General features: G+C 32.9%; 5 protein-coding genes across 30 annotated transcripts; 4 read left to right on the top strand and 1 right to left on the bottom strand.

Moving 5' to 3' along the window:
• Nucleotides 1-4,933: 4,933 nt before the first annotated feature.
• On the top strand, nucleotides 4,934-39,740 carry rau (RA domain-containing protein rau). Its single transcript, XM_011064992.2, has 6 exons — nucleotides 4,934-5,488; nucleotides 7,091-7,310; nucleotides 35,747-36,003; nucleotides 36,684-36,747; nucleotides 37,146-37,394; nucleotides 37,739-39,740. The coding sequence occupies exons 2-6, from the start codon at nucleotides 7,107-7,109 to the stop codon at nucleotides 38,108-38,110; spliced, it is 1,146 nt and encodes a 381-aa protein (XP_011063294.1). The 5' UTR covers nucleotides 4,934-5,488; nucleotides 7,091-7,106; the 3' UTR covers nucleotides 38,111-39,740.
• Nucleotides 39,741-40,430: 690 nt separating this feature from the next.
• Nucleotides 40,431-137,119, bottom strand: Ca-beta (Calcium channel protein beta subunit). 21 transcript variants are annotated; one of them, XM_087406579.1, is made up of 13 exons: nucleotides 136,978-137,119; nucleotides 132,961-133,594; nucleotides 98,172-98,279; nucleotides 62,162-62,278; nucleotides 60,105-60,224; nucleotides 59,808-60,018; nucleotides 58,903-59,000; nucleotides 56,185-56,321; nucleotides 55,541-55,706; nucleotides 55,003-55,372; nucleotides 53,759-53,791; nucleotides 52,942-53,004; nucleotides 50,015-50,129 (listed from the first exon to the last, which is right to left on the bottom strand). In XM_087406579.1, the coding sequence occupies exons 2-12, from the start codon at nucleotides 133,204-133,206 to the stop codon at nucleotides 52,949-52,951; spliced, it is 1,662 nt and encodes a 553-aa protein (XP_087262705.1). In that variant the 5' UTR covers nucleotides 133,207-133,594; nucleotides 136,978-137,119; the 3' UTR covers nucleotides 50,015-50,129; nucleotides 52,942-52,948. The 21 variants fall into 21 exon arrangements, with proteins under 21 accessions (XP_087262700.1, XP_087262703.1, XP_087262704.1 ...); XM_087406580.1 differs by having other exon boundaries at nucleotides 50,030-50,129; nucleotides 52,927-53,004; XM_087406574.1 differs by lacking the exon at nucleotides 52,942-53,004 and having other exon boundaries at nucleotides 40,431-50,129.
• LOC105151322 (uncharacterized) lies at nucleotides 77,585-108,848 on the top strand. 4 transcript variants are annotated; one of them, XR_015545218.1, is made up of 3 exons: nucleotides 92,160-92,526; nucleotides 94,086-94,735; nucleotides 102,477-108,848. XR_015545218.1 is itself a non-coding variant. In XM_087406594.1 (2 exons), exons 1-2 carry the CDS (start codon nucleotides 87,072-87,074, stop codon nucleotides 108,145-108,147), a joined length of 315 nt encoding a protein of 104 aa, XP_087262720.1. In that variant the 5' UTR covers nucleotides 77,585-87,071; the 3' UTR covers nucleotides 108,148-108,848. The 4 variants fall into 4 exon arrangements, 2 of the variants coding, with proteins under 2 accessions (XP_087262720.1, XP_087262721.1); XR_015545219.1 differs by having other exon boundaries at nucleotides 92,160-94,325; nucleotides 94,389-94,735; XM_087406594.1 differs by lacking the exons at nucleotides 92,160-92,526; nucleotides 94,086-94,735 and adding an exon at nucleotides 77,585-87,255 and having other exon boundaries at nucleotides 108,017-108,848.
• LOC105151324 (uncharacterized) lies at nucleotides 134,279-137,591 on the top strand. Its single transcript, XM_011064991.2, has 2 exons — nucleotides 134,279-136,939; nucleotides 137,026-137,591. The coding sequence occupies exons 1-2, from the start codon at nucleotides 136,885-136,887 to the stop codon at nucleotides 137,301-137,303; spliced, it is 333 nt and encodes a 110-aa protein (XP_011063293.1). The 5' UTR covers nucleotides 134,279-136,884; the 3' UTR covers nucleotides 137,304-137,591.
• Nucleotides 137,592-145,199: 7,608 nt separating this feature from the next.
• Nucleotides 145,200-232,650, top strand: LOC105151319 (protein abrupt). Of its 3 annotated transcripts, XM_011064978.2 has the most exons (10): nucleotides 145,201-145,895; nucleotides 173,033-173,140; nucleotides 173,221-173,392; nucleotides 173,775-174,015; nucleotides 177,764-178,552; nucleotides 204,685-204,909; nucleotides 205,306-205,506; nucleotides 205,684-205,852; nucleotides 206,693-206,752; nucleotides 230,217-232,650. In XM_011064978.2, the coding sequence occupies exons 5-10, from the start codon at nucleotides 178,343-178,345 to the stop codon at nucleotides 231,155-231,157; spliced, it is 1,806 nt and encodes a 601-aa protein (XP_011063280.1). In that variant the 5' UTR covers nucleotides 145,201-145,895; nucleotides 173,033-173,140; nucleotides 173,221-173,392; nucleotides 173,775-174,015; nucleotides 177,764-178,342; the 3' UTR covers nucleotides 231,158-232,650. The 3 variants fall into 3 exon arrangements, with proteins under 3 accessions (XP_011063279.1, XP_011063280.1, XP_011063281.1); XM_011064977.2 differs by having other exon boundaries at nucleotides 145,200-145,895; nucleotides 173,033-173,392; XM_011064979.2 differs by lacking the exon at nucleotides 230,217-232,650 and adding an exon at nucleotides 207,646-209,583 and having other exon boundaries at nucleotides 145,202-145,895; nucleotides 173,033-173,392.
• The last annotated feature ends 8,014 nt before the right edge of the window (nucleotides 232,651-240,664 follow it).

The following is a 240,664-nucleotide window of genomic DNA, read 5'->3' as shown; positions in this document are numbered from 1 at the left end:
TACTGAATTCAATTTTAATTAAGTCATGCAAATATATGTTATTTAGTATTGAAATTTTATACATTTTTTAAAATGAATTATTATTTTTGCAAATTTTAAATATAATATAATTTGTTGATATGACAACTACATACTTTGTCAATAAATTCCGCTGTTCTTGCACCCTACCAAAATTTGCAGTTACAATACATAATTTTACTCTTGCCTCTTCCGGGCAGTCCATCTTCTTCCGTGAGACACAGAATGTTTCCTACATCACCGAAATTGATCCCAGAAGGTGAAAATTATTTTTCAGGCGGTAACACACGGTTACGTCGATCTTCTCTTTTTCCTCTTTGGTTTCGGCGAACTGACGAATAACAGGTTCGCCTTGCAAGGTGAGATACATATCCTTTCTCGTTGTCTCTCTCGAGCACGCATACACACAGGTCGGCGTGTGCAGGTGCACGATGGATGCACGTCTGGAAAGAATCGCATACGTATACATACAACATGGAGGAAGAGCCTCGCCTGTGGGAAAGTAATGCTACACCATGGGATCCACTGGGCTGGACCGCTGCTCTACCAAAGTCCCATAGTAACCTGCGCATACTATAGTCCGTTATAGTCGTCGTACTTTCTGCTCGTGTACACGGCCAAAGTAACTGACCACCATGGTTCCGATTTCTCCTCTTGCATTCCCTCCCCATCGTCGGTCCCGAGTGGTTCTCGAGTGGTCATCGACTTCGTGGAATTTGCATACGAGTGAACGTAGTGATGTCTTTATCGTCGGTCACTTAATTCCATAAATTAAAATTCGTTATATATCTATATACTACGACAAAATCCAGACAAATTATGGATCATAAAAATTTGTCATAAAAATTATAATTGTGACGAATGCTATAACATTTTGATGCAATATTTTGACCATATATTGTGTTTGATCATCTTCATGATGACTGATATAAAGCCATTAAATTATATGTTATTATCGGTGAGTATAAACAGGTTCCATAGACTAAACTGATAAACTGCTATGTACTTGGCGATAATGACATGTAATTCATGTAACGTCATTACGTCACTATTAGATTGAAAATGAAAAATGTGATTGCAGTCTCATTGAAACGACGTAGTGGTTACTCTTTCATATCTATAGTCCAACCTGTCTTAATATAAAACGCGATAATTATTCAACCATTATGTAAAAGGAATATAATAACTTACAATTAATTATGCAAAAGGAATATTAAATTACGATTACTAACCTTAAACTTAAACATTAAATCTTAGAATTAAATCCAAAAAGAATTATGTTAAAGAATTGTATTAAAGAAAAGAGCAAACATAATTGATTTAAAAAATTACGAAGAAAAATAATTTTGCTATAAACGCAAAGAGATCGCAAAATTTAATTATCAAATTTGTTTGTTTATAGCAAATATTTGATAATTAAATTTTGTATATTTGACAAATATTTTATATTTGTTGCAAATAATTTTTGTAGAGAGTAAAAAGAATAAATATTTATTACATCCTAGATAATTTACAATTCCTATATTTTGCAAATAGAATTTGCTGTTATAGAATAGGATTAGCGTTCACAGCAAATATTTTCTATCCGTGATAGTTGGAAATATTTAGATATTCTAATAATATGCAAATGGCTTTGTTTAGAGTATTTTCTAAGTTATTTCATAGATTTTCATATTATTGTATTGTTTGTACAAATTTTTACATTGAAACCGATTGATTAATTCCGATATAATTATTCTGCATACATAATACTGTAGAATCCATTGTATCTTCCATTATATCAATTGACACTAACTAAAAATAACATTAATGTTATAATTTCATACTCAGCAATATAAATGTAATTTAATATATGGTTACATAACAATTACATTTTTGAGTGCAAAATTATAACATTGATATTATGTTACTTTTAATTTGTGTCGAATGGGATATAATAAAAAGAATATTTGCAGTCTTACAAAAATATTCATCATGACAATGAGTTGACGCGACAGATCGACGCTCATACCTTTTGCGTGTCAGCGATAAGCCTGTGCCACTTCATGAAACTCAACGCACGTGCACATACATTTCGCATTGTCGGCAGTCGCCGCTGCACGCGCATGTACTAGCTTATCTGCCGATTGCAGCTGCACCGGCGCGGGCAATCTAGCCTGGCAAAGCTAATTGAATTTTCTCCCCGAGATCATCGTAAGAGAAGCCAGAACTTGTTGATGGAAGGACCTTCCACAGAGAAGCCCCTTGTCCGCGACAAAAGGCACGCGTGTTGCACGACCGAATCGCGATAATACGCGTGGCTGCTGCCGTGGAACTCTTTAGCGTCGCAAGTTGCAACGCGCCGCAATCTCGCGTCGGCTCGACCAGACCGAAGTCACTCGCAGTTTCTTACAGACATGCCACCGTTAGACTAGTGACGTTTTTCCACAACCGGCGATCATGGGTTCTCGACCCCGGTGAACTCAATGGGAAAAATTCAAGAAACTAAGCGTCGATATACATTCCTGGGAAAAGTAGTCATTTATAAATAATTGATGGATGTAAGATGTGATCTGTTACTTTTACTGATAGTGTCGTTACCGTTATATTGTTGTTGCGTATTATATAATACAAAAGCTGCGCAACGATAATAGAACGATAGCGATAATATAACGATAACATAATTGTGAAGAGTTACAGAATGCAGGGACGCTAAGCTGAATCGACAAACTTTAATTAAATTTCAGATCTTTTTTCTACTTCAATATTATTTATGACCATTAACTTTGGGATTATAATTGAAAACAATTGGAGAAAGCTCCAATTTTCTCCGAGTATTTTATAATCTTGATTTCAGCTCTTAAATTATATACATATAAGTGTGCCGAAGTATTTCAAAGACATCCCTTATTTTCGACACGCCTACACGTTCAAGATTGGCCTCGAATTACACGTGTCGACCACCCCACGTTGTATCTACTGCATCGTAAATGCCACCCAGGTGCCTAATCACGCGCTCCTTTCCTTTCAAAAGCCTACACCTTCCCGAGTACCTGCGGACTGCTTGGCAAGTGTTTCTTTCAACGGCTTTATTAAAGATCATTTTAATGAATCACCGTCGGAAAATGTAATGCAGTTACGATATTAGTTGGAAAACTCAATCGTGAGATGTAACACATCGGAAGGCGTGCTTTTATTCCTTCTTCTTTCCTCCATGAAAACAAGCGCGATAGCATCTATATGCAAATGCAAATATACACTCCGATTTAGATCGTGAAGTATAATGGCGGCTAAATTGCTATAAATACATACGGCATATTTTCCTCGAATCGACGAATATCTCAGGCACGAGTTATTGTTTTTGCTGGCCGGCACGTATAACTAGTTTATTAAATCGAAAGGAGAAGCATACACAACGTTATTGAGCGAATCGAGCCGACTCCCACGTACGTCTCTTACTTTTCCTTCACAGAGACGTAAACCCTTCTTTCTTCGATGTGAGCTCGACGCCCATGCAGTCGCTCGTCGGACGATCACGTAGGATGCGACTCTCGTGTTTTATTTTTTTTCTTCTTCTTTTCGAATGTGACAGGTACAGGCGTGTATATAAAATATCACCGTAAGGAAACAAGAATGAAGATTTGTTGGTCGAGCATGAGTCAAATAAGCAATCTCTTAACTCTCTCTCTCTCTATGAATGATTCGATTGTTTAAACATCAGTTAATCAGTCGAAATTTTGATTAATTTTCACTATAGAAAAAAATTAATTAATTTTTATAATACGTTAAAAAACATTTTATCCATGAAAATAAATATTATAATATTAAATTGTACAAAGTTTAGCGTTAGATTTTATTATATTTGATTTCACAAAATTCCTCTCTTTCTCGCAATCATGATTGTACGCCAGAATGGTTCAACAGACAAAAGAAAAGGAAATTCACAGGGACTTAATATGCCTCGGATGTTAAGTCGCTGTCGCCACACTCTTTGATCCTGATGATGATTACCTTAACGAGCATACGCTACTGCCATTGCGTAATGGCTCCTACGCGTCTCTTACCTCAGACACAAATCGGTAGAGACTCTTACACGCGGAACAGCTAATATAAGATAAAATTGCCGGACGTGCTTATCTGTAACGACCGAGGAACTGATCGAGGACCTCTTTCCCCACGGTGCGAAACTCAGCTGCCATACATGTATGTGTAGTTCACTTCTTTTTCAACAATACAACGCGGAACTTGTTGTGCCATATTATATTATATCTTAATTTCTTTACGTAATAAAATAATCTCAGATCGCTTTTCCAACTCGGATTAACTATTTTTACGAATTACTTCGCGTGATTGCTGCTATTGATAACAATTTTTATATATAAATACATAATAAATGTAATAGTAAATATTATAAATATACAAAAATATTACAAAATATTAAAAGATAATATTATACGAAAGATCTACAAAATATAATCGCAATACAACTCTCTTATATTAATTTTTTTTAAATTCTAATTTATATTTGTTTCAAATTATACATTTCATAAATTGTCATTTATAAATCCAAATATAATTCCAAATATAATTTGGAATAAGAATACAAATTGGAATTTTAAAGAAAAGTAACATTTATCGTTACTACATTTTATTAATAATTCTTAATATATTTTAAAGTAAACGTATAAACGCATAATACGCGATGAATTTATCAATTACAACCTCTCTATCTTGCGCACAAGTATTCAATTTACAGTCTCATTAACCCCTCCTTTTCTAGGTGGGTATTTCTCGTCTGCGACGTAAGAAAAAACTTCTGGAGCAAGAGTAGGGCCCGTTTCTTCGAGCGAGCGGCTGGTTCCGTGGATATGTGCCCTTCTTCTTACAAACGCGGGTACCGTCATCGCCCCCGCAGTTCCTCGGCGCACGCACACGATGACGGACACGCGTACATGCAACCGCATATACTACACAAGAAGGTCGTTCTCTTTCCTCTGCCTCGTCCGTTCGCGAGGCTTACTATGTCGCTTTACTCGCGCGTTCACCAGTCGCGACAGAACGCTCGCGGAGCGCGCACTGCAGTGCATCCATCACCGTGCGTTTCAGATCGATCTCAGATCTACCTCGAACTTCGACGAATTTTCTTCGAGAAAATTCTCGTTATATTTTAACATTCGTTACACGATGTCTGTTTAAGTAACAATTCGAGGACCATTTACTTCGTGTGAAATGTGCGAAGCGACTTATCTATGCGGGATCTTATGCCGAAATGCGCGCCGGCAATCTTTTATCATTCTGTCGACCCAACGCAATTGTGACTGGTGGTGAATCCGTTCGTGTGTTGTGACCGTCGCGCGTAAATTGCTCTCTAGTTTGAGACAGTGAACTTGAATGATGTCAATGCCGCACATTCGTCAACTTTGAATGTTTGGCGCGTATTGACGCGCGGGCTATTGCGTGTGCAGGCCGCTCAGCTGTGAATTTAATTGAAGTGAGTATACAATACTGAGAATAATATAAAATTTGTGTTTGATATTCGCGACATATCGGCTCGTTTTTCTTCTCTTTAAAAATCAGAAATGTGCGTACGAGCTTCCTTCCCGCCTCTCACTGCGCTCGTAATGATATGCCGATGTGTCCTTCGGATGCACGTGACCGCAACACATCGGTCCGCCGATGATGCATCGCAGGAAACACTACTGTTTCCTATTACAATTCCAAATGGAAAATTTTGCAGCGCATTATTAATATACATTGTACTCCAAAGCTATGCAGAATGACTTCTATCTTGAATTAATAGTAAAAAAAACATGTGTAATTGTTTATTGTTTATTAATTTAGATGTCTAAAGAATATAAAAAATAAACTGTTACTTTATACTTCTTTTTTATAAAAAGAATCTTGAATGAATATATAGATACATAAATATATAATCAGGATTGGGAAAGTTACTTTACAAGTTACTTATAAGTACTTTTTATTATAGAAATTGAGTATAATAAATTCGAGTATTTTATTTTTTATATTAGATATTTTATCATTTGCTTCAATTTCGTATTACTTTTTGTATTCAATTTCTATTACAAATACATAAAAAGTAATCTAAAAAGTGACTTATAAAGTAACTTTTTCAACTCTGTGTACAACAATTATAAATAATGCGGTACAATGATACAAGCATAATTTGATAATGACAAAGGCAAGGAAGAAATTATTTTCATTGGGTTCCCTTCCCTGCAACATCCCGCAGTTAGCGGAAAAGCATCCGTTTACTCTGCACATTCGATCTTTAAGCTTCTGACTTTCCGTACCTGCAGCTGACTTTAATGTTTATTCGAGCGCGTATGCTTTTTCTTGCTTTCCACATGCAATAGGCGTGCGTGGACACCGTTTCGGACATTGCAACCGCCTGGTTTCACTCCGACATCAAATTACATGGCCACGCTTTTAAATGTGCACCGTCCGATTTTTCTACGAGCGAGTTTCCCGCCACTTTCCACGTTTGTTGAGCCCAGCAATCACAGTAGCTGGACACTACTTATCGTCGAAAGACCGCCGTATCAATTATGGTTTTTCTACGACCTTGCGAAAGGAAACGCACAAAGAGGTTAATTCAAATGTAGGCTGTTCCATGCGACTTCCAGTAAATGTTCTTAAGAATCCATTACACATGGGCGGAAACCCACGCCGAGTGAAATTCAGAGCGACAATTTCACTTGTGTTGCTTGTAACGTCCCTAAAAAATAAGTAGTTCTTAAACCTGCAGTAGGTCATGAGTTTTTTATCGCAATCTTCTTGTATTATGTATTCTCCACATATCGCTCTGTATATCAAAGCTCCTATTATGCATACTTTGCTGATTTGTTATGCAGATCTTTTAACGTAAATCGACTATTTGAACATAATTATAGATAAAGAGGTGAAAGGAACATTTGATAAAATGTGGGAGTTGAGAACTGTTATCGCATTGCCTCCATCCATCAGAACAAATTAATCGAATTTATAGCCAGTTTATGGTTGTGCTAGTTATGTTGTTTCCTCAGCTCAACGCTCGCGATTTAATATTCAAACGATCCATGGATCCTGATTTCAGGTACGAACAAGAAGGAATGTTGAAGCACGTGTCTATCTCGCCGTGGAGAGGGCGAGCGGACAGCGTGAGCCTCTCTTCCAGCGGCGGCGCGAGTAGCTGCGGAAGCGGAAGTCCTACCCCCGGTCACACACCGCCACCCTCGAGAGCATCCTCATGCGCGTCCCTAGCACCCTTAACCGCCCTGTCGAGCTTCTCCCCGGCTGATACCGCGCCCCAACAGGTGAGTACCTTGTGATGTTCCCACACATTTGTAGGATTTACTATTTATAGCGAAGACTTCCGTAGAATTGTTAATCCGGAAATGAAAACCAGGAGAATTCCACATTGAAAAGAAAGATTGGTTGCTGCAACAATTTAGATAGTAAAATATGGCATAGTATTTTTATATCGAACTCATATACTGACATTGCGGATAGGCTAACGCAATTGAAAATTTGCTGCTACAACCAAAAACTGGTTGCTGTAATCGTATAAAAATGCTATACCATATTTTACTGTCTAAATAATTGCAGCAAGCAATCTTTTCTTTCAGTGCACTTGATTCTAAACCGCTAACACGGATAAGATTATTTCTCGATTAATATTCTCGATAAATTTTGTTTATTTATACACATATTGCCTGTTGCGATAGAGAAATTTATTTGATAAATATGCGAAGATTTTATTCTTGAAATATTTTTTATATTTAACAGTAAACTCAATAATTCAACTGACGTATAATGCGAATGAAAGCATGATAGGGCTATTATTATAATATAAACGCATGACGGTTTCATGTCGCCTGCAGGAGATGGTTAAGAACAACGCGGGAGAGTGTAAAAAGCATGTTGCGTCCAATAAAATAAATGAAGAAAACAAAATAGCATTCACGGGCGATCTGTTAAGTGATGTAAAGCGGTTTAGCGAAAATGAGAGCAGTATGTTTTCTGAACACTTATTAACAGCTGGATCACGTGTGTCCGCCTGACGGCGCTTGATGGATTCGTCATATTTAATCCATAATTATTTCTGCTACTTAATCTATAATAACACGTCATACCGTTTTGAATGCAATTATAAATATAATAAAGTGATAGATTATATATATATTATATATAAATAGATCGATAATAGCATTAATAAAAATGCTTCTAATAAAATATTAAAGAATCTTATTGTATATTTATATAAGACAGACTCTAACAATTAATATTGTTGAAATAATAGCTGCCTTGTAAAGTCGATGTTTTGGAATATTTGTAAGTTGACTGCTTTCAATGACAGTGTAATTTCTCACGGCTTCGTGCGGTTTCGCGTCCCTTTTTGCGTGAACAGAAACATGAGTCTCTCGAGAGTCTTCATCCCGGCAAGAGACGTTTAGGAAGGGCATATTTTTCTTTACCATCTGTACAGATCGTTGAACACATGCTTTATTCTGTCACCCGAAATCTCGCCTTCTCCTTCCCGTCCGAAAAATAGCGGATACTCTTAACGATTATTATGTTTCTTTAAATCGAACTTTAAATGCAAAATAACGATTTTAGGGTAATTTTAGGAAACAGATTTATCCGAAAGAGAATAGTCTTTCTTGTGGATATTTTTCACGTGAATAAAATAATGTAATCGGTTGTAAGCAACAGGAATTTCCTAAGGTGATTAAATATTTTTTGCAATTTTGTACGCTTGATTATGATCAAGGTCGACATATTTAGAATTTTTAATGTATCCATGTAAACGTTTCTATCCTCGTTTCCACTTGAGTTCTAAATATTACACGATTTTCCTCTATGCCTACGCGGCAAAGACTTTTCATTGTATTTACGCTCGTCTGACCCGTTTCGCACGCGGGTTGCAGAGGTCGTCGCGGAATATATAAGTCGCTTCCGTTAGTCCGAGATACCGGTCGTGTATACTTCTTCGTGTGATTATACTTGATAAATAATTTCTTAATAACGTACGAAATGTAGATTTAAAAAAATTAGCATTCTAATTATAATTGTAATGACTTCATTTAATCCAATAAGTATATTCACGGATAATGTCAGTCGTATAAAATACTTTATACGATGATGATTGTTTGGAATTAAATTTTTAATTATGAGATATTATGGCGCTATAAATTCTGCAAGTATCTTTATCCCGACAAGAAGTATCTTCTTTTTATTGTGGGAAGTAATAGAAAGCAGCGACAAGATCCCCGTTTTCAAAGCATAAGATACATATACACCGCAGTTTTTGTCACTGGAACCGAGGATTCTCTGTGAGAACCCCGCATACCGTGATGTCACACATACTGCAACCACGTTCACAATGCGCAGTGAAAAACTAAACGAGCGACTGTAGCCATAGCGGATCCACTTAATCGAGACTGCCGGTCTACACAGAGTTTTTTATTGCTTGGTCACGATTAGGCGGTATGTTTGCAAAGAACCTTGGCCAATTACTGACACTTGAATTCCATATTTTTCCCAATTAACACTGCAATACTAGACACGTGAGAGAAGCGCCATCGCTTGGTAGTCACACATTTGGAATCTTTACTTTCAATGCATTTCTGTACATTTCTTTTAATTTTTGACATTAATAAATATTAGATCATAAAATTAATTAAATATTGAAATAATGAGTACTATGTGTCTTGCACAAGATGGAAGTCTATATTTCGTTACGCCTTTAGTCCCAGACTTGTCCTAGCCCTTGCGATAATATCCGATGCGGTAGGCTGTGTTTCCGGTTTCTTTGTGATTCTACAGTTTGTTGTTGGATAATTTTGATAAGCTTAATTTTATTATTCCAACTAAATGCCAAGTTTTTATCAACATGCACTATTTAATGCAATGTCGCATTGAATCCTATATCGTCAGTCATTTTTTCATCGAAAACGTCAGATTTTTAAGCATATTTGAACAATTTCATTTTTTTCAATTGAGTATCTATTACATCTGATTTTGTAATGTCTAATTTTTTTAGAAAGAGAAAATTGCACTTGTCTATCTTTCACTATCATGAAGATAATAAAAACGGAAGTGACGAAATCATCTTTGGCACGACATGTAGAAGATTTCGAAAACGTTCGTTGTCCCGTAATTTCCCTCGGAGTAGGAACGTTTCTCGCTTCGGTGACTCTAGGAAGGTCGAATTCACAATGTGATGACCTCTCTTATTCGCGACCAGGTGCTCTCAAAGAACGCGTAGTTGCAAACTTTGCGAAAAAAAATTCACATGAAAATTCATTTGAACAATGAAGAACAGTTTTGTACAGATTTTATCTCGTTTTTATTTTTACAGTTTTAGCGGAAAGCTTATGGTAATGAAACACGGTAATGAAAAGATGAAATATTATACATTCACACAAGAGATAATATTTTACATTCAACAATGTAACTGTTACTTACAACTGTGTTATATTACATTTATATTGGTGAAATTATGACAAACATCGACCGAAGAGATAATTTTACATTCAACAATATGATTTGTAACTTATTTACTATTTGTGTTATATTATATTATTGAATGTAAAAATTATAATTTTGTTAGTTGATGTTTACTTTATTTACTGGGCTATTATGCGATAATATAATAAATCTTACGACTTGGCTATCATGCGACAGCAATAATAATAATAATATGACAGCAATAATAGAGATATTATCATAAATATCTTTCTCTATATCCTGATTAACTCTATAAGGGGTCGCGCCGTCTCAGACTTGCATTTACTGTAGAGTCATTGGTCATTATTTCGTCACTAGCGTAATCAACTTATTCTCGAGTTCTTTGGAACATCCAGGTACGTACGATTATATGCACGTACGTGAGAGAATAAAAACGTTCTAAGATCGTTTCCTCCAATATTCACTAACATTGCTTTTCCTCTTCCTGCTCCGATTCTCTCTCTCACGGAAGACGGGTATAAAAAGCACATAATAAAAATTGTGTGTTTGCGTTAATTATTACGTGCCGCCTCACCCGCATAACGATGCGACGTAAAGAAAAAAAGACCGAAGGAAGAGATACAGAAAAGGAGCGGATAATGTCTTCTTCGAAGTTTTCTTTGTGGAAGAAGCCCCGTACGATGACAAACCCGTACGGTGATTCACAATAGTCTATAATCAGGATATAACTCATCAAAGGAGCCTTTCCTATATCTATAATTCTCTCATATTTTGCGGAATGTCCAACAATGTCTGAGAAAGATAAAAAAATATAGAACACAAAATCATAATAAGAGAGATAACATCAAATAAAAGTAAGTACTTCAGGGAAAATCATAATGATGTTATTTGATATACTTTTAACGATAATTTTATGATGAATTCTGGACGTGATAATGATTTTTTAATTAGAAATTACTTAAAAATCAGTATTATGTTATGAATTCATTAAAATTATCGTTACATTCTGTAACGAAATTCTCTTTTCTCGAAATATTATTATTTTTCCTAAAATCACTTCTACTGGAATCTTGGAACTTCTTATGATTTTCGGTTTTGTTTCGGTATAAAAATGATGTTTCTTTCTGTGCTTATATGTCCGATTGATGGTTCATCAGTTGCATATTGCAACTTTTCGTGCCGATCGGCTCTCCAATCCGGTTCTGTCGCCATCTTTAACAACTATTTACGGAGCATCAAACGCGCAGCGCATCGTTTCTTCTGTTACGCCGAAGATAATTATAGATTATTATCCGCCTGCATTTTCTGAGGGGAACGTGAGATGAACTCGTCTGCTCGAATGGATTGGAGGCTTGGGAGTCTTTACCGAATGGACGATCTTAAGCAAACACACTATAACCGTACGAAAACACTTCTGTCACAGTAAAAAGTAGGAATTACATCTGGTTTTTCATCATCAATGATGAGGAATTCCTCGTTGTTGATGTAACTGAGATGACGTATTCAATGCATAATCTTTTCAGATCAAGACTTCGTTTACACGTGGAAGCTCACGACAGACGATATCGTATCGTATATGTGAGAGATAAAAATTTTTTATCAGAAAGATATCTCAGACGCGTAATTCTTCTCAAGAATATAGGTCGTAATTGTTTCTCTCCGTCGAAAACGTGGAAATATTATCGCAAAGTCTGTTGTATCGCAATGCATTTATCACATGTTAGGGGAAGAATAACTGTATGCTAAGTTCAAGATTATGACCGGAAGTACTATGTTAACTACTAACAACAAGGAGCAATCCTCTATTGCATGCGATAAGAATAATCGAGTCCGGAAGCGTCATTGATTGAGCCTCTAAAAAAACTATCTGTTCATTTTTTGAAAAACAGTTATTTGAAAGGATTTTTCTGATTATACAGAGATTTGATTTGTTAAATATATATTTGAATAATAATAAAGAAAATTTGTTACACATATATAGTATATTATAAAAAAGTAGATCAAGATTCTCTGTCTTATCGTGCGGTTACGCAGAAACCTTCAAAATGATTATGGATTCCCTAACGTAACGACGTTCTCTCTGAAACACTTTCTCGATGGCGATTTAATGTTCCTCAAACGCAATGCCCGCGAGAATCCATCAATCGTTTCATTCATATTTAGTAACGAATATCAGCAAACAAGAAAAAAAGTTACACCGCACTCGCGTCGTTATCTCGTTCGAGTTGAATCTCGTTCTATTCTTACGAGCAACGCTAATCACCAGATTTATTTCTTTATGGATATGAGGGCAGTTCGTGGAAAAACGGGTAAACGGCACCGATAAGCCAGTTGAAAACCATTGATTGAGTCGAAATGCTAGCAGATAAACGAAAAGAAGAAGCTGTTCTACCAATTTATTTATAGAGAAAGCAATGCGTCCAGTTTATTGGGGGAAAAAAAAACGGAAGCTGGACTACAAATTCCACTAATTAATCACTACCGGAAATCTCTAAAAATAATTTCCAAATTTATCTCCGTCTGTAATCGAATATTGGGGCTTTGAAAATAAATGTTTTAAAAAGATTAAAACAGTTATCTGAAACAGAGCTTTCACAAAATTTCTAAAAAAGTAATTAACTCTTAATTGCAGATATAAAACTATACTTAGGTTCTAAAGTTCTGTTTGAAATAGACAATGTAAGTGAACCTTCATTTTAACCACGAATTGTTAGATCAAAATTCTTTTTACCTATAATTTAGAATATATAATACCAATCATACATTGTATTATATACATTGTATTATATACATTATATTATATACTGTTTACAATTTTTGCTTCGGATCCAAATAACTCTATTTGCTCGAGGATTAAATAGAAGAGAATGCGTAATGAAATGAAGGAAATATATCATTTAATATATAGGCCTAAAAATATAAAATGATGCGGTAGATTTAATAAACGGATGAATAGTTAGAAACTAGATGGTTCTCAGCGAGACTTCCCCACTCAGCAAAATTCATCCGGCTCGCCCGATCGAGCGTTCTCGTCCTGTTCAATGCCACCGCATGATAATTCCTAATTGAAATGCTTGACCATTATCACGCGGGAATAGTGTAGCGCTACATCCGCGATTTAACACTCCAGTCGGCAGTGAACCGGAATTCATTGCTTAACGCCCGAGATAATCAACATATTACGCAATATGACGCTTATTCACTTCCCAAGTACGCACCCAACGATCGAATTATGCACACTATGACGCAGACTCAATGAAACTGCAGAGATGTACGAAAATATCAATATGTCTCACGAGAGTACAGGCGTTATGTGATTCACATGCGATCCGTCGCAGATGATTTCATCATCTGTCGCAGGAAACCTCCCGATATGGTATGGGGAAAATAAATAAAAATATCGATGATTTATTTTTATAAAATGTAATAAAAGAATCTTTTTATTATGTTCTAATTATTCCCGCGGGTAATACTAATAAGAAAGTTAATAAGTAATGGAAAAAAAATAGTTTCTTTTTATGTCTTTTTGTTGGTATACTTATGAAATATACAAGGCGCTGAAAAGAATTCACGAATTCTGCATCCAGCGAATCGAGAGCGAGTGAATTTTATTCATGAGGACTGTAAGAATTCTTGAGCCGTGAATGTCGTCAGGCATTGGTCACGGGTTACTGGTGAAAGCATTCGCGAAGCCGGCCGCTCGCGCACGCGAAAGTGTTCATCCCGCGAGTAACATTCATTCACGCTACCGCGAATTATTACCTGGTAAACTTGGACGAAAGCGCGATCCGTACGCACCGTTAAATTAGATATTTTACACGCTCGTAAAATGGAATGGAGCTTCGATAATGTGCAAAAACGAGAAACGGCGTGAGTCATAAATTGCATACAAGAGAGATATAAAACATTGTAAAAGTTTCTCAATTCGTGTCTGAAAATCACGATTGCGTAAGAACGATAACGTTCTACTCATATAATTTTACAGTGCCTTACGATAGCCTGTATATATTTATTTTTATTAAACTCTGGAAATGAAGTAATTCTTTATCCTTAGTGACATTAGCTGACGTTCAGCAAAAAAAGTAGTTCTGCAACTGTTGTGAGACTCTTTAACATAAATGATTCTTGATGTCCTTAGTTCCTCTCACTAAATCTAAATATATAAACTGATCTCGAAGAATTTTATAACAGTTGCAAAACTGCTTGCCGTTCTATTAATCAGTAAAGCTTGAGCAATTTTTATTTCAACGTTTATAATTGTAGTAACGTTTATAATGATTCCGAGAGAGAAAGAGAGAGAGAGAGATATTAGGAGTATATGGGTCTTTTTGAAAGAATATTATATTAGGCATTGATTAATGATTCTATTTAGATTATCAGCATAGAAGAAGCTTCTGTACTAGTGGATTTATTAGTTTCAGGAATTAGTTATTGTAATATGATAATCGTAATCAAAGACGGATGCAAATGGAGAGAATTCTTCGAAGAACACTCGAAGCTATAACGTTGGCGTCTTGCATATTATTACGCGTGAACGCGTGCTAATGCATTTGCAATATACTCTCAGCTACTTGCCAACCAAAGCGTCAAAAGGTCTTGTGTCATCACAAGACTACGAAATATCCAATTGTGTCAGCGTAGGACGAGAAATTGCGTTCTGCGAATCCGCGTTTGAATATCCTTGATTACTCATCCTGGGAAAGTATCGGAACTTTTCACATCTCAAAAGGTCATCATGTGTCTGGTAATATTGTGTCACAATTGTGAAAAAATATATGTATCACATGCCAGATATGTGGCTGAACGTTCTTGGATGTTTTTCACAACATTCACAAGATAAATTTATCGAAATAAATAAAAAAATTTGAAAAAAAATTGAAATTAAATAAATTAAAAATTATAATTTTTCCGAGGTATGTAGAAGTTTAAGAACAAAGACATATCTTGAAATAAAATCATAATTAAACAGGTGGCTGCTTGCAAAAGTCCTTGCATTATGCAACAATGAGTCATCATTTGTGCTCGTGCCTTTGTTTCTCCAATTTATTTAAAGATCTTTTCTTAGTCGGTTTTCTTGTTCGATGAACGTACATACATTTAACATCTGGCCGCTCGACAATTGTGGTTTGAGTGCAGATGGTCAAGCTTCTCGTTCGTGCAATGCCGAACAATGCTGATTGTTACACTTAAAATTCTTACGGTTCCGTCAGCCTTTATAGACCTTGCATAATAATGGTCTAAGCACAATGCTGCATAGGCGGGAAGGGGTGGTACGGAGTGATCGAAGGAATTAAAAGACATTTAAGCTCTATTCTTCATACCTCACACACAAAACTCAATTTCTCTTGTAAATAATATTTGTTTAAATACACAACATTTTAACACGTATAAAATGCTACAGAATATTTGGATATTTTCTCTCTCTTCTATTATCATATTTATTGCAATAAGTACATGCATAACATTAGTTAGATTAGAAAATTAGATTTATTTAATTATTTTTTGAATCGATCTTTTTTATTAATAACGTGTCTAAACAATCAATTTGCGATCCATAGACATTTTAGGCGTCAAAACATCGAACTTGTATAGTATCTACCCTATTTTTTTTAGTTAGAAAGTGGATTTTTAAAAGTCCGCTTTCGTAAGGGTACGTTTTTTTTCGCAATGTATGTGTGTACAGTAAGGAAGAAAACACAACTACGGACAGGCCTGACGAAAGAAAAATTACACAGTGCGTCGGGATACAGGATGAGATGATTAATTTCTGCGGTCGCGAGGAAGTAATGTGAGATCCCGGGATCGGATCTTCTCTTGCTTCGGTCAAAAGCATAATGATGTGCGAACAGGTTCTCTTCGTCGTCGACTCTGGGAAGTTAACGCTCGGGACGAGCGGACGCGTGCGTGTATTCTGACCGCGGTGTGAAACCGCAGATCATCCTTTCTACAGACGATACGCGACATAATATCGTGATGAAAGCGAATCATTGTGAATATTGAATTGTGGTGGAATCGCGTGAAGGAACAGCATTGATCGGCATCGATGGCAATTGACAAGGACGTGAAATTTGAGGATAGGAGGATCTCCGTATTGCCTCTCGAGGTTTCGTGCGACCATTTATTTTATTCCGATCATTTATTTGCTTGTGAATTGGCACATAGCGAAAGAATGTGTTCGCAGTATATACTTTCTGGAGATATAGTTCTTTGTGGTGCACTTTGGCCAGTTCTTGCATGTGCAATTTAAAGGGAAACCAGGTGGCGTAGAATTTTTTTATGTACTTATATGCATAGTAAGCCTTTTATTACAGTCTATCCACGTTTGTATTTATAGTATTTTTATATTATTTATAGCAATGCCGAATGATGGGTTTTTTCACACGTTTTTGCTTGATACAAGTTTCAAGCAAACAGAAATAGTCGTAGTGTTATCGTACCGATCGCCACTTCGTTTGCGTTACGAAGGCCACCGGGACATAACGTTTGTTCTGGTCGCAATAATTCCACGCGCAGCGAGCGAACGCAAACACGGTTATCGCGGCGACTCCGCAAGCATTGATATCGCACTGTGATATACCGCGGTCGGCGCGTCGGCGAATGAGAAAGGGGAAGCCGAATGAAGAAACTTACTACAACGGCGACGAAGGGGTGAGTGAGGGGTGATCAGAATGTCGGAAGAGTGAATGGGAGCACTGTGCGCCAGATGGCTTGGTGGCGTCGCCGCATCTCGACGCTACACTGCTTACGTCGGTTCGATTCCGTTGCTATTTCATAATAATCGGGAGACCCTCGGCTGCATAATACGAGAGGCACCACTGTCGATAACTGTCATGCGACTGACCCCTGACAATTCGTGGCGTTTTATGGACTCGGCCAGTTTATCGCCGCGAGACTTTTTCCATAGAAGTCTTCTTCTCCGGAGGGAATCGGAAAGAGCGTGGGCGCCCGTTTATTCCTCGACGATGTAGAAAATCCTGAAGTTATGGCGATGTCCTGACAGTGAATAATGAAATAAAGAAGGGAACGAATAAAACTATTATATGAAATTGATTTTGCTTAAGCACCTGAACAGCGTCTACATGACAATGAAGTAAATGGATTAAGAAATAAACAATTTATATAATTTATTAAATAAAATACTTTATTCGAGCTCAGAGAGATAGGTTACTTGCAATTAAATACACAAATAAGTTAAATTTGATAGTTTTTGAATTTAGATATGGATTTAAATGTCTGAATTTAAATATGAATTTAAAAAAATGTCTGTGAATATAGAAGTGAATTGCATCCTTTGAAAGTCAACCGACGAGATGCACAGGACTGCATGTCAATGATCATGCTGAATAGGATGCAGTTGATCCGGAGAACGGGCCTGTCCGATATTCAAAAGCTGACCGGATGGGATCTATACATGGATTCAAAACAACCGGAAGTTCTGTGTGTCCCATACAAATATGATAGTACGTGGGTCCAAAATGGATCGGCCGGAAGAGATGAGAGTCGATAAAAATGATTCAAAATCGGAATGTATGTTTCTATATTGGATATACTTAAAATTTGCAATTGAAAAAAAAATTTAGAAATAATTCGGAAGTAGCTATTAGGAGGGGAAAAAAAATTACATACAGATGTCAAAAGTCTTGAACTCAATCAATATATCTTTAATTTATATGCAATTAATTATATTTTTAATTAATTTGCCTAACATACATTCAGAGAAAAAGGTATATAGTAGTAGATAACAACTATACAAGTTTTATATGTAAAATTTATATACATAATTAAATTAATCATTTTATAGATACTGCAATTTGTAATCTATATTATAAACCTTATACAGTTGTCGGCCTGTATTCAGAACGCGATGCTAAGTAAAACAAATTATAACATCAAAATAACATCGAAAACATCAATGTCGATAACATCAAAATAACATTAAAATGAATCGAAAATGATTGAAAAATGATTTTTGATTTTCAAGTCATTTTGACATCATTTTGATATCATAATGACTTGTTGTTCTGTTTGGAAACGCATGCATTCACATTACATACATACATTATAGAATTTTAAAAATAAAACTGCACATTTATCGATTATTCTAAATGCGACCGTTACTTACAGATATAATTGCTATTATATACGGTTTTTCTCTGAATGTAGATTGCTTTAATTTATATATCCATACCATAGAAAATAATTAAAAAAGACATCTCTTTCTTTCTCATAATGCAATAAAATACACATAACATAATTACAGCATAAAAAAAAGATATAAATCTTGGATTGAGAACATTTAAACTATCTATGCACTTAATATCTCGGTATAGGTATGTTTATCATCCATAACAGTCGGGTCGTGCGTATATTACGCGTGATGCATATAATGATTATAATGGTGCATCGACACGATGATGCGACGATCAGCGTACCGTGTCTGGCATGGCGCACGTGTGAGCGCCGGCTTTGTACACGCACACGTGTGAGCCGGATCGTTGAAACGCGTAAACGATTGTAATACAGGGTGCAGTAGCGTACGTGTTACGGCATATTATGAGTTAAACAACGTAATGATAGCCACGGCGCCAGTACGCAGCATATCTGCGTCTGTGAACTACGTATCGGGTGTCAGGAAGAATAATACAAGTACAATCCGTTCGAGTATGAGACAATATTATTGTTAATTAATTCGAATGTATCTTCCTCAAATTAAATGTTTATTAAGATTTATTTACCTATTTGTACATACGTTTTCTTAATCTCAGTTTAATGGTCCCAATGACACTCGTGTTGTTGAACGTGAATAATGACGATATAAGTGATGACAAATAAGTGATATTCTAATTATAGGTATATAGCATTAGTATCATCCGTTCTTCCTAATGGCTATGAATAGGGCATTCAAAATTAATTAGTGTTATCTCACACAATTGTATGAGTGAAAGAAAAACGCATTCGTTAAGCATCATGATCAATCGTAACTTTAATAACATAATGACTAATGTGGCGCCACAGAGATATCACGTATCTTTTCCCTACGATGTAACGGGTGGCACACAAGAAATTACATTCATAAAAATAACAATCAACAAAATTATAATTAAAATTTACGTTAACTGGAAATTATGTTAACCGCGACTTGTGTCGAATTTTATTAAATAATTTCTATAGATTTTTAATATATCGTGAAATGTATCTTCATCATCCACTATGTATGATGTTGCAGAAAATTATTTTTGGGAGAAAAACAGTCTTATCATTCACGACTAGATGTGCATAGTGATGATAAACATCGTATAAAAGAAAGAAAGATTTTCCTAAGAGTCTTTTTTATCGTTGACGGATAAACTACCTCAATTCCGTAGTTCCTCACGCCCCCGACGAAAGAGTTAAAGCATGAACATGACACTTCCGGTGCAACGAACTCGTCGAACTCACTCACAGCTTATTACGACACCAATATTAGTTTTACGGCGAACTTCTGGAAATAGAGTTCGGTAAGATATACGTCATCGAAGTCTCGTGTTCGACAACCTATATATAGATAGTTACAATTGCACACAAAAAGGAATTTATTGACTTCAGGTGCATGTTGCACCTGCGTTTTCTGAACCTCCAACTCGTTAACGCGAGTTGTGATTTTTTTTCCGTTTTTTGATAACATATATATGCTTGAATGATCATTTATCAACTACTGCATGGAACAAACAGTGTGTTCTGCTGATCTTTAAAAATTTAGCTAGATGTATATATGGAGATCTAAAAATAATTTTGTTAGATTATCAAAATAATTACATAGGATTTAAAAAAAATGCTATAAAAAGTTTTGACACTCTGACAACCAACTTGCGTACATAATTATATTGATTGTCTCACAAAATTATTTGTAAATCAACAACCGGCTAAATTTTTAACTATTTAATTTTCAGATACTAAATTTTAGATACTAACAAAGCACTGTTTTTTCCTATATCATAAATTTTAATTTATAATAAAAATTGAAAATGATATGATTTTTCAATTTATTTGAAATTTATGATTTTTTTCAATTGATTTGAAAAAATATTGCCAGTTAAGATTGAATTTTACGGTGAGTTTTGTTTTCGTCATGGTGTACGACTTATTGACACTTGGTCAAGTGAAGTCAAGAGAATGGGTTAAATGAGGGAGAGTCATCATGCTTCGCCGCGTGCCATTTTCGATCCATAAATGATAACTTAAAATCCTAGTGATGTTTCGCAGATAGAAAAGTTTCATTTACGAATCAATCGATACACGAAAGTTTTAATCGATTAAAAAATAAATTTGTTTCTCATTAAAAAGTTATCAATTTCATAGTTTTAATAATCAAATAATCATACAAATTAATAATCATGAATTATTTATTATAAATAAATTTTTTTTTGTCGTAAATAATATTGTTTTTATTTGATATTATTTTTATAGAAATATGAAGCTATAGAGATATGATTTAAATTATTGCTGACGAAAAAAAGATTGGTGCGGTTCCTTTTTGTATAAATTTCATGGCATGCAATTCCTGGCGCGACGTTGCATTATTCATGGTAACTCCGGTACCTTAACTCACGATAATCCACCCTTGTCGGTGTTATCGTCGCGGTTACGCTGACTGCAGTCAGGTGTGCGTCCAGCGGAAGACTGTCGGTGCATTGACTGGGAACAAGGGCGGGTTGGCGAGATACGAAGCGTGGCGACGTGATTGGACGAAAGACGAAGGAGTCCGACACAAAGGAAAAACAGTAGTGTGATCGTGCACACGGATGCACGATCATGCTCCTTTTGAGCCCTTTCGTGACTCCCGCGAATTATCTCATGTGCCCATATCACTGCGAAAAATAATATATCGCAGGTAAATTATAGAGTTGCATGGAATATCGTTTTGATATGTATCATGGAAAAAATGGCGTAAACTTCTTTTTCTTTGTCTTTTTTTACAATTCAGTTATGGATTGTTTCTTTATGGCATATTTTTTGTGTTTCTAACTTTGGAATTTTTTCTTAACGAAAATTTCATAAAAGAAAAATAATATTTTGGAGATACTTATATTTGAAAGGTCCAACAAATATATTTTTATTAATGAAGATGTAGAGAAATTTTGTGTTTTAATTTTAACTATACATATTTGTCATAGAATCATAATATTTATTTTAATTTATATTAAGTGAATAATAATAATAATATGTTATGCAATAAAAAATTGTTTTATTATGCAGTAATAAATTATAGGAGATTGTTTATGCCGGCTATATATAATCCACCACTTCTACAAATAATTATGTCTTCAACACTTAAGATCAGGAGAAAAGCTTTAATGGATGTTTCGGTACGCGTGTTATGAACATGAAGAGCGCACTATCCAAGCTTGTACATTACTGCATTATATATTTCAGAAGATAAATTATCTCTCACACACAGTCATGCCGATACTAGATAGATCAGGAAAATAGATTATCCAGATTTATAAACCGACTATCTAAATTTAATTTAATTTGATACTATATTGTTAATTCTACGACAACAGATGCTTTTCTGCAATAAAATAAATTTAAAGAAATATTGTGTTAATTTATATGAAAAAATATTAACAATATAATGTATAAAATAATAAAATTTAATAAGAATCAAAATTAGTTTCAGTACAATTGTGCATCTAAATATCTTCTCGCTTTCCAATCGACACTTTAAGTAGATGTATTTAATTGGACTTTAATAAGTTTAATAGTACGCCAACTTCCGTTCCTAAACTATGACTAATCGTAAAGCTAAATTTAAGTCATTGAATTGATTTATGTAATCGCGCGCGCGCGACTGAGCCTAATTCAATTTAAAAGCTTGTATATTAAAGCTTATATTTATACTAATATTTATCTGCAATATTTATTTTAATAAATATTTTTTTAAAGTCTACCATATTAATTTAAAAAATACGATAATAAGAAAAGAATGTAACATAATAATAAAAAAATCTTAATATAAAATTTTATAATAAATAAAAAAATAATAAATATGTCTAATCAGACAAAACGCAATGCAGTGGGTCAAAACTAATATATAATGCAACAAGACGTTCCGCGAAATTACGTGTTAATTTGTCTTCCGTCTAGAAAGACATTTGATGAGTCGCAAGTATGATAACTATGCTTGTTTCCCTATTTCAAGAGATCACTAGTGAGACACGTACGATGAGATTAGAGTATCTACATCGGACCAGCATAGGATAGGATGCTTTGTCGCTCTTCCATACTTTACAAACCGGATGTGAGCATTCCACGCACTGGCGGCTATGTGTCGCTAATAATCGCGCGCGTGTTGGTAGTAACAGGGGACTTAAAGTTGGTCGAGTTGTTCTCGTTTAAAACAATCAGCAGGAGAGGAAGGACCAATTATACGGACCTGCGACCGTCTGTCACCGACCTTCTACTTCTCTTAATGTGTTGGATCAGGCAACAAGAGTATAAGTAATCAAAACAACATGCTTAAATGTATGTAAATAATCCCGTTTCTTTTTTTCGAACAATGAAATTGAAAAATAAAAGAATGTTAATTGAATGATTGAATCGATTAAGAGTCCTTTTCTAATGCTATAAATGTTGAACAATAGAGTTGGAAAGTAACGCGTTGCACTGTTACTATTACAATTGCTTTTTTTCTGTAACAAACGGATGACGTTACATTTTTGTTCTCCTCTTACTTATAACAATATAATGCTAACGCAGTTACATTTTTTTGGATAATGATAATAAATATATATTAATTTTCATAATTTTTTGTACATGTACAATGCATGTGTATAAGAGTTTTTTTGCGATTAATCATAAGCATTATAGATTTAGCATTAAACTAATTAATTAGTTATATAGTTACTTTATTCAATCAGTAACAAGTAATGGTAACGAATTATTTTTCAGAAAAAGGACGGTAACGGCAATGGGTTACTTATCTAAGTAAGTTTCTCAATTTCCTGCCGATAAAGAATGCAAAATTAAAAAAAAATAGTTACATTTTATAATTTTAGAATAATAAAAATAATTGTAATACAATAAAAAGTATTTTACGTAAAAAGAAATTTTGTTCATTTTAAATTAATTTTAAAAAAATATAAAACGTGGACAAGCCATTTCTTATGAAATGCTCTCATTTCTTTTATTATTAATGATATTTATATATTTGAAAGAGTTGAATATTTTTACTGTTAATAACGACAGTTACCGCATTTTTCAATTCCGTTCAGTGTTAGATACAATTGATGCAAAGATCATAAATGATCTTTTATCTAGTTTGCTAATTGTATGAACAATTCACCCACGGTTAACTGCGTCGAGTTCGCTTTGAATATCCGTTCTTCGAAAGTTGTTAGATTGTTAGATTGTTACATTAAGTGTGCACAAAGCGGTATTATATGTCTGTATAATTTGTGTTGGTAACACAGTGTTTCTCCAGGGAAGCACCGCTTTCACGCATTTTGTGAAAAGAAACTATTCTAACATGCAATCTAACTATTTTCTACTGCAAGCTAATGAATTGAAGATTAAAAATGCGATGGTGCTAATGTTTGCGCACAATAAGATATGCAGTAGATAAAATAACAGAATTTCCTAGTGAACGTTTCTGTTTCTATTTCCTTGTATTCCTTGTTTTATATTACAGTAAAAAAATATATTATAGTAAATATTTGTATTTAGTAAATATTTGTTTGAGTTCTAAATATTTACTGAATGAAACATTTGTTTATTTTGTAATATAAAAACTATTAATTTTATTATCATATTTTTATTGAATAAATATTTATTTACTGTAAGTAAGTTTACTTACAAGGAGAGGCTCCAAAGTGACTCAGACCGATTTCAATGAAACTTGGTAAAAGATATTAACAATTATTTCATAAATTATATAATAGGAAAAAATTAATTGCTAGCGTGGTTCGAACTCAAGTCTATAAGTTGAGAGGCTGTTGCCATTGTTACAAATACTCGAGTATTTTAATAAACTCTAAAGTAAATGCCATTATCAAATTTATTATTGAAATATTTCGGAAACGGTAGACCGTCTACGCTTAAATGGAGGGTAATTTATGTTCAGGAAAACACACCCTATCATTCTGCCAAATTTCATTGAAATTGGTGAGGACCACTTCTTCCCTTGTTAGTACTATTCAAAGAAATATGTAAGATTTAGTAAATTTTTCCCGGATAGTATTTCTCTATTTCTTCATCTTATATATTTGTTTCTTACGATAAGATAGAATCGTTGCATCCTTGAACGAAGTTTTCTTTGTAATGAAATACTTTTGGGACATTTCTCGGGAAGAGTACTCCACCCTAGTTGAACGGCGCGGGCGGTACTTTCTTTGCAAAAGGGAGACACTTCACCACAGCTGTCTTATTCTTTTAAAAACGCGAACTGGCACGCGACACCATGTTCGTTCTGCCTTTTGAGAGGCGACAGGATGTAAACTCGAAAACGATCCATATCCCGTTGGTCCACTACACACAGCCTGTCTCATTCATATAAAAAATGATGGAAATAAAACAACTGTCTGTGGTACTTCAATTGGTCACGGATTACTGTTGGTAGTGTCATGTAATAACACTTGCGTTATTTGTCGTTTGATGATTTATTAATTTTTAGAAATTGCAAAACTCTTTTATTTTACAAAAAATTTTACAAGAATTTAACAAGACTAATGAAGTGAATTAAAATCGCATAAAGTAAGAGAATTTATCTTTGCGGAAAATTTTAATTCAAGAAATTCCACATAGCAATTCTTGCAATTAATTCGACTGCTTCCGTATAGTTCATTGCTGCAACGTATATTATCCGATTCATTCATAATACACTAATGCAGTGCACGTACATCATTATCATCAACTCGCTAGAGTAGATGATGACTTTGTTATTACTGAAATGAATAGGTACAATGATATATGGGTATATAAATATCATGTATCTTTTAATTTATCAATTTATGCTTTGTCATTGATACTACGTGAAATTAAAACATCCTATATTAGATATACTAGAAATACAAGTATTTATATCTTATTGTTAGTTAGATACATATGCGTCTAGCTATCATCTTAATTAAGTCTGCTTGTTTAAACACCAATATGAAAGTACAACTAAGACAATTACATAATTTAAGAACGTTTCTCGTTGATTACAAAATCAATTGGTGAGAAATGTTTAGAGTCACGCATCCGGCTTAAAGAATAGCCGTTCGTGGCACGTCTATCACGCGAATTGCATCCTCGTGACGGCACGCGCATGCAGTCGCCCGTGCAACGAGTAGTAACAACATGCGGTTTCGCTTTCATCTTGCGCGAGAAGGAAGAAGTCCCGATACCATATGGCTCCAGAAGAAGCTTACGCACGACGCCGACGGTGCCGTTCGCAGGAAGGAAGCTTTCCAGCATGACCGTATTATGTTCCATGTACCGAGAACACATTGCGAAGAACACGGGCCACAGCGTAAAAGCGGGGCACGCAATGAGGGCACGTGCTCCCTTTTCTTCTTTAGGATATCGCTTCTCCTTTGTACCGTCGAATGAAGGGCCGGAAACGGGTGTCAATTGTCAGCTACTCGTAGACATTCGCGACCGGACACGGCCGATCCTCCAGCGAGCGAATTTGAGAAGGCGCGCTTCTGTGTGGTCCTTCGCGAGTGGCTTCTTATCAAGATGTGAGTGTAGTGTGCAGAGATACAACGTATCATAAATATGGTATTGATTGACAATTTTATCTGTGCGCGTGTCTTATCGTTAGCTTCTTAGTAGTTCGAGATTTTTATTATATATTTATTAGAGTGTATCTTCTCGTTTTTTTTCTTTGTCAGTTCTTTTGACACAAAGTTATTACGTTAGATTCTTTAATACATAAATAGAAAGTTTATTTATGTAAAAGTTTTTTTAAAGAAAAAAAAACTAATATAACAGTAGATAATAGCCAGATTGCTATTTAATGTCAAAACTTATTATAGATATATAGATATATATTGAATATCTGCTATCAATTAATATAGATGTGACATTTATTTAGAATAATTTTGAACATCGTTTGCCTTCTTTATATGGGTGATATATATATATATATATATATATATATATATATATATATTGATAATTTTACTTTTTTTTATTTTTATTATTGGATTTATAAAATGTTGAAAACATTGTCGATAAAATAGAAGCGGATAAATCTGCCGTTACAACGGTAATCCATAAAAAGAGATCACAAAGATAATCTTGACCCACACTACATGGCATTGCATCGTCATCATTATTACCGTCATCAACTTCATGCGATGTAACATCCTCAATTTTATAACCCAAATGTAACAGTTTACTGTTCCGTGGAAATTGAACCATGCAAAATGTTGCAGTAATATTTGAGTTTTACTTCCGTTTCACGCAAATAGAAAATGAAGTAGACTATAAACAAAGGCAATGAGTTTATTTTTTAATTAAGATCTTTTCATTTTTATAGAATTGTTGTAGAACATAAATAAGCATTAGCTCGAAATCAGCCTCAAATATATTGCACTGTGCCTGTCGCGATTAATAAAATTTGATATTTTTAAAGAAATCTCGATCAGTTATTTCGAAATGTTGGACTCCGACAATGCAAGTGACAGTGATTGACCCTCGCATGGAATTCTTGACCTCCAGGGCCGAGTTCAGAGACTCTGCAGTTGAACTCGGCACGCTCGATTTAGCGTCGTTTTCTTCCTGCCAAGAAGAACCGTGAAAACCGACGCCTTCGTGCTAATGGTAAATAAGGGTTCTCAGAACGAAACTAAAATATATAGAGTTCGTTATGCAAAGCTCAAATTACTGCGCTAATTAAGACAGATAAGATGCAAAGAAGGAATACCTCTTAATTAATCTCACCAAGCCACCTATAAGTAAATTGTAAATTTTAGCTCCTTTCCCAACAGAAAATTCATTATTCCGCTATATAATATAATTTATAAAACACATTATATTCTTTGAATGAGAGAGAATTCTTGGAACTACAATATCTTGTATGATATATCTATTGCAATCTAAGACAATTTTATTTAGTCACTGTAAATGAAATTTGTTATAAATTTTTTTTATCCACATTATGCAATTATTTTTTATTCTGACAGATTCATTATTTCGATCTCTAATCTAGTGACGATAAATTAGCCGTGACAGAAGCGATTTTCCGCAATTTCTACGAAACTCCGAGACTTCCCAAGTAAAACAGTATCCGCTCGCAGAAACAAGCTCGTTACCCAATCCGTAACAGTTATTCCTATTATAGATCGAAATTATGTAAACCAGGTCGTGCGACAATTCGTAATATAAAAAAAAAAGAACAAGTCGTACGCGGGCGACGTTTCTGCGAGCCACCGTCAAATCTTCACCTCACGGTTTCCAGTCACATGATTTTTCACCGAGCGTGTGAAACGTGCATCGTTCGGTAACAATTATGGCTCCCATGGCTTTCGTAGCAAGCATTGTCTTGCAACGGGAAAGTGGTGCGAAAGTAAGAACCCGCCAGGAGATATCCGTCGAGAGATTTCTCAACGAATTCGTAATCTCGCAGATCACTGGATCAGCGAACGATCCTGAAAGGACGATTTACGTGGGATCTGGGAAAACAGAGAAAGTGGTGATTGTACTCGAATCAATTGCAATGCTCTGAATTTAATGACTGCGACAGGAAGATCGTGTGGGATTAATTAACATAACAAGCACTTTATCCAAATCGCATTAATCTTATTTTTTTTTAAGAAGATTGTTAGATTTAATTCTAGTCAATTATTTAATTAAATATGTGACTACATGGAAAAAAATGTTTAGTTGAATTTACTGGAATTCTGATGGAAAATGAATGATTTCTAGTTAAGTCTACTGGATTTCTGATTAAATCTACTGAATGTTAGTTATTTCTATTAGAATTTTAATAGATTTAACAAAAAATCTTGTAGATTTAACTAGAACTTTCTGGATTATTTATTTTTCACAAAAATTTCGGTTAATACAACTAAACATTTTTTTCTGTGTACAATTAATAATAATAATAATAAATTCGGGAGACGATCCCTCATTGAAGATTCGCCAGCAAACGTGTCTTAGTCTGGTAACTACAGTTACATACTAGATAATTTTAATTATATAGTCAACAGACATTAATTCTCAGAATATTATTATCGATATTATCCGCGTGTTAACAATAGCGTGAAAAAGTTATGCCTTATCACAACGATGAGTGTCGCATGATTAGCAAATTAATTAAAGCCGATGATACTTGAAATTCTATATTATCTGCTGACAATATTCAAGGTGGCCAATGGCAGTTTCACGCGATATGCTGGTCAAATTATGTGCGATCAGCAAAGCTTTGTTAACGCATGATGCAGGTGCTGGAGAGTATCATTTTCACTCTGATCGCAGACGAGCAAAAATGTATATCCTGATTGTATCCAAATAAAAATTATCATCTGTAAATCTATCCTTGTTTAAACTATCTCCACTTCCAAGAAATAAAAATTGCACTGTATTTGTATTAATGTAAAGACAAAGTTAATAAAAGTAATAATTAATAAAAATTATAATAAAAGTATTAATTAAAAATAATTACGTGAAAGGCAAAGTAATAACATTTCGATGATTATAAATGTCGGTTTTACGTCGTGCTCACTGGATCACCTCTCTCGGATAATTATTTCAGAATCTTAAAGCGGGGCATAGCAGAGCTGCAGCGTTTTTCTGTCCATTTAGAAGTGAGTTTTTGTTTTATGCTCGTTCTCGAGCCCTTCCCCGGCCGGAAGCCGAGAGGAGGATAAACGAGAGGGGACACGTGCTCGAGTAACGACGGTACCTGAAGACTCCACGAGGAAAAATGGCAGCTGAAGGCCGAAAAGCACGTGCCATGCATGAAAGAAGAGATTCAATGGAGCGCCGGGATAAGAAATTTATTATGCACGGATCTCCTACCTGGGAGGAGACACTAGCGGTAGCCATTGAAATCGCTGTTCATGGGTTACGTGGAGTTGCATGGAAATGAACGTCGTCCACCTCGAATACGCCGAATCTACAGGGTGCTCGCGATATTGTCTAATATTTTAACCTTAATTTAAAATAAATGATGACTGTACATCAATATGTTAGAATTTCTAGATTTATCTTAAGTAAAAGATATTAACATAAAAGTAACTTAATTTTACTTAAATATTTAGAAAAAATATATATGTAAATAAATATTTATGATTTGTGATCATTTATCAATTTAGAAAATTTTATTTTGCCACAGAATCAAGAAGTAATGACAGCACATTTAAAAATTCATAATTAAAGCGTAGAAATGCTGAGAGATTATATGAATTTCTGTAATAGATTATTCCACGTGAAGCAAGCAAGCACATAATTTGCGACACTATCGCGTTTCGAGCAATTGAACGTGACCTCACATTATACACAATATCACTGGCAGCCCAGTAGTGGTCCAGATACACAGGCTACTGTCTACAATTTATCGTTTAATTTTACAATTTTCAAGTAAAGCACGGGAGACTATCATCGTTAAATATATTTTTTTATTATTTAACTTGATTGCTGTTCGAGAGGAATACAGCGTCAGCGTCGCTCATCTTATCAACTGGAGAACAAATATAAATAGACGGCGCCATGTGAGACACAACACGTATTAAGAACAATATAACGTAGTAGACCCAAACGTCACTCTCCCTTTATAGTTATTAGTTATACTTAATATAAGATCTTTCTCTCTTTCGAAATAACTAAATAATTATTATAATATTTACTTTAAAAATTAATGTTTGAATATACTTAATTTTTTATCAGATAATTTAATTATATTCGTTATTATAATCATACAGTTAAATATATAAATAAATTACAATTTTTATTTACGTTAATTGAAAATAATAAATAATTATTAAGAAATACATATACACATAATAAATACATGATAATGCATTTCGATATTTTATGGTTAATAATCTTTTCGAAGTATCTTCGTGTAGACAAAAAGTATATAATATTGATAAGTTTTTAAATTAATTTTTTTCAATAAAAATACACTGTTAAATATATATACATTATATATATATATATAAGATTAATTGTGTATATATATATATATATATACATACAGAATAGCGCAAAAGTGAGATCATAATAATAATAATAATAATATCATTAATAATAATATACATATATTAATTAGAAATAATAATAATGTAATAACAATAATATTTATTAATTAGAAAAAAGTGAACATAAAAAAGAATGTTTCTGTTGAAAGGTGTTGCTTACCTTGCTCTAAATGGGGATATACATATATAATGGGTGACGTTTTGAAGCGAGAACTAAGTTGATAACGATAAACTTATGATAAAGGTGACTATATTTAGAGCGCTAACAAGCTGCTGACAAAACAGAACGAATCAAAAAAACAGGAAGAAGACAGAAGTCAAGGCAAGCAATGACTGAACTACCGGTTTCGAACGTACCAACAACTTAGAAGTTGTACATCTATAGCGTTTGTGAAGAGCAAGTTCGAGATTTTTATGGATTCCAGTTAAATTGGACCCCGTTATTACGAAGGCATCCCGTGACATATGGCGCTCATATTCCGTTCTATGCTCCATTTTTTTGATGAACTGTGTGCTCGATATGGCATATTAGCAGCTAAATTTTGGGACTTCCTTCACTTCTTCGAATTCCTCAATCTGGTTTTCTTATTAGAGCTTCGATTTACAGAATGAATTTTTAGGATGATGGAAAAATATAGTCGTTTTCCATGTTAAATCACCCTCGTAATTAATGAGTATGAAAAAAGCGAAGTCGTCAGCGACAATCTATCTCCAATGTATAATTATAATTCCTTTCAGAAAGCAATTGATTAAATTGATCTTAAAATACCGTATACAGAAAAGAACTCTTATTACTTTTATAAAATTTAAACTCTCGTAATGTATATAATAATTTTACATCATAGTGACAAAAATTTTGCGTATGATAATCGCGGTATTTAAATAATTATAGAGTCTGATTACAAAACTGCTAAAAAATTTAATACTTTTTAAAACCTTTATACCTTTCATTATATATATATATATATATATATATATATATATATATATGTATATGTATATATATACATTTTTTCTAAAGTTAATATGATGCACATTTTGGTGATTGCTATTATCTCGATGACAAATCTTGCTGTATTCTATTACTGATTGTAATGTAAGATCAAGGGCACAAAAAATTAGTCTACACGTTATCAAAATCTCCATTGCGCGTTGTTTTATAAATAGCAACGGTGATATCATCGTGCACATTATGCAAGGTAAGTTGCACGTTGATAACCCCGACCATGGCATGAATACGACATATATCAGAGAAAAAAGTTTTTAATTTCAATATATATCCAATATATAGATTAATGACCATTTCTACAAATGTAGGTTAATTTTAATCTAGATTGAATTAACTTCTTCTGTTTCTAGTTCTAAGAATTAAAAAAAGATGAACAGTAAGTCATACAGAGAAGTGATTAATGTTAGAGTTAACCATGTTAACATAGTTTTAAGTTAACTCTAATATTAATATACATTAATAAAAATATAGATTAAAGTTAATCTGCATTGGTATTTGTATTGATAAATAAGACAAGACATAAGATTGGGATTGCCAATCGTCTGGTTTTAAACCGGACTGTCAGGTATTCGGGAGTCTTGTTCAGTATCCGGTTGAAATCATACAGACATCATGTGTCCGGTTTTTAAATATATCTAATAAATAAAATAAAATTTACATTATAAAAAGAAATTTATAAATAGAATTCGCGGATTTCAGTAATGTTTCTTCATTTTAAACATATAACGCTACCTACCGATATTTAGGGCATTTTGCTAAACACGTGGAGTGAGGAAAACGCCGTTTAAGACCTGGTATCTTTAATCAGGAACTTAATTTGATTTGATATATAGTGAAACGTAATTATTAAATGCACAGGAATTACATTTACATTAAAGAACGTATCTTTGACTTGATATGTGTATAGAAATTAAAATTTTGACTTGAAATTTCTATGTCTACGACTGTCATGTAATAAATTTATAAAGTATGTCAGATCTAAATCTAATTTATTAAAACTAATATAAAATGCAGAGAAGTATAACCAATTAATTGATTAATGATTAATAATTAATTAATGATTGATCAATTTTATGATCTTACAACAGACTACAATCCTCAGATTATAATATTTTATATTTTAACAGATGTTAAATATAATAAATATAAGAGACATTTTTTAATTTTGTGTTTTTTTTAATAATAAAATTATTTTATATTAAGTAATAGTCTATTATTTTTTATTGAACCGAAATTCTGATTTCAAAATTTTGGAAAATTATATTATAAGCAATTTCTCTAATTAAATTTTATATTTGATCTAATTTTATAATTATAATTTTTGTCCGGTTTGTTCAGCTAAGTTTCTACTAAAAAGAAAATATTCAGTAATTTAGATCAGACAACTCTGCATAAAATACTAAAATAAATAAAAAAATAGAGAAGAAAGTTTCTTAAAGAAATTTGATTACTAAGTTTAATTTACTTTAACTTCTCCTTGTTAGTATTATATATTGATGTCACAATCCTGTGCATTATATGATAGTTACAATGACAAAAAATTGAGGCAGCAGTTTTGATGGTGGTATCGATCGTGCGCGAGCAATACTTTCAACTTGAAGAAACATTGAACTAAAATATCTCAAGACGTATTTCTGTCTGCCCTGTATAACAGGGTACGAGATATTGAAGCTTACCGCTCGTAACGGGATGTCAAATGTTCTTTTCGATCCTGATGAGGCACAGACCTTGCTTTGACACCCGCATGCCTTCTAACTCTGTCGTTATTTTCTCTTTCATTAGCCGCCAGTTAAATAAAAACATTGGTCAAACATCAGTCTTGATTATACCCATCAGACGATTTTTTATGCAATTTTTATAACAAAGTGACTTCTGTCATTATTCATTTTCAATGGATAGTATTTGTGCTTATGAATTTCTCATTTTGATAAATAATTAATAAAAAAACTGTTCTTTTAAATTGAATTATATACTAAATATTGATTTTATATACACTTAGAGAGAATATAATGATGGTAACTATACATGATGATAACTATACAATTTTTATATATGAAATTAATATACATATATATGCAGTTAAATAAACTATTTTATAGTTGTAATGACTAAATAATTTATTCAACTATGTGTGTGCATTAATTCTATATACATATAAAACTTTTAATTTTGATATTTAATAAACAATTTGAGTTTATCTTTTTATCTTCTCTAATCAATTAAAATACATTACTTAAGTATTTTAAAAGAAAAAAATGTACCGTCATTTACTTAGAATAAATGATTCATAATGATCTTTGTACCTTGCCGGATGCGGTGTACTTAAGGAAAAAAGCTGTACAAAGATTGGATTGCACGCGCACTGAAAATCGCATTAATTAAATGTATTGGAATTCCAACAGCTGAGTCAGAAATTTCGTATTTACACATGTGAAGATATTTCTACGAAAACATGCAGGGTTTGCTGATGAGATGAAAATCTTTTTGCAGTCACACACATAACAAGGATACCAGGCGTTGTATATTTATGTCAACGCTGTGGTACCTTCGGTTTCGTTAAGGTGCCACTTGTTAGATTCGATATTTCCCTCGAAATCTTCGATTCTCGATCATTGTAAAACTCTACTGAGAATTTCGAGGCGAATTTATATCGAATTATACGTATTTCTTCTACAAGCGCGCTAACAAATAAAAAAAAATAAAAATGTGTAGAAAAGAACATTTATATCTTTATGCTTAATCAAAAGATTCGATAGCCTTTGTCTTAAGGTGGAACTTAAATATTGCGAATCATTTCCTTTCAATTATGAAACTGTAAATCAGTCATCTACGATATCATCTTTTGAGGAACCTCCATGGCGTCTATAAATAAAAGATAAAATATAATAATAATGTACTATAACCTCCACGAATTTAACTCATAATACGTGATTGCACCAGTACGCAATGAACGCTATTGTTGACATTGTAATAAGGAGATTGAGGGTATAATCCCATGATTGTCATCGAAACGTGTTTATTTCACACGATAAAGACTCAACCGGATCTAGACTGGATTTCATAACCCAGGTTCCTGTTTCCTGTAACGATTTCATGATTTATACGAAACTTCGACGAAATTATTCCTTGGATGAATGTGGAAGCGCGTTCGAATATACACTCGTGAGACGTGTGTATCGGATCAAAGGACTTTCGACAAAGTGATAAAAGCAACTGACTCGTAAAATCTTACCGACGAAAACTCGTGCTTCGAGGGAAGACCCCTTTACGTGTAAACATATGTTCGCGACACCCAAGCTAGCAAGCCGTTGATTTGTGGCACTGGCACCTGAACATTTTTAATGCTGAAAATGTGGGAAGTTTCTTTTAATGCAGAGATGAGTGTTGTTATATTTATAAGACCGCTAATACTTGTTAATAAAGTTTGTTAAAAGAATTATTTAAATAACAGTGTACATATGGAAATTTTTCCAAACAAGAAAATTAAATAAAGTAATTAATAATAGCACATAATAGGTTTCGTACCCAATAAATATAACAAAATTATTTATCGAGTTATTTATTTAAATAAATGAACAACTTTATGGATTCTTTCTTTCCACATGTCTGCGTCTTTTCAGTCTTTATTATATATTCTAGCTATTTTAGACGAAATTATATTTGTTATTCTAAATCCGCATAGATCCGGTAAGCGGATATTAATATGGATGTTAACATATGCCTACGCGCAGTGGCATCTGTGAATGGGGTGATCTGGTGTCTGGTTTATTTTCGGTGCACGCATCCCCATATAACCAGTCATATCGGAAGGGTTGATAGCGTTTTATGTCGCGCGCGTGGCCAACGTCTGAGTTAATTATGGACTGATTGTCAAGGCCCGCGTTTTTTTATTAACTGTACCACCAAACAGGACGTCGCCTTCCTGTGCTACTGAATTTAGCTTACAACTGAAAGAATTTCTACCCCTTTTATGGTATATTTTCCGACAAGAACGAGACATTAACGAGATATTTTTAAGAAAGAAGGCTCTAGAGTGGATAGAATAATTCATTATTGATATAAAATATTCATATTAATGGAAAATTTTCAATTTTCTTTGCAGACCACCATCAAGGTCTACGCCAACTGCCTGCGACCGGACATCGAATATAAAACCCTAAGCATCACTTATGAGACGACCTGTCGCGAGGTCGTACAAAATCTTCTGAACAAGTATCGCATGAGACATCGCGACCCCCGGTTGTTTTATTTGACCATGGAGGTGACCGTGAGGAGGGCCAATGTGCGTACCATCCTGCCCCTTGACGAGGACGCGAGGCCAGCTGTCCTGCAATCCTGTCATCCTCGCGGCGATTCCAAGTACGTTCCTTGCCTGCCTTTGTACTTGACCACCGGCCCTTTCAGTTTCGGTCGGCTTCGTGACGTAATTTCAGGGCTGACGAACTATAAACACATCCCGTAGGCCGCCAAGCACGAGTTAACAATGGTTCGACGTTCTTCGCGTTGCTCACTGATATAACTCTTGGACACAAATAAATCGCTGTAAATCTTTGATATACGGTTTGCAAAGAATGTAAATATGGCTATTGGATTACGAAACAAAATGGAATTTTGATAGCGGCTGTAAATGTTATAGATCGTTGTGAAGAAACACGGGGACGTTTTTTGAGATTCCACGCGCGCCAAGTACGCATCGTAATGCTGAAGTTGCGACACGATACGGCATTACAGTGGATGAAAAATATTACAACTCACTTATAAAAAGAATGTTTGAATGTAGCTCTTTGATGATTAGAACGGGTTTATTTGCGAAGGAAATCCCTACGAGGCCGATGTTTTCTCGGCAGTCTGAGACTTCCGGCGCGACTATACGCGTAATAGAGCAGGACGAGAGCGTTTGTCTCCCGACGCAAAACCGGTGCTTTTATATAGAAATAACGCTCGGTCTGGTGTCCTTTGAACTCACCGACTCCTGCTGTTGTCATGGAATCTCTGATGCATAAACTTATGTGCTTATATATGCCTCCTCTTTGTTGCAGGTTTTCGTTGCAGACACACCGTGGCGGACTTGTCAAAATATACGACAGCGCTCTCATGTCCGGGGTAAATAAATATTTATTCTATACATACAAAATAAAAAAAACAAACTACATCTTAATACTAAATTCTAATGTAAAATGTTATATGTATAAGAAAAATTCTTGTAAAAGAAATTTGTAATTTATAATAAATTGTAAATTGCTTTGTAATATATTTTCTATCCTATAAACGCTAAATATATATATAGTTTGAAAATAAAAAATATATTTAAGTACTATACAATTACTGGTAAATTACTTTTCGCATAATATAGTATCTATTTTAAAAACTAATAATTTCACTTCTAAAAGTATTATTTAAGTTTTTTCAAAGTATTTAAAGCGGTAGTAAAATTATTACTTAAAAAGGAGTTTCAGTATGTATTGCAGTAATTGTGAGTAAACTCGGTTTATTGTTCGCAGTCTAAGTACAAAAGCCTTCTGGTCTCAGAGCAGACCACCGTAGACGAGTTGATCCAAATGCTGCTAAGTTGCTATAGCTCCAAAGAACCGGTGGAGCAATTCTCTCTCTACGAGGTCTGCGAAGGTGAAGAGTACCAAAGGAAATTACATCCCGATGATTCTCCACTCAAAGTCACGCAACGGTGGACCAGTGCGGATCGGCATCTTCGCATTAGGCGTAATCCAGATTATAATCAACATAGGCGGAGGGTATGTGATAGTAAATTCATTAAATTAGTATTTTTGCAAAAAATATTTGGTCAAATATAATTAGGTTAATTCTTGATATTACATTTTAATTGGAAAATACATTCGCGAAAGAATTGTATTACAGTTATTATTTATAATTTTGCTTTGTCTATATAAGCTGTCTCATATAGTGAATCAGCTTCTCTACTATCAATCTCTAAGAAACAGAGAGTATGAGACATTACACTTTCAAACAAAGAAATTACAATTGTAAAATCCAATCCGTGTAATTATACTGTCATCAGAATTATTCATAAGTGCTTAATAGAAAGTCAAATCTGTTACATAATCCAACGTCATTTCAGAGTATGTGGGCGTCGGACTCAAGCATTACCATGGCGATGTCGAGGCTGGATCTCCAGGATAGTCTTCCTATCCATTACAATACGAGAATCGAAAACAATAATCATTTGGGCCTACATCATCTCGCTAGAAAAAACAGCGTTACCGCAAATAACAACAACAATAACGTTATTCATCGGGATCAACATCACTCATCGTCGTTAGGTTCCATCAGTCAGACGTCACGAATCGTCGTATCCCACGGAACGGATCTTCCGCAAGTGCAGCTGCCGCGGTTGCAGCAATTTCCGCAGAGCGTTCCGTCGACGCCGCTCTCAACAAAACACGTCACTGCCTCTTCCTATGCCGATTACGAGAATTATCTTTTTATATAAGAAATCGTAAGCACGATAGAAGTTGAAAGAAGCTGCGTCGATCGCGAAAACGGTCAGAGTTACCAGAAACTCGTTGAAGATACGAGAAACATACGCATATTGCAACTGTTCGATAGCATTTGTCTTTGTGTAACATTTAGACGTCAAATACTATGAGCACTATGAAGCGTGAGCAATGTATACCTTTGATTTTTATTTAAAAAGGTAGCTTACCTTCTTTTGTTACAAATGTACATTCGAATTATCGTTGCTTTTACTCATTTTAATTAATCCTGCTATAATAGTTTGATGAAGTTCATTAAAGGAATACGAAAAATACATGATAATTTTCGATGGCCGTTATTTATATATTTGATTATAATATTTTAATGAATAGAAATTTTCTAAAATTCAAGGAAGAGATTAAATTGCAATGCTTAAATGCTCGTTTTCCGCTTGTATTTCAGCTAATTAAAGGCTGATAACACTGAACAAAGAGAATTTACGATATTTAGTTAGTAGTGCGGGAAATTGTACCAAAGGTAGACGTATAAAATTTTAGATACGTAGTATATATACACATATAAATATATATATATATATATATACAAATAAATAATATGTTCTTTCGCATTTATATAAATGTGTAGAGTTTATCAAGTCCGAAATAAATTCGATGATTTTTATAAACATTCATTTTATGTTCAAAAAAGAAATATCAAGTCGATATCTTGATAATAAATTGTTTTATATTTCTTGTAATATTAATCGATAGATGACGTCAATAAAACCGTGATTGCATAACTCAAAAATAAGACTTCACGTGGAGCGATTTAAGACGATTAATAAGGAAAAGCAAAAGATGATTAATAAGGAAAGAAATAATATTATTTATTTATGTAATGTAAAAAGTACGTAAAGAGCATTTAGTTAAGCTCGTTTAAAAACGCGATTTTAATTTATTTACAATTTCATCTATCCAAAATTTCGTGCAATCCGATTAAACAGGATACCGGTCGTATATTTCCTATACATAAACGGGAAATAATTAAGTAATATCCGCCGTTATAATGTTGATTTGAATTACCGCGAAAAATTGTAATAATCACTTTCAATGGTATAGGTATACATTTATCGTTCCTATTGCAATGATTACAGAAATGTAATTTGCAATACGTCAAACAAGTTGACTTACGATTGTAAACACATTTCCTCGCTATCGCAAAGATAAACAATTTTATCGCATTGAATTATCGCATCTGAAATTCGAAATGTTTTAAAAATTACGCGATAATGGTGATTCGCGTGACTTCATTGTTTCCACGTACAGAGAAAATGAATGAAGATTAAGCTATATCTTTTTATTACAGTGCGTTTAATATTTTATTACCAAAGAGTTTCTCGGTATGATACGTATATAAAAAACGTAGAGTAACATGTGTGTCGAATACGGCAGCCGAATGTGCATTTATCTACTGGAGTCTTTGATATGTATGTCGTCAGCATAGCGATGTGTCGATAGGATATGACTTCACGTCACACTTATGTGTCGAATTAATGTACCTACGTAAAATGTAAATATCTTTTTGTATCTTATTGTCCGTTTATATTTTATAGGAGAGAATACGAATAATGATTCATGTGTCCTAAATTATTCTCTATGTTTTTATTTTGCCTGAATATACAATTGAAGAGCCCAATTTAAAGATGTAAGAATCGGTCAGCTCCATTTTTTTGGCGAATTTTAATTTTCGAGTAGATTTAACGTACCAAACATTCTCTGCGTCTTTTGGTATAAGAAATGAATAACTCCGACAATTCCGAAAAAAGTGTATGATTTTTTTACATATTTCAACAATTTTCGTAAAATATTTTGTAAAATATACTTGGAAAAATAGGTTTCTGTTAAAATTGTAGTAAGTTTTAAAAATAAAGCTGATCGGTTTTTGTATCGAGCTCTTCAATTATAACTTAGATTTATAAGATTTTACAATAAGCCACTTTCATAGATCTGAACTAGTCGTTTCCTCAACAATATAAAAAATAATATAAAAAAAAAGATTTTATTAAATAGTAGTAACAACGCATATGAAATCAATTTTACATACATAAATAACAATTGAAAAGATTCATGATGAAATCTTACGAGTTTTAGCGCTCTGATTATAATATACAATAAATTATGCTATTTTCTTTTTTTATGCGATAAAGGTTTTTATCTGTTGTTGCATGAAAAATTTCTTTTCATTATTTTTCAAACTGTTTATCTAATATATCACATCATCAAAATACTTTTCCATTGATGAAAAACAATTTAGGGAAAATACAAATTGTTTCAGTGTTATGTGACGATAAAAATTTTTATTTACAAATGCGACAGATGTAGGAATTCGGGTACCAGTGACGTGCGGGAGAGAACCAATCGGCCGTCCACTGTAATGATTTTTAAAATATGCTTTGTCGCATTCCTCGTTTTTACTTTCGCTTTTCATCTCTCCAAAACATCACTGACGAAGGAAAGAATCACTGAGATGTAACAATAATAATCTTTACATTAAATACGATTAAAATCTAGCTATTTTAAGGGCTATTGTGGAATTACAATAATAGAAATATTTGGTATCTCACGGTTCCTCCTGTTTTGCCAGGATCTCTCAGGGATTAAGGGGAGAGGGATCGGTACGTAGGTGGGGTGTGTCAGGGGGCTGGGAATATAGCTTCTTTCTTGTTTAAAGATCAAAGGATAACATCACAGCATTGACATATCAACATCGAAACGGTCAGAGCAGCTCGTCCCTTGAAAATCACCGAAACGTTTGACGAGCTTCCGCTCGTTTAAAGATGTTTAAAGGTCGATATTCTAACGGGAAGAGAGATGTCCTCGTCTGCGTTTGTTCGAGGACTCTCGAGGAGCGCGTTGCAACAGCCGTAGCGCTTTTCACATTTGCTATAGAACAATTTACAACATCTCGTTAATTAAACGTCTCAATTCCATCTCCAAACAACTACACGCATTATACGCAAGCCATATTCTCTCATTTGCTCGTTCGCTCGCTCACGCACGCATGCATATTCTTTCTCTCTTTCTCTTCTTTTCTTAATCCACTGTACAGTCATCTTACGATCATTATAATTAGATGTACAATTGAATAACATATGACACAATTTAACGTAATAATTTACAAATATTTTATTTTTCTGTTTCTCTCTTTCTCATTCTCTCTCGCTTTCCTCATTATTGGTGCAACAATAGTGAAATAAATCTCTTCTTAAGAAAAACGGATGGATCGCGGGTGGATCACGTGGAGCATTCTACCACGTGCTATAAAACATTTGCGCGTTCATCAGTAGGCGACGCTGATCGCGCATTTGTGTGACAATAATATAGATAATATACAGAGAAAATCTTTGATCCGACGAACCAGCCACAAAAGGGAATTATCGAGGACGCTCGCGCGTGCACGAAGTTTATCATTTTTTTAACGATTCCTACACACGCGATCCAGAATTGCATCTAATCCTCGTACAAACGTCAGTCGGCCCGAATTGACGTCTCTCTCGTGATACATGCGTGAATTCTTTAACAATATGTATTAGCATTTTTAAAGAAGCTATGCTTTCGCGCTATCAATATTTATTTCGAAACTTCTTTCTGTTTTAAACAACTATTAATTAACAATTATCAATAATATATTTACAAAAAAGCTATACCGCATTTTTTTAAGTACTTATAAAAAGCTACAAATTAATCTAAATATAGATTACTTTTCGTAATACGTTAACTAGAGAATTTTCAAGTATTATTGATTTATAATAAAATTTATTATCTTAATTTATATTTACTTAAGAATAAAAAAACACATCAATTCGGGCCGATATATAACGCTGTAGCAGTCTTACACCGCATTTCCTCTTTTCGCTATATAGACATACTTTCGAAATCGCGTTACACCACCAACAATATTATGCCGTAAGCCTCGATACAAGGATAGAACATTTCATAGTATTTTAATCATACTGAGAGGATTTTCATTAGCCAAATGTTTCTCTCGCTTTATTGCGAGGGCACCTAAGGCCTGTGCTCAATCCTCGTTTGGACCTTCCAACCATATAGGGTTACATTCAATAAACACGTCGATGGGACGAACGAGGGAAATCGTCGTCGACGACTCGACGTATTAGTAGCATTGCAAGCTATAAAGACCGATAAAAATCCATAACGTTTACCACATCGACCACAAGTTCTTCTTAAAACTCTACTTAAAAATCTACGCGCATAATAGATTTTATTATCACAAATTGTAATTGTGACTAGAATTACTCTACAAATACGCTCTATGAATTAATGAAATAATCATTAATCAACTAAGCATTAATCAAATAATTATTCTAACGTGTAATCTATCAACAAAAATGATTTGTCGTCCCAAAGAGGTCTCTCGATCGTTCCCGCAATCCATCGTTACGACAATCAAAGTGATCGTCGTCGACGATTCCGCCACGATGAATCCGTTAAAATTTTACATCCCTGCGCACATTGTATAATGTCAAATTAGATCCGCGAATAGCTTCGAGATTTTTCATCTTGTATTCGAAGCTAAAAGAGATCTCTTAACTCCATCATCCTAATTACAAATCCGCGTGCACACGATGCGACAAAATACTTAGTCGTACAAGCAATTTAATTATCAATTATGAATCAAACAACATCAATCAATCGTTAAACTCTCTTTCCGTTCCAACAAATAAATATTTCGATCCTTAACTTTGCGAGCGAACGCATCGATCGCGTGAGAGCATCCGTCAACGGTGCAATACCGTAATCAACTAACTAAGCGAATAATTATTACATGCACACAGTGCGAGCCAACGAACCAAATTCCACGCAATTATCAGGTCAGTTCGCGCCCTACACGCGCACAATTCGTACAACAAATAGGATAAACTTATTCAAATCCTTGTGTCTAAATCGTCTGGATGGTAATTTCAACTTAAAGATGTTTACAAAACTTGACGGTATAAAACGATAGTTGGTGTAAAATGTTAACTATTCCCAGATAGCATGTGAATTCTATGAAACATTCTATGAATGTTCATTAAGAATATTCGTATGAATGAAACTCAAAACGAAATGTTTTCAAATATTCATGGTATGTTCATAGCATAATCATATCAAATGGCACAACTATAAACGTTTTATGAACATAAGTAGAATATTTTGTACAATATTTTATAGAATATTCTATATATTTTTATATTTATACTCTACGAATATTCTAAGGAACATTCTATAAATGTTCTTTTTAAAATAAATATGAATATCTAAATAGAATATTTCTATGTATATTTATAGAATATTTTATGCCATCTCAACTGTTTCTATTTTATACCATCAAGGTTTATACCAACTAATGTTATAAATATCTTTAAATCCAAATTACACCTATGGAATTATTTAGGCGCAAGTATAATTTAAGCAAGTTTATCATACAATATCGAAGATTCATAGCCTATTCATAGCGTATTCCAGCCTTCGTCTCTTTCATCTAACGTCGATACTCGTAGAATCATTTTAGTCTTCAGAAAATTGGTATGTTCCCAATTCGACTTTCAATGTTCCGCCTCGCCTATGATCATCCTCAATCGAAGCTTCTTATCTAACGCTTATAGGCGATGGGACTCTTTATACATAAATGCACAAATCATTTAATCAAGTCATCGAATCTTGAAAAAATTAATTTGAAAAGTATATAGAGAGAAACTACACTCTTTGAATAATTTATGCTCACAATGACATAAATCAACATGATAAATTTAATACTCTAAAATGTTTCTGTTCGATTCAAATTATTGCAAAATAAAAGATATTCGAAATTCATTTTTTTTTTGTACATATAACTTCACACAGACAATAATTTAAGAATTTTGTCGAAGTTCTACGAAGAATTTTGTTTGTTTCAAAATTCGATGACGATGACGATGATTTTTCGTTCCAACGAGATTTTGAGTCAATCGTATATTACGTATGGAAACTACGAGCGTCGATCTAAGCACTTGTGATCGAAGGATGTAGGTATTTTTAGGATCGTTTCCATCAAGCTATACATACTGAATTCTCGGCGCTACTTGAGCGTTACATGTATGAAGTATTATTAACGATGTGGAAAGTAACAGATGAATCGAAGCAGCTAAATCTTAAACTCAAATCAAATATTTTCGCCGCAGATGCACTTCCTCTAGAGGAACGTTTCCGTATATGTAGATGCGTATGTGTACGTATATGAGTTAATATACTCATCGTGTAAATTTTCATCGCTGCTTATATCCTGAGGAGTTACAAAATATTATAAAAATTTTCATCTTGATAATTAAAAAATATCTATAAGATATTACATCTTGCACAACTATAGCTATATAGTTCACTTTGCTCGGACTTCCGATCCACGAACAAGCAGAATCAATCAATCAATCGAACGGTGTTCTCGATCTGCAGAAAACCGCTTTACAGAGAATTTTGCTGTAATATGTATAAATTGACTTTACAATATTACATTCTTTTGAAGAATGTGAAATCTATTCCATCCAATATGCTTTAAATTTATTTCCTGCAAAATATCATTCATACAGCAATAATTTGTTTTGCAGATTATTGCAAAACAAATTAAATTAACAGTAAAAGAACAGGAAATAAAAATATGCAAAGTAGATTGCCAAAAATATAATCGCTAAATTTTAATAATAAATAAACAATATATTTACGTCATATTAATAACTGTATTCCTTTCTGAAACAAATGCAATAAATGTCTAAAAGTTTTTTTCTCATTAAACAACTATTTATAAGCACATCTGAAGATTAGTTAAGCGGATTTCTTTACATCCAGAATATTCGTGTACTCGCATTTCCTTGGGATTTAATTTATAGGAAATGAACTTATTGTTGGAAGCAAAAAACAGCGTGAATTTTTTATATAGATTCACAGCAATTATGACGAAACGTATTTACCTAATATGTACAAATCTAGGCTGCAAAATGAATTTCGTGGTTATCTCGAAATATATTTTGCATTCGAATTCGTTTTGCAATAACGTTATGAAAATTTCACATCGAGAAGATTCAGCGATGATTTTATATTTTAATTGTTAAAGAATTGGAACTTCTCTGTTGTTCTCAACTTTCTTATTTAACGCTTGACGTTAGATATTTATATCTGTAACTCTTTTTACAAAATTTCTTCCTAAGATAAAATTTACATTCTCAACACTCTGATAAGCGATATTGGCGCGATAATTCCTGTCGGCACCAAATCTCATGCGAAGCTTCGAAATGCTTCAAAGAGAGGCAAATATCCGTATAAATATATACCTATCTAAGATTTAAGTATTAAAAAAGATGAATGGACACGGTACGTAATCGTAGCGTGCGCAAATCAATCATGTTTCACGTTTTTCACAATAGATATCTTAATTGGTAGCAATCGACTGCACAACAAGATGTTATATGCTATAAATATTTCTCGGCAAAATTGAATTTTTTGAATTAGTAGTTTGCAAAATAATATCCTAATTAGTTTAATCACAGTTTAATGTCCTTTTTCTTCTTTGGCAAAAATAAAATTCACACTTCACTTTTATCAATATATGCGCTCACTTAATATACATATATTACAGTTTACTTTATATATACTACAGAATCTCAATAATAAATGTTCGCATTTATCGATAAGCATGGAGGTGTAAATGCGGATCTAAGTTTTTATAAAATTTATATGGAAGATTAAAGAAAAATTTTATTATTTTCTTTCTTCAAAAAATTTTGCTTATAAGTTAATAAAAAATATTCAAAATATTGATACCAATTAAGAATATTTTATATTATTATTAAATCACAAAACAGTTTTCAAAACACTATTTTTTATCGATCATGCCGTATTTAAATAGCAAACAACCCAGCACCGAAATAATCTATGCGATATTCAAATTACAATTCGACATTTCGCAGTTTTCATAAATGTATTAATTGCAAGAAATGTGTCAAATGTACTTATGCCTTTTAAATTACGACGACTAAAATAAAACAAGCATAAATAAATAGTATTTTTAAACAATTTTTATCCTTATACAAATAAAGAATAGCTAATACTCGATTCTCGAAAGAACATATAAAAATCAGTTTAAGATTACCCGCATCTAGTTTATATAGCAACATATACAATATAGAATATCGCTACTCAAAAGTGCATGCATCACCGCGTATAATATATAGGAAAAGTTCCTAATTAATTATCCTAAATAATGACTTATGCCGATGATCTATTCCGAGCTATTTTGGCTGCGAGAACGCCTTAAGATGTTTGTACGTTTTATTTGCGTTAAGTGTTATTTTTATTTTTTTCGAAAATATAATTTAATCATATCGTTCTAGGGTGCATTCCGTTTCACGCATAATACATAATGTGCATAATGCATCATTTATCCTTGTTTAACATTCGGTGAACAGCAAGGATAAATGATATATCATGCGCATCATGCGTAAAACGAAATGCACCCCTAGACAGAAAATGTTTCGCGTATGTGCCTGCAAAATGGATCGACTTCTTTCTATTTTTTACCACTGTCGATCAGATCGCTCCACAGATTGGAATCGACAAGATATACGCAATGAGCAATATCACGTACTAAAAGTTTCATGATACAATAAATATTCTTTGTAAAAAACAAATTAAAAATTTAATTAGTCGTATTTCTTAGATGCCGATTTGTAACGTATCAACGCTGCGTGAATGAAAACTTGAACGGTAATTGTTAAAGGCTTCTTACAATATTTACATAACGCCACTGATGCAAAATGTGAATAAAAATATAGAATATTTATCACATAAAAGAGTAATTTAGATTTTTAGAATTATTTCAACTAAATGTTTTTTCAGAAGTAAATCAAATATTTTGCGAATTAAATAGTGTGTATCAAGATAATGAATGATATTTATATAACATATACATTGAAAAATATAATTATATTATATTTTAAATTATATTCATTTCAGTCTATAATTATCTTAGAAAAGCCAAGTAGATTTTATTCACATCTCTGCTAAACATCTTATTTAACTTTCTTTTATCTTAATTAAAATTTGTCACAAGTGATACAGATGGAATTATCACTTGTGTGTACAATTAACATATATATATATATATATATATATATATATATATATGTGTGTGTGTGTATTATTATGTATGTATTAACATATACACAAATCGTTTTCATTGATGTGCAATGTATGTGTGTATTACGTATACTTTCGCATAGCTTCAGCAAAACGTATAAACCTATAAACGCATCATAAAGCGACGTGCTAGGTCGTTGACGCGCTTAATCAAAATCGAAAACTTTCATGTGTTCACCGCACCGATATCTTCTTCTAATTTCGAACCATGTTGTTGTCTCGTGAATCAAAAACATCTCCAAGAACAATTTTGTTTCTACATTAGTTTGTCTAATTTTGATGTTAAGTGTCACTACGTCGATCGTTAAAATCGCTTCAGCTACATCCGCCGTTGCGATCGACGATGGGTTTCAATTTCCACGATCAAATTCAAGGTTACCGAGTTGTGTTCATCATGAATCGCTCTTCAGCGATTGTAAAATTATGGTAACTACATTATGGTAACTATCACGATCGACGATCAAATTAATATATCTATAATCAGTGCAAAATTTTATTAAAGCTTTTTTTTATCTTTATTATTAAATGATTTAGCTATTAATAAAATTAGCTGTTCAATCGATCATACATTATTTTTCTAGATAATCATTAATTTTCTTCAATTGGAATTATAGTGGTCATTATCATTTCTTATAATTAAATTCTACGAGAGAAGTGAAATCTCTTTTATAAGAAATACTTAATACCGCGTCGATCGTCGATCGCCGATTCGACATAAAGACTTGGTTTTGGGGCCCGGGAGGAGTCGGTGCAGGGATTAAGGCCCCAGGGCTCTTTTCACTCTATTTCGAGTCACTTTCTATCTTGGTCTCCTCGTCCTACGCGATTTTCTCGCGCGTCTACTAGTGTCGTTGAGCTGATTCCGCGAATGGGGAATTTGTCCTGCTTATATCGCAATGGACAAGGACACCGGAAGATTATTTCGAATCGGCTGTAGAACTTCTGTTGGGATAATTTGTTTAAACGATCGTTAAACTACGCTCGAACCCTTAACTATTAGCGATAAAAACTCGCTAATTAGAAAATCGCACGTAAATATTAAAAGAAATTCACCCTTATCGTAATAATTTTAGTTTGGCAAATAATTTGTCTTTATAAAGAGTCCATCGAAGATGTAGAGTGTGTAGAATATATGTATATATGTATATAAGAAAATTTTTTGATTAGAATTTATATTCGCAAATTTTTTGATTAGAAACAATTTTAAATTATGTAAAGATTATGAAAATGAGATCGAATTGTTCAGAAAAAGTTTTCGAGTTTCTTCCTAATTGCGTGTGAAACTTTCGAAAAAGGTTCGAGAATAAGTTTCTGTAATACTTCATATGAAAAATGCATAGTGTCGATTTGGTTGAATACGTGAACGACTTTGAGTAGTATATTTTAACAAGGAGTACCGAATGCAGTCAAATGTGTGTATTTTCTTTTACAGTATTATTCCATAATATTATCTTCCTTTTGTATAAAGTAGCATAAAAGATGTTATGTACGATATCATGTGCATCTCAAAACGATGCGTGCACTTTGTCGTGGCCAGTAATTATTACGGTGAGCATTTGATACATTTGGCATAGTACGCTTAATTGTTATAATGAGCGGAGTTGACATGTTCCCTCTACATAACACGCAGCAGAGCCCTTAAGCATACATCATCAGGTAAGTACAACTTGATGGTATTTGTGCGTGAGAATAGTTTGGTAGTTGGTATGATCAATGACTATAGCATAACTCTGCAATTGTGAATGACATCGCCAGAGTGATACACGTTCGTGATATTGATTGGGGCATTAATTGGCGAAGACGCGACGTACAAAGATGAAGATATGCTTTTATAAATAGATAATATGTGCGAATTGTTGAATTTGTAATGTGCTAATGGAATTCGTTCAGTAATAACAGCGTTTTTGCTTTCGATTCTTTGCAGTTTGACGATAAACAATTAAGATTTATCGGAATGAACATATTTTGATAACACTTGCACGCTACTCTGTTGATTAGTAGCATATCAGAAGAAGAAGAAGAAGAAAAAGAGAAGTAGAAGAAGTTTTATAATGAAAACCGTCTTTGTTGTTCATTATTAATAAAATGTAATTATACAATTAATCGCGAACGTTATCAAAGTATTCAGCAGTGTAAAAAGGAATAATAGCAGCGTATAATGCAAATGTGTATCATTATAAACACAAGAGCTTTTGGAAGATAAGAATGCATGTTTAAAGCATGCCAGAAAATTTTCAGTTTTCCAACAGTTACGTCGCAACTAAATCGTGTTCTCCAATTAAGCAGCAATTAAAATTTTACATTTCAATTTATATATATATATTTTTGTTGGCAGCGCGAATAAAAATGCAAGCGCAAATTGTTTTCCGGGATTAACGTGCACGCTGCTGGCGAATGGTAGCGTATTGAAGTTCCTCAGAAGAGTAGTGGGCGTCGACACGAAAATCTGGCTGAAAGTTACATCTGATGCCGATCGCTGGCGTAGAGTAACGCAACAGGAAACAGCCCCCACTAACAGAGCGCAGCGATCTTATCGCGAGGTAGCGTTGCGCACTTCCTTAGCGTTCGGTAGCGTTACCGGGAGGCGAGCCCGCTAAAGGGCGGTGGTGCGCAGATGGGGACAGCGCTGAAGCGACAGGCCCCGGGGCCCCAGCTCCTAAATAGCATTAAGACTCGAGTCGTGCTGTTTGCGACGTCTCAAAGTATTGCCATAATCGATGCTATGTTCTTCCTCGCCATACTCGTGATCCATGCGTTCGCTTCGATCCATCCGATCCATTCGTGATCTTCTCGTTGACTCATCTCTAGCTCCTGAATTAGAAACAGAGCAAGATTAGATTGTAATTTACAAAGTGATATCTACACGACTTGCTCAAACAAATTTGTGATTTTATGTCCTTATGTTTTCTTAAAGAGCAGATTCATTAATAGTAATGACTGAGAAGTGATATAATTATTAATGCGGATATTTAATTAAAGAAAGGCAAATCAAAATGGCAATCTGTCATAAATATGCTAGCTATAAGACATCGAATTGTATTTATATATAACTTTTTTATTTTTGTTCTTAAATTTTTTATTAAAATAAAATTTTTTTATATTAAGAAATTATCGACTGTACAAATTTCACCGCAAAGAATTATCTACATCACTCAAACTCTACCCTACGTAAAAACAAACATCACTTGGATCCTGAATAATTATTGATGTGAGCATAAGGATGAGATTTCAGCCAAATCATTCCAACATTTCATGCTACTTAATCCATGCAAGCTCTAAGCAAAAAAAAGACCAAATAAAAAAAGAAGGTACGGCGCAAAGACTCCGACGTTCGAACTACCGTTGCGCAGGTGCGCAGAAATCGAGAAGTAGAAGAATGTACTCGTTTATTCATCGATATATTGGTACAATCTCGAACATATATTATGTGAGACGATATAAATCGCGTAAGATCTACGACAGATAAAGAATTCCTTCACTTCTGTCCTCTCGACTCACGCTGCTACGTCGTTAATATCTCTCTTTCTAACGTTAGATAATCTCTATTCTATAATCCTATTCTATGTGAGAAGGGTTGGTGAAGGGCTTACGAAACAACATTATCAAATAAAACGAATATGTATAAGGCTAGACTTCGTGACATGTTAAAAATTTCAATAAATAAATAAATTTTAATATCAATTATTTTATAGAGTAGACAGTTAAAATCAGATTAAAAATGTAATTAAATGTAGGATAATTTATAAAATTTCATTTATTGTTTTATCAAAAAACATGCTTGCTATAAATAATAAAGTATAGAATATTAATTTTAAAGAAAAGATATTAATTGATTTGCAACTAAATAAAAAATATGTCGTAGCCAGAAGTTTAGCCAAAAAAAAATTTTATTGGAATAGGAATAAAAAAATGAAGTAAATGTCGGTGGCGTAATTGCGTTAATACAGTAGCAATCAAATAACTACTATGACATTAATAATATTTAAAATTAATAAAATATTATATGAAAAGCTTTCATAATACTCGTAAATTTTATGTCATAAATGAAAATCAAATATTTGTACGCAAAAGCATATAATTATATTTTCTTTATTGAAATAAAATATATAATAAAATATGTAGTAAAATTGAAAATGTTAAAAATTAATTATACAGTTGAAATTTAGAAGATATTTTCGCATTTAACAATAAGTTAAGTTCTTTCAAGTAGAGAAGGTTCAGAATAAGATTTGAATTATAATTTGTAAAAATCTTACATATTAGATAATCTCTGATTGCTCTCTCTGTGGCGAACTAGTTACTCCACCGTGTAAAGAAAAGTAAAATAATGGGAATCATAAATCATTTTCTCTCCTCGAGAGAAATAAAATCGGGTCGGTTCCGTGTTTCCGGGCCCATGCACCAAACCCATCTGTACTTACAACGCGCCCTTACAAAGGTATTCCTACACAGTTTCTCTAATTTTTTCAATCGCATCCGCACCCAGAATTAAATATTCACGGGCCGAAGCGCACAATTTGGCCGGTTTATGCCGCATAAAATTGCATCCGCGATGAAGCAGGAAGTAGAAGCGGCCGCACAATGACAGGTATGTCCCGCGCTCGGGTCTTCTTAACTCGATTGTTTCATCTTGGTCTCTTGGTTACCGCGACCAAGTTGCTAGTTGTGTTTTCGGATGACTCCCGTGGCAGCCACCGCCTCCACTTTTACACGTAAACAAACAGAACATCGGAGTCAGAGCTCGTTGCTGACAACAACAAAGCCAATAATCTGTGCGTGCCCTCGCGACAGTTTCGTGGCTGAAATTTTTTTTTATACGTTGCACCCAACGATAGTACGGCGTAAAAAGTTTAAAAATTATATTTGTAAAGAAAATAAATAAAAAGAAGTAACCTCAGTAGCACAATTCAATATATCCCCAATGTTTCGCCAATGAATTGTACTATTCGGGAAAATCGGGTATAGCTTTATTGGCTTTTGTCTCGCAAAAAATACGCTATTGCGCAAGTGCAATCACGTAATATTTTTGTCATCAATTTAACATTTAAGAACGCGTAGACTTAACGAAAAATTTTTGAATATTTTTAATTTGCGTAAAATAAAATCAGAGAATAAATTAAACACTGTAAATATTCCGAAAAAATCAATAGATATATTTATCATATCTAATATTTATAGAAAGACAAATATTAATACTTCCGTCGGATACTAAAAAACATCTACGTGCGCGCCGTTTTTATAAACATCTATACTTATTTATATAAAATTCAAGGAATAAAATATTTAAATAAAATTTTGAAAAAAATATTGAAAAATATATTGAAAAAAAATTATTTAAAGTACTTTCTCTTTCTTTAAATATTTTAATTAGATTTAATAAAGAAATTTTTCTATTAATAAAGAAATCTCGTGAATAAAATAAATAAAGAAAGCACTCGTGATCGATGATAGCGTAATGTGTACGAAGTAAGTTGCAATTAAATAAAATAAGCGTATATATATATTTAATGATTAAATACAAGTATGAGAAAGGAAAGTTTCTGCTGATTATATAAAAATAATTGGGGAAGCGACTACACAAATAAAAACGAAATTTATTCGCACTAACGAAAAAGAAACGCGCCTCGGTCTTACTGCACTGGGTACAAGTTCATATCGACCCGTACGTTTGATCCGTATATTGCGGCTGAAAAGAAATATAACGTCAAGATAAGGTGATATTTTGATTTGATGATAAACGATTATGCAAATGATGCAGAGATATTTTTAAGTCAACAGCATTGCTTCTTCGATGGATGTGTGAAATAGAATACGGAGTTAGAAATTAATAGATTGTTAGAGATCATTAGTACATAATTACATATATAGATTATTAATAAAATTATACGTAACGCTGAAATAAATATAATGTATATAAATAAAAAATTATGCATTGTAATTATTTATAGAGAATATATAAATGCATTTATAGTACACTAACATTTAAATTACATTATAACGTATAAGCATTGATCTCATAATTTAAAAAATTGATGTTATATAAAAATAATGAAAATACTGCATAACTTTTTGAAACTATTATGAAAAAATAGAAAAATAGAAAACATATTAAAACGTTAATATAAATGCAAAAATATAAGTGCAAAAAATCGCTATATTTTATGTATGCAAGTTTAATATCATGCTACAATAAAATAATAGACATTCTTAAACTATAACATCAATAATAATAGATGCATAGATCTCATAACGTCAGACTATTAACTTGCATTAATTATTTCTAACGGATCTTTAAAAAGTAATTTGTCTTCTAAATTATTTTAAAATGATTTCATGCGACGACAATGTGCACAATTAGCAAACTGTATGCTAAATGAAGGAATACAACAAATAAGGAATACGAGAATACAAAAATATGTTTAAGGAAAATATTGGGTTACCTCTTCGATGATAGTAAGTCTCATGAGAAGCACCTGAGAGAGGATAAGAATCGATTGTTAGTGACAAAATTGAATCTCGTTAGATTACTGATAGGACTAGAAAACGGGAGCGAAGGTAACGATTTTGAAAAAAAGTGAGTTTGAGACACGTGAAACAAATGGTTGGATTATGCAGTTGGATTATTAAATCTGCAAAACGCAAATTAACAGTGATAATTAATAAAAATGATATCAATATTACAATTTCCCTACTCAACAATATAAACAATATAACACATGTATATAGCAGTTACATTGTTGAATAGAAAATTGTAAAAGTGCCTTCCATTTAGTGACATAAGTCAACACAAATATCTTTCCATCTTTGTTACTTATGGAATGCGAAGAAAGAACAACGATTTCGATCTGTGTCAAAAAGGCATTCTGATACTATTAATTTGTAATCTGCAGGGAAATGAGATATTGAGAGGTGTGTTAATAATGTGTGTTAATAATTTAAAATTATTTTCCCGAGATATTATGATCAATACAACAATTTTCTCAAAGCCAATATTTCGACCTCTAGTTAATTTTAAGCATTGCCAAATTCGTTCGTAGATAAATCTGACAGTGCCAAAGACGTCAACCTATGTATTACGCGTTGATTTGCGTCAATACGACGATGTCTCTGCCAGAAATAACATTATAAATCATCGCCGATTTGACATTGGCTCCTGTGTCTCAATAATTTTAGATGGTTTCCACAAAATCATCGTCAAATGACCGAAATATTGGCTATATTTTATTACTTAAAATCTTTCTATTATCCTGAATTCCATTATTATTTGTGCTAGACAAAAATATGACCAATTTAGAATTTTCTATATTTGCATTTAGTTTAAGACATAGAAAGAGTTTAAAACATAGAAAGAAGGGTTTTGCTGAAATATTAAAAATTAATTTAACAAGATAGAGATCTAGAATAATTTTGTTGGGTCATCAAAATAATTATGTGGAAACTCAAGCATATGAGCAATGCTGCAAAAAATTTTGATATTCTAACAATCAGCTTAAGCGTTCTACATAATTATTTCGATAGTTCAACAAAATTATTTTTAAATCTGTATCTATCTAAATTTTTAGATATAAAACTTCAGCAAAACCATTCTTTCTTTGTGAATCTCTTGATATGCAAATCTATAAATCTTTAAACACATTTGTATATGTAACGAATGATCTTCAACTTATCGAAACAATCGTGATACCTGATGGCACACGTTGAGGGTACGTATCCGTCGATGCATCAGGTGCTGTCACGGCGCGAGGTATCGTGGAAAAATCTGGAGGATGCGTTGCCCTCCAGTAGGCTTCAAGATACTCGGCAACGTGTTCGCACGCTTCCTCTAATTGATTTTCATCTAGGATAACATCAAACATCTCTAACGGACACTGTGCTAGCTTTTCGGCAGCCACCATTTGTACATTAAGATGACGTATCTGGGATTTTCCTCGGGTCTTAATCAATCTTTGCAGAACTTTTGGCGAAGAAATTTTTAGATAAACGACCGTGGGTGCTAAGCTAGTCTTCATCAACTGCGACGGATGATTTATTGTGTCGCAGTCCAACACGACTAGCTAAAATTGCATATTAGACCTTTCGATTAATTCAGTTGACATAATAAATTAATTTACTGTGTTTAAATTATTTATGGAAAATTTCTTTATAATATTAAAATTAATATTTAATTAAATTTAAATAAAAAAATGTTAAAAAGTTTATATTATAATATTTTATTTACAAACCTGTAACGTCCTGGCAAGTTCAAAAATTCTTTCGATCTCTTGTTGAACTTCTGCTAAACAACTACTCCTGCTAGATGTTCGCTCCATGATCGCTCTTTTAGTTGGATTGTTCAGCAAGGATCTTTTTGCTAATGATATATCCGCCATTACTCGTGTGATAATAATTCTGTAATAATAAATAATTTTTAGCAAAATTAATAATATAATAATTAATAAATTAATATTAGATTTCTTCTATTTAACACAATAACAAAAAAGGGAAAATTAGGACTGATGAGAATCAAAGCGCTGCTAATTACAACGTTGATTTTTATCAGTCTAATAACTAATTCGCCCTCTTTTATTGTTGTGTTAATAATATAAACATACAATTTTAAACATTAATTTTTTAATACTTAAACTGTCACGACATATTTAATGTGCATACATATTGTTACAGTAATACCTTGTATATAGATTAAATCAGATTTAGTTACTTAAAAGTATATATAAAAAGAATGGATGGCTATATTCCTTTTTCCTTGCTGGTACGAGAAAGAAAACCTGCTTACAATTAAGACTGATATATAGCTATTTATTTTTCTTTATTAGTAACAAGAAAAGATCAGACTACGTAAGATAATATATAAAGAGTCTTGACAGACCTTCCTTCAAAACGGTGTTTAAGAAAATCAAAGAGTGCCTTCTGCATCATATCCGTCACTTGATAACCTTTGAGCGATGGTCCTACCAGCACCACGGGCCTCATGGAAGGTACTACATCATAGGGAGTTGTCGTCTCCTGAAAATTGGAGCAAACAATTAGTTCGGTTAATTGAGATGAGGCGCATTCGCCGGTATCGACCCCAGGTAGTCTCACTTACGTAGGACTGCTTGAGCACGGTATGCAATATTGAAACATTGAAATCAGTTAATGGCCACGTCGACTTGACACATGCGACCTCCTGCACGGCCAAAGTCCTTCTCTGAATGTGCGAACGCCCACGAGACATCCTCTTCAAGCACCGAAGGTACTTTGGCCAAGCAGCATGTTAGTAACTATGATATCGGGCTAAAGAATTAACGGCCTCTTACGAACTATAATCGGTTTGGCTTATATTCAACCTTATGATGGACGATTTTCGCCACAACACGCGACTTCAGCTACAGAAATAATCTCTAACCAAACATGTATTACAGTGATGGTAAAAGAAGTGATCAACAGTGTGTTAGAATAGTGAAAATATTTACCAGTCATTTCTAGTTATTGACTACATTTGATATTACGTATAACCAGTATGATACTATTGTTTTGTACCATTTAAAATAAAAAACTTTCACAAACTGTTTGTGGAACCATAAAAATTTTAATAAAAAATATTTAATTCACTTTGATAAATTAATAATTTTATAGAAAAAGAAGTAATTCAGTTATACTAAATCATTGAAGCAAGCAATTTTTTAACAAAACATGAAAGAATATATCGAAAAACATTTTTTTAAATGGTATTACATTTTATATATTTTTCTCTAAAAATTTGCTTTAATAAAATTTATTTGTGTCAATTCTTAGTCGTGGTATTTGTAAAACATGGATTGTCAATTACATACAGTCAGTGGCATAAAAGTCAGTGTTACGCAAAAAGAAAGTGTCTAAAGAACGATTGATAGTGCATAATTATTTAAAATAATATTGATAGTGCATAATTATTTAAAAAAGATAGCAATAAAATGCATTGTAGACTAGATGTTTTAGTATTAGCAATAATTAATTAAATCCGATACATTATGCGGTTAATAAAATAACAATTTATATTGCTAATTTAAGTTTATTAATAATTTATTACTTGCATAATATTGAGTTATACTTTAATTATTTTGAAGATATAGTCATACAATTTTGAGTTATCTCCAATGTGAATAGTTTATTTTATTTAAAAATGTATTTAAATTAATTTATCGCTTTCTTAAGTTTTAAAAGATAGTCTTTAGCTAAACGTCATTCATTTAAAAGCTTTTGATTGGAATGCAGAGTTGAAAAGAACTCTTTTAACAACTGAGCATAAAGAAAAAAGATTCCAATGGACAAAGAAAAATATTGATCGTGATTTCTTCAATATCATTCTGATGAAGTTTTCTTTTGGACCTTGGATTTATCCCACACGTGGTCGGTACAACCCTTCCTCCAAAGGTTAACATCTTCTAAAAATTTATAAGTAGGATTGTTTATGTAAATAAAATTGCAGTGTTTTGCATATCTTTTCCGAAAATTTTGATGCTAATCGAATATTGTAAATATAAGAAATCATTATTAAGATCTGTAGAAAAGAGTTTGAACGAAATAATGGAATAATTGCAAATGGAAACGCAACTGGAATAATTGCAAGAAGAAAACGATTCGAAATATCAAAACCATTTGTGCACGCAGTGCAAACGTGAAAATGAAGCCATCAAGATTATCCTTCCTAATGTGCAGGCGCAAATCCGATTGAAAATCTAGTCAATTATAAAAATGAAGCTTCGAGAAAAACCAATATTTAATCTAAAGCAGTTATTTTGGCAAGATTTAGAGGTTCTTACCCAAGACTCTGATCGAAAATCTCGACGAAAGCATATCTCGATGCTGTGAAGCTATAATAAATAATAATGGTGATTGAACGACATACTATGCATTTTAGTGCTTGTAATATACTTTAAAAATATAATTTTAATTTCGAATATATATTTGATTTCTTTTAGAGAACAGCTAATGACGCTCTTGTACCACTGACTGTATATCTATACAAGTAAGAGAAGTGTGTTAATCTAAAACTTGAAATTTAAAATCGACTGGTAAATTTTAATATCATAGACAATGTCCATATGAATTATTTACTCATTAATAGAGCCTTGGCAAAATATAATTATCTCAACGTTTCTTTGTGATAAATTTTATTTCTCTTATTCAGTCTAAAAATTTTCGCTAATAAAATTTTTTATTTATATATTATAAAATACTACTGCTAGGAAAATTGCCTTGACATGGACAAAGCCTAGTGTCGCAAGATTATATGTTAGAAACAGTAAATAGAATTGTCTATACGTCTAACTAGCGTGAGAGAAATGCATCATGCTATTGTATACAGCTATTATCTGTATCGTAAGGAAGAGTATTAAATAAACCGTGTGCAATAATCAATACCGAAGCGAACAATTCTAGAATTATCAGACATTTTTTTTAACATCTCAGTGTGACAGCTATTATTGTGCATGACGTCATTGAGCATCACGCCAACTGAGTAGGCGTACAGTGTCTACTAATCTAAATGTAGAAGTTCAAAAAGGTGTTAAGCTATGCGTGATGCGTTAGATATTCGCGATAGCGTAGCACGCCGAACGTTTACCGGCTTCTTGAAGAAGTTCTTTCGCTTCTCCTTAGCGGGTGGGGTTGTCAGGGTTGATTTGCCAGGTCGTACGTTCCCGACACTGTCGCTGTCATCACCTGTCGAAAGAATACGAGGTTATTTGAAATCTCATCTTTATCTCATGATCGATGAGTCCCTCTTTCTCTCAAAGAAGCTATGAAGAAGCACTCAACTGATGAGATGCAGCCTAGACATAATTCACTAATTTATGCTTGTGTATATCTGCTTATAGCAGCGGCTATCAAAGCAGCTAGCTACAGCAGTACTAAGGATCGCATGTGTGTGTGTGTGTGTGTGTGTGTGTGTGTGTGTGTGTGTGTGTGTGTGTGTGTGTGTGTGTGTGTGATGAATTGCACGAATACGGTGACTTACCCGAAAGCTTTAGCAATGAAATGAACACTAATAGGGCGTGTGAAGCGAGAGCACAGTGAGCAATTTTTTGTCGCGAAAGAGCATAAATGAAGAAGCTCATATTTCTGTATAAATCGCAAGAAATGAAAAAAAGATTCTAATATACTTTCGTATTAAATATCAATCTGCTACAGTATGACAATATTATAATTTACATGTTCTATCAAACTTTATTATTTGCGCACATGCAGTTTTATTCATTTGCGAATTACACAGAAGTTGCTTCGATTTAAAGTTTTCGATATAAGCACTCGAAGCTGGTGTTTGTATGTTTCAAATAGTGGGATACTTAGGATCTCAAGCGAGTGTTATTCGTCACATTTATTTTTTGTTTCGACCGGCCTGTGGCAACGATCCGTCCGCCTGTAATTCACTGTCGAGGATCAAGCTGAGAAAGTTCCCGATCAGGTATACCGAAAATTGGGTACACCGTAAATTTTGGGGGGGAAAGAAAGAAGGACGTGCTAGGATACCTGGCGTAGGTGGTGTGGAACCACGTGAGGGCATACCACTCTCGCCTAGGTTCCCTGAAGACCCTCCTCGCGTCGAGTAGAGTCCTTTCGTACCACGCGCGGCGGTCGCCTGCAACCTTAAGGCCTCTAGCTTCACAGGTGATGGGATGAATCCCACATCGCAATTCTCTTTCACGAGCCTGCCAATCCACCAGTTATTATCATACTTCTCCTAAAAAGATAGAAGACTTAATAGTAAAGAAAATTTTAAAATTATACAATAGGAAAATTTACAAAACAGAGAATGTATATTCGTACCTTGATGTGAAGAAAGTCACGAACATCAAAGCTGACAGCTGATCCGTGCACAGGTGAGTCATCATCGACGGATCCATCATAGCTCACGTTAGTCCGCACTGCAAACGCTACTGGCTTCGACTGAAACGTAAATTGAAAAGTAGAAATAAGAACGATTGAGTCCTCAATCAGTGTACTTTAATTTATATTGATCAATGTTAAAATTTTTATTTTTGTCAGTCATCAGTGTAATAAAATTATAATAAATCTAATGTTTAAATAAATCAATTTTAATAAAATGTTATTTATAAAAAATTAATGTATGAAAATATATTTGTTTTATATAATTTATACGCGATTATTTTGTTCCAAAAAGTAAATCGGATCATCAATCTCGACGACAAATGTGCGGTATCGTCTCGTACCACCGCGCTTAGTTACGTATCATCGTTCCCTTGCCCGTGTTATCGACTTTTCTATCAGGTCACGGTGCGACTCCTATATCGCGACGTGTACATAAACACGTATAACTATATCGCATGTAGAGAATAGAAAATAAAAGCCGGCCACACCGATGAGCTTCACGGCCGATCGACACATTGTCATATGCGTGGACGCATGTTTCTAGTGACAACATCGTCCCTTCAATAAAGAATAAAAGAGTATTGCAAAGCTTTTCATTTTTATTGCGACGAGCTCTATCCTTCGAAGGTCGTCTCAAGCCAATCAATATCCATTTACTATTAAGCCGAAGAAAACTGAGCAGATCAGGTCCTTGCATTTGATGTTCCTGCTATTTCATAATTTCAAAACCATGTTTATCATTTAATCCTACAATCTATCGTTATAATTCATTATAAATAGAAAAAAATTAAATTTCGCAATTTAATTCTTTATTCAAATATTTGCAAATTTAACCCTCCGTTTGTAATTATATTTTTACTCCCTCCGTCTAACTTCAGTTTTTCTACTGTTCTAGACTTTTTCAAAAAGTGTGAAAAAATTCAGGATTACTTTTTAACAACCTCATTACATTACCGAATAGGTTTTTGACGGACCATTTTAGAATGGCAAACCGAACTTCGCTCTCCTTTATTTCAAAAAAATTTGAGAATAAAATTTTGTGCCAAAAAAGACCCAGATTGCAAGTGGAAGGACAAAACATACAATGCAATATTGTAATATAAAAGAGAAAAGAGTAAAGTATATTATCCAACAAATACCAACTAAAAATAACATAACTGTTAGTTTATAATTTTCCATAATATATAACAGTTATACAAAAAGGATTATTTTATTGAAGCATCTAAAACATAGCTAGATACAGATCTGAAAATAATTTTGTTGAACTTTCAAAATAATTATGTAGGACACTCAAACTGATTGCTAGAATATCAACACTTTTACATAGGAATACTCTGCATCATGCTTGAAATTTCTATATATATAATTATTTTGATAATTTAACAAAATTATTTTCATAAATCTGTGTGTATATATTTAGTTAAATTTTTACTTCTTCAACAAAATTGTTTTCTTTGTGTATACAAGTAAAAATTTATAAACAAAATTAATTCTTAATAAAGTAAGATGATTAATGAAATGAATCGACACTTCAAAAAATTGCTCGCGCGTGTTCCGTAAAACATTTCTTGATATGTGAGTATCGATATTATTACCGCATTTAAGCATTATTACCGCGTTAAAACCGTAACACTCATACAGCTCGTATTTTTCCATAGATTTATCTTTATGGCTTGAATAAGCGCAAAAAGAAGTTCTGTGAAATGTCCGATTGGCATCTCGCTGAGTTTTGTTTGTTCTTTTTCCTTCCTATCTCTTCTATCTTAAAATTGCAGACGCGTTATGTCATTTTTCATATAAATTTATAATATTTACATTACGTCGAAGAAATATAATAATGCGGCGATAATGAGATACTCGATCGATAAACGATGATTCCGTGCGAAAAAATAAGAATAGCATAGAGCTGTGAGAGCGGAACGTGAAAAAAATAAGAATAGCATAGAGCCGTTTTCGCGGAACGAACTAGAGCATACGAAAAATCAATGACTTACTCTGGCTTTTTCAAGTTGATTGAGGGCCTGCCTCTCCTTCTCGCGTCGCAAGCTCTCTTTCTCCTCGTCCAGCGAAAGATCCGAGCTCGGCTGGGAGTAGTTTGAGTCCGCCGAGCCCTAAGAGAAATCAAACAAATCATCCATTATATAAATCCGCGAACTTTCATACGTAGCAAAAAATTTGAGAAAACTAAGAAAAAATTTTTTTAATAGACATAAAAAAATTCTTATTTGACATTTGTGGTGAATTAATAATCTCTTGCAAAAATGATCTTAGAAAATTTTTAACTTTTAACACAAAATCTCAGATGTCATTAAAACTTAGATAATTTTTTGTTTTCAAGGAAATTTTTTATTTTATTTTAACAAGATCAATGTCAAATATTAATTTATCTCTCTATCATAAAATATATAATATTTTGAGCAAATGATGTATTCAATTAAACATTTGTATAAATACAATATATTTCTGAAAAATATTTTTTGTGATTAAAATTTCTATTTTAATAGAATCACCCACCAGTAAATTTTTTCAAATTTGTACACATTAACATATTAAAATGTAATGCCTTTTACGTCAGTCTTGTAAACTGAATATTTCAAGGTAAGTTTCATCCCTTGAAAATAGCTTACTTAAACAGTATTTATTTATTCTGTGTACAACGTTAACTGTGACTTTATCCGCGAGACCGTGAATGATAAAGCCCTACGACGCAGTTCATTACGTCTATTACGCCCTACAAGTAGCGACGCAGATTACCTTGTAACAAAGGAAATCAGTCTAGCAAGTTAATTAGTTCCTGTTAAGATTAAATGAATCGATCGAGCATAGGAAGCAAGACTTACGTAAGCTCAATGTTCGTCATAAGCAAGAAATTAAGACTAGAACAAGCTTCAATTTGCATATTAATTAGAGAAATGAACGATTTATTAAGTATTTATTAAGTATTTCAATTAATTTAATGTTACGTATGTTCGATTGTACTTATGTCTACAAATATGATTATGTAATCAATATAACAAATAATTATGTATTCACACACAGTATAACAAATTCATATAATCTCCAAAATTTGTATTTTAAAAATATCTTTTTATATATTTGTTATTATAGATTTATCTCTTCAATTCCTCTATTAAAAAAAAATTATAGTTTTCCATTTAATGAAGATATGAGATATATTTCTTACATTAATTCCTTTTATATAAAATTTACTTTTACGTTAACAGTAATTATAATTTCATAGCAGTGTGATAAAATAGCAGTGGATATGTGCAGAATGCGTTTATTTAATGTTGACAGGATTTTCTTTTGCTTAAAACACGTATCTTTCCAAATAGAAAAAAGCAGGGTAAAACGAAGATTTTACTCATACGTGAAAATTTGTTTTTTATTTCTCAATTTAATTACATTTAGGATTGCAATGAAAATTTTGTTATATTATGATAGTCATTTAATCATATAAGATATCATTAATTTTTATTTAATTATTTAATTAATTCTAGTTAGCTTCTAGTAATAAGTTACTTCTATAGATTACTTCCATAGGATTTTTCTTTCTTCAAAAAAGCTTTTCGACGAATAAACTCACTCGGTTGACATATCGTAGCTATGCCAACGACCTTTCATGTCCTATCCTTATAAATATTTAAATATATACGTATATAAATATATCTGTACAAAAAGAAACTTGAGCATTCTAATACTTGTAGAACAATAATAAGAGACTACCTTTAATAAGATAGATTGATATGACGAAAATATACATAAATAATATTCTAAAAAATATATTATGATTATATAAGACAATTATTCTTGCAAAAAGTGTCTTTCTAGAACATTATATTGTATATATATATATATATATATATATATATATATATATATATATGTATTTCAATTTATCTTATCTTTCTCAAAATTCTTTTAATGTGGATTGCATTTAGCTCAAAATAATTAATAAATATGTTTATATTTATACATTTTAAAAGCATTACGGAAGAGAGAACGATTATGCATACACTTATATACGCATATTTTTATGACATTTTTAACATTTGAATGACCGCATCGGTAATTGTGACTTAATGTTTTACTTTGAAAATCTTGTTTTTCTAATATTGATACATTTTTAATTAAAAAATTTAATTACAAAAAGCAATTATTCGACATCACTACATAAAGGATTAAGAAATGTCAGTATTTGTAGTTATTCATGTATACTCTCAGGACTAAAGTTGAATCGATTCATGAAATAATCATGACAAAAGTAATCATGACAGTCGAAATAATCATGACAAAATCGTATATTCCATAATTCAAATCGCTTATTCAAAACAAAACATTTGGGTAATTGATAGTGTTAAAGCTCATGTGAAATTAAGGACTATTTCAAATATCAATTAATATCATAATAATGCCGATGAGAAATCGATGCAAATAAAATTTAGCAATAATTATATAGAAACTTCTTTTCAATTGTCAATAAGTTACAAATTCTAAATTAATGTCAAGGTAAAAAAATAGAAGCCTCTGCAGAATCTAACTAATAAAACTCAAAAGATATTTCGAAAAATGTATTGCAAATAAAAGAAGTGCACTAAGGATAAAGATTAACTCCAAGGCCAGTAGAGCATACCACCGATCCGCAAAGTTTGATTTTACACTAAAAAAGGAAAGTAAACCTCGATCGAGCGCGCGATCGGCGTAAATCGCTGCACTGCAACGATAACACGGATGATCGCTTCTGCTTTACGCCACATTGCCTAATACGAGCCTTGAACGATATATATATTGCGAAATATCCTATATGTCTAGGAAGCGGCGCGTCTTTGACGCGTTCAAACACTCATTCTCTTGCGCCTCCTTGCTCAAAGTCACGATAATCGGTTATTTTTATACGGAGACCTTCCTATGGAATCCTTTGATAATTTTAAGTTTAATTACAGTTATCCCTTTGATGAAAGGAAATAAAAAGATAAGTACTGTTATTCCATAAACACATTCCTATTTATCACAGCCTTGTGATAAGTGAGGGAAATGGAAAGAAAAAGAATGATAAATCAAGAGCATAAGAGAATAATATAAAAAAAATAAAATTGAAACAATTTTATTTCTACTTGTTATTTTATTTCTACTTTACTTTATTTTTATTACTACTCTTACAATTTTATCTCTACTTATTATCTTGTTTACTTTATTTAAATGATTATGAAAGAAAATGACATAGTGCCAAATATTTTAACAAACCTTGCATATTAATCTAAATATTTTTAAATATTGTAGCAAATAAAAAAGTTTGTAATTTCATTAATATTAATTTATGAAAAAAATAACAAATCGTTCTTAATATTCCTCTTGCTTTTGCCCAACAAAAAATTATTGAAATCCTCGTTTTTCAGTATACCTGAGTAAATAGCTTGTTGTAGCCAGAATTGTGTTGATTGTACCCGATCATCGCCGGGATTCACCACCATGGACGCCAGAGTTGTTCTTCTGATAGTGCTTAATTCGCCTTCGCTCCAATTTGGAGCCGAAATTTATCGGGCCAATTCTCTAAGCTCTCACTTAGCCCACGCTACCGCATGGCTATTCTCATCAAAATTTGTCTCTATTGCACTGATATTTTTCTCGCCGCTACGCCATGTTGAATGGCGCAGTGGCACAAAGTTTCGGAGCTTCCCTCAGACACGTCGTATCTTAAGCTTTTTTCGCTTTCGTTTACAAGCCATCCAAATACTTAATCTTGAATCTTAATCTACTTGTAAAAGATCGTTATCATCATCCCATGATGACAAATTATGTTTCACGTTCATAACGAGCAATAAATTCAATTTGAAATATTCACTTTTCTAATAGCCCTCTGCAAGACAAAGTGTAAATGGACTATCAAAAATTGTCTAAAAGATATAATAAAAAAAATAAAAAACGCAAACATAAATAAATTACAATGGACGAACGCAGACGTAATTTAATGATAATCGAGTATCAAAAAGTATCAAAATTCGTTATAGTTTACATATACATGTAAGTATTATATTTTGTGTGTGTGTGTGTGTGTGTGTGTGTGTGTGTGTGCATATAATTGATCAAAAATATCTTTAATTTGATAATTTTAGATTAATTAATCTTTTGAAAATGGAATCTTTTTAAAAAAGAAATTTAAAGATCTTATTTTCTAAGAGTTTTCGGGAAGGACTGAATTTTGGCTTCGAGTAAAAGAGAAAATTTTAAAATTTAAATTTTAAATAAATAATCTGATTATGCAATTCTAGAAAGTTTTTAGAAAGTTTTGGGATCTGTTTTTTGTGGTTGAACTACTAATATTGAACACTTTTGGAATTTAAAGTGAGATACATGTTTAATATTTGGCAAAAGCGAGAAAGAGAATTCTAGTGTAATCTAGTTCAGAAACAAAAAACAAATGTTTGGTTATGTTTAAATGTGACCTAAAATTGTCGAATTTCAAACAAATAATAACTTTAATGAAAGATCTAATACCATAGGATGATAATCAAAATTTCAGTCAGTTTAAAAATTAGTATGAACTGTTTGCGTGACAAAGGTAAGTTTCAAATAAAGCAAAACTGAAAATTTAATGTTAATTTGCAATTTAAAATTCCCTAAAATCAAGTTTTGAACAATAATCAATTATCTTCTTGAGAAGTTCCGTCTTTATTGGATTCTTCACCGTTCTAAATTTATTATTGTTGACCTCAAATAAAGCATCAAATTATTCAATAGATTAAGTTTTATAAAAATCAAAGGCAGCTTATAAAATAAAAGGAAGTGACTCCAAATGGGGTCGCCCGTCCACAAAGGGTTAAAGTCTTTCTGAAAAAATTTTTTTTATAAATAAAACGTAGTTTATGACTTTTAAAATATTTAATATAAAGACTTGCAAAAGTTTTATAATTTGTAATTTATATATAAATAAATATGTATAAAAAATTTTCTTAAATAATTGTTCTTTAAAAAAATATTAAAATTTACTTTGAAAGTCGCTTTCTAGATAAAAGCTAGCATTTAAATTTAGCACAGTATTGACTTCCAGGTATTATATATTGCAACGTGTTGTCATATAAAAATGTATCGTACAATACTCTAAAATTAGGCAAGAAAGAACAAAATCGAACCATTGTCTAAATCTACCCTTATTCTGCAATTGATCTGGCTAAATTTATTTGTGAAGAAAACTTGGAAGAATTACGAAGAAGTTAATGCCACTCCCTAAAATTGTCTGCCCCATATCGTCAAAAATATACACAGCGAAATATCAATAAATTACATAGCAACGAGATATGAGACAGAAGATAAAAATATCTCGTGTATTAAGGTAATGATAATGAATAATGGATTGTATCACTCATTTGTATTTATACTCGTAGCAGGATATTTTAGAAGTTTAGAAGTTTTATATTCTTAATATTATTTTTTTTATAAATTGTAATTATTATTAACGGAGTTTATGAATATAAATTATACCACTTTGTACCAAAAGGCTATATGAATTCATAGAGTCATTATCTAATTAGTACACAATATTTAAACAATATTTTAAAAATATTTATTTCATATTTTTATATATTAAATAAATATTAAAAAAAAATTTTTTTTTAATATTGTGTGGTGATTGGATAATATTATTGACTCTAAATAATTTTCATACAGATATTGATAAAATTATAATAAAGTTTAACTAAAGTAATGTCACGTTAATAAGTTGGCTTCTGCTTGAGTAATCACTAAAAATGCATTTAATATGACTTCAATCTATCATTTCTAACGGAGTCTATAATTCAAATGATATAAAATCTTCACTACTTTGTGCACGCAATCAGCGTCTGTTCCATTAAAATATTCATGATAATTGTAATTAATTGGAAATTTTGTTAATTGTAATTCGAGAATTTTATTAGATTTATGTTTTATCAATCAAATATCGTGACGGAATTCTATATATCGGATCTCATATATGTCAATTAAAATGAATTATTTAACGCAATTGCAATAACGCTCGATTTTTATCATAGAAAATATCGAAGACACTAATATTATGCTGTAAAAATGAGAAAGTAATATAGATATTTCCAATTATCTAGAATTTAAAAAAAAATGTGCTCTACTTTATCTTTTCCTATTTTTAAAAAAGAATTTTAATAAAAAATCAATTTTATAAAAGATTTAATACACACTGCAATTCTAATGTCTAATGAATGTAACTTAAGATCATTTTATTCGTTACAAAAATAAATCATTAATAATTAAAGGGAATTATCTCCATTCGTGAGAATTTATAATTCTAATTTAATTTGTGAGTAAATTGTGGGATTTGGTAATAATCGTTGTGCGAGTAAAAAAACAAATTTTTTTATTGCACGCGCTGTTATCTTCTTCAAATTGGCTCAGATTCAAAATGGTATTGTTCTATTTTGTCTGACTCAATTGCAAATAATAAAGTTTAACGACGAACGAAATTTTTCAATTAATCATCTATAATATAATTATGTATAATATAACTGAAATCTCAAGATAGGTGAGATTGGAGATCGTTTTCAATTATATTTATATAAATTGACTTTTTCGATGGAATTTAGAATTTTCAAAGACGGATTATTAGAAAATCTTAATCAAATAGACAAGAAATTAATTGATATTTTTACGTATAATTAAACAAAGGCTTTTGGAGCAAATAATTTTAAAATCTAGCATTCTCTTTCAAATAACCACTCAACTTATGTTCTCTTTCATAAAAATCCTTAACTGCAATATATTGTAATGCACTTTCTATAAATATTTACATATCTCTAAAAGAATCAATTTGAATGTTATACATCTCATAAAGTTGTTGTTTTGTTATAAATAGAATGAATTTCTTTCAAACGGACCAAAGCAATTAAATTTAGTACAAAAGTTTTTAAGAAAACTTTGTTTTACGTTATAAAATTCTGTTAAAATAAATGTGTAATTAAAATTGTCCTACTTTTTACAGCTATCGTACAAAGTGCAACAAGATGCATTAGAGAATTAGGAATTTAATTTACTGCTGATAATTTTTCTATTACTACTATTTTCAAAATGAAACTTACTTATTTTTTAAACACCTTTGCCGCACCTTTAAAAAAATAACAATGCTAACGTATAATTGCAATAAAAATATAAAAATTGAATTAGAGATGCAAAGTAACCTTTTATAAGAAAATTAAACATCGAGCGTTGTTCATCACGCAATTCCCCGATCAACTCATCTATCTAGATAATTAATTAATTAATTTCATAGAAACAACTTCATAAATAACTTTGTTATTAACTTTATCAGTCGTAATCAAAAGTACAATTCGAAGAAACATGAAATTGACTCTTGAATTATCAATTTCATTTCTAGATAATCGATACTGTTGACCCTCTTAGAAATCTGTGCCTTTGAATTTGTTGCTCGGTTTAAATTTCGATATATATACCCGAAAATGATATATTAATAAACAATAATAAGAGAGAGAGAGAGAGAGAGAGAGAGAGTTGCTCAATATTTTTTAAAATTACAAAAAGATTCAATTAGTAAAAGGCAAGAAAAAAATAAGAAAAAAAAATCTGTATTTCGTCTGGAAATATATAACATAAATTTACAATATTTTTATCAGTAACGGAAGATTTTTTAATTTATGCACGAAACATTTTTATACTAATTTTTTCGCATGTTCTATTTAAAAACTTCATTCGTTTCTTTTTATAAATTTCGGTAAAATAAATAAAACGAGTGACATCATTACATGTGGGTGGCATTTGTAACATTTGCTAGCTTAATTTTTAGCATTTTTCTAAATTTTTAACTATAAAACTTTTCCTTTCTCTTTTCAATAACACTGTGCCAGATTAAATCAAATCTAGTTTCTTTAGCAGATCAATAAGCCATCTTTCTCTGAGCCATTATTCCCTTTTATTAAAACCCCACGAAAATATAATTCTCAAAGAGAGTTCTCACAAGAACGAAGTGGTATCCATATTATGTAATGGATAAAGTCCAGTTTACAAATCAAAATTGTTCATTGTAAAACTCGTGCTTAAGTCGCTAAACTGATGATACACCACAGCACCGTGGCGCTTGAAAGCAGGTCAACGACATCATGCAACCTCGAGTGCAGTTACCACATTCCAATTCGCTGGTCGATCGACAAATATCCAATCGGCCTTGTCAATTTTCACCTGCGGACGTCTGCGTTCGTCCTGCTAATTCTTATCCTATCGTTTACACCGTACCCTTTACGAACCTTCTCCCACATAAAAACTCTAGCACCAAACAAATCACGTTTTCTCATCTTGACAACCCTTCTTTGTTCTCGACATGAAGGAGCACCTTATTTCAAAAATATTAAAAATATTTGTGCACCACGCGTATCCGCTTCTTTCCAATCGATCACTCCGGTTTCACTAATTGTAAGTATCAAATATCTAAAACAAATTCTATTATTAAGAATTTCAAGAATCTTCTCAATTACGATTAAAAAATAATCACCCTCTAAACGGGCCCGGTTTACATCGCGCTTATTCGCGGCACGCTATCTTTCACCTTCGCAAGCTTTCACTGCTGCAAGTCTTCACGGTAACGGTAGATGTGGTAAACTGTGAGAGCGATAGTCGGAGGTGCTGCACGGACTGGCTCTACATGGTCTTTGCGACCGTGTGCGCCTTGTGGCTGGGTCGCCGTTTCTCTGGCAATGCCATTTTGTGACTCGTCCGTATGCGGGCGCCACTGAGGATGATCGGACGACACCCCCGTTACTATATCGATCCGAGGGGTGCTCCGTTCTCAGCTCCGCTCCGCTCCGCTGCGTCCTCCTCCGCAAACCACCCGGAGCGCGACCCGCACGACAACGCCAGGCCACTGCACCCTGACGGTAACGTGTCCTACCAGTTGTACATGCATACAGTGTTGTTCAAGAATAACTAACTGATTGTGGAGGGTTGAATCGCCGAACTCACACACACAATCGCGGATACAAGAACAATTGTTTCTTGTTTCTTACATCGCACATATTAAATAAATATATAGATATAAATATAAAAAGAAAAAATAAGAATGTAAAAACATTCCCATTTTTCTAATTATATTTATATTTATTTTTACTAATATGATCTTTTTGATATAGCCAACTAGTTAATTTATTAGAGATATGGTAAGTTACTAGAAATATGATTAATGTAGCTAATCATAGTATAAATCAACTGTTGTATTTTTTAAATTAATGTGGTTAGATAATACGGAAAATTTTAAGTTTTCCTATTTGTAAAACTGTAAAAAATTATACATATTATTTATATTTGGTGTGGAAATAAATCTTGTGCACTGATAGTAATATGCGATGAATAAGACATTTCTCTTATCAAGCTTGATTTTAATATATCACTCAATTGGTTGGATTTTAATATATCACTCTTTTAATTATCGTTAGTATTACACGTTGGAATGAAACAATGTTGATTTCTTTTCAAAACCAATCCATTTTTATTCACCACATGATCGTATAAGTGTCCCATATGTTATAAACAGGGGGAATTGCAGATAAAAAGAATATTATTCTTATCTCAAGCAATATCGATCTATGACATATTCTTTGTATCACATATAGTATATCCGTCTATTGTATTACTGTTCGACGAATCAGTACTTACATAGTTTTCTGATTGCAAGCAATGATAAATTTTTTATAGACATTGTTGCTCCTATAATTCAAACGAAGAATTATGTGTATATCGCAACATTTTCATTGATAATTACTTTCGCTTCCCATAAATATTTTACACGAGTATCATTAGCATATATAACAAAAAATTTAGCTAAGTAACTTTGCATATTCTTTGATAATAGCAATAAAAATAAAATGCATCAAATAAAAATAATAATATTAAAAATAGTTTGTAAAGAATTAAGCTATTTTCTGCAGTCGATTTCATCCGACACACACACACACATACTGCAAATCTAGGTCATTTATGTAGGTCACGCAGGGTGCGTGCGCGTGCCGCCCCCTTCGCTTTTAGTCTGCTGGGACCTTCGGTTTTATAGTCAACTCTGAAGGTTACTGCAGATGTACTTTATACTTCTTTTTTCTTATATTTCGCTATTTTTATCGTTTAAAGTCACCGTTTCTGATCTTGGAATTTATATCTCTTTCATTTATATAATTTTGATAAATTTAAAATTTCTGTAGTCCTGTTTCTTTAAAAGAATTCAAAATCGTTCAATTATTTCAAGAAAGAGTAAAAAATCCGAGACACCCTGTAGATATATGTCGAGTAATAGCTTCGATCTCGAAATCATAGTTCATAAATAAATGATCGGTGAACTACGAGCGTGACGGCAGCTCCTTTCATCGCGGTCACGTGGCATAAAAATAAAATTTAAGAGCATTGTGCTTGCAAAGATAGAAAGCGCATGCTCGCGAACCAATTAGCACACGCTTTCACAAACATTTATCTATAATATGAATTTACAAATAAATAGCTTTAATAGGAATACAATATTATGATTGTTAAATAAAGTATCTTTCATATACTATCGATAGTATCAATCTATTTCTACTTTGTTTCTTACAATATCATCATCTTTATCAGTAAGTATTTATTAACATATTAAATATTTTGATTCTAATAATCTCTTAAAATGTAAGACATTTACTGCAAAAGGATTTGTCACAATTGCGATAATTTTCAGAGATTGAAAGACACAGTTGTTATTTCAGTAAAAATTTTTGACATTATTTTAATAAATCACTTTGCCTCAAAAATAGATCCTTTGTCTCAAAAATAGTGATATACAAATAACTTTGTTAACTCATAATAATTATGAATTATTATAGAAGTGTTTGATTTACCCTTCTTCTTCCGAAAGGCTTGTAATGCTCCCGTCTCGTTGGGCGCCGTAAATGTGCCATCTTGAAAGATCCAAGTTGGTGTATAGAAAATCTAGGTGAACTAAAGATATTGCGATGCTCGTTGTTACCGAGGAAAAGAAGGTATCTGTCACGCGCGTCCCCAGTCGACTGGAGCAGTTTTCGTCAGCTTCGCGAGTCCGTCAACTTCCGACACGAGATCCGAGTTCTGGTTCGGAGCCGCATTTATCACGACCTACCGTTTGTCTTCATTTAATTTGTTCGACACAAATACACGGCACAAACACATCCATTCCATGTAGAACAGAAATGCATCGAAACAAGACCATCCATCGATTTAGCACTTGATCAAAGAAATAAAGTTATCACTTTTCGCAATAATTATATAAAAAAACAAATGACAGTTTTTTTTACAAAGAGTCTAGTTAAAGACGTTCGTAGTTAGAATTGTTTACTGGATTATGCAAAAATTTTCTTTGTATATGTATAGTATACATTTAACTTTATAATAATAGTTAGCTTTCTTTTTTGTCTGTATTGACATTTATAATATAGTGTAATTCTCAATCCAAATTTATGATGCTATTTGCTGAATAAATTCCAGGTTTATCAAATTTTTTTTATTTTGCATTAAACGCCAATTTTGATTTTTTAAAATATCTTTGTTTTCAAACTTTTCGCTTTGAGACAAACCAGCCGATCGTCTAATAAAGTTGTCTAATAATATTATACAAATGATGTAACTATTTGACATTTACATATATTTGATATTTTACTGAGTAATGTTACACTTTTGAGAAAATAGGTGATGTTTAATACTACACTATGCCTTCTCGAAAATTGGAAACTATTCCTTTAGAATCGTCCGATCTTTGGATCGATGCCGACAAGTTAGTGTAACAGTCTCTGACATCCTCTCTCTTCAAGAGTGGGTATATCAGATATATAAATCTTTAGCCCTGACCTTGATTCATCAGAATCAATTTTTAGCGTAAAAAATAAAACGAAATTAAGACAATAATAAATTTTGCATCTATTTAAGAAAAATTGCATTTTGAATTACATAAATCAAAATTCTTACCTTTAATTTTGTAATGCAGAATGTAAAATTAAATTAAATTAAAACATTGATAATCATGTGTTCCAAATTAGCTACATTTAACTACGTAGAGATTTTGTTAAATTTGAAGATTATATTGCTAAATAAAGATTTGTTAAAAATATGATTTCATATTAAATATATATAAATTGAATATATATAAATTGAATTTATATTGATAAATTAAATATATCAGTTTTTAATAATTCTTAGAAATACAAAAATCTGGATGTTAAATCATGGTAATCCAATAAGCAATTTTGAGAAATCTCAATCAACGCGGTGATTAATCACTGTATTCTGTACACTTGCGCAAAGTCCTCGATCAATCTGTCTGTCAATGAACTACTTTTTAATCATGCGCGACATGTGAAATTTCACTCCACTATGTTAACATCAAATCAATCACTTTGTTATCCAGTTGCACCGGTACAAATGTCATATGTTCATTTCCCACAGGGCTCTAAAATTTCCATTGGGATAACATACCCGAGTAACCCGAGTAATCACATCGACGGAAAACCGGCTTACAATTTTCAAAAAGCGTATTTTTTTTTCCTGAGTTTTTTCCGATCTATCGACTAATGATTTTTAGGATCCGATGCGAGACAAGCTCGGTATGGATCTGCTTGTAATACTGGTGAGTCGAGGAGCTTTTAGAACGCATCGCGACCTCCTCCGCTATAAATAAAACGGCCGCCACACCGAAAATCTCTGCCAGCGAGACGGGTAACGTCGATTCGTCGTAATTTTCCTTATAGAACTTCACAAAATTTTCCGGCTGACGAGAGTTAGCCGAAATAAATTGTGTCGCTAGCTTGTTCTACTGAACGTATTGATTTGCATGCCAAGAAACATCCTTGATGTCTTCTCTATGTATGTTTTGAATTTTTTCGCCACACCCATGTCTCATCATCCACGTCAAATACAATAATATAAATATTAAGATTTTTGTGACTCTTCATGATTTATTTTTTTATTCTAGATGGTCTTTTTTGCTTTAAATTTTGGAGATTTTTAGCAAATCTAATTTTAACAGTTTATTTCAGAGTTTCATAATTATTTTTGTGCTATTAAAATTGTTTCCTAGAAGTGTTTTGGATATTCTATTGCCAGTTGGCTCGTCAATAGTAAATTTATATGAATTTGTACAGAATTTTATAAATAAGATAAATGTATGAATTTTTGAATGTATATTTGAAGATACTTATTTTAAAAAATAAAGTTTTATAATTTCAAGACAAATTTCTTTTCTCTATATTCTAAAATTGCAACTTCTTTCTAGATAGCAGACACACGTCATTTATATTTTTATTATTTTGTTTTTATCATTTATTTAAGAAGAGATTATCTTATTACACTGAAGACAAATTATAAATATATTCAATAAATATGAATAAGCAGAAAATTAACAATAATTAAATGAGAAACTTACTTTTAAATTGTAATATCAATAAAATGAAGCATTACAGTGCAAGATCAGAATATTATAATATTATATCATAATGAAGTGAAATGACGTCTTCAATAAAACTGTAATCATTGGTTTTTATAACACTCATCATTCTCATTTTTTGTCACTTTACATTATTAGTATCTACGAACATGCTTATGTATTTGATGTCAGAATGGCGTGTGTTTACTAATTGGATTATTAAAGAATGAGCAATTAAAAAAGTAATACTGAAAAAATGATATCAATAATACAAAAATTTCGTTGAATATTCAGCCTTGACTATGTAGTACAAAAAAAAATTCCTCACAAATTGACGTAAATATTCTATATTGAAAGAAAAGCAAAATAAAAAACAGTTTTATTGAAAAATGATACTTATTTTAAATATTTTATTAGTTATTGTTTAGCTTTTATCATTGCTTGTATTATCATTTTTTCCAAAAAATGCAATAAATTGAAAATTTTTACTTTCTTATATAAATTTTCTATATAGATTATATTTCATAATTAATTAGAAAGATTACATGAAATTAATCAAGATTTCTTTTCTGTAGATAAACTTTCTATATTTTCTGTCTTTCTTCTTTTCCTTTCATAATCAAATGCTTAATTATGTTTAAATTTTATTTTAAGTAAAAAAAATGTAATTAAATGTGCTTAATCAATACATGATTCTCACGATAAGTTCGAGATGACGTTATCTTGATCTTATCATGACACTTATGTGTTACTTGCGGAAGAAGCTAACAGAAAATTCAAGAATAAATAGAAGATAATGAAGTTTTTCAAAGATCTTAAAATATTATCTCTGTGAGGTAACCAAATAATATTCGAGATAACTACAGTAGATGTATGCTGTGCCAACAGCTACAATAGTATACTCTGTTTAACCAGACTTTCAGTACTAACGAAGAGATGTACTATCTGCTGTTTTATCGACAGATGTTGATACAGTTCTCGTCTGAAAACATGTTGTACATTCTTGTCAGATGTCTGTACCATATAACTTTACAGTTTACATCGATTTCAAATTATTTACATTAGTTGTAAAAACACTAAAGATAACATCCTATTTTTAATAAATATCTCATCGTTGTTTATAAGTAAATATCTTTTAATTAGCTAACTTCAAAACATTTATTTATCAATAATTTTTTAAAGCAATTTTTTTAATTATTCTCAAAATAAAAAAAAATCACTGAAAATTACAAAATACATTTATATTTATATATAAATATAACATAAGTTTTCTGGAGGATGATCGAGATGTTTTGGAATGATCAAAAAAGATAAGAAGCGATTGCTTTTTATACCATGTAACTTTACGAGGTCATTTCTCTCGCAGCGGCAGAAAATATATTCGTCATCAATATTATAAACCCGACTCTCCCAAACACAATTAAAAACTCTTCCATTCCTTAAAATCTTATGATTAATAAGATATTAACTCCTTTTAAACCACAAACAAATCATCAAAGTTTTTTCTAGAATTGCTTTTTAAATCTTTTCATAGAGAGACTGTTTCTGCATTGTGTTTAAATAATGGACGCTGTCGTCAAGCAGAACGTCTCTCTTTAGGAAGAATCGATGTCACGCTAAATATATAGAGAGCCGAAAATCTTTGCTTAACAGCCGGGTGAACGACGTGCGCCTCTCTTAAGCGCTGTTATACTTATTTCCCGTTTTAATTATTCAGCGTTCCGGCATTTCCGCTGGTATTTTCGTTGCCGTACAGCCGGACCAGCCGCATCATATGCATACATTAATAAGTGAGGCGTCGTGTATTATAAGATAAGATTTTTACTAGTAATTCAGCTCTCGTACTACGCGAGCGTAATGAAATTGTGAAAGAGATAGATCGTTCTTAATATAAAATATATAATAAACATAAATATATCGCATTCATTAATAACGATACACTTTAAAAAACAAAGTTCTTCTGAAAATGAGTTTGAAAATTTTAAGTCATGAAAAGATTGTAAATTTTGGTGTAAAAAAAAAGTAATTATAGAGAAATAATATGTCCTTTTAAACATATTTCTTTATTTTTATATTTCTTCTTTTTTTCTGCAAATAACTACAAAATTTACAAGTATTATTAGTAAGTAGCAAAATAAGCGATATAATGAATATGTATAAAAAACCTTCCATGAAAATTGAGATTTATTGATTTTATTTTGGCGATTTTACGTTCGCGAATTCAAAATAGCAATTTAAATTATACTGTTGTTAGTAGCAAACGAGTGATATAATATATGAATAAAGAAAAAAACTTTCTGCTAAAATTGAAAATTTTTTTTATTGATTTTATATTTGTCGATGTTCGCGAGTTTAAGACGAAAGACTATAACTAACAAGCTCGTTCATCTTTACTGCGTATATTATTCGGTCGCGTTGTTAGCGCGCACCTGCACCTGCTTTGCTTCTCTTTCACGGTTGTATCATCGCTGCTGTCGCTTCCGGAAATATAGGCCGTTTTGACACGTTGCTCAAGGCAGATTTAGAATTCTGTCTGGCCCTACGAGAGAAGAGAGAGAGAGAGAGAGAGAGAGAGGGAGAGAGAGAGAGAAGAGAGAACGCGCTTCGCTCGTGCTATGACCGGACTCTTTTTAGTTTTTCCAGGACGGCACACGAGATCAGGTATCTCGCGCGCTTTCGTGACACTCGCAGCTGCAGCAACATGCGCACGAGAAAAAGGTCGAGCCGCAAATTGTTCTCTATTGCGGCAAATTAACGGATCGTTATCGAAAATTATTCCTTATCCAATTGCGTGCTTCTGAGGACCGTTAATATGCGAGTAACTCTAAGTTTTCTAAATCAGGAAAAACATCTAACGTCGTATTTGTCTGCTATTTGAATCTTTCATTAAATAAATTGTAGAAATATGAGGATATGTCGTCGCGTTGATAGAAAAGTGACTGTGTTTGAAAAATTAAATCACAAACTAGAGTTGTCAGAACGTGACATTTCTTCGCATTTAAGATCTTACTTACAACTTTGGTAACCGTTCGTAACAACTGAAGTACGCATGTATATTTTGTGTATACACCGTAATATTTATAGCTTCATCTTTTCCGGTTACTATAAACGATGCAGGCCAAGAAGCGGCGAGCAAACTCGTCCTGATGGTGCACACGAGTGCATAAGGTGCTAAATTCGCCGTAGGGCGGCAGATGGCGGACACCTGAGCACCCTCTGCCGAAAGTTTCGGCAGGGTGCCGATAAGATCGGGAGAATCTTCACAGTATATCATGGTTGCGAGCCCAACCACGCGGTTATTACTTTACTTGTGGCCGAGTCAAAGGATACGCCGCGCGTAAAGAGGCGAATTAGACGCGCCTCAATGTGCGACGGCCTTGAACCAACGGCGAAGACGGCGACACAGATAGTCATGAAGGCGAATTAGATTCAATCGAACGATTAAGGATAACCGACAACTACTTGAGGACTCGGTTACCTCGAAGATAGTGTAACTCGAGTCGGCAATACCCGACGAAATTGTAATCGGAAATGCGATCAGAACTCGATTATTGTTTTCAGTTTAATTTCACGGATGGTGAAATTAAAGATGATCGCTGATCCCTATCCGCAAGAAGATCAAGAATGTATCCTGATTCAAATGAAATGGGCATAAGAACGGGCATAAATGAATGCATGATTATATTGCATTGTGACATTCATCTAGGAAGTATTTCATTTCCATTCCATATTTCAGCTATTATTAAGCTAAAAGGGAAATATTTGAAAAGCTAGAAAATTATTTTACATATTCTAAATGTATTTGGGTAAACACCAAATAGATTTGCAAGTATAAATAAATGTGTAAGTTCCATATATTCACACATGTATTCAACGCATGTATTCAAATAGAAAGAGCAAATTATGTGTACTTGTGTATGTCTGATTACCTAATTCTTCTTAAATAATTCATGGTTTCTTCGAATAAATTTATAGCGTAGATCAAAAGATAATATTCCAATTTTCCTCCCTGCTTACAATTCCCACAGTCTTTAGATTTCTCGTAGTTTTTTCTTGCTATAATACCAGATGAATAATCATTCTCCAAATATCCATAACATATTATCACGAACACGGAAACGATAGGAATCATTTATTCGTGATCACAGATCTGGCGCCGAGGAATAGCGCGTCGCGAGAAGCTATATACGGATAATTTTCTTTCCTCGATAAAGATCCAATTTATGGGTCACCGTTATACCGTCGATGCGTATGGAGCTGTGGTTTCGGCGTGGCATTGCCGTGGATAATGTGACTTGTGGACTCGTGAGAGGTGGGAGTCGACCCGATAATTACACTGGTCGTTGCTCTAGGCGGTTGCATACCGGCCTGTTAAAAACGACGTGTGCACGTTCTTAGAAATAAACGTGTCCTGCATTTAACGATCGTGCTCTCTCTTGTGCTCGTAATCATAATTCGTACACCAAGCACACGTATCTCCAATGACACACGATTTCGTAGAGATTTGAGCAAGCGCACTTCCACAAGTTACTAAAAATCGCTAAATTTTCGAGAATCTTTCGTATAACCACGATCTTTGGAAAAGTGAAAATAAAGTACATTACTTGTACAAATTTTTCTATATATTTGGGGAAAGTAAAATAACGTAATAAAATTGAATTGATTCTTCAATTTCTTTTTAGATAGACGAAATGATATTCACATATTTAATTTTAATATCATGCATTTTGAATTTAACAGATATGGCTAAGGCACGGCTAAAAAATGAGAATCAAGAGACAGATTGAGGCGCGTCATACGTTTTACGTGCCGCATTTACGTGCCCAGTCGGCACACCCGCTACACCAATACGTAGGTTTCATTTGTGCGTGCACGAGAGATACATACGAGTGTACATATAGTAGAATACCGTCCAGCTTTCTCTTTTTATAGCCCTCTAAGCATCGACTCCACCTCCGTGTGAGCTTCACAAAAGCGAAGTCGTGAACTGTTGTTACACGAACACACTGACTGCACGCGTGGGTGTACACGCACTAATGCGACGCACACACGAATGCTTACAAGGTACAACCTCTGCTAGGATATTCGGAGACATAAGTCTCTAAAAGATTTGCCTGAATGTACCACAACAACTGAATCTAAAAATATCAAATATCTTTATAGAAATTTTATACTAGCCAATTTATTACTAAAGGATGATAATTAATTATTTATTTAGAATACTAAAGCATTGAATAATGACGTTGAAATAAATAATTAATTACTGTCTTTTAATATTAAATTGGACAGTGTTTCTGTAAAGGTAAATAATTATTCTTTAAGATTAATTCCATTACTTTCTTCGATGCAAAAATAATAAGATTAATAGATTATAGAATTATGACTTATTTTGCGCTATAACTAAAATATTTCTAAATGCAAGCGTCCAAAATTACACGTTTGTAAAAATTAATAATTAAGACTTTTGAATTATTTCAAAAATTCGTAATGTAATACTTTGAAAATTTATTTTGTGTATCTCTCACGAAAAGAATCTCTTTCGTATCTCATTAACTCATATGTAGACTCTAATCGCTATCGAAATTCTCCTCAACTGGAATACAAACTTACTCCCAAGTTATAGTACTTCGCTCAAATGGAACTAGCTGATAAGCAGCAACTACTTGAAACTAGTTTTGACAGTGTGATGAAGCAACATTCCGGTCAAGTTTAAATGCTCACTAATCAAATTTTATTATCAAAAAGTAATTCTTTAACTATAAGAACTCGAGACAAAATAATAATTTTGAATATCGTATATATCAAAAAGATTCGCACTGAAAATCACATTTGTTTCCTATGTAATATACATCAGAATGAAAATATGGTATCTTACATTAAAGAACGAAATGGTTGATAATGGCAACGTTCACGTCGTTTCCTTTCAATTTCTTGGGATCTGCAAAGTGACGTGCCAATGTGCCGGATAATAACGTTATTATCGACACGATGAAGCTAAAAGCGACGTAAGAAATCGCTTCAGAGAATCTTGGGTACTCGAAATCCGTTCGATATCCATTACTGTAAGTGGCACGAGTACTCGGACACGCGCGCAGTACAAATTACTTCAGCAATCGCTCCGGGTGTTTATAGTCATTGGCACGTAAGTGCCATACACGTGCTCGATCCACTACGCGTACGTGTAAGCACGTGTACGTATATGACAAATGCGTATAATACATGTACGTGCGGCAGTTGCCGTTAGTACTCGCAAGTTGCGCAAGCGAAAACTTCGACTGTAATGCCTTCCAGTTTTCCTCTCTACCTCCTGAACGTTTCACTTCGCGATATTCTTTATCAGAATTAGAAATTGCCTTCGCCGTTAGAAAGTCTGATAAAACATTACGTATTTGTTGTTCCAGATTATACCATTCATCAAGCTTTCCATTTAAGTTACATAAAAACATTCATCTCGGTAAAGAGATAGTATTGTATTAATTGGATATATTTTAATTATCAGCATACCTCAATACGCTCCATTGTGGATGTCAATATGACGTAGAAAAAATAGAAACAAAGTAAATAAATATTAGTACTGATAATATTGCTTGCTCATTTATGACGTTATTATGATAACGTCTGTATTATTTATTCTGTTCTACTGACGTTTATGCATTATGTGAGTAAAGATTATTTTCTCGGAATGTATATAAGTTCAAGTACGTAAAGTTCAAATGCGTGATAAGAAATCTTTACTGAGAGATAAATTTATGCATTTATATTTTATTGCAAATGTAACTATTTCAATATTATTTTATTTCTTCTACATTTTTCAATGATGTAATTAATGTCATAAGGTATAAAAAAATTTTATCTTTTTTGCTTATTAATCATAAATATTAAATAATTGTTTAAAATTTTTGTGTTAAAATCTTTTCCTTGAGCATAAATCCTTGAGTTTAAATTTATCTTTAAGAATTTTGATTACTCTTTTATGTACATTAATTGTGCGACTATATCATTTCCTTTGTTCATCTCATCGATCGATCGTAAATTTCATATAAATATCTGCAATATGTGTGCAAATATATGAATCAAGCTTTAATAATTTAATCGAATGTCGCGTCCGCCTTTTGCGCACAAACGAATCTTGCTTGTCTGGTCGCCGTCATTATGCGCAACCTAATTACCGGCCAATGATTTCATGGAACGCCATTCGAAATCCAATTGACGAGATGCCCGCGCGATTGGCGATTCACCGACGAATTAAACGTCCGCGTTGCCGATCGTCAGGCATTTACATATTTAATGCCAAGGACTTGCTGTGAATTATATCCGAAATGTGGCCAACGCCTACGGGTACGCGGTTTTACATATTTTCTTGTAAAGTTCAATTCAATAAGTGTACAACTAAACAGACAGTATCTTTCCATTAAAAGACTGTACGATTTAAAACTAAATACTTAAATATATTTGACCTAATGTATATGTAAATATAAAAATAATTTAATGATTAGAATTCAATTTGGAATTTTAATACTAAGGTATGCTTCTTTATATTGTATAAATATAGAAATTTACTGCTACTATAGATTGCAGAATCGCAAGTAATAAAATCATTATAACTGAATAGAAAACCATGAAAACATATTCAATTATCTGAGACTTATCGAAAGTATTATCGCAGAAATATGTACATGCTCTGGCACTAGTAATAACGATGGCAAAGTCATCCTATCGTCAGGAATATATGACGAGGCGTTTTATCAATTCTATTTACTGACGAGCGTGTCAATCGATCCGTCTGACAATGCGGCTCGTGGTCTATCGTTTGTCAACAGAGTTGTCTCGCCACCATGAAACTCGACAGCTTCATCGGTCAGCGTGTGAAATTCGGCTACATTTATTTTCGGCGACTACTCATTGCTGCTTATTGCGTGAGACGTTTGCGAATAATCAGAAGCGTTTCAATAACAATTTTACTTCTGTATGCTTTTGTTTCGAATTTAAAAAAATAAGATTTTTATGTGACCCTTTTTCTTCAAAATTTTAACTAAGGAAAAAGCAATTCTCTTTAAATTCGTAAAAAAAAATTGTTGTTATAATACTGTATGATAATATATTCTGCATCCTTACAGATACAGAATACGATCGTTAATAAGTTACGAATCTGTAGGTGAGCACATCATTATGTACATTTCTTCCCGTTTATGAATCAATTTTTTATTTCTACATAATAAATACCTAATATAATTAGAGAACAATTATTTTATCAATAATATTATATATATTAATTCTTGAATTTATTAATTTAAAAATTAATATTTAGATTTCTAAGTAGTGATTGGTATCAAAAGACAATAGACTTGTTGTCAAAAGACATGTATATTTATGGTCACTTTTAATGCACGATTAATAAGACATCATTCTTAGACTAGCTAAAAAAGATTTAAAATCATCCAATATTAGTTTGATATAATCTTTCTGAGATAAAATGCCGCTAAATGATATCGTTTGTCGCACGTGAAATTAGTCAGCTCTCTATATTAGTCAGTTACATATAACCAAAGTCTATGTAACCGAAACTTCCCAGACAACACATGTTCTAAAATTGGGACATTAGAACAACTTAAAAAAAACCGTTTAAAAGACATCGAAAAAAAATAGTAATAAGAGTATTTAAAAAATTAGTATTTGGAACATTCTTTGATTACTACGTTGACGTTTTAGGATTATGTATAATTTACAATATTTTATGAAATATTAAAATTTGATAAAATAGTATTGATATAATATTATAGCAACATTTTGTGTTAGGAATAAAAATGATATTAAGCATTAAAGACGTGGAGTCTTAGATCATGTACATATTTGTCTTACTTTGCAATCATTAAAACGACACAAAATGACATCATGTAAATGTGACATATCGGTGTCATTTTTTGGTTTCCTCTTTTCTGTCTAAATCAGGATCTGATTTAGGATGTTTTAATTAGATCATATGATGATCAAAATTTGCCGTCATTTTTACGTTAGTTTATTATTTGGGAAATACAAGTATTGTTCCAAAATAATTGCAGCAACCTTACTTGTAGTATGATAAGTCTTTTTAAATGTTTTTGAGGTTTCCACAGTATTAAAATTGTTTTTCCAAAAAAAAAAAAATACAAATGGAATGAAATATATCACTTGCAAAAAAACAAACTACTCTGTTACAAAAGCTGTTTAAAAAGATATATAGTATCACATTCCAAATAAAAGTATCTAAACATTTGAAGATCAAAAATGCTGGTACTCTAAGTATGTTAATTTTTTAATTAATAAATTTTATCATAATATTTGAAATAATTATAAAGAATTCCATCATTTTATACTAAAAATTAAAAATATTTAATTTTTCTGAAGAAAAAATATCCAGATTAAAATGAGTCACTTTCGATATGCTTCGTAAATTATAATATTGTTATAATAACATGAAATTACATTATACTGTATTGGTTATTCATATTGAACAAGCTTACTGAATCATTTGGAAATATAAAGCTATATTAGGCTGTGTCACAAAGGTAACATCGACACGACGATTGGTCGCCTACGCGCGATATAACATCGAGATAGATAATAATTTAAATCCGTTGAATTGTGTACAGACAATACAGAGCATGTGTAAGTGCGTTGCAGAGGATTAAGTACGCGGCAGTATTTAATGATCATTTTAGAGAAAGCTTTAAACGAAACACAGCGTTGTTACCATCGGTAGCGCGATGGTACATCTCATCGAAATTATCGTAAATTATCCGTTATGTGCATTTAGATTTGTAAGCGAGCGTTACTCTCTCATGCCTGAACATGAGAAAGTGTGTGCCGCAAGAAGAAATTGCGTGTCATTCACTCGTTTACCAAGAATTAACGCAGCAAGAAGACTAAATATAATTGTGTTAAAAAAATTCTTTTGCAGGAAAGTCTTAAAGAGATTATTCTCTCAATTTCTAAAAAAATGCGCACCGACGGGCCCCATCGGGCCTTTTTTTCTAAAAAAGTCTAATTCCTAGTTTAATCTAAAATACTTTATTTTCAATTTTTTTTTAGTATCAAATTATTAAAAAATATTTTTTCTGAAAAATCATTATTGGAATATATTCAGCCGTTGTATTACGATTAGATTACATGAATGATTTTCGCGATTGCAAACATTTTAATAATGAATTATAATTTTTATGCTATTATCTTGTTCGCAAGGTTGCGTGCCAAAACTCACGTTATGCACGTCGTTTCTCGCACGAGTGTTTCCGTGTAAAACATTTTTACAGCAAGCCTTGGATGTGTGTGTGTGTGTGTGTGTGTGTGTGTGTGTGTGTGTGTGTGTGTGTGTGTGTGTGTGTGTGTGTGTGTGTGTGTGTGCGTGTTGTATGTTGTGTATGAGTCGAAGTGAGAAACGTAGCGGATAACGAAGAAAAGGTACATCGCTTAAAGAGTCCAGTCATCTCCCAAGAGCTGACCTTGATCTTGAGAGTGAGTGGTGCAGTGAGGGTCAGAAGTAAAGACGGTAGTTAAGGCGCGTTTCGCCACCTCAAGATTTTCAACGCCCATGAATCAAATTCTCGAGAAACTTCGACTGCATATTAATAATACTTATAACATATTTTAATCCATTTATTTTCTGATTTTGCCCTTTGTTTTTTAATTTAAACAAAAGTCGAATTTGAAATAATGAAATATTTCTGTTTATCGTAATAAAAATGCTTTTTTTGTATTTTAGAACAAAATCTACTATAATTCTTATTGGTGAAGAATTTTTTTTCTTCTTTCATTCCGAATGAATCATATCTTCCAATTTTACTAGTGTTTTGTATTATAATCACTATAGTTATATCATAATTTTAGCTACTCATTTTATCCGTCATGCACGTGTAAGTTTCGTCAAGGTTTTATGAATCTTTATTAACCAGTTTTTCGTATAATCTCTTCGAAAAATCAATAAAAAAAATTTTTTTATAAGATAATATTAATACATAATTTACACATGCTAATATAAGAACAATATACATTACTATATTAAACATTACTAATAATTTATTTTATAATTTAAATATGATATAACATAATAAATAAAATAATGCTCATAAAATAATTTAATAATAGAACAATTTTTGTTGTAATTTATAACCTTCTAATATATCAATGTCATATTTTTTAAAATTTCATCATTGAAGAATGAATAAAAAAGAATATTACTCTCGCAATAAAGATTAATATTTTTCTTATCAATTTACTATCGAAATAATCCGTTGAAGTCACAAGCGCACCTTAATTCAGGCGTCGTCGTAAAGACAGGGGAGATGTCCGTGGGTCTTTTTGGCGGTGTTGCGGGGGCCTGAACGGCGGGCCGTTGGGCCTGCAGTGTCGGTGCACACTGGTCTTAGCGCAGACGTAGCGTTTTCGCTCTTCTCTCTCGCGGTACGCCGCGGTATAATGGCAACGTGTTTTCGTCTAATGTACTTTTTGTGATGTCCTTGATGGAGGAGTCTGCGAATGCAGAACTACAGGGCAGGCCCGGTGGGGCCCGTCGGTGCGCGCGGAGTGCCGTGGGGCACAGGAGAGGGTACTTCGGGAAGACGAGAGGTAAAGAGGGGGACGCGACAAGAGGGCCCGGCAGCACCTCAACCCACCTCAACTTCGGGCCTAGTCAAGGTCAGTGTGGCAGGACCATCGCGTCCCTCTCTTCTTTCTTCTTCTCCCGTCACCTCGTCTGCTTTCTTTTTTTCTTGTTCGCGAGTTCAACTCTCTCCCTCTTTCTCTCTCTCTCTCTCTCTCTCTCTCTCTCTCTCTCTTTCTCGCCCACTCGATTTCCTTGCCCCCCTTTGACAGGGTCCGTACCGCATTATCGCGTCATACCGTGCTAGGACCCACGCCCTATCCCGTGCCGTCGCAAGTGCTTTTTTTTCTTTTTTTTTTCTTTCTTGCACGGATTCAACTTACGATCCTGCGAAATCCCAATTAGTGGAGATACCCGTGTGATAGAATGACGGCGAATAGCGGGTTATCAACGGACACGTGATAATTCGCACGGCAGATTGAATCGCGATTGACGTATAACGGTCGCGAAAGTTTCGAGAAGTCGCGCGAAAAATCTACATAATTTGTCGCGGTATCACCGCTCGACATCAAGCTCGGCGAATTGTCGTGCGTGCAAGAAAATATCGTTACTCCTATACACGACATTGTATAGTATACTTTGCAGCTAGTAACATTGCATTTCTCTTGAATATTTTTTATCCGCTACAATTGGCATAATCATATGTAGGAAATATGATCAATCAAATAGCACCAATTATGTTATAAGCTTTAAATAAACGAAACTTTAGCCTTTTATAGAAAATTATCATAATAATTTAAGAAACAATTTTTAAACTTAACGATAATTATTTAAGAGATGTTCAGGTGAAGTCAGGATTGTGTGGACGTAGTGCAGATTCAAATCCTTTGGAGGATCTTGCAGTTAACCTGAGCGTTCGATCCGGTGTATACCAGAGTCCGAATAGCCGCCTCGAGTATATCAGGCGAAATAAAAAGGAGGACCTATTTATCTTGACGCCCGCGATCGTAAAGAAAGGCCTTTCGAGGATACTCACGGGGGATATCTGATTCATCAGCTTCATTCATCAACGTCGGCCGCTTCTGTTTCTTTCATTTCTTTGAAACTGTACACGGCTTCTCTAGTGCATGAGCAACGCGCGGAAGCATGGACGTTGTTAGGCGGATAGAGCACCTCGCGTTGGCGATGATGAGGCCAGTCGAGAGTTCATTTTCAGTCGATTTCGTTGGCACGACCTTAGCGCAGCGTGAAGATCCGTCACGATCGAGACTGATGATTATTAACAATGAGAATTTACAAAACATTATACATATGCATATATATGTATATATATAAATTTAAACAAAATTTTATATATATATCTAATAATTTTGTTTAAATCATCAAAATGATTACATAAGATACTCAAATTGGATATTAGAATGTTAAAACTTTTTGCATTGTCATCAACATTTAAGTATTCCACATAATTATTTTGATAGTCCAATAAAATTATTTTCACATTTTATAATAATCTAGTTAAATTTTTAGATACTTTGATAAAATTATTCTTTCCATGTACCAATATAATTTTTGCATATGCGCTTTACATATATATTATTACATGTATGTACAATATATGTATACAATAATTATATATGTCAAGCATATGCAAAGAAATATACAACTACCATTCGAATAAATTAATTTATTGTAAAGAGGTAACAATAAATTTTACATAAAAATTGATGATATATATTTTATAAAAAAGTTTAATTAACGTATAAAATATTATCAATTTTTATAATTTATTTAAATAATAATTATTATAGATGTTACTGCATCTAAATAAAAAAAAAGCATCGATTCTCTTGAAAAAGTGATTTTTTAATTGAGACTACTTATTTATATTACTTTATTTTATCTTTCCATTTATAAACACCGAGACTGGTTGCATCTGGTAATGCTACATTTGTACTGTGGACGCATCTCGGAATGTCTGACGATAATGATCAACGTTGAAGTGGGGGTGGGTGCTGACGGAGAGATGGCTCTACGAAGCAAGGATGCGGCGGGAACGAAAAGATAAATAGAGAGACAAAGAAAGGGAAAGAGAGAGAAGAAACGAAGGCGGTAATTCGAGGCCCGGAGGTGAGTGAGCAAGGTATGCTAGTACCAAATGAGATTGGTTCGCTCTGACCATGCAGGACAACTTTTGGGTCCTACTCGGCCCGCCTAAGTCCTTTCCACATCCTCGATGAGGCTCACTCCACTCTCTACAGCACCCCCCTACCATCGCAACCGGCCTCGACGGTGTCGAAGTTCCATTACCGGCGACGCCCGATCCAAGCGTCCCGCCATTTTAAGAAATTTGGCGATTTACATTTATTCCGCCCGAGTGGAGATTTTTATGTTCGCTACGCGCCGCGGAGAATCATTACCGTTACGAGAGATGATCATAAAAATTCATGTGCTTTCAGGCGAGCTTAATGCATATTGTGACATGACAAATGCACAAAAATGCTTAAGACAATTCGCTGATTTGATTATTAGGTTAAATATGTGAGGGTAAAAGCCTGCTGAGTAATTAACTATCAAATTTATTATTATTTAAAAACTGTTTTCTTTTTGAATACAATAGTTTTCAAAAATTTACTTGATTTTATAGAAATTCGATTAACTATGTCAGATCTCCTTCTAGGCATATATTTAGGTAGTAGTTGGTTGGCCCATCCTGGAAAGTGTATGACACACAGACATGATCTTCCCCACCCTTGCCTTTGAATGTACCCAACTTGCTTCACTACTACCATTGAGCATCGAGTTACTAAGTTCTCGTCCCTTCCCTTAAGAAGTCGTGCTTCTAAATGTGCCAAATGCATTCTTTGTTCGGTTGGAATGTAGAAGTTCTATAACTGACCGAATTATATTTTGCCCTTCTCAGAATGAGCTGAATAAAAATACCAAAACTTACATAGAATTTGATTCTATTAAAGATATTCTATATTTTTATATGCTTTTATTGGAAGTAAAATTCTGTCAATATAAAATAATAATGATAGCAAATTGCAAAAAATGCATATTTCTTATCATAATGAACTTTTTAATTAAAAAAAATAAAACAAATTTATTACGCTGCTATTTAAACAAAAATAGAGTAAAATTTTATTAACGTATTTTTCTAGAAGTTATATAACAAGTGGCATATTATTCTATGGCATATTATTCATTACTATTGAAAAATTATGAAAGGGAAATTCTGTGCTCTGATCGCAAGATCAACGATGCCATGCCCGTTCCTTCGGGACGTATCTAATTGCCCGCAATTCCCGTCTTCCGGGTACGATGCATGTGAGCCCGCATTAATTGCCCTCAGGGTGACGCGCATTTGCGTTCGTTGTTGCGACGTGCGTGATATGCCGACTGCAGAGTTGTCACGGTTGTATGTACCGAGAAGAACGGTGCAACGGTTTCAATTGTCCGCAATATGGCCGCTGGCTTAGCTTCTCGGCTAGGCTTTATAGTCGTTATCCTTGAGAACGCGCCGTGCATCTCCTTCGTTTTGTTTCAGTATACGCGGACGGAGCGGGCGGAAAGGCAGTGAGTGAGAGAGCACGGAAGGAGAGACGAGTAGTAGGAGGAAAAGAGGGACGGAGGTAGACAAGGAACCACGCCACAATGAGGACCCGAATGTTGCAAAACCGCCTCTGTGACGGTACCGGCCGGCTTCTACAAGAAATGATAATTGCTGGTCCCCATCCCGCGTGCTGCACACACAGTTCGTCCTGATCTATCCACTCCCCCTTTCGTCCTATCAACTCCTACCAACTGTACAATTGGTATTGCGAGAGCTACCCTCTTTTCGCAGGAGCCACTATTTATTAGAGTAAGGGGAGGTCCAAGAATATTCTTGAGGACTCCCTCTCTGCCGTTCACCGAGCGTCGAATTCTCTTGGAAATATAGACCAGTATTCTGTTCCGAGACGCTTCTCCAAGCGTGATTATTGGTTTTGTTTCTCTTCTCGTTTTAACCCGGCTTAGTATTCAAACGAGAATCGCGTGAGGATGGATAAGCATTAAGAAAAGGTGGTTAAGGTGAAAGAGAGATGGATACGAGTGATTTATTATCATCTGAATCGCCATTGGTAAGGTAACGCGAAAATAATAGTAGATAGTTCTTTGAACGTAAATCAAAAGGTTTAATTCTTATTTTTGCCTCCTTTTCTGGCCTGCTAAACAGAGTATTAATTTCATTTCTCTACAAAAAAGAGTTGACACATTTAGAGAATTATTATTAGTTAGAGAGATTGCTCCAAACTAAACACCGAAAGCCTAGATAGTTGCAATCATTGGATGCAGCGCAGCGGCGCGATTCGACTTCGAATTAGTGTTCACTCTAAATTGAGCGGCGTTTTTATAAGGCCGGGACCTAATTGCGGAACGGCGGTAAATTTTTTGACGGACCGCTCCCATGAAAAATCACTCGTCAGATATACAATACTAGCCTCTGTAAGGCCAGTCATCGTGAATCAACGGCTAAAAACCATATGTTCTTGACCGACTGAGCTATGGAGTCATTGAGAAAACGGTTGTAATGAGAGACCACCCAATGGGTACTTCGTGCTGATCGGCAAATCAACGGAAATTCTAGTCAACAACCCCTCATTATGCTCTTCATTATTTTGCAGTTGCAATCTACTCACGCATAATCAATTCTGTCGTACTTTTTCTCTTTGATATTCATACACACGTTGTTTGCATATTATGCACCCTCTTTAAAATTACTCTAACGTGTAAATTCTGAATACGTAATATTTATAAGGAACTAAAATACTTATTAAGTAATTTGTATGATAATGAATAAATTAAATATTTTTCTTACTTTTTGACTTTTTTCATACCAGAAATGTGTGATAGAAAAAATACAATCTCTCTTCGATTTCATCTTCTTCATTCTTTTATTTTTAAATTTATCCCTCGAAGTATAAAGTCTTTATTACCCTACAATTTGTTAATTAAATTCGCAAAAATATACTGTAAAAGATCTAAAAAATAAATAATATCTTACAACAGTCTTTACATGCAAGTAATTTTTGACAAGCATGACAATCTGTTGTAGGTCGCAAGATAGAATTGTATTTGTATCGGTATTTGAGCCCAGAATTTCTCTACCTGACTTGGACTAAGAAAGGAGGTATTATAACCGCAGTAAAGCACTAAAACAGCCGAACAGTTCTAGCTCGTGGAGCTAGAGGCTCCACGACCTCCACGCGGTAAGTGGACATTAGCGCCCGCATTGTGAAACGGACCGCATCGTCTTAACTGATGAGAGTCCCGAACAAAGGAAATATGGTTTGCGTTGCGCGGTCCTGAATATTACATACACGGTAAATAAAAATAAATTGTTCAATTATGATAATGATATATTTTATATTATACATATATATTATTAATGTTCAAACATATTTAGCATTATTAATTATAATATTTTTTAAGAAATTAAATTAATATGTATATGTAATGTCACGTTTTAAATAATAATATTAATAAACATAATAAATAAAATGAAAGACTTGCTAAAGTAAAAGTCATGATTATTACAACTAGATATTTTGTTCATGTGGTTTACTGATTATCTAGCATACGCTGTACTCTTTCGGCGCCTATGTCTCCATATATATGTATAAGCCACGTTTTACGCTTCGTGGATATTTTCGGGTCTTCTTAGCTCCTTGTCCCACTCGGTCTATAGGGGGGGGGGGGATTACTCGTCGACCGACAACGCTATTGGTTACTGAGATTGCGTTACCGCGTCTTCTGATGGGTAAAGGTATGAGAGGAATTTATTGCGGGTTCATCGAAGAAATGGTGATCCTCAAAGAACGTAAGAACCTTGCAAGAATGGCTTGCGCTAATGTGCAACGTTCCATTGTAATACAACGAAACGTCTCGGTAGCAGCTTTTATTTATTTATTTGAAAATAAATTGCTACATTATCAATATTGTTCTCAATATATAATATAATCAATCAAATGATATAATATAAATTTCGAATAAAATTTATTTTTCCTCAAATATTCTCCAAAATCAAATTACAATCTCTAATCAGAGTTTTATCTGATATTTTTACTCATATCTAAAATAATCAGATATTTACTTTACGAATTCCATAGATTATTTCTTTTAATAGCGCACTTGTTTTGAAAGCATAAACATACAAATTCATGCTTCAAATCGTATGGGCTGTAATGAATGACGTTCCCTATAGAATATCTCTTAAACTAAGTCTAGCTTCAACTTGAAATTTTTTGTGATTAATATCTCATCATAAGGAATCATTTGGCACACAATTCAATTCCAAAATCGCGGGACCAGAAACAGGAGATTTTTGCGGTCACTATTTGTCGTCGAGAAAGCCGAGAAAGATAGAATTTTATTTAATTTGACAAGAGTGAGAAGTAATACAAAGTCACACAATGTGATTCCGGTATGCGACAGAGTGGTTTGTTCGAATATACTTTCTTATGGATAATGTAATGGATGACGAAGCTAAGGAACGATACTTTTGGGAATACGAAGAAAGCAAAAGCATCTTTCTTGATAGAAATAACATCGTTTGAAACCTAAGATTATTGGACACAAAGCTTTGCTGATATTCTTTCTAAAGTAAATTTGCAGTTTACATTGCAGTGTAAATTTTTGAAGTTTAAATTTTTTGATGGATCAAAATAGATATTTTTTGAAATAGATATTTGTTACTTTTTTATACAAATATATAAGATATTTGCTTTCTTAAAAGTATGTTAGATGCATTTATGATTTTTATTTCAAACGCTTCGCAAAAGAAGCACTTTATTTCCGTTTTCTTTCCTTCTCTCTCTTTTTTTTTATTTCAGAAGATAATTCTCCTAACTCTCCTAGCCGAATAATTTTCGGGCATCCTTAGGCTTTCTCACGCTGATTCAGTATGAGGGAGGTATGTTGTCGAGTGCGAGACTTGCACGTTCACAAATCAAACAAGTGTAAAGAGGCAGCAGGAGAATGATTCGCTGCACATTCACGCCGCCGCGCGTCCTGTCGCCCCTCGTCAAACACCATCGGGTTCGACGCGCGCGGACGGAAGATCCTTATCTCGAATCAAAGATGCAAAATCTTCGTTCAAGAGGCGAGGAAGGCCTTTTCTCAGGTAAGACGCATTATTTTAAAAGAATTTCAAGATTTATGACAATGCAATTATTTGGATCCTTAGATTGTGATCCTCAACTTTATCAAAGATTGTTGATCGATTTCTTGATGGGAAATAGTTGACTTGTGCATTTACGTTAAAAGAAAGATTATTCTTTTTGAAGAAGATTATGTTCCTGAACAATCAAAAGAAAGAAAAGAGAAGTAGAGAAAAAAAAAGAGTGAGAGAGACATATTGAAAAACAGATGATGATTCTAGCAAAGATTTGAAGTCATTTGCACTTCGTCAAGAGTTAAGTCAAGAGTTAGGTTTGTCTCAATTTGTCCCTCTCATTGAAGTAAATGTACCTTCCAAGCGCAATTTACGAGAGAAAACGATGTCTTTTACAGGATAAAACTACTTGAACAGAGGTACTTCATTTATTTCTCTTCAATCATTAATCTTTTATAAATAAATTTATAATAAAACAAATTTTTTATTTTTGATTTCGATTATTTATTTTGAAGAACCGAAAATGTAAAAATAAAATAACGTTTAGAAAAAAAACTAATTCTAGAAAAGTAATAAATTTAATGGTTCGTAAAGCGTGGAATGTGTGGAATAAATGTAGTATTAAAAAAAATTAGTATTGAAAAAAAAAAATTAAAAAATATGATAGAAAATATAACATCACAATTATGTGCTTTTTGTTAAAAGCAAAGATAACTCTTTGTTTCTTGTTTAGAAACAAGACGACAAATCAAAATTCACTTATGCCATTTATTATTCAAATAGAATCCAATATTTCATACTGAAATATTGGATGTTTGTCAAAGATCCGTTAAAAAAAAAAGAAGATGTAATAAAGAGAAAGTATGCTGATCAATAATTCGACAACAAATAGATTTTGTGTAGCTACACAAACAATCACAAAAGTCGCACATACGTTTTACCTACAATCCCACTAAAAAAACAGGTTCCGAAAGAACCTGACCGAAAGTAAGTGACTATTAACAATGGAATAGCTTTATAAAAATTTATCATCCCTGGGCTTAATAGTCCGTTCGAAGGACGGAGTATCTCGGTCGACGATGCCGATAATAAAATACCAATGAACGGAGTGAAAGAGGTTCTCTCCCCTTCCTCCGCTGGTCCTACTGACTCCCACCGTGCTCGCGGCCTGGTGAAGAAGCGGCACACGATTTTACACGCTAATCCCTCCTACATACGCATTGGTACCTGTCAAAAAATGGCGTTGGGGTGCAGGAATATCTTCTGAGATGGAGAAGATGGGTGATCTCCAGAAGTTAACCACACGCAGGGCTGCGAGTGGCCAGTTTCAATGGTGTAGAACCCTTGTCAGATTTTCAAAACAATATTTGCTAATAGTCAGCCTCTATTCAGAAAATATTCTAGGATCGTACAATAAAACTTGCAATGCCTATGATAAATGTATGATTGTTATATTTCGACTACGATATTCCTTATCTTATGACATTAATATTGTTTTTCAAAAATGTTTTTGTAAATATTCATTTCATTTAAATTTGGTTAAAATATTTTCCTTTTTTTTTAGTAAATTTCATTAACTGCAAAATTATTATAACTGGTATTTTTAATTGCTATAAATATGAATTAAACACTATTATCTCATTTCTAAAACGCCCATATCATTTTTTATATGATTATTAATAACTCGTTAATTATATCTTTGCTTTATGTAACAAGTTTTCTGGTACAATTTTCGCGGTAAAATAATGTTATAGTGTTGTTAAGAGAAAAATATTTTAAAGAATTTATATGTACATGTGTTCAAAAGGGTACGCAATTCAAGATAGTCTACGCCAGTGAGAAGCAGGTCAGTTGCTGTAAGGTTTTCGATGAGGACAAAGAGATCCTTTCCTTTCCCCATCCTTTTTCTTACTTCAAGAACCTCCCTCTTCGCCTTCGCAGGCCCGTCATTGCATTAATGTAAGCGAGGCTGCGCCACCAAACAACGCAATGGCTGCAGCTGTCGGATGCTTGCCCTTCAAGCTAATGCTTCTCCAAATATAACGTACAATATCTTGAGGTACCGCCGAAAATATAGAATATGCAAGTACGCGGTATAAAAAATTTCAAAGTATTAAATTTGAACTAATACAAGTTGCCTCTTCTCATTTTAATTTTCTTTAGATTCATAAAATAAATTATTTAATAAGTAATAAATGCTAAAATTTGTATACGTAATTATATTGGATATTTCTCTAAAACTTTAAGTTTGTATTGCAGCATCGCACTTACATAAATTTGTACAATTTTAAATTTAAATATACTATACAATTTTGTATATATATATTAGGTGTTGGAATTAATTCATAGCGTTTTTTAATGAAAGAATGTTATTTATTTCACATGAGCATTAAAAAATACATTAATGAAAGTACTTCCCATCACTTGTAAAACGCTACGAATTAATTCCAACACCTAATATATATATATAAAATATATATATATATATAAAATATATATATATATACATATATATATATATAATAAATTTATCTTTCCATTTTTATCAAAGTAGAACAGCAACCTAGAGATAAAGCCTATTCTATAATAATCGCACAGGTTGTGTTGCATGTCGTGAATAGTAGTATTGTAGAAAAATTTGTTGCATGTCACAAAAGTGTCGCTAGATGAGTATCTACAACAGTCGCAAGGATTGCTTGCGACAGCCAATTATAATAAAAGGCAAAGAATTCGAGATACTCCTCTCTGTTTCATTCATCTTCATAATCTTCAAATATAAGAATCAGAAAATAGGATAATGGATCAACTCACAAAGTAGCAACACACACAAATCATCAACAAAATTCTTCTGCGAAATTTGCTGCTTTATGTGTGATTAGCTGAGCTCTGCAGATTGCATGAGCTTATCGCAGTTACAGAAAGTTGAAGTTAACTTAATTTCGTATAACAAGGGCTCGACTACGATAACCATACGACTAGAAACAGTAAGCTAGAAATACATAGAAAAATGTAAGACAGATAATAAAAAACATAAGGCAATAATTTCATGTTCTGTACTGTAATTGGTCGATTCGCTTATTGTTTATGTCTTACTGAATTACGTTTTTCTACATGGTTCTAACTTATTCCTGTGACATTCTCGTACGACATGCGACACAGCCTGTGCGACTATTGTAAAATAGACTTAACACATGCGTATGATGCTATACGTTATATGGCAATTATATTTGTAGAAAAGTAATTTTTAATGTATTTAGACTGAGTCAAAATATTATCTATATTATTATTGCAGTCTACATTTTAATTGGTGCAATATATTCAGTGCTGCAATAAACTTGCGATATCAGAATTAAAGTTTTTCTTTTTGAACGTTTTAGAGATTCGTTAACGCCATTGTCGCGACTCACGTTTGCGGCGATTCTTTCCTTTCCAGCGAATTAAGGCGATGCCATCGCGGCAGACCGATCGTTTGTTTGTATATTTTTTGTTTAGTGTGCATCGTTCTCAGCTTCGAGATGCATTCCATCGACAAAGAATTTCGCCATTAAGTGCACTAGAAGCGAATTAAATCAGTCAATTGTTGACTGTGTACAATAAATCGGTTTATTTAATATAGTGTAAAATAATTGATACAATAAATAGTGAAGAAAGAATGTTCTATGACTGCAAAAGTCGTGCTAGAGTAATTTAATTTTTTTTTAATAGAAAGTGATTATTTATAGAAGTGCGAGTAAAGAAGCAAATTCGAGTATCGATCAACGCAGTGCTGTGCAGTTGCACGTGATAGATATGAAAATTTTTGTTATTTTTAAAGCTTCAAGTTGTGTCGAGCAGCATCACGATTAATCTACTTACAACGATTGCCGATCTTGTAGGTACGCACAGATTCACTAACTGCAGATCATTGCGACTCTCATGAAGCGTGACTCTTCCATTCAATTTTCCCTGAAAGGCCATGAAACTCTTAATACGGAAAAAGAATTAATTGAGTTAGCCTTTGTACTAACAGTTTCAGTTTATTTTTAAACATACATAAAAGCTGTGTTAATTATGTTTTTATAAGTATATTATGTAATATTTTTCGATTTAGCAATTATTATTTCTTTACAAATATGAGTTAATTAATAACATATTAGTTCAGCTATGAGTTTTATCTCCGATGTATAAATGCTTTTTTTTAATTATTTCATCGTTATTTCATGGATTTTACTATTATTGTACTTTATTCAAACTCACATATTTCTTACGTGCTATGAAGTCCGAAGAAATCGGAGGCGGACAGGTTTTTTAAAAATGAGTATCATCCGCCGATATATTTAACATTAGACAAATTTTTATCTGACGATAGGAAGACAGCTATGCCAGATAGTTAAAAATTAGAGATTCAATAATTACCTGCCACAGATCAATAGAATATGAACAAAGTGGTCATATACTTTTAAAGTCATGAATAAAAATAATTACAAAAATGTATCTGTTGTTCTCTCACATACGCAATAGTATCTTATCAAGAGAAATATCTTGTAGCATAGATTTTCAATCTTAAAGGTATAAATTAGTAGTTTTTAAATAAATTTTAGTAGTTTTTAATGATGTCGTCAATAATGCATTAAAAGATGTAAAATAAATTTTATAAAATATGAAATAAATTATATGACATTTATAATAATTTCTAATAGTTAAATAATTTATTTATTAGTATAATAAAGTCTTTTGCACAAGATATATGATTATAATTTAGGATCTACAAATCTTAAACATAACATAAACAATGTAATTGTCGGAAAAATCTTCAATTGCTCTATTTATTTATTATTCTAAAAAATTTTAATTATTATTAATCACATTTTAATTGTAAAAACAAAAATTCCTTCAACTTGTATACTCTTTTGACTTCAAACGGCAAAATTCAAACGGTTAAGCAAGACCTGAGACGGGTACCATCATCATGAAAAAAGAAGAAAATGAAAAAAAGGACTGAAGATAAAAGCAACAAAATTGAAGGGCAGGAGCAGGTACTTGTACTCGAATAGACTGTCGAATAGTCGGTACTAATGATCAACCACGTGGGGTGCATCACGCCGGTCGAATCGTGTAGCCTGGCTAAGTGAAAATGCGCGTAGATTCTTCGAAGATACAAGTCCCGCCGCCGATCCCTTCTTCTCTATAGCACGCTCTATGGGAGGAATAATAAAAGTACCAACTCACAGGACATAATCCTGTAGGATCTGTTATCCATGCATACACCATCTTCCACATATATGCGCACACACCAGCATTATTTATCGTCATATAGGATATCTCACTAAAAAAAAGAGCTGATTGTATTAATTGGAAATCTAATAGATTCAACCAGTATGTCTGTTCAAAAATAAACAAATCAGAATTCTTGTAGGAATTACCAGATGATTAATTCTTTTTTATATGGAATTTCTTGTTAATCAAATTATTAATACATTTTAGCACATATAACTTTCAGAAATTATTAGATTCCTGGATTATTTTTTGTATAGAATTAAAAATTGTAATGCAAAATATATTTTTCATTACTTTTTTTTTACTCAATTTTGTGGACGGTAAAGAATAATTCTTTTCCCTAGGATTTGTGGATGAAATCGAACTCGGAACCACAATCGTGAATTGACCGCATAAAGCGTGCAGCTATTCGATTTCCTTGGATCTCAGAATGCTGGCCCTTCTATTCTATTTTATATGCAATTTTAAATTCATGAGTCATAAAATTCTATCTCGCAGCAGTACAATGTACTATTCGCGGGAAACGTCTATTGAATATAACTAAAAGTTTTACAGAAGTTTATCAAATTAGTTTTAATTATAAAATATTAAATCATATTGTGATAACTAGAAATTCTGCGTGGTTTCACTAAAATGCATTCAACCATTCTTGTTGAAGTATTACATAATTTTTCTCAGTGCACGGATTCAAATATTATAAATTTTAAAAATTTTAATAATAAGTCTTTGCAATTCTTTACTCCAAACAGTAGCTATTCAAATTTTAAGATTTAAGATTTAATTTTAAGATAAAAATTAATTAATTATAATATACACTATCATTATGATAAGTTTATGCCTTCCGCACAATATATTTGTATATATTTTATTGAATTATACCTCAAGTTTTAATCTTCAGTAAAATCTTGCATTGAACTCACATTAATTAAATTTAAGTTGAAGTTTCTGTTGAGTCAAATTTTGTACCATCATGAATATTTTTGTAATTTGCATTTTTCTGCTTCTTTTTTCATGACAATTTTACAAATCACTTTTTTCATTGCTCTTACGTATATGAATGTGTTGCTTCTTTGGTTATCCTTTCCCGCAATTTTGCAATTGTTGAATGATATAATTATTCTGATAAATGTATCTTCTTTTGTTCTCTCCTCTTTCCTAATGTAAGTCATTACATTAATACATTGAATACATTTTTCACGGTTGTAATAACTCAATGCGATATAATGACAAATAAAGAAAAAAAAGAAAACGTATACCTGAAAATCTTATTTACTATCTCTAGGAATTTTACTTCATTTATAAAAATATCTTAGTGTCTACAGCTATATACTCTTTCGATTTCACTCTGCGTGTATGTTGTAACTATTTGAGGAGCAGACTTTCAAAATGAGTTTTATTCAAAATTTGCAACTATCAGAAAACAAGAAAAAGAGCCATAAAGAAACTACGTGCCTTACGAAAATAACAACGGGAAATAATAATTTGTCAATCATTATGATGCAAAATATTTAACAAAATTGCTAAACAATTTGTATTCTGGATTTATTTACTTCATCTCTAGTAAAGGACATGCATATCAAATATCGTACTAGGTTTTTTTAACATATAAATTGTATAAATTGAAAAAAAATTTCTTGAATATTCCAGTAGCTTATAATATATGAGTCTTTCAATATCGAACGCAGGAGCCGTTGAATAATGTTTCGCGATTTAAGTTCGCATAAAATCAATTAATATATTACCTATTTTTATTAAATTGAGAGATTTATAAACATAGAAATTTTTTTTTCTCATCATAAATTTCTTGGAAAAATGATAAAAGTTTAATAGAATTTTTAAGAGACGAGTTACAAATACAGTTTTTTGTAAGATTATACCTGTTTATTATGTAATTATACTTGGATTTTTGAAAGTTCAGAATTTTTATAATTTTTATAAAGTATTAAATTACTATCATGCTATAATTTATTACAAATTAATTTGATGCAATTTTTTTAGCTAGACAGTTTAATGAAATTGCATATAGAATACCATGAGGAGTACTTAATAAAAAAATCAATATCCCTTCCCAAAAAAAGAATCTGTATAAAACTATAATCTGATGATGATGATGATAACAATTTTGGACTTATTAAATTAATTATTACTTAAAAATAGTTGCAACAATTATTTTTAATAATTAAGAAATTATTATGATCAATGATAAAAGTTTATTTATATAAACATATATATTGCTATCACCAAGTATCAAAATCATTAGCTGCGCTACAAACGGAAGTAGTACATTGCTAAATAATCCTGGCGTTATCTTAAAGTGCATAAAATTTATCGCTCATGCAATTACATTTCAATAAATCAACAAAACTTATGTGACTCCATCTTATTATGATGATACAATCGATACCGTGTAAATCTCAGCCAGTCAGGGCGTATGTATCGTCTAATTTAAAGTATAATCACTAATAACGTCAAGTTACTAGACAATGAAAAGGGAGCAAGTGGATGCGAAGCATAGAAATAGGGCGCAGAAAAAGCAGGTCGCAGAAGAAGAGCTCGGCGCGAGTATCATGTCAAAGCCAAGCAACAATAATGGATCATTCTCTCCCTTCGTTTTCCCTTAACTTCCCCTTCGGGAAAGTCGCAACATGTGGTTACCGGTGAGGCACCCTTCTACAACTGTCAGATTGTTTTCCCAAGGGCGCTTCAAGCTGATTTATTTATATATCCATATTGCGATGTGCGATATAATACAAAAATATTTGCTTAACAATAATTTTTTAATATTATATAATTAATCAATGTTAATTGTCTTTTTTTAAGACTTTAGTTCATAGTTAACCAAGTCATAACGACGGGTGTGTGATGTAATATATTATACGTCTACATTTGTGCTTCTTTTTCCAGCTCTCTGGCGTGCGCCAGATGCGCACGTGCACATGCACGTTGTATTTTTCGTCATACAAGTAAAACACGGTACAATGATGAATCTAAGGGATGATTGACAGAAAAAGAAGGAGAAGAGGGAGAGAACAAGGCAAGAGGAGAAGGCACGCAACGTGCATGAATGTTCCTACGTGATGCACAACCCCTGTCCATGGATTATCGTGATCAGATCGCACTCTCTTTCGTGGAAAACAGGATCATGCAAGCCGCAAAATAAAATTTCAGTTGTGACAGTTGTTGTATAAAAGCAAAACGTGACCATGAAAAGGGAGTAGTGTATCGAAATGATGCAGCAATGTATTGCATTGCACTACGTGACGTTTTATTCGTACAAAATTTCTTCCTTTAGAATTTTTCACGTACATTTTATTTATGAAATGTACATTATAACGTTACAATATATAAGAATACGGAGTTTCTTATATATTGCAACATTACAAACTATGACGCCATAAAATACTGTTTTTAATTAAAACAGGATCCTTTGAAAATAACATAGCATTGAAAGAGGAAAGATACTGCAGTGCATTCTAAAGGAATGATTTTTATTCTAATAATTTTTGTCCTTATTTTTTATAAATTATAAACGCAAAAATATAAGTAACATATTTAATATATTAATATATCATAGAGGTATTAATATATTACTATGTTAATATATTAATATATAATAGATGTGTTTATGTATTAGTATGTTAATATACTAATGTATATTAATATATTAATACATTCATCATATATTAATACATTCATCATATATTATTTAATATATAAAATATTTAATATATTTAATTTATCGACATTTTGTAAAATTTTGGATAGTTGAATAATCGCAATCACAAAGAAATGATTGAATATCAGGTCAATCACATGTACCTTTGATTATATAGATTATAAAGTAAAATACAGAATTAAAACATTTTATTTATGCAAGGGAAATGGGAGGGAGAATTATTTGGCTGTTAATAATTCGCTAAACTAGTTAATTACAACGTATCAGCTTGCATTTTACAGTGCTTAGTAAGAAAGTGAAACAAGTTCCACCCGGTAAATATCAACGGTAACATTTGCAGGCGGCAACGTGCAGATACCAATGACGGAGATAACGCAAAATTGCGCTGGGTGCCGATATGTCAGCAACGACGAAAGTCGTTTCTCCACGCTCGGACACGTGTACTTAATTTAATTGACCTATAATTACAACTACCGATAAGACTTGCTTCAGATGCCTCGGGCGTTTTTCCATGTATTTGTACAACTCGATTTAAACGAAGCTATGTTACTGCAGTTATATTAGGAATTACAATTTCGGAAATTCCAAGAAATACTACATTCTATTGTTATTAGAATTTTTTAATTAAAAGAATTTTCAAATATATGTAACATTTTATCATATATTTTATATATACTTAATCTCACTTTTCTCTTTCTTAGAATTTGCAGAATACCTGTTTTTTTATCATTTCATTCAATATATTATCATTACAAAAGTCAAAAGCTAATTCATAAAACATTAAAATCCGCGAAACAATTTGTTTGACGCGATATATACGACAATTTTACGATAGCCAGCATTGCGGTCGTAACGTAGACGAGAAAAATTGTAAATAACGGTGATTTGTCGTGGGATGAGAAAAAACAAAAATTATTAAGCGGCCGATGAGCCGAGAGAGAGAAGCATTTAGTTGCATTAGCGCCGCTATGAAATCACTATTCGCGCCACGAGCCGCGTCACAATCAGTTGCGATCGGTGCAACGGTTCAATGCATTCGCGCCCGCGCCGTCCTTAATTACAATCGCAAATGAGACAGGGAACGGATAATTGCCGCGCATGTCGCAAGTCGCTACAATGTTGTCCAGCGGGTGTCCCCTGCACCCCCTTGCTAACACAAGCCTATACGTAAAGAATATTATGTATATGCAACTGGAAAGTGCATTCCGACGGATACTTCGGTTACTTAATGGACCACGCGATAATAATTTAATTGGGTCCGACGGCATAATTAATTGGAGCATCAGTTTCTATACGCATACAAGTGCGTTTCATCAAATATAAACACATTACACACTATACTTTTATTCGTAGCGACATGAGAAGTATACGAATATTATATTAAATTTTTAACTAGAGTATATAAAAATTCAAATTACGCGTTAATATTTTTACAAATAATTTAGTTTTTAAACTGTAAAAAGACGTATTTTTATAGATATTTATAGTTAACTGTTTATATATATGATTAGATATTTTTAATTATGTGTAATAAAACTATCCTGCGTCTGACATGACGTAATTTCTTAACTTGTTACACGCAGTATAGCAATGACATTTTTGTGATATGAATAATGATGAGAATATTTTTTTTTTTAGTTATTTTTGTATGAAACAAGATCCGTTGACATTTATCGTGATATTCCGGTAAACTTCCATCTTAAGAAAGCATCAGTACGTTTTATATTAAGAAATTCAGAGACTCTTCTATCAACAATATGTTATTAATAACTCGCCTCTTTGTGCGCGTGCGTGTGTCGTATTTGCGCGCGTGAACACGCGTGCATGCGTGTGTATTTGTTTCCCGATAACGGCGGGAATACATACGATAATAGATTTACAAATAACATAATGATACATTTTTTTGTGACATTAGCAAAAAATAAAAATAATATTAGGAGGCTCTCCGTACAGTGCAAAGTTAATTAAATACATGAGCGATAATTTTCTTCTTAAATAATCATAAAATGCGTCATATGTGGAAAGTGTATAAATAAATTGACAAACGTATCTTTTTATTATCGCGTTTTTTACCATTTATACGTACTACTACGATTGTTTACACGAAAAGTACATTCTCACGGCTGCAGCCCATCGATCAATGCGTCTACAACGGACACTTGTGATGCTGACTTCCGCATTTAACTAGTATCTATATTTAGACATTTACCACGATGGAGAGTTTCACTCGTAAACCGCCATAAAATAAAACACCGTAATTAGACACGCAGCATTCGCGCAGAAGTTTCACTCGCAACATATTGCGTCTCGATATTTATTGCCCTCGAGATATTCGCTTCAGTAACTCGTTCCACTAAACCTTTAGTCTCATTATACCATCGTTATTATCAACGTTATTACTTATATTTGGAGACGACCAGATATTGGATAAAATTTCCGATATTTTCACGTCGTGTGTACAATTTCTAATTAATCTCGGTTGCTTTGTGCTTTAGAATATTGACGCTCGATCAACCGCGATATAATAGATTTCTGTTAGCACTTTTTTTTGCCATACAATTGCACCTGCATTTAGCATCTATCGACGTTTCTATGGAATGGATACATGCTATCGTCTATAAAACACATTTGCAAACTTTCTAAAATATTTATGTATATTTGCTCAAGCACACATTTGTAAAATTAGATAAAAGATGCAATACCAATTATGACAAAACGATTTAAAATAATGTAACATAAATTGCAATATATTTTACTATTGAATTAATTTTTATAATTTTGTTCGTATTATTAATATAACTATTGTTATGTATATACGTGTGTGTGTGTGTGTGTGTGTGTGTGTGTGTGTGTGTGTGTGTGTGTGTGTGTGTGTGTGAACACATAATTATTTAGTGTTCAAATGAACGTAAGTGTGTGTTTCATTTTTATCATACTTGAACAAAAAAGAGAAAATAAAATTTAATAAATCGATCGTACATTATTAGATATTATCTGCTTTGTACTAAGAGAAAGATATAGGATTAACTATAAATATTGTAATTACATATAACTTTTCATATGTTAGAAATTAAATACTTCTAATCAGTCTAGTATTAAAAATATATTATTATTAATTAATTAATATTATAATTAATTAATAAAATTAATAAAATTATATTATTAAAAAAATTGCGCATCAAATTATATTATTACATTCTCTAACAATTACCTGAAAATTGCATTCCAATGTTATATAATGAAAGAAAACCAAACTAAAATCAATTTTAATGTACAATTAGTCATCAATATTTAGATGTAATCAAAACATTTGAATGACTGATTGCTCATCGGTTTCTATTGACACCTTTCTTTAGAATAAAATTGCCTCCACACTACGTGTACTTGTATTTTCGCCAATTTGCAGAAGTTTCACTTATTATAGACTAGTATAAATAATTAAATTTTTATGCGCATTATTGATTTTGCATAAAAAAGTAATTATGTATTGATTTATTTTCACATATCGAGAATATGCAAAACATATACATAGAGAATATACAAAGAGTAATATTTTCCAATAAATTTTTAATTAGTCTATAAACTTAAATTTAAATAACATATTCAGGATGAAAGTAACAAAATGTCAAGATTTATCGCAAAAATTTATATGACAGAGAATTTTTGCTTGTGTATAATTTTTTTATGCAAGACATATTCACACATATTCAACTAATACAATACTTACACAACACACTACACATACATATCTCATGAGATATGTAAAACATAGAGATCATAATCAGAAATTATTTTATAACAATTTATTCGGCTTTTTTTTTATTTTTCTGATGAACGCTTATGATTTATGTAATTGCAGCTTTCAAGATATACAAAAATTATGATTTTAATTTTAAATTTAAAAAATGATCCGATCTTTCGAATTACACTTCCTTAGCTACTCGTGATATATGAACTTCAATAGCAGAATGTGATAAGATTTTTTTACATGTACATTTTTTGCCCAATGTTTGTAAGATCTCACTATCCGCGTGCGCACGTATTTACGTAATGCCGTATCGTATGACACCTTCCGGCAAGCTAAGATCAGAAAAAACCGTATTGTTGGCGTTTTACGCATAAAGATGCGTAAAAATAACCTAGTAGATATTACATAGCATGCTTGGCATCTATCATCGTAAATCGTAAAGACTTACGCGCACATGTATGACCTATCAAAGACGGTCCGAAAGTCACGATTTCCGGGAATAACAGAAGACTAAGGTCCGTTCTCCTTGATCACTTTGAAACAAGGTTTTTGGGGAGAGAAGCCGAAACTGGAGCGAAAGAAACAAAAATAGCAAAGAAGAGAGAGAAGAAGAGGACGAGAGGTTGGGCAGAGGGTCCGGGTAATGAGTATAATCAAAACGGTTTAGTGGAGGAAGAGAGATAGAGATAGAGAGAGAGAAAGAGAGAGAAGAATTAGCCGCAAGCTATACCTTACCAGTGTACACGACCGTGCATTTGAATTTGAATTTCAAGCCAACTTTGCCATAATGTTCATTGGTCACGAAGGAGCCATCTGGTGGACGAACAAATTACGGGTTACTATCCGTTCTTTTCCTACTCGTCTCTAGCTGCATTATTGTTCGAATAGAATCGCTTTGATCTAGTCCTCTTTATGTGTGTACGGTCGGAAGGATAGGTATATCGCTACCGGCGCGAGTCCGCGAACGTCCTCTTCGCAGATGTTTTGCTAACGTCTCTTTCGATGGTCGTTTTGTTTCAGCTTCGGCAGACTTCCTCCTCAGCGTGTGCAGTCTGATGTTGGCGGCGTCCTGCTTGACCTTCCGTCAACCCTTCAAGACTCGAGGCCATCAATTCAAGGATACGAATCTCAAGTACTTTAGAATTAAATAGATACACAGAATATCATTTTTGATATTATTTTATAGTATAACAACAGATTTGATACTTATTGCATTTGTCACATATCGATGGATGCTGTTATTCCTAATCAATATTCGCTCTAAAATTTCTTTAAATGATACATATCCATGAGTCCAACTAGTATATTTTAAATTAATGTATCTTTGCTTAAAATTAATGTGTTAACTTAAACAGTTTTTTTATATTTTGAAAATTAAAATCCGAAATATAAGATTATATAATGTAAAATTATATAAAGTTGTGACGTACATATATCGTTATGAACAATATCGTCATAATGTAATAAAAGAAAATTCCGTGTTTATTGAATCCATGAATACTGATTAGAGATAAATATGCTGATATACATTCACCTTTGTATTCTTACGCATAACTCACTTATTTTCATTGTTAGTATATTTAATTTTTGTATTGAAAAGAAAAAAGAAACAAATTGTCTCTCTTACAGTGTGTATATTGGTACAACAAAAAAATTTCGCTATGTGATATCATAATATCATACATAAGATAAAACTAAAAAAAGATCGGCGTTTAAATATTTTAATATTTAAATCACATAAATGTAATTTGGATAATGCTTTTAGACAGTAACTGTTAAAAATAATTTAATAATTTAATTACAAATTTTTGAAAGCATGGAAATAAAGAGCGCGGTGTAACAATTAAAATAGTACTCTCTAATATTATCTACCACTGAGATTTGAAATAACTTGAGAGTATGAGACCATACCTTTTCATATTTCCATTCTAACCATTTCTAAACGGTTCTTTGAAATATTTTACTATTTTAGAGATAATCGGAATTTTTTTATTTATAACAATTTTTATATATCTTTAGCTTTATATTGAAAGAAATTTACCGAATTAGTGAACTGTTATTATTAAATAAAATTAATTATTAACTAATAATAAAATAAACTTAGACTTAATTATTAAATTCATGGCAAAATGTACGGAAAGACTATTTATACACAATTACAGTTATAAATATTAAATTTGTGATATTAATTATTTTATTTTAATTAAAGTTGAAAAGTTTATTTATTGACGGGAATATTAAACATATAGTAGCAGTATTGAATGGTTTAATTACGTCTGGTACTATTTCATATAATGTAACATGTATAATCAAAATATCCATCAATTAACAACAGATATTAAAACTTTATTGTATTACTCTGTTTGTTTATTATTTATTTCAATATAATACCAGTAAATGATATAACAATTATGCATATCATTATATCTTAATATAATCACGTATGATATTTAATTTTCCTTAAATAAAATACTTGCATAAAGGCTTAATTTAAATAAAATTCACTATATGTTGCAGCAAGATTTTTAACGTGATACAATTACAATGTACTACATGCCAACTGTTTTTAAAATAAGATTAATTATTAAGTAATGACGTGTAGCAAACTATTTTATAATTTTACAATGTTAGTCTGGCCCCCTCCTTTCATTTGTCCATCTATTCGTTTGCTTTGTAAAGTTTCTTAGGGGTTTAACTTTCTCAAATTCTGTTTTCGTGAATAGATACTTAAAAACCTTAGAACTCCACCGAAAGTAAATATGTGAATTGGTTGACCGTAAAGGGGTTAAAAGCCAATGTCAATTTTAACGAAATTCTTTCAATGGAATTACAGGTTTTTGCTGCGTTACTTAGTTACATCCGATACAAAAGATTTATTTAATTTGTAATTGCTCAAATGGTAATTTAAAAAATTATAAACAAGATGAACAAAAAAGTATTATTAAGCACGACGCGTAACGTCCCTTTATTAATAAACACTAATCCAAAGCACGGAAGAATACACTTCTGAGGGGGTCGATGAATAACATCTTTAAGCTTTTCCAAATCAGTGGCGCATGTCTCATACTGATCATCCTTTCTGAACCTTATTATACACGCGCAACCTTTTAAATCGCATTGCAGTTGTTTCTCAGCTGTTAGTGCAACAACTTAACCGTCTTTCAAACATTGCTGATTCAATGCTTCAGAAAATCACTCCTGATTTAAGATCGTCGTTTTTTTCTGATTATTCCGTTGCTTCGTTCGTGATGATTATTTATTGTTTGTTTAAATATATGTACATGTATAAATAATACGAATTTTTTTTCGTAACGGTTATATCTAGCCGCGTCACGATTTAACGGTAGGATGATGTGATCTATGTATTTCCGCTTAATTAATTTTTCTAAAGATGATCTTTTGCAGGTACTGTGATATTTTCCCTTTACAAAAAAGGAAATGAGGCAATGTAATTCGAGCGGCTCTACACAGCCCTTATGCTCTCTAAATACTTAATAAGGTCTGACAAACCCCTATAACATCGTATTTCCTCTTACGAATTAAGACATGCTGGGAATGTCGAAAGAAAAGAAGTATGATCGCTCCATCAAATATCTTCACACTTTCTAATAATATATTTATGAACATGCAATATTGCTATCTATCTACTAGTATGATCAAATATTCAATATTTATTTTAGAACAATTATACAATAAATGTAAAAACAGGGACTGCATATAAGTCATATGGAAAAAGTGATTCGGTCAAATTTATTGAAACTATGTTTTGTAGATTGTGAAATGCAACTATTTGTTAGTTTTTTTCTTTGCATCAGTTATTTATATCATTATTCTGTTCATAAAAATATTAAGGTATAGTTACCAAAAAATGAATAGTGTAGCAAATAAAGATTTTGTAGTCCGATTAGATCTAAAATTTAGCAACATTTAAATGGTGCTACGGCAAAATCTGTCCAAAACCAGTACCAAAACAAGTACTCGAGCGTTGAAAACAAAAAACCAAGACATTTTGTGCAAAAAGTGAAAACAACGCGGACAGAGATAGTTTCAGCCAATTTTGCCGAAGCGACCTTTTTCGTGATTTATGCGGCGACCTTTTTATTGATATATTTACGTAATTAAAGAAGAAATTAAGGAAGGAAGAATAAATTTGAATCAAAATAATAACTGAATAAAATATATCGTAAGTCACATATATATTATTATAAATTCGTTAAGTAAAAGTATTTAATGTATAATAAGATCTAGATACAAGTGCAATTATTTTTAAATATCGATTATAATGCAACGATTTTTAGAACTTTTATTAATTTATAATACATTGTTCGATTTCCCTAAATATCACTTCCTTATCTTTATTAACTTATCTTCATCAAATCGAATCAATCAAATATATATGTAAAAAGCACAAGTCAAAGTAACAAAACCTATATATGTGAGATATTTATGTGAGAATTTAATTTTTTCGAGTTTTTATACATCGATTAAATTTCTACAATCTACAGATAACGAGTAAGGAGCACAATTTCGAGAAACGACCATCGTCTACAGCGAATATTTTAATCACATTGCCTCTTGGTCCGATACTTCTAGGACTATCATGTATCCCATCCGGACTGACCGCATTCTCATCCGCGTGACGTCAGCATCGAAAAGAATCTTTTTACCGTGCGTAGAGGAAGCTCATGAATTTGCGCCTGGCTACATGTCGACGCGACGGTCTTAAAAATTCCCAGTATTCGTTTATGGCCAGCTAATTAGATTTTTATCTTCATTAACAACTTATCCGGCAAATCTAGTGAATCGCCGCGATTCACGCATCTCGTGCCTGTACGGATGTCTCTGGCGATCGACCTGCGTCAACGTAGTCTATGTCTATGTGACGAGTACATGTTCGTCCGATGAAACCATTCGGCCTTGAAACGCGAACACGAAATGCGATATACATTGGATTTTCGAGAAAAAAACTACAATTATGTCGATGTCTCGTTTCTTTTTATTGTCTGTCGTGCTCGACCACGCTCGATGTAACAACATTAGTCAACACATAAAAGAAAGATGCACATGAAACGCTACGTTCCACATATTTCAGCGCAGAATATTTCGTATATTTCACGATTAATATTCTCCTGGACTATAAACACAAACGGGCGGAAAACCAGTTCATCTCCTTTTCGTTTCTTTGCAGTCACTCCATTTCAAATCTTGGACAATGCGATCGAAACGAGCGAGAAGAGAGAGAGGAAAAATAAATAGTACGTCAAATATTTTATGATCGTTTAAAAGAAATTTTTTATTGTCTCCTTTATATCGATTATGATTTAAAATTGTCCTGTGTTAAAATTTTGCACGTCTCACAATTAATTAATATCAAGATGATCACATTTTACCATTAAAAGTTATAAGCAAAATATATTTTAAGAAGACAGGATACATCACAAATATGTTCATTTATGTTAATTTATTTCGACAAAATTCGATAAATTTCTGCCAGTTTGTACAGTTCTCTTTATAGCCTAGCTGTATCTTTAACAAAACTATTGTCTATGTATAAGATTTTTGGCCTTTTTGACATTAAAACCGTTTCCATCAATAAACAACAAATATTTGAAAAAAATCTTCAAAACTGCCTTCATACTTCAAGTGAAGCTAAGGTAGCATCGAGCACTGGAAAAATTTAGAAATTCAAAACTTGCTCTGAATAATATAAAGAAAATTTCAATCAGTTTCAAATCTCAAAATAAAAAAAAAAGATTAGTAAAGATAGTTATATTTCCGTTTTTTGAAATTTCCTTATAAAAATTAGTTAAAATTTTATATGAACAGTTTAATGCTTTCCTGAATTAATCTGTAAACGATATTATAAAATCGTAATCATTAATCGATGAAAACTTTTACGTTCTTCAAAGTTTATTTATTTTTACTGACAAGTTTTGGCAAGTATGATTATATCCCTGTCAGCACAAAATACACACAACACACAACAAAGAAATGTCGAAATTACATGATAAATATAGCCTAAAAATATCACAAAGTCTGTGTATGATATATTCGGATATAGGATATGATATATTCGGGATATTTCTGCTGTGTGAGTAACATCTCGAGTGATAACAGAATTTATTGTATATCGAGTTTGGCAATAATTTTGAAGGTTAAGTTTTATCTGCGCTTCCTCTTATATAATAGTATAATTTACTGATAATACTAAAATTAATATAATACCAATGTTTCAAAATTGTTCAATATTGTACAAAAATCAAAAAGATCAGGCCAGTAAAGTTCCTTCCCGTAAAATCATATGATATCCCGCAGGTGTCCTTGTAGACCAGCCGATATCGCGTAAATCACCTGCGAAGATGTCCATAAAACGTTAAATCTCTCTTCCGTACATCATGTTGCGTGTAAACGGAACGGAACTTATGAGACGATTTTGCGGCCATACGAAGGTGCGGCCGCCTGTTTTTACGACTTTCGTTTAATTTCTGCACGCATTTTACTAGCAAGGTATTCAATACGACGTCGTTGCCGTCGCTGAAGGGAGCCTAAAGACAAGTCACGGTTTTTTCAAAATTTTGAAATTCGATTAAGTTTCGCATCTAACATACCTTGTACCTAATTTTTATTATGGCTCATGGAAAGCTAAAGACGGGAATATTTTATTATCAGCTAAAAATAAATAGCCTTAAGAATATGTATAATAAAATACAACGCAATTGAAGATACGCACTGTATGTGAACTCTCAATTCTGATTTTTATATACACATAAAATGTATGGATGTATAAAAATATATAATTGGAGTATTTGTATAATTCATTAAGATATGTTATAAAAGGTGTATTATTTTCAAAGAGAATATATATATATATATATATATATATATATTAGGTGTTGGAATTAATTCGTAGCGTTTTTTAATGAAAGAATGTTATTTATTTCACATGAGCATTAAAAAATACATTAATGAAAGTACTTCCCATCACTTGTAAAACGCTACGAATTAATTCCAACACCTAATATATAAATATTGTCAAATTTAATAATATTTTTTTTTAATCTCTTATCATTATAAATTACAAAATATCGAAAGGTTCAAAATTAAAATTTAAAAAGTAATAATACATAACAATGAGTCAGATATGATATCAGTGCAATATCACTTCAATGTAATTGAAAAATTAGAAGATGATGAATAAAAAGAAGATTTTAATATAAAATAATAATAATATTATTTGAAATCTTAATGTATTATAAATTTATTAACACAATAATAAATTTATAATACATTAAGATTTCAAATAATATTATTATTATTTTATATTAAAATCTTCTTTTTATTCATCATCTTCTAATTTTTCAATTAATATATATATGTATATATTTTGTAATTTATATATATATATATATATATATATATATGTATACATATATGTATATTCCTCTGTCTTTAATCTCGAAATTAAAAAATGACAAGTACTTTAACTAAGGAATGAAGATTTAGTTTCGGTTTATCCTGTTGTCCATTCGAATATTACTTTAATGTAATCTTTTTTTTATAAGACTATGATATCTGAGACCGAAGCACCCTCATCACACGCTTCCATCATTTCATCTGACTTTCAACATCAACGTTGTCAGCTCTGTCCAAATGAATACATTACGAGATCGGTGCGAACGACTCCAAAACTGTCACGTAGCCTGAGTAAAGGGATTAAGAAGAAGAGGCAAGGAACGGGGGCAGGTGTGTCGTGAAACGTTCTTAAATTATTCATGAATTCGTTTAATCGGTTTCTGCACGTATCGGGTTATCTCGTTTTCTAAGTTTTTATCGCGCGACGCGCGCCCAGGACGGTAATCAACATTAATTCGTAGAAAACTATACCGGTAATAAGGACCATAAATTCCTTATTAGCTAGAAACACTGAGATCTTTATTCTTAATGTCTCTTTACTAAGAGAAAAATCTTTGATATTTGTAACTATAATTACATGTTACTATAATTATTGCTACTATAATATTAATAATAACTATGTATATTACTATGTAATCAACAAATGCATATATGTAATTGATAATCCCGAAGATGACTATAATAATTATTATTATATTATTATCATAAAAATAGTTAAAATCTGTGTGATTTAATTATAATTTATAGTAATTGTAAATATTTTTTACAATAATAATAATGATAACTGTAGTCATTTTAGTTTCCAACTATACAGGTTTGTTAATAGAAATGTACATATAATATAATAGTTATTACAATATTATAGCAGGAATAATGATAATTATAGTAATATTATAATTATAAATATCAAATTATATGATTATAATTACAAATATTAACAATTTTTTTCTTAGTATTTCTTATTTTTGTTATAATTTCTTCGTTTTCCAATTCGTGATATTGCTCTGTATAACACCACAGTATATTCGAAAAAGTTTGAGATTTATGATAGATTTCATAATGTCGTGCAGGTTTATCTATTTTATCGATTTTCGTGGCGTGGACGAGCTATTTATCTTTTAAGGTAAAATTGATTTGCCCGTAAAATTGTAGCCGTCTAAATTTTGCATAAAGCAATGTAATGGATATTTGCTTATCCTATATGAAATAAAACATAATTTTTAATAATTTTTCTTATTGAGTCTTTTTTTTAGCAACTTTAGCAATTTTAAATAAATGGCTGTAAATATCATCGATTTGTGGAATTAATTAGTAATAATAATAATTCTTTTAAGCAATAATAATTTTTTAAAAATCTTCCACTTATTAACTAGAAGCTACGTACGTTCCTTGTAATTTAGCGACTTTCTACTACTAGAACGATATAAAATGATTTTTTATCGTTACAGATGTACAATCCAAGATAGCACTCGACGTCCATTAGACGTCCAATAGATGTCGCGTGCTGTCTGAGACTTTTTAGTCGAAAATATTAGATACCTTATTAAATATTTAAAATTTTAGCTAAAAAATTAATTTGGTATTTATTGTAAATTATCTTTGTTTCAAAAATCCTTTAATTTATGTGTAAATGTCGATAACCAATAAGGATAAAAGAAGTCCAAATAAATGAAAAAAATATAACTGCATAATATTTTTGATCAAAATTATATGCGTAACAGTAGAAAAGAACTAGATTCGTAAAAAGAATGAGTCATCAGTTTATGTTAATATAGTGAATTAATTATTAATCACTGGGCAACGCAAATAATTTTCATAAATTCATATTTTTATAGAAGTAATTTTAGATAATTCGTAATAATGAATTCGTGATAAAGACTATTTCTATTTTTTTTATTTTAGAAAAAAAATTGATTTGAATTTTCAACGAGATTTTCGACACATAGACTAGGATTTGTGTGTATATATAAAAATATAATGCTATTTGTAAGATGGATGATGGAAAAGGCAGTGAGGCGGTCTACGTGCTAGACTAATAATTAGGAAAGCAACTGCACTGGGAGGGAACCGAACGATAATCGGGGTCGAAGGAATCAAATTCGATTCGTCGGCATTTGGCCGAATTCCATTAATTCCGATGAGAACTTGGTTACCGGTTTTCGAGGTAGACTCTGTGTGGGTCGAACACGGGGCGAGCTTGCGAGTGCAATCTGCCATCTGAACAGCTCGAAGGGGCGAGTCCGCTCTTGTCTTGACCTATGCCAATATCCCGCTAAGATGCGGTACGGGGGTTATACATGAAAATATTTGACCCATAATCGATTAGAGGACATCATCGTGTCGGCATCTTATTCTATCAATATGTGCGCGTTTATTGTCTGCATCTTCTTCTTATTGCTATGCAAATGTGTTTTTTTTAACAGATATACACTTACGTACGTTAAAATACATTTATTCGTTTACGAACCTCACACAGTATTTTTCTCTCGGGAAAAGTCCACGAATCTTGACAAGCAGCCATTCGGCCTTAATTGCGACCGAGATTGGGATGCCTCGTTGGTGGTTTCAATCTGGCACCGATATCTGAAACGCGCGCGACAGAGTGTCTGTTGTTAACGATCACTGATTGAGAATATTCCGGAGAACTCCGGAGAACATGGTTTGTGAAATAAATTACACAGATGCATTTATTATGTATACATTAGTATACAATGATAAACAATAAATTATAAACTAATTTTTGTTTTTTATGATTACGTACAAACATACATGCGATAACAATATAAGCACATTTGTCAGAGTTTTACATTAATAATTAATAATTGTGCCTTTATTAGCACATGCTCTTCCTGTGTTTATATTAAAAAAATTTTATATCAAATTACACTAAGAGAATTTTTTGTATTTACAACTATATGTATACTTATATGTTACCGTAATTATGATTATTATTACTAATATTATAGCAGTAATAATCATAATGATAATATATAATTGTAGTTACAAAAACTAAAAATTTTTCTCTCAATGTAAGATTTAAGTATAATGATTATTGCAAAAAAATATTATGTATGGACCATGAAGTGATCTTTTCTATCACCTCAAAAAAATTCAGCAATTTGGCAGTTAGCAGTAAAAAAGAAGTGAAAATGGAAGGCCATCAACAATTAATCACAGAGCCTTCATGCCCTAATTTACCAATGCAGCTTGTTTCCTGGAAAGGGATATCTATCCACTTGACAGCCTTCTGCGTGCAAAGTGCAGCTGCGACGCAGGCTAGTATGCTCCACCCATAATTGTTAATTATTTGCTGGGTTTCTGTATGCACGAGGAAGGCAGATTCGTGATAGTGCAAGAAAGATAGGCACTGTCTGTGCCTGAAATTGGTTGGTGACTAGCCGACGATGCGAATAGCTTGCGAGCAATTTGGCGGCCTATAACGAAGGGCCTGCGAAAACAAAGGCTCATCGTCGTTCCAATTGTTGCATTATTCATGTGTTTCTAGCAAGAAACGATCGTAAGCCAGCCCTCAAGACTTTTACTCTCTTCCATTGCCTTTCGGCCATCGCCTCGCGCGTTCTTCCCTGGTTCCACACCGCCCTTCAAAATCCATTTTGTTTCCCCTAAGCGTCTTAGTTGCAACATTAGTGTGCCGCTAGGAATATAATACGGCCCAAGCGACCTCGAAATCAGAGGATTCTAATACAACTACTAATACAACTCTAGTAGGTTATTTAATAGGTCAGCAAGATTTCAGAATGTTTTGATGATAATCTTCACATTTTAATTCTTCAAATAAATATTTCACTAAACTTGTTGTAAAAGAATAATGTAAAATAAGTTTTTGAAAATTGTACAATTATAACATATAACGATAAATTCACAAAGCAAATAGTCAACTGTATCATCACACCAACTGCGTATGAAAAATCTATACAAAAAAATCAATATTAAAAAAGTTAATTGGACAACAAGTCTGAACGAGGTTTGATAGACGTATTGCGAATGACTCGGACAATTTATCGTTTGATAGCATAGACAGTCGCGACTTTTGATTTTATTATGTAACTAAAGGATCATTAAAATATATACTATTGTTTTTAAAATATGCATTGTGAATGAATACTAGGAAATCGATATATAATATTTTCCACGAGAAAACTAGCGCAATACTGATGCACACACAGAGTGTAATTGAATGCAAATAAATTCATATATTTTCAATGTTAATAATTAATTTAATCCTTTTAATTACAGATTCTTCATTGTCATCAACCTCATAATTTTAAAAGGATTAAATTATGTATTAACATTGAAAATATGTAAACCGATTTGCACAGGTGTTGCACTAGTTTTCCCAGTGGAAAATGCTAATAGTAGATGTAGAGTACTTTCTATTTGTTGACACAAATCGACACAAGCACAATTCTATCTTTCTTGACATTCAATGAATAACAAAGATAGAACGACATGTCGGCTCAAAGAGTCTCTGAGAAGTAATCCTAAATGTGCAACGTATTCTAAATATGCAAGATAATTGTGTTAAAAAGAAAATAAGGAAATCAACTTTGACAGTCAAATATGCAAGTTTCTTTAATTGGCAAGGTCTTTGACTTCTTTATCACAAAAAAATTTCTTCTTTATCACAAAATAATAAACGGTTGAAAGCATTTTCGAACATGAAATTCTGTATCTGTTTGAATTATCTTAATGAAGTGTCGTAACGCGTTCGATACAACACTCAGATTGCCTTACCACTATTATTATTCTTCTATTAATAATCGAAGATGTTTCATCCTTAATATTAGGCAATCATATTCTTGGTCCGTGAGAAAATCAGTAGAAGGCAATTGGTCGAGATGTATCCTATGATAAAATGTCTATTTAGAACTTGATAAGAGGAATTCGTCTTACCATCGCTATTGACGCAATTTTAGACGATCGAATTTCATCAGAATATCGGATATTTGCTGCGTAATGTAATGAATATCAAGATTGCGAAAATACACGGAGAAGTACGCGAACGAACGAAAGGATCATTGCCGCTACATAATGTTCATACGTAAATACCTATAAATTACTAAGGAAATGATCGCACTACAGCGCAATGACCTACCAACGAAGCTACGTTTGCCGTTGCGCGTACATTGCCCGTCAGAAAGATCGCAGTAAACTTGTCAACATTGACACAATCGGTTTCCTTAACGAATCATAAACGCCAACAACGCTGCATGCCAAACAGCAATGTATTTTCACGCGGAAACGAACGCCATTATGTATACTGTTTGCGTTTATTCTTGATACTTTTTATCCTTTTATCATTTATCAATAGAAAATCTTACTTTTATGAAATTACATATTATAATTAAGTAGTATTTTATTAAATTCATCTTTATTATAATTATAATGCAAAATGAATTAAATTTAGAATTTTATTTTGTGCAATTATCCGTCAATCGATTAAAATTAAAAACTTTTCAAACAATCGATTGAAGTAATTTATTATATATTTAATTATCACTTTTGTTTATTCTACATACATTTCATGTACAAAATATTTTTTAGTAAGATTTAGATATTTATGATAAACACTATAAAACATTAATAAAATGTTCTTTGCAAAGAAATAAAAAATAGGATTTCGTAAGAGATTCTATATATTTTTAAGATATTCTGTTCTAAGCGATAAACAAATGTAAAACAAATGATATATAAATGAATAAGACTGAAAAAATACCTTTTTGTATTCTATTCCCAAATATTCAAATCATTTCTATGTTCTTTAGATACGTTTGAATGTGGTTGGAAAATCTGTTTATTCCGTGCAGGTTCATACCTGCAGTTTTAATTTATAAAAGTACAAAGAAAAATAAATATTCAAATGAAAGAAAAAGTGATATAAGAAAGGTTTTCTTAAAGAGAAGGTCAGTTCCCTAAATTCCCATTTGCTCAATGTTAAATTTTGAATACCTGAAAAGAACGATTCACATATGTACGTAGTACATATGTGGTACAGGTAGAATATAAACTGGTATTGCAACATGGTATGTGTTAATCTACTATTCTCCCTCACACACTACCCTACTTACTTTTACCTGCGCAGCATTAGGTCGGCGAAGATACACATTAAACTGGTCTGACAGCGTTTTCATCAGGATCTCTACTTGGTACGCGAAATAATATTCAACCGACTGGCAGGATATACTGCGCCATTTTATATAAGAATTTCAAACCAACTTTCATCACGATCTTTATTCTACATTTATTTAATTCTGCAGCTCTAGCTGTAAAAATTAAGAGATCTTGAAATCGTATTATATTATGATTCGTTAAATTCTTGAGATTCCTTAATAATTTTATTTTACAAGAAAAATTTTTGAAAAAATTTCTGTGATTCTATTATACAAACAACGGATTTTAACTTTTTTATTTAAAAATTTCTTACCGACACATATGAATTTCTCGAAAAGAATATAAATAAAAATATGTTACTTTTATTGAATGACTTTTAATTCACTAAATTCACAAGTTGTTTTACAATATACGTTTCAAAAATTAAAAGAATTCCAGAATTGTATTAAAAAGAAAGAAATTCCAGAATTTCTTACAGTAAGTAGATAATTCTTAAGCTCTTTTACAAATTTATAATTATATAAAAATATACAATTACATTCATAATTATATAATACATAAAGATTATATTTAACAAACTATATGTTAGAGTTTTATAATAGTTAGATATAATCACATAATAATATATTTAATTATATAATATAATGAGAGAACTTTGCTATACAACATAAAGAATACTATGCAAATAATACAGCAAGAAAACAACAGTTAATGATTTATAATCTGGTAACTAGCAAACAGAAATCTCCAATGATTCGTGACGATGTTATTTACAACTAGTACCTTATCTTCGGCGTACAGGTCATTCAGACAGGAAATTATTATGAGCACTTAAAGGATGTAGAGATGCAGTAAAAAGTTTCTTCGTTAAAATTAGTATGCATATATGTATAACTAGCTTGTAATACGCATAACCATTCATTGAATTGCAAAGTAGTATCCAAATTATAACTCTAAAAAAAATCATTGCTTACATTTTAATCTATATTTGATATGATAAAATCTTCTGGCTAAATCAATAAATAAATTTACAAAAAACAAAAACAGAATATGTTGAATAAACATATTTTGCCCAGAAAAAATTTTATGAGATACATATAAGTAGATATTATTGTATTTTTGCGATTACTGTATAGTTATTGTATTTTTTTTTAATGTTATGTAATAAAATTATTTTCACTACACATAAAATTATATTACACTAAATTTTAGATTAAACAATTGATAAGAGAAAAAAACGAGCACGCAAGGGTGAGAGAGAGAGAGAGACTCCTCATTAAGCTTTTTAAAAAATACTTAACGTTGCTGCATACGGAAAATTCCTCTTGTTTATTTTTAATCTCTTTGATTAAAATCAGAAGATAATTTTGAGATAAGTAATCATGAAGAGACTGAGCATATCCATTTCCTGAGTAATGCGATTCATATAAAAAAAGAAATATGCAAGCATTATACGAGCATTATAGTCGTTATTATCAGAGACAGTTAATCGGCTTGCAATGCCACGTGCCTCAGAGGTAACGAGAACAGCAGTTGAACCGGCGTGCGCGAGGAGCGTTTAATCCTCTTAGAGGGTGGGTAAAGATGCAAGGAGCGTCTGATTGCCTGCGGAAGTGGGGAAAGAAGAACGTTACCAACTTCCGTGGTATTAACTCATTACGTAACACGCTTTGCCCGCGAACAAGACAACTCCGGCAGTTAACGACCGAGCTAACGACCCCAACGCACCTTGCGCCTCTGTCTGCTTATCGCACCACGAAACCGCCTCATCTCGCTGTCGAGCGAAGCACTTCCATCAAACTAAGCCGCGATCGTGCCACCTCCTTGCGTGTTTCACGCGACTCTTGTCCGCGAATACAATACTTGATCCTCCTCGTGAATCTTTCCAATTAAGCGGCAGAAGCCCGATCAGGTGCATGAAGCATAAGAGGGTGCACGCTTCACTCGTGCTCGTGCTCGTGCTCGTGCTCGCGTTCGCTTTCGTTCTTGTGTTCCGTTTACTTGTCCGTCTTTACGAAAGACATGACGCGATTATGTGCGAAGGACGGTCCTAAGATCCTAAGAAATATTCTTATGATTTTCTCTTTTTCCACCCTTTCCTCTATTTCATTCTTTGTCTGTCTCTTTCTCTCTTTTTTTCTTTCTTTCTCATCGTTCACCTTGCACGTCCTCTCTAATGCAACGACACTCGCGTCATGATATTCCAAGAAGAATAATAATTCTGCAATTTTGGAGGCACGCGGCTTACCAAAGGCTTTTTTCTCGCAGCTAATTCCGCAGGTGTACCGAACGAGACGGCAGAAGCGGCATCAGCCGCCGTCATCGTCGTTATTCTCAACGGCACAGCGACGACGTTTTACATGAAGCTTAAAACGGTCTCTCGTCAGTTTTTTGTTGTAGGTAGGGTAGGCTTGAAGTTGCCGAACAGGATATACAAATAATGCAATGTTGTGGATAATAGGATAAAGATTTTATGCTGCAATCGGAAAAGGGTAAACTTGGTAAAATAAAAGTAACAGTAATGAAATAGTATATATATCATATATATATATATATATATATATTATTATTTATATATATATATCATCATCTTATTTACTGAATATTTTTATCAAAGCACTGTACTTATTTCACGTAATAAAACGTAATAATAATAACCTAAAAGTACTTGAAACTATTATAATGCAATGTATCGATGAATTATAAACTATAATTTTTATATCATTACCCCAGCAAATACAAAGTTACATACAACATACTTGTAATTTCCCAACTATATAATTGTAATATAACATATTGTTATATAACACATTTGTTGTATTATATTGTTGAGTCAGAAATTACAACTAATAGGTACGTTGTTACATGTAATTTATGTTTGCTGGGATATTTCTTAATCCCATATGCGTTAACTGGCAAACGTACATTTAAGGCACATGTACATTTGAACGTGAACCCTGAATAGCAAACAGAAAAAAGAACGGTTTAAAAGCAAAGAATGAGGAATATATTAGATCTATTATTTATTCCTGCGCTACCTGAACTAACAATAAGTTGAAGTGAAAAATAATATATTTGTTTCATTTCAACTTATTGCACCGTGTGTAGCAGTTCAGACAGGAATAAAGAACATACCTATTGTATGCTATCTAAATGTAACTTTTTCTTTCATTCTCCTAGACCCGGATCTAACAAAGGAGTAAAATCTTAAGAATCCTAAATAAAGTTCGAGGTTTTATTTTGTAAATAATGCAATTTTTTCGAATAACTCAACTTTATCGGTCTTGCAGTTTTTGCAACTCATTCTTCTTTGCTCTTACCCGACACTATGTATGCAATATATCATTTTATAATATAGGATAAGGTAATATAATTTTGAATACATGATAGCGTTCTAAATAAAATAAAATTTTAGAATCTAACTTTCAAGATCTAAAATTGGTTTTTCTCTGTTTGGATTTTTGAACTTAAATTTTAAGATTATTAGATGGAAATTAAAAGGAATTTTAAGCAATAACGTATTATATGAACATCGGTAACTGATTTTGAGCTCTCTTGTGCAAGGTTCTGCTTATATTTAATTGATTTAATTGATTAATATTTGGATTTTATTGCAATTTTTAGCGTTTTATATTGTATTGAATTTGCAGCTCAGTTTAAACATGTTATGTTCACATAATTGCAATATTCAATTTTAATTTGATCTTTGTCCACTTTTTGAAAAAATTTTGACATTATGTATTTGTCAATGTTTTGATCAGCGTAACTGGCGGCTGCCTCTATAATAATTTCATAAATAAAAAATTATGAACGAATTGATTTGTAATTGTAAACTTTATCCGTCTAATGTCGTTAATTAATTTTTTGTCACAATCATATCTATGTTTAAAAATCATATTATGTACCATTTTTGCAATTTGAAATTTAATTGCGTTTTAATATTAAAAGAATGATTCGGAATTGAAATGTATGTTTCATAAAACGTATGTATGTATAGAATTATCATTGTTTATTGTTTAATATTTTAAGATTAGATCTTGTTTGGTTCATAATTATCATGTATTTTAATTTTTAAATTAATTTTTTAATTAAATCTTTTGTATATTCGTTGAATTTTGGATAGAAATCTTATTTTGTTCAGAATTGATCATTCAAAATTGTACGATCTTATCTTATATATCCTACATACTATTTATTTCGATTTATTCAATTCTTTATAAGCCTAAACATTTCATTTATATTTAATACAAAATAATCATTTTTTTATATTTCTATTTTTGAATAATTATATCTTACTTGAACAATGATAATAAAAAAGAAAGAGTTGATTTACTTGATTAAACAATTAAAATTCAAAAATATTAAGCTATTGAAATATCTAATTAGTAATAAGGCTCATAAAATTTTATAAAACAAAGAAAAAAAAGGGCTATGAGCCAAAAATTATTATATAAAATAAAACATGATAATATAGAATGTAAAAAAAAATAATAAGAAAAACAGAAATGTTTTAAATTAAAAATTTAATTATTTTTATATTAAATTTTTAACTTAAAACATTTCTGTTTCTTTTATTATCTCGTAGCCTTCTTTTTTCTTTGTTTTGTTAAGCTGTTGATGTGTATAAGTTGATTGGATAATGAGGAATAATATTTCGATTATAAATTATCTGACCGGAATTGCTAATTTAAGTGGTGAATTTTATAAACATGTTGGTAAGTCGGTTTCATATATATATATTAGGTGTTGGAATTAATTCGTAGCGTTTTACAAGAGATGGGAAGTGATGGGAAGTACTTTCATTAATGTATTTTTTAATGCTCATGTGAAATAAATAACATTCTTTCATTAAAAAAACGCTACGAATTAATTCCAACACCTAATATATATATATATATATAATATATTATTATATGTATTATGCCTTTGTGTTGTGCCTTAATCAGTTCTATTTATTAAAAACGTTATCGGCTAAAGCGCTTTGCCATATCGAAAGCATGATTAAATTAAAAATATTTCTTAATGGAATTTATATAAGTCGACTTATAAAGTGATACGCACTTTCTCATCATTTACACACTGGTAATCCCGGAATCTATAAGCGTAAGCAAGCCGTCAATTAAATCATGCGTAAAAGTGAACAGAACGATAAAAAGACGAGTTACTTGGAGAGAATTCGAGATCTGAAATAGAAAAGATCTTATATCTTGCTTTAATTGGCCCCGTTAACGAGCACATGTTCTTAAGTTTAATGAAACATCATACATGTATTTCTATGCAAGTATTTCGAAAAAAAAAACTCTAAAACTATTTAAACGTTTCATAGTATTAAATGTATGTGATAATAAATAACCGTATTATGTCTACGACTTATAGCCATTATTTTTTACTTGTCTTCATAAGGCGTTTAAAACGGAAGACGTTCCGCTTTAGTAGGTGCATCACGCATTCAAAGTATTGGATCAGAACAACTGCGAATTCGAAATCAAAACTCATGGTCACAGAAGGAAAGACGATCGAAGATCGATATACTCATACATGAGTCCTGGCTTTGTCCTTATTGGCTATGCGCCAACAAGTACTCAGATGCCACGTCGCACCTTAATAGTATGGATTGCCTCATGCTATTTAATGAAATACGAGATATTGGTATTTTGAATATGTGCTATAAATATTATATATTAAAACTAGATTCCTTACAAGGTAAAAACCTGTTTTTAATATATGTATGTCCTTTTCTATGTTTATATCTAGATAGAAGATTATCTTATATAGATATTCCACAGAGAACATTTAAAGTTAATATCGATATAGATATTTACAATAACAAATTTAATGTAAAAAACATCTTGAAAGAAAATGGCAGACACCATAATAAAACTTGTGTTGAATTCATAAGTTATCCTTTTTAATTCTCCGTCGGTCATAAGACAACCCTACTATTTAAAATAAAAAACCATACGAACACAATTTAGAACAATAAGTATTTAATTACTAAAGACATTAAGGTACCATATATTAAATGGTATCCTCAGGATTCGCAGATAGCCAAGGGCGTAAGTTGATATCCTTGCAATACACTGACAGCAGTCTATTAACAATAATTTCGACTCGGTCTAAGAGACATGGTTGGTGGAATCTTTTCTCGGTAAAAGACAACGAAGAGGGAACGGAAAGAAGGAAGAAAGGAAGGAAGAGAACGTCTGTGCAAACCCGTTTGACCGTTTAGCAGTCCCTGATTGCTGAAGCAGACTTGGTTCAGGGATCGAGACGCTCACAGGCAAAAATTCAGCTCTTTTGCTCTTGCTGGTTTGTATACTGACCTATATTCGTTGGAACCGGGTCCGCAGACTTGAAACTGCTACAGAGATTTACTACTTTGAAGAACTTCTTTGCGAAACGATGAGAGACCACCTCTACCCATAGCCTTTTATCTGTTTCTGCATTGATTCTGATGATTTTTCGGACAGATATGTACGTACGTATTTATTACAATATATAATTACGAGTTTCAATACGTGCGTTTTTCAGAATTTTTGAGTATATTATTTTGTAAAAATATTTACTTTTTTTTATAAAAACATAAGTACAGATATTTGTAATTATATAGTGATTCTCTGAGTTATTAAACTTATAAATAAATATAAAAATTATGCGTTTCGCGGATTTTCTTCGTGTCCAGATCTATTCTTGGAATGCCAAGAATGGATAATAAATAAATAATCACAAAATTGTCACTGGAGCAATAGTAAATGTAATTATCTTCTTGACAAATTTTGTAACAAATTATATATTTTTTATAAAGAATATTTTTTATTTTTATTTTGATGTAATGTACCGAAAGAGTAAGTTACTATCTAATGTATTTAGGCAGTGTTATTTTATTTTTATTCTCTTATTTGTTTTTCCATTATGATAAATATGAAAAATGAATTAGTGCTACACCGCATGTCACGTATTATTATCTTATAAATTTACAGGAATAAATGATTAGATTATATATTTTCCGCCAAAGAAACTTAAGCGTGGGTGGTCCTTTAAAATCTCCAACATGCATATACATGTTTCGAGGTAGTGAAGCTATTACTGGAATAATAATTTGCTTTTTCGCATGCAGATCGAGAGATATTAATTGCGTGTAGTAACGAGTAACAACGTTCTACTTTCAAGTTACACGTGCGCGCATTGCAGCAATTAGATGTTAATGCTAACGCAACCTTACGTCAATCGAAAATTTCCATTGCAGATTTCCTCAACGTCCGCCTCCCAATCCAGTTTTATGCTCTTACGGTCAAATTATATAATCTAACATAGATATGTAATAATGCAAATAAATGTGTTTTTAATTTCAATTAATACATTGTGGCTGTGTATTGATATATTTAAAACTTTGCAAAGTGTGCTAATTTTGTTATAAAACTTGTAATCATATTATTTCTCGTTGTGATATTTATCTGAATTCTTGCATAATGACGAGATTTTTAAGGTACACAATATCTTGCAGCATAAATATATAAAATATACATACATTTTTTTAAATAAGCTATTATTATTTTCTTCTATTTAACATATATGTAATATATCTTAAACGACCTTCTTTTTGTCTTATTATCAAAAAAGTTTTTAATTCGTTATTTACATACAGAAATGTCAAACATAACAGATACTAGTTTTATAACTTTTTCGGTAAGTGACAGTATCAGAGGGAAGGGTCATCGATTCGATTTCCATTCGCTGCAGTGCAGCACATATGACGCATATAGTCACACACTGGCACATCCGTACACGTATATATTGCTGATAGTCGTGGAGAACTTTGAAAACATACACGTGGCATAATTATTCTCAACGATATGATTTTCCAATGACGTTATAAGCTCTAATTCTTTTTCGGGTCGTACAATTTTCATTCTCAAATAATAGGCTTATCAATTCTCGCGTATTAAAACGTAATAATCATGGAAGAAGACCAAATCAACAGATTCGATTACAAGCAATAACAATCAGTCGTTGATATTTGTCCGCAATTCCGTTCGAGGTTATACACGATTATCGTATCATACGCAGTAACTACATAGTTAAGAATGTAATGCATATGAGCGGTATTTGCATAATTACAGACAATTATAACGAAACGTATAAAATTCCTGAATGCGCAATCGGTGTGAGTGAACGGTGTAATGATAAATGCGCATGATGAATGAGAACACGCCCGTACCCGTTACCTAACAATATTGATTAAAGGAACGACTCCTCGAATCCGACACGGATGATCGCGAGCGAGAGGCATTATAACGATTATAACTACAGTTCGACAAGTCGACAAACTGATGCAGCTTAACATCTTAATAAAATAAGGCGAATGGACTCCAGACATATTCGTGTGAATAGAATTTTCTGTATATGTTTGTGAAGCATTATTTGTAGATGAGGAACTTTATCAACATTTATGTTCCCTTCGAATAGTATTATTTCTGAATAAAAATATCAAACATTGATTACTAAAAATTCATAATGTCAAATTATACCCAATTTGAATTATTTTTATTCTGTAGGTCGCCACTGTTTCAATTCAATATGTTAATTTAACTTTATATATTGTTAATAAAATAATGGAGTTTAACAATTTTACTTACAAATTGTGTTAAACTTTATTCAAATTTAGTTTATGATTTACCAAGTGCATATGCTAATACAGACTTGTTTACTTTAAAATTAACTACAGAAATAGATTAATTTACATTTTGACACACATGGAAGCTTACAAAATGTTATTTATTATAACTCAAAGAATTGGGTTACTATTGCTTCTTTTATCTAGTTGGGCGTTAATGTTATGAGAAAGATTAATTTTCACAAAAAAAGAAAATAATAATAATAATAACAACAACATTAAGAATAATAAAGGAATGCGATTTAATAATTAAAATTTAATTCTGTAGCTTCAATTAATCGATCTTAAGAAATATATCATACACTTTTGATCCTTGAAGGTAATGTACATTCGGAATAGATATAACTCGAGATATAAGATCTGTCAGTAAAAACTCATTAACATTAGAGAGTCTGAGAGAAATCAAATCGTCCTACATTCTTGATCTGACTCCGACAAATCGGACGACGCGAAAGTCGAATTCTCGCGATAGTCGAATTATCCACGTGAATGGGTGTGCAATAGTACGATTATACGAAGATATATATCAATGTAATTGCGAATATTAGATTCAACGTGACGACTCGTTTCGCTAACCACGAAGAAATTAATCAACCTTGCAATGAAGCCCCGTTGCTCAAATAGGAATGGTTTTGATAGTCGTACACAAGCTAAATTTAATTTCTTAATAAAAAATAAGAAGTACAATTGATATGTAATTATGTTACAATATAGATACCTATATCTATGTATATATACTTCTATTATGTCACAATATAGATATCTAGATAAGGTATCAGATCTATTGACAATCAAAAGAACATTTATCATATTTGTACATCTGTAAAAACTCAACGAATAGCATTTAAAATTTATATTCAATATACATTATACTCAAGCAAACTAATACATCGGAATCGTTGTAAGAGACAGTGGCCCAGTTTTGCGAGTCGTGCGTCATACACGCTCAGTGAAAAAGCGTCCTCCGAGAGAGCAGATTCCATTTTCCACCTTGTCATCCCCGCTATCTCACCCTCGGGCTATGCAAGGTTTTCCATCCCTCTCATTAGTGAGTCTGACCCTCGAGAAGCGAACAGCAGGGAAGAGCGTCACGATGAATACAGCTACAAATGAGAGGATTCTGCGAATGTAATGTCGAAGATGCTCCGCCATGAAAGATGTAAGAGCGCTAAATGAAGAGTACCGACACCGATTACCGGGGATGTCAAAGAGAGCGACTACTGTCATCAAAGAAGTCGATCCCTCACCCTTGATATCACAGTCTCTCACTCTCGTCTTGTGCTGTACACACTCTCGTTTCGTCCTGTAACACGTTTGACCTCCTTTCAAGTTTAAAGGAAACTTCGTACAGAAGCTGGCTCTGCGCAAACAAGATTGTTTACAACTAAGTGATCCACCAACTATCGAACAGAGAAATAGCAGTTATGAAGAATAATATATCCTTCGAGATATCCTATGATAAACTTATTTAAGTGGTGCTTAGACTTAATCCGATCTTTTATAAAAACTATACATAATATAAAATAATATAAATTAATACAAATTTTATTCATTGACACTAGTAATTCACTATAAATAATGCTTGTGTTTGTATAAATAATGCCTTGAAAACATCATTTTTCCATATAATCGAAATCTCATATGACATAAAAATAAATAATAAATAAGCTTTACTAATGTAATCATGTTCTTTATCATTTCTTAATTATTATTTTTGCGTTTATATAATTTGTAATAAAATTTCTTTTCTTATATATTCAATATATCACTATAGTAATTTGAGAATATAATTGAAAAATGACTTCATTTCACAATTGTATTTGTTAAAATAAATGTGGAAAGAATCAAATATATACAACCTGTTTTATACATTAAAAAGTAAAGCCAGTTTACAGAGTGCTACCCGGGAATAGAGTAGTTCTGATTTTATTGTCCGATCACACATAAAGCAATCTCGATCGAAACACGGACATAAAAGTTCGCGATAGCAATATCAACGAGCACGTGTTTCTTTGCGATGAAGCGAGTCATGGCACGGTTATATATGGAATTCCAGAATTAATATGCACGCGCACGTGGTAGCAGTATCACGTAGTCCGCAATAAATAGTTAGTGCAGATCGTAACGATGATATTAATCAATGGTTACGTTAATTTGAATTTATTACTCGATAAGAAAACACGGAACATACTGTTGTAGTGATATCTCCGTATAGCAAGATATAAAGTTCCAATATATAAGATAGGAGTGCTGAGAGCATATCCGAACGAAGCGTAATGTTGTGCAATACGATATGCGCACATTATGGGATGACTACTACAGCGGTTTATCCATTAACGAGAATACCAGAGAATCTCAGTCTAACTGCTTTTCTCGCTAATTTATTGTCAGCGATTTGTAATGTAATATTAACTCTATCGAATAAATCTTCTTATTCAACTAAATAATCGCCATTTAAAAATGAGATAAATACATCCTATGTAGATATAGGCGCAATATTACAGCATTAATATTAACACAAAATCGTAATTTCGAGTCTCTGGGACAAGTTCAAAGATATTTTAAAATACTTATGTAATAACGTATGAAAAATTCAACGTAACTTGCAAATTCAGTTCTACTTGTTTTGTGATTATAATATTTTATTTGTTATGTATATCAACAAATATTATAAAAATATCATAAATATCGTATGTTGCAAAAAACAATCTCGTATAAATATCCTGATTGTGTCAAATTCTTCACTGCACCGTTAAATAGATATTAAGCGAGAGAGGAAGACAGTATATTATGGTACAGAGAAACCAATATGTAGGATGGAAACTGTCTACAATATAAATTTTGATAGGATTTGAAACTCTTGTTGATGGTCCAAGTTTGCAACTAATCCTCATTTCTAGTAACGCGAGCGAAAGGGGAGGGTAATGCTATACAAATAGCTGTTCGAGTTTAAAATGGGCTCGCGGAAGCGGTTTTTAATACAAACAATCGCGCTTTTCTTTTATAATGGTGTAGTTATAAGATATAATGCCGCTGAGAAAGAGTGGAGAAAAAGTAGAGACAGCCGTTATCACGCTGCGCAACGCTCTATTTTGCTGGTGACAAGGCATGTCATAATTATCTTGAACTTATGTTGCTTACTTTGTGCAAATTATTCTTTTTAATATTTAATATTAAATACAAAATTGCTTCAATTTTGCAGGTAATCAGTGTATAATCATAGCTGAAGAGTAATTTAACGCCTATCAAAAAAAGCATATTACATGTATTTATCTAAAAGTTATACTTATTTGAAAATATGTACTAAAGACATTTCAATAATTACATTAAAATGTAAGAGTTTCATATATATTGATATCTAAAAAATATAAAAGTTTAATATATATATATATATATTAATATTTTCCTATTGTTTAATAATAAATTTATATATAATTTCAATCTTGATATGTGCTATTTCTTTTTAAAGCTTTAGTTTAAAATATAAGTATATTAGATATATTATAAACACCTCATTAAAGACAAAGTCATGCTATTTTAAAAAGTATCTATACTGTATACTGATATATAATACTTTGAGTGCATTCTGTTTTCACCCTCACACTGTAAGCATCAGCTCGTCCTTATTATCAAATGTTAAACAAAGATAAATGATGCCTACAAGCGCTATAAGCGCAAAACGGAACGCATACTTTATTGAAAGAGTAACTGATCTATTGTCCTATGAAAGGAAGGTGCGACTCACCGGATTGTTGGTAAGATTCGCCGAGGTGGATACAACAGCGGTAGAACGATGATCATATTCTTCCGAATAGTCGTCTCGATATGTTCTACTAGCGGTGGGTCCCTGACCGTCTCTTTCGTCGAGGGTATCTCGATGGAAGTCCCTGAAATCCCTGAGATGTTCGCGCAGGTCCCGATAATCAGTGTGGTAACCCTCTTGGTAGTCGCGGCTCACGTGGTCACGGTCTCCACGAAGCTGCCTCGACATCGCCGTTGGCTCTTCCTCCTCTGAGTCGAGCAGCTGCTCGACTCCACCGCCACCTCCACCACCTCCAGCACCACCTCCGCGTCGGGCGGGATGACGCCGGAGGTCACACCATTCTATCTCCTCCTCCGCTCTACCAGAGATTTCGCCCCGGGACAATCGAGCCGTGCTTGTTGACCTCACAACCGATCTACCTCTGACCTCCTGCCCCCGCGGCCCGCCGGGGGGCTCCACCACATCACAATCAAAAGCTATCCTTCCTGGAGCTGTTACGATCCGATTCTTACTTATTCACCACTTGTTTCCTCTCTTCCTGATGCTTGTGTTGTTAACTGATTTTAGGGAAGTAGGATGTGCGCGTGATAGAGTTGATGAAATTACTACCTGTGAACTAACAAAAGAAATAAAATTTTCATTACGATAGTTGTGTATTCACATATACGATTTTAATAAATTTAGTTTATTATTCTCTTTTACGACGATTTTAATAAATCTAGTTTATTATTCTCTTTTCAATCAATTTCTTATAGAGCAAGATACATATGTGATAAAGATTGAGATCAAATACCGATTCAATGGAACCACGCATCACTCTATATTAATTAAGTATTGTATATAATTTTTTGTATATAATTTTATTGTATAAATTTTATATCATTTTATTAAAACAGTTTCATAATTATACTCTCTTACTAGACAGAACAAGAACAAAACAATGTATATAATGTGAACTGTAAAACATTAATCTCGGTCAAGTAAACAAATGGAAGCGAAGATGAATGAACTACAATTCGCACTTATTTAAAAAGTAAATTGTTTATTCGTGTTCGTTTGCGCTCATCTACTTCTAAATCTGGATTTAAATGGCTATGAACATCGAAATGTTGTATCATTGATAAATTTATTTGGCGAACTAAGAAAAATTTTTTAAATGCAATTTTAATATTTTTTTTTAGATATGCGAACACATTCAATTATAGATTTTTCATATTACCCTTTTTAATTTTCTAAATGATAGTGCAAATTACATTAATATTAATTACGTTAATATGTTAATGACACTGCAAACTACAATGGCTACATTATTGTTCATTACTTTTTATTGTCAGATAATTAGCACGTTACTATATAATTATTTATAACGAAATAAAAAAAACTGAAGAAAACATGCTTATCACTCTGTTTCTTTTTCAATAAATAATGTTTAATTAAGGAAACAGATTTTTTTTCGAATCCAGCAAACATGAATTTGCAGAAAAATTCAAATAATTTTAATAGCATTTTTTAATGGCATTTTAATGAATAAGTCATAAAAACAACTCGTTTTTTTTCTCTCTTTAGAGTCAATTATAGACAATAAGTATGGACTGTACATTTCTACGAAGTTGCTGTATTATTGGTAATTTATAAAGAGTGAAGTAGCTTGATTCATGTCATTCTTTCTCTAAAGTATCGAGTTAAATAGAGATGTCGATATAATTTAATTCTTTCTCGGGGTACAGATATCTACTAAAATCAGGGAAAGCGCAGTTTATATTTACTATTTTTAAGTAAATAAATCTATATTCCAAATAAAGTATAATTTAATCATTTTTATATAATAATATCTCTCTATAGTAATTAACACCATAATTTAGATTCTTTACTTTCGATTCTTTACTTTTCTACTGGCACTACAAATACATAATTTTACTTGATTTTTTTATAATCACCACAAGCACTACATATTTAAATAATGTCCTATCTCTAATTATATAGTTTTACCGAAATAGAGAAATTATTCATTACTTGTGGCTTTAATGAACAGAAATTATTCAGTTTCATTCCGTCATTGTTGTTTAAACAAGCAGAAAATTGATGGTATTCCATTAATTTAGCTACAAATTATTCAATTATTTAAATAGGACTGCAACACATAAATAATACTTCAACGCACATGATGGGGTGTTCCCTCGATTGTTCGCGATTAGTGGTACGTGTGTCGAATGTATTATCGTTAACAATCGGTAATGCACTGGATTCTATACATTGCAATGATCTATCATTCTTCAATGTTATTTGTATATATTTGAAAAAGTCGCACAATATCGTAACTCTTTATTGTTTTCGCTTGTAATAAATTTAATTTTATATTATTATTATGTAACATACAATGCAGATAACTCTACTTATCGAATCAAGAAATATTTCGCGAACACGGAATGTACTCTTTTCTTCATATTCAGCCGTCATGTACTGTTTACACGATCTTCTATGGTTTGCTTCCTTTTCTTTTGCCCGGTCTGTTTACTCGCGAAACTTTGTTTACTTCGTGACTCGCGATTCCCGTGGTATCACAACAATATTGGAAATATCATTCACTGCGCTCTGAATTTATTCGAGCGAAACGAGCATTCATGTAATACGAGTGATTATTATCTTATTCATTATCTTATTGTGACTTTAAACGAAATTACCTCGTTTCTCTCTCTTTACGAAGCTGTACATTTCATTGAAAATATCGATATATCTGATATCATTATATTCGAGAGACGTAAAACGTTCCGATAATTGTGTAAATATAATTTTACGACAAGCTCTAAAAGTCAAGGAAAATTGCAATTATCTATCGATCGAAGAAATAACGCTTTACTGATCTCTTAACGCGGAAGTTGCATCTTCCAGAACAGCGATAGTCGAGCGAATATTAAAGTAGACGTTCTCATAAAGTTCTCGTATTCAGCGGCATTATCATCATGACGATCGTTACCACGATAACGAGGTCGACCTAGTGCCATCAAATCATTTGTTCGTTAATTAATAGCATTATCATTGGAAGGCGTTGTCCCTAGACTGTCGTTATGTGTGAATGATTGATTTCTCTTTGCCAAGGTCAGGTACATAATTCTCCGAATATATGATATTAATAACTTTCCGGGTCATTACAACAGTTAATTTGAACACTTTTGTTCTCTACAAATATATACAATTGCAGAAATAAGAAGAAAAACAACATAAGTATGCATAATTATATCATTTCAAAATAGACGGTTTCTAAAGAAAATTTAGGAATATTAAACAAAAATGTATAAGCAACAATAAATTATTTGAACAATTATCTTAAAAATAATATTATTATAGAGATAAAATGTAATAATAAAATAATAATAATGTAAGAATCTAATAATAAGAATATTATTAAAATACATATTATTAAAATTATCGAAGGAAAATAAGTTAAAATAGGCCATTGGTAAACTATTAATTTGCGCAAGGGTGTACGTGACTAAGAGGAGAATCCGATGCATAAGATCCTGTCATGGTTCACGGAATAGAGAGGGTGGTGACGGAGCTCGCTTAAGGTGGGGTAAAGTTAGGTCACGCCGCAGACCACGAATGTAGGGCTGTAGGTCGCGCCCGGTCGAGCTCAGCTGGGCCGCGATCCGAAGAAGGGGTTGCAGCTTGCCTGTGATCAGACGAGCGCGGCGCGCTACTTCCGTCCACTCTCCACTGCGTGCACCGGGAAATCATCGTACTATGTGTCAGTGGAAAGCGCCGGCAAATGGTCAGACGAACGTTAACGCGATACGACAGTCTACAATCGCGACTTAGCGACCATATCAGCATGTGATTTTATCGTTGTGCTTTTCTACGGGAGATCTGGACCAATTCCACGATGATGACCGCTAAATTTCGGAGGTCATGGCGACCTTGTGCGCTTCTCTTCCTCATCAACGTTCTCAAACGATTGTCATCGGTAATTTTAACTTTCCCATACATATTTTCGAAACTTACGAGACTTTTCTGCGAACATAACTTCCCTCGACGTTTTTTTTTTTTTAGGGAGACTGGAGCACCACTCGGAGCTTGTCACTTTCGCGCGCGGATGTCGCGGACGTTCGCGATCAGAATTTAAACGAGACTCTCGCAGGGACGAAGATTTCACCTGTCACGGACACGACTCGCGGGTAACCGGAAAATTTTCGCGCCGCACGTTCGAGGTCGACGTCGAGCGGTCACTACGTCGAAACAACAGCTCACTCTTAACGCAACTCGCACCACCTCGATTACCCTCGGTAGACTACGGTTCGTATCGTCTTGGCTCGGCTCGCATACCATGACGTCACGCGGACAGACGAAAACCCCGGCGGTCTGGGGTATCGATCGCGTGCGCTGGCGCAGCCGGGGTTTCGCGCCGCGACACTGGATAATCGGAGGCAGACACGGGACACGTGGCTGACACTCCGAAAGATGACAGTTTGGGACTTGAAGCTCACAGATGATTCGCGGCTTTAATAATTATTAAAATCCAATTCTGTAATAATAGTATTCTGGTATTCCTCGTTAATTACTTTTTTTAGTTTATTATATAAAATGTTGAAATTAAAGCTTTTTATATATCAGATAAATCTTTTATCTTATAATGATGAGTCACTCAACGATATTTTATGTAAGCATGAATATAATGGAATAATTTGCTGATATTATAGAGGAAGCTTCTCTCAAAAGCTTTTTATTCATTGACGCTTCACTGGAATTGCACAGTCATTGTCTTTTAAGAATAATTGCTGTAATAATGTAACAAAAATATATTGGAATTAATTCATAATTTGAATTATTTAAAGATGTAGAATAATAATACCATTGTTCGCCACATAATTGGTGGTAGACAGTTAGGACTTTTCATTCTTAAAATATCCACATATTGTCATGTACGCCTGTCGATATTCCGATACTTGATTATTCAAATATGAAATTCGATTTATCGCAGTGTCGACTAACGCTATTACGGCGGTGGAATGATTTTTCATTAATCTGTTGATTCTCTTTATTCTCGCTGGATTTAAAGGAAAAAAAATTGCAATGAATAATTGCAATTGAGCGATGAATAACAGTGATAGCAAATTGAAACAATATATTAAATCTAAATAATACTTCACTAAACAACGCGATAATTTTTTTAAAGACTCAAATTAAGAATTAAAACTAATTAATTTTTAATTAGACCAATGCATACTCATCGTTCGTGTAATTCTATTCAGAAAACAGATATTGCATATGTGGCTTCGTTTTCCTTGAAGCTATCGTACTACCTGTCAATTCGATATTTCTTCATTCTAAAGCTCTCATTCTGAAACTCACATTATCATGTCTCTCTCACGATACTTTATAAACTGTGCAAATCATGATTATTTCAAAAATAAAATAAAGGAGAGACAGATAATACTCGATATAAATTTAATATTTTTAAAATAGACCGAGAAGAAATATAAAGAACAATACTATTCGACAGAATAAAATAGCTTATTGTCAGTAAGATTTAATGATTGGTTTATACACTTATTATTAAAATCAACAAGCAATTACAAATAAAAATCAATTATATAAAAAAATCACTTAAGCTGCTTTTTCAAGCAATTTGTTATTAATCTAACATTATATAATTTACTATCTTTACAAGAAAATATTAAAATATATATTTTAATTTTACATTAAAATTATATAAATGTAAGAGATTATTTTATTTATTGATCCTTTATAATTATATTATAAATGTATCAATATTATTATATTTCCAGTAATCACGTATCTTCCAAACAACATAAAGCATAATTTTTATAATTAAAATAAATTAATTAAATTGTTTAAGTTAGTTTTATCGTTAAAATTTTATTACAAAATGCCAAAATATCAGTAGAAAACGATAAAACGATATTATTAATCACGTTAATTATATTGTTTACTAGAAAACCAATTAATATAATATTACCTTTATACTCGCAGCAAATAAATCAAGTTTATAAAACAATATAAAAATTCCCTTGAATATGTCTCTGTTAATTTGCAAAAAGCCAACACACAGATAAATATCACTAAAGCAATTAAAATACAATACTTGTCACGAGCATCGCGTTATCATTATAACATCGAAGAATCGTGAGATTTTATTACGAATACAGTTAACTGTTCATGTTGCAATCTGTATAGAAATAGAAAAAGAAAGACAAATTTATATAAATTATAAAAATTCATTTAAAGAAGATAAGGAAATGATAATATAAGAAAAATATTTGAATATTTTAATTATTTTAATTTTTTTAGTAATTGAATGATTATTCTCACTAGAAAAATTCTATTCAATGCTAATTGGATGTGAAATGAAAGGAAATCTATTCTGTCTGAAAAAGAATCGTAATATCTGTTAAAGCAATTTCAATTTTGCAATCCTGCAATTGTGCAAAAATGCAACACTGACATCTATCGGAGGGAGAAGGAAATAAAATGAAAAGGAGTTGAAAATAAAATAAGTGCTTTTCCGTATAGCGAGCAACTTTCCTCTGCAATCTCTTACCGTTACCTTCAGCGATAACGCCGATATCTGAGAATGTCTCCGGTTAGTCACCACCTCTTGGTAAGCTTGCAGTCGCGAATTGTGTTCCGGGTGTGTCTTCAGAGCGGGATATCGATCGCATGATATCGTTAAGGGTGGTAGAGAGAACTATGGCTTAGCGAGAGAGAGAGAGAGGGAGAGAGAGAGAAAGAGAGAGAGAGAGAGTACGCTGGTGGCGTCACATACTGACGACTGCATCTAGAACATATATATTACGTATTAGATGTATTAGAAAGTTCCGTCCATTTTTATGCAAAAAGTATGATTATATTTAAGAAACAAGATGAAAACGTACATCAATCAAAATATTATCCATCGTTATCGTTAGCGATGACTTTTTCCCATCTTTCGGGCAGTAAGCGAATTCCGCGGTGAAAGAATAACTTGTCTTTGGAGGCTATCCACTCAGAGATCCATTTTTCGACATAAGAATTGAAGTGTTCCTCTGCAAGTGCGTGTGCCATCGATCGAAACAAGTGATAATCGAAAGGGGCACAGTCTGGTGAATAAGCCGCATGGGGTAGCACTTCCCAGCGAAGTGCTTCTAACATTTCCTTAACGAGTTTTGTGACGCGAGATCGAGCGTTGTCGTGAAGCAAGATCACTTTATGCTGTCTCGTTTGATATTCTGGTCGTTTTTCTTGCAATGCTCGGCTCAAACGGATAATTTGTTTTCGGTAGAGATCCCTATGACTGTTTGACCAGATTTCAATAGCTCATAGTACACTACACCCTGTTGATTCCATCAAATACAGAGCATTGTCTTCTTTCCGTGAATATTCCGCTTTGGCGTCGATGTCGATGGTTGACCTGGATCGCAAATGATTTTTCGGCGTTTGGGGTTATCGAAGTAGATCCACTTTTTACCAGTTACAATTCAGTGCAAAAATCTCTTTCTTTGTTGTCTAGCAAGCAGAATTTCGCAGGTGATTTTTCATCTTTCAATGTCTCTTGGCTTCAGTTCATATGGGACCCATTTTCCTTCCTTGTAGATCTTTCCTAAGGCTTTCAAACGATTGGAAATAACAGATTGAGTACAATTTAATGTTTCTGCAAGTTGTTTTTGCGTTTGACATGGGTTTTCATCCACCAATGCCTGCAATTCTTCGTCTTCAAATGCTTCTTTTGGCCGTCCAGAACGCTCTTTGTCCTCCACATCAAAATCACCACTTTTAAAGCATCGAAACCATTCTCTGCATGTTTTATCGGAAGGAGTACTATCATCATAAACTTCTATAAGCATTCGATGAGCTTCAGCTGCAATTTTCTTCCATTTGAAGCAAAAGATTAACACTTCACGCAAATGACGCTTATTTGGCTCAAATGTCGACATTTTCGATGCGGTAAAAAGCAATGTTATTGATGCAAACGTATATTTTTATATACTGAATTTTATTGACAGATGATAAAACTAAAAAAATTAAGCTTGGTTTAGACATTAGAGTTATCGACAATTCTAGCTATAGTTACTCATCGCTAGATGGACGGAACTTTCTAATACACCTAATATTTACATCAGTGGAAAAACGTTTGAGAGACACAGAAAAATTACTACCATGTTTGATTGTAATCTGCGGATATATCAAAAATATTTTATATGATTTATAAAAAGTACGCTTTTAGATTTTATAAATGGAAAATCGTGGGTGAAAAATATCGGATATGAATTAGCTTCAGTTGAAAATATAAAAAAGATAAATATGTAGCGCACTGCACTGTTAAAATATACATACATATAATATATATATTTTTTATTAATAATTATGTATATATATATATATGTGTGTGTGTGTGTGTGTGTGTGTGTGTGTGTGTGTGTGTGTGTGTGTGTGTGTGTGTGTATGTGTGTGTATGCACATATATACATATAACTGCTTTGGTCGTAAATTACATTACAACTTTCATATTTTTATTTATCCATAATACGATTTAAAACAAAAGCAATTCTTCTGAGAAAAGGAAAAAGATTGTAATTAAAATCCGAAACATAAACTACACTTTTTACTTCTCCTATAGAATCTATTGACCTAACAATAAGTCAATTAGCACTAACATAATAAATGCTGACTAACAGTATTGACTGCTAAGAGACTACTGATGATCAGTGTTCAACTTTTCAGTAGTCTAATAGGAGGCAACAACCTTTATATTTCTATATATATATACACACAAAATCTATACATATCTTGTATAAATGTAAATTATAAATGTATGATATATCTTCCCTTCCCCCTCCCTAAAAAATATATTTTTAACGTAAGAATGTCATTCTTGACATGAGAAGAAAGAAATAACATAAAATTTGTTAAACATGACCTGTTAAAAAATATTTATTAAATTATATTTATTACATATTAAATAGTAAGAATTTATTGGCTTAATTAAAAAATTTAATTTAAATAAATATGAGTTTTAAGTATAAATTTTAAGTATCATAATGTAATTATTATTTTTCCTTTTACACATTTTCAATGGTTAATTTAATTTCTTATTCACATGAAAAATTTCTCAGTTAATATTTAATATCGGGGTTTCAATACTTTTATTAATTTTTTTAATGAATGATTATAAATTAACTTTTCTCTATACAAGTCTGCGACTCTCGATTTTAACCAAAGAATTTGGCAAAACTATTTTATCGAGGGACATAATGTAATCGACTGTTGACTGAAGTATTTAATCTTCTTATCATATTGTAATCTGTCATAATACTTTTTGAATTCTATATATTGACACTTCACCACTGATGGTTTTTTTTTAAATTTTGATTATATTTATTATTTGGTTTATTAATTTAATATTGTATTTCTGCGTTTTAACACTGAAAAAGGTTTTGTAAGCCGAAATGTTTGTGTAGAATATTATTTAATATTTATATAATATTCTTATGATAATTATATTAATTTAAAGTTATTTTAATTATAAGCTCAAAATAAGCCACGACATTGTCTAATTTTTTAAAAAATATATGAGCATTTTTACTCTAATTTTTTTTTCTTTTACATACTTTTCTTTTTAATATTAATAAATTTCATTTTAATTTTTTTTTTAAATTTTTAATGACGTTTTTCCTAAATTCATTTTTTAAATTTTAGTTTATATGAATTTTATTTTGCTCCCAAGAAGTTAAATTTGAAAATATTATGGGGGATTGATATCTCTTACAGATACCATGGTAATGTTCTTAGAGATACATGATAATGTTTCGGCGCTAAGTATGGTATGAGACACTGTCGTGAATATTTTTATATAATACTTGCTACAACTGTAAACAGTTCTTTTTAGAGATTTGAATAATGACGTAAGTGACCTTAAGATTTAAAGAAGATTTCGAAAAATAACGAGGATATGGAAAAAAGAATAAAAAGATTCATCAGAACAGTGGTTCACACATCAGTTCCATAAAATTGCCCTTTTATGGAATATATTTCTAGAATATACATAATATTTCTAGAATATGATTGGATGATTCTCCCTAACTGCATTTTTTGCTTCCTCTAGAATTTTCTATAGATATGTTTGATGAGAAAAGTTGATGGAAAATATGCACAAAAATTTTTTACAATGTTTTAAATACATTTGTATTTTTAATAATCTTAATTTATCGAAGTTTTATAATTTTCCTTCTTCGGTTTCTCTTTTAATTCACATTATGATGATATACATACGAAGTAATATTTTCTTAGATTTACATAAGTCAGAATGGCAGCTAAAATAGCTATTTACAGTAAGTAAGAGAGTCGGCCTTACTCAAAGTTAATAAAAGATATCGCCCGAAATCTATCATAAATCCACAGAGGCACCTTTGTCCTTGATGCAATATTATATCAAGGAAGATTCAGTTGTCATTAAACTTTCTTAAGAGAATCACATTAAGCGCCATGAGTATCAAATACGCATCACGTTATGAAGCTGTGTTCCTCTGCACTCATCCGAAAGGTCCAAAAATGTCACAACTAGCGGCTGCTAAATATATGAAAAAGTTGAAATCATTCGTACAGAAGTGGGTGCAGCAATATAATGTGGCAAAAAATGTCGATGATTTACCGGAACGTGGCTCGATATGCAAAGTGAACAAAAAAGACGATAAAAAAATACTGAATCTGTTTTTGCGAAATCCTGGCTTAACACTGCGTCAAGGACAAGCAAAATTGAAGCAGAAAGGTTTAGATACATGCATATAAAAATTTTATTTAGTATATTTTTTTATAAATTAATCGACTACGCTTTTATTTGACTTATTGTATATTCCAAAACTCACTTTCCTTGTCACTCGAAGAACTGTCATTATACATCGGCGCTTATGAAAGATAAATAATATATACTTAAATTTCATTCAATATTCCATATATATATATATATATATATATATATATATATATATATAGAAAAATATATATAGATACAATTAATTAGAATTGTGTTCAATGTTTGTACATGTAAAATTTAGATTACTAATTTCGTTCTGAATTTCGGTACAAAAAGTTAAAAATTCCATTATTTTCAAAATGAAAGAAAATGCCGTGAAAAAATCACGGCAAATAATGTGTTTACCTAAAGAATTTGTCTTAAGAACATGATTGCTAATTCTGAGAAAATATTCTCGTTGCCGATATTGATTACTTACTATTCCGAAACTTTGACATTAAAGGTGTCTTTATAAGTTACTTATTTTCGTCGTCTCGAATCTAGCACAGAAATATCTCAGTAAGAACTATAATATCCATATCTTCCTGATCCACGCTTTGGTCGTTCCAAGAAAGACGGATTCGTGCTGATACTAAAAATTTATAGAAGTAACAACGTTAAATCTGGTAACTGGGATCAATTAGTTAATTGTATGGAGTGAAATATTGGAGTAACATTATAGTTATAATATAATATTTTTATTACTATATATATAAATTTTTATTTAATAAAATCGTAGTTCTATTTTTTCTATCTATGTACTGTTTTCTCTTTATAATTAAATAAAATTATTTTGATTAATTAGACAATGTACTTTACATTAAGATTCTAAATATTTTTCCCTAAATATTTCCTTGTAGTTCCACATAATAGAAATTGTATGCTAGCTTTATTATACAATATACAATATTATCAACAAAAACGTCGATTTTCCTAATTCTAATAAAAAATTAAAACTGCGCAATTCTAAATAAAGAATAAAAATTTGTGAAAAATATTAACGTCAAAATATTATCCACATGAAATTAATTGACATTTTTATTTCTCAAGTTTAAAGCTCCATCATAATTTTTTGCTTTAAAAATGATTGATCTTGACACCAGAGATTTATCAGATGATGCGGTAGACAGAAAGAATTCCCATGACAAAATAGAAACTTCCTGCTAGATTGGAATGGCGACTTCCGCGACGCACCAAAAATTATTCTTACGCTAAAATCTCGCAACCGGAAGACGTAAAGTACGCTCGCGCGTTGCTTCAGCGATCAACATCCCCAAGTTACGCCGCAAGGTGCCAACGTTCTGAATCTCCACCTTCTCTATCTTTCTCTCTCTCTCTTTCTCTCTCTCTCCCTCAGTCTTCTGGTGGGGGAGATATCAGCTACGGACCTAATGGTAGTTCGCGGTGGGGAGGACTTCTACGAGTGGGGATCATATGAGAGCACAGAAGTGTACAGAGGGGTGATGAGGAGGTGGGCATGAGCAGTAGAGGGAACGGAGCAGCCGCCGAAAGCGTAAAGAGAGCCATAATTCGCCGGGCCGCCCCGCAATCAGGTTCGTGCTTTACAATCCGCCTTGACTCGTGACATTCATCATCGGATGAAAAAAAGGACGGTAGTGTACATGTTTTTACTTATGTTACTCTCTCGTCTCCGGTTGGACCGTTCCGTAAATTCTCGCAATTACGTGTAACTACGCGAGAGAAACGACGTACGCGCGTTTCGCAGGGATTCATTGATCTTCACACGCGTAGCATCGTGCGCGGCTTCGCGGTTCGTATATCGCGCTTCTGAGGGGACGAGTCGAGTGTCGTCGAGCAAGAGAGAAAGAAGCCTCGGAAATAGTGGTGCTGAGCGAAGGCGCGCAACGAAGAAGAAAATGAAAAGAAACACAGTGCCTCATTAACAGCTACGCACCGAAGTCGATTGTATCTGTCAGTTAATTGTCTGTCAATTGGTTCTTCGTTACACATAATTCGCTAAATTCCTATCTTTTGCTCCAATCAACTTCCACATGTCGCTCGTACCAGGACGAAGGGACTTTTCTTTCATTATTACTTCCAACTCCTAGTGCGACTAGATACCAGAGAGAAAAATACTGCTAACTGCAGAGATACCAAAGATATCAGAACGAAGGTAATGGTTATTACTATGTTAATTTTATGAACTTGTGCGGCAGATCGAAGGGAAATGTGCAGTATTAAAATTACATATATTACAAGTATATACATACGTAAAGTATATACATACAAGGTACCGCTTTTTATTTCTTTTCTAATCTCTAATTTTTTCTGATTGGTGTTAAATGTGCGCTTATTAGTTGGCGTTTTTTTATTTCTTTGTTTCTTGTGAGGTTGGCGTTTCTTGGTTTTTTTGTACGATTGACGATTCTTGCTGGAATCCACGGAACATAAACTAACAGTAACGTCAGTAACATTAAATAAATATTATAATTTTCTACTCAACACTGTAACTGTTACTTGTACAACATGTGTTATATTACATTTATACTGTTGAGTGCGAAATTATAATATTGAAGTAATGTTACTGTTAGTTTATGTTCTACGGAAACCATTGCTGTCTTTCTAGTCAGCTCAAACTCCGTTTCTCCAACGTCAAAATTGTGTAGCGTCGTTCTTCTTGTCATATCGCGTCGTCGTCGCGTAAATATGAGATCCACCTACACATACACACTTCTAAACGCATAACAAACACAATATAACTCACACATATATACATGTACGCAAGTGTCTTTTGTAGATACTTGCGTGCTTGAAGAACGACGATGCGCGCTCGTGCACGTGCACGTTGATGCACACACAAGCCATGATTCTGTACACGGTTTTGATTATTAACGAGTTATTACTGCGATACTAATTAAGTTTAATCGCAAGGCCGCCCGTTCGTTAAAGTTAATTGCACGATCGACCACGGCCCACGCCATTAATTGCGCCGTCCTACTCGTTGTTCGACGTGCGCGCTTTTATAGTTGAACTTACGTGTTTTGCGGTCGTGAACGGTACTCGTGCAAAATGATACGATTCTTTACGAAAATATACCGCGATTCTCGTACATTTAGCAAAGTTCTCTTGGATCAGAGACATACCACGCAGATAGAGCGTAATGATTTTATTGAAATTTGCGATGTCGGTTTGGATGATTCACACTCGGCCATGTTTAAGTAAACATTTATCCTTTTGGCAATCTATCAAATCGCGGTCAAGGGTTTCGTAAATTTATTTTTGTCAGTTATCGCAAATCAACGATTGTTTTTGTCGAGATATGTATTACATGACATATGTTAAACAAATCTCAGATTATCAAATCAATTATGTTACACATTTGTGTATGGAATTTGATAAATTTTTTACTTTCTGCAACCTTGTAATTGGAAATACTCGAACTTGCTAGTGTTATTATTAGAAATTTTAGACATTTCTATTTAATTTACGATTTCTATTTAATTTAAATCAAATTTTTGTACAGAATAAAATTTGCGAATATTTTTTGGCAACGTTTTGTTTCCTGTTCCATTACATATACTGTGATAAATTTACCAATATATAAGGTAACTCATAAAACATAGCACTTTGCTTATCATGTTTCTTAATATTAAAGTAATTGATCATTAAAATTTACAACATTATTTAATACTGGAAAGTAATTGCCAGTAACTTTTGTTACGAAATTCACATCGTAATGTTGTTGCCAAATGCAATATCTAGACGGATTTTCCAATTTCGTAAGATTTCGGCTAATATATTATTCCAATGATACATGATCGTCATATTTCCAATAATCGTGACGAAGAAGATTGTTACAAAATTTACATTATTTAATTATACTAAAAGCACATCGAATAATCTACTAAGAGTTAAAAAAAATTTTCTGATCCAATCAAAAGATATTGAAGAAACATCATTGATTAATCGAATAATTGATAGCGATTAATGAAAAATGACTCATATGAAATTTCGCGTTTTTAGAAAAACAAACATGAATGTTATTATTATGATTTTGATAACGTATGTATGTATTAATGACCAGTAATGATAAATCATATTTAACAATGATAATATAGCTGCACGTCTTGTAAACTTTTTTTCGATTTGTCATCATTTTAATACAACTTCTGCTATTCGTCCGATCGATTTTTATATGCCGAATAATCATCCTGTTTGTCAAACGCAATGTTGTAATTTCCTGCAGTGATTTCCTGATTTCATGACTTTCATCTGCGGTTGTTTTCGTCGTTAAGAGTTTCTGTCTATTTTCATATTTACAATTAACTACTCAGGCAACACAAAATCCAAAATCAAGACAACATAAGAAGTCTTAAAAATGTCTTCAGACGTCTTTCATTAAAATGACTTTAAGATAGCCTACGTCACTTTTAGACATGTGTGATGTCTGGGTACCTACTTGTACGAATACTGACATCTCAACAGCATAGATCTCCAAGGGGACATCCTTAGAGGACATCCATGTGTTCTTAAGGATATCCCCAGTATGTATCCCGGACAAAGTGTGCTATTAGGACGATTACATCACACAAAATTTAACATTTCATTAACTAAGATAATTTTAAGATAATTTTCTTATTACAAAATATTAATACAAATAAATATAAAAATCATTATTGGATTATTTCAAAAAGATCTGAACAGATGTTAAATATTTAATGATTTTGGCTGCACTGACGTTGAATATAACTTAATAAAATGACCAAAAATAATAATTAACAATGTTATCTTGACGTCAAAATGTTTTTGAAATTAATTGTTCTCCAGATATCTCAATCTCGAGTTTATTATTAGCTAAGTAAGTTAAAGAAGCTAAAAATGTTTTTCCTCTTTACCGCAGAGATGAATATAAACTACATTAATAAAAGATAACAAAAGGAAATTGAAATCGCAAAATAATAGGAACATGAACTATCAGGAATCGAATTTGAATTTTCTTGATTTTTATGGAGATATATTACTATCTTTTACTAACTCGATCGAAGTTTCTTAATACTTGCAATATCCGGTATATATTTTCAAGATGACCGTTTCATATAATTTATTACATATTGTGCAATAAATTTGCACGCTAGCATTATAAAAAAATTACTTGCTATGCTGAAATGCTTCTTACTTAATTTGCTCTTTACCAGCATATACCAGCATCGAATTTATTGCGCAGTATTAAAATTAAGAATGATACAAACATCAGTCGTGAAATGTTAATTTGTCTGGGAATTAACATTTCACGACTAATGTATAATTCGCATGCTATGTTGTGTTTGGTGTTAATATTCATGTATATTAGAATAAATTATACAAAAAGATTATATTCTACTTTACAAAATTAATATAAATAACGTTATTAATATAAATAATGTTATTATCCTGAATCACGCAAGAGAAGAAGTTAGTGATTCGATAACGACAGCTGTAACGCTGCATTACTTTGCACAGTTTTTACTTCCATCTAACGGAAACATGTCAGTAACTAGAATGTTACTTATGGAATGTAGCTTATTCGACCTTTCAAAACACCTAATCGTTTTTTATTCATTATCTAGGCTTTGAGAAATATAAATTATGCGTGAGTGTGTCAAAAAATTTTAAAAGAATCAAATTTAATGCAATAAAATTTTTTTATATATTTGTATATTTACACTTTTTAATATATTTTATAGAAAAATGTGTTATTCTAAATTATGAAATTTTTAGTAATTTATTAACAAAACATTTCTTTTGTATAAATCAGTTCAGAAACACGTGGTTAAAGAAATTACTTCAGCAGTACTTCTATATTGCAATGAAATGTGCATATGCGTTTTTCATTATTATAAAGTTTCATCTTTATGTATAAGTTATATATTTTATTTATATTTTTCATAATAAATATTTGTAATACATTATTATTCCGAATTGAAATGTTCATGAAGAAATAAAATCTTAAAATAAACAGATATTGACGGAGATATTTACATATTATATATTTGTTGTTTATTATAAATTACAAATATATTTACATTTTATATATTTATTTATACATAATATTATATTTTAATAATTCAAGTCATTAAAATATTTTTGTAGTGTAAAAATGTTTGCTAACTAAAATCGGTGAAATATATCACCACGTCATATATATATATATATATAAGCCATATTTACTTTAGGATTTTTATTGTTATTCGTACATATAAATATTGAATAATAATTTGTGTCAAATATTACTATCAAAATATTTTCTACATGGAAATAATTGGCATTGGTTTTTATTTCTCAAGTGAAGCTCCAATAAAACTCTTTAGTAATTAACGTTCGTATTTGTTAATTGCTTCTTCGTTTTGTGATAATATTGGCTGCTTTTATTTACTGTAATTACTGACGCAGCTTTCTTTGCTCTCGCATTCATGCGAGACAGCTACAGCGTATAAAATCATAGAATAAAACTTTTCAGACGCTGTACACGGTTACGATATAGTGAGTACGCACATTCGTCCTATTGCGTGCGACGCGTGTGATCAATAAATCGGCCTGTGCAGCACGAATACAAAGATAGTCACACGTATACATGAGCACACATAGAACACTCGCACAGAAACCTAAACCGGAGTCTAACGGGGACTTATATTATTTCATGATGCGTCATGTAGTCATATATATTTCTAAAACATTTTGTGATTTTTACAAAAGGTATAGCCAAATTTTTTAGAAAGTTTTAAAAAATTAATAAATTCTAATAAGCAATAATAATTAGATAAATGATAAATTGTTATTAAAGATTAATATAATAGCCGTATTATGTTACATCTTTATTAAAATAACGTGGTAATTATATGAACATCATTTAATTTAATAAGCAAAAATAATTATTATTAATAACGCATGGATATTTTTTTATCAAATGGAAAAAAATTAAACCCAAAAAGAAGGAATTAAAAAAATATATTAATTTGATATAAACGCAGGTTTTCCAAAATCACAGAAGAAGAATCAATAAAAGGGATAAAGTATAATGTGTGAATTTTATTTAAAATCTTCACTTTCCAATCTCATTTATCTGCTGTCATTCTATGTAATTAATTACTTGCCTTTCTGTGTCTACGTGTCAGTCAAAATTTACTAGAATTTCGCATCAAAGTGACAGTTGTTATCAATCACGAGTTTACTGTACGGATGATCGATTTGGTATTCGAAAATTTCGAGAATTTATGGATGACTATTTTACGCGTAATCTCTAGACACACGTGGCATTTTAATTGATACATAAGCAGCCTTTTACGATAGGCTTGATAAATATGATTTTCACATTCAATTTACGAGAATTGCATTGCGACATTTACATTTCAGAATACGCGTTTCCGTACATCGACGAACAGCTGCAGTTCAGCTGTATCGCTATTATTACTCACGATAATAATAGTAGACTATAGTCGTTCCATACGCAAATTGCGTGCACAAACAAAACAAGGTTTTCTAGAACTGGGTTGTTCTCCTTTTATAACTTACATTCTATAGTATACTTGTTACACATCAAATTATTCGCTATTTGATGCTATTCTTATTTATGCATCACGCGTGAGATATAATAATTCATCATTGTTATTCGATATTAAATAAAAATTTCATATACGATATTCAATAATTTCAATTCGACCTGATACATTATTCAATTCTAATAATTCGATGCGAATTGTAATGACACATTGTTGCTATTTTCAATCATGTGCGTAACAGTTACGCCATTCTTTACACGTGCAGTTAGGTCAATTGCAAAGGTTAAAGCCTTACGTTCTTCTAGCAATAGTAACATTCGCAGTCATACTTCGTATTTATATACCGAATTGCTGAACTATAATGCGAGAAACTGCGCTCTGATAATACACGAAACTGATCGCGTGAGTTACACGGATTTATAAATACGGCACCTCGGATAAATGCGCGCGCGGTCTCTCTCTCCTCTATCTATCTATCTGTCTATCTTTCTGTCTCTCTCTCTCTCTCTCTCTCTCTCTCTCTCTCTCTCTCTCTCTCGTCCTCTTTCTCTTTTATTCTCTGTTACAACGTTTGTCGATTAATCTGTCCGTGGGAGTAAGCAGGATTTCTAAACGTAATAACGAGAAATGCAGTATCATTCGGCATCACAGACACATGAGAGCTTCGCGTTGGTCGCGTTCACTTTCTCCTCGTCTCTATCATCCCACGGGCTTCCCGTCGTGTTTTTGATAAATTCGATACGCGGCTTCCTGGACGTGAAGGAGAGGAGGAAGAAAAGCAAGAAAGAAAGAGAGAGTGTTAGAGAGAACTCGCGGCCCATCCGACGCGTAATTAATGCACGCACGTGCATTATCCGATAATGTATGCGCGCATATCGGAGAGGGAAGGGGAGGGGGGGGGGTCAAACGGATCGACCCGAGTTTCATAGCGTTGTAGTCTCTCGCGTTTACGTCCGAGGCTTGTTCGCAAAAAAGAAATCTTTATTCCGAACGCGATCAAGCATCGTATCAATTATCACGTGCATCACCATTTATTTATTCTATCATCCTACTTGGTAATATCTCTGTCGTATTTCTCTTTTTTATTAGCGCAGCGCGAGTTTGCTGATCTCCAGGTACGTTTATGTTATGGATGCTTAAAGAGGATATCCCGTAGTGTGAGAGTTACAACGTTTACAACGATGGACGCGCGCGTTTTAGAGAATATGGAAGTCTCTTATAATTATTATAATTGAAGGTTCGAACAACAAAGTTGACTTTGATTCATTCGCGCACCGTCAGTTTTAATACTTTTTAATAGCATATCTGAAAATACATTTACTGAACATTCACACGTGATTATCACGTCGCAATATTATGACGTTTATATTTTCTTATACGATTCTTATTTAAATAAAGTAAAGCGTTGTTTTATAATTTTATTTACGTACGGTTTACCGTAAATGTATTTCATCATTATTTTTATGCTCCAAAGAATCAGCGAAAATCAGTACAGCGATGCTAAGTTAAGGAGAGAGAGACCCCTCCGTTCCGCGTTTTCGCACATGGCGGCCGATGGTTATTTGATCGATACGAACCCTCGGCTCTAAGCTTTTCACGGTGTGCATGGCCACCCTTTTATTAATGACTGACTCACACGCGTCGCGATAAGCTGATAGTCACGACCAAACGTTCGTTATGTATATAGGAGCCAGAATAATCGTTCTTTGAGATTACGCTCGCACGAGCGTGTATACTGGATATAACGGAAGCACCGGCAAAATACAGCAGTAATTTTGGAAAGATAAAACATTATGGCATCTTTGTTTGAAAAATGAATACTATTTAATTGCTTACCATGAAACATTTAGAAGAATATTTATCTCTTATTTTTTATATATCGAATGAAGAAGACTTGATACGTCGAAATGTTTTTGATTTTATAGATAAAACAAAAAAAAAACTGATTTATTCTTGATGTAATAAACTAGTTATTTTTAAAGATTTAATAATAAAAGTTGCTCATATTTTTTTGACTTTTTTAATTACTAATTTTTGTTTAACAATCTCGAAATAGATATTTTACATATTTTAATATTCATTTAGTTAACGAAGATAGATTATTGTAAATTCATTTTAAAGAATATTAATTATCTACACAATAATGGCTTTATAGCAATTTTTTATAATGTAATATAATAAACACTTAACACTGTACGATACATATTTGCAACGTTTATCGAAAATATCTTTTTTTCTTTATCTAATTTTTCAGCAGAGCATTTTTCATATAAAAAATGTAAACTGTAAATGTCTAACCTGATAATAACAAAAAGTTATGTGAAACAAGAAGCGTTTTTATCAATATCAAATTCACATACCATTGGACATTGTTGCGTGCAATTTTGTGCTTGCGTCGTGACACTCATGTAAATTTAAAAGTGAGTTCCAAAGACGCCTACATTGACGAGGGTTAACTCAGCCAATTTGTAATCCAATCGCTACATTCGCCGGAGTACGTCAATAAGAAACGAGAGCAGCCGATGATTTGAAGCGCGTGTATTCGTTGCGCCTCGCGTTGCCTTATCATCAGATTACCGATGCACGTACGGAATTTAATCCCGTCGTTATCGAAAGTGCGGCTAAAAAATAAAGAATAAACCATCCGTAAATATAAGAGTGTTTATTTGGATCTTTGATCATGGCTGCATCGCTGTCTCCTTTGGAACTTTCTCGATTTATAAAAATTCGACGCGCACGTCCGCTTTAATTACTGCATTTTTACATTTACCAAAATGTCAAATTGATAATAAGACAAACTTAATTTTTGTTGAAATGTCGCTTGATATTTTAATGACAGATTTTCCAATTATTTAAATTTAATTTCCGTCAAGTATAAATAGTATATTAACTGGTTTAATTCAATTGCTTCAAATGGTAATTCTTTCGAATGTCACATGACGGAAGCGGCGAATTTAGTTTATTCTAAACCCTACGAGCTTATATCACCTCTGATAAGATATCGATTTTATCATTTGCGCGATTCAATTAAGCCGCAAATGTAATTTAGCAACTTCCTTGTTTGAAATTTATTTAACAATAGCAAAAGATAATCGCAATATATTATATGTATTTATTTATTATTAGCATGGAATCGAAAATCATTTTTTTTAAATTACAAATTCGAAATCAAATTAACATAAATATTATATTGCTCTGATTATACATTTTATATAATTATTAATTATCCCAACGATAATCTTTCAGTTAGCTAATTAAATATGATTATTTCGCACGTCGAATGATAAAAGTGAGGAGTTACGATACATCAATTTAGATAAGCACCGGCAATGTATCTCGTCGCGCGCGCTCTAACTTATTATATAAAATTTCACGAAACGTTACGGTGGCTGGAAACAAAGATATTGATAAAATTGCATCAATTTATTAATTTAACTTATTTGCAATCATTTACTGCATAAATTATTTAAGCACCCAATTTAATTCGTCCAGTTAATACAACAAACCATCTCACCCAAATGATGCATGATGCCAATCAATCGCGTCATTGTAACGCAAATTATGGCCGGTCTAAACAAGATAATTAAGATAAGAGGAAGAGAGAGAAAGCGAAAGAGAGGTGTGTGTGTGTGTGTGTGTTTGTGTGTGCATGGGCGTGTGTGTGTGCGTGAGTGTGTGCGTGTGTAGTGGAAAAGGAGGGGGGAACGTCGCGGTGTGTTACATGACACCTAGCGTCGGCAAAAACACTGCAAATTAACCGAATTATGGAAGCGACGCGTTTGCTAATGATTTATGCGCGACAATGCGCCGGTAATTGCCACCGTGCGCGAACACGCGGTCTCTGTATGTGTGTCCAGCGATTAATTAATGAATCGACGGGCACGAGATTGCGGCCGCGAGATGATGTACATACATTCGTCACGGTCCGATGGTGGGAATGAGGGGTAAGGGGCAGGTAGTAGGTGCAATAGGAGGGCAATTGTCGGTGGGCAAACTTTGCCGATGATATATGCCGAGCCGTTGTTGAGGGACTGCCGGATATCGAACTATAATCTGGCGTAAGTGGTGGAAGGGACGTGATAGCGTTGCGTGATTTGCAGCGGCAGGCATTATTTGAATGATTTAATTTCAATCATTGAATTAGCAAATGCCAATATTGTTTATAGTCGCGAGATAAATCGATAGACCCATATTGGGATTGCAACGGGCAGACTATTGTTGGGAATTTAGGATTTTATAATTAGAATTTTGTGTCAATTATCATATTTTCTTTATACGGTATTCATTACGAATAATATATCACAGAATATATAATTACAGAAACTATTTCTTTTAGTTATAATCAACTAAATTTATAATCGACTAAATAAACTTCAATTTTATTTTAATTTAATGTAAGAGATATTGTTGATAAGTAATAGCGCATGTATTACCAAACAGTTATTACTCTCAATTGCTATTTGAATATTAATTTGTTGTGTAAACTAGATTGACTCTATCTGGTATTTTCTTCTTGATAATTCACTTAATACTTATTCAGTACTTTTCAAACGTAGATCTTTTTATTTCATATTGAGAATCTTTCTTATGGGCAGGTCGTTTCAAACTTACTCTTTTTTCTCATTGGATACCCATTTTATAAGGGATGTACCTTCTCCGTACCAACCCACTGTTTTTCTAAGCTTGGATTCTTACCTGAAAGATCTAGGTACAGATTCAAATATTTGATAGGTTAGCCTACTTTATACTAAGATGACGGAATAAAAGTATCAATTTTAACAGTTAAAAATTCTAACTAAAGCTAAATTAAAAATATTTTCCAATTTAATTAACTTCGTAAATTTTTTATTTTAATCTTTTAACTTCGTATAAATTTTACTTCAATCTTTTTAAACTTTGAACGTAGCATTACATATTAATTTTCTTTGTTACTACAACAAATTCTTTTAAAAATGGAAATTGTCTCCTCCTCCATAAAAGCAATAAAATTATTCATTAATCATTGAATATGTATCTTTACATACAAGAATCATAAAAAAAATCTAAACATATCGATACATACGATAAAGAACGTCAACACGGTCAAAGTTAGATGTTTCAAATAGTACTTTACATTGACCATGTTGGCGTTCCCTATCGTATTTGGTGTATTCGTACATACGGTCGATTTTCTTAATAATATAAATTATAAATATAAGCATATTTTATAAACATATATATGCATAAAAATATGATTTATTTCTTTTAATTTCCGATTATACCATTATACTAAAATTAACAATGTAATACTCTTTTATTCATATTTGTAGAAAAACTTTTAATTAAAAATCCTTTGATAATTCATAATAAAATTAATAATTAATATATAATTATAATAACATTTTTGCAGACTAAAATTATATTTTAAACCGTCGATATCTTATTAGATAATGTCATCATATGGGAAATGCACTATGTTCGCTATCATATTTCTTTTAAAAATTAATATCTGGATATCCAAATTTTTAGTTGTAGATCTCTAAACGCGTTAGTTTTGCTAGTTCGCCTCTCATATCCTAACTAGACTTTCTCGAACATTAGGGCGGGCAACCGCAATGAGACAAGGAGATATATATCTTTCGGATTGAGTTCCAGAGGTTTAGCGTACGCAGTACTTGGTATACATATAGTACACACATGCATTCGTTGAGCAATAGGTTCTATCTTGGGTACCTGCTTCGAACTAAAAGGGACCCTAAGGAAACGCGGCAGCTGGCCCGATAATTGCGCCGGCAATATTATTAATGGTTCCAAAGATTTGCTTCCCAGGTATACGCGTGAGCATACTTTTATATACTTTTAAGCCGAGAAAACGTAATGGTGAACACAATGCCGCTATTCTCAGTGCCGGATGCGTTCGCTGACTTAACAGATATTCCGTGATACTGCTGCACGATGAAGTTGGATTTCTTCATTTAATTAATATTTATAATACGACCTATGAGTCTTTTTTTTGTATTTGTACTGTTTGTTTAGATAGATTATTTAGATTAACCAAAATATTCGAATTTTTAATTGAAGTTCAAATAGTTTAATTTTCGAAAGGCCTTTTGACTTCTCCATTTTTCTTGAAATGAAAAATTCTGAATTATGAGAAAAACATAATTGCTTATTTATTAGTAATCTTTCGTGAAATAACTTAATTTTTTGGAATAGCAAATTATTTAAATAGTTTTATTATAAATTTCATACTTTAAAATAGTTCCTTTGGAACTTAACGTATTGAATTCAATGCATTAATACATTAAAATTATAAGCCATTTATTTTGAAGTACAAATGTTTCTATACGAAATTATTTGAATAATTCAACCATGCAATTTATATTAATCTACATTCAATCCTAGTTTTTCTACTTACTGATAAGAACGTGCTACAATAATCAATAATGTTAAATTTTAGAATTATTCCACGAAAGAGAATGGATATATTTCAATAATGATACATACATAAAAATATATATCTGACTTAAAATATTCTCAACTTTACGAAATACAAAACAGAAAATTGCTACTAAATAAGCGAGTAACCTTTTTGCAAATTCTATTCTCTGCGAGAGAGAGAGAGAGAGAGAGAGAGAGAGAGAGAGAGAGAGAGAGAGAGAGAGATATTACCTACGTATTTCGCAGTACAACCTTTGCAAATTCTAACGTTCTGAGAATTTACCCCAAGAAAGCAAGATAAATTTCCTTGTCAGAGGGGTCGTGAAAAGAAGTGCCAGGATGTTTATTTTCGGCACAAACGAAATGCTTACCCTAAGGTAGTATGTGCCTTCGTTACCACGCTTCGAAACCATACAATACATTTCAAAAGTAACCGACAGTACAGCATGTTTTGCATTTCAAAAGTAACCGACAGTACAGTATGTTTTGCATTTCAAAAATAACCGACAATACAACATGTTTTGCAATTATATTTATAAGCATATGATCAAATTAAATTCAGCCAATATTTTCAGTAAATTTTTTATTCATAGCGTACTTTGTGCGCATGCATAAGCAAATTTTTGGAAAATTCATGTTTACCAAATGTAATTTATGTACTTAAGTTCATGTAAATATATAAACAACACATAAAATAATGTCATGTTGTTTACTATGTTTTTTATTGAAATATCCAAATCTATCTTTATTTTTATGTCATTATTTTGCTTTGTCAAATTGTATGACTTAACATTTACTTTATGTACATATGCGCAATTTCATTTACATATTTTTGCTATAAAACGTTTTTTTTCTAAATTAAGCAACGTTGCAACAGTTGCATTGTCAACATCTCGTTTTTTTTATGCGTATCCTTTTTTTTATATGAAAAATAGTTTTTTTCTTGATATATTTTAAGTTAATTATTTAGATAGGCGCAGATTATTATTATATTATAATATACATTTTTATTAGACTTCTTTTAAAGAGAAGACATGAATATAATACCAAGATTATTACAAAATTAATATCTGAATAGTAATTATCAAGATAAAGTTCTTAAGAGAAAAATTATATATAGCATAATAAAGTTGGAATGACTTATGATAAAAGTTTTTATATTGACTACATGCATATATAATTAGATTTAAAAAGTCATCAAGCCTGATTCATTTACATAATAATTGTATTTTTTAATATTACCTTAGTTAATAAGAATTGTTTTCCTAGTGTCGTACTACGTTAATGATTATTCGTGAAGAGTCCTGTAGGTCTCCCTGTAATATGAGTACGTCCTGCTTTTCCTCTCTCGACGTTTCACATTTTTCGTTTGTATCTTTCGTACACTACCCTCTCGGATGTACATACATGCATACTCATACCTACCAATGAATGCAGTACATAAAAGGGCGTTCGTAATACGAGCTTCGTTATAGAATTTCCCGGACGTGGACATGTGCGTCTCTGTAAAATGTACTCTCTGCGCACCGACTATATGAAAATACGTTTTCACTTTCGGTCCACCGAAACCGATAAATTCCACGTTATTACAAACCGCGTGGTTCTTTTTACCCGATTGCATGAAATCACAGATACATTTATTGTGATATCATGTTATATAATTTATTAGTAATAATAATATTATTATTGCTGTTAATAATGAAGAACAAATGTTTATTGAATAACTTTTTATATAAGAATTGTCTAAATAAAAAGAAATATTCGCGCAACTGTTTAAAATATTTTGCTACATAAATAAATTTTATTTCATTATAAAAAACTATTAGGTGTTGGAATTAATTCGTAGCGTTTTACAAGTGATGGGAAGTACTTTCATTAATGTATTTTTTAATGCTCATGTGAAATAAATAACATTCTTTCATTAAAAAACGCTACGAATTAATTCCAACACCTAATAATTTAAAAAAAATAATTGAATAATTTAAATAATTTAAAAAAATTATTTAATTATTTCAGTTTTATAATCATTTTGTTAACAAAACATAAAATTTATTTCAAGAAATGCTAATCTTACATCTTATATTAAACGATATACGAATGAAACCGATGATTCATTGCTATTGTGTTATGTTATGCGAAATGTACATTTGCTTCATGTTCCTGAAGTCTTATAACATCCCCTCGTGTCTTCCTCTCTTGCTTGCCATACGTTTATAGGCTATTGTGCCATTCTTTACTTCCATCTAGGGTCGTACACGATATAACGGCGCAGTTTATGTAATGCGGGAACATTTTTATACTGAGAAAAAACTGTCGACACGTCGAATCACGCCAATTAATATCCAGTGCTACTCCATGCGTAATAAACGACTTTGTACTCTTTGCTGATAGTGCGCGCAAAGGCCACGTGCAAAAAGCATCAGTGCTTAAGTGAATGCAAATGACGATGTGCATATCACGATACACACGCCGTCCTCGAAATGAGGTAATTCCGATTTCCTTTATTATGCAATTACTACTTCGCATTAGCTTCCGCTCGTTTTCTTGTCGTACGAGTAACTTGTCACGCTCGTTTTTTTTTTTTTTTTTTTTTTTTTCAAACAATAAGTAATCCAATTCTGAATAATACATTTAACTACATATCACACATTTTATATTACAAAGTAAATAAGTCAATTTTGAGTAAATAAATAAATAAGTAAATAAGTCAGTATTATAGTCAAGTTCTGCAGCAAAGCGAATCTCAACTATTTTTATCTTTAAATTAACTTAACATAATGAGACATATTTAGTCAATTTAATAAAATTAAATTTGCAATTTAATGAAAAATATTTACCTTCTAAAATTCTTTCTTTTATTTGTCTTCCAAGCGAGAAGTATTAATACCAGTATTAACCAGTAGGTATCTACATCTCGTATGCGAGAATTTAATTTTCCATTCACTCGAGATTTCGTTCAAAGTTATTCGATCATGTCGGTTCGAGGAGAGAGAGCGATGAGAATGTCAGGAATGGAGACAGTGGCGTGCGCCATCAATGAATCTACATGCGGTTCTAATTGCCTGACAATAATACTCTCCTCGAATGGGCAGCCGACGAAAGCCAACGAGGAGGAATAGATTTCCCTCATGAGAGACGGGAGAAGATAGGCGACCAGTGCCACACCTCAAATACGCAGCATACCTGCCGTGATATGTACCCAATCTCCACTCGTCTTGATCTATTCCGGGTATACATATATCAGCAGCTCGCTTATGTTCGCGAGTAATTGCGCGTAAGTGCATGTGCGTGCATAAATGGACATTCGATTGGAATTCCTGAGATCGAGCGCGACTTTCTTGCGATTACCGCTTGCGATTGGTTTGCAAGTGAGAGAAACGCACTTCTAAATTTGACATTTTTTCAAAATTGAAATAGGAAGTACTGTTTTAATTTCGCGTTTATTTTTGAAAGGAAAAGAATTCAATATCTCGACCATATATTCTACATAATCAATTTGTTATAGACATTCAATATAGAAATTGATAATTGTAAACATATTTTATATCATATGACTCTCATTTTACATACACAATGTATTTAATGAATTTATATATTTGATGAAATTTTACCAAGTCATCTTTTCGTTCCGATAAAATTGTTCATCGGCCTTATATTACTTAACCGACGAAATTAGCCGATCACTTCACCTTGAGACTATCAGTAAGCGCAATAAATTCAACTTGACAAATAAACAAAAAATACTTTGAAGGCAACAGATTCGCATTGCCGCATCGTGATCATTGATCTTATCAATTTCTTTTTATTAAATATCGAAATTTTTTCTAATTGCAATTTTCTTGATAGAAGTATTTCGTCAAGATAATATATTCAAGAAAGCTTACATTATTATCTCTCTTACAAGTTTTGTATTGTATGAATAATTGCAATATGAAACAAATAGACATTAAAAATACAAACGAATTATTTTTGTGAGATATGTTTTACAAATTGTTTATAATTCGTACGATCGTAGATCGTGAGTGCGAGAACTTTTCTCGCTAAATAAAACGCACGACGAGAATAACGGATGTCGAACACGGATTACCGATGACGGCGGGTAGTGGCGGTGAATTAAAGCGCGCAGCTACCGCCGGCTTACAACGTAGTAAATACGAGGTAAATACGATGACACGTGGTAAATGCGAAATGCACGCGTCGCGATGGTCTCGTGTAAACACGCATCCGTTGATAAATTGCTCGTCTCGATGCGATCGCGGTAACGTGCGTCCTCGCGTAATCGATCTTAATTCAGATCTGTCACGCTTCTATCCCTCACTTCTTCCTCATTAGACTCCTCACTTTCGCAAATCTCTCCGTTTTGAGATAAAAATGCAGCATTTTGCAGCAGACTGGCTGATAACGCGTCCCACATTGCACAAAACGAGCCGGCGCGATAAGAGCACTCTCTCATGTTATTTACATTCGTGAGTATCAGCCAATGCGCTACTTCCTAATGTTCCTCCGTTTCATCACGGTCGATGGTTCAACAATTCCAAGCGAAATACATAAACCTGAACTGAATACCGGACTAAAATGTCGTAACGATGATTCCTTCAAGATAAATGACATATAATTTTCTGCGAATATGTAGGTTTTTAATTATTAACCAGCTTTTTTTCCTCGCCACATTTAACATCGTTTTCGCCTGCATACATAGTTTTCCACGTGGATCTACACATGGCTAGTTCCTCTTGTTTTTGCCACGTGTTCTTACATTGCATATGCATAATCGCGATAAGAATTTAATGCGCAAGTAGTAAAACAGATATTTTAAAATGTAATTTTCTGATTATTAACTATGCCTTTAGACCGATATCACAGACAAACGTGTCTAGCGGCAGCTAAAGTTGACATTTCAAGTGTGATGTGGTATTTGATAATGTTCGTCACGTCAAGGTTCATCGTCTACGTGGAATATTTACATGTCCCTGCATTTACCTTGCTTGCGCTCGAGGTGCAGTTTATGCGTCATTTCGTTATATCTGTACTTAACGAATAGCAAAGCGTAAGGAGTCCATGAAGATGAATTATGCAGCCGTGCACGCGATTACTAATGAAAATTTTTTAAACGAAACAAAATTTTTTAATAATTACATTAAAAAGTTTGAATTTGTACGGTAAATATGCGTAATATAATAAGACGTGTATATTATATAATTTTCATTGTAAGAAACACGTTGGAATCTTTCGCTCCTTCACCGATAATCGTTAACAGCATATCGTGCAGCTCATTTCTTTTCCGGAAGCAATATCACACATATCGCGTAACGAATTCCTCTACAATACATTTCCGGCTATGTGACTCACCTTCATCGAGTACGAGCCATCGGTTGATCCACCGGGATCTCATCGTCATTCTCATTACTAAACGTCTCCTAATTGGCCGAGATCCACATCCGATCCGCGGTGCGAGAACGCACGAAGTTATTAAAGGGTCGTCAACCTGGCGTTTATACTGTGCGCGATCAGGAAACGCGCGCCGCCGCATGTGCATGAACCGGTGCACGCGAGCGCGCATAAAATAAATTAATACCGCACCTATATATGCGCCCTTACGCATATACAGGCGTCTTAACGCTCTGGCTTATCGTACAGTGTGTGAACTTGGATTTTCTTCCTGAACGAAAATTATGGTGCACAGCGCGTTATGCGATAAAAATCTCCGGACTGATGAAATTATTATTTTAATATATGTTGTCGTAAACCTTCATTTTATTCTTTATTCTTTATTCAGTTTCACGAGATAACGTGTGTCAATTAATTTAACTTTTTTTTTTTTTTGAGATGAATAAGTTTGATATTTTTGATCATTAAGCTGATCATAAATTTATTACATATTAATTTATACGTCACGATTATCTTAATACGTATTTCGAATCAATTGCTTACTACTTGACATTTCCATCGTTGAATTGAAAAAAATTTCTGGTTAAAAATGGACGAATCAGAATTTTCTGATTAAATTTATTAGAATTCTAGTTGAGATAACCAGAATTTCTTGATTGATACAATATTTCTTCAAATCTACTAAAATTCTTATTTTTACCAGAATATTGATGAGAATTCTGATTATTTCAACTAGAATTCTAATAGATTTAACCAGAAAATTCTGATTCGATCAGAATTACTATTTAATTCAACCAGACCATTTTTTTCAGTGTGAGCATTATTTTATATTATAATATATACAAATTATATACAATTAGTCAAATGATAAGATATTCATCCCGAAAATTAGAAGACAGGATTAATGTAAAATTTGATAGAAGTGATATTTTTCTTCAAAATGAGATTACATTATTAAATCAAATGATAGCCGGTACGAGTTCCGAAATATATTAAATGGATGTCTAAAGCTTGGTTTCACCAATGTAAGATTAATTTTAATCTCTGTATTTAATCTCTGCTATTTATCATTTTTTAATTCTTAAAATAAAATTAAAGTTAATTTTACATTATGGAACCGGACTTAAACATAACGCATAAATTAATATTAAGTTAGTAATCCATACAGTATAATGAAAATTGGCAAATTTATTTATTCCCCATCATATATGTTAATCACTATTTACTTTTTAGAGGTTTAATTCTTTTAAGTTTTGTAAATTAAAGAATCTAATATTTTTCGATAATCCTCTTCCGAATCCACATCAAATAACTTCTCAAGTTTCTTTCGCAATGATGTCTTTCATTGCGTGAGAAATCTTTCTTTTAATATTCCAATGTATTCTCGGAGTCAATCCTGCGCGATGAATTTCTCAGGATAATTACTACGATCTCTTCGTCGATATTCAATCAACGCGCATCCGTACACGAAAGGCAATTAACTGGGACGTTATTATCTCCCGAAATTACCACACACTTACTTACTCGGATCGTTACACAGACGTGTGGCCGCATTCGTTCCAGTGCAACGATGCATGTACACGCTGGAAGGTGAAAGTCATCTGACCACTGGCACCGTTCGCGATGATAATGACAGTATTGTTATTGTTGTTAGCGATGATGACGTTGGTGTGATGATAGTTGACTTATTATTACGTTATCTGAGCGATCGCCATTCAATTATTAGCCCGGACGGTCCGTCTCACCAACGTAATTATGCCCGATGCGTTAATAAAACAGGTGATTGCGTCGCATGAAATTCAGCACGCAATTCGTACCTGCGGACGTGAGACTCGTAAAGTACGAAGTAGGACGATTGGAAAACGAAGGTTTGACTTTGTTTATTTATGACATCAAATCATTGAAAGCTACCGTTGACAATAGTTTATAATGTCGATTGCTAACGTTTGGAAAATTAAATATTAAATTTCAAAATAATTCATCGAAGCTTTGTGATTCATTGATATTGCATGCGGATTGTTTTTGTGGAAACTGTTAGATTTTTCCTTAATGCATTTGTATGAATGAAAGTGCAAAATGAAATGGAAAGAATGTATGAAAGTGATTTATGAGATTATGAACACGTATGGATAGCTTCAAATGAATAACACATTTAGAGAAAGATCGAAGTTCAATAGTTATAAAGAATAGTTAACAGTTTACAAAGATGATGAATATTAAGAATATTCAAAAGAAATTGTAATGAAATTTCTCTTACAAATGATAAAACGTCTAAAAGAATATAAATATTTGTTTAATTCTGCGACAAGAGAACACGGACTTGAAAACAAATTAATTTGTTCAATGTATTTGTCTATTTGTTTTTACGCTGCCATTGTCAGAGTTGAATCACGAAAACAGATTATTCCTGAAAAGCGTAAGAGAAACGACGACGATCATTAAGGGTGATAAATAATGTATGAAGGATTAAATTGCAAATGACTCTATCGCGGTGCTCATTCGTCGATTTCGTTTATTTCTTACGCGACTGATCCGCTGATTTTCGCCAAGCGGCCGATAAATCGTACAAAAATTCCGCAAGGAGAATCGCGGCATTGTCATTGCAAGCGTACTCGCTCGTATGTGAGCGCAAAAAGCGGCTGCGTTAATGACAGCTACCCAAGCTTTATTCACCGGGTTCATCGATCATTCCTAACGACATATGCAGATCGTGCACTTTTTTGTGGGTGTGGAATATTTCTTCGTATACGCACGTCGTACACAATGATATGCAAAGCGCCGTTGGTCGGACAGAAAAAGCGAATGGGTACTCCAGGTTCAACTTTCCGGTTGAAAATGATAAATTCACCGTAATTGATTCTAAGCGGCGTTATTGATTAAGCTTTCAATGTTGCACGTTATCCAACTATACTGCTTAATATATATAATTTTCTCAATTTAAGCAAACGCTAAAGATTAACACGGTAATATCGTTTAACTCATATATAGATCCATTTTTTTCATAACATATATTTTTTCATAACATAAAAAATTTTTAATGTATACTAAAAAATAAAATATCTTGGAAACAATGCATTTTCGGAAATAAATACTCAATTTTTGACAAGGAATAGAATAGTATCTACATATTTACATACTGTAAATCATTTTTGGGCTTCTAAGGCTACATTTCAAAACATTCTCTCCGAGGAAAATTTTACTTGACATAATATATTTTATATGTTATATGTATACTATATATTTCGTAAAATTTTTCTCGGAGAGGAGTTTTGGAATGCAGCTTAAATAATGAAACAACGTTCTGTAACATCATAAATGCATCGTAAATAAGTACAGACGTTTCGCTTTAGTCGTATGGTATATTCTATTTTAAACAGAGGAAAGAATCTTTGATGGAATTGCCTTCTTTTTTTAATGTAAAAAAGAGAAAAGAGAAAAAATATACTCATTGAATGTACATAAAGTAATATATGCACTATCTAAAATGAAAAATGCGAGATCAATATTTATTATATTGTATCTATGTACAGAACCATCCGAACGAGATTTATGTGGAATGATTGCAGCAATTTGTTTAATTGGGATGCGTATTGAAACAAGTAAAAAAAGAAGAAAAAGAAGAAGATTAGTAAAGAGAAAACTTTGAAGAACTTTATCAAATATAATCGCAACAATACATAAATAAATGTAATAATAAATAAATAAATAAATATATAAATAAATATAATAAAAAATAATTTATTGAGAAAAGTTCTCTATTATGAGATAGGCGCCTAATATGAGATAGCGGCGTTTCTGCTAAACTAATAAACGCTATCTATTTGTTCCATCATGAATTTATTGCTCTTGGAAACTATTTAGTAGAAGATTCATTATTCATTATTATTAGATCATGCCTGTAGTCATTGTAAAACAAGATTTTAGAATTTGGATGTTTTCAAGTTTTATTAAGATGAGCCTTTAAACCTTATTTATTATTTAATAAAATAAATGTTTATCAATAAATTCTCCATGTAGTGATAGAGTAAGGTCGTATTAATAGAAAAATACGGTGTGTTGAATTGTTTAATTATAGAACATAGATTTGATGATCGTAAAATCATAAGGCGAAGAAATCGTAATACGAGATACCCAGAGTATGTGTATTTGTAATATAAAATAACTCCTATGTTATAGTAAAAATCGCTAAAGTATAAATGTGATTGTACAATAATAAAAAAGACAACCGAAATGAATGCTGAGTGTCTATTTCTGCGATGCTTGATTCCAACTATCTGAAGACGAATTCTATAATCTATCGTATACTTATTTTTCGCGCACACTGGCTGTGTTTATTCGTATTTTAAAAACATTAAATAAAAGTTTTTTAATTGCAATACTGATATATTTTTACTCGATTTCTCGGGGTATCTCATATTAGAAGAATAATTTTTTGACTTTGCAATTTGCTCATTTTTTACACTTCTTTAATTAAAAAAAAGATGGAATTTGAAATTTTAACATTAAATTAATAATGTTATCTTATTAAATTCCTTTTAAAAATGACCTATTATTTTTTTAAATTCTGCTTATGGACTTCTAGCATTTACCCAAAATGAACTTGGTATCTCGTATCCCTTTTCTCTATATGTTAACATAATATAAAGCATATATTACGTCTATTACGTCTATTACGGCTATATGTATTCACTTCAAGTATTGAAAATCTATAGTTCATGTTACATATACGAGTGCGCTAAAGATTTTCAGTATTCGCAGTGAATAATGGAACATAGCCATATATTATGTACAAGGTGGCAAAGTTTGGTATAAATGGTGCCAAAGTTTGGTTCAAATGTATTCTTAATATAATTTGGAAACTTTGGGTTACAATCTTGTATAATATTTAGATCTTTTTTTGTTTCTGTCATTTTTCCTTTCCCTTCATTTTGAACTTTCTTCTTTATTATATTTTATTTTTATCTCATTGAGTTTCATTTAATTTAGTATATATATTTACTTTGTAATTTATTGTGGCTAATTTCTTATTATTACTTTTCTTTTCTCTATGCATTTATTATTATATTAGTTTCTTGAAGAAAATAGACCTGCAGAATCTTTATTTTTAGATAAATTATTCATCTATTCATCTATTTATCTGTCTGTTTATACATATATACATTACATCCATACTTATATTACAGACATAAAAGATATATGTACATATTTTTTAAATAAAATTCCGACTTAAAGCAAATAATATTTAAAAATTATGCGTAATTTAGAGTGCGTGATTCGCATTTTTCATCAACTGACAGATGTCGGAATTATATTTGCGCTTCGATGCCGAGAACAGTTTGGATGTCGATCGATCAGTCGAAATGTATTCCCAGGCGACGTGGTTCATTCATACGATACAATGGAATGCCTGCAGCACACACGTTGCCGCGCTTGTCATGCTCTGTTTTACGTTCTCGTGGTTACGATTTTACACATTCACACGTTAAATACTTGAGCGAAAAACACACAAATCAAATAGCAATTTAAGATAGTGTTTTGCTCAAACATTCAAAATAAAACATTCTTGCAAGAAAACTATTTTTTTCATGAATAATAATACAGTTTTGTAATTACTGGTAATTTTAATTGAAATATTCCAGTTTGCATGCATAATTTTGAAAGAATAAATTTCAATTTTCCCAAGTTTAAATAAATAAAAACATGAATGTGGTTCAATCAAAAAATTTATTAGGTGTTGGAATTAATTCGTAGCGTTTTACAAGTGATGGGAAGTACTTTCATTAATGTATTTTTTAATGCTCATGTGAAATAAATAACATTCTTTCATTAAAAACGCTACGAATTAATTCCAACACCCAATAAATTCAGTATTTTGAGATATACATTTTTCATTTTTGCAAAGATATCATTAATCATAAAAAAGAGCTAATTATAATAATTGCAGCCGTAACTAAGATAAAAATAAAGCTACTTCATCCTCTATAATGATAAACATTACGTTTTTAAAATTACACAATCTCGATTTTTATTTTTAATTACAATAATATATGTATTCAAGCCAACTTAATTCCGAGAAGCCGAATTCCTGGGTATTTAATTAGTAGTTATTGTATTCTTTTCGATTCTCAATGACTGTGTTAAAATCAAACACATGGTCAATGATACGAAGATAAATGTTCGCAGTGTCAGCAGTTGCATTTGTGATTAGCGTATAGCTTTGATTTATTCCACTCTGGAAAGATGTAAGCCCGCCGGTGGAGTGAAATGTACATTCAAGTTCGTAGAAGTTCTTCAAGTCATAGAAGGAAAAATAGATAAGCGCATTCCGCAGACTTGCAACGCTTTCTAACTACACTCTTGACGAAATCGTGATCGTTACGTCAGTTTCATAATATGTGATCGCTCAATATATTATTGTTTCAGCCGCAAGATGCAATACTTAAAAGACTTTACAAAATAGCAAATATATTTGTCTGTGTTAAGATTCTTTCACTTTGTACAAATCTAAATAATATTCGATATACATTGCAGTTATATTATACATTTTTATAAAACTCCGATAAAATATACGTATTAATATCAAATTTGTATTTTGAAAGCAGTTAATGTAGTTTCGTTATAATTATTTGTTATGCAAATTTTTTAATTACAAGTTGCATTGACTTCAGTTACGCGTTCATACTTTATTCAATGACCGTAAATACGTGGCTGCAGTGTCAATTTATTGATTGCCTCTCGACCACAGAATTCATGATCAATATTGAATTCATGATCAATATTGAAATCGTATCTGATTTGCAATATCGGCTGATATCTACATGTATGTTTCACGATTATCATCAGCTACTACCAATTTTATTTTAAATAGATTTTCCCAATCGGTGATTATATTGGCCGCTTTCAAAATCAGTATAACAGTTTCATAATGCGTAATCGCTGCGACTTATGTGCTTTTAATTCCCGACACGTACGTTGTAATTGCATTACGTACGTAACCGCAGCTTTTTTCAGACTACACCCATATGTTACTCCGCGATATCTCGAGCAGCTTGTTTATAAAGCGTTACTATATACGCGGAAATGCGAAACAACGCAGCCGCTATCGGGCGAGATCGAGCTATTTTCGTAATTAAAGCGGCAAAGGCGATCATACATTGTGCGGGCAAACATGATCAAGCTTTACATTTCTCTGATAACCACCGGATGATAAGAGCGATGTCACAGAGTTTGTTTTAATGGAAATTAAATGGTGAAATGTAAAACACTCGAGAGGAAGAGATCGCAAAACTATTATATACGTCTTGTTGGTACATAAATTCTACATTTATTTCCGGCTTATGAATGAAGTGCTACGTAAAGTGTATATATAATATATTATAGCGATTACATTAAAATTAATAAAAGTATGCTTCTCTGCGGCGTTAGAATCTTTTTCTGTCACAAACATAGAATTAAATAACACGATCAATTTTTTTATACAAATTTTTTTATACCATTTCTTTATACGAAAAGGAAACTTTAAAAGTAGTGATTGAAAATTTTTATTTAGAGAAACCTCTGCTTTACACTGTGATATCTTAATTATTGATTTCCAAGATTTCCTTCTTTTTCTCTTTTTTGTTTTCTTTCTTTTCCTTTTAAAAACTTATTATCATCGTTGTTGTCACTATTAGTTTTATCTTTTTCCTTTCTTTTGATATCTTTCTTTTCTTTTTAGATAAGAATCTTTGATCTTTAAGCTGCAAGGTTCTTCACTATTGTCAATTCAAATCTTAACGATAATGATAATGAGAATAGTAGAGCGGGATTTTTTTTGTCTATTTCTCGCGATAATGTTTATATTTCTACAGCACATGTTGATTATTTAAAAATCGTATTTGTGCTCTCAAGAAGCAATCATGATTGTATAATATAATCATAAGACTGCAAAAAGATATTGTTTGCTATCGTGAATTTTCGTATTACTTTAAAGTTGAAACTGACGGAATAGAGAAAGACCCGCCCTCTCTAACCCATAATAATATTTTGAAATTAAATTATTATCTATTGTTATCATATTTATTTATTCAATACATAAAATTTATATATATATACACGTGCAAGTTATATACACAGATTAAGTAAAAAAATATCAAATTTTATTATTAATTTATTATTATTATTGTTTTTGTGCATATTGTGTTGTTCTTATCATGTGCTTATTTTAATCTGCTTAAACTTTCGTAAATTACAATTTTTGTAGCTTGAACGCATATGCTTTATTGTTTGTAAAATATTTCGTATTTAATAAATATTTATTTAACGATTGCAAAAGATATTTTATGGTATTGGCATGTTGATCGAGAAATTTTATCTGATCAATAGATTATTAACAAATTATTATCAAATATAACGTACGCATGTAAATTTGTACGTCTAAAGCATGCAAAATAGAAGATATAGATTTGAATCTACGTTTTCTATTAGAAACACGCAATTAATAATAAGAAAACTTTGAGTGAATCGCAGCAAATGCAATGGACATTGCGCTTGTATTTATAGTAATCAATGTACGGTGGAAAGAAATGTTTATAACCGATCGTAAAAGTCAAATGATTTACAATTAGAGTTGTAAGTAAATGAAAAATAATTCTACGATAACTCTTCCGTATATGATGCAAGTAAAGAGCATCTCATCATAAAATCGTCTGATAATTACAATGCCTAAGGCACGCACAACTTAGAACAACTTCATTAGAAATAATTCTTTTCTTAATGCGTGTTTGATATATGTATAATGTCGATATTTTTTTTACTGAAATATCATTCATTTTTAAAATAAATATTACGCGTAAAATCTAAACTTTAATTAATGTTTAATATGAAAAGATTGGAAAATTTACAAAAAATTTTAGAAATTTTCAAAACATCTTATTATAAATAATTTCTTCTTATAAATAATTGCGTAAAAATCAAATTATACAAAAAAAATATATAAGTCGGATTATGAGTTAAAATTTTTTTAATATTCAGCAAATTGTAATGAATATATGACAAATATACAACAAAATTTTACACTTTAACAGGAGTATTTCATTAGTCTTCAAAGAAAAACAATTCCAACGAAATTTTTTAAATTGTTTATGTAGTTAATTACAAACCTATAGACCTTCCATATAGTTGTACCGTTACTGGCTATATATCACCAAGAAAGACGCATAACATGTGTGCGTCCAACCGAACATTAAGTGTCGTGATACCTGTAAAGGTTTTGAAAAATCAAAAGTTTCACGAGATATTTCAGTCAGACGAAATAACCAACACGCGAATAAAACAGTCGTAAACCGAATGATGGTTCAAAAGATTCCGTTACAAAGCATTTTTGCAAATAGACTGGTTGATATATATCTACTTGTAAGTATAATCAAAGAAGTAGATATTGCATGTGCTGTTCTTTAATTATTCTTTTCTAATTATTTCATAGCGGTGCTATAAAGTGATTTAATTACAATTTCGGTGAAGACTGAAATATTATATATTATAATTGAAAATTTGATATGAAATATTAGGGTGCACAAATTTTTCCTTCGATTGTCATCCTTTTTCAATTGTAGGTCTTTAAATAACATTTTATTAATAATACAAAAAAAAAATGAAAGAAAATCCAAATGATTTTATCTTTTATTCCTTAATAACTTTATTGTTAATTTCACAGCATTATTTTTATATTTTTTTTTTCATTCATGTAAATAAGATTTTATATGTCAATTCTTTACTTATTTTATTATCAATATTTAATACAATAACACCAATAGCAATAATTCTTCAATATATCAACAATCAATCATTTCTATCATCCAAGTTAATGTTCAAATACAAATATACTAATCTACAATTCAGTTATGCAAGAATCATTAACGTATTTCTCTTGTCACTTGTTGAAATCGAATCTGAATCACTTAATTTGTATTAATTGTGTCTATTACAGGAAAGAAAAGTGTGCAATCTGAAAACAACAAATAAAAACTGAACAAATAAAATTGAACAAAAAGAAAAAGAAAAGTAAAAAAAGTGAATAAAAACCGGGAGAGGAATGGTAAGCAAAAACATCAGAATAAGACAAAGTGTCTTTATCATTAATAATAGGGATAAAAGTACGAAGGAGAACCTTTGTAGGCTCATTTCCCGGCACTGGATGTCGGACTGACGCGTCGACCGCGACGCAGAAGGACAGAAGGTGCAAGCGTTTCGGTATGCGCGAAAAAGTGATATATACTAACATCTCCAAGGAAGAATTAAACATTAAGAAAGAGCGAGAGAAAAAGAGAAGATTTATTTCTATCATAAGGTAAATACTCTAAAAGTATATTCTAAATATATAGCATATATAAAAGAATATAAAATAGTAGTCATTATTGAATAATAAAATAAAAAGAAAGAAAGTGCACAAAAAGAAAAAATTTAGATGTTCTAAGAGATATACTATTAATAAGTATATTAATATTACGACTATTATGTGATAAATAAATTAATATTTTTGGACACATGATCTTTTCTTTTGATCAGATTTAACCTGATTTTATCCAATAGGCTTCATCTATGATGATGTCATGGATGTCAGGTTAAATTTAATCAGTTAACCAGATAACCGAAAAACCGAATCTATCTCTATCATTTCTTTCAGATTATAAGTTATTAAATAAATAAAACATCTTATATTTTGTTAACAGCTTACAAACCAGAAGTCGGGATGGTGTAATGGAAATAGTTTCTCGAGAAATATCTGATTATCAATTACACGGACAAAGTGGTCGAATAATCAAAATAAAAAAAGTAGCCAAATACTTCAATTTCGGGGAACTATTCAACAGATACTTCAACAGATACAGTATCTGATACTAATTAGATATAGTATTTGATACTGTCAAATTAAAGAAGCATTCAAAAAGTTCAACGTCGGACATTTCTAAGGTATTTATCTCAATAATTAATTTTAATATTTATACGAAAAGCGAGTATATGTATTTCTGTATGCAATATATGGTGTTAGCCATAATCACAACACCTTAAGTATGCATTCGAGTTCAAAATATTAATTTTGGAAATTTTAAATTTAGTACAAAGAAATAAGAGTGATCTAATTATTTGACGTTCTCTGACGTAAATGTCAATTAGATTTTTATATTAGTTATTTTTATAATTTATATTAGTTATTCCTTAAATAAATCTTTTGAAATAAAAGATTTCTGAATTTAGAACATTGCATTGTATTATATCGGTCGAAAATTATATAAAATACGAAACGAATTAAATTTTAAATTAAATTGTTGTATTATTAAAAGTGCATTTTTACCTTGCATCGGCTTTAGCTTTTCATATTCAATTATTGATTTTGTAATCTTCAAGCATAATCAATTATGCTTATTAACCCTACAATGCTATCGCTATTGAGTGATACAATATTGCTATCGATACGTAAATTTTATATTCAATAGACTACTTTTGTTTAATAGACTTATGTTATGTAAACTTATGTTATAACTTACGTTATAATTTATGTTATGATTTATGTTATGACTTATGTTATGTTGACTACTTTTAATTAATGTATCGTACAATTTTTAATATATTTCGCATTTTTAATATTTATAATCTACAAAATATTGATAATTTAGCCTTTATGAACACAAATAATCTAATTATTAACTTAAAATGAACGAAAGAATAAGTATACTATCAAATTCAATTTTAAAATAATATAGTGTATATAGTATATATTATGCATTTCTTCTCATAACTTAAATAAAATGTATAATAACACAAATCTGCTTAATTAAAATCACTTATCACGCTTTCTATTATAAAACTGACTCGAGAGTCAATATTATAACAAACTAATATATGACGGAAAGAATTTTTAAAAGCTTGTCTCTGCTTGTCCTATCTTTTAACATAGCAGGTTGAAATCTTCGTAATGATCACTAAAAGCATAACTTAGCGTTCATTGAACTCGCTTATTTGTACGTATCGATAACATTCTAGGATTAATTTATTTTGTATAGTATCTCTATGTAAACACATATTTTATTTCTTTTTACAAAATTGTAATTTTTTTATTTATGTGATATAAATTTATATGGATTCGTATTGTTGTGAATTATTTAATATTTTATTGGTTGAATTTTATGATATAGTGAAAATATGATTCATATCTTCTTCAACTTTATCATATATTTTTTTGATTGAATAAATTATGTGTAAATCATAATAAATGTTCTTGAGTATATTAAATTAACGTTCTTAATTGTCATAAACTTTACGATTGAACGATCATGATAATACTGAACAGGTTGCTATTTTTATTGGAATTTTCGTGGCTTTTATGATTTCGGCATAAACAATGTGAAGGGGTTGCTAATGAAAGGTTTACGAAATAAATGTAAAAATATTTTACATCGGACGATTGCGCACGCTAAGGTCGATTGAACAATTCCATTAGCGGCGAGTTTTACATTGGCAAGATAATACCTAATTTGTTCATTACGAATGGCGTATTAAAATTTAAATTTTAATAGTCTCCAACGAGTCCGATATTAAAAATGTATCACATAATGCGTTCGTTACGAATTACATATTTAAATTTTCATGGACAGCTGGCCAGTCAGTAACCATTAAAAATGTAATCTTTGATTCCCGGGAACTGCATAAAAATTTTATCAATCTATATACATACATGAATTACCAATAATATCATTCGCGCATAATAGGTAAATTATAATAAATCAATCTATTTAATTGTTATCTTGAATATATTTTCACATTAATATATTTCTAAAGAAAAAACAATTATTCGAGATATTTATTATATTCAAGCAGAAAAAACCTAATTCAATTATATACAAAATGGCAAATATTAAAAAATGTAAAAATTGTTAAAAAAAAACAATACAGAAAGTAAATAAATAGATTTTATGCGCGCATAATATATTATGAGAAATAAAAAGCTTTTAATGTTTAAAAAATTTTAATAAATAATTAAATTAAATATTAATATTAATTTGAGAATGTAAGATGTTTCGCAATTTTAAAAGGAAAAATATGTTTCAAATAATTCGAGTATTTAATTATCGGTTTGTAATTTGATATCAATACTTTCAACTCATGAATTAACATTAGGCTGTGTTCTGATATAATAAGGCTACGATACACAAAAATGTAAACAGTAAGCAAATTAACATTTTGAAGTTGCTACTGCTTACTTTATTGCTTTAGGATGTGGTCAAAACCTCATTAAAATATTTGATTTATCAGAAAAAAAAATTTTATGAATTGACCAAAGAATACCTCAAAAAGAATTGTATTATTATTGATTATATCCAGTCTTTATTGTGATTGGCAGATTATTACTTATGTCTAAATAGTGTTTTTACTGGAAAAAAGTGCAACATTGTTGCAATCAGTGTAATAAATTCGGTTTATATATTTTCAATAAATAATTTAATCCTCTTTTAAGAATATGATGTTATTGTGACAACAAAGAAAATGTAATTAAAAGAGTTAAATTATTTATTAATACTGAAAGTGTGTGAATTGATTTGCACTTAATGCACATCAGTGTTGCACTAGTTTTTTAATAGATATTACTCTCTTACATTTTTCTCTGTGTGCTATGGCTCATACACTGCCAGTATTGACAATCTGTACCATATGTAATGTCAGGACCGCCACTAGCATAGAAAGCACCTTTGTGCAAGATTTTGGATCTCTTCTTAATATTTTTATTCGCCCTCAATTTTTGTAATAAGATACATTTTTAAATAATTTTTTTAAAGTTTTTTAAACAAGACGCAATTTGATCATATAAGGTTTTTTCCTAAAACAGAAATGTAAAAAGTGAAAATTTCTACATGAAATTGATATCAAAATTTTTCACTTTTACATGTCCGCTCTAGAGAAATAATCGATAACCTGATGCTTTAATTTTAACCTTTCTTTTGTAATCTAAGTCTTTTTTGATACAAATAATTTCATTTTTATATAAATTTCTCTGAAGTAAAGGAAGGCAGAGTCCGGTTTCCTCTTTTAAAATATCTTGTTAGTAGGAATCTTGTTGAAAAGAAAATATGTTGAAAAATAACTCTGAAATTTTCCGTATTTTCTAAAAGCTTATAATGATACAAAAATTGAGCTTGACAAAAAACTTGGATTGCAGACGGAAAGAGTAAAAACATGCAAATGGAGGATTAAAACTTAATTTAACTTTTCTTTTTTTCTCTCACTTTGCAGTGCACAACTTGCACATCTGCTTGCGACGGCCCTGCATAACGTAAACTATAGATTTTTAATTTTTAGAATTGCATTATAGGTATTCACAGGGTGCGATTCATTTGACGCTACAAATGCTTCGAAACTTTTAATTGACCAATCGGAAGACAAAATTTTACTGACTCACTAATTTTCAAAAAATGCTTCAAAATATTGATACCAAGTGGTTTCGTAATCATAATCGGTTCTTATTTTTCGTAAGATGTGATTGGCTTATGATATTTTAAGACTGCATTTAAAACACGGTCTTAAATATAAAATCCGACTATGAATATCGGCCTATATATCGGAACATGGCCTTAAATCAATAATAAAAAACAGAATAATACTGATTGTTCTATTTATATTTACTTTACATTGTGCAGAAACATAGTCGCTATTTGTTTTCTTGTAGCTAACAGCGGATTACTTCACTGTCAGAAACAATAGAGGACGACAACTGCGAACCATCAAAATAAGCAATAGCGTCTCTCGCGCCAAGTACACGTAGCAGCACTACATTATTTCGTGATCTCAGTCCGACGTTTTACCGTGCGCTTCCAGGTGCCACTCCTATCATGAGCCAAGTACTATGAGATTCTTCAACGTGGTGTACGCGAAGTTTCCCCTATACCTACTTTTATTTGGGATTGGGCGCCTAGCTTTCATATCTTGGCTTTCACTTCTGATAACGATACCTTTGGAAGGAACAAATCGTAAAAGGGAATCTGTGACGATCTGTTTCGAAACGTCGAACAATTGTTGAACGCTGCGACCAGGTTATTCGCCGTAACTTAATCTTGGCGATTTAATTCGGGCGCGATCGAGTCGAGGACCTTCAAGGAATATACTGAACGGACAAGGAATAGGAAGCGTGAGTGTAAACGAAGAAAGACTGGTGAAGGTGAAGTGTGGTCCGAGGGAATAGAGCACGAGCAACACGTGAAGTGTGAGCACGATAGCACCGCGGGTCGTTCTCAAGGGGACGGACGTCATGGCGGCTTCTTCGTCCTCATCGACCGGCGGAGAGCAGCAATACTCTCTTAGATGGAACGACTTTCAATCGAGCATTCTAAGTTCCGTACGTCAGCTGAGAGATGTGGAAGATTTTGTCGACGTCACGCTCGCCTGCGACAGCTGCAGCTTTACCGCACACAAGATCGTTCTTTCGGCGTGCAGTCCGTACTTCCGAAACTTGCTCAAGGTCAGTGCATTTTTACCTTTTTCTTAATATCTTTTTAGCTGCGAATTCGAAGCTACGACCGCCGAAACGGTTGATGAAAAAAGAATCATTAAATTATTTAGCGTGTTCTTTTAGTCGGAATTAAAGTTATCTACATTTAATGGTTAAATTTATCTTAACATTACTAATATGTCATTCACGAACGTTTTAACACAGCTATTAATATTCTTTTAGTGTGTAACACTCGAGAAAAAGAGCATAACTAGTGCATGCATTTTTTCTATAATTTTTGTGACAAATTTCATTAAATATATTGGAAAAATGAGAGAAGAAAAAAAAATTGATATAATTTTATTTTCTGTTAATATTACTGAAAATATAACTGACATGAAATATACAAGTCGATCACAATTATAAGAGAGAATTATAAGAATATTATTTTAACTTAGCTAAGGTCTAATTTTTTAATTTTGTCACGAATTTTATTAAACCTGCTGGATTTCGCAGCGATGCATTATTAAATCATAGAGTCAAGGAATGTAATTTAGCGGTCACTGCATGTGCGAGCGATGTGTAACTCGATCGTAATGTAGGAAAGTCGAGTCAGGGTCATGTATGACAATATGTGTGGAAACGCTAACAGTGCGATGTGGTGTAACGAAATCATAACTGATAATCGTGAAATGAACTACTTAAGTTTCCTCTTTATTCATGGAAATTGATATCTCTCTTCTTCCAAAGTATCTACACTATAACTTATTCCATAAAATTCGAATTTAATAAATATTGATAAACGAGCATATCAATACAAGATATTTCAATACAAGATATGTAAATCAAATGATTAACTGCTGATCTTAGATTGTTAATAGATATCAGTCAGTGATACTAGTATTTTAATTTATTCTGTAACTTTCGTTGTAATTTTTTATGATAAGATTTCTTATAAACAATTTTGTTTAAAATCTATTAATATTTAACTTCCTAAATTATATCATAGTGTTATAATTTTCTTTAAATAATATCTATGAAGTACAGGTGTCAACTTAAAATGTGACATGGTATATTGATACAAATGCGTCATACAGAGTAGAATCTGGAATCGTATGTCATTAATTTTAGCCACTCCAGTAATAATTTCTACCTCCAGATCAACCGCTAATCTTAGATCGTTAATGGATGTAGTCAGTGACGCTGGTGTGTTTTATTCGGCGTTTTAACTTTCTAAAATAAGATTTCTTATGAATAAAATAGAATTTATACAAATACCTATATCACTACTTTATGAGAAACTAATATTAAAAATAAGTCTCTCATACATAATTTAATAGAAGAAATTGTGTTCTTAATATTGAATACCTTTACCATATATCTTAATGCTGTTTCTGTCTTCAAAACGTTTTGCAATCTTTATTTATTCTTATTTAAACGTATTAAGAAGCTTTTCTTTCTTTTAGAGACCGGTGAAAGTATATAATGCAAAACTCACACGAATTATTATGCATGCCTTAGTCTTCTTTCAATTTGTAATTAAAATTAAGTTGTTCCTTTAATAATGTCAATCGCCGTCATTTTTTCTACGACTCAATAGCAGGTATCCCCATACTTTACATGAACAAAACATGAAGAACGATTTTTCGGTATTATGAGTTTACGAGGGTCGGAAGAATTTTATGCACGGATGGTGCATAAAGGTGGGTTAAATGCAAATTGTCAAGAGGAAATAAAAGAAAATCTGAAAGAAGAAAGTAGACATTTCTCAGCGTGGAAGGGTAGATAGGAAGCAGATATCACACGCCGCGAAAAATTCGTAAGTCGTGGTTTCCTGTCTATCTCGATATCTTGGTTGAAAAAAAATAAGATAACACGTAGCAGCGAATTCATAACGTTTCTCATCGTGTATATTATAATACATTGCCGGAAACTATAAATTTAATAACATAATAATTTCATAGTTGTGTTATTAATGCATTTAGCAATTATTACAAATAATAAATTTTGTGTTTATATCACAATATTGTCAGACATTTATAAACATAAATTAATCTGTTAAAATATTTAAAGCTTTTAATTTAGCAATGCTGCAAGAAGAAAATTTAAAAGACAAATATAAGTTTCTATATAAATTTCTTTTGTGTGTGTGTGTGTGTGTATATATAGATTTATTATAAAATATAGATGTGTATATATATGTTGCACCATGAAAAGATGATGATTCTGTGGCTATTCTTTTAAAAATCAATACATTATTTTCCTAACGCTTCAAGTATTATTTCTCGAGTTTGCAATATATATCTTGCGCGATGCTTTGTGCAAAAATAAAACTACAAAATTGTTGCCATTGAAAAAGATCAATTTTATTTTTATTTCTAATCCCTCTGTTTTTTTATTTGTATTATACCTAGATGAAGTAGTTCACATCCTCATTCCTAATAGACATAAAGCTCATAAGTGAGTGAAAGTAACTCTTAAAGTCTTATTTCGCGCATTACCGCAATCGCGAAATTATAATAACTCTCTGGTAGTAATTATATACTCTAATTGATTCGCGAACAGACACGCAGCAATCAGACCGGTTATTGCCTCATAAATCCCGGATGTTACAAATCATCGTAAAATCATCAAGAGCAATTGCAAGCTGCCGTCCTCTCAGAGAGAATTGGATTTCGAAAAAATATATAAATAATTGCAATATGGTATTGAATTATGAAAGAAACAATAATTAATATTTATGCAATGCTAATTATTAGATTTTCCTTGACAAACCGTGACATCAAAAGGACAAAAATGAAAATAATATCAGCTGGGAAATAACGCAATTATCACAATTAAATATAATTGTTGAGATAAAACAGTATTATGTGACATATAATTTGATAACTTCATGTCTCTCTGTGTCACAAAATTTTACATTATAAATGTCTATAAATAAATATTTAAATTCTCAAAAAATCGCTTCCTACATCAGACATTTCGCTAAAATCTGTTGCGGTGTATTCTATCGATTTGAAATCTTATCAGATCCATCCTACAGAATTGTTGAGAGAAGACGGTATCCTTGTATGATCAAGACCACAAAAGACTTCCGGTTTGATTTGCATAATAACGTGGTGTTCGCTAACGGAGATCCTCCCCTTTCACGCGAGACACAATCGATCACTTCGACATATCGTCGTGATGTCGTCAACAGTCAGTGGTATCTCTCCGAGAACCTGTTTCCTTCGTATGCATTTGCTTTTGATCGGTCGTCCTCATCACCGCCTTGAGCGTTCTATTGATCGTGCTCTTATATAGATTTTCTTTTGATCGGTCTAAGTTGAGATGGAAGTTTAACAAAAAGTTCGATGTAATGTCGTATTTTATTATTGCTAGTAATACCTAGTAATTCAGTAAAAACAAATTACGAATCTTCAATTTTATGTCTTGGGGGAATCTAAGTATTTTCAAATAATACAATAAAATTTAAATAGACAATCTGCTGGCGTGCGATGGTTTTATCTAATAATATCAATAATTGACTAAGGATAAAATTATCGAACAATCGGTCATTCGACATTTCGAGGAATCTGTAGACAATAGAAAATACTAATAATATTATTGTCTCTTCTAAAATACTAATAATGTTATTACCTCTTGTAAAATTTCGTCATCCTTGAGAATTATTCTGCGTCGAAACGACTGGTTGTCCAAAGAATGACTCGGACGTAGAATGAAGCGGCCGACTTTCTAATTGACGCGTACCACTAATTGATTTTAAGTGTCGGGCGGTACTCGAGGCGAGTTAATAAAGCTTACACGTTGGCCAAGCTGTGCTTACGTCACGTTAACTACATGGACATACAATGCAATGGCGCAGGATTTTATGCCATATCGCTTGAACCTCCGAATACAATTACATTAAGGTCAACCGGCTACGCTGTAACTTGTAATGACGAGTGGGGAGAGAAGGTCAGAAAAAGAGAGAATGAGAAGAGAGAAAGAGAAGAGAGATCATTGATAGTAACTGTCTCACGACGAAGCGACAACAAGAGTTACCATTATGCCGGCATTAATAGCATACGCTCTACCGTATTACTCGCTTTTTGTTTGCCCACTTGCGCGATGACGTAGGATTCCGTATTGGTTTCGACGATCGCCTACTTATTGTTAGCGTATAAACAGCGCCGTGTATAATGTTTATGGTCGATATGGCCTCGAATGTAGGCATAATCAACGCCAGCGGCTATAATAAAGAAGCGCTCTTGCATGTACATGAGAAATTTGGGTGGAATGTCGTGACTAACGATAAAAATAAAAATATGTGATGCGTGTTTCTCTCTCCGCGCGGCGCGGCGTAGAGAATCGTGCTGAATCTTCTCAGTAAAAAATCACGATAACAAACTATTGCGCCGCAACGGAATGGGCGTAACTCCCGGGGCTATTTTTCCGGGAATATTTACCGCTACGCCGGACACTTTATTATATTATTTTCATTTTATTCCCCGTATTAATTATCGTGTTGCGTTAAAATTAGTCTGCCGTTCGCTCGGCAAATAACGCGGACCGATAAGCTTCCACGCTCGCGACCGTGTCCTTCTGAAAATATTTTCCGGATTTGATTTAGCGCAATGCACGTGCGATGCGTAATGATAACGAAACCGTCCGTAAGCTCTGATAGAGGCGCACCTGAACGACGGATGATTTATGCGTCGATGCATCGTCGCGTCGATTTACGGCAAACTCGTTCATTTGACTATCGGCCAGAAGTCCATGACGAATCGCTCGGTTATCGAACCGAACCCGCAATGATATTTGCCAAAATACGAATAGCGGTTATATATATATATATATATACACACCGAACTCGTGACAATAACAAATGCTTCCCGCCATACGTCGTTTCGCTGGTAAGCGTCATCCTGCAAATCGCAACAGCAGGATCGATCGTGTCCAATAGGATGTTCTCTGCTCGATGTCGATTTATTTTTGTGAAATAAATTCCCGTCGACGGGAATAAATCTTTGGAAAGAGTAGCGAGATGCGAACTCGGTGCTCGATTTTTACGACTCTATAAATATTATTGAGTTTTTTTTTTGCCAAAGAGCCTGCAGTAATCTTTTTTTTCTTTTTTTTTTTTACGGCGAAAACTACGTTCCATTTGAAAAAAAAAAGTACACATTAAGTAAGTTAGACTTCGTTATGGTGGGGGTCGGCGAGTGACACTAATTGCGCGGACTCTAATCTGCTAATTAAATCGGAACTACGCTGGGGACGGACCTGCATGACGGACCGAGGGAGTAAAGTGAAAAGTAGCGGAGAGCAAATCAGATGATTAAAGCGTGGACTAGATCAACTGACATTTACGATGCTGCGAAGTCGAGGGAACGCGGGCGAGTCATGTTAATTTCTGCGCGCCAACACAAAGTATTTCATTTCCTTCAAACGGTCATCGCCGCCCGCGGATATTAATGGAACATTAATGGAGTTATCTAACGCTGTGACGGTCCCTGAAAGGCGCGCTCGGTTTTGTTAGACGTCATTGATCGGCGGATTAATATCGAAGTGTCATGGAAATAGGTTTAATAAGTTTTCGTGGCTTCTTGGAGAGATCAGTTAATGAATGGTCTTACCCGCGCAACAGAGAGAGATTTAACGTATTTATATAACGTATTTATGAGCTACTTTTCGAATAACATTAATACGTGTCGCTTATGGATCTGTTGATTAATATGGAATCGATTTTATCTTAAAATATATCAGTAAGTTCTTAATTGATGACAAGTAATTGATGACTTTTACTTTTTGCAAATCAGGAATGGAATGTAAATTTGATTATCCATTTAACAAGATCTTGTATTATATCTTATTCGTTTCAAATATGTTAATTAACATGAAATAAATTTTATTTAAAAAATATATATATTAGAGATGTAAATTTCTAATTAAAAGTTATTGACAATTTTTATTTTTTGCAAATTATGAATATAACAAAGGACTATGCCCAGTTTGGATCCCGGCTGAACAGCATTGAGACTCAGCTAGAATTGTAGAGCATAAAAAAAGGATTAAAATGTTCCATATGCACAACTTTGTAAAATGAGTCCCTTGAGTGCTACAATTGTTCAAAGTTCGCTATTATAATGTAGGACTGATTTTATTCGATTTCTCGAATCATCTAATATCTGGAATATGTCCAATCTTGACGAAGACAACTAAAACCTTTTTTGGATATTGGACTCTAAATGAATAGTCATAAGTGATATATATTAATCAATGAAGAGGGGAAAGAGACATTCAAAATATGAAATAAAGTTTTAATTGTCTAATTGAAATGTATGGATCTTATCTCTCTTCAGTTTCCTCATCAGAACTCTCTAAAAGTAAAAAAACATCATTAACTGTTCTTACTGGCATGAATCTCGCGACCAGAGACTTAACCGGATTAATGGACTGTATCAAATACATTTTAGATATTACTTATACACCAAATGTATTTGGTACAATCCGTTATCACCATCACCGCGAGAAGGTGTTCTGGACACAGAGAAATTGGATAAGACTAGTAGTATACGGTCATAATAGCGAACTTTGGACAGTTCTAACATTCAGAAAATCTCTCCTATAAAATTGGGCTAATAAAATTTTTTATTCTCTTTTGATACCTTAAAGTTTTAAAGGCGTGTCTCAAAGTTGTTCATCCAGGGCCCAAATTCTCCTATAAACTAAGCATAATCCTTTGCTTATTTACTTAATAGATGTTGTGTTATATTTAATATCTTATACGTTTCACCTATAAATCTGTTAATTAATTTGAGAGATTAATTTTATCTAAAAAAAAAAATATCAGAAATGTCAGTTAAGTTCCTGATTACAAGCAGTTGTCGATTTTTTCTTTTTATAAATCACGAATATAATACGGTTATATTCACTCAAGATTTTATATGTCTTACGTTTCACTTACAAATCTGTTAATTAATATGAGATCAATTTTGTTGCGCGAAAGAACATATCAGAGATGTCAGTAAGTTCCTAGTTACAAGTACTTGTCAATTTTTACTGCAAATTATAAATATAACATAAATTTAGTTGTCATTCACTTAATGAAATGATATAAATAGCGCAGCGAGAATTTCCCAACGTTATATCGATAAACGTTTCATCTTTGAAACGAGCTATCACGATAATTTCGAACAAAATGCAGCATTGGATGACCGTACTCTTTTCCGCATTGACTAATGATTTCTCTCCGGTACGCCGTGTATCATTAACACCGGAAAGAAAGTCGCGGTTATTCCTTCTCTTTTCCCTCGTCATAAACGGTGACAGCTCAATAATAAATGTAAGTTACAATATTCATTCATTTTACTTAAGTGTAATCCTGATTATTTTTAAACGTTCCTTCCTGTTCAATCGGAAAAAACTGAGCCGCTCATTATCGTGGCTCACGGACGGTGGACATGTACGATATGGTGGACTATATTAATCGCGACGCTCGGCGTTCGTTCGCTCGCGTGCACGAGCGTCGTTGGCGGCGTCCCACGCGACGCGCGCGCGTGAAAATAATAAGAGCGCCGGAGACGCCGAGATAAAGGCGGACAAAAGTCCGTTATCTCGCCACGATGGTTTTTTTTTCAGTTATAATTAACAGAAGTATGTGTGTTGAAACTATGCTGGCTGGGAATAAAGGGAACGTGATGGTAGGCAGACGGAAGGGGATAATAAGGACGATTGATGCTTTATGAATAGTGATTTTGATCTTTTTCTTCATATAATGTGACTGCCGAGGGGTAAACTGCTGAGGGCATTACGGTGTACAGATTTGGAATATTACTGGGCATTACCGGGCATTATTCAAGAGAATTATGTATTATAGTAAGCGGTAAACCGCCGACCAAAATTGTGTACACCAATGCCTAGTAGTAATGCCCAAGTAATGCCCACTAATGACGTCTGCCTAGCTCCCCCCCACTTAATCAAGTCTTAATGAATAAATTATATAATAATGTTATTTATGCGCTCTCAAAATTTGCAAAAAAAATGTTGCACTTATTTCGTACAGCTAAAAAAAATTTTTTTGTGGAGGTAAGTTGTCAGTTGGCCTCCCCACATGTTAATAATCGATTTGGAAAATCAAATACACAGGATGCGCTATTTATGCGTTTTCATATTCACATATGTAAATTTTAATTTTTGCTTTGTATCAGCTTAAAGCACTTCCCTCTTGGAGCGAATAGTAATATTCATCCTGAAGTCGTTTAAAATTGCAAAATTACACTAATTATGCAAAGAAAGAAGTTAAATAGAATGAAAATATTAGCAATTCTATTTATTATATTATATTTACCGATTTATTTACTTTTGACCTTCTCCAAAACCTTTTTACATTATCATCTTGATTTTTTAATAGAAACACAATTGCTTGGAATTTAGCGCATAAATAAAAAATATACTTTGCATAGTTAAAGCATGTATGTTCACAATTTTTAATGACTTAGATATGAATACTACCGTTTACTCCAAAAGAAAAGTTTCTTAAGGGTTGCGCAAAAACGAAATTGCTTGAAAATGGTAGCGCATAAATTGAAGATATATTTTGCATAGTTTGATAGCGTAATTTTGCAATTTCAAACGACTTAGGGATGAATATGACCGTTTGCTCCCTTAAAGGATGCAGCACAAAAATTGAAATTATATGAATATGAAAGCGCATAAATAGCGCATAAATCTCATGTATTTGAATTTCCAAATCGGTTGTTATTAACACGTGGGAGGGAAGGGGGGACTGACAGTCTATTCAGCCACTCTCCCACAAAACAAACTTTGCTAAACAAAATGAGCGTAAAAAATTTTTTTGCGGATTTTGAGAGCGCATAAATAAATAGCGCATTATTATATAATATTTATTCATTAAGATTTGGTTAAGTGGGGGAGAGCAATTAGGCAGACGTCCACTAATGTCCTAGTAATGCCAATTAATGTCCTAATAATGTCCATTAATGCATAACCTCATACCGTTTATTATAATACACAATTTTCTTAAGTAATGTCCAGTAATCCCAAATTTGTACACCGTAATGCCCTCAGTGATTTATCTTTTGGATATGAGGTTATGCATTACTAAGGCATTAATGAACATTGTCAGAATATTAATGAACATAAAAATTGGACATTATTACTTGTCATTATTGGGCATTGATACACAATTTTGATCAGCGATTTATTCCTCAGTGGTCGGCGTTATGTAAAAACTTGAAATTTTAATGAAGCATAAATATATAGTGTTATTAAAAAGCCTAATAAAATTATCAATACAAGTTTATTCATTCGTTATATATTTCGGTACGTCGGACAGATATTTTTTCGACAGGACATTAGCACGGAAGAGAACGTACATCAGTAGTTGACGGTGTGAGAGGGAATGTAAGTGTAGCTAGAAATAAGTCGCAAGAAATATAAATGAAGGAGGGATGAAAGCGGAATGGGAGTGAGGCAGAGGATATACAAAGAGAAGAGTGCGTGCGCCGCGGAAATACTAGAAACAATGCGTGCCGAGTGCAGGATAGAGAAAATCACGCTTACACAATCCCATCGTCGTGTGGCGGGCAAGGTGCTCTATATTCTATATTTAAAGGCGTCCGTAGGGCAGGCTGAGACAACACATACGTGTGCGTGCATGCGTGCGTGCGTGAGTGAGTGCGTGCGTGAGTGCGTGCTCACTCGTTTCATCCGTGCTTCTCTTTCTCTTCTCTGCGACCGGTCGCATTTAAATTTACCATCAATGCGCGCCGTCGTTCTTGCTAGTCCGCACGCGCGTGCTGCGTGCGTGCATTAGTGCGTGTGCACGCATCTGCATCCGCGAGACTGGAAATATATGAGACGTGTACGAGTACGTTTGTTTCCGGCTGTGCGTGATGCGAGGCGCGACTGTGTAGCAAGAATCTTAACGCCTAGCATCTATTTCTAGTTGAGGAACCTCGCGCGCCGGATCATTAATATCACTGAGGATTTCGATCATTTTGGAAACGACATCGATTCACAGTTAATAGTACCCGTTAAACTTTGCAAATGAGAAACTTTAATTAACTACATTTTATGGAAAAGATTAAAGATTTCGATACGTTAGATTAATGGATAATACATACATCTTAAATTATTTTATTTTATTTATTAATTTCGCGCGGAATTATTTTATATAAAATGGAAATTTAGTTCTCTCTTTGCAATCAATATTTTTACTTCTTTCGTCTGCAATCTTCTTTTACTGTTCTAAACTTTCAAGAAGTATAGAAAAATTTAGAGTTATCTTTCAACGTCTATATTGCATTATCAATTTAATATGAGAATAATAGAATAATACATCTATATGTATTTAAATAATTTTATCTCAGATTACGTGCCGATCACTTTTTACTACGAATTTAATTTGGAAGAATTATTATTATTTTAATTCAATTACAAATCCAAAAGTGATCGACGTGCAATTTATATTTCTAGGATAAAATTTATTTAAATACTAAAATAATATATATATATTTAAATAGTATATCTATATATAGATGTACTATTTCAACATTTATCGATCTTTTTGATCGGGATAGGCGCTTTTCGCAGTTTTACCTAGTTTATTTACACAAGTACATCCTGTTTCCATTCTTAATATTGATTACTAATTAAATAGTTTTTTAACAAGATATTTTAAGAGAAGAAACTGGACTTTGCCTTCTTTTCTTTTGGAGAAATTTGAAAGTAAAATTTCGCTTGTGTAACACAAAAGATTTAAATTACAGACGGAAGGTTGAAGTCTGAAAAGATCTACCTTACATTTGCCAATTTATCAGTATTTGAAAAGAAGTTGCGGATAAACTTGTATGTTGTTGCATTACTATTTCCAGCCACGTTATTCGCCTTCACGTGAAAGACCTCTAAGTGTCTAGCAATAAATTTAATTACGAAATACAGCTGGTGATTAGGCTGTATACGTGAAGCAAGTATCAAGGCGAAAACAACTGCGGCATAAAAGGCAATGAAAGTCTCGTCTCGTCTCGTCTCGGCTCGGCATTACATTTGTCCAAATAACGTTTTTGATCTGATACCTCGCTTTAATTATACTTGCTGCAATATATCGCCATCCCTTCTGATCTAACTTGTCTTGTGTGTGATCTAGAGCGCACACGTTTCAAACTGAAAGTGTGATCACCATTACACGTGCTCGCGAGGATCGCTTAATGCAGACTTAAACAACTACGTCATCCTGCACGTTACTCATCGAAGAGAGTTTCTTTTGTCTCTCGCTCCTTATACTTCGCGCTACATCCTACTCTTTCGCTCCCGCTCGTGCTGCGTTCCGCCGTTAAGTACGGCGCTTATAAACACTGTAATTCACCGTTAATGGAGGGGAAAACGTGCCGTGAGAGTGGTGCCAGCGATAGCTCGGAAATTGATCGTAATAAGGAGTAAACCGCCTTTTCTTTTTCAGCCCGTTTGCCACGAGACGACAGATGGCGATCGTTGAAATAATTGCGCGAATCGCGAACACGCGAAAGTTCCTTTGATTTTCCAATTAATCTCCCTGTATAAAAAAAAAATAAATAAATAAATAAATAAATAAAAGAAATTCGCTTTAATACGAATGTGTTTCTCCTATATATCTTGAATGGGCGCAAGCACGACTCTCTCGAGTCATTTGATCTCACATCACAGGCATACCTGCGTAGTAGAACGCAATAATGTTTAGCGCAACGCAATAATGATTGCGAGCGAAGTTAGAAAGCCTAGTTGCGCGATTGCTGCTGATCGAGTACATACGTGGGCGTGCTGAGCATGACGCACGTAATCGTAAACAGCAGCATGACGCGTTGGGAGGCGGAAGAATGGGGCTTTGATTAGGCAGCACTCAACATTAGCGAACGTCCAGCCCGACTGATTCCAAGAATAATACGCGACGAACGAGACTATTTCGAACGCACTGGATAAATGTTTCAAGACTCGTTGTTGGGTGTAGGTATCGACGCGCTGGAGCTATATTTGACCGGGCAATAATGGTTACGAGTAGCTCGCCCCGTGGGGATTTACGTGACGATGCCTTGGGCGACAGATATATGTACCTCTTTTATACAGAATTCGAATGATTCGTTGTTTTTACGAATCAATAAATTATCGAAGAAAATAGCGACTCGAAAATGTACTGGAAAGGTTACTGGAGAGCGAAATGAAGTGTGTCGCGTATTTGAAAATATGACTAAAGTCATTTTTCCTCCTTCTATACTGATTCTTTACTGACTTTTAATCCAAGTATCATTTGTGTAATAATTAATTTTCAGAAATTATTCGGAAATGCGCAATGGATGTTTACTCTTCATTTTATCTTTCAGACTTTAAATTGATTAGTAACATCCGTTTAGTATATCGCTACATTTATTTTATGATTTCGTTTCCAATAATAATCCGAAGTCATTGGATATCTCTATCTATTTCCAAATTAACTTATTGCATATTAATTAAGTATATACATATATCATTAATTACTAAAAATCTAGGATACAACTAATCGGGTGCGCGTTAATTATTATGTAGAGGAACGTGGCAATAGCGTTATCGCACAATAATAATAACTATTATATTCTATCAAATTATCATATGGCGTGGTAATGAATGCGGCTTTATGAACTAATCGTGTCCATCGCAATTTACACAATAATTCACTGCTTACGTTTTATTTTAAGCCAATCTTCAAGAGTAGTCTTGAACGCCGAACGCCACGTGGAAATATCACGCAGCGCTGCTCTGCCGCGTTGCTATAAAATAATTATTCCTTTCCAAGCTATAAAAAACGTAATTAAGTCGCTGTCGAAATATTGCAGACATTTACTATAATATTTATGTGCGTTCATTTCCTCGACATAATATAACACACGTGGATATCCCAGGGGAATAAAAAAGTGTATATATATATATATATATATATATTAGTTAAATTAGAAGAATTATTAATGAGGTGTAATTGATTCTCAAAAGTGAATGTTTATTTTATTATGTTCATTTTTCACGATTTAACGCAACTGAAATATACACTGGAAGAACGTTTAAAGTATTTAAAAAAGTATTAAAGTATTTATCTGGATACAAATCTGAAAATAATTTTGTCGAACTGTCAAAATAATGATGAAGCTCAAACTAATTGCTATAGTATACTTCAGTTTTCGACATATAATTATTTGGATATAATTGAAGAAAAATTATTTTCAAATCTATATCTATATCTAAATTTTCAGATATTTTAGTAAAATTGCCCTTCTCTGTCTACTATACGTATACAAATAATATTGTCACTCAATACAAAAGCAAGTACTCGCTTCTTATTCGCACTCCCGTCAATTATTTATTTCGCAGGCGGGCAAATCGACAAATTTTGCTCCCGTTTCAGGCTGCCGATCGAGGGCGGCCCGACGTTGAATTTAGGCGGACGTAGTACATCTGTCGACCATAACGCCATCCGTCCACCGGATCGTCGCCATAAGTACCCGAGCGCATACATGAGCAAGCACCATGGGCGAGACGTACGCGCGGTAGATCTTAAAATAAGATCGGCCACCGCGGCCGCGCGCGCCGTAATAAATTTCTCCGCGTTGCCTCCTCCCGCATCCTCGTCGCGTTCGCTCTCTTCGCTCCTTCGTGAAATGCCACCGAGCGAGAGAGCGGGGCGAGAGGTGACGGAAGAGAGAGAGAGAGAGAGAGAGAGAGAAAAAAGAAAGAAAGAAACGTACCAAGCCGAGCCGCGTTGGGATCCGAAGAACGGAGAACGACGAAGTCAACCCCCGTCTCCCCCGTCGTGTATATGCTCACAACGCGCGTTGCTATATATGTTACGATGTAATTCAAGAATTTGACCGCACGCCCGTGATGACATTCAGGCGGAATTAAAGACGCGAGCTGGCAACCGCCAGACTTTAAAAGCACCGTCATCTGCAGACTAGAGAATATTTTTTAAAATCTCCAATTTAACGCGACCGATTTTTCCCCTTATTCGATATAATTCGTTTAAACGATGTTGTTTATTCTTGTGACTTATTATTGATTTCACTTACTGTATATTTGTTAATATATTTTATAGATATTTATTTCATTTGTATCTCTTTCTCTCTAAAAAAAAAAAAAAATAATCTAGTTTTTAAACTATCTTATATAATACAAGGATAACCTTTGTTTTTGCAATGATGTTTCATTCAATCTGCTTCGCGAATTTGTCAAAATACGTTCGTCTTTCGCGTTTGCTTAATTCAGACCGTCGCTCTCAATTTTCGGAATGTTATCCGAATCATTTCAGGATGACAAACCGGGTTAACGAACGAAAGCTTCTTCAATTCGACTCGCAATTTTTTCCAAAGATACTTGCAATGTCACTACGTAAGAATGCGTGGTTGTTTTCTCGTTTTGCGTTAGTCTGGGCGACGCATTCGACTTCAGGGATTTTATCTGAATCATGCGATACGACTTTTGTCAATTTTCTCAACACAATCTTTCCTGGAACCTCGTTGATCAAAGCAAATAGTTACTTATTAATTACCTAGCTTCTTGAATCTGAATCATGTATGCTGAATCAGCAGACGTAATTGAAACTCACAGAACCTTCGAGCGAATATGCGATTCTCATTAGATATTTAAATAGCACTTCGTTACTTTTATCGACAATGCTAGCAAGAAATGCTAGAACACAGTATTTCATTACCGTCATAAGTGTTTCCCGATTAAGATCATTTCTAAGAAGTCTAAAATTTCCAGAAACATTGAATTAATTAATTTTTTGTTTCACAGTGCACATGGTAGTTGATAATGATTCGAGTTCAAAGTTGAAGTAAATACATCCGTTCCAGACATACATTCTTATTTCCAATGCTAAAATATTTCTTTAATGACGGGGTTAGTGTTGCATGGCCTTTCGAGCATCTAATATTACTACTATCTGCATCAGCATATTTCACAACACTCCTAAATTCATTCACATCCACGAGTTTTCCTTATCTCGACCAGTCTGATAAACATTTCCTGTTCAAATCTTTCCGTAAATACACTCCGTCATTTTACTCGTGTTTTGCCAATCGTAACGTGCATTGGCACATTGCAGAGAGTCATCACATATATTGCGGTATTATTCGATTCGTTGCGTCGTATACAAATAATAAATCGCTTCGCGGCGTCGTTTAATTGCTCATTATCATCAATTTATTAATTATCCATCGCTATCGATATTTTGCCAATTAGATACCAATTTTTTTTTTACTCGGCCTCTCCTTGTACTTGCATTGTCCCACTGGAATCTCAAATTCCACCAATTCTACATTTCGACTTTTTCGCAAACGTCTAATGGCGATCAACACGCGCACGTCTGTACGCGTTCTCCGGATTCTGTGTAACGATCCGTTAATAACGTTACCGTTAACCGCGCATTAGTGGTCATCGTGGCTATTTGCATATCGGATCGGTAATTTCCAACCGGCGCGGCGAGAGAGCGAGCGAGCGAGCGAGCGAGTGCAAGTGTACGAAGCGTCGTCCATGAGTGCGTGTGTCCGCACGCGGGCTTAATACACGCACGCGGAATCCGTTGGCTGCGAGGCGCCTCACCGGTCACCGCACTATGAATCGGCCATTATAGTGATTTATATGTCGTCGTCGAATCGAAGGCATCGTTGCCGAAATGGACATCCTTGCCGTGCGCCTTGAATTTAAAATGCGCGAAGATCGACTGGGCACGATAAGTCACCTAACAGTACGCGGCGAGGCTAACTATCAATTATCTCGACGCCGAATAGATCGGAGACTTTGAGGGAAGGAACGGCTATTCTCTCGGAGTGTATCTGGACCTTAGACCGAAGTGTTGTAAGTGCGCGATAGTACTCCAGTGCATTAAAGATCTGGCACGGCACAACGCGTGGCAGAGATTAATGAGAGTGGATGATAATGTGGGTGGACACATCGTGATTATTTATTACTGTACGTACGCGGAAGTGCGTTTAGATTGTTTAAATGGAGGAATAACGTATAAAAGTCCATGTTCTCTCTCTTTCTTTCTCTCTCTCTCTCTCTCTCTTTCCTTTGCGATAATTATTTATGAATAGAGTTACTATCTGTAATCTTTTAAATATATACCCCAGTCGAAATTTTAGTCCTACTTTGAACTTCTTTCAACCTCAATTAAACGTTATAAATCTGTTTTGATACTTTGTACAATCAAATAGGGTACAATCAATAGGTCTCTTTTAATATTACTTAATCTACAGCTTCTATTTAGAAAACTTCTTTTAAACCTAAAAATAAAAAATCTTGCAATAACTGTTGTCATTTACAAGCTCAACTTTAGGAGCTTCATTCTTTAGATTAGAACGTATTATAACTATCTCTAGAGTCTACATATGTCATCTTTAGAGTCTACATAGAATCCTAAAACTAAGGTTTAAAAGGAGAAAAATTTCGACTCAAATATGTATTCTTTTTTGAGATCGTAAAATAGCGTATTTTGATTTTTCACTTGAAGTATTCTTTTCTTTGGAAAAAAGTTTCGATTATTAATTAAACTTGATATTTACAAAATCATATTAATAGGTCATTGTATCAATAAAAATTACGTTCTAGAAATTTTATTTTATTGCGGAGCTACATTTAACGCATACAAAATTATATCTCCTCTTTCTTCGGCTCCCGGATCATCATTTCTTTTAAAAAGTATACAGTGTACTCTTCCCAGAGATGATAATTTTACCTGCGAGTAATTCTCTTGATCGTGTTAACGATGAAGAGAAATAGAGAATTTTGTAAAACGAAATATAATTGATGGTTTGTCGATACATCTACATTCTGTATGCAGAATATTTATGCAATGCAGTAATTGTGCAGCAACAATTTCTTATTAATAATATTTTACGAGCGATAACATTAGTATAGCCACCAGCGGTACGTAAAAGTGTTAATGCCGAGCACTTGTTATGACGCGACTAGAAAAATTCGCAAATCGAGATGCCGGACGCAGATAACGCGATCACTAGACATGTATTATTAATGGATATCTCGATTATAAAAGCGGCCGACTATTATATACGGTACGAACGATTCTAGGTAACCGGGCTAACAATAAAATTCGCTCCTCACCGCTTAATATTCCTTGACTTCTCGATGCATTTTGCATCCCGCTCAATCACCGCCGTCCCCTCCTCGCGATTTGCCCCCTATCTTTTAAAATATCCCGCCCGCCTTGAGTGCGGCATATCTAAATATATCATGTGATTCGTATCGTATCAATTCTAAATAGCAGCGCAAACCGCGAGAGAGAGAGAGAGAGAGAGAGAGAGAGAGAGAGAGAGAGAGAGAGAGAGAGAGAGAGAGACAAGGCCGATAAAAGAGCTGCAGATTGTACCTTCCTCTCTTCCTTCTCCATTAAAACCGTGACGTTGTTCCATTACTTGTGATCTATACCCGATTTATTATTAGGACTTCGGAAATCTTCAATATACCCAAAGCGTTATTCATACCCTCGCTTTTAAAGGCTAGCCCGATTCCGAGTTTGATTTGTCGCCTGATTCAATGCTAATGCAGGCTGAAAGTCATGCAGTTACAAGCGCTAAACGCGTGATGCGACATACATATAAGCAAACACATAACGCATATTGTATTTTTATATGCAATTCAGCAGTACTTTGTCTTGTCAGAACCAGTTACACCGCAGAGTATAATAATATTTTCTCCGCTATAAGCAAAGTAACGTTATAAGTTTATACGTATCGATTAGACGTCATTTGATTTAACCGCTTTTTATCGAAGTGGTAGGAGAAATGAGTTAAAAATTTCTCTTACATTACTTTGATTTGAAAGGCGATTTGATAAAATAAAAGAATATATTCGCTGGGTTGTTTTCTTTTTTTTTTTCCGATGGAAATCAGAGAGGAATGGTGGATACAGGTGTTTGCCGGAACGCGTTATAATGTGAATGCAACGTGTTTACTGTGGAAAGGGGTATTCATTAATTTCGCACCGCGCTGGCTAGCTAGAGGTATTCTCGTTTTTCGTTAGTGCGCGCGGACGTTACTCGCATTACGCTTAATGTCACGCGCCTAAGCGGCGCGCACATGCGGCCAGCAAATTATCGCCGGTATATAATTGTGCTGTGTGTGCGCGTATGCGCTCCGCTCCGTCTTTTCTGCCGGAGCGCGACGCAGCGAAATCAACGTCGTACAGAGACTACAGAGAGACGTTATACGGCGCGCCGGCGCGGCGTATCTGCGAAATTATACTTCATTTATATTGCCGCTGCGCGCAATCTGCTGCATTCTGTTAATAGAAACGTGAACAAGTATCTCTTGCATTACGTTGAAATAGTCAAACAGCGTTTATGTTACCCGTATAATTAATTTTATCTGTATAGTTGTCTATATAAATCTATGTGACAGCGATAGGAAAGTAATACGTTTATGGCGTGTATACAATTGCGGAATGGCTTATCTCTTCTTTTTATTGTTGTTTGAATTACAAGCAAGCTGATTTCTTCATCGAAAGTATCCCGCACGATTAAAGTGCTTTTTTTTTTCTTCTCAGCGAGCACTCGTCGTGTTTGTTCAATTCGAATTTCCTCCTCTTACCGAGGCATCATCTTTTGTGTATGCGCATATAATTATGTGGGATTACGCGCAGAACATCGCGAAGCACTCCTTTTTTTTTTTTACTCAACAAAGACGGACGCGCCTCGCCTTTCGGTGTCCTGTTCTCTTTCAGTGCTCGTATAACGAAGCGAAAATGTCGACGCGCGTACCGAGACGCATTATGCTGCATGTATTTTTATCAACGGAAGTGCGTCGTTGTACGTGCGCGCATTCCTGTGCTGCGACTGCCTGGAAAAGGCGACGCCTGGAGAAACGCGCGCGATGCACATTTATTGTCTTCTCCCTCTTATGCTGCATCGGCAGCATCGGCAGCATCGGCATCATCGGCAGCACCGGCGTCGCGATCCAGAATCCACACGATGAATCAATAACGGGAAGGTCGAACGGCGTCGCGACGATGATGATTATATCGTACGTATCTCGCATACGGAATATTTCGCAATAGCGTAACATTGTGACGCGAATACAGTCTTATCAGTTATGTATAGAAGCGATGGTTCATTAATACCTGATTGGCATGATTATACAAAGGCTAGTGTGTTATCTATGTGATTCAAAGGGAGCTGATAACATCGTAAAAGACCGGCTTACACAAATCTTTCGTAAATCCAAAAAAAAATTAATTAATGAGATAATAATTTTGGAACATTTTAATATTTTAAATAAAAAAGATTATTATAAAGCTTCGCATTGTTTTCAAACCTGTTGTTATTTTTAATGTTAATGATAACCAAATAAGTATTATATTTGTCGAATAATTTAAGATATAATATTAAAAATAAACGTAATCTATGTTTGTGTGAGTGTGTATGTTTGTATTTGTATACGTATATATGTAATGCTAATCTGCGCGTGTAATGTAATGTATTTACCTTGACACGGATAAAATTAAAGATAACAAATCCGCTTAATTCAGTCAACAAAATTTCGATGGATTATCAGTCATGATAGTTGATGATCTAATAGTTAATCCCTATTATCTGTCACTGTATTTTGAAAATAATTTATTGTTATTACTAACGCGCGTCAATTGATGTTGGCAGCGTTGTTAAAAAAAAAAAGTAAGAATTTAGTAGTAACTATGTGCGAGGTTTGATCGATATCCATGCAGCTATTATCCTACGAATTGGCCGGATAATGCGAGGAAAGTTTAATACATGCGTCAGTGAAACATCAGACATCGAGATAAGCAGATAAGAGAAGCGCATACGCGTATGTGTATGTGTGTGTGGGTACGCTCACGTACGTGAATTCCTGTGAAGTAATAGATTCGAATGGACAGTAATTCGCGGTATCAAAACAAACCAATTATTAACAAGTCCTGAATTATTTAAATGCTAAAACGTTCGTATATTTTAATATTCAAACGCGAAAATTAATTAATACACATGAATATTCACGAAAATAATGGGAGTTTTTTTTCCGTATTTATAGCGATTATAACTGTATTGCTCGCCACGAATGAAAATAATATTAAAATGTAAAATACTGGACCGAAAAAGTAATAAACGATCCAATATATTCCTTAGGAATTAATATAATCTAGAGAGAAACTCTTTGACGTCAGTTTTAGTCACTAGTGACATCGAATATCGACAGTTTTAAAACTTTTAATCGTGTATATCAAATATGTAGCAAACAATTCGATCTCCACATTCAAATAATTTTAGCAATTTTGCGGTCGAATGGGCATACGGTAACGTTAATTCTGTATCGGGTAAAAGCTAAAAATTTCTATTGAGTTGAAGCTTCGTTGCACACCGTGCACGCCGATATTGCGCACGATGGATATTTTCGATGATCGATGACTCGCGCTTTGTCCAATATATCGATCTTTTCGCAACCGAGCGTCGAACCCATCGCTACTTAACGCGCGTATACGTGATGCCGACGATATGTTTTGCGAAGCCACGACTGCTGGCGTGCACACCACATAACCGGATCAGAAACCATGCAATCGTATCTACTTTTCTACTTACGGTTTAGTTAGGGTGCTTCGCGCGCATGCGATATCGCCATGTATAGCTGTTGTACACGATTACGTACCCGATGTTCGTGACACTTGGCGTTCTTTAATGCGCACGCTATAAACTGTACAATGACACCCCTGTATTTCCTTTCACGTGCAATTTAAAGCCATCTTCTTCTCTCGCGTGTGGAACAGCTTGGAGTTTTGTCAAAATACTAACGCAACTTTTCTCTACTTCTCGTTTTAACATATAATGAGAAGGCAATCTGAACGTTAAGAAATTTAATGATTTTTCTATAAATTATTTTTATATGAGAAACAAAAGATTATAAATTTTTTTTTTCGATTACGAACTATTGAAATATTTTTAAGAATTGAAACATCTACATTACGTTTTACAATAATTGGAAAGAAAATATTTTTATATTTCTTTGATTCCGATTAAATTACGCACTATTTTTTGTTTATCATGTTTCTTCAGTAAATAAATCATTTCCCAACTATAAACATACAACTTTTGATGTGAAATATTATTACTTGTTTTTCCCCCTTGTTCATTATTTCGTTTAATCATGCAAGTCGTGCTAAATAATTTAAATTATAACTCACGGGCGTGCTCATAAATTGGGATAGCAATACCAAATGCCTCTGAAATAGATGCTTGTGTGTTATAAATAAAAAAAGACACATAGCCCGTTATAATGAACAGGAACTCTGACGGAGTTAAGTTAAGGGCAATACGTCTTGCGACACGCTCGGGTACAAGTCCGCTCATTTTCTAGCGGCGTATCGTTAATCTCCACCGCCCCCTTCATTGTGTCTCTCACGCATGGCCCCCGTTTATTTCCACTAATCAATTATCGGTGCCGTTCGATCACGCGGCCGATTCTTAATCGCTTGCCACGATCTTCCCCGCACCGTTGCTTTGCGGATTTTAGAAAGCGGACGTTCTGGATTCCGCCGCGCGATCGCTCTCAGGTGGTTCGATAATTATGGTCGAACGACGCCGGTGATTCGAGGAAAAATCGTACATGCACAGCGTACGGCACGGAGGACTTACGAGAAGTCGTTAATAAGACTGGCGCAAGATTTCCCACGTTGCAAGCCATGTGAGCGTCGATGCACGAAAAATCATGACGGAAGCTTACCAATAACTGACTAGACAAATGAGATAGACTGTATGATAGATAGATCGGTATCTTATTCACATTCTTTTTTAGAGGAGATTGGTTTCCGCCAGAAATGAAGAATTGATACACCTTGCGACAAGCACGCAGATCGAATTCTGAAAATCGATTAAATGGATTATACACGTTGGTAAAAATATTATATTATCCAGCGGCCATTTTTGATGATTGAGACAAATTTGTTTGTTGGACGAAGTGTATACGAGCAATTTATCAATTAGATTTCGTTTGATAACAAGCACAACAATGTGACACTGCAATAAGATCTTTGATGATAGATTGTGCATCAATGTTCACTGTATAATTTTATGTATAATTATAATAGAATTAAACGTATATAGTCCCTTTGGAGAGAGTTATATTTTGCAAGCAAATGATGAAGTGTAATTAGCAGTTATGTCGACGTATCCTTGCACACACAGTTGTAATCGAATAAGTATCATCCGTTAGGGAATCATGATGATATATAGTGCAGATCGATACGTATCTCGCGAATTAATCGGAGGCTCTTTGATCATTCGCCTATTCTACTCTGACGCACACGCGATCATACAATTAATTATTGACCCGTTTTAATCCCGTTAGGTCTAATTAGAGAGGATGGTGTCTCGTCTCAAAGTTGTTAATTGAGTTGGTTAATGCGATAAAGGAGTTCGTAGTGTTCTCATTCTCCTCCCCTTTTGCACCATCCATTGTCTTGCTTCTTCTGCTTCTCTGTTTCGCTTTATCTCTTTTTATTGCGGAATTCTAAAGGTGTGCAGATACCTGCAGACAGTGATTATTTCCACTACTTCAATTATTTGAGTTATTCCCATCAACGAGCTTCCCAGCACCCGATAAAATTATCGAGGAATCATATATGACGTCCTTAATATTCACAAGATCTCAAAATAAATGTGCTCGTGGAAATTTTCTCAAGATGAACGTATGTGAAAACAAATTACAAATTGAAAGAAAAGTTTATTTATATTTTTTATTCTAAAAATTTAAATCGATAAGTCCTTCATTAACATTATCTCCTCGAATTATATGACACATAAATGTGGTATAATAATAAAATATTACGACAACGGGATGTTCTGGATTGTTCGCAATTGAACTTTCCTTTATTTTATATCGTATAATAAGGATCGTTTATTCAATCGCATAATTATTATTAAAAAGTGCTTTGTATAACTGCGGGATTATTGGTAAAAATATTTCTCTCCTACGAACCGCGGAAACTGCCCTTCGAGAGATGAATCTCAATGTATTCGATTGATTAAGTCATGCTTTTGTCGAGATAAAACGCTCGACCAGCATAGATTTTTTTTTTCTTTTATCACGGAGCGGCTATCGGCATTTAATAAAATATAGTTCTCCAATTATGAAATTGCATTGTACGATTATATTGATTATATTTGTTGAAAAAAAAATTTAACTTTCTGTTTATCATTTTTTTAAAGTTATTTCTCAACAAGAAAAGTCAAGTACCATTTGTATGTATTTATGTATATAAATAATTAAAATGTATATAATCGATATACATGTGGTGTACATGTCGTAAATATTTCGATTAAATTACGCCAATCTTGAAACTTGTAACAAATCTTCCTGAACGCAGTTGAAATTTTTAATTCGGCTTATTAACATATTTTTTTTTCAGTTATATCATTTCTATGCAATATACGCGCACCTTGCTTTTCCATCTCAAGAACCATTTATCCGATACGTTCCGTTGCATGCAGTCCAATAAATCGAGACGCCGCACCTCGCTGCACCGCGTGCACAGACGTTAAGTCGATACTGGCCAATAATAAATGCCTCTGCACATGGCAGCGTCGAACCCTCCGCTGCCGTGGGTTTTCACGTACCGACGTTAAATTCGGGGCATCGATAATCGAAGTTGGAACGGTTCTTCGCTGAGGTCGCGGCATTGTACATACGTCTCAGCGTATTCGTGTTACAACGTGTATATATATATATATATATATATATATATACAGCATCACATCGTTTCGATATAACTGTGTAGGCAAGGCGTATGGAAAGCCGCGCCATCCCAGGAGGTTCATTAATTATAATTAATATCGCTGTCGATAATGGCACTAGCACTTCGTATAATATTGCCATGATGTACATACATCGTCGTGAGACGCCTCCGCTTTATGCGGTCTGCTCTCGCAGTCTTTTCGCAAGAATGATCGTGATCGATGCCGTTATATATCGATGTAACCCTCCATCTAACCGAGAATACATTGCATGTTTGCATATTATTAAAATATGCATCATATATTTAATTAGAAATTTAAAACAACTATGTATCTTTATTATTACGTAGGTTATATAAATAAAAGAGGGATGAGAATCAATAAATAACTATGATTAATTAAGATGTAGTAAAAATAAGAAATAGTAAATAGGAAAAGTTAATAGAAAAAGTAAAATGAAAGGTACTTGTACCGGGTCATCTTGATAATTTTGTCTTTTGTCTTTCTTGCTGAATCTAAAAATTTTAGTTAGATCCAATTTTGAAAATAATTATGTTGGACCATCAAAATAATTATGTAGGACGCTCAAGCATAATGAGCAATGCTGCAAAAAGTTTTGATGTAGTCTCGCAACCAATTTGAATGTCCTACATAATTATTTTTAGATCTGTATCTAGTTAAATTTTTAGATACTTTAGCAACATACCGTTCTTTCCGTGTATGCACGTAATTATTAAATGATACAATATTTTAGATGTATTATGTTATAAATCTAAACGCTACATAATAGAATGTGATATAGATACGAATTTCGTCATAAAAGCAATCGATAACTGTAATATATGTACGTGTAATTTTGCTTGTCGAGGATCAATTGTCACCATCTAACGATCTCGAAGATCATTCAATATTAAGAGTTAATTCGCTGGTCTGACAGGTGCAAGAATTGATGCCTCAGGTATACGGGAACATCCCGACGTAGATTGAGTATCGATCATTATACGCGTCGTGGTTATAAATTGTCGTTACGAATCAATTGGCCGTCGAGCGTGACTATTCGTGGATGCAATTAACCATCGGCGAAAAGCGATTTCACTCGGTCAATTCGTTGACGAGAAAGGTGAGAAGGTATCTGGGGCACTCTTGACAATAAGGACACATTTTACGTCATCTCGCTTTAGAATTCTTCATTCTTGTAATTACCTGTGCCAAGGTAAAGTTTTTCACTTTGTTTAAAAGTTTCACTTGATTGAACAACGATGCAACGATTTCTATATCATTTACGTTCTTCATGCATGAGTTTAAATAAAAATAAAAGTAATTATAATTTATCGACGTGTATCAATGTGTTTTATCTCGTAAAAAATAAAAATCTTTAAAATCTTTCAAGTCGCCCTGCTGTGCGTATTTACGAAAAATTGGCGATTTATGTGGGCTTAAATTTACAAATCGGTGCAGCAATGCACCAAGATGAAGGGTAGCTCCGACATGGATTAAACGACGCTGATTATATGCATCTCGCTTGTAAATCGTTACAAATTAATCGGCCGTCAGACTCCCCCCTGCGTATCCATCGATGGATGGGATTAAGCACTTTGCAAGAGGGATCGATTCGCTAGGCATCGATCAGAATCCTCGTATACCTTTTAACCTTTAGCCGATGTTGAATCGTTTACTTTGACAGAAAGAAAAGAAATGTTACTCTTCTTTTTGCACGTTGGATATCTAAGTGTATATGGTTTGCTGAATTTCAGTATACGTGAGAAAAGTTCTGTATCCGGAGGAGGGCGAAAGAAAGGATAGTATTCGTTACCGTCAAACCTTTTGACCTCTTGCTGATAGAGGATCGATGTATCTCTCTTGGTTTCTGATCTTCTCTTGTATGAATCTGCGATTAGAAAAATTGCGCTCTTCCTGATGGATCGATTACCTTGATCGATCATACGTTAGTTAGAGAGCATACTTTTTGTAATTGCCACGCTACGTATAAGATAACTGTAGGTACTAATGGCTACCCGGGATAGGCTGATAATTAATAGCTGTGATTAATTTGACACTGGTATCTTATATCAAATCTCGTTGAATCAGCGCTGCGTGGATCAGTGCACGACTGTTCGATTGAATGGATAATGTTGAGCAGTATATTGTACGAGTTTGAAATTATATGGATTACAAGCTATCTTAAAAGTTTATAATTTCTTACAATTTTATTATGTTTTGCAAGTTAAAGTAATACTCTACAAACAAGTAGAGATATTAAACAATTTTAGATATAATTACAGAAAAATATAATTGTAACATTTTGTAATAATGTTTTGAAATTACGTTAGGATGCTCATTTAAGTATTTTACGTTATTAATTTATGAAAATGTGAATTCGAAGGAAATGTTAACTTTTGCGCAGGCAAATCCATGTCCTCACCCAATTGTAATCCTGAAGGATGTGGCTTCGTCGGACATGGAGTCTCTACTACGTTTTATGTATCACGGGGAAGTACACGTGGGTCAGGAGCAGCTACCTGCTTTTCTGAAGACGGCTCAAATGCTTCAAGTGCGGGGTTTGGCGGACGTTAATAGCGGCGCCACGAAAATTCCATCGTCGTCGGCCGGCAACAACGGTAGCGCACCTGTAAGTTGTCCCCGCGGCAGTTTAATATGGAAGTTGGAAAATTAATTATACGAATTATACGGCTGGTTTCGAACTTTTAATTAATTTAGCCTTAATTAAAACGAATTTTAATTAATGTGCTTTTAACACTACGCCGTCGCCGCCATCGTGACAGGCGGAATCCCGGCTAGAATTTCCTGCTTCGTCCTTTAGCTTTTAATTTCACGACTTATAATAGACGTTAGACAAATATTACGAAGTTTTAATAATGGAGTATCTGGAGTTTCTCTGATTATACATATAATGAGATTATCGAATGTTAAATATTAATTGGAACTAAATTATATGAAGAATGATTGCGTTGCCTTTTTCATGGATGCTGTACTATCATCCGTATATTATCTTTAATTTGATCAGGCAACCCCACGTAACTGGCAGGACAACGGCAGAGGGGATCTCAATGAAAGTGAGTTGAGTCCACCAGAAAAGCGAGCAAGAAGTTACAGTCCGCCAATAGGAAACCACGTTGAACCAAAATTGGATCTTCAGGAATCCTTGTTAGGCCAGGCACTCGAAGGTGGTCCTACGATACACACGACGTCCACAAACAATATACAGGTGAGTAAGGATTATGTCAAGTTAGGCAACAATAATGATGTTCTAGTACACATAAACGTATTTCCGCGCAAAAGTGTAAATTTAAATTTTATGAAACCGATTAGTTTGCAATGATTATAGGTATTTTTTTACAAATATGATATTTTACAAATATGAGGGTATTTTGTTAACTTTCAGGCGCAATCAACTGGCGAAGATTCGAATTCTATGTCAGAAAACGAAGAGGATGTGTCAAATCATGGTAGCATTCTGAACGCAGTGAAGACCGAGCCAAGTGATATTCTAAATGATTCTATAGAACACCATCGAACCTCCAGCTTTCCTGCAGCGTTGTTAAGTCTTCAAGGTAATTATTTGGCTTTTATGTTTAAAATTCTCACATTAAATCTTGTAAAATATTTTATATTTAACATATTATATTATTTGCTCTGTTTGAAATTCATTTAATAATAAATAAATCATATACTTCGAGAATAAACAGATTATTGATCTGTTTTAAAAATATGTTTTATATTGATAATTGCTTATATATTATAAATATCGGCTACTTTGGTATTTATAAGGCAGAGTTGAATTTATGTTGGACCAAAGAAATCCCAGTTTTGTCGAAAGGATGCAAATTAGTTTTTTAATTAATGGCACATTTAATTACTAATTACATTTGTAATTAATTATTAATTCCTCGTCCAGTTACTAATTACTTTCGTAATTAGCAATTAGCCCGACTTAATTACTAATTACGGCTTCAATTAAAATTAATTAATGAATAATTACAATTATTTCTATTTGTGTACATAATTTCATTGTATTCTTTGACTTATGAAAATGTGTTAATATAAATCTATTATGAAATGTAATAAACTAACATATTATTAACATAATTTGATTTCGTTTACTTGTGCTCTAGTCAATTGAGCGATACAAATCTCATGATTTATATTTATACTTACTGTAAAATAGTAGTTGACTTTACTTTGTTAATGTGTACTGCATATTATTAAGTATTAAAAAATTAATATTCTATTTTTAATTTATGACAATTTACTAAGATAATAAACTGCACTTCATGTTTAACATATAAATAAATAATTGCACTTTTCTGTCTTATTTAATAACATTAAATTTTTTAAATAATGACATCTTTACGTGTAATTAATCTAATTGACTCTTTATTTTTAAATTACAGGCATGAATATGCCAGGACCTTCCGGTATGCATCAAGTAGCCAATCAGGATCCGAACTACGGTAAGTTTATCAAATGTATGATTTGATCTCACCTTTTTAAACATTCTTAAAGCCCAGACTAGTATCCTTCCGTCGTTTCCTAAGACTCTGATCTCTCGTTGTTGCGTTGAATGCATGAAACTCTCGTACCTCTCACAACCCTTGCATCCCTTGTCAGCTACCCCTCTTATCACACGGTGAGCAGCAACGTATTATGGAGTCGCATCTCAACGGCTCTTCTATGATTTTCATTATTGTGGCGTATCTTACATGGCAGAGACATAAATCTTTTTTATAGTAACTATCATGCAATGACCTTTCTATTCGGAAATGAATATCATATTGTATCTTCGTTACTGTCTTTGTCTGTGATGTGAGGCTTATTTCCGACATCGTATATTACCTTGAAAAATTGTGTAAGTGTGAAATCGATTCGCGTCGCTACTTGCCATATCAACAAAATTTTCAGGCTCAGGAATCGAATTGTAAATCTAAACTTATTATTCGTAATTATCTAAAATAATCTTAATTATGCGTGTATATCAATGTAGTGATCTTATTCGGTCTCAATTTGAATAAGAATTGGAAACAAATCGCGATATGGGAAGATAATGAAGAAGAGACGAACAATATAGGGTGCACAAGAGCGCCAGGAACAATTAAAGGTTGCCATATTAACTTGATACGAAGGATTGAATTCGATTCTAGATTTAGGGAGAGACTCGTTGGGGGAGGGTACAAAAATTATTGAGGGCAAAACCTTGTCTTTAAAACCTGGAAATACACTTTCAGATAAGAGAAAGTTGAAAAAAAAATACATAAGAAAGGGCAGTAGGAGGCAAAAAAAGCGATTGAATAGTGTTTAAGGAATCGTACGAGGTTGGCTGAGGACTGACATTGGCTGGTGGTTCCAGGGCGGTGGCAGCCCTCTGGAGGAGATGGTTCAAGTTCGAGTTCCGGTTGGCTGCCGGGTTCATCTTCCAAGAACGAGCATGCCGGATCTGAAACCTACCAGAGCGGCGGAGGTCACAACTCGAAAGGGCAGGATCTCTCGGGCTTGCTTCAGCATCATCACCATCAGCATCATCACCACCATACCACCAGCCAACAGTCGTCGCAGCAACACACCCTCAATGCCCTCAACTCCCTCAATAACCTAAACAGTGACCAACTTACGATGATGCATCAGAAACTGCAGAACAATCTCCAAAGTCTCCAGCAGAGCACTTCTGTCAAGAGTGAGCAACTAAATTTGATACTACAGTCTTGTGCGAAGGATAAGATTGATATGGCGATGCTCCATCAACAATCTCACAGGCGGTATCATCAGCAAAGGGAGGACCCCAATCAAACTGGTAAACCGAAGTGTCCCGAATGCGGCAAGATATATTCGAACAATTCTAATTTAAAGCAGCACATTGTTAACGTTCACACTGTGCAGACTGAGTACATCTCGTGTCACGTGTGCAGCAAGCAATTCAAGACCAAGCAGTACTTGCAGATTCATCTGCTTTCCATGCATGGTATCAGAAAGCGAAAAACTTATCCTCTGTATCACCAGATACAGACACATGTGCAGGCGCAACAGCAACCTTTGCAGCCTGCCTCACAAGTTTCCGCAAGCCAACAATCTCAACAATAATATTCTCCGGCTGACAGAGAGAGAGAGAGAGAGAGAGAGAGAGAGAGAGAGAGAGAGAGAGAGAGAGAGAGAGAGATGATCCGAAGATAAGCAGTAATCTGGAAATTGATCGAAGAGGGCTTGCGATTTACATACATGCGTGCGAAAGAATCATTCGATGAATGATTTGATGCCTCATAATTTGTGATCACCTTGTGAAGACTTTTGACAGACGTTTTTATAGTGATGAATCCATTGTTATTGCGCTATGAAGAAATCAAATGTGAACAACGCGTTGCGCTGTTGTGTGCTTGTATCTTCAGCGAAAGTGAGTTGACGCTAACGATATCATGATCATAGATGTAATATATCTTTTTTTTTCTATGAGATGCGCTGAAGGAAGGCGTAGATTCAAACATAAACTTTAATATTCATTTGTTTGATAATTATTGATATTGAATACTAAAAGATAATTGCACATCTTTTTACAATGGCGTGCAATTATACAGTTTAATAAGACTGCAATTTTATATTTTAACTTTGAGAAGATTTTGTAATTAGTTTTATTTTAGTTAACGGATATAAATTATGACGAAGAGTTTTTGCTCCGATTTGCATATTGTATGAATATCTAATTATTATTTTCTTACGAAAAAATTGTACATTGCAAGTTTTTTGATTTTTTTTTACTTTTTATTTTTTAATTGTACTGAGAAAAAACTTAATAATACTCAATTTGTTCATATGAGAGCGATGAATAAAATTTAAATTTTTAATTTGATAACAAACCGATCCTATTTCTTATACATATGCTTTTCAGTATTTTATAATATAATATTTTTGTTATTATATTAAATATACTTAATGAAAAGAAAACAAATTTACATTTACATGTATATTATTTCGAAGTATTAATTATTAATGTAATATTTTTCGAATGATTTGATTGCATATTCGGCCTCCCTCTCAGCGCATCAACGACGGTGGTTAAATTTGACCCTGAGTGTGCGTCGAAAAGGCCGCGCCTAAGCGATCGAAGCTCACACTCGTAGGTATTCGTTTTTTATTAGAGTTCGGATAAGGGTGCGGAGGTGTCGATAGGTAAGGCGGAGGCGAAAGAGGGTGCTGGTACGAGAATTGGCCGACCTATTTTCGTCTCATACCGCAGTGCGCAGTTCACCCTTCGCGTTGACGATAAGCAGGCCTCCTCGATTGGTTGGAAAAGGAAGAACGGGGGAGAGCGTGAGAGAGACAAAGTTAGAAAAAGCTCCGCGAGAGCTTCCTTTACCGCGTTATAACTAGTGCGATAAATAAGATGGTATGACTCTTTTTTTTGAAAAGCAGGCTTGCGTTGAAGCCACTCTTTTATGGTATATTCATCGCCTGTTTTTATGGAAGAAATGAGTGGAATGAAGAATTATTCAAAAATGGATGTGAAAGCCGGAGATACGGACTTTCACTTTCAAGGGCAATTGTTATTAATTTCTTGTATCGCTTCTTTTTGTGAAGGAAAGTTGTTAAATATTTGTATATATGAAATATATATATATATATATATATATATATATATATTTATAAATATTGTTTATATATAGATAGGATTAAAAGAAGATAATCCATTTTTTAAGAACCACACTTTCATATTGAAACTTGCATGAATAGAATTTTGCATAATTATTGGAAATGGAAGTACCAGCTATAATCTCACGGCAGCAATCTGTTGTAATTGGCATGACTGATGTACACAATATTAATCACAAAATTTCCCGTTCATCACTGCGTCAATCTATCTTATAGAAAAGAATTGAAAATGGACAATCAAGCTATTTGTACATCACAATTTTGTCCATTTTTTATTGAGAAACGAAGATTGACAAAACACTTTCGTGAAAAATCGGGGATCATTTGGTACAGCATCACTTTGCCTTTCGTGACGTGTATCGGGAACATGAACATATACGTGTGTCACGCACGCCGTCGTCCACAATATTACGAGGGAGAAAGAGATAGGGTACGTCGTATTGATCTCGAGGATTCAACAAACAGCACCTAGTACCTCCCGCTCGTTCCTCTCTAACTCTATCTTGCTCCTCCACCCCGTGCCAATCCCGTCTCTCACCCTTCCATTCCCTCTTTCCTTCGCTGATACCTCTCCCTGTCTCTCATCGTGTTCCATACCATTCGATTCGCCCTCGCGTATATAGGGTTTGATGAGGGCAAGCAACCCTGCTCGGACGATAATCGCAATTCCATTGTCGGGCTTTCGATCGCCGTCTCTCGTCTCGACAATAGTTCGAGTAAGGACCCGTCTCCTTCCGTACTTTCTCTACAGCGGAGAATGAGATTGGCGAATCGCATTGCAGGATAATATCTAAAAAAATTAATCGCAACCACTTTCCTTTATTACATTGCGGTTTGGAATACCACGTGCAGTACTACAGTAGCTGACAATAATAATGATAGTGGCACTAAGAATGAATGTTTCTAAATTTTCTTTGAATGGGCAAATATTGAAATGTTAGAAAATCTTATTTATGGTTGAAAAGTGAAATAAACTAAATATTTATCGATTTATATTTAAAAAAATGTATTGCAGTGTTTCAGTACAGAGTGTCTTTACACTTGTGCTTTTTACCAGATAAGAAAGATGTTTGCTTATATAATTTTTAAAACACAACGCAAAATTTTCGTGAATTCTATTAAACAGTGCCATAGTTCATAGTCACTAAATAGCAAGAATGACTTCCTAGAAAAGCCTGGCAAACTTATGGGATGAGATGAGGTGAGGAGGAGGTAATTTAGTCATTCGTGAAAAGTAAGCATTTCGAGGGAATATTAATTTAACCAGGGAAACACAGTTTCGATCCATCGATCCGGCGCGACGGCGCTTGTTAACAACACGAGTGCCTGTCTCGGGTTAGCAGATTGCCGATTTCCGCGCAGACGGACGAGCAAGCGAGCGAGTGAATGAGCGAGCAAGAGAAAGTTTGCCGGGACACGCGATATTCAGGCCTATGACCATCGATCACGCGATCTCACAGTCGCCACGTTTATCCTCGTTGCGAACCCCTGACAAAACAAACCCCGCCGGCTTATCCAATTCCGCGGTGTTTCCACGAATTTCTTCCATCCCGTACTTCGTGCCAACCCCTGACGCTCGCAACCCCCGACGTAAATGGAAGCAGAGTTTCGCATTTGTTCTCAGCAACCCCCCTCCTTCGACTGCCATTCTGTCTCCTTATCCGCGCACGTTCTTCTTACTCCAACCGCCTTTCTCCCCTTACCCGTTTCGTTCTGCTTATTTCGTGCCATCGCATCGGCGTAAAGCCCGTCGCCTACGAATGCGGCCTCGCCTAAAAGCACTCACCGGTACTACACTCGCGGGTGCGGTTGGGGATGGAATTCACTTCCGTTTTAGGACGTGCGGTAACCCAGTAACACGAGGGAGAAAACGATAGTATAGGATCAGCTGCCAGACTGCGCAGCCACCCGCATGACTCTCGCAGCTATGATTGATGATTGTTGTTTACGAGTACTTTTGGTTTACTTTGAAGATATATGTGATCCTTTACTAGGATCCTTTCGAAATGGAAGGTTGGGAAGGTTTCGGCTGAGTAGTACTTTAATAACAGTAGTTTCTTGTTTCTAAGCCTGTCTTTTGTCTTTTTTTTTAATAATAAAAAATTGCCAAATTCAAACTGATAAATCGTACAATGTATTGTATTAATGTATTGTATAGGACAGTATAGTAAATTAAAAATAAAAATTAGTAATTTTATATATTTTTTTAATTTATAAGAATTATAAAGATTCTGATTTAACAAGCTACTGAATGTTGATTAAATTGCTGCAGTAAAGTTGCTTCAAGCAAGCTATAGATATCACAGGTGTAGACGTTACACTTAGCAAAAAATTTTTTTTCTGTATAAGCTAGGATATTTTATTTAAAAAATATCTGACGTTTGATATTTTTCTTTCTGTTTCATGTTTTTCAGTCTGTCATACTTCTATTATGATTTGTAGAAAAACCACAGATCACATAGCAGAACTATGACAGACTGTAAAACATCATATCATCTGTGGCAATTAAAGCAACCATGAACGATATAACGTGCGATTTTATATAAGAATATTACATTGAATTTTTACTTGAAATAAAATAAAATTACAAAAAGAAGATGAATTTTGCTCGCGATTTTTTTACTTGATAAAGTATCTTTCAATTTTTTTAATTTTCATCGATTTTATCAAAATATTTTATTATTTTAATATACTTTATGTATTTTAATTATAATTAAAATTTTAAAACTTTTTAAAGTTTAATGCACTTATTAAAAAAATTAATATAAAATCGCTTGGATATTAATTTTTTGTTTGAAGATACCTATACAATATAATTTAATCAAAATCTATGTCATGAAAATTAAATGAATTTCAGAGAATTTATTTTGATTTAAAAGTTCTACGAGCACATACATTTTCATCTTAACTTGTGACATCCGAGACAATTACGCGTATCATTCCGGCCACCGAAATTACGTGTCAGCGTGACTTATGTTCTTTTTGCGCCGGTTCTTATCTGGATCTCTTGTGCTAGATTCTAGCAGCCTACTACAAATCCATGTTTTCTACTGCAAGGTAGACTCTCGATCGCGCACTGTCGGCAGATTAGAGCCATCTGTCATTCGGATCCGATTCGGATAGTTTCGTTTCGACCGTGCCCGGTCAGATTCTTATCTTCCTGACGAATTTCCCCTAGGAAAACTTGGCTCTACCAACGTTTGACCACCACTGCTCGATATTTTTGCGCAATATTTTTCGACGCGAAAGAGAGAAATATTGCAAGTAGATTTCAATATGGTAAAAAACGAACATATAACGATTGCGTGAACACACACGCGTGATTTATCGGCGACCTTGTTTGTGCCGGCATTGTGTACGTGTGTGCAGGTCATGCGGAACATCCGCAGCACATGGATGAAGAGATATGGGGAAAGATTCTTCTTCGTCTTTTTCTTTCTTAATCTTTGCTGACTGCCCGTATCCCCCAGATGTCTGTCCAAGTCTTGATTTTCTCAAAGTATCCGGAAGAAAAAGAAAACTCGATTACTTAAAGTTTAACGTCGAGAAGAAGATGAAAATAGATATCGACGTTACATTATTTTTTAATATGTGTTTTAGGTATTATGCAGTTGGGTGGATAGAAATATTTAATTGATTCTCTTAGATAGATCGATTAATTTTATAATATATTATATTGACTTTACAGTTTCATTAAAAAAAAGTAAGTGTAATCTTTCATATTTAGGCATTTTTATTATTAAAAGGCATTTTTTAAATTAAACTTGTCGATATTTTAAAAGTAAATGTAATCGATTTCTCTTTACATTATCAACAATTCCCCGAATAAATATAAGCTCAGTCAACATTGTTTTAACACTCAAGAAAATGAGGAAACTTTTTGTAAAGATTGGAAAGACCCCAAGGTAAATCAATGACAAGTTATCCCAATCGAGTTGTTCGAAACGCAGTTGAAAAACAAAGATCGGTTAGAAAAATAAAGGATCCGGAAATGAGACGAGATTGGATGTAATGGCCTATTTCAGGAGTGGCGATGCCATCAAATATATTCCGGGGAGTTTAGGGCTAAAGGATAGGACTTACATAGGTGGTCTATTTATGCCTAGAAGGCGCAGAACTTCGCTGGAGGGTATCACGGAAAGGATAAAAATGAGATTCTTACGCGATAAGCGGAGCAATGAGATGAATGCACGGTGTCACGTTGAACTGTTTGTCTCCCCTTTTTCTTATCTGTGTCTGTCCTTCCTTCATCCGACCTTATTCCGACTCTTTCGTCTCTTCTTTAGTCTCTTCTGTCTCAAGTCCCCCTTTTCTTCGCCTTCATTCTCGCGAAATCCACATGCTGTCGTCGCACGCGGGACGACTTGGACTACGCCGAGGGTAGTTCACCGTACATTATTGCGTCCTCTGGACAAATGACGATTCCCTCTCAGAACTTGCCGCATTAGTCTTTGCGACACCGCAAAGACTAACAGACTTTCAGACGTAAAATGTATTTTTACTGACTTAAATACATCACGATATGAAAGTCTCAGGATTAAGAAAGATTTAATTTAAATTACTTTTAAAAAGTATCTCGTTACTGTTACTCGTTACTCGTTGTAAAAAAGAATTCATCGTTACCCATTGGAAAAGATAACTCGTTAACGTTATCGTTACTAAAAAAATATAGAGTTGTTACAATTCCGTTACTTTTTCACTGAATTTTTTCACTGATTTTTTTAGAGTGGCATTCAATTGTACGTCGCTAATTGACCGGTGCACGAAATATATAGTGATTATAGTCGATATAACATGATCAAATATAACACTTCTTTCTTTTACAATTTGTTTATGCACATTCCATACATACTGTATATACACATGTTACATGTACATAATAATGGTAAAAGTAACGATTATATTCATTACGCCAAAATTGTAACTCATTGCCGTTACTGATAAAAAAATATAACGTTGTTACCATTTAAAAAAGTAACTGTAACGATAATGCGTTGCTTCTCAATTCTGAAAAGTATTTGCAAGACACGCACAATGCGACATTATGTCGGGCAATATAGTGCAAAATTTGCGAAAGTTTATTATAATATGTTCTGTATAACTTTGATTTGCAAATTTAATTACTTTGTAATATAGCTTCAGTCAGGAAATAATCGCGTAAGTTTGGTGGATCGATAGAAGAAAAACAAATGGTAGAGAAAAAACATGGCGCGCACTTGGCTTTATATTCCCGTCGCACGTTCGAAATCGTCAGTACGAATACTCGGTTTTAATCTGCCCGGTCTATCGATTCTCGTCGACATGAGCGAAAAACGAGAATGCATTTCACGAACGTTACAACAGCGTGGCAAACGTGGCGCGCAGACTAAAAAAAAAAAATTACCTCCGAAATCCACTTAATGCAATAAAAACGGTGGACATCAAAGGCGAAATCTCATTAACGAGAAAAAGCGTAAATATGCTTTTATCTGAAAAAAAAGCACCGAGCTCTTAAACAAATTGACAATAATAAATAGATATTCAAAAAATAACGCTTGCAACGTTGATTAAGAGAGACAAATGGCTGTTATAGCTACGATGAACATAGGTTTTTCTCTCAATTTTTTCACACAATTCAAAATTTAAACGATAAAAGATATTAAATAAAATGGCTAATGCGGCTGATAAAAAATTAAATAAATCACGTGATGCAAAGTATTTAATTCGCTTTTCTATATAATGTTATTCCGTCGCCAATTTAAATTCGGGATGCATTATCATTCTAATCGTAACACAAAATTATTCAGTTCGTTTACAATCTGAAAACGTTTTTTCTGTTGAAGACACAAAAGTTTTGGTTGATTGTACCGACTGAAATGGTTCTGTTCACGACATCCGCTAACTTTCGCGGGGAAAATAAAAAATGGGAATCGTGCAGAACGAACTCCGAAGCTAGCAACTTGTCCATTTTCTGATGCCGGCGGCACTCTTGCTGCTGAGATTCAATCAAACTTGCAAAGCTTTCGAGTACTCGAGCCAGCTCCCGGATTACTCGCGAGTAAACAGCGACTACACGGCCTCCAGCGCGCGACGTCGGGTGTCGATAAGAAGGCGTCGAGGAAGAAGGCACGGATGCCTGAACGGTGCTTGTCTGTACTCCACTTGGGGTACATTCTCTTTCGGAGAAGAGTTTGCAGAGGAAAAGTTAGCGGACGGAGGAAGGGATAGAGTAATGTGGACTAAGGGTGGAGTACCGTGGAAAATCAATGTGGTCATAGAAGAAAAGAGGATGAGGGAGAGAGAGAGAGAGAGAGAGAGAGAGAGAGAGAGAGAGAGAGAGAGAGAGAGAGAAAGAGAGATAGATAGGAACTGAGGACAAGGATCCTTTATGTCGGGTCACGTCTTTAATATACCTCGCATGGCGCGGCGGTGTAGCTGCGGCAGCAGGTTTAATCAATCTTCACGGCAAAGCTGTGCTGTGCCGTTCCGATGCTACATCCATGAGAAATGTATAGCAGTAAAATGTCGATTAAGACCGATTGTGGAAATGAGTTTTACAAAGAAAATACCAGGATGCATCTTCGCAATTATCATGGCAGCAAAAGGTCTATTCATCTACAACGGACACAATTCTAAAAGATGAATGATAAATTTTTTTTTTTGCTTTAAGTATACCTATACTTATAATTCAATACCATGACGAGGTTGAAGTATAAAAAAAGAAATTTATTATCCGTATAGAATAATATATAGAATAATGACTGACAAATTTTCCTTTAGAAAAAATTAAAGTATAGCGCGGTTTTTTGTAGACTTTTTAAATTGTTTTGTATTTTGCTCAATTGTATCTTTTGATTTGTATACCTAAGCTTTCTAATGCAAGCTATTGTGTGTTTTCCTTTTGTTAATTTTACTTGCTGTGGTAACTTGCTGCGTTATATTATTACTTTGTCAAAAAAGTTTCGTAAACTTGAAATTCTTACATTTATAAATAGATTAAGGAGTTTTCCTCTTTTTTGTGAATCTTTTGAATAATTTTATTATATATCGATTTGGATAGATTAGTTTTCCGACCTTTAAATTAGAGTAGTTTCGTAGAAATGGAAAGACAGATATCAATTTTATCCTATAGATAGGATAAGGTAAAGATTTACTTATTACAAGTTTTACTTATTAATTAAGGAAGCATCTCAGATTAGAAATGTCCTACATTTATTAAAATTTATTATAAGAAATAGCGATTATTTACGCTCATTAATATTTGTAATTTAACTCTCTCTTCCTCCTTTTTTCTCTTTTTTTATTTAAATTTATCTTCTAATATCGATCTAAACTGTTACAAAAAAAAAATAAATTTTTTGCTATTAACTTAACCTTCTTGAATTATTAATTTTAATAATTCAATTTTAATAATTCATCTTTTGGAAGATTATATATAACCTTTCAGAATTGTTTATAATTTTTATTGACTAAATAACAGCTTGGAACATAATTATAAAATAAATAGATTTATGTAAAATTCAAAATGGAAGCGTGATTTAAAGCATTTTAAGATAGAAATTGGGCAAGTTATTCCAATAAACGTTACATAAAAAATATTGTCAATTGTTGAAAGATCATCTGTATATCAGTAGTTATGATCAGTAAGCGATGTATTCGTCAATCAGGAGAGCAAGCATTTCGCGAAAGAAGAAAATCCGTGCGAAGGCGCGAGGAGAAAGAGAGAGAAAGAGGGAAAGTGAGACTTAGGAGACGTGGAGAGGAACGAAATGAGAGTCAGAACAGACGGAGGTAGAGAGGGTATACAGGGGAGGTGCGAGAGGAGTGACAGAGAGAAAAACACAGAGGCCGCGCTTCCCCCGAGGGTCCTGGGATCGATCCCTGTGCAATTTCCCGCACATGTCCGCATTGATCTGCCCTCACTTGCCCCCGGTACCCACCCCTCAGCAACACTCAACCACCACCACTACCGCCGTCGCCACCGCCGCCGCCACCACCACCACCACCACCACCACCACCACCACCACCACCACCACCACCACCACCACCACCACCGCCGCCGCCACCACTGCCACTGCCAACCATCCTAAGCTTCTTTGGTGATACCTCTGCGATCACCAAAACGCCTACCCCCTAACCCTCGGTCTTTTCCCTTCACTGTTCCCTTCGCGGACCAAAGTCATTTCAACTACGTCAATTCACCCTCTACTTTTTTTCTTAACGTGTCCGAGTCTCACGCACCCGTAGCTTAATGCACGCATGTCACGCGCGCTACAGATATTATTCCTTTTAAGAGTCTTTGATATCGGTCGAGTTTCTTTTTATGAATTCAACAGGGATTCGAACAATCGTTACACAATTGTAGGCAGACGCAGCATTCAGAATGATTAATGCGCACATTATAAATAATGTTCTTCTACAAACTTTTTTCATGCTTTAAAAAATAACAGCCTCTCTTAAATTAGGAACTTTTTTATTTTATTTTGTACTTTGTTTTGAATTTTTTCCATTTTTTAATAAACCGCTTTGTTTTTTTATGCTTTGTTTTGTTCGAAGCTTTACCAGGTTCTGTTGTCCCATGCGATCATGGTCGGCAATCTCCTGAGGCAAAATTCACTCCGAATACGTAAATCCACCCTTTATTTTCTTCTAACGTGCCTGGAACGTGCGCACTCATGTCTTAACAGACGCGCGTCACGCACACCAGTATCCATCCCTTCGATATCTTCTATATTCTTTCTTACTCTTCTTCCGTATATACTTTATTCACGTATTTGCTCTGATCTCGAGTTGCTTAGATATATTTTCTTTTTCTGACATATCTCTCTAAAAATGAATGTTGGATGGTCATTTTGCTAGTTATTTCATAAATACATTTCTATAAATAGAAAAATTATTTTATTGCATTTACTTTTAAATTAATCTTTAAAAAGAAATTATTAAAATATTTCCCACATCTTAAGAAGTATAAAAATAATTTACACACACACATACACACACACTTCAAGAAAGTAAAAATAGATATTTACGTAATATAATAATTCGAAATTTCTCATTATTTCCATTTAAATTTGAACTTTATAAAAGATCTCACTTTTTGCTGAAAAAATAAGTTTTCATTTCAGCTATTTTTATGCTCATCTTCTTGTCTGTCGTGTTTCTCTCGTTTTATGTCTCTATAGTTCTGTATTTTCCCTTATTGCCGCCATTGCCAAGCAATCTCAGTTTCATCCAAGTGGCTTCAGCCATCCAGTTGCTCAGCATTCCAACCCCCCTTTACAAATTCAACGTGCCGAGAGTCATTTTAACTATACAGAACAGCCTTCCTTCCTTTTCACTTAAATGTATTTTTTCACGTATGTCCCACGCACAATGAATTGTATCCCGATAGTTGGGACAAACTTTCGACAGACAACACGGTTTTTCAATTCTGGAAAAGTGATCTTATTGTCCCACGAACTTCTGCAGGAAAAACTTCAAAAGGCAAATTGTTTTGTCGTGTTGTTTCAAAAACTACACGTCATGTATCTAAAAACTACAATGTATTATCTCTATAATTATTCATTGTAATGCGTATTTTAATCTTGCATTTATTTTAAATAATATATCTTAATCAATTAATAAAATCAAATATAAAATTTAACTTAATTATAAGAATAACTTTTGACAAATCTTAATACATATATATATAATATATATGTAGATTAATTTAAAAAATTTCTGCTAATAATTAACAGAATTAAAAAAATATGTGCAGAAATATAAATTTATTTTAATTTGTGTTTAGAAATATATACGTTTTACTGTGTATATGACTAAATGCTAATTAAACTTGAATGCAAAAAGATCAGATACTGGTCAAGGTCAGAGACTTAAATGCCTCAATCAATTATTACAAAAGTGATGTAGTTTGTGCGGTACGAAGCATTATACCTTTTACGTCTATATTCTGCACGCGAGCAAATGAAAAGGCGAAAGTTAAATAAAAATAATCTCGCAAAGCACGGTATATTTTTTTTTTATTTTCGAAGAAGTAGAAAAACTTAAATCGCGTTAAGGGGAGGAGCTCGTAGGCAACTACATTGGGTATCTAAATTAAACTTTTCTACCCCTTCGAAGTTTTTTCCTCTGACTCAACGACTGCCATATATCAAACTACCTGTCATAAATCTAAGCCCTAAATCGTGCCGAATGCTGATATAACCAATCGTTAACAAAGCTAGTACATATTAGAAGCCAGGTGTGATCATAGTTCTATAGAGAGTAGCGAAATATTAAAGTGAATATATATTGGTAGATATTAGAAATATTTTTAAAAAAGTTTTTAAAAATTGATTTCGAAAAATGGAAAATATACAATATATTTTTTATTTAAAGTTGTTTATAAGGAAATATTTATAAATTAAAAAAAGAACAGACAGTTTATTTACGGCTCAGAAAGTTCTGTGTGAAGCATCAAGATTTAAATTCCATTCTTGATTAGTTTTCGCGCGGAACGTTGTGGAAAACTGCTGATGGTTGCTTCGCGCTTTGCCACCGCAACATCGAATAGGATTTCGATGTAGCACATCAAGGCTCGTTTCTCATTTCGGAAGTATTTCCAGGAATAGAATTGCACCGCCGCATATCGATCCCTGTCTATAACTCCGCGTCTTTCCCCTCGAGCGGGATCGACATTTTCGAGTTGCTCACCCTTGTGGTAACGCGAGGCAGACGCGAAAGGACTTTCCCGGAAACCCGAAGACATCGATCTTCGGGTTCCCTTCGGCCAATCAGCGTGCTGACTGCTCTTCGAGAAGCAGGTCCTCGTTAATGCAGCGCAATTCGTTGGAGCGACGCCGCTAATGGACTAGCGCAATCATCCGGGCTTGCTACCGAATCTCCCTTCTTGCCGACAATGTCGGTATCCTCTTCTCGGCTTCATGTTTCTTTATCCTACTTGAAGTTTTTGCGAAAATCTTGACGTTCGTCCGATCACTGTATCATCTTCCCGTATCTTATTTTTTCTTCTGCGAAAAGAGCTTAGACTTTCTTCAGTCATCTTCAGTCGTTTTCCTAGATATTCGTGACTGCATAGAGTATTTGTAGTAATAAACTAATGAGAGTGGTTTTGGTTAGTTTGCAATTGCAATATATCGCAAATAACGATTTTCGATAATGTTTAGAATAATTAGACAAGTATTAAGATTGCTGATATTATATTTTTGCTGCAATGCGGAAATCTTTAGTTATTTTTGGATAACAGTTGCGATATTCAAGTAATGGTCTTTAATAATGCTTAAAATAATTAGACACGTAGTATCGCTATTATATTTTGTGCTATAAAGCGTATCTTAAATTATTTTTAGATGCGTTCGTAAAACTTTTATGACTTTAATTTACATATTGAATTTTTCATCATTTTATAATTAGATTAAGTTTTAAAAAGTTATGATTTATTTAAAAAAAAAAGTATTTTAGGAATATTTTATAATACAGGGTTGGCCATATTCGACGGAAAGATCTGGCAACACTAACTTTTGACAGAGATGTTAGATCGAGTAACGACGTTTCCCATGATTGAAAAAAAAAACATCTTTCCGTCGAATATGGCCAACCCTGTATAAAACGAAATGAAATCTTCGATATGATTGTGATGAGTCTATTTAAAGAACAATTAACTTTCAAAAATTTTATTATAATAAAAATTGCTTCCGATTTTGCTTTCTCGTAAAAGCTTTCAATTTAATATCATTAAACTTGACAAATTTAGAAACGTACACGTTCACATCTTCTCTCTTAACAAAATTAAAACATTATCTTTTATTTTACGTGCTTTGAAATTAGATTTAACGGAGAAAAGAGTTAATTTTTATTTCTTTAACTTCTCGTGGAACTTCTTATATTTTCGTCTGAGATAATTTCGTTTTAGAAAGAATTTCTCGAAGAAAATTGCGTCCCTTCGTTTATCTTCTCTAAATCTTTTAGCATCTTTTCCTATTTTTACTACCTTCCATCATTGCAGCTATCCCTTTGGTCTTTCAAGTTATCTCTTCCGCTTCTTTCGTCTATCCTCTGTATTTTGTCTTCCCGCTCATCGTTCTTTTCCGCACTCCATAACTGTCTTTCTATAATTCTTTTCCGACCGATCGGCTTGGAGGTTGGTCGTAATCGAACAAACACATACACCTTTCACTTCGATCGATCGAATTACCTGAACTTTTAAGATACTCGGTCTGATCATTTGAACATATTTCACATTTGAAAAAAATATATAATTATACGATGAGAATACGATTCTTCGAGATGTAATTCTAATAATTAGGAACTTCACGTAATTCAATCGATTTTTTAATATTTGTTTAAAAATTTGATTTCTGTGCGAGTTCTATAATTTTTTATTCGTGAGATTTAAAAATTTATAGATTAAAATTTAAATATAGCTGAAATTATTGAACATCTAAAATATAATTAGTCCTAAATATTTTTATAAAAAAATTGAATAATGATTTTAAGATTACTTTTAGTCATATATTTTTGCGAAATATAATCAAATCTCGTGTGAATATTCCATCAAAAGATGAAAATGGAAAGACCCGAGTTTAATGCTTTAGAAGCGATATGACCTTAATTCCACCCGAATTCTGGTGTAACCCGATTGATATATAAATCATCGCAAAATACTGTTTCCCGCGGTTCGTGTTATATATATATATACGGCTCTGTAACTCTAATAAATTGGTTTGTCATCCACCATAAATCAGCAAGTAGTTACATACTACGATTTCTCTTTTACATGATGTAGGTTTAGTCGACAAAAGTTAATTTCGAAAATAGGATGCTACGATTACACAAATACTGTTGATCGAATTTCCGTTCGGATGTTATTTCTGTTGACGCGCTGAAAAATATTTTCCATCTATTTTTAAAAATAAATATGTTTTCAATGTAGAAATAGAATTTTATTTGTTTAGTAAATGTTGTTACGACAAAACAGTTCTTTTTTCTAAAATTCAATCATCCTAATGCAATAACATTCAAAAAAATACAAAGCGTATTAAAAAAAAAGGGAGAGATGCTCCTTGCAATATGAAAAATATACCTCCGAGATTTCTCTAGTATAAATATGATATAATTACGTTACTTATCATCTCGTTACTTAAGTTATTGATAATTAATGACTAAAGAAATACTTCAAAACGAGATAGGTGCGATATATGATGATTTCTGCACGAGTTGAATAATACCCATCATATGCTGAATCTGTACATCCTTCCCTTTTATGTAATGAGACGTGCACGAAAATGGGAGAGGCCTTATGCTTAGAGATTCGTAGGAAAGATAGTCGTAACGAGGTGTAGAGACGAGTGGATCAATACGAAGGTTCTTACGTAGTTCGCTTACTCTTGCTCTGTCTCCCTTCTTCTTGCTCCACCCTTCTACTACTCTTCCTTATCTCTTTCTTCCGTCCAGATCCTCCATTTCTCTCGGTTTCCTCCTGACACTCTTTCTCTCTCTCTCTCTCTCTCTCTCTCTCTCTCTCTCTCTCTCTCTCTTATCTATCTTTCTCCTTGTCATCTCTTTTTCTCTGTCTCTCTCTCTATCAGTCTCTCTGTTCGAGAGCTTGATGTGCACGAGGACGAAGGCGAACGACGATGCTTGCCGATAGATCGAATAGTTATCTTCCAATTTACCCCCTGAATTTCCTGTTTCATTTGTGAGATGCGCAAGAAGCGTGCTCGCGGCAGCGACAGCCATTTCGAAATGTGAAAATAATACCGCGTTTGTGAGAGTACGTTATGGCGCCAGATGTTCGTTCGATTTTTACGACCGGAAGTCGCCCACGTCTCCACATGAGCGTGAGGCCAAGAAATTAAAGAGAGATAAATGAACAACTGATTACGGAGATGCCTTGCGTATGCGACTCGTTTAGTCTAGGGCCATCGTATTGTAATTTGGATAAGAAACTACATCAACAAGTACAACAATAACAACACACCAAACATCCTACAACCGGGCATGCCCTGAGAGTACGAGAGTAGTACGCGTGCGAGTATGTGTACGCTAGAGCAGACTGAGGAATAGAGAGAGAGAGAAGCGAGAGAAGCAAGTGAGTGTATGCATGATAGTTGATGCGGAGAGAGACAGAACGGGTGCGAAAGTGCGCTCGAAGGTGCGGAATGAATGAGAGAGAAGGAGAGTAAGAAAGATAGAATATGAGAGAGAAAGTGAGAGACAGAGAAAGGAATCACGTGTGATTGGTCACGTGTGTGTTCAGATACGGAGTGAGCAAAGAGGGAGAGAATGACAGAAAGAAAGAACGAAAGGTTTAACGTGTGTGCCTCCGTATACTTGCGCTTAATGTATCACAATGTATGCTGTGTATGTATGCCTCTGTGAACCTGTGTGCATGAGAGAAAGGAAGCATGAACGAAATGTTGAAAGAGGGAAAGAGAGAGAAAGAAAGAAAGAGAGACAGAGAATGTGAGAGAGGTAGTGCGAATGCGCGTGCATAGAGAACGCTAGAGAAAGAGAGAGAAAGAGAGATGCAGAAAGAGAGTAAAAAAGAGAAAAAGAGAGATAGAGAGAGAGAGAGAGAGAAAACGTGGGAGGGATGGGAGAATTGGCGAGAAAGAGCGAGGAAGGAAACGGTATCAACTGACGGGCATGTCCTGGTTGTAGGATCGGCGATGCCGAAGAGGGAGGAGGCCGCGATGGCGGCCATCGCCGCCGATGCCCCACAGGCGGTGGAGAATTTTGCAAGGCTCTACACGGTACTGCGCCATGACGACACTAGGCCTCTATGCCGCTACTGCGGCCGTAGCTACTCGTCACCAAGCAACCTGCGACAGCACGTGAAAAACGTCCATTCGAACTGGCCGTCGCCGGACACGTGGCCACAGTGCAACGTATGCGGCAAGCGATGCAAGACCAAGCACTACCTGATCAATCATCAGCTACAGGCGCACGGTATCCATCAGAGGCCTAGCATGAACAATCCCGTTGCCCAACAACAGCAGCAGCATCAATCACCATCCTCGTCCTCGTTGCCATGAGTACGTTCAATGTCACCGTCCAACGGTTGTCTGGAAACGCGTGAAAACGCGATCAAATCATCACTGCTTGTCGAAAAGCTTTAGTCTATGTCGCGGTTGGAAACGAAAGGCTATTGCCATCCGCTTGATAGGACTTAGACTTATCGTAACGAGGATCGATTTCCGTCATCTGCAGCTGCAATCGTCACCATTGCGCTACTTGTTCATTTGAAATTTGTTTAAACCATTTAGGATTTCGTTCAGATAGAACATTGTAGCTATTTTAGGTTTTATAATCAACAATGATTATTAAAACAATAGAGTCTATCTGAATACGATTTTTCGAACATCAATGAGGGATGGCGCACATTACATTTTTGCAGTTATTGTATAATGTCTTGTCTACATACCACGATAATATCTATATCGGAGTTTTAATCAAAATTTTAAATACTATATAATATTATCTGTTTTTTATCCCAATTGTTGTTATTGAATAATACAAAAAATTGATTTTATTTTTATCATTATGCACAATGTGTTTTATCATTTATTCATTACAGTATGTTGTTCATTAGCATCACAATTAGATTTCATTTATCTCGATATTTGATATGTCACATCGAGATTTGATATTGATAACATTATAGTTATTCCTATAATACTTTTATAATTCGAAACAGGATATTAACAAGAGAATAGAAAGAGAGTAAAAAGTTTAACCCATTTGACACATACCTAAAATTATTTCCAACCGCGACAAATGAACCAATGCAATTATCGAATAAGTATAGTTTTTGTGAAAAAATGCATGTCCAAATACAATCCGAAAATGACAACGCGAACATCAATACTTGTGAGATTTATGTACAGACATGAAGAAAAACCATCATTTCAACGTTACGCCTAAAATCAAACTTAATGTATACGAAACTGAATGGGTATACGAACATTGACGAAAACGTAATCTTAAATAATCGTACGAACGTGTAATTATAATTGACGACGGAGAGATTTGTGAAGAATTTGGCCGAGAATCGAAAATTCGATCAGTATGTTTGCGAATTTAGAACCTCGAACACCTCCGTCACCTTTCGCCGAAAATCCAAGCTATTTGTAAAAGGTCTTCAATTTATATTAATATTCCCATTTCCCCCTCCCCTATTTAAAGACACATGATTTTAAATAGAAATGTTAATTGTCCACATTCTTGCACGATGCCAGACTCCTTCCAACCACATTGAAGTAAAGAGCAGTTATCCATAAAAAAAATTGTAATAATGTCGCATTTTTGTTGTGTAGAATTTGATTTGAATCGAGTTCATTAGAGATTTTGAATATCCTAACTATATGTTAAAATCTCTCAAATAACGTGTATCTATTTATTATGAATATTTAGTGCTATGTTGGAAGTTATGTAAGATACTTCAATTTTAATGATATAACGCAATTTTTATACTGAATTTTCGGAGATTGTTTCGCATATGTGAAAATATTTTGAATATATAGTGATAATTAATATCACATATATGTTATAAAATTAAAAAGTAATGCGCGAATTTAAAAGCAACATAAGTCGAAATTTATATTAATTTTTTCAGAAACAATGAAGTAATTTTTATCAATATTTAACGGTATATTTTTTTTAAAACATAATAAATTATCACTGTATATTCAAACAATAGACACTTTACGCTGACGGTCAGTCGTATTAATAATAATTAATTAGCGGTTGATTCCAACTAGTAAGAGCACGGTATAATAGTAACCGCTGCGGGAAATACCCCTAGATGTTGAACACCGTTTGGGTCGAGGTTGGGCGCGTAGCATTATCGTGTTTAGCTCGGGGTGGGATTATGGTGGTGGTGGCTGGTGGTAACGTTGGTGTGGTGGTGGTTGCAGATCACGGGCTTGATGAGGCAGAGGGCGCGGCTTACCACCACCACCACAGCCATCACCAGCAACATCATCGGCATCGCCATCATCATCCACTATCCGTCCCTCCTCCTCACCACCGTCATCAGGCGCAACTGGAAGACGACACATCAGTTAATCAGTCTTCCACCACGGCCACCACGATCACGACGACCATCAAATATGAACGTGGCCAACCGGACTTCAGGCAGCAGAGATTATTGCGGGAGCACCATCGACAGCACGGTTACAGGTGTCCTCTCTGCTGTAGGACATTGCATGATATCAGTGCTATGAGGGCGCACTTGGATCATCATTATCCTAGAGATTCTCCCACCTGTCCTGTTGCCTCCTGCGCCAAAACCTTCTCCCATCCTAACAGTGTCAGGAACCATATGCGACTGAAGCATCCTGTAGAGTGGGACCAGATTAAGACCTTGAGATGGACCTATGTCTGATGAACAAGCGAAGATCAGTATAACTCTGATCGCATGTCGTAACTTTAATCTTTCCCACAAATATTTTACCAAAGAAACTTTGCTTTTTATTTTTCGGTGTAGCCCTATATTTCTTTGTGTACTTACTGGGCGGCGATAATAAGTAATAATTTATTATATTACGGCAGACTTTTTACAGTTGAAAATTGCTGTTAGGATTATTATAGCAGAAATGATGAATATAGATCTAAACGATCCAATGTTTTTTTGGAAATATTGTTATTAATAGGATTTTGCAAATTATTATTTATTATATTTAATATATTCCTCTAAAATTTATATTTTAATAAAATATTATTAATTATTTATATAATTGTACACAGTAATAATTATACTAATAATTATATACAAGAAAAAATAATATATTTTAATAAATTTAAATATCTGCACTTAGATATCAATTGACAATCATTCCTTGTGCATACAAGAAATTTGTTCATTTAACATTTTCATAATAAAAATAAATATCAAATTAATGTCAAATCGAGCTTGTTATCGCCGCACTGTGCTATTTTGAATCATGTTGGAAGAGAGTCTGGTCGACGGAATTTGGATTCTTTATGAAATTTATAGATATTTGAAGATCTACAAACGCAAAAGAAATTGGTGAACATTCATAGGAATACACAAATTACGAATTATCTGGAAGAAAGTCTACCGTGTACCCCCCCATTCCCCGGCGTAATAGAAAATGCGCAAAGGTGACAACCGAACTTTAGTGCTTTATTTCGAAACACGCACCCACCGTGAAGTTTATCCTTAACAAAAAGCGCACACTGTATATATGCGAGAGATTATATCGACAAAGGAGAGAATCTATAAATATATATATATGAAAAGCTATTATATTGAGCATATATATATATATATATATATATATATATATATATATATACATATATGTATGTATACATAAAGAGATATACATAGAGTTGATTTTGTATAAAATGTACGAAACAGTATTTCCTGTAGAGCCTGAAGCGTAGATCACGCCGTAGAAAATGAAACGATATACTTACATACTGCGACATCCGGCATACGCTGGACATTGATATAAGGATTAGATTACGTATCTAAGAGAGAAAACAATGTTCCTCTAAGCTGAGTAAGCCAGCCTTATGTTAAATAATGTAGTTTTAAGAGTGTAGAAACTGAACAGAAGAGCGCACGATGACTACGACGAAACCGAGCGGGTCGATCGGTTCTAAAGATCCGTTTTGCTCTTATGATCACGAAGAGACACGAAATTGCGCTGTGTGTGTGTGTGAGAGATGCTGGCGCGCATACACGAAATGCATAAAAATATGCAGGTTACTATGTGAGTGAATGAATTGCGAATGAATACGTCGACCAGAAATACGGTCGCTTAACAATGCCTAGCCTTATTTTTCTACGTCTTACGTTTCATCAGTATTTCTTAGGTCAAGAGTGCCCCAAAAGACGTTACGTTCGAAACCGTGCATATACTAGAATACGCCGCGAATAAACACAAGGAAGTATATTTATATATTTCTGTGAATGTACGAATTGTTAGTTGCGGATCTCAAAAGGAAGTGTTGGAATGCAATACAATATATATTAATTTCTAACCATTAATATTTTTTATTGGGCTGTTTCCAATTTGGCTCAGAGAGTGTTTTTTTTATTTAGTATTTGGAGTGTAGAATCACATAGAAAAAGAATTATGTGTGCTGAATGAATTATTTAAAGTTATGGTGAATTGTTATTTTTTCAGAAGATCATGATAAGAAGGACAAAAAAAGATCACAATTGGTGATATTAATCAATTTATGGCTTATATGAAGAGATATATAGATTTTCCTTTTACTGAAAAATAACGATTTACTATAACTTTGAATAATTCATTCAGCATATAATTCCTTTTCTACGTGATTTTGCATTCCAAATACTAAATAAAAGATACTACATGAGCCAAATTGGAGATGACCCAACAAAAAGTGTTAATGGTAAGACAGAATTTGCATAAAATTTGTTAATTTACATACGAAATGTATTATATATTCGATATTATATTGTTTGGAAAATCGGGCGCTGCAAAATATCCGCGTAGCAAAGTATCTTGTTCATTTAATATTATTTATTATCGGTTTTATCTTTTCCTAGCTGACAATTCGTACTATAAATAATGTATAGAATACCGTACATATTATTTTAGCAGATATTAGCTTCTATATACATATATATATATATATATATATATATAAATATAAATATATATATAAGATGTACGAAATAAAGTCTATACTATTTAAGTAATGCTTTGTACAATAAAAAGTACTCACAGAAAAATCCAGAGTATTATATTTCCACAATCTCTTATGAATAGTTATAATACTATCGATTACAACATCGGTGTGATCGATGTTAAAAGAAAAACAGTTAATTTCATGTAATTCTCTCTTATCGTATTTTTATATTTTTATGTAAGTAGAACTTTTTTGGTTCATCGACAGTTTTTCTATTATTTTTATTATTTTTTTTCAATTCAATAATATAATATAAAATCTTATATATTAAGTGTTGGAATTAATTCGTAGCGTTTTACAAGTGATGGGAAGTACTTTCATTAATGTATTTTTTAATGCTCATGTGAAATAAATAACATTCTTTCATTAAAAACGCTACGAATTAATTCCAACACCTAATAAAATTAGACGATATAATTTTTGATTTTAATTATTTACAAAATTAATTGCCCTTAATGAGAGAATAAAAATTTGGAATGTCGATGTAAACTAAAATTATTCCTATCGAACAATCATTGTCAATCGGTTACATATTGATCATCAATGATCGAATTTTCTTTCTTCCATAAAGAAAGAGGTACATGCTCTTACCCATCCATCATTTATTTTCAGTCACTCGACGAAGTCTGGATATGATTCGAGTTCGTGCAACGGATCCTAGGCCTTGTCCGAAGTGCGGAAAGATGTATCGTTCAGCACATACATTACGCACTCATTTGGAAGACAAACATACAGTCTGTCCAGGATATCGCTGTGTTTTATGCGGAACAGTAGCAAAGTCTCGGAATTCTCTACATTCACATATGTCGAGACAACATCGAGGCATCAGTACGAAAGATCTTCCAGTTATGCCGATGCCTAGTAAATTCGATCCAGAATTGGCATCCCGTTTATTAGCTAAGGCTGGAGTCAAGGTGAGTGTGGCTGAACTTCGCGCACGAGCCAGCCCAACAGCATCTCGAAGAAGCGACATGAGGTTGGAGCCACCTCGTATAGGTGCATCCGAAGTTGACAGCTGCGGTGGCGATGACCCTGAAGACCTTAGCCTTAGGTATAGTTCGCCACTTTCGAACACCGTTATTACTAAGGTAAGCGGCAACAGCAACAGTAGCAGCAATAGCAAGAATTCGACAACGATCGTCCCCAAGTCCCTGGATACCATGCATGGTAATGGTGATCTCAACATGGCACCACTGCCACATGGCAGTCATCATTCAGGCCACAATACCAGTGCGATTGCTGGCTCGGCGATTTTGGATACCTATTTGCAGTTTATTGCAGAGAACTCTGGCCTATCGGCGATAGGGCTTGGTCCTGAGCATGCGGCCGCCGTGCATGCCGCTAAGATGCGCATGAATCTGGAAAAGCACGGCAGTCGCAGCTTGGAAGATTATCCTATTATCGGCAGAGACGAGGGTCGAGGTTCCGGAGTCGTTCACGAAGACAGACAGGAATTTGACAGACACAGCGGACTTGTCGACGAAGCGGAATCGTCAGGTGCGGATGATGACGAATTTAGCGAGAATGAAGAGCCAGAAGTGATAAAGGAATAATTCCTTCCTTTTAGAATAGTTAATGATTTTAAAGAGCATCTTTGAATTAATGACGAGTTCCTCGAGATGATCTGCAATTTACGACATAAATTGGCGCTCGCGACAATTTTTGTTTGAATGAAACAAATGAAGTAATATATGTGCTAGATCGTCCATCTGAAGAATCGACCAATGATTCTTGTTTCTTATTGCCTGCTCTATTACTGCGTGAAATAATTTGTGAAGATTATTGTTGAATGCCAGATATGTTTGAAAAGTTAAAAAGTCTCCAAAGTATTTTGACGCAAACATATAGATGCGTGGACAAGCTTGCTTGTTGGACTAGAGTCACTTAATTGCCATTACAGCAAGTAAGCATATGTATATATGCAAAACTATGCATATGCAACACGCACATACACATACATGCATACAGACATACACATATATATGTATACAGCGCGTGTGCGCGATGGAGCACCCACATATACGCCACAAATATTCCATCCATCTACCTCAGTGCACATAATAGATGATAGAACAGACTAACGAATCTCAATAAATGAAGAGAAGATGAAGTACGCCGTTGGATCGCAGAACAACAATGATCGCAAGGTTTGATTGTTGCAAGCTCTAAGATATCAAATATGATGACTAGGCAAGGCAATTTTACTATTTATTTCTCGAAAGTTTAAATGAATTTAAAAACGTATGTGCGATAATTAACATTTATTATTACGTTATTATTATTATAAATGTTGAACACACATTTTTATATCACTTAAATTTATACTTGAAACATTAAATTTTCAGACAATATTTAGCTATTTAAAAACTTTTTTATTTGGGTAATGTGCGTAGCGAATAGTATCATATCATAGCTATCAGATGCACGGTCACATAATTGGAATACTTTGATATATGAATGCTACGTCATTCATATATGAATGACACTCAATTTCATAAAAAATTCTGCAGAAAGTCAAATATATTTTCTTTTATAATTTATTATTTTGCCATAAAAATAAAAATTATTATTATTAAACGATAAGACTTTTTACGAAAATTTGACATTTCTGTATTTATTTTTATTTAAATGACTAGAGGAATTTTTAGAAACAAAAAATGTCATTCGTATATGTATTATAATTATGTTAAATAACGTTTAATACAACGGTCTCCTGTTCTAAAAGAAATTGATGTGCATTATAAAATATTCTTGTAATTGCAAGCGCATCTGAACCTATTATAGACTTTATTCATGATATGAGTATGATAATAATTGTGTTTTAGTCTTGCTCTAATTAAATATTCTTTAGTGGAATTTAAATATAATTATTCACATGATCAATTTGTTCAAATTCAGATATTGAATTTTTAAGATAAATATTTTAGCAGAACAATATCATGTTATTCTCTTTAAACACTATAAATATCAACACTATAAATTACAGATTATATGTACTTTTCGAAAGGTTTATTTACTTTAATTGCAGTTTGTTACCAAAAGAAAATGAATTTTTTTAATTTTTTAAACCAAGTAAAATATTCTCTAATGCCTAAAAAAATTGAAGAATTTTGCAATTTTGGTAACTGATAATTTTGTAACTTAATTAAAAATACTTATGTATAAAAACATATCTGTATTAAATAACAAAATATGAATACTAAATACTTAATTTATCAGATGAAACGGATAAATTTAAATAACGCTGAAACACAATCATAACTGAATTATTATATTTATATTTATTTTGAATTGAAAAACAGGAGCGAAACTGGATCACAATTAAATCGCCTCTATATCGATAGTGAATAAAGCACCTCGATTGTACATATACACACTTTTGATATTTAATTAATCTTTTGAATTGAAAAAAATAGTTGATTTTTGAGAAAATTTTTTTATTGAATATTAAATGTGAGTCTGAAAAAAGTACTGAAAAAAGTATGTCAATCATTTTGACATATTTATTTAGACTACGTGCGTTGACCCATTTAAGATTTGACTTAATTTTGGCTAATTATAACTGGATTTGTTGCTTATATTCTGTTTTTCTTTTCAAATAACTTAAAAAAAGGAGAAAAAAATGTGGAATATAGTTCCATTTTTAATTTCTCTTTGACCTTACCTTTTCATCCTATCATCTCTTGCATGCAACATTTCTTTGGGACAGGTATTTTAGGCTTGCCATGACGTAGTTAAGTAGTGATTTAAGTTTGTTATTGACAAGAAAACAATACGATAGTTATCATATGTCAGTAATAAAATATTAGAAGTAAAATTGGCGCGGTTTTCGAGATTGTATAAATTGCACTAATTATTAACGAACTACGATATAAAAGGCGATTAAACTTATTCCGCGATCTCGCGACGAGAGACTGCTACGTTTGGACGTAAATGCGTTTAAACACACGGCTTCTCGAATAATGCAACGAATATATCATTATTCGTTGATTGCGCAAACGTAATGTTTTTAGCGCGACAGAGATTTCTTCTATTTTCGCGAGGCGTAGAGAAAAGTTAATTTAACGGAAGATTCGCCGCTGAAATGTGCACGACGCGATACGTCGTGAAATTGTTCCTACTAATATATATATATATATATATATATATATATATATATATATATATATATATATAAAATTCATAAGTTAATTTCATTGACAACACATTTCATAGATACAAATTTCACGTATATTTCATAAATATGATAATAATAGAAATACGTATACGTATATATGTATTCTTTATATATGCGTATAAAAAAGTGGAGAGAAATTTAGCAATATGTAGCAGCGTGGCGCGGGTCGAACGCGATTGAGAAATGTTGAAAAACTGTTTTCTCACTTTAGAGGATAAACTATACTGTCATGTTTTTGATCAGTTTGATCAATTGAGCTACGATGTATCGGATATCTTGGCCCTTGGTGCGTACTTTAATATGGGACTTTCTCTTGGAGATCTGCATGCATTTTTCGTAAAAAGAGAAATGCTAGTTGATCAATGCTAGAAATTGTAATATGAGTTAAGTATGAAGCAGTTAAGTTTGAAATTTCCATGAAAAATTACCATAAAGGACCGCGAATTTTATCTTAACATAAAATTCCACGCGAGAAACTATGAGTTGATTAAAACCACAATATTTTTATGCGCTCTGAATTTTTTATGTAGAGAAACTATCGAGAAACTATGCGGTGCTCACGTACCGCTATATTCGATAAAAACATTTAAAAAACATAAAAAATTGAAAAGTCAAACAGAAGTTGTATAAAAAATCAAATTACATGAAAAGTCATAGAAATTATAAAAGATGAGTTGTTAAACAAGTCATGAAAAAAGTGAAAATAGAGTTATCGCGTTTATTACAAACAAATTAAATTGTTTGTAATAAAATTCAATAGCGTTAATTATGGAAATAATATAAACGTTGATTACAGAAAAATTGGATACAAACATTATTAGTGATTGGTGCTATAGGAACATGTATATTCCTTGGATCTTGAGTTCCGTTGCGTTTCATAGTCGTGAAAATTATTAATAGACATGCTTGCATTTTAATTTTGAATAATTATATCTTAATTCACAAATTTTAGATGTCAAGTTCTGTTAAACACCGAAACAAGAAATTCAGGACTATTTCATTGTTATTATGTTAAGACTAGATGATGAATTATTGGAGAAATGATTACATTCTCTTTTCTCTGTATAAAGTGTCTTGAGAGTTCAGATTAGATTCTTATCTGTTACCCAAAATAGACATTTTTAATTTATCAAGTAATTTTTAGTTTTCTATGTTAAATTTAAAAAATAGTTATTGAAAAATAAAAACTTTTTTAGGCCGCGCGTGATTTAATTCATGCTGACAATGAGCATCATTTGTCTTTGTTTAACATTTGACAAACAACAAGGATACATCAGAGTTGCCACAGATCTGAAAAAGTCAGGGAAATTGATATTGGCCATGAAAAATCGGGAAAAGTCAGGGGAAAATGTAAAAAAGTCTAGAATTTTAGACGTTTATAATGAAATATGTTTAAAATTTCCACACTTTAAACGATTTTAATAAAATAATTAAAATTTATATCTTATTCAGTATTTTTATTTGATCGCTCTTTTTCGTAACTGCATTCTTTTAACCAATACTAATTTATTTTTTGTTGGCTTGAATTTGCACTCAAAATTTTAGTGTACTATTAAAATTTTTTTGCGTTGTTTTTAATAATATAGGTTAGCTTTCCTACAACTCTTAACTTTAAATGTGTTAAAATTTACATATTTTATATTGGAAAGTTTTCCATTTTCATCTGGAAAACCTGGAAAAGTCAGGGAATTTTCAAATTTATTTTCTGTGACAATCTTGATAAGCATTGTGAGTGTGAATCGGACCGCGGCCTTAGTTAAAGATAAGAAAATGATATTTGGAATCAGGAATTTGGCAATTCTCTGTCTTTTATTCTGTGGAACATTTTATTTTGAACTCTTAATGGAATAAGTATTTGTTATATAAAAAACAATGACCGCATCAGAATTAGTGCCTATTTATGCTGGATGCCCAAAATCTGCCCAAAATCTGCCCAAATTGGCTCAATTGGACTGTTAATAATAAACTTTATTTAAATTTAGTATACTAATCCTAAAGAATAAGTATACATTTTTTTTTATTAGCACAACTTTATTCTGAAGGTATATGTTGAACTCAACAGGAGACTATCATAATATACTAAACCTATTCAATATACAACGCACAGTAAAGCAGAATCTAAAAAGTTGGCCCAAACTTAGAAAAATATTTAGAAATTTAGAAAAGTACTTCGTCTAATTTTTGTTTCATATTACTTTCTTAGTTTTTGTAAACAATCATAAATTATGTTAAGTTAATTGCAATATATTAATTGTAGTTATTTACTATGTTATTTCTGTATAAAATGGTCAGTGTCATTTTATATTAGTAGTAATATTGTAAATTATAAACCGAATAGAATCCAAAAGCCAAGCAAGTGAGAATCAGTTTTACTTATTACATATAATGTAACAGTCTTATTTCTTTCGAGCTATGATTAACATGCGTCTATCAAGATTTTTTACTTTTAAGAAATTTAAATTATTAAATTAACTGATTTTTCTTTATTCAATGTTAAGACGAATTCCTTTCTTGTTCTGGATGAGTCACCGTTTTTTATAATAAAATTTTTTAATTTGATTTGTTTGACTTGATTATAAAATACATTAATTTTTTGATAGATTGTACAACAACAATTCTGTAAATCTGATGGTAATTTTCCTTAGATATCCAAGGAATTAAATTTTGATTTTTGTAATTGCTGGGGATAGCACTAAAGTGTGTCGAAACGTACTAATTTTGGAATAAAGACTTAAAATTACATTTTGCGTAGTAATTATCACGCTGATTTTCACTTACCCGGCTATTTGGTTTTGAATTTGGAGAGACCAAAAGAAGATCATTACTATTGTAAATTATCTACCTCTGTGAAGCATTAAAAATTGAAACATTTAAAATTGAAGTTTATTAGAGTTGAATATGTCAAAGTTATGGGTAAAAGTTGCTAGATACATTGACAATGATTTCTATTAATTATTTTTTTATAGCAAAAATGTGCAATATACGTATTTTGATTAGTATTTCGAAATTTATTTTTTTCAAAAACTGTTTTATTATGCTATAAGAAACTGCTTTTTATGCACAGCAGTATTTTATGAGTAACTTTATTACATTCAAAAGAATTACGTACATAGAAGATTTTACATGTTAGGAGGCTATCATAAAATAAGAGGAAATAAAAATGAAAAAATGATTTTAAAAAAAGAGAATAAAGAAAAGAAATTAATAAAATGTGAATAAAAAAGAAAAAAAATTTTTTTAATCTGAAAAAAATGTTAACTTCCAGACTGCTCAGCATTCAAATTTTTATTTTATGAAAAATCTTTTGAAATGTATCTTCTGAGAGCATACCATTCTTGCATGATTACCATCATAACGAGATAAAACAGCACGTCTGTTAATTATTTGTACACAGACTCAAATATGTCAAGGAATTAAAGGAATCAATGTTACACAAAAATAAATTATACTATTGATTTAATCATAAAAACTTATGATCATTATTAACTTTTGACGCCACTATTCATAATGAATTCTGTAACACAAATCAGTTACTTGCAAGCAATCACAAACGAACAGAAAAAGTCGAGTCTTATTAGATATGGGAGTACAAATTAGTTCGGTCCGTTTTCCAAAAGGCTCCAGCTGTTGTGAATGGTTCATAGTGATAGCTGATTTTGATGTTTTCAGAGAGGTTAGACATCTCATCTCTAATAATATTCAGTTTATATCGCTTTGAGTTTCGTACAAAAACTTTGATTTTTACTGTGTTTGAAATGTCGAATTTTGTGTCAACCAAGCAGCATTTTTGTGTTAACCTCCCAGCGGGAGGTTCTAATTTTCTGCTTTAATTGGAAGAAAAGTGCTGAAGCCCATCGAATGCTTGTCGAAGTTTATGGTGACACTGCTCCAACTGATAAATCATGTAGGGAATGGTTTCGATGTTTCAAGGATGGAGATTTCAGCGTTGAAGAAGACAAGCCTCGCTCTGGACAGCCAAAAAATTCGAAGACAAAGAATTAGAGACATTACTCGAAGAAAATCAGAGTCAAACGCAAGAGGAGCTTGCAGAATCATTAGGAGTAACTCAACAAGCCGTTTCTGCACGATTGAGAGCCATAGGAATAATTCAAAACTAAGGAAATTGGGTGCCTTATGAACTGAAACCGAGAGACGTTGAAAGGCGATTTTTCACTTGCGAACAGCTGATTGAAAGACAACAAAGAAGACATTAGATTTTTTGCATTAGATTATGGCTGGAGATGAGAAATGAAGGATATTTTACGACAACTCCAAGAAGAAAAAATACTACTAAGCCCGGTCAATCGTTGCCATCGACCTCAACATCAACACCAAAGCCGAACATTCATGATTCAAAGATCATGCTCTATATCTGGTGGAACCAAAAGGATGTTGTTTACTATGAGCTGCTGAAACCTGGCGATTCCATTACGATCGGTATCGGCTACAATTGATTCGTTTGAGCCGTGCATTGCGAGAAAAACGGCCGGAATACGAGTAAAGACATGATAAAGTTATTTTTCTTCGTGACAACGCTCGGCCTCATGTTGCAAAAGTAGTAAAAAAATATTTGGAAATGCTCAAATGGGATGTTTTACCGCACCCGCCGTATTCTCCGGACATTGCTCCTTCTGATTACTGGTTGTTTCGAAGGATGCGGCACGATTTGGCAAGTCATCGGTTTACTTCCCCAAAATTGGATCGCCTCCAAAGACGAATCATTTTTTCGAGATGGAATTCGAAAATTGCCTGAGAGATGGGGAAAAGTAGTAGCCAGCGATGGACAATACTTTAATTAATCTGTTCATTCATTTTGTTTTGAAATAAATGCATTTTTGAACACAAAAAAACGGACCGAACTAATTTGCTCCCAATATTGATGCAAGTTACATGATAAAAGCAATAAAGGATGTCGAAGAATAAAAGGAAATAAGTAGGAATGAAAAAAGGTAGATTTATTGTACACTACATTAAAATTATAAATAAATTATAGATAAATTATAGATAAATTATAGATAAATTAATTTATCTATAAAGGAATGAATTATTAAAAATAGGTTGTGTTACATATGATCTCGCACGTATACATATATATATATATATATATATATATGTATGTATACTTAAAAACTTAACACATACAAAATATGATATAGAAAATAAAAAACTAAAAAAGAATTATGAAATAAAGAAGCAAGTATAAAACAATACACTATAAATAAGAAAATTAATTAGGGAGAAATTAAAGAAATAACTGAAGAAATATCAAGATAGTCTGGAGCTTTTTGGCATTGTGTAAAAAGTACAAATATTTAAGACGAAAAAATGAGAGCTATTTTGACTTATACTATGTAATTATGCCAATAAAAATATAAATTTTGAAAAAAAAAAGAAAAATTTTGTGGTAGAGAGAAACGTTAGACATATAAGAAATGTAAAAAAAAGATTCAAAACATGAAAAATAAACATATTATCAAATATAAAAAGAGATTAAAAACATGAAAAAAATAAAAAAGCTAGAGAGATAGAAATGATTTTAATATCAGACAAGTATGCAATAAGATTTGCCAGAATACTATAGTCTTTTGAATTTGAAACATTTCCATTGTAAAAAGAAGAGAAGAGAAAAAAAAGAAAATGGGGTTTCGTTTCGTATTACTATTGAGCTATCTATAATCATGTACACTTTTATTTACTTAGAAATATTAGGGGCATTTAATTGGAACTAATTAATTTAGTAGGTGTACAAATAAGTTTCCGCCGTTTGACAAAAGACGGCGCCACTAGCAAGCTATGGTTAAAATTGTCTGATGTAAAACATTATATCGTAAGGTTGAACATCTGTCAATAACATAACCTTGAAATACTAGCGATTTTGTATCAGCATCATATATTTTTTTTTGTGCGAAAATGCCGAGTTTTGAGCCGAATAAGCGTCATTTGCGGGAACTTTTAATTTACTTCTTTAATTTGAAGAAATCTGCAGCTGAAGCTTATCGATTGCTTGTAGAAGCATATCGTGAGACTGCCTTAAGTGAGAGAAGTTGTCGTGAATGGTTTCAAAAATTTAAGAACGGTGAATTTGACGTCGAAAACAAAGAACGTAACGGAAGGCCGAAAGTGTACGAAGACGCGGAATTGGAAGCATTATTGAATGAAGATTTGCCAAACGCAAAAAGAACTTGCACTTACATTAGGAGCGACTCAACAAGCAATTTCACATCGTTTGAAATCATTTTTTTTAGCGTTTTTTTAGATGATAAAGAAGCGATTTCTTAAATCTGATAAATTATTATTTCTATTGAATTATTATTTGTTGAATTATTATTTCTATAAATTGATAAAACGAGTAATGCTAAGAATAAGATAAAGCAAAATTAAAATTAAACAACAGTATTGTAGATACTTAAAAGTAAATTTTAAACAGAATCGTAAAGCTCATAATTTGTTCTCGTAGGTCTCGTAAAAACTTATGCCTAAAGTTGTAGGTAATTTTATGCGTGTGTACCATAAAGACGTATAATCATATATAAATATCTATGATTTCTCGCAAATTTTACAAGTAGCAAGAAGCTATCTGTAAAGGTATTGCATAAAACACTTGTTCTTACAAGTCTTATGAAAACAAATTATGAGCCTGATTCTGCTTAGAATTGATCTATTAAGCTCTCAAGTTACATATACTAATTTTCAAAATATGTAAATACATCATATAACAGCATTTAATTCATATTATATTTAAAAAACATAATTCGACACGATATTTGCAATTAATGTAAACTGTAATAAATTGAAATTCAGCCCAAAATTAAAATATAAGATTGATTTTTATGTACGTTTATTGTATTGTATCTAATTGTAAGTTTTATATCTAACTAAATTT

This window comes from Acromyrmex echinatior, chromosome 5, assembly GCF_024713525.1.
Source record: "Acromyrmex echinatior isolate Ae372 chromosome 5, ASM2471352v2, whole genome shotgun sequence".
In the NCBI taxonomy this organism is placed as follows: domain Eukaryota; kingdom Metazoa; phylum Arthropoda; class Insecta; order Hymenoptera; family Formicidae; genus Acromyrmex; species Acromyrmex echinatior.
Note: the sequence above shows the minus strand (reverse complement) of the source record. Positions and strands in the feature narration are given on the sequence as shown.

Bases quoted from the DNA above. Each gene is read 5' to 3' on its own strand.
- rau (XM_011064992.2), top strand. From the start codon at position 7,107: ATGTTGAAGCACGTGTCTATCTCGCCGTGGAGAGGGCGAGCGGACAGC. The intron at 36,004-36,683 runs GTACGTTCCTTG...TCTTTGTTGCAG, and splicing joins CATCCTCGCGGCGATTCCAA to GTTTTCGTTGCAGACACACC. The intron at 36,748-37,145 runs GTAAATAAATAT...TATTGTTCGCAG, and splicing joins ACAGCGCTCTCATGTCCGGG to TCTAAGTACAAAAGCCTTCT.
- LOC105151322 (XM_087406594.1), top strand. From the start codon at position 87,072: ATGTCCTTGATGGAGGAGTCTGCGAATGCAGAACTACAGGGCAGGCCC. The intron at 87,256-108,016 runs GTCAGTGTGGCA...GTTTTGTTTCAG, and splicing joins CAACTTCGGGCCTAGTCAAG to CTTCGGCAGACTTCCTCCTC.
- Ca-beta (XM_087406574.1), bottom strand. From the start codon at position 133,206: ATGTCGAGGCAGCTTCGTGGAGACCGTGACCACGTGAGCCGCGACTAC. The intron at 62,279-98,171 runs GTAAGTAGATTA...GATTTCTCTTAG, and splicing joins CTACAAGATCGGCAATCGTT to GGCTCGGCGGACTCAAACTA. The intron at 56,322-58,902 runs GTAAACGTTCGG...TCCAATTTTCAG, and splicing joins AGAACTTCTTCAAGAAGCCG to GAGACGACAACTCCCTATGA.
- LOC105151324 (XM_011064991.2), top strand. From the start codon at position 136,885: ATGGCGACCTTGTGCGCTTCTCTTCCTCATCAACGTTCTCAAACGATT. The intron at 136,940-137,025 runs GTAATTTTAACT...TTTTTTTTTTAG, and splicing joins TTCTCAAACGATTGTCATCG to GGAGACTGGAGCACCACTCG.
- LOC105151319 (XM_011064977.2), top strand. From the start codon at position 178,343: ATGGCGGCTTCTTCGTCCTCATCGACCGGCGGAGAGCAGCAATACTCT. The intron at 178,553-204,684 runs GTCAGTGCATTT...ACTTTTGCGCAG, and splicing joins ACTTCCGAAACTTGCTCAAG to GCAAATCCATGTCCTCACCC. The intron at 205,853-206,692 runs GTAATTATTTGG...TTTAAATTACAG, and splicing joins AGCGTTGTTAAGTCTTCAAG to GCATGAATATGCCAGGACCT.